This window comes from Patiria miniata, unplaced genomic scaffold (assembly GCF_015706575.1).
Source record: "Patiria miniata isolate m_02_andy unplaced genomic scaffold, ASM1570657v1 HiC_scaffold_6, whole genome shotgun sequence".
NCBI classification, from domain to species: domain Eukaryota; kingdom Metazoa; phylum Echinodermata; class Asteroidea; order Valvatida; family Asterinidae; genus Patiria; species Patiria miniata.
In genome coordinates this window covers 17,565,932-17,843,229 of record NW_024037073.1, presented here as the reverse complement: position 1 = coordinate 17,843,229, position 277,298 = coordinate 17,565,932, and the positions used below count along the sequence as shown (strand labels likewise).

The following is a 277,298-nucleotide window of genomic DNA, read 5'->3' as shown; positions in this document are numbered from 1 at the left end:
AATTAAGTAGTGCATTAAATTGAACGGTTTCCAGGTGATTTATCATGAAAAATAGACAAACTAGGCAGAAGATTTAGACAAAATATTGTTTTTCTCTCCCTCAACAGTGTCTAGTGTCAACGCAGAGAAAAACTTGGAGATAGGATGCAGTCCAAGTCCAAACATACTATTTTCCTCACTTTTACCTCGAAAACAATAGTCGTCGACGACAAACTATCTCAAAAATTAAGTAATGCATTACATTGAACGGTGGCCAGGTGATTTATCATGAAAAATAGACAAACTAGACAGAAGATTTAGACGAAATATTGTTTTTCTCTCCCTCAACAGTGTCTTGTGTCAACGCAGAGAAAAAATTGGCGATAGGATGCAGTCCCAGTCCAAACATAACATTTTCCTCCCTTTTTGCTCGAAAACGATAGTCCTTGTGGACAAACTATCTCAAAAATTAAGTTACTCATTAAAATTGAATTGTGGCCAGGTGATTTATCATGAAAAATAGACAAATTAGACAGAAGATTTAGACAAAATATTATTTTTCTCTCCCTCAACAGTGTCTTGTGTCAACGCAGAGAAAAAGTTGGCGATAGGATGCAGTCCCAGTCCAAACAGACCATTTTCCTCACTTTTTGCTCGAAAACGATAGTCCTGCTGGGCAAACTATCTCAAAAATTAAGTTATTCATTAAATTGAACGGTGGCCAGGTGATTTATCATGAAAATAGACAAACTAGACAGAAGATTTAGACAAAATATTGTTTTTCTCTTCCTCAACAGTGTCTTGTATCAACACGGAGAAAAAGTTGGCGATAGGATGCAGTCCCAGTCCAAACATACCATTTTCCTCACTTTTTGCTCGAAAACGATAGTCCTGGTCGACAAACTATCTCCAAAAATAAGTAATGCATTAAATTGCACGTTGGCCAGGTGATTTATCATAAAAAATAGACAAACTAGACAGAAGATTTAGACAAAATATTGTTTTTCTCTACCTCAACAGTGTCTTGTGTCAACGCAGAGAAAAACTTGGCGAGAGTACGCAGTCCCAGTCCGAACAGACCACTTTCCTCACTTTTTGCTCGAAAACGATAGTCCTGGTGGACAAACTATCTCCAAAAATAAGTAATGCATTAAATTGCACGTTGGCCAGGTGATTTATCATGAAAAATAGACAACTTAGACAGAAGATTTAGACAAAATATTGTTTTTCTCTACCTCAACAGTGTCTTGTGTCAACGCAGAGAAAAACTTGGCGAAAGGATGCAGTCCCAGTCCAAACATAACATTTTCCTCACTTTTTGCTCGAAAACGATAGTCCTGGTCGACAAACTATCTCAAAAATTAAGTAGTGCATTAAATTGAACTGTGGCCAGGTGATTTATCATGAAAAATAGACAAACTAGGCAGAAGATTTAGACAAAATATTGTTTTTCTCTCCCTCAACAGTGTCTAGTGTCAACGCAGAGAAAAACTTGGAGATAGGATGCAGTCCCAGTCCAAACATACTATTTTCCTCACTTTTACCTCGAAAACAATAGTCGTCGACGACAAACTATCTCAAAAATTAAGTAATTCATTAAATTGAACTGTGGCCAGGTGATTTATCATGAAAAATAGACAAACTAGACAGAAGATTTAGACAAAATATTGTTTTTCTCTCCCTCAACAGTGTCTTGTGTCAACGCAGAGAAAAAGTTGGCGAAAGGATGCAGTCCCAGTCCAAACATACCATTTTTCTCACTTTTTTCTCGAGAACGATAGTCCTTGAGGACAAACTATCTCAAAAATTAAGTAATTCATTAAATTGAACTGTGGCCAGGTGATTTATCATGAAAAATAGACAAACTAGACAGAAGATTTAGACAAAATATTGTTTTTCTCTCCCTCATCAGTGTCTTGTGTCAACGCAGAGAAAAAGTTGGCGATAGGATGCAGTCCCAGTCCAAACACAATATTTCTCACATTTTGCTCGAGAACGATAGTCGTCGACGACAAACTATCTCAAAAATTAAGTAGTGCATTAAATTGAACGGTTTCCAGGTGATTTATCATGAAAAATAGACAAACTAGACAGAAGATTTAGACAAAATATTGTTTTTCTCTCCCTCAACAGTGTCTTGTGTCAACGCAGAGAAAAAGTTGGCGAAAGGATGCAGTCCCAGTCCAAACATACCATTTTCCTCACTTTTAGCTCGAAAACGATAGTCCTTGAGGACAAACTATCTCAATAGTTAAGTAATGCATTAAATTGAACGGTGGTCAGGTGATTTATCATGAAAAATAGACAAACTAGACAGAAGATTTAGACAAAATATATCTTTTTTCTCCCTCAACAGTGTCTTGTGTCAACGCAGAGAAAAAGTTGGCGAAAGGATGCAGTCCCAGTCCAAACATACCATTTTTCTCACTTTTTTCTCGAGAACGATAGTCCTTGAGGACAAACTATCTCAAAAATTAAGTAATTCATTAAATTGAACTGTGGCCAGGTGATTTATCATGAAAAATAGACAAACTAGACAGAAGATTTAGACAAAATATTGTTTTTCTCTCCCTCATCAGTGTCTAGTGTCAACGCAGAGAAAAAGTTGGCGATAGGATGCAGTCCCAGTCCAAACACCATATTTCTCACATTTTGCTCGAGAACGATAGTCGTCGACGACAAACTATCTCAAAAATTAAGTAGTGCATTAAATTGAACGGTTTCCAGGTGATTTATCATGAAAAATAGACAAACTAGGCAGAAGATTTAGACAAAATATTGTTTTTCTCTCCCTCAACAGTGTCTAGTGTCAACGCAGAGAAAAACTTGGAGATAGGATGCAGTCCCAGTCCAAACATACTATTTTCCTCACTTTTACCTCGAAAACAATAGTCGTCGACGACAAACTATCTCAAAAATTAAGTAATTCATTAAATTGAACTGTGGCCAGGTGATTTATCATGAAAAATAGACAAACTAGACAGAAGATTTAGACAAAATATTGTTTTTCTCTCCCTCAACAGTGTCTTGTGTCAACGCAGAGAAAAAGTTGGCGAAAGGATGCAGTCCCAGTCCAAACATACCATTTTTCTCACTTTTTTCTCGAGAACGATAGTCCTTGAGGACAAACTATCTCAAAAATTAAGTAATTCATTAAATTGAACTGTGGCCAGGTGATTTATCATGAAAAATAGACAAACTAGACAGAAGATTTAGACAAAATATTGTTTTTCTCTCCCTCATCAGTGTCTAGTGTCAACGCAGAGAAAAAGTTGGCGATAGGATGCAGTCCCAGTCCAAACACCATATTTCTCACATTTTGCTCGAGAACGATAGTCGTCGACGACAAACTATCTCAAAAATTAAGTAGTGCATTAAATTGAACGGTTTCCAGGTGATTTATCATGAAAAATAGACAAACTAGGCAGAAGATTTAGACAAAATATTGTTTTTCTCTCCCTCAACAGTGTCTAGTGTCAACGCAGAGAAAAACTTGGAGATAGGATGCAGTCCCAGTCCAAACATACTATTTTCCTCACTTTTACCTCGAAAACAATAGTCGTCGACAACAAACTATCTCAAAAATTAAGTAATTCATTAAATTGAACTGTGGCCAGGTGATTTATCATGAAAAATAGACAAACTAGACAGAAGATTTAGACAAAATATTGTTTTTTTCTCCCTCAACAGTGTCTTGTGTCAACGCAGAGAAAAAGTTGGCGAAAGGATGCAGTCCCAGTCCAAACACCATATTTCTCACATTTTGCTCGAGAACGTTAGTCGTCGACGACAAACTATCTCAAAAATTAAGTAGTGCATTAAATTGAACGGTTTCCAGGTGATTTATCATGAAAAATAGACAAACTAGGCAGAAGATTTAGACAAAATATTGTTTTTCTCTCCCTCAACAGTGTCTAGTGTCAACGCAGAGAAAAACTTGGAGATAGGATGCAGTCCCAGTCCAAACATACTATTTTCCTCACCTTTACCTCGAAAACGATAGTCGTCGACGAAAAACTATCTCAATAGTTAAGTAATGCATTAAATTGAACGGTGGTCAGGTGATTTATCATGAAAAAAAGACAAACTAGACAGAAGATTTAGACAAAATATTGTTTTTCTCTACCTCAACAGTGTCTTGTGTCAACGCAGAGAAAAAGTTGGCGATAGGATGCAGTCCCAGTCCAAACATACCATTTTTCTCACTTTTTTCTCGAGAACGATAGTCCTTGAGGACAAACTATCTCAAAAATTAAGTAATTCATTAAATTGAACTGTGGCCAGGTGATTTATCATGAAAAATAGACAAACTAGACAGAAGATTTAGACAAAATATTGTTTTTCTCTTCCTCATCAGTGTCTAGTGTCAACGCAGAGAAAAAGTTGGCGATAGGATGCAGTCCCAGTCCAAACACCATATTTCTCACATTTTGCTCGAGAACGTTAGACGTCGACGACAAACTATCTCAAAAATTAAGTAGTGCATTAAATTGAACGGTTTCCAGGTGATTTATCATGAAAAATAGACAAACTAGGCAGAAGATTTAGACAAAATATTGTTTTTCTCTCCCTCAACAGTGTCTAGTGTCAACGCAGAGAAAAACTTGGAGATAGGATGCAGTCCCAGTCCAAACATACTATTTTCCTCACCTTTACCTCGAAAACGATAGTCGTCGACGAAAAACTATCTCAAAAATTAAGTAGTGCATTAAATTGAACGGTTTCCAGGTGATTTATCATGAAAAATAGACAAACTAGGCAGAAGATTTAGACAAAATATTGTTTTTCTCTCCCTCAACAGTGTCTAGTGTCAACGCAGAGAAAAACTTGGAGATAGGATGCAGTCCCAGTCCAAACATACTATTTTCCTCACTTTTACCTCGAAAACAATAGTCGTCGACGACAAACTATCTCAAAAATTAAGTAATTCATTAAATTGAACTGTGGCCAGGTGATTTATCATGAAAAATAGACAAACTAGACAGAAGATTTAGACAAAATATTGTTTTTCTCTCCCTCAACAGTGTCTTGTGTCAACGCAGAGAAAAAGTTGGCGAAAGGATGCAGTCCCAGTCCAAACATACCATTTTCCTCACTTTTAGCTCGAAAACGATAGTCCTTGAGGACAAACTATCTCAATAGTTAAGTAATGCATTAAATTGAACGGTGGTCAGGTGATTTATCATGAAAAATAGACAAACTAGACAGAAGATTTAGACAAAATATATATTTTTTCTCCCTCATCAGTGTCTAGTGTCAACGCAGAGAAAAAGTTGGCGATAGGATGCAGTCCCAGTCCAAACACCATATTTCTCACATTTTGCTCGAGAACGTTAGTCGTCGACGACAAACTATCTCAAAAATTAAGTAGTGCATTAAATTGAACGGTTTCCAGGTGATTTATCATGAAAAATAGACAAACTAGGCAGAAGATTTAGACAAAATATTGTTTTTCTCTCCCTCAACAGTGTCTAGTGTCAACGCAGAGAAAAACTTGGAGATAGGATGCAGTCCCAGTCCAAACATACTATTTTCCTCACTTTTACCTCGAAAACAATAGTCGTCGACGACAAACTATCTCAAAAATTAAGTAATGCATTACATTGAACGGTGGCCAGGTGATTTATCATGAAAAATAGACAAACTAGACAGAAGATTTAGACGAAATATTGTTTTTCTCTTCCTCAACAGTGTCTTGTGACAACGCAGAGAAAAAATTGGCGATATGATGCAGTCCCAGTCCAAACATAACATTTTCCTCACTTTTTGCTCGAAAACGATAGTCCTTGAGGACAAACTATCTCAAAAATTAAGTTATTCATTAAAATTGAATTGTGGCAAGGTGATTTATCATGAAAAATAGACAAATTAGACAGAAGATTTAGACAAAATATTGTTTTTCTCTCCCTCAACAGTGTCTTGTGTCAACGCAGAGAAAAACTTGGAGATAGGATGCAGTCCCAGTCCAAACATACTATTTTCCTCACTTTTACCTCGAAAACGATAGTCGTCGACGAAAAACTATCTCAATAGTTAAGTAATGCATTAAATTGAACGGTGGTCAGGTGATTTATCATGAAAAATAGACAAACTAGACAGAAGATTTAGACAAAATATATTTTTTTTCTCCCTCAACAGTGTCTTGTGTCAACGCAGAGAAAAAGTTGGCGATAGGATGCAGTCCCAGTCCAAACATACCATTTTTCTCACTTTTTTCTCGAGAACGATAGTCCTTGAGGACAAACTATCTCAAAAATTAAGTAATTCATTAAATTGAACTGTGGCCAGGTGATTTATCATGAAAAATAGACAAACTAGACAGAAGATTTAGACAAAATATTGTTTTTCTCTCCCTCATCAGTGTCTAGTGTCAACGCAGAGAAAAAGTTGGCGATAGGATGCAGTCCCAGTCCAAACACCATATTTCTCACATTTTGCTCGAGAACGATAGTCGTCGACGACAAACTATCTCAAAAATTAAGTAGTGCATTAAATTGAACGGTTTCCAGGTGATTTATCATGAAAAATAGACAAACTAGACAGAAGATTTAGACAAAATATTGTTTTTCTCTCCCTCAACAGTGTCTTGTGTCAACGCAGAGAAAAAGTTGGCGAAAGGATGCAGTCCCAGTCCAAACATACCATTTTCCTCACTTTTAGCTCGAAAACGATAGTCCTTGAGGACAAACTATCTCAATAGTTAAGTAATGCATTAAATTGAACGGTGGTCAGGTGATTTATCATGAAAAATAGACAAACTAGACAGAAGATTTAGACAAAATATTTTTTTTCTCCCTCAACAGTGTCTTGTGTCAACGCAGAGAAAAAGTTGGCGATAGGATGCAGTCCCAGTCCAAACATACCATTTTTTTCACTTTTTTCTCGAGAACGATAGTCCTTGAGGACAAACTATCTCAAAAATTAAGTAATTCATTAAATTGAACTGGGGCCAGGTGATTTATCATGAAAAATAGACAAACTAGACAGAAGATTTAGACAAAATATTGTTTTTCTCTCCCTCATCAGTGTCTAGTGTCAACGCAGAGAAAAAGTTGGCGATAGGATGCAGTCCCAGTCCAAACACCATATTTCTCACATTTTGCTCGAGAACGATAGTCGTCGACGACAAACTATCTCAAAAATTAAGTAGTGCATTAAATTGAACGGTTTCCAGGTGATTTATCATGAAAAATAGACAAACTAGGCAGAAGATTTAGACAAAATATTGTTTTTCTCTCCCTCAACAGTGTCTAGTGTCAACGCAGAGAAAAAATTGGCGATAGGATGCAGTCCCAGTCCAAACATAACATTTTCCTCACTTTTTGCTCGAAAACGATAGTCCTTGAGGACAAACTATCTCAAAAATTAAGTAACTCATTAAAATTGAATTGTGGCCAGGTGATTTATCATGAAAAATAGACAAACTAGACAGAAGATTTAGACGAAATATTGTTTTTCTCTCCCTCAACAGTGTCTTGTGTCAACGCAGAGAAAAAATTGGCGATAGGATGCAGTCCCAGTCCAAACATAACATTTTCCTCACTTTTTGCTCGAAAACGATAGTCCTTGAGGACAAACTATCTCAAAAATTAAGTAACTCATTAAAATTGAATTGTGGCCAGGTGATTTATCATGAAAAATAGACAAACTAGACAGAAGATTTAGACAAAATATTATTTTTCTCTCCCTCAACAGTGTCTTGTGTCAACGCAGAGAAAAAGTTGGCGAAAGGATGCAGTCCCAGTCCAAACATACCATTTTCCTCACTTTTAGCTCGAAAACGATAGTCCTTGAGGACAAACTATCTCAATAGTTAAGTAATGCATTAAATTGAACGGTGGTCAGGTGATTTATCATGAAAAATAGACAAACTAGACAGAAGATTTAGACAAAATATATTTTTTTTCTCCCTCATCAGTGTCTAGTGTCAACGCAGAGAAAAAGTTGGCGATAGGATGCAGTCCCAGTCCAAACACCATATTTCTCACATTTTGCTCGAGAACGTTAGTCGTCGACGACAAACTATCTCAAAAATTAAGTAGTGCATTAAATTGAACGGTTTCCAGGTGATTTATCATGAAAAATAGACAAACTAGGCAGAAGATTTAGACAAAATATTGTTTTTCTCTCCCTCAACAGTGTCTAGTGTCAACGCAGAGAAAAACTTGGAGATAGGATGCAGTCCCAGTCCAAACATACTATTTTCCTCACTTTTACCTCGAAAACAATAGTCGTCGACGACAAACTATCTCAAAAATTAAGTAATGCATTACATTGAACGGTGGCCAGGTGATTTATCATGAAAAATAGACAAACTAGACAGAAGATTTAGACGAAATATTGTTTTTCTCTTCCTCAACAGTGTCTTGTGACAACGCAGAGAAAAAATTGGCGATATGATGCAGTCCCAGTCCAAACATACCATTTTTCTCACTTTTTTCTCGAGAACGATAGTCCTTGAGGACAAACTATCTCAAAAATTAAGTAATTCATTAAATTGAACTGTGGCCAGGTGATTTATCATGAAAAATAGACAAACTAGACAGAAGATTTAGACAAAATATTGTTTTTCTCTCCCTCATCAGTGTCTAGTGTCAACGCAGAGAAAAAGTTGGCGATAGGATGCAGTCCCAGTCCAAACACCATATTTCTCACATTTTGCTCGAGAACGATAGTCGTTGACGACAAACTATCTCAAAAATTAAGTAGTGCATTAAATTGAACGGTTTCCAGGTGATTTATCATGAAAAATAGACAAACTAGACAGAAGATTTAGACAAAATATTGTTTTTCTCTCCCTCAACAGTGTCTTGTGTCAACGCAGAGAAAAAGTTGGCGAAAGGATGCAGTCCCAGTCCAAACATACCATTTTCCTCACTTTTAGCTCGAAAACGATAGTCCTTGAGGACAAACTATCTCAATAGTTAAGTAATGCATTAAATTGAACGGTGGTCAGGTGATTTATCATGAAAAATAGACAAACTAGACAGAAGATTTAGACAAAATATATTTTTTTTCTCCCTCATCAGTGTCTAGTGTCAACGCAGAGAAAAAGTTGGCGATAGGATGCAGTCCCAGTCCAAACACCATATTTCTCACATTTTGCTCGAGAACGTTAGTCGTCGACGACAAACTATCTCAAAAATTAAGTAGTGCATTAAATTGAACGGTTTCCAGGTGATTTATCATGAAAAATAGACAAACTAGGCAGAAGATTTAGACAAAATATTGTTTTTCTCTACCTCAACAGTGTCTAGTGTCAACGCAGAGAAAAACTTGGAGATAGGATGCAGTCCCAGTCCAAACATACTATTTTCCTCACTTTTACCTCGAAAACAATAGTCGTCGACGACAAACTATCTCAAAAATTAAGTAATGCATTACATTGAACGGTGGCCAGGTGATTTATCATGAAAAATAGACAAACTAGACAGAAGATTTAGACGAAATATTGTTTTTCTCTTCCTCAACAGTGTCTTGTGACAACGCAGAGAAAAAATTGGCGATATGATGCAGTCCCAGTCCAAACATACCATTTTTCTCACTTTTTTCTCGAGAACGATAGTCCTTGAGGACAAACTATCTCAAAAATTAAGTAATTCATTAAATTGAACTGTGGCCAGGTGATTTATCATGAAAAATAGACAAACTAGACAGAAGATTTAGACAAAATATTGTTTTTCTCTCCCTCATCAGTGTCTAGTGTCAACGCAGAGAAAAAGTTGGCGATAGGATGCAGTCCCAGTCCAAACACCATATTTCTCACATTTTGCTCGAGAACGATAGTCGTCGACGACAAACTATCTCAAAAATTAAGTAGTGCATTAAATTGAACGGTTTCCAGGTGATTTATCATGAAAAATAGACAAACTAGACAGAAGATTTAGACAAAATATTGTTTTTCTCTCCCTCAACAGTGTCTTGTGTCAACGCAGAGAAAAAGTTGGCGAAAGGATGCAGTCCCAGTCCAAACATACCATTTTCCTCACTTTTAGCTCGAAAACGATAGTCCTTGAGGACAAACTATCTCAATAGTTAAGTAATGCATTAAATTGAACGGTGGTCAGGTGATTTATCATGAAAAATAGACAAACTAGACAGAAGATTTAGACAAAATATATTTTTTTTCTCCCTCAACAGTGTCTTGTGTCAACGCAGAGAAAAAGTTGGCGATAGGATGCAGTCCCAGTCCAAACATACCATTTTTCTCACTTTTTTCTCGAGAACGATAGTCCTTGAGGACAAACTATCTCAAAAATTAAGTAATTCATTAAATTGAACTGGGGCCAGGTGATTTATCATGAAAAATAGACAAACTAGACAGAAGATTTAGACAAAATATTTTTTTTCTCTCCCTCATCAGTGTCTAGTGTCAACGCAGAGAAAAAGTTGGCGATAGGATGCAGTCCCAGTCCAAACACCATATTTCTCACATTTTGCTCGAGAACGATAGTCGTCGACGACAAACTATCTCAAAAATTAAGTAGTGCATTAAATTGAACGGTTTCCAGGTGATTTATCATGAAAAATAGACAAACTAGGCAGAAGATTTAGACAAAATATTGTTTTTCTCTCCCTCAACAGTGTCTAGTGTCAACGCAGAGAAAAAATTGGCGATAGGATGCAGTCCCAGTCCAAACATAACATTTTCCTCACTTTTTGCTCGAAAACGATAGTCCTTGAGGACAAACTATCTCAAAAATTAAGTAACTCATTAAAATTGAATTGTGGCCAGGTGATTTATCATGAAAAATAGACAAACTAGACAGAAGATTTAGACGAAATATTGTTTTTCTCTCCCTCAACAGTGTCTTGTGTCAACGCAGAGAAAAAATTGGCGATAGGATGCAGTCCCAGTCCAAACATAACATTTTCCTCACTTTTTGCTCGAAAACGATAGTCCTTGAGGACAAACTATCTCAAAAATTAAGTAACTCATTAAAATTGAATTGTGGCCAGGTGATTTATCATGAAAAATAGACAAACTAGACAGAAGATTTAGACAAAATATTATTTTTCTCTCCCTCAACAGTGTCTTGTGTCAACGCAGAGAAAAAGTTGGCGAAAGGATGCAGTCCCAGTCCAAACATACCATTTTCCTCACTTTTAGCTCGAAAACGATAGTCCTTGAGGACAAACTATCTCAATAGTTAAGTAATGCATTAAATTGAACGGTGGTCAGGTGATTTATCATGAAAAATAGACAAACTAGACAGAAGATTTAGACAAAATATATTTTTTTTCTCCCTCATCAGTGTCTAGTGTCAACGCAGAGAAAAAGTTGGCGATAGGATGCAGTCCCAGTCCAAACACCATATTTCTCACATTTTGCTCGAGAACGTTAGTCGTCGACGACAAACTATCTCAAAAATTAAGTAGTGCATTAAATTGAACGGTTTCCAGGTGATTTATCATGAAAAATAGACAAACTAGGCAGAAGATTTAGACAAAATATTGTTTTTCTCTCCCTCAACAGTGTCTAGTGTCAACGCAGAGAAAAACTTGGAGATAGGATGCAGTCCCAGTCCAAACATACTATTTTCCTCACTTTTACCTCGAAAACAATAGTCGTCGACGACAAACTATCTCAAAAATTAAGTATTACATTGAACGGTGGCCAGGTGATTTATCATGAAAAATAGACAAACTAGACAGAAGATTTAGACGAAATATTGTTTTTCTCTTCCTCAACAGTGTCTTGTGACAACGCAGAGAAAAAATTGGCGATATGATGCAGTCCCAGTCCAAACATACCATTTTTCTCACTTTTTTCTCGAGAACGATAGTCCTTGAGGACAAACTATCTCAAAAATTAAGTAATTCATTAAATTGAACTGTGGCCAGGTGATTTATCATGAAAAATAGACAAACTAGACAGAAGATTTAGACAAAATATTGTTTTTCTCTCCCTCATCAGTGTCTAGTGTCAACGCAGAGAAAAAGTTGGCGATAGGATGCAGTCCCAGTCCAAACACCATATTTCTCACATTTTGCTCGAGAACGATAGTCGTCGACGACAAACTATCTCAAAAATTAAGTAGTGCATTAAATTGAACGGTTTCCAGGTGATTTATCATGAAAAATAGACAAACTAGACAGAAGATTTAGACAAAATATTGTTTTTCTCTCCCTCAACAGTGTCTTGTGTCAACGCAGAGAAAAAGTTGGCGAAAGGATGCAGTCCCAGTCCAAACATACCATTTTCCTCACTTTTAGCTCGAAAACGATAGTCCTTGAGGACAAACTATCTCAATAGTTAAGTAATGCATTAAATTGAACGGTGGTCAGGTGATTTATCATGAAAAATAGACAAACTAGACAGAAGATTTAGACAAAATATATTTTTTTTCTCCCTCAACAGTGTCTTGTGTCAACGCAGAGAAAAAGTTGGCGATAGGATGCAGTCCCAGTCCAAACAAACCATTTTTCTCACTTTTTTCTCGAGAACGATAGTCCTTGAGGACAAACTATCTCAAAAATTAAGTAATTCATTAAATTGAACTGGGGCCAGGTGATTTATCATGAAAAATAGACAAACTAGACAGAAGATTTAGACAAAATATTTTTTTTCTCTCCCTCATCAGTGTCTAGTGTCAACGCAGAGAAAAAGTTGGCGATAGGATGCAGTCCCAGTCCAAACACCATATTTCTCACATTTTGCTCGAGAACGATAGTCGTCGACGACAAACTATCTCAAAAATTAAGTAGTGCATTAAATTGAACGGTTTCCAGGTGATTTATCATGAAAAATAGACAAACTAGGCAGAAGATTTAGACAAAATATTGTTTTTCTCTCCCTCAACAGTGTCTAGTGTCAACGCAGAGAAAAACTTGGAGATAGGATGCAGTCCCAGTCCAAACATACTATTTTCCTCACTTTTACCTCGAAAACAATAGTCGTCGACGACAAACTATCTCAAAAATTAAGTAATGCATTACATTGAACGGTGGCCAGGTGATTTATCATGAAAAATAGACAAACTAGACAGAAGATTTAGACGAAATATTGTTTTTCTCTCCCTCAACAGTGTCTTGTGTCAACGCAGAGAAAAAATTGGCGATAGGATGCAGTCCCAGTCCAAACATAACATTTTCCTCACTTTTTGCTCGAAAACGATAGTCCTTGAGGACAAACTATCTCAAAAATTAAGTAACTCATTAAAATTGAATTGTGGCCAGGTGATTTATCATGAAAAATAGACAAATTAGACAGAAGATTTAGACAAAATATTGTTTTTCTCTCCCTCAACAGTGTCTTGTATCAACACGGAGAAAAAGTTGGCGATAGGATACAGTCCCAGTCCAAACATACCATTTTCCTCACTTTTTGCTCGAAAACGATAGTCCTGGTCGACAAACTATCTCCAAAAATAAGTAATGCATTAAATTGCACGTTGCCCAGGTGATTTATCATGAAAAATAGACAACTTAGACAGAAGATTTATACAAAATATTGTTTTTCTCTACCTCAACAGTGTCTTGTGTCAACGCAGAGAAAAACTTGGCGAAAGGATGCAGTCCCAGTCCAAACATAACATTTTCCTCACTTTTTGCTCGAAAACGATAGTCCTGGTCGACAAACTATCTCAAAAATTAAGTAATGCATTAAATTGAACGGTAGCCAGGTGATTTATCATAAAAAATAGACAAACTAGACAGAAGATTTAGACAAAATATTGTTTTTCTCTACCTCAACAGTGTCTTGTATCAACGCAGAGAAAAACTTGGCGAGAGTACACAGTCCCATTCCGAACAGACCACTTTCCTCACTTTTTGCACGGAAACAATAGACATGCTGGACACGATAAACACACATTGATTGTCGCGCTTAAAACACTGTATTGTTACGGTCAATATTGCTTCACTGTTTGACAGTTTCTTATGAAATTAAATCTCGTAATGTTAAACATAATGACAAATCACTAGACAAAAATTCAATTTAAAACATCTTGTATTTCTGGAGTTGTTGCCCCCCAAACGAGTTGGGTGGTGGATAATTATCGAGACCACTATTTATGTGGCGCGCCCTCTATTGAAAGAATAATGACAAATCACTACTCGAAAATTCAATTTAAAACATTTTATATTTCTGGAGTTGTTGCCCCCCAAACGAGTTTGGTGTTGCATAAATATCGAGACCACTAATTATGTGGCGCGGCCTCTATTGAAAGAATATTTGTGCGGATGCTGCAGTATTGAACAAACTTACAACTCAGTTTCCGATCAATAACTCAAGAAATACCAGATGTATTAAACTGAAATTTCGAGCAATTGATTTCCAGGATGTGTAACAGAGTTGTATTGAATATCATGAGAAACAGTCCAACGGTGAAAATAATATGATCGTAACAATGTAGTGTTTTACATGCGAGAAACACACATTGATTTTCATTCGGATTGCATTTGTCGGGCTTAAAACACTGTATTGTTACGGTTAATATTGCTTCATTGTTTGACGGTTTCTTATAAAATTAAATTTCGTAATGTTAAACATAATGACAAATCACTAGACGAAAATTCAATTTAAAACATCTTATATTTCTGGAGTTGTTGCCCCCCAAACGAGTTTGGTGGTGGATAATTATCGAGACCACTATATATGTGGCGCGCCCTCTATTGAAAGAATATTTGTGCGGATGCTGCACTATTGAACAAAACTAACAACTCAGTTTCCAATCAATAACTCAAGAAATACGAGATGTATTAAACTGAAATTTCGGGCAATTAATTTCCAGGATATGTAACAGAGGTGTTTTGAAAATCATGAGAAACAGTCCAACGATAAAAATAATATGATCGTAACAATGTAGTGATCTACACGCGAAAAATACACATTGATTTTCATTCAGATTGCATTTGTCGGGCTTAAAGGGAATATACATCATTGGCTTTTGCTGTAATTTTCAGAAATGAACTATTTGAGAGGTTAGTATAATAGATCAAATATTGTTACACTGACACTTTTGAAGTTCTGTGTTCGAAAAGGTTGGAAAAACCAAGAAAAACAAAAATGTTCAAGTAGTCTGGTTCCCTGACTCAACAAAAGATAAAATGGATCAATTTATAGATGATGGAAAATTGTAAGGCAAGGGAACCAGTCTAGTTGGCCTGCACCCGTTCACGAACATGTAACCATTAGCAAACAAAATTTGGATTGAAAAAATGGTAAATTTGGAGCAGTAGTTGAAAAATAGTTAGGTTTTTCCAACGCTGGTCGGCCGACCACCGTTGGAAATGTTTACAAAAATACCATTTTCTTGAAAATGACTTCACACCAGGTGCCATACTTTTACAAGATGCTTGAGACTGTCATTTACCAACATCCTAGTAAGGTATTTCGTAAAACTTGGTAGTTTTATTTTTTGATGTTTGCAAATGTTGTATATTCCCTTTAAAACACTGTATTGTTACGGTCAATGTTGCTTCATTGTTTGACGGTTTCTTATGAAATTAAATTTCCTAATGTTAAACATTATTACAAATCACTAGACGAAAATTCAATTTAATACATCTTGTATTTCTGGAGTTGTTGCCCCCAAAACGAGTTTGGTGGTAGATAATTATCGGCGAGACCACTATTTATGTGGCGCGCCCTCTGCTGAAAGAATATTAAAGTGCGAGACCAGCTGATGCTGCACTATTGAACAAAATTAACGACTCGTTTTCCGATGAGGCCACTCAAGAAATACAAGATGTATTAAACTGAAATTGCGTGCACTGATTTTCCACAATGTATGTCAGAGGTGTATTGAATATCATGAGAACCAGTGCAACAACAAAAATCATATGATCGTAACAATGTAATGTTTTACACGCGAAAAATCCACAGTGACTTTCATTGGGATTGCATTTGTTGCGCTTAAAACACTGTATTGTTACGGTCAATATAGCTTCATTGTTTGACGGTTTCTTATGAAATTAAATCGCCTAATGTTAAACATAATGAGCAAAATCATTTCTCGAAAATTCAATTTAATACATCTTGTATTTTTGGAGTTGTTGCCCCCCAAACGAGTTTGGTGGTAGATAATTATCGAGACCACTATTTATGTGGCGCGCCCTCTGCTGAAAGAATATTAAAGTGCGAGACCAGCCGATGCTACACTATTGAACAAAATTAACGACTCGTTTTCCGATGAATAACTCAAAAAATACAAGATGTATTAAACTGAAATTTCGTGCACTTATTTTCCACAATGTATGCCAGAGGTGTATTGAATATCATGAGAACCAGTGCAACAACAAAAATAATATGATCGTAACAATGTAATGTTTTACACGCGAAAAATCCACAGTGACTTTCATTGGGATTGCATTTGTTGCGCTTAAAACACTGTATTGTTACGGTCAATATAGCTTCATTGTTTGACGGTTTCTTATGAAATTAAATCGCCTAATGTTAAACATAATGAGCAAAATCATTTCTCGAAAATTCAATTTAATACATCTTGTATTTTTGGAGTTGTTGCCCCCCAAACGAGTTTGGTGGTAGATAATTATCGAGACCACTATTTATGTGGCGCGCCCTCTGCTGAAAGAATATTAAAGTGCGAGACCGGCCGATGCTACACTATTGAACAAAATTAACGACTCGTTTTCCGATGAATAACTCAAAAAATACAAGATGTATTAAACTGAAATTTCGTGCACTTATTTTCCACAATGTATGCCAGAGGTGTATTGAATATCATGAGAACCAGTGCAACAACAAAAATCATATGATCGTAACAATGTAATGTTTTACACGCGAAAAATCCACAGTGACTTTCATTGGGATTGCATTTGTTGCGCTTAAAACACTGTATTGTTACGGTCAATATAGCTTCATTGTTTGACGGTTTCTTATGAAATTAAATCGCCTAATGTTAAACATAATGAGCAAAATCATTTCTCGAAAATTCAATTTAATACATCTTGTATTTTTGGAGTTGTTGCCCCCCAAACGAGTTTGGTGGTAGATAATTATCGAGACCACTATTTATGTGGCGCGCCCTCTGCTGAAAGAATATTAAAGTGCGAGACCAGCCGATGCTACACTATTGAACAAAATTAACGACTCGTTTTCCGATGAATAACTCAAAAAATACAAGATGTATTAAACTGAAATTTCGTGCACTTATTTTCCACAATGTATGCCAGAGGTGTATTGAATATCATGAGAACCAGTGCAACAACAAAAATAATATGATCGTAACAATGTAATGTTTTACACGCGAAAAATCCACAGTGACTTTCATTCGGATTGCATTTGTCGCGCTTAAAACACTGTATTGTTACGGTCAATATAGCTTCATTGTTTAACGGTTTCTTATGAAATTAAATCGCCTAATGTTAAACATAATGACAAATCACTACTCGAAAATTCAATTTAATACATATTGTTTTTCTGGAGTTGTTTCCCCTTAAACGAGTTTGGTGGTAGATAATTATCGAGACCACTATTTAGGTGGCGCGCCCTCTGCTGAAAGAATATTAAAGTGCGAGACCAGCCGATGCTGCACTATTGAACAAAATTAACGACTCGTTTTCCGATGAATAACTCAAGAAATACAAGATATATTAAACTGAAATTTCGTGCACTGATTTTCCACAATGTATGTCAGAGGTGTATTGAATATCATGAGAACCAGTGCAACAACAAAAATAATATGATCGTAACAATGTAATGTTTTACACGCGAAAAATCCACATTGACTTTCATTCGGATTGCATTTGTCGCGCTTAAAACACTGTATTGTTACGGTCAACATAGCTTCATTGTTTGACGGTTTCTTATGAAATTAAATCTCCTAATGTTAAACATAATGACAAATCACTACTCGAAAATTCAATTCAATACATATTGTATTTCTGGAGTTGTTGCCCCCAAAACGAGTTTGGTGGTAGATAATTATCGGCGAGACCACTATTTATGTGGCGCGCCCTCTGCTGAAAGAATATTAAAGTGCGAGACCAGCCGATGCTGCACTATTGAACAAAATTAACGACTCGTTTTCCGATGAATAACTCAAGAAATACAAGATGTTTTAAACTGAAATTTCGTGCACTGATTTTCCACAATGTATGCCAGAGGTGTATTGAATATCATGAGAACCAGTGCAACAACAAAAATAATATGATCGTAACAATGTAATGTTTTACACGCGAAAAATCCACATTGACTTTCATTCGGATTGCATTTGTCGCGCTTAAAACACTGTATTGTTACGGTCAATATAGCTTCATTGTTTGACGGTTTCTTATGAAATTAAATCTCGTAATGTTTAAACATAATGACAAATCACTACTCGAAAATTCAATTTAATACATCTTGTATTTCTGGAGTTGTTGCCCCCCAAACGAGTTTGGTGGTGGATAATTATCGAGACCACTATTTATGTGGCGCGCCCTCTATTGAAATAATATTGGTGCGGATGCTGCACTATTGAACAAAACTAACAACTCAGTTTCCGATCAATAACTCAAGAAATACAAGATGTATTAAACTGAAATTTCGAGCAATTAATTTCCAGGATGTGTAACAGAGTTGTATTGAATATCATGAGAAACAGTCCAACGATAAAAATAATATGATCGTAACAATGTAGTGATTTACACGCGAAAAATACACCTTGATTTTCATTCAGATTGCATTTGTCGCGCTTAAAACACTGTATTGTTACGGTCAATATTGCTTCATTGTTTGACGGTTTCTTATGAAATTAAATCTCGTAATGTTAAACATAATGACAAATCATTAGACGAACATTCAATGTAAAACATCTTGTATTTCTGGAGTTGTTGCCCCCCACACGAGTTTGGTGGTGGATACATAATTATCGAGACCACTATTTTTGTGGCGCGCCCTCTATAAAAGCATGTTGGTCACTGCGGATGCTGCACTATTGAACAAAAATAACAACTCATGTCAGTTTCCGATCAATAACTCAAATAAAACAAGATGTATTAAACTGAAATTTCGTGCAATTAATTTCCAGGATGTGTAACAGAGGTGTATTGAATATCACGAGAATCAGTCCAACGATAAAAATAATATGATCGTAGCAATGTAGTGTTTTACTCGCGAAAAATGCACATTGATTTCCATTCGGATTGTGCACGACGTCGGTCTTAACTTTTTCTTTCAAATGAGGCTTGCGGTCGCTGCCGAAGTTAATGGACCGATCCAGTAAGCACCGCCCCATGGTATTCTGACCAATCACAGCCGTGATTTATGTCCGACATGCGTGCACAAAAGCCCGACATGCGTGCGTGCGCGTGCACGCGCGTATGATGCGCGCGGCAGGAAAATGCAGTGTGGCATTGGAGAGGAGCACATGTTAATTTGCCCACGTGCGCAGTGGGTGGGGCTTACTGGATCGGTCCATTGAATGGGGAGAAATAAATAACCGTCTGATATTTTCTTCAAAAACCACCGGCCCAGGGTAGGGGTTTTTGCATAGAAATATTCAGATACCAACTTTTACGACAATGTGTTAGTAATGTAGCATTTGCGCACATCGTTTAACTGCGGTCCTCGCTCGTAACACCCCCCCCCCCCCCCCCCCCCACTACCGTGAGCGAATTTCGGCCGGTTGCCAAAACAACCAATAAAAAGATTTTAAACTTTTGGGGGGTTGATTTCGAAACTCGCAAATTAGTGCCGAGCTCAGAAGAATCAAATTTTGTTTCAACTTTGGCACGAGGATCTTAGCATTTCTGAGCACACCTCACCCAAATTCTATTTTTTATTTTTATTTTTAGGGGTCCACATAGCGAATATCGTGCCTTTTGATAATAATTTCACAGTTTTCAACGACACCGAGCAAACCCTAACTTCCTAACGTGACAAAATAATAATAATACACCCCTGCAAAAAGTCGTGCTTTCCAAAGTTTAACATTTCACCTTTGAGTCACTGGTACTCTTCGCGAACAACAATAACACAACCGTTGTGTACAGAGACCAGTTAAAATGTAAGGAGCAAAAATAATCATTTCCTTTTCCGCGTTCTCGTGGACGAAGGTACCGTACGTTCCCCGCAAGTTTTGCAACTTAAATTTCAGCAGAAAAATTCACCATGGCTGACGATGAATTGGCGAGCAAGCTTGCGAGAAGGGAGGCATTGAATGAAGGCAATGAAGAACCTAACACGGACAAAAGGACTCTGGTTTTCAACCCTTACACGGAGTTCAAGGAGTTCAGCCGAAAAGAAATCAAACAATACGAAAAGATGTTCAAAAAGTAAGTGGTCAGTCCCATTAGAAAAACCCGTAAAACTATTGTACTTGTACTGTCACGACTATATTTAGATTTTTAGTGCAACTTGTAGGCCCACTTACTTGTAGTGAAAAAAGTACGTTGTCAATTGTGTTGTTAAAGTTTAATAAATTAGGTTTATAAATTTATATAATTCAACATATGTTTGCCTTGTTTACTGAACTATGTTAAGACATTCATCAAACATGTCAAACAATGTTCCTTGCTCTTAATGCATTGTCTATGGTCAATGTAATTGCCATTGCCAATGCCTGGTCAAATTTTATTCATTAAAACCCTGACCCACCTCAAAATCCTCCAAAATCTCCCTGGCGGTTTTGGAGGATTGACATGATTGAGGATGAGTGGTGTTTGAGAAACACAAGGATTTTGGAGGATTGAAGATGAATGGTGTTGAAGCACGTTAGGATTTTGGAGGATTGAGAATGAATTGTGTTTGAAGAGGAGGAGAATTTTGGAGGATTGAGCCTTTGAGGATAAATGCATTTTGAGAGTCAGGACTGCCTGATAGTGATAACTTTTGGATTGAGGCGCTGGGTATCCTTCATTTGAATTTTGAATATATTAAAGACAAACTGCAAAATTTGGGAAGACTTTGGAGGATGGAGGATATAGCAAATTGGGCCTAGGGGTTAGGGTTTAAGCTTGTATACGCTCTCAAAGTTTATTTTGGAGGATTGTGGCTGAATGACAAACAACAGTGTTGGTTGATTTTGGAGGATGCATTGTTTCAAGTTCGTAGGCTGTTCCACCACCCAGCAATTGTTAAATTATGTTCAGTCTTGCATAATTCAGCCCTGCATTATGCTCTTTATCATCAACACTGCTTCTGAACGTCATCGACACTGCCTCAACCCGATTACAGTGATTGTTGGAGAATGTTGAAGGACTGTTGAGACATCCACTGAATAGAATCAAGAACTAACGGACGATTTTGAAGGATTGAGGCTGAATCCAATGTTTACATGGTGGCAATGGGAGGATTTTGCAGGATTGAGGATGGTTCCTATCCTAGCCAAAAGGGCCTAGGGGGTTAGGTCAATCCAGTCAGAGAGCAGTGTGCAGCAGTCTTATTCATGTTCATGTTAAGACAATTCCATAACCAGAGATCGACGTCTATAATTCCGTTTCTCCTACATTTACTTCCTGTTTGGACGAGATGTGGTCATACGATATACACATTGTGTAGACCTCCATGCAGGAAATATGCACTGTGCATCAAACATCCAAGTAAACTGCGTTACTGCATTAGGCCAAAAAAAAAAGTCTCCGGTTTCTGGTATGGAGCTTGCCCCAAAAGTGGTGCGGCGACGCGGCTTTTTTTTTTTTTTTTTAACTGTTTTTTTTTTTTTTTGGGCTTCAAATGTCGGCTGATGACTGCAAATGGTGCCCGACTAAACTTAGTGCAAATATGTGGGAGTCCAGAGAGGCCACATAAAGCTTATTCTCGATCATAACCCCATCTAAAAACACGTTAAAATTGTGCTGCAGCAGAATTCCAGTCAAACCAGTGAGTTTGGCGGTTTTGAGACATCATCTTTTATTGAAAAAAACACTTTTTCATTTTGCCGACGCGCATGGCTACGGCGACGCGCGCGCATACCAGAGACTGTAGACTTTTTTTTTTGGCCTTACTGACATCATGGAGAAAAGTCGTAAAGAATGTTGCAACATGACGCTGCTTTTTTTCTTCATATCATCTCAATGAAGGCCATTCATTGTAAAAATGATGATGAGACATGAATCTGGGATTGAAAAACATTTCCAATTTTGTAAAAAAAATTGTAAAATTTTTGTTTGACTCTCCATAGACTTTGTACACAACTGCTGAAGTAGCGTCAGGTTGCAACATTCTTTCCGTGTCTCCATTGTTACATTGTCCGGGTCAACACATCAGGAAATACACTGATAATCCAACTCACTGGAACAAGGAAGCTACTGACATTATTGTGCCTCAATAGGATACTGAAATGAATAAAGAGTAATACATGTAGGAATTAGGTGTTTTCCCTGGAACTTGTTTTTCTGACCTTTATTTTGCACCCGTGAAAGGAAAACCTCCTTCCTGTTGGATTGTGATCCGGTGTCAGGGAGCTGCTAATCGCAGCTAATGCCACTTGGCTAGTAGTTTACATAAATGTGCTAAGCAAACACCAGCTGTATAATGTTTGCTGCAAATTTGCTACCATTGGTAGACTCAATATAAACAAACTTAGTCCCAAGCAGGAAGTCAAGAACCATGTTACGCATGGCGAACGCTCGCTGAATAAATACACATCACGTAGGGAGCCCTCTTGACCTACAGGCATCAATATCCATCAGATACATACATTTGTTGTACTGTGTCTGTGATACTGTAATTTCATTGCAGTAGAACGGCCAGGTGTCCCGTCCATAAAAAAATAACCATTCACTTCATATACATTGCATTACCTCATGTATCTGTATATTTATGTATAGATTTCTATTCATTGAATGCTTCAAGAGTTATGTTAATTCTGGTGATATTTTTGATTATTATTTATATCAGGCTTCCGGCGGTAAAAATAAATCAGCGTATTGTATGCTTTCATAAAAAGTACCCAGATGACTGCAATAATAAAGTACCCGGTGGACTGCAATAACGTTATTATTGCAGTCATCCGGGCATTTTCGCTGGTTCCCGCTTGATCAAGAGCATAGAAAGTCACAGTTGTTAACCACTCAACAGAGCGTAGCGCGCGCGTACACTGTCGAACATGGAACACGCCGCGCGCATGCAGTGCGCAGAAGGCCAGGTATACGCGCACTATCATTAACAATTACAGTGTCAGCTTCAAAACGTTTGATGTAAACGAAAAAGATGTAAAGAAGACAGTGTCTTGAATTGTGCTTCTTGTGGATCAAGTCAGCCTGATATAAATAATAATAATATTGGATGGCTTGTTTTCGGTGGATACAAGAATATATTGCACTCGCTATGACAATATTGCACTCGTCTTCGACTCGTGCAATATTGTCATAGCTTGTGCAATATATTCTTGCATCCACCTCAAAGCCATCCAATATTATATAAATATACATGTCTAAATAATGACAAAACTTAAAAGGAAAATCAGGAGAAATGGCTCCACACATAAAAATGACAAACTCAGTTCACAAGTACACACTAATACAGGAACGGCCACTCAGATGTGTTGACATATTGATAGCCCTTAAGAGTTTAGTAAACTTGTCCAGAGATAAGATTAAGATTGGCTAGGAAGCTTTTGCTGATGACGAATCTGTCTGGACTGAGTCTGGTGAAGCATACCAGAGAAATGTGGTGCTAGCTGGACACCAACATTCTTTTTATTAAAAAGAGTGGTGGCAAAAGTGTCTACACTCCCCGAAATTTGGAATAAGACAAAAAGGGTGGTGTCATACATACACATAAACCAATTTAAAAGGAAAGTGTGCAAAAAGGAGTGTAACTAAATAATTCAGATAATTAAAAAAAAAATCAGTGTTATTGTAAATAATTCAGATTAAAAAAAGAGATGCAGCAGCGTTTGTATTAATTTGTTTTTGTTTGGCTTTAAATTAATTTTGCCCAAAATTCTTTAATTTAAAGCATAAGTTTTGCCGTAAATTGCACCATTTCTTGTGGTGTCACTGCTTTAAGGTATGCTTAAACTGCCCCTTTAAGAGTGGATATTGCCCAGCAGGCACAGTAACTAATGGATGACTCATTCATCGGAGATGGTCAGTGACTTTAATTATACAAGATTTAATCCCCGACTGACCCCAAGCAAATGTTGGATATCTACGGGTACCATGTCTACTGCCAAATCTACTTTTACATTCAGTTTAGTAGTACATACATGTAGGCCTACTTGACAGATTTATTTACTCTAACCTTCCCAAATCCTCCAAAATCCTCTTTGTGTAAGATGGAGGATTTTGCAGGATTGAGGTTTAGCAACAGTGTGTGGCTAATTTTGGAAGATGCACTGTGTCAAGGCCGTGGGCCAGACCTTGTGTTGTTCATGCTCAGCCATGCATAATTTTATTTTTACATGGTCCCAATTGGAGGATTTTGCAGGATTGAGGTTGCATTCTAGCAAAAATGAGGGACTAAAAGGGTTAAGAATTTTCCAAATTTTTTTGTGTTAGGCTTAAACATGTAGGTACTCGGATACTTGCAAAACAACATGTATATTTGCAGAACAATCTGGGCACGCTGTCAGTTCTGTCACAGAGGCCCCCTTCAATGGCAAAAGCATTGTGCTAGCTATTGTTCACATAAACCAGTCATGGGGCAGTAGAAATGTCCATTGCCAATAATCTAATGCAGTTTATATGCAGTCTTCCATAGATTTTCTATTAGGCAGTTTTTCAGGCATAAATTGCCCATTTTTATCGATGCTGCTTATAATGAGGACAGGCAGTTTCATATTAAGACAAGATTCTCGTTGGGTCAACGTCTACATTTAGATCAATGGAAAGTGAGTCATAAATCAGTTGGGATTTTGCTGTCGGATTGTCTTGCACCTGGAAGCTTTTTCTTTCATATGGGCACGTAAAAGTGCAAATAAGAACAATCATTGTGATTTTTTATGGAGCTGAACCATTAGGCCAAGTAAAAAATAAACCAGTTTCTCATCCCCACCTGCTTCAATTTTTCCTGGCCAGCATCTTTTTTTTTTTTATCATACATTTTCAATATATTGTGGACACATAATTGTCCAATTTTATCTTTTCATTTGTTTCCAACAAATTTGCTCTACATGTATGCAGAAAGGGTTATGGCTCCTTAGGACACAATTTTGTATCGGCAAAATAGTAAAAAAATGGAAGATTCAATCCGACATCTGGGAAAATCTACTACCGGGTATCTTGGGGAAAAATAGACAAGAAATATTTTCAAGGCCGGATGAGAAAGTACTTATTTTTTTTACTCGGCCTGTTGTTTTTGTTGTACAAAATAAAAAAAAAGCTGCACGATTTTTTTAATGGGATTGATCCCAAAAAATTGGCTGCTTTATGCAATTATTCTGATACCAATATCTGATACTTTCATTTTGTTTACAAATAAGTGATTATTTGATTTCAAGTTTTAAACACTGCTACGTACATACAGTATGAGTTTTTACATACATTTGTACATACATTTGTACACTGAAAGAACACGAGAGGGCTTGGTTTACTATGGACTCCGCTATCAACACGAGTACCCCCTCCCTCCCCCTCCCTCCTGGTTACAAAGAGCAAGTTGGGGGAGACCTTTCGAGGGGACATTCGAGCGCATTACCATGATCGTGCGAAGACGCAACCATTTGTCCACAGTCACACAAACCAGTCAAGGCACGTTTTGTGTCCCTCCCTCTGTGTTCATCCCAAACAGGTCATGAATTACCATCTACCATCGCGGAGTCCGCTAAGTTGCTTTCAATTTAACCCATTGGCGTGTGAATGTTTAACCACAAGTCTTTTCATTCTACAACCATTTTGTTGTCTTGTTGCAGTTACGATACGGACAAGAACCATTTCATCGAGCTGATGGAACTGAAGTTCATGATGGAGAAACTCGGAGCCCCACAGACGCATTGCGCCCTCAAGGACATGATCAAGGAAGTAGACGAGGACCACGACGGCAGGATATCATTTCGGGAGGTCGGTTTTGCATTTTTACATTTCATTTCAAAATTAGTCGGGTTGGAATGGTGACCTTTTCATCAGCTTTCACGCTGTGACCCAGGTCCGATTCCTTCCTAGGTGATGATTGGATTCAGTCCCTGCTTGGTTCTATGGGTTTTTATTGGAGGGGGGGGGGGGGTGTCATTTTTGGGAATGTCAGGGATTCCCTCCCATTACTGAAAATGAAGATTTTCTTCGTCGTCGTCTTCTGGATTTTTTAGGCTTTTTAGCTGCAGTGTCTCTGCACTTCTGAGGAATCCTTGGTTTTATTACCAAGAAGATATTATCCCCCTCCCCCCCCCTAAAAAAAATGTTTTAAGTAATTTTGATCTGGGCCATAATAATGTCACTTTGATTGCCGCAGCGGTTCTTTCCTCGCCTTCCGCCGGGTTTGATTCCTGCCTTGGTCCACATGTGGATTGGGTTTTCAGTCCCTACCTGATTCCATGGGTTTTCCCCAGACTATTCTTCTGGGGTTTTCCTCCCACCTCTAAAACTGCATTTTTTTCCTCATTGTCTTCTCTCTGCAGGTTTTCTTCGGGCTTGCGAGCTACAGTGCCTAGTGCGCTTTTAACCCTAACCCCCTAGGCCCTTGTTGCTTACAACCATCCTCAATCCTCCAAAATCCTCCAAAATTTTTCAACTCCGCCTAAATTTTTCAAAATTGTCAGACAGTCCTGCCTCAAAATGCATTCATCCTCAATCCTCCAAAATCCTCCTCATCCCAAAACTTTGCACTCGTGTTTAAATGAAGGATAACCAAGGCCAAATCCTTCAAAATCATCAGACAGTCCTGCCTCAAAATGCATTCATCCTCAATCCTCCAAAATCCTCTTGTGCTTCATTCACCATTCATCCTCAATCCTCCAAAATCCTCATGTGCTTCAATCACCATTCATCCTCAATCCTCCAGAATCCTCATTTGATTCAATCACCATTCATCCTCAATCCTCTAGAATCCTCCAAAACCGCCAGGAGGATTTTGGAGGAGTGAGGTGGGTTAGGGTTAAGGAATCCTCGGTTTCATTACCATAGATAAGTAGTAGTAATAATAATAATAATGTTGATGTCACTAATGTGTTCCCTTGTTGGTTTTTCCCCCGCCCTCAGTTTTTGCTGATTTTCCGCAAGGCAGCAGCAGGGGAGCTGGACTCGGACAGCGGGCTGAGCGCGTTGGCCAGACTAACTGAGATCGACGTGGACAAGGAGGGGGTGGGCGGAGCTAAGAACTTCTTTGAAGCCAAGGTGGGTCCACCTAAAAGGAAGTGCAGAAACAGTGAATTTTATACTTCCATTTTCACCTTTTTTTATTTGATGCAGAGGATTTCAAGTATAATCAAGGACTAAATTTATGCATGGCTGAGCATAAACAACACAAGGTCCGGCCCAAGACCTTGACACAGCGCGTCCTCCGAAATCAGCAGCACACTTTTGCCATGTTACTAACCTCAATCCTGTAAATTCTTGCATTTGGATTTTGGAGGATTTAGGATGGTTAGTAGGGTTCTCCCCACGTACAAATGTGCGTATCGGCCCGATACGCTGAATTTGCGGCCCGATACGCCGACAAAAATGCCGATCACATTTTTCAGCCCCCGATACGCACAATATAATTATTATACAAGCCATTAAAATGCACAACATAATCGTTTCATATGCCATTATTTCATCTTGACATGCAAAATCTTGACAAAAATCCCGTATTTCTGATGCATGTGTGATCAAAATGCACACGATGACGGGTCTTTCGCGTCGACCGCCAGCTATATATTAGCGCATACAACACGGTACACTGGTTCCCTTCGCATGCTAACAGTATCAATGCTATGATGAAGGACCGGAACCAGTGACTACTGCCTCGTGCGTGCATGCATGATGATGATGTCGGCCGAAGTTGGATCGTAAAAACACCAAACAAACATCGATGGAGAAAGAGAATTTCTGCAAATTAATTCACAGAACGTGATCTTTATTTTCTGTGTATGTATTTTCCATTAAAATGACGAGATTGCAAAGCTCGAACTTGTGGCGAAACATCGTAGCGTGCTTCTTAGGAGCAGTAGTGCAAAATTTTCGGCCACATGGGATGGGCCGTACACAGTGCAGTAATGCACACTGATACTGCGCCGTGTGTGCACGGCGCGATTTACGGCCGGCCAGACTGAATGATGGCGCCAGGGGCCGTGATGTACAACATGTACGTTAAGCATATAGTGGAATCAACCTCCTCAAATATATTTTTAATTAGGTGAGGCAAGTTTTAATCACTTCTGATGATCAGTCTAGATAATTTTCGTGGTCATGGTGGTGCAAAGGAAAATAATCCAGGCACAAAACTACATGATTCCTTGTTCAATATGCTCCATTCAATCATGTGTTTTTATTCCTCCATGATTCAATCAGCAGCCCAAAAAATTGGCGAAATAATTTTTTCGACCTACCGACGCTATTTTGAAAGGCATGTAGTCGGAAGCAAAAGTGATTTTTTTCTTCACCTTAATTTCTTAATTTGAAACTTGCTTGTAAATATAATCCATACTTTCTAGCTCAAGAAGTTTTAACACAGGTTTTGAAATGTTGATTTTTTCTTAAGTTAAAAATGTTGGTATTTTTTTTCTCTAATTACAAAAAATATCACAAGATCTCCACTAAATTTTAAGGAAAAATCTTCCTAAAAGACTCCCCAGATTTGCTCTAAAATGCACCAGAGAGCCTCTAAAGTTCGAAATATTTCGGGGCCCTTAAGCGGGCCCCGAACCCCACGCCGTGGCTTCGCAGGTTGGTGAATCACAACAAAACTTCCCCACAGGTTTGAAAAAATCCTGGGGAGAACCCTGGTTAGGGTTAAATATCGTGGTTAACTGACTCTTGTCACGGAAATAACATTCCCTTTCATAATGCTTTAATGGCCCCTCTTTTTTTTTTCAATGAACAGACCGCTTGAACGCCATGGTCCAGTGGTTACGGTGTTTGACTCATGCACGATGGTGCGTGGGTTCGAACCCTCAAGTCCCCTCAATAATAGTCAACATTTAGTCCTGCATAGCTCTTGATGAATGTCTTGCGACCCTTTCCCTTAAACCAACTGGATATATGCATCTTGTAATGCCAAAGATTTTTTTGCTTGAGTCTCTCTGACCTTTATTCCACTGATCCCCATACTAAGACTCCCACCTACCCTTCAGGCCAAACAGAAAAATAGTTCTGCTTCCGGTTTCCCTACCTACCCTATTCTGACAGCTACCCTAATTTTTTTAATGGGAAAAATGAGAAAAAAAACCCCAAAACCATCAATTCCTACCTTTGACTACACGTAGACGCCTCCATATGATCGTACACAAAAAAATTGGCCAAAAAAAAAAAAAAATCCCTACCTACCTACCCTATTTCTGAATGCCATGTAATCAGAAGCAGAATTTTTTTTTTTGGCCTAAGGCCTTGTCCTTAGTAGCTCACCTTCCTGTGCTCATACTGCCCCACTGTTTCCTAGGGTTGAGTGATGGGTGAGGAAGCGTAGACTTGATACCAGGCTGAGTCTTTTCTCCACCTGGTTGAGGAAGTGGTGGAGCAAAGCGTGGTGCAGTGCTACTGCGGCTGCAGCAAAAAAAAAAAATCTTTTTTGTTCATCACAAAGCCACTCATTCGAGTGAACTCTTCTCCAGTCAACTTCTAAGTCCAATGCAAAATGGCAGTTTGCCGCAGGCCTTCAAATAATGATACTCCTGACTTCAGACTTGAATCAAGTCTAATCCAGCGCAAATGTAGAACAAGACTTCCTGGCAAGTCTGTTCCTCAGCTGACCTCTGACCTTTGTAGGCTATGAATAACTTCCACCACTCTTCCACAGTTTCCACGACATGATTAAGATGTTTATAAATAGAAAACTGGATTTAGTACAAAGTTAATCATCAAAGTGTGGTGCATAAAAAAACACCACTTATCAAAGAACTCAGAATATGTAATTATATTTTTGTAGGAATCCTTATCATACCAGTTTTATTTGCAATATTAATATTTAAATTATGTTGGACAAAGCAATCACTGAAAGGTTATGTGTGAGTTCTGTTCTCCAACAATCTGTGAAATTACGATTTGAAAAAAAAAGAACACAAAGATTTTTAAAACAAAATTTTGCACAAATGGAAGGGGCAACTTGCCCATCATAAAAAAAAGTTCTGTAATAAGCCTCTGTACTGATGACGTCACACTTTGTTTAAGTGTGTGCTTTCCTATGGTGCTCAGTGGACCGTGGGCCCGCACTGGCTCCATAGGAAAGTGCACATGTAAACAAAGTGTGACGTCATAAGCACAGAGGTTTATTGTGCGACATGTGAAATGAGTATGAAGCAAACAAACTCTTCTTCCAAGAAGCTGTATTGAACCAAAAGATTCCTTGATTTGAATTGAGTTTGATGCTTGAAACAGGCGTGACTACAATCTCAAGTCATCAAATGATCTATTGTTGTAGTCATTCAGAAGGCCACCAAAGTTTAGTTTGACTGTCTGAAACCGAATTCTATTAAATGACGGTCTTCTGACGGTGGGCAGATACTGTCAACTCACTCGTATTAACCAATGAAATCACAGTATCTCGGGCTTTGTTTATCCATTATTGTTGCTTTTTTTTTTGGATCGTCTTAATCCAATGGTTAAAGGTGTTGAACTCATGCGCCATATGGTACGTGGGTTCGAACCCTGATGGGGAACATGGTGCTTGTGTTCTTGGGCAAGACACTTTACTACAATCGCCTCTCTCCATCCAGGAGTATAAATGGGTACCTGTGAAGGTAGAGACCAGAATGCGCCGATCTCGAGCTGCTGCAGAAGACTGGTCTCAACGCCTGATGAACAGGGGTAAAAAGTTTGAAGCGCTTGAGACCTTTGGTATAAAATGCTATATAAGCACCACATTATGATTGATATTTGATGGTTTACCTTCCACAGATCAACGAGCAGACGCAACTCAAGAAGTTTGAGGAGGAGATCCGGCAGGAGCAAGAAGAAAAGAAACAAGAAGAGGAAGAGCGGAAAAAGAGGAGGGAGGAGTTTAAGGCCAAGCAGGCGGCTTTCAAAGTCTAGATCTGGACAGGGGCTGTTGAAATTCACTCACCATCAAACTCACCAAAGTTGGTTCCTGTACTCTTGTTCTCATCGAAATATAAAAACCTGTAGACAGTGCTGAAGTGTTGTTCTCACATGCGCAAATTCAACCGAATTATGTACATTGGGATTTTAACATACATTTATCACTTGCACCCATGCATAGGGCTTTAATACTGTGCCATCGTATCAGTATTTCTTGTCTGCGTGGTATAGTTCGGGATCTTGAGATCGGTACATGGTGGTGAGATTTTGGGGCACCCCCATGTGTATAAAAGTCATCATGTTGTGTTTCCGGGTACCAAACATAGAGTCAGGAGGTGAATCAATTTTTTTTTAATAGAATTTGGTAATTTAAATTTAATTTTTTTTTTTATTCATGTACAATATGTACATGTAGGTTTGTTTTGGAAGCGAAAAAAATACCCCAAATACAAGTCTGAAATACTTGTAAGTATGTAATGAAGTATATTCGTGCAAGTATGCACATGTGTACCTCCTGTGCAGTTGACCTCAAATATGTTCATGTATTGTGTACATGCGTACATACATGTATGTACAACAGTTGAACAAAATACCCCACCTACTGACCCTTCCTAAATTTATGGCAATGTTACTGGAAACACAACATTATTTTGTTTTTGGCCCATGTTCGTTGAAGTATTGTGACTAGAATCTGTCGTCCCTGGTCCGGGCATCAACAGTTCGACTCTTATTGGTTTTGTAGGGTTTTGTAAATTGTAACCACGTAAAATGTATATTTTTTGTATTGTTTTAACCAAGAAATGTAATTATAGAACATAAATCAAAGTAAAATATTTGTCGTTTGGAGGGTTCACCCATCAGACGTTATCGTGAAACTTTATTATCCTGGCTCCCTGCTGTGCATTGTAATGTAATGGAGGCATGCCCTAGGAAAGGTGTTTTTATTTGCAGCATACATCGTCAATGGATTATGATTATTCAGCTAGTTTCGATGTTTATTCATGAGAAAATAACAATGACGTCACACCATTGCTATCAGTCAGTCATGCATGTACATTAAAGCATTTCAAAGTACAGCTTTTGTCGAGCTGCCACAGTGGCCTAGTGGATAGTGGAATGAACTATGGATCGGAAGATCTGTGGTTCGAGGTTCGAACCCATGTCCATTTCCATCAAATATTTGTGTTGGTTGGGCTAATTTTAATTGAAGGGAAAACACTACAAGAACCTGAGTGTCTTCCATCCACAAAGAGTGATAAATATTCATGTTAAGGTGCGTTACGTGATAGCTTAAAATACGATGTATGCTGCAAAAAAAATTATACATGCCCTAGGATCCAGTTCCAAATACAGTGTTGTCAAGTAGCGTAGTTATAGTCCAACCATCTAGCGTTTGAGTGAAGGTGGTCCGAAATTATGGCGAACCATAGTCTTTAAGGGGAGTGTGTGGCCTAGTGGTTAGGGTTCGTGACTCATGATCAGAGGGTCCGGGGTTCGAATCCAGGTCATATATTGTGTCCTTGGGCAAGGCACTTCACCCCCACTTGCCCCTCTCCGCCCAGGAGTATAAATGGGTACCGGCATTAGCTGGGGAGAAACCTGCGATGGACTAGCATCCCATCCAGGGGGAGTAGAAATATTCTCAGTCGTTTCATGCTACTGAAACCGGAGATAAACGCCGGCCTGATGAGCCACATTGGCTCGGGACAGACTTTACTACTATAGTCTTTGCTAGAACTTAGTTCTAGGGGACAGATTTTGTTGTCCCTTTTTGAAGTAGTGGTAAGTTTTAACAGGAACTTGCACTTTTGTCAACATTAACATTCCATGCTGAGTTGACACATTGACACTAAAGAACAATTTGTACACAGTATTGTATATCGTTTTGAATCAAGTGTTACACACATGTAGTGCCATAGTTTTTCACTTCTTCCAACCTTGTAATATTTGTTTTTTATTGAAAGTCATATATTTTGTCTCGCTGAATTTTGAATATGCAAATTATGTTCCACCTTGATTTATATTGCCGTAACACAAAACACCACACCTTGTATTGCCCTTTTTTTATACTCTTAATGAAATGTAAAAGTTCTTGCCATTAGTTTACTTGTAAGAGAACCCAGAAATCAAGTGGATCAAATTTTTACATTCTCGTGGATTTGCCCCCCCCCCCCCACCTTGCCTAGATCTTTCCCCGGAAAGATTTGTCCAATATAAAAATTACAGCCTACTCTCGGCAAAACAAATTGTTAATACAAATTCTGGTTATAGTAAATATATGTGTACAGTGAACGGAATCAATGCTCCTCTCTACAAAAATTCGTATAGAACAAACATTTGGGCTATGTCCAGCTGGGTTTGTAAAAGAGAGTCGAGGGTGCTGATATTTTTTTGTAACTTTACTAACAACGTATTTTGGATATTAACATTAAATCTTATTTAGGAGCTTCAGAGGTTTTATTCAGCAAGTAAAATGAACAAGAAAATACTGAAAACTTGTTGAAACAGCCAGAACAAATTGTGAGCCCAAAATGGACAGTGGCCATTAAGGAAAGGCAGCTGTAAGGAAAAAGTGGCCACGAAATAGAGCCAGAGCGTACATTGGCCACCACGGACAGGTAGCCGTAACGGTCAAATGGCCACAACACTTAATGGCCACAATGGACAGTGGCCATTGAAAACAGGCAGCTGTAGGGAAAAGTGGTCATTGTATAGCATTTTTTTTAACAATATGTCAACTTTTTTTACATACCAGTGGCTACCAATTTGCCCCCAACACAAACATTTATGGTGACTGTTGTATTTTTCTTCAGTTTGTAGTATAGGGCTAACAACTTACAGTAGAATTTACATGATTACTCGATTAATTTTAAAAAAAAAGATGTAAACCATTTGTGAATTCTATAATCATTGTTAGATAATTAGAACGTGTGTAAATATTTTTATTATCGAGTTAGCAGATGCATGCTTTCTTTAAAAGCGGATGTATCGAAACATGCGGTATGTTTGTGAGAATTATTTCTGTATTGTTTATTAACCCTCCTGCAAGTAACTGGTTTATCAATTACCTACAGTTAAAGCATAGCGGTATCAAGTTACATAAACAGTCACAGCCAATCAATCCTGCAGGGGGCCAATTTCATAGAGCTGCTTAAGCACAAAATTTGCTTAAGCACAAAAAACCTCTACTTAATATAATCAATTTACCAGCCCAAACTCCATGCGATTGTTATGCTATTAAAGTAAACAACAGCTAAATACCAGTCACAAGCAATGTACATCGAATGGAGTTTGGGCCGGTTACCTGATTACATTAAGCAAGTTTTTTTGTGCTTAAGCAAAATTTGTGCTTAAGCAGCTCTATGAAATTGGCCCCCTTTTTATGTAGGCTGTGAGCTCTTAACTGTTAAAAAACAGTCACTTGATTGATTTTGACTGTTGGGATAGCTGTGTTGAATTTGACAGCCAGACAGGGAGGATTTTTTTTTTTTTAATTTTTAACTCTTTTTATTGTGATTTTCTTTTTGTTGGTGCCAAAATATCTTTTCAGTCATATTTACATGTAAGGATGGTACATGTACGTCAGGGTCCAAAATATGTTTCCATGAAAAATATTTTATTTGCTTTTATTTTTTAAGTGCTGTATTTTATATTTTTTATTTTAATGTGTTTTTTTATATTTGTGTAAGATGCTTCCGATTTAAAACCCGGAATTTGCAATTAAGGATTTGTATACTGCATTAAAAACTATTATTACTTTAATTGTGTGTTACTTAAATGCTATTATTCGTGTCATATTGAAGTCGGTGTTTGATTTTCCATTGTTTATTAAAATAATTATATGGTGCATATCTTCAAATTACTTTTGATTTCAAGACAAAAAATAAATTGATGTAAAAAAAACCCCTGATTTTGGCTCCATCATTTACCAAATTGCAACATTGCAACTACATGTACATGATTAATACCCTTTACTTTGCTACACCACAAGCCGTAGTCTGGTTCCCAGACCAAAAGATTCTGACTATTCCTGATGAAGCCCAGCTTCGTTTCCGAATGCGCCTTATCACTTTTAGCTTTTAATGTTCTGATCAAACGTTTTAATAAGTCACTTGCTTCGTAATATCATACAGTTATGATAATACAGTTTAATGTTTCTGTAAGATAACATTGACGAATTTTGATCTGGAATCTTCAAAATTAGGCACCCGAATAGCACTGTTAGCAGGCGGAGCCGAATGAAGACCGAGTTTTGGAAAATCTCGGATAACAGTCGTGTAATTTAAAATTGTACATGACGCAGCAAAAAGTTCGCCCATATATCCGAGAATATTTGAGGCACAAAATTCAACGTCGTTGAATTTAAGTTTTCTAAATGAAGGCAATGAATATTAATTATCAACTCATTTAAACAAAAATTAATAAGCAATTAGCAGTTAATTAAAGCTATATTATACTCGAAAATACTCGGGTGCCGTCCGATTGTCGATGAAACGAATTCGGCAAACTTCGGAAATTTTCGGAAAAAGAGAAATTCCTCCCGTTTTAGTCACGTGACGTAAATTGTAATACAATGTAGTATCGGAGGCTACCTGATTCATCGGGAATAGTCAGAATATCTTTTGGTCTGGGAACCAGACTATACCTCTGGGGGCGATCAGTAACGGTCGCCCGTAGAGGAACTTCCGCTGGGGGCGACCAATATTGCCGCCCCTAGAGGTACGTACCGCTGGGGGCGCTCAGCAACGGTCGCCCGTAGCGGTATGTACCTCTGGGGGCGATCAATAACTGTCGCCCGTAGAGGAACTTCCGCTGGGGGCGACCAATAATTGTCGCCCCTAGAGGTATGCGCGTTTCTGTATACCGCTGGGGGCGACCAATAACGGTCGCCCCTAGAGGAAACTTCGCTACGGGCGACCAATGATTGTCGCCCCTAGGGGTACGTACCGCTGGGGGCGCTCAACAACGGTCGCCCGTAGCGGTATGTACCTCTGGGGGCGATCAATAACGGCCGCCCCTAGAGGAACTTCACTACGGGCGACCAATAATTGTCGCCCCTAGCGGTATATAATATTAACGCTTGTACGGCTGCCAATCCTTCAAAATTATGCGTGTAAGAGTATTGAATCATGTTCCTCTTGCATCCAGATGAATTTCTGCAGTGTTTTGAGAAAAGTCAATTTTTGGCCGATTTTGACTAAAAATGTAAGGCTAACCCCTTGCATTTTGTTCAATTTTGGCCAAAAAATGAAATTTCTTGAAAGTTGCTAGAAAGATGTCTTAAGGGCCCTAGAACGCATTCCCAATCGATTACTGGACAGATGTGCTATTAAAGGGAAAATTTCGTCGAAAAATGAAGGTAAAATCGCTCAAAAATTAACTTTTTTTCTCCAAAAATTGCTGATTTTTGCCCAATCCTTCAAAATTATGCGTGTCAGAGTATTGATTCATGTTCCTCTTGCATCCATATGAATTTCTGCCTCGTTTTGAGAAAAGTCAATTTTTGGCCGATTTTGACAAAAAATGTAAGGCTAACCTTGCATTTTTTTCAATTTTGGCCAAAAAATGAAATTTCTTGAAAGTTGCTAGAAAGATGTCTTAAGGGCCCTAGAACGCATTCCCAATCGATTACTGGACAGATGTGCTATTAAAGGGAAAATTTCGTCCAAAAATGAAGGTAAAATCGCTCAAAAATTAACTTTTTTCCTCCAAAAATTGCTGATTTTTGCCCAATCCTTCAAAATTATGCGTGTAAGAGTATTGATTCATGTTCCTCTTGAACCCAGATGAATTTCTGCAGTGTTTTGAGAAAAATCAATTTTTGGCCGATTTTGACTAAAAATGTAAGGCTAACCCCTTGCATTTTTTTCAATTTTGGCAAAAAAAAGAAATTTCTTGAAAGTTGCTAGAAAGATGTCTTAAGGGCCGCAGAACGCATTTCCGATCGATTACTGGACAGATGTGCTTTTGAGGGGAAAATTTCGTCGAAAAATGAAGGTAAAATCGCTCAAAAATTAACTTTTTTTTCTCCAAAAATTGCTGATTTTTGCCCAATCCTTCAAAATTATGCGTGTCAGAGTATTGATTCATGTTCCTCTTGCATCCAGATGAATTTCTGCAGTGTTTTGAGAAAAGTCAATTTTTGGCCGATTTTGACAAAAAATGTAAGGCTAACCCCTTGCATTTTGTTAAATCTTGGCCAAAAAATGAAATTTCTTGAAAGTTGCTAGAAAGATGTCTTAAGGGCCCTAGAACGCATTCCCAATCGATTACTGGACAGATGTGCTATTAAAGGGACAATTTCGTTGAAAAATGAATGTAAAATAGCTCAAAAATTAACTTTTTTCCTCCAAAAATTGCTGATTTTTGCCCAATCCTTCCAAATTATGCGTGTAAGAGTATTGATTCATGTTCCTCTTGCATCCAGATGAATTTCTGCAGTGTTTTGAGAAAAGTCAATTTTTGGCCGATTTTGACTAAAAATGTAAGGCTAACCCCTTGCATTTTTTTCAATTTTGGCAAAAAAAATGAAATTTCTTGAAAGTTGCTAGAAAGATGTCTTAAGGGCCCTAGAACGCATTCCCAATCGATTACTGGACAGATGTGCTATTAAAGGGAAAATTTCGTCCAAAAATGAAGGTAAAATAGCTCAAAAATTAACTTTTTTCCTCCAAAAATTGCTGATTTTTGCCCAATTCTTCAAAATTATGCGTGTAAGAGTATTGATTCATGTTCCTCTTGCATCCAGATGAATTTCTGCAGTGTTTTGAGAAAAGTCAATTTTTGGCCGATTTTGACTAAAAATGTAAGGCTAACCCCTTGCATTTTTTTCAATTTTGGCCAAAAAATGAAATTTCTTGAAGTTGCTAGAAAGATGTCTTAAGGGCCCTAGAACGCATTCCCAATCGATTACTGGACAGATGTGCTTTTGAGGGGAAAATTTCGTCGAAAAATGAAGGTAATTGCTGATTTTTGCCCAATCCTTCCAAATTATGCGTGTAAGAGTATTGATTCATGTTCCTCTTGCACCCAGATGAATTTCTACAGTGTTTTGAGAAAAGTCAATTTTTGGCCGATTTTGACTAAAAATGTAAGGCTAACCCCTTGCATTTTTTTCAATTTTGGCAAAAAAAATGAAATTTCTTGAAAGTTGCTAGAAAGATGTCTTAAGGGCCCTAGAACGCATTCCCAATCGATTACTGGACAGATGTGCTATTAAAGGGAAAATTTCGTCCAAAAATGAAGGTAAAATAGCTCAAAACTTAACTTTTTTCCTCCAAAAATTGCTGATTTTTGCCCAATTCTTCAAAATTATGCGTGTAAGAGTATTGATTCATGTTCCTCTTGCATCCAGATGAATTTCTGCAGTGTTTTGAGAAAAGTCAATTTTTGGCCGATTTTGACTAAAAATGTAAGGCTAACCCCTTGCATTTTTTTCAATTTTGGCCAAAAAATGAAATTTCTTGAAAGTTGCTAGAAAGATGTCTTAAGGGCCCTAGAACGCATTCCCAATCGATTACTGGACAGATGTGCTATTAAAGGGAAAATTTCGTCGAAAAATGAAGGTAAAATCGCTCAAAAATTAACTTTTTTTTCTCCAAAAATTGCTGATTTTTGCCCAATCCTTCAAAATTATGCGTGTCAGAGTATTGATTCATGTTCCTCTTGCATCCAGATGAATTTCTGCCTCGTTTTGAGAAAAGTCAATTTTTGGCCGATTTTGACAAAAAATGTAAGGCTAACCCCTTGCATTTTTTTCAATTTTGGCCAAAAAATGAAATTTCTTGAAAGTTGCTAGAAAGATGTCTTAAGGGCCCTAGAACGCATTCCCAATCGATTACTGGACAGATGTGCTATTAAAGGGAAAATTTCGTCGAAAAATGAATGTAAAATAGCTCAAAAATTAACTTTTTTCCTCCAAAAATTGCTGATTTTTGCCCAATCCTTCCAAATTATGCGTGTAAGAGTATTGATTCATGTTCCTCTTGCATCCAGATGAATTTCTGCAGTGTTTTGAGAAACGTCAATTTTTGGCCGATTTTGACTAAAAATGTAAGGCTAACCCCTTGCATTTTGTTCAATTTTGGCAAAAAAATGAAATGTCTTGAAAGTTGCTAGAAAGATGTCTTAAGGGCCCCAGAACGCATTTCCAATCGATTACTGGACAGATGTGCTTTTGAGGGGAAAATTTCGTCGAAAAATGAAGGTAATTGCTGATTTTTGCCCAATCCTTCCAAATTATGCGTGTAAGAGTATTGATTCATGTTCCTCTTGCACCCAGATGAATTTCTACAGTGTTTTGAGAAAAGTCAATTTTTGGCCGATTTTGACTAAAAATGTAAGGCTAACCCCTTGCATTTTTTTCAATTTTGGCAAAAAAATGAAATTTCTTGAAAGTTGCTAGAAAGATGTCTTAAGGGCCCTAGAACGCATTCCCAATCGATTACTGGACAGATGTGCTATTAAAGGGAAAATTTCGTCGAAAAATGAAGGTAAAATCGCTCAAAAATTAACTTTTTTTTCTCCAAAAATTGCTGATTTTTGCCCAATCCTTCAAAATTATGCGTGTCAGAGTATTGATTCATGTTCCTCTTGCATCCAGATGAATTTCTGCCTCGTTTTGAGAAAAGTCAATTTTTGGCCGATTTTGACAAAAAATGTAAGGCTAACCCCTTGCATTTTTTTCAATTTTGGCCAAAAAATGAAATTTCTTGAAAGTTGCTAGAAAGATGTCTTAAGGGCCCTAGAACGCATTCCCAATCGATTACTGGACAGATGTGCTATTAAAGGGAAAATTTCGTCGAAAAATGAATGTAAAATAGCTCAAAAATTAACTTTTTTCCTCCAAAAATTGCTGATTTTTGCCCAATCCTTCCAAATTATGCGTGTAAGAGTATTGATTCATGTTCCTCTTGCATCCAGATGAATTTCTGCAGTGTTTTGAGAAACGTCAATTTTTGGCCGATTTTGACTAAAAATGTAAGGCTAACCCCTTGCATTTTGTTCAATTTTGGCAAAAAAATGAAATGTCTTGAAAGTTGCTAGAAAGATGTCTTAAGGGCCCCAGAACGCATTTCCAATCGATTACTGGACAGATGTGCTTTTGAGGGGAAAATTTCGTCGAAAAATGAAGGTAATTGCTGATTTTTGCCCAATCCTTCCAAATTATGCGTGTAAGAGTATTGATTCATGTTCCTCTTGCACCCAGATGAATTTCTACAGTGTTTTGAGAAAAGTCAATTTTTGGCCGATTTTGACTAAAAATGTAAGGCTAACCCCTTGCATTTTTTTCAATTTTGGCAAAAAAATGAAATTTCTTGAAAGTTGCTAGAAAGATGTCTTAAGGGCCCTAGAACGCATTTCCAATCGATTACTGGACAGATGTGCTTTTGAGGGGAAAATTTCGTCCAAAAATGAAGGTAAAATAGCTCAAAAATTAACTTTTTTCCTCCAAAAATTGCTGATTTTTGCCCAATCCTTCCAAATTATGCGTGTAAGAGTATTGATTCATGTTCCTCTTGCATCCAGATGAATTTCTGCAGTGTTTTGAGAAAAGTCAATTTTTGGCCGATTTTGACTAAAAATGTAAGGCTAACCCCTTGCATTTTTTTCAATTTTGGCAAAAAAATGAAATTTCTTGAAAGTTGCTAGAAAGATGTCTTAAGTGCCCTAGAACGCATTTCCAATCGATTACTGGACAGATGTGCTTTTGAGGGGAAAATTTCGTCCAAAAATGAAGGTAAAATAGCTCAAAAATTAACTTTTTTCCTCCAAAAATTGCTGATTTTTGCCCAATCCTTAAAAATTATGCGTGTAAGAGTATTGATTCATGTTCCTCTTGAACCCAGATGAATTTCTGCAGTGTTTTGAGAAAAATCAATTTTTGGCCGATTTTGACTTAAAATGTAAGGCTAACCCCTTGCATTTTTTTCAATTTTGGCCAAAAAATGAAATTTCTTGAAAGTTGCTAGAAAGATGTCTTAAGGGCCCTAGAACGCATTCCCAATCGATTACTGGACAGATGTGCTATTAAAGGGAAAATTTCGTCGAAAAATGAAGGTAAAATCGCTCAAAAATTAACTTTTTTTCTCCAAAAATTGCTGATTTTTGCCCAATCCTTCCAAATTATGCGTGTCAGAGTATTGATTCATGTTCCTCTTGCATCCAGATGAATTTCTGCAGTGTTTTGAGAAAAGTCAATTTTTGGCCGATTTTGACAAAAAATGTAAGGGTAACCCCTTGCATTTTGTTCAATTTTGGCCAAAAAATGAAATTTCTGGAAAGTTGCTAGAAAGATGTCTTAAGGGCCCTAGAACGCATTCCCAATCGATTACTGGACAGATGTGCTATTAAAGGGAAAATTTCGTTGAAAAATGAATGTAAAATAGCTCAAAAATTAACTTTTTTCCTCCACAAATTGCTGATTTTTGCCCAATCCTTCCAAATTATGCGTGTAAGAGTATTGATTCATGTTCCTCTTGCATCCAGATGAATTTCTGCAGTGTTTTGAGAAAAGTCAACTTTTGGCCGATTTTGACTAAAAATGTAAGGCTAACCCCTTGCATTTTTTTCAATTTTGGCCAAAAAATGAAATTTCTTGAAAGTTGCTAGAAAGATGTCTTAAGGGCCCTAGAACGCATTTCCAATCGATTACTGGACAGATGTGCTTTTGAGGGGAAAATTTCGTCGAAAAATGAAGGTAATTGCTGATTTTTGCCCAATCCTTCAAATTATGTGTGTAAGAGTATTGATTCATGTTCCTCTTGCACCCAGATGAATTTCTGCAGTGTTTTGAGAAAAGTCAATTTTTGGCCGATTTTGACTAAAAATGTAAGGCTAACCCCTTGCATTTTTTTCAATTTTGGCCAAAAAATGAAATTTCTTGAAAGTTGCTAGAAAGATGTCTTAAGGGCCCTAGAACGCATTCCCAATCGATTACTGGACAGATGTGCTATTAAAGGGAAAATTTCGTCCAAAAATGAAGGTAAAATAGCTCAAAAATTAACTTTTTTCCTCCAAAAATTGCTGATTTTTGCCCAATTCTTCAAAATTATGCGTGTAAGAGTATTGATTCATGTTCCTCTTGCACCCAGATGAATTTCTACAGTGTTTTGAGAAAAGTCAATTTTTGGCCGATTTTGACTAAAAATGTAAGGCTAACCCCTTGCATTTTTTTCAATTTTGGCAAAAAAATGAAATTTCTTGAAAGTTGCTAGAAAGATGTCTTAAGGGCCCTAGAACGCATTTCCAATCGATTACTGGACAGATGTGCTTTTGAGGGGAAAATTTCGTCCAAAAATGAAGGTAAAATAGCTCAAAAATTAACTTTTTTCCTCCAAAAATTGCTGATTTTTGCCCAATCCTTCCAAATTATGCGTGTAAGAGTATTGATTCATGTTCCTCTTGCATCCAGATGAATTTCTGCAGTGTTTTGAGAAAAGTCAATTTTTGGCCGATTTTGACTAAAAATGTAAGGCTAACCCCTTGCATTTTTTTCAATTTTGGCAAAAAAATGAAATTTCTTGAAAGTTGCTAGAAAGATGTCTTAAGTGCCCTAGAACGCATTTCCAATCGATTACTGGACAGATGTGCTTTTGAGGGGAAAATTTCGTCCAAAAATGAAGGTAAAATAGCTCAAAAATTAACTTTTTTCCTCCAAAAATTGCTGATTTTTGCCCAATCCTTCAAAATTATGCGTGTAAGAGTATTGATTCATGTTCCTCTTGAACCCAGATGAATTTCTGCAGTGTTTTGAGAAAAATCAATTTTTGGCCGATTTTGACTAAAAATGTAAGGCTAACCCCTTGCATTTTGTTCAATTTTGGCCAAAAAATGAAATTTCTTGAAAGTTGCTAGAAAGATGTCTTAAGGGCCCTAGAACGCATTCCCAATCGATTACTGGACAGATGTGCTATTAAAGGGAAAATTTCGTCGAACAATGAAGGTAAAATCGCTCAAAAATTAACTTTTTTTCTCCAAAAATTGCTGATTTTTGCCCAATCCTTCCAAATTATGCGTGTCAGAGTATTGATTCATGTTCCTCTTGCATCCAGATGAATTTCTGCAGTGTTTTGAGAAAAGTCAATTTTTGGCCGATTTTGACAAAAAATGTAAGGGTAACCCCTTGCATTTTGTTCAATTTTGGCCAAAAAATGAAATTTCTGGATAGTTGCTAGAAAGATGTCTTAAGGGCCCTAGAACGCATTCCCAATCGATTACTGGACAGATGTGCTATTAAAGGGAAAATTTCGTTGAAAAATGAATGTAAAATAGCTCAAAAATTAACTTTTTTCCTCCAAAAATTGCTGATTTTTGCCCAATCCTTCCAAATTATGCGTGTAAGAGTATTGATTCATGTTCCTCTTGCATCCAGATGAATTTCTGCAGTGTTTTGAGAAAAGTCAATTTTTGGCCGATTTTGACTAAAAATGTAAGGCTAACCCCTTGCATTTTTTTCAATTTTGGCCAAAAAATGAAATTTCTTGAAAGTTGCTAGAAAGATGTCTTAAGGGCCCTAGAACGCATTTCCAATCGATTACTGGACAGATGTGCTTTTGAGGGGAAAATTTCGTCGAAAAATGAAGGTAATTGCTGATTTTTGCCCAATCCTTCAAAATTATGTGTGTAAGAGTATTGATTCATGTTCCTCTTGCACCCAGATGAATTTCTGCAGTGTTTTGAGAAAAGTCAATTTTTGGCCGATTTTGACTAAAAATGTAAGGCTAACCCCTTGCATTTTTTTCAATTTTGGCCAAAAAATGAAATTTCTTGAAAGTTGCTAGAAAGATGTCTTAAGGGCCCTAGAACGCATTCCCAATCGATTACTGGACAGATGTGCTATTAAAGGGAAAATTTCGTCCAAAAATGAAGGTAAAATAGCTCAAAAATTAACTTTTTTCCTCCAAAAATTGCTGATTTTTGCCCAATTCTTCAAAATTATGCGTGTAAGAGTATTGATTCATGTTCCTCTTGCATCCAGATGAATTTCTGCAGTGTTTTGAGAAAAGTCAATTTTTGGCCGATTTTGACTAAAAATGTAAGGCTAACCCCTTGCATTTTTTTCAATTTTGGCCAAAAAATGAAATTTCTTGAAAGTTGCTAGAAAGATGTCTTAAGGGCCCTAGAACACATTCCCAATCGATTACTGGACAGATGTGCTAGGAAAATTTCGTCCAAAAATGAAGGTAAAATAGCTCAAAAATTAACTTTTTTTCTCCAAAAATTGCTGATTTTTGCCCAATCCTTCAAAATTATGCGTGTCAGAGTATTGATTCATGTTCCTCTTGCATCCAGATGAATTTCTGCAGTGTTTTGAGAAAAGTCAATTTTTGGCCGATTTTGACAAAAAATGTAAGGCTAACCCCTTGCATTTTGTTAAATCTTGGCCAAAAAATGAAATTTCTTGAAAGTTGCTAGAAAGATGTCTTAAGGGCCCTAGAACGCATTCCCAATCGATTACTGGACAGATGTGCTATTAAAGGGAAAATTTCGTCCAAGAATGAAGGTAAAATCGCTCAAAAATTAACTTTTTTTTCTCCAAAAATTGCTGATTTTTGCCCAATCCTTCAAAATTATGCGTGTAAGAGTATTGATTCATGTTCCTCTTGAACCCAGAAGAATTTCTGCAGTGTTTTGAGAAAAATCAATTTTTGGCCGATTTTGACTAAAAATGTAAGGCTAACCCCTTGCATTTTTTTCAATTTTGGCCAAAAAATGAAATTTCTTGAAAGTTGCTAGAAAGATGTCTTAAGGGCCCTAGAACGCATTCCCAATCGATTACTGGACAGATGTGCTATTAAAGGGAAAATTTCGTCGAAAAATGAAGGTAAAATCGCTCAAAAATTAACTTTTTTCCTCCAAAAATTGCTGATTTTTGCCCAATCCTTCAAAATTATGCGTGTCAGAGTATTGATTCATGTTGCTCTTGCATCCAGATGAATTTCTGCAGTGTTTTGAGAAAAGTCAATTTTTGGCCGATTTTGACAAAAAATGTAAGGCTAACCCCTTGCATTTTTTTCAATTTTGGCCAAAAAATGAAATTTCTTGAAAGTTGCTAGAAAGATGTCTTAAGGGCCCTAGAACGCATTCCCAATCGATTACTGGACAGATGTGCTATTAAAGGGACAATTTCGTTGAAAAATGAATGTAAAATAGCTCAAAAATTAACTTTTTTCCTCCAAAAATTGCTGATTTTTGCCCAATCCTTCCAAATTATGCGTGTAAGAGTATTGATTCATGTTCCTCTTGCATCCAGTTGAATTTCTGCAGTGTTTTGAGAAAAGTCAATTTTTGGCCGATTTTGACTAAAAATGTAAGGCTAACCCCTTGCATTTTTTTCAATTTTGGCAAAAAAAAGAAATTTCTTGAAAGTTGCTAGAAAGATGTCTTAAGGGCCCTAGAACGCATTTCCGATCGATTACTGGACAGATGTGCTTTTGAGGGGAAAATTTCGTCGAAAAATGAAGGTAATTGCTGATTTTTGCCCAATCCTTCCAAATTATGCGTGTAAGAGTATTGATTCATGTTCCTCTTGCACCCAGATGAATTTCTACAGTGTTTTGAGAAAAGTCAATTTTTGGCCGATTTTGACTAAAAATGTAAGGCTAACCCCTTGCATTTTTTTCAATTTTGGCCAAAAAATGAAATTTCTTGAAAGTTGCTAGAAAGATGTCTTAAGGGCCCTAGAACGCATTTCCAATCGATTACTGGACAGATGTGCTTTTGAGGGGAAAATTTCGTCCAAAAATGAAGGTAAAATAGCTCAAAAATTAACTTTTTTCCTCCAAAAATTGCTGATTTTTGCCCAATCCTTCCAAATTATGCGTGTAAGAGTATTGATTCATGTTCCTCTTGAACCCAGAAGAATTTCTGCAGTGTTTTGAGAAAAATCAATTTTTGGCCGATTTTGACTAAAAATGTAAGGCTAACCCCTTGCATTTTTTTCAATTTTGGCCAAAAAATGAAATTTCTTGAAAGTTGCTAGAAAGATGTCTTAAGGGCCCTAGAACGCATTCCCAATCGATTACTGGACAGATGTGCTATTAAAGGGAAAATTTCGTTGAAAAATGAAGGTAAAATCGCTCAAAAATTAACTTTTTTCCTCCAAAAATTGCTGATTTTTGCCCAATCCTTCAAAATTATGCGTGTCAGAGTATTGATTCATGTTGCTCTTGCATCCAGATGAATTTCTGCAGTGTTTTGAGAAAAGTCAATTTTTGGCCGATTTTGACAAAAAATGTAAGGCTAACCCCTTGCATTTTTTTCAATTTTGGCCAAAAAATGAAATTTCTGGAAAGTTGCTAGAAAGATGTCTTAAGGGCCCTAGAACGCATTCCCAATCGATTACTGGACAGATGTGCTATTAAAGGGACAATTTCGTTGAAAAATGAATGTAAAATAGCTCAAAAATTAACTTTTTTCCTCCAAAAATTGCTGATTTTTGCCCAATCCTTCCAAATTATGCGTGTAAGAGTATTGATTCATGTTCCTCTTGCATCCAGTTGAATTTCTGCAGTGTTTTGAGAAAAGTCAATTTTTGGCCGATTTTGACTAAAAATGTAAGGCTAACCCCTTGCATTTTTTTCAATTTTGGCAAAAAAAAGAAATTTCTTGAAAGTTGCTAGAAAGATGTCTTAAGGGCCCTAGAACGCATTTCCGATCGATTACTGGACAGATGTGCTTTTGAGGGGAAAATTTCGTCGAAAAATGAAGGTAAAATCGCTCAAAAATTAACTTTTTTTTCTCCAAAAATTGCTGATTTTTGCCCAATCCTTCAAAATTATGCGTGTCAGAGTATTGATTCATGTTCCTCTTGCATCCAGATGAATTTCTGCCTCGTTTTGAGAAAAGTCAATTTTTGGCCGATTTTGACAAAAAATGTAAGGCTAACCCCTTGCATTTTTTTCAATTTTGGCCAAAAAATGAAATTTCTTGAAAGTTGCTAGAAAGATGTCTTAAGGGCCCTAGAACGCATTCCCAATCGATTACTGGACAGATGTGCTATTAAAGGGAAAATTTCGTCGAAAAATGAATGTAAAATAGCTCAAAAATTAACTTTTTTCCTCCAAAAATTGCTGATTTTTGCCCAATCCTTCCAAATTATGCGTGTAAGAGTATTGATTCATGTTCCTCTTGCATCCAGATGAATTTCTGCAGTGTTTTGAGAAACGTCAATTTTTGGCCGATTTTGAATAAAAATGTAAGGCTAACCCCTTGCATTTTGTTCAATTTTGGCAAAAAAATGAAATGTCTTGAAAGTTGCTAGAAAGATGTCTTAAGGGCCCCAGAACGCATTTCCAATCGATTACTGGACAGATGTGCTTTTGAGGGGAAAATTTCGTCGAAAAATGAAGGTAATTGCTGATTTTTGCCCAATCCTTCCAAATTATGCGTGTAAGAGTATTGATTCATGTTCCTCTTGCACCCAGATGAATTTCTACAGTGTTTTGAGAAAAGTCAATTTTTGGCCGATTTTGACTAAAAATGTAAGGCTAACCCCTTGCATTTTTTTCAATTTTGGCCAAAAAATGAAATTTCTTGAAAGTTGCTAGAAAGATGTCTTAAGGGCCCTAGAACGCATTTCCAATCGATTACTGGACAGATGTGCTTTTGAGGGGAAAATTTCGTCCAAAAATGAAGGTAAAATAGCTCAAAAATTAACTTTTTTCCTCCAAAAATTGCTGATTTTTGCCCAATCCTTCCAAATTATGCGTGTAAGAGTATTGATTCATGTTCCTCTTGAACCCAGAAGAATTTCTGCAGTGTTTTGAGAAAAATCAATTTTTGGCCGATTTTGACTAAAAATGTAAGGCTAACCCCTTGCATTTTTTTCAATTTTGGCCAAAAAATGAAATTTCTGGAAAGTTGCTAGAAAGATGTCTTAAGGGCCCTAGAACGCATTCCCAATCGATTACTGGACAGATGTGCTATTAAAGGGACAATTTCGTTGAAAAATGAATGTAAAATAGCTCAAAAATTAACTTTTTTCCTCCAAAAATTGCTGATTTTTGCCCAATCCTTCCAAATTATGCGTGTAAGAGTATTGATTCATGTTCCTCTTGCATCCAGTTGAATTTCTGCAGTGTTTTGAGAAAAGTCAATTTTTGGCCGATTTTGACTAAAAATGTAAGGCTAACCCCTTGCATTTTTTTCAATTTTGGCAAAAAAAAGAAATTTCTTGAAAGTTGCTAGAAAGATGTCTTAAGGGCCCTAGAACGCATTTCCGATCGATTACTGGACAGATGTGCTTTTGAGGGGAAAATTTCGTCGAAAAATGAAGGTAAAATCGCTCAAAAATTAACTTTTTTTTCTCCAAAAATTGCTGATTTTTGCCCAATCCTTCAAAATTATGCGTGTCAGAGTATTGATTCATGTTCCTCTTGCATCCAGATGAATTTCTGCCTCGTTTTGAGAAAAGTCAATTTTTGGCCGATTTTGACAAAAAATGTAAGGCTAACCCCTTGCATTTTTTTCAATTTTGGCCAAAAAATGAAATTTCTTGAAAGTTGCTAGAAAGATGTCTTAAGGGCCCTAGAACGCATTCCCAATCGATTACTGGACAGATGTGCTATTAAAGGGAAAATTTCGTCGAAAAATGAATGTAAAATAGCTCAAAAATTAACTTTTTTCCTCCAAAAATTGCTGATTTTTGCCCAATCCTTCCAAATTATGCGTGTAAGAGTATTGATTCATGTTCCTCTTGCATCCAGATGAATTTCTGCAGTGTTTTGAGAAACGTCAATTTTTGGCCGATTTTGAATAAAAATGTAAGGCTAACCCCTTGCATTTTGTTCAATTTTGGCAAAAAAATGAAATGTCTTGAAAGTTGCTAGAAAGATGTCTTAAGGGCCCCAGAACGCATTTCCAATCGATTACTGGACAGATGTGCTTTTGAGGGGAAAATTTCGTCGAAAAATGAAGGTAATTGCTGATTTTTGCCCAATCCTTCCAAATTATGCGTGTAAGAGTATTGATTCATGTTCCTCTTGCACCCAGATGAATTTCTACAGTGTTTTGAGAAAAGTCAATTTTTGGCCGATTTTGACTAAAAATGTAAGGCTAACCCCTTGCATTTTTTTCAATTTTGGCCAAAAAATGAAATTTCTTGAAAGTTGCTAGAAAGATGTCTTAAGGGCCCTAGAACGCATTTCCAATCGATTACTGGACAGATGTGCTTTTGAGGGAAAATTTCGTCCAAAAATGAAGGTAAAATAGCTCAAAAATTAACTTTTTTTCCTCCAAAAATTGCTGATTTTTGCCCAATCCTTCCAAATTATGCGTGTAAGAGTATTGATTCATGTTCCTCTTGAACCAGAAGAATTTCTGCAGTGTTTTGAGAAAAATCAATTTTTGGCCGATTTTGACTAAAAATGTAAGGCTAACCCCTTGCATTTTTTTCAATTTTGGCCAAAAAATGAAATTTCTTGAAAGTTGCTAGAAAGATGTCTTAAGGGCCCTAGAACGCATTCCCAATCGATTACTGGACAGATGTGCTATTAAAGGGAAAATTTCGTCGAAAAATGAAGGTAAAATCGCTCAAAAATTAACTTTTTTCCTCCAAAAATTGCTGATTTTTGCCCAATCCTTCAAAATTATGCGTGTCAGAGTATTGATTCATGTTGCTCTTGCATCCAGATGAATTTCTGCAGTGTTTTGAGAAAAGTCAATTTTTGGCCGATTTTGACAAAAAATGTAAGGCTAACCCCTTGCATTTTTTTCAATTTTGGCCAAAAATGAAATTTCTGGAAAGTTGCTAGAAAGATGTCTTAAGGGCCCTAGAACGCATTCCCAATCGATTACTGGACAGATGTGCTATTAAAGGGACAATTTCGTTGAAAAATGAATGTAAAATAGCTCAAAAATTAACTTTTTTCCTCCAAAAATTGCTGATTTTTGCCCAATCCTTCCAAATTATGCGTGTAAGAGTATTGATTCATGTTCCTCTTGCATCCAGATGAATTTCTGCAGTGTTTTGAGAAAAGTCAATTTTTGGCCGATTTTGACTAAAAATGTAAGGCTAACCCCTTGCATTTTTTTCAATTTTGGCAAAAAAAGAAATTTCTTGAAAGTTGCTAGAAAGATGTCTTAAGGGCCCTAGAACGCATTTCCGATCGATTACTGGACAGATGTGCTTTTGAGGGGAAAATTTCGTCGAAAAATGAAGGTAAAATCGCTCAAAAATTAACTTTTTTTTCTCCAAAAATTGCTGATTTTTGCCCAATCCTTCCAAATTATGCGTGTCAGAGTATTGATTCATGTTCCTCTTGCATCCAGATGAATTTCTGCCTCGTTTTGAGAAAAGTCAATTTTTGGCCGATTTTGACAAAAATGTAAGGCTAACCCTTGCATTTTTTTCAATTTTGGCCAAAAAATGAAATTTCTTGAAAGTTGCTAGAAAGATGTCTTAAGGGCCCTAGAACGCATTCCCAATCGATTACTGGACAGATGTGCTATTAAAGGGAAAATTTCGTCGAAAAATGAATGTAAAATAGCTCAAAAATTAACTTTTTTCCTCCAAAAATTGCTGATTTTTGCCCAATCCTTCCAAATTATGCGTGTAAGAGTATTGATTCATGTTCCTCTTGCATCCAGATGAATTTCTGCAGTGTTTTGAGAAACGTCAATTTTTGGCCGATTTTGAATAAAAATGTAAGGCTAACCCCTTGCATTTTGTTCAATTTTGGCAAAAAATGAAATGTCTTGAAAGTTGCTAGAAAGATGTCTTAAGGGCCCCAGAACGCATTTCCAATCGATTACTGGACAGATGTGCTTTTGAGGGGAAAATTTCGTCGAAAAATGAAGGTAATTGCTGATTTTTGCCCAATCCTTCCAAATTATGCGTGTAAGAGTATTGATTCATGTTCCTCTTGCACCCAGATGAATTTCTACAGTGTTTTGAGAAAAGTCAATTTTTGGCCGATTTTGACTAAAAATGTAAGGCTAACCCCTTGCATTTTTTTCAATTTTGGCAAAAAAATGAAATTTCTTGAAAGTTGCTAGAAAGATGTCTTAAGGGCCCTAGAACGCATTTCCAATCGATTACTGGACAGATGTGCTTTTGAGGGAAAATTTCGTCCAAAAATGAAGGTAAAATAGCTCAAAAATTAACTTTTTTCCTCCAAAAATTGCTGATTTTTGCCCAATCCTTCCAAATTATGCGTGTAAGAGTATTGATTCATGTTCCTCTTGCACCCAGATGAATTTCTACAGTGTTTTGAGAAAAGTCAATTTTTGGCCGATTTTGACTAAAAATGTAAGGCTAACCCCTTGCATTTTTTTCAATTTTGGCAAAAAAATGAAATTTCTTGAAAGTTGCTAGAAAGATGTCTTAAGGGCCCTAGAACGCATTTCCAATCGATTACTGGACAGATGTGCTTTTGAGGGGAAAATTTCGTCCAAAAATGAAGGTAAAATAGCTCAAAAATTAACTTTTTTCCTCCAAAAATTGCTGATTTTTGCCCAATCCTTCCAAATTATGCGTGTAAGAGTATTGATTCATGTTCCTCTTGCATCCAGATGAATTTCTGCAGTGTTTTGAGAAAAGTCAATTTTTGGCCGATTTTGACTAAAAATGTAAGGCTAACCCCTTGCATTTTTTTCAATTTTGGCAAAAAAATGAAATTTCTTGAAAGTTGCTAGAAAGATGTCTTAAGTGCCCTAGAACGCATTTCCAATCGATTACTGGACAGATGTGCTTTTGAGGGGAAAATTTCGTCCAAAAATGAAGGTAAAATAGCTCAAAAATTAACTTTTTTCCTCCAAAAATTGCTGATTTTTGCCCAATTCTTCAAAATTATGCGTGTAAGAGTATTGATTCATGTTCCTCTTGAACCCAGATGAATTTCTGCAGTGTTTTGAGAAAAATCAATTTTTGGCCGATTTTGACTAAAAATGTAAGGCTAACCCCTTGCATTTTTTTCAATTTTGGCCAAAAAATGAAATTTCTTGAAAGTTGCTAGAAAGATGTCTTAAGGGCCCTAGAACGCATTCCCAATCGATTACTGGACAGATGTGCTATTAAAGGGAAAATTTCGTCGAAAAATGAAGGTAAAATCGCTCAAAAATTAACTTTTTTCTCCAAAAATTGCTGATTTTTGCCCAATCCTTCCAAATTATGCGTGTCAGAGTATTGATTCATGTTCCTCTTGCATCCAGATGAATTTCTGCAGTGTTTTGAGAAAAGTCAATTTTTGGCCGATTTTGACAAAAAATGTAAGGGTAACCCCTTGCATTTTTTCAATTTTGGCCAAAAAATGAAATTTCTGGAAAGTTGCTAGAAAGATGTCTTAAGGGCCCTAGAACGCATTCCCAATCGATTACTGGACAGATGTGCTATTAAAGGGAAAATTTCGTTGAAAAATGAATGTAAAATAGCTCAAAAATTAACTTTTTTCCTCCAAAAATTGCTGATTTTTGCCCAATCCTTCCAAATTATGCGTGTAAGAGTATTGATTCATGTTCCTCTTGCATCCAGATGAATTTCTGCAGTGTTTTGAGAAAAGTCAATTTTTGGCCGATTTTGACTAAAAATGTAAGGCTAACCCCTTGCATTTTTTTCAATTTTGGCCAAAAAATGAAATTTCTTGAAAGTTGCTAGAAAGATGTCTTAAGGGCCCTAGAACGCATTTCCAATCGATTACTGGACAGATGTGCTTTTGAGGGGAAAATTTCGTCGAAAAATGAAGGTAATTGCTGATTTTTGCCCAATCCTTCAAAATTATGTGTGTAAGAGTATTGATTCATGTTCCTCTTGCACCCAGATGAATTTCTGCAGTGTTTTGAGAAAAGTCAATTTTTGGCCGATTTTGACTAAAAATGTAAGGCTAACCCCTTGCATTTTTTTCAATTTTGGCCAAAAAATAAAATTTCTTGAAAGTTGCTAGAAAGATGTCTTAAGGGCCCTAGAACGCATTCCCAATCGATTACTGGACAGATGTGCTATTAAAGGGAAAATTTCGTCCAAAAATGAAGGTAAAATAGCTCAAAAATTAACTTTTTTCCTCCAAAAATTGCTGATTTTTGCCCAATTCTTCAAAATTATGCGTGTAAGAGTATTGATTCATGTTCCTCTTGCATCCAGATGAATTTCTGCAGTGTTTTGAGAAAAGTCAATTTTTGGCCGATTTTGACTAAAAATGTAAGGCTAACCCCTTGCATTTTTTTCAATTTTGGCCAAAAAATGAAATTTCTTGAAAGTTGCTAGAAAGATGTCTTAAGGGCCCTAGAACACATTCCCAATCGATTACTGGACAGATGTGCTAGGAAAATTTCGTCCAAAAATGAAGGTAAAATAGCTCAAAAATTAACTTTTTTTCTCCAAAAATTGCTGATTTTTGCCCAATCCTTCCAAATTATGCGTGTCAGAGTATTGATTCATGTTCCTCTTGCATCCAGATGAATTTCTGCAGTGTTTTGAGAAAAGTCAATTTTTGGCCGATTTTGACAAAAAATGTAAGGCTAACCCCTTGCATTTTTTAAATCTTGGCCAAAAAATGAAATTTCTTGAAAGTTGCTAGAAAGATGTCTTAAGGGCCCTAGAACGCATTCCCAATCGATTACTGGACAGATGTGCTATTAAAGGGAAAATTTCGTTGAAAAATGAATGTAAAATAGCTCAAAAATTAAATTTTTTCCTCCAAAAATTGCTGATTTTTGCCCAATCCTTCCAAATTATGCGTGTAAGAGTATTGATTCATGTTCCTCTTGCATCCAGATGAATTTCTGCAGTGTTTTGAGAAAAGTCAATTTTTGGCCGATTTTGACTAAAAATGTAAGGCTAACCCCTTGCATTTTTTTCAATTTTGGCAAAAAAATGAAATTTCTTAAAAGTTGCTAGAAAGATGTCTTAAGTGCCCTAGAACGCATTTCCAATCGATTACTGGACAGATGTGCTTTTGAGGGAAAATTTCGTCCAAAAATGAAGGTAAAATAGCTCAAAAATTAACTTTTTTCCTCCAAAAATTGCTGATTTTTGCCCAATCCTTCAAAATTATGCGTGTCAGAGTATTGATTCATGTTGCTCTTGCATCCAGATGAATTTCTGCAGTGTTTTGAGAAAAATCAATTTTTGGCCGATTTTGACTAAAAATGTAAGGCTAACCCCTTGCATTTTTTTCAATTTTGGCCAAAAAATGAAATTTCTTGAAAGTTGCTAGAAAGATGTCTTAAGGGCCCTAGAACGCATTCCCAATCGATTACTGGACAGATGTGCTATTAAAGGGAAAATTTCGTCGAAAAATGAAGGTAAAATCGCTCAAAAATTAACTTTTTTCCTCCAAAAATTGCTGATTTTTGCCCAATCCTTCAAAATTATGCGTGTCAGAGTATTGATTCATGTTGCTCTTGCATCCAGATGAATTTCTGCAGTGTTTTGAGAAAAGTCAATTTTTGGCCGATTTTGACAACAAATGTAAGGCTAACCCCTTGCATTTTTTTCAATTTTGGCCAAAAAATGAAATTTCTGGAAAGTTGCTAGAAAGATGTCTTAAGGGCCCTAGAACGCATTCCCAATCGATTACTGGACAGATGTGCTATTAAAGGGACAATTTCGTTGAAAAATGAATGTAAAATAGCTCAAAAATTAACTTTTTTCCTCCAAAAATTGCTGATTTTTGCCCAATCCTTCCAAATTATGCGTGTAAGAGTATTGATTCATGTTCCTCTTGCATCCAGTTGAATTTCTGCAGTGTTTTGAGAAAAGTCAATTTTTGGCCGATTTTGACTAAAAATGTAAGGCTAACCCCTTGCATTTTGTTAAATCTTGGCCAAAAAATGAAATTTCTTGAAAGTTGCTCGAAAGATGTCTTAAGGGCCCTAGAACGCATTTCCAATCGATTACTGGACAGATGTGCTTTTGAGGGGAAAATTTCGTCCAAAAATGAAGGTAATTGCTGATTTTTGCCCAATCCTTCAAAATTATGCGTGTAAGAGTATTGATTCATGTTCCTCTTGCAGCCAGATGAATTTCTACAGTGTTTTGAGAAAAGTCAATTTTTGGCCGATTTTGACTAAAAATGTAAGGCTAACCCCTTGCATTTTTTTCAATTTTGGCCAAAAAATGAAATTTCTTGAAAGTTGCTAGAAAGATGTCTTAAGGGCCCTAGAACGCATTCCCAATCGATTACTGGACAGATGTGCTATTACAGGGAAAATTTCGTTGAAAAATGAATGTAAAATAGCTCAAAAATTAACTTTTTTCCTCCAAAAATTGCTGATTTTTGCCCAATCCTTCCAAATTATGCGTGAAAGAGTATTGATTCATGTTCCTCTTGCATCCAGATGAATTTCTGCAGTGTTTTGAGAAAAGTCAATTTTTGGCCGATTTTGACTAAAAATGTAAGGCTAACCCCTTGCATTTTTTCAATTTTGGCAAAAAAAAGAAATTTCTTGAAAGTTGCTAGAAAGATGTCTTAAGGGCCCTAGAACGCATTTCCAATCGATTACTGGACAGATGTGCTTTTGAGGGGAAAATTTCGTCCAAAAATGAAGGTAATTGCTGATTTTTGCCCAATCCTTCAAAATTATGCGTGTAAGAGTATTGATTCATGTTCCTCTTGCACCCAGATGAATTTCTACAGTGTTTTGAGAAAACGTCAATTTTTGGCCGATTTTGACTAAAAATGTAAGGCTAACCCCTTGCATTTTTTTCAATTTTGGCCAAAAAATGAAATTTCTTGAAAGTTGCTAGAAAGATGTCTTAAGGGCCCTAGAACGCATTCCCAATCGATTACTGGACAGATGTGCTATTAAAGGGAAAATTTCGTCCAAAAATGAAGGTAAAATAGCTCAAAAATTAACTGTTTTCCTCCAAAAATTGCTGATTTTTGCCCAATTCTTCAAAATTATGCGTGTAAGAGTATTGATTCATGTTCCTCTTGCATCCAGATGAATTTCTGCAGTGTTTTGAGAAAAGTCAATTTTTGGCCGATTTTGACTAAAAATGTAAGGCTAACCCCTTGCATTTTTTTCAATTTTGGCAAAAAAATGAAAATTCTTGAAAGTTGCTAGAAAGATGTCTTAAGGGCCCTAGAACGCATTCCCAATCGATTACTGGACAGATGTGCTATTAAAGGGAAAATTTCGTTGAAAAATGAAGGTAAAATAGCTCAAAAATTAACTTTTTTCCTCCAAAAATTGCTGATTTTTGCCCAATCCTTCCAAATTATGCGTGTAAGAGTATTGATTCATGTTCCTCTTGCATCCAGATGAATTTCTGCAGTGTTTTGAAAAATCAATTTTTGGCCGATTTTGAATAAAAATGTAAGGCTAACCCCTTGCATTTTTTTCAATTTTGGCCAAAAAATGAAATTTCTTGAAAGTTGCTAGAAAGATGTCTTAAGGGCCCTAGAACGCATTCCCAATCGATTACTGGACAGATGTGCTATTAAAGGGAAAATTTCGTCGAAAAATGAAGGTAAAATCGCTCAAAAATTAACTTTTTTTTCTCCAAAAATTGCTGATTTTTGCCCAATCCTTCCAAATTATGCGTGTAAGAGTATTGATTCATGTTCCTCTTGCACCCAGATGAATTTCTACAGTGTTTTGAGAAAATCAATTTTTGGCCGATTTTGACTAAAAATGTAAGGCTAACCCCTTGCATTTTTTTCAATTTTGGCCAAAAAATGAAATTTCTTGAAAGTTGCTAGAAAGATGTCTTAAGGGCCCTAGAACGCATTCCCAATCGATTACTGGACAGATGTGCTATTAAAGGGAAAATTTCGTTGAAAAATGAATGTAAAATAGCTCAAAAATTAACTTTTTTCCTCCAAAAATTGCTGATTTTTGCCCAATCCTTCCAAATTATGCGTGTAAGAGTATTGATTCATGTTCCTCTTGCATCCAGATGAATTTCTGCAGTGTTTTGAGAAAAGTCAATTTTTGGCCGATTTTGACTAAAAATGTAAGGCTAACCCCTTGCATTTTGTTCAATTTTGGCAAAAAAATGAAATTTCTTGAAAGTTGCTAGAAAGATGTCTTAAGGGCCCCAGAACGCATTTCCAATCGATTACTGGACAGATGTGCTTTTGAGGGGAAAATTTCGTCCAAAAATGAAGGTAATTGCTGATTTTTGCCCAATCCTTCAAAATTATGCGTGTAAGAGTATTGATTCATGTTCCTCTTGCACCCAGATGAATTTCTGCAGTGTTTTGAGAAACGTCAATTTTTGGCCGATTTTGACTAAAAATGTAAGGCTAACCCCTTGCATTTTTTTCAATTTTGGCCAAAAAATGAAATTTCTTGAAAGTTGCTAGAAAGATGTCTTCAGGGCCCTAGAACGCATTCCCAATCGATTACTGGAAAGATGTGCTATTAAAGGGAAAATTTCGTCCAAAAATGAAGGTAAAATAGCTCAAAAATTAACTGTTTTCCTCCAAAAATTGCTGATTTTTACCCAATTCTTCAAAATTATGCGTGTAAGAGTATTGATTCATGTTCCTCTTGCATCCAGATGAATTTCTGCAGTGTTTTGAGAAAAGTCAATTTTTGGCCGATTGTGACTAAAAATGTAAGGCTAACCCCTTGCATTTTTTTCAATTTTGGCAAAAAAATGAAATTCTTGAAAGTTGCTAGAAAGATGTCTTAAGGGCCCTAGAACGCATTCCCAATCGATTACTGGACAGATGTGCTATTAAAGGGAAAATTTCGTTGAAAAATGAAGGTAAAATAGCTCAAAAATTAACTTTTTTCCTCCAAAAATTGCAGATTTTTGCCCAATCTTTCCAAATTATGCGGTAAGAGTATTGATTCATGTTCCTCTTGCATCCAGATGAATTTCTGCCTCGTTTTGAGAAAAGTCAATTTTTGGCCGATTTTGACAAAAAATGAAATTTCTTGAAAGTTGCTAGAAAGATGTCTTAAGGGCCCTAGAACGCATTCCCAATCGATTACTGGACAGATGTGCTATTAAAGGGAAAATTTCGTTGAAAAATGAATGTAAAATAGCTCAAAAATTAACTTTTTTCCTCCAAAAAATGCTGATTTTTGCCCAATCCTTCCAAATTATGCGTGTAAGAGTATTGATTCATGTTCCTCTTGCATCCAGATGAATTTCTGAAGTGTTTTGAGAAAAGTCAATTTTTGGCCGATTTTGACTAAAAATGTAAGGCTAACCCCTTGCATTTTTTTCAATTTTGGCAAAAAAAATGAAATTTCTTGAAAGTTGCTAGAAAGATGTCTTAAGGGCCCTAGAACGCATTCCCAATCGATTACTGGACAGATGTGCTATTAAAGGGAAAATTTCGTCCAAAAATGAAGGTAAAATAACTCAAAAATTAACTTTTTTCCTCCAAAAATTGCTGATTTTTGCCCAATTCTTCAAAATTATGCGTGTAAGAGTATTGATTCATGTTCCTCTTGCATCCAGATGAATTTCTGCAGTGTTTTGAGAAAAGTCAATTTTTGGCCGATTTTGACTAAAAATGTAAGGCTAACCCCTTGCATTTTTTTCAATTTTGGCCAAAAAATGAAATTTCTTGAAAGTTGCTAGAAAGATGTCTTAAGGGCCCTAGAACGCATTCCCAATCGATTACTGGACAGATGTGCTATTAAAGGGAAAATTTCGTCCACAAATGAATGTAAAATCGCTCAAAAATTAACTTTTTTCCTCCAAAAATTGCTGATTTTTGCCCAATCCTTCCAAATTATGCGTGTAAGAGTATTGATTCATGTTCCTCTTGCATCCAGATGAATTTCTGCAGTGTTTTGAGAAAAGTCAATTTTTGGCCGATTTTGACTAAAAATGTAAGGCTAACCCCTTGCATTTTTTTCAATTTTGGCAAAAAAAATGAAATTTCTTGAAAGTTGCTAGAAAGATGTCTTAAGGGCCCTAGAACGCATTCCCAATCGATTACTGGACAGATGTGCTATTAAAGGGAAAATTTCGTTGAAAAATGAATGTAAAATAGCTCAAAAATTAACTTTTTTCCTCCAAAAATTGCTGATTTTTGCCCAATCCTTCCAAATTATGCGTGTAAGAGTATTGATTCATGTTCCTCTTGCATCCAGATGAATTTCTGCAGTGTTTTGAGAAAAGTCAATTTTTGGCCGATTTTGACTAAAAATGTAAGGCTAACCCCTTGCATTTTTTTCAATTTTGGCAAAAAAAAGAAATTTCTTGAAAGTTGCTCGAAAGATGTCTTAAGGGCCCTAGAACGCATTTCCAATCGATTACTGGACAGATGTGCTTTTGAGGGGAAAATTTCGTCCAAAAATGAAGGTAATTGCTGATTTTTGCCCAATCCTTCAAAATTATGCGTGTAAGAGTATTGATTCATGTTCCTCTTGCACCCAGATGAATTTCTACAGTGTTTTGAGAAAAGTCAATTTTTGGCCGATTTTGACTAAAAATGTAAGGCTAACCCCTTGCATTTTTTTCAATTTTGGCCAAAAAATGAAATTTCTTGAAAGTTGCTAGAAAGATGTCTTAAGGGCCCTAGAACGCATTCCCAATCGATTACTGGACAGATGTGCTATTACAGGGAAAATTTCGTTGAAAAATGAATGTAAAATAGCTCAAAAATTAACTTTTTTCCTCCAAAAATTGCTGATTTTTGCCCAATCCTTCCAAATTATGCGTGAAAGAGTATTGATTCATGTTCCTCTTGCATCCAGATGAATTTCTGCAGTGTTTTGAGAAAAGTCAATTTTTGGCCGATTTTGACTAAAAATGTAAGGCTAACCCCTTGCATTTTTTCAATTTTGGCAAAAAAAAGAAATTTCTTGAAAGTTGCTAGAAAGATGTCTTAAGGGCCCTAGAACGCATTTCCAATCGATTACTGGACAGATGTGCTTTTGAGGGGAAAATTTCGTCCAAAAATGAAGGTAATTGCTGATTTTTGCCCAATCCTTCAAAATTATGCGTGTAAGAGTATTGATTCATGTTCCTCTTGCACCCAGATGAATTTCTACAGTGTTTTGAGAAACGTCAATTTTTGGCCGATTTTGACTAAAAATGTAAGGCTAACCCCTTGCATTTTTTTCAATTTTGGCCAAAAAATGAAATTTCTTGAAAGTTGCTAGAAAGATGTCTTAAGGGCCCTAGAACGCATTCCCAATCGATTACTGGACAGATGTGCTATTAAAGGGAAAATTTCGTCCAAAAATGAAGGTAAAATAGCTCAAAAATTAACTGTTTTCCTCCAAAAATTGCTGATTTTTGCCCAATTCTTCAAAATTATGCGTGTAAGAGTATTGATTCATGTTCCTCTTGCATCCAGATGAATTTCTGCAGTGTTTTGAGAAAAGTCAATTTTTGGCCGATTTTGACTAAAAATGTAAGGCTAACCCCTTGCATTTTTTTCAATTTTGGCAAAAAAATGAAAATTCTTGAAAGTTGCTAGAAAGATGTCTTAAGGGCCCTAGAACGCATTCCCAATCGATTACTGGACAGATGTGCTATTAAAGGGAAAATTTCGTTGAAAAATGAAGGTAAAATAGCTCAAAAATTAACTTTTTTCCTCCAAAAATTGCTGATTTTTGCCCAATCCTTCCAAATTATGCGTGTAAGAGTATTGATTCATGTTCCTCTTGCATCCAGATGAATTTCTGCAGTGTTTTGAGAAAAATCAATTTTTGGCCGATTTTGAATAAAAATGTAAGGCTAACCCCTTGCATTTTTTTCAATTTTGGCCAAAAAATGAAATTTCTTGAAAGTTGCTAGAAAGATGTCTTAAGGGCCCTAGAACGCATTCCCAATCGATTACTGGACAGATGTGCTATTAAAGGGAAAATTTCGTCGAAAAATGAAGGTAAAATCGCTCAAAAATTAACTTTTTTTTCTCCAAAAATTGCTGATTTTTGCCCAATCCTTCCAAATTATGCGTGTAAGAGTATTGATTCATGTTCCTCTTGCACCCAGATGAATTTCTACAGTGTTTTGAGAAAAATCAATTTTTGGCCGATTTTGACTAAAAATGTAAGGCTAACCCCTTGCATTTTTTTCAATTTTGGCCAAAAAATGAAATTTCTTGAAAGTTGCTAGAAAGATGTCTTAAGGGCCCTAGAACGCATTCCCAATCGATTACTGGACAGATGTGCTATTAAAGGGAAAATTTCGTTGAAAAATGAATGTAAAATAGCTCAAAAATTAACTTTTTTCCTCCAAAAATTGCTGATTTTTGCCCAATCCTTCCAAATTATGCGTGTAAGAGTATTGATTCATGTTCCTCTTGCATCCAGATGAATTTCTGCAGTGTTTTGAGAAAAGTCAATTTTTGGCCGATTTTGACTAAAAATGTAAGGCTAACCCCTTGCATTTTGTTGAATTTTGGCAAAAAAATGAAATTTCTTGAAAGTTGCTAGAAAGATGTCTTAAGGGCCCCAGAACGCATTTCCAATCGATTACTGGACAGATGTGCTTTTGAGGGGAAAATTTCGTCCAAAAATGAAGGTAATTGCTGATTTTTGCCCAATCCTTCAAAATTATGCGTGTAAGAGTATTGATTCATGTTCCTCTTGCACCCAGATGAATTTCTGCAGTGTTTTGAGAAACGTCAATTTTTGGCCGATTTTGACTAAAAATGTAAGGCTAACCCCTTGCATTTTTTTCAATTTTGGCCAAAAAATGAAATTTCTTGAAAGTTGCTAGAAAGATGTCTTCAGGGCCCTAGAACGCATTCCCAATCGATTACTGGAAAGATGTGCTATTAAAGGGAAAATTTCGTCCAAAAATGAAGGTAAAATAGCTCAAAAATTAACTGTTTTCCTCCAAAAATTGCTGATTTTTACCCAATTCTTCAAAATTATGCGTGTAAGAGTATTGATTCATGTTCCTCTTGCATCCAGATGAATTTCTGCAGTGTTTTGAGAAAAGTCAATTTTTGGCCGATTGTGACTAAAAATGTAAGGCTAACCCCTTGCATTTTTTTCAATTTTGGCAAAAAAATGAAAATTCTTGAAAGTTGCTAGAAAGATGTCTTAAGGGCCCTAGAACGCATTCCCAATCGATTACTGGACAGATGTGCTATTAAAGGGAAAATTTCGTTGAAAAATGAAGGTAAAATAGCTCAAAAATTAACTTTTTTCCTCCAAAAATTGCAGATTTTTGCCCAATCTTTCCAAATTATGCGGGTAAGAGTATTGATTCATGTTCCTCTTGCATCCAGATGAATTTCTGCCTCGTTTTGAGAAAAGTCAATTTTTGGCCGATTTTGACAAAAAATGAAATTTCTTGAAAGTTGCTAGAAAGATGTCTTAAGGGCCCTAGAACGCATTCCCAATCGATTACTGGACAGATGTGCTATTAAAGGGAAAATTTCGTTGAAAAATGAATGTAAAATAGCTCAAAAATTAACTTTTTTCCTCCAAAAAATGCTGATTTTTGCCCAATCCTTCCAAATTATGCGTGTAAGAGTATTGATTCATGTTCCTCTTGCATCCAGATGAATTTCTGAAGTGTTTTGAGAAAAGTCAATTTTTGGCCGATTTTGACTAAAAATGTAAGGCTAACCCCTTGCATTTTTTTCAATTTTGGCAAAAAAAATGAAATTTCTTGAAAGTTGCTAGAAAGATGTCTTAAGGGCCCTAGAACGCATTCCCAATCGATTACTGGACAGATGTGCTATTAAAGGGAAAATTTCGTCCAAAAATGAAGGTAAAATAACTCAAAAATTAACTTTTTTCCTCCAAAATTGCTGATTTTTGCCCAATTCTTCAAAATTATGCGTGTAAGAGTATTGATTCATGTTCCTCTTGCATCCAGATGAATTTCTGCAGTGTTTTGAGAAAAGTCAATTTTTGGCCGATTTTGACTAAAAATGTAAGGCTAACCCCTTGCATTTTTTTCAATTTTGGCCAAAAAATGAAATTTCTTGAAAGTTGCTAGAAAGATGTCTTAAGGGCCCTAGAACGCATTCCCAATCGATTACTGGACAGATGTGCTATTAAAGGGAAAATTTCGTCCACAAATGAATGTAAAATCGCTCAAAAATTAACTTTTTTCCTCCAAAAATTGCTGATTTTTGCCCAATCCTTCCAAATTATGCGTGTAAGAGTATTGATTCATGTTCCTCTTGCATCCAGATGAATTTCTGCAGTGTTTTGAGAAAAGTCAATTTTTGGCCGATTTTGACTAAAAATGTAAGGCTAACCCCTTGCATTTTTTTCAATTTTGGCAAAAAAAATGAAATTTCTTGAAAGTTGCTAGAAAGATGTCTTAAGGGCCCTAGAACGCATTCCCAATCGATTACTGGACAGATGTGCTATTAAAGGGAAAATTTCGTTGAAAAATGAATGTAAAATAGCTCAAAAATTAACTTTTTTTCTCCAAAAATTGCTGATTTTTGCCCAATCCTTCCAAATTATGCGTGAAAGAGTATTGATTCATGTTCCTCTTGCATCCAGATGAATTTCTGCAGTGTTTTGAGAAAAGTCAATTTTTGGCCGATTTTGACTAAAAATGTAAGGCTAACCCCTTGCATTTTGTTCAATTTTGGCAAAAAAATGAAATTTCTTGAAAGTTGCTAGAAAGATGTCTTAAGGGCCCTAGAACGCATTTCCAATCGATTACTGGACAGATGTGCTTTTGAGGGGAAAATTTCGTCCAAAAATGAAGGTAAAATAGCTCAAAAATTAACTTTTTTTCCTCCAAAAATTGCTGATTTTTGCCCAATCCTTCCAAATTATGCGTGTAAGAGTATTGAATCATGTTCCTCTTGAACCCAGATGAATTTCTGCAGTGTTTTGAGAAAAATCAATTTTTGGCCGATTTTGACTAAAAATGTAAGGCTAACCCCTTGCATTTTTTTCAATTTTGGCCAAAAAATGAAATTTCTTGAAAGTTGCTGGAAAGATGTCTTAAGGGCCCTAGAACGCATTCCCAATCGATTACTGGACAGATGTGCTATTACAGGGAAAATTTCGTCCAAAAATGAAGGTAAAATAGCTCAAAAATTAACTTTTTTCCTCCAAAAATTGCTGATTTTTGCCCAATTCTTCAAAATTATGCGTGTAAGAGTATTGATTCATGTTCCTCTTGCATCCAGATGAATTTCTGCAGTGTTTTGAGAAAAGTCAATTTTTGGCCGATTTTGACTAAAAATGTAAGGCTAACCCCTTGCATTTTTTTCAATTTTGGCAAAAAAATGAAAATTCTTGAAAGTTGCTAGAAAGATGTCTTAAGGGCCCTAGAACGCATTCCCAATCGATTACTGGACAGATGTGCTATTAAAGGGAAAATTTCGTCCACAAATGAAGGTAAAATCGCTCAAAAATTAACTTTTTTCCTCCAAAAATTGCTGATTTTTGCCCAATCCTTCCAAATTATGCGTGTAAGAGTATTGATTCATGTTCCTCTTGCATCCAGATGAATTTCTGCAGTGTTTTGAGAAAAGTCAATTTTTGGCCGATTTTGACTAAAAATGTAAGGCTAACCCCTTGCATTTTTTTCAATTTTGGCAAAAAAAATGAAATTTCTTGAAAGTTGCTAGAAAGATGTCTTAAGGGCCCTAGAACGCATTCCCAATCGATTACTGGACAGATGTGCTATTAAAGGGAAAATTTCGTTGAAAAATGAATGTAAAATAGCTCAAAAATTAACTTTTTTCCTCCAAAAATTGCTGATTTTTGCCCAATCCTTCCAAATTATGCGTGAAAGAGTATTGATTCATGTTCCTCTTGCATCCAGATGAATTTCTGCAGTGTTTTGAGAAAAGTCAATTTTTGGCCGATTTTGACTAAAAATGTAAGGCTAACCCCTTGCATTTTGTTCAATTTTGGCAAAAAAATGAAATTTCTTGAAAGTTGCTAGAAAGATGTCTTAAGGGCCCTAGAACGCATTTCCAATCGATTACTGGACAGATGTGCTTTTGAGGGAAAATTTCGTCCAAAAATGAAGGTAAAATAGCTCAAAAATTAACTTTTTTTCCTCCAAAAATTGCTGATTTTTGCCCAATCCTTCCAAATTATGCGTGTAAGAGTATTGAATCATGTTCCTCTTGCATCCAGATGAATTTCTGCAGTGTTTTGAGAAAAGTCAATTTTTGGCCGATTTTGACAAAAAATGTAAGGCTAACCCCTTGCATTTTTTTCAATTTTGGCCAAAAAATGAAATTTCTTGAAAGTTGCTAGAAAGATGTCTTAAGGGCCCTAGAACGCATTCCCAATCGATTACTGGACAGATGTGCTATTAAAGGGAAAATTTCGTCGAAAAATGAAGGTAAAATAGCTCAAAAATTAACTTTTTTCCTCAAAAAATTGCTGGAAAACCGCTTGAAAACCGCTGGGGGAGACCATTATTGTCGCCCCTAGCGGTATATATTAACGCGAGTACCGCTGGGGGCGACCGTTATTGTCGCCCCTAGCGGTATACCGGCTGGGGGCGACCATTATTGTCGCCCCTAGCGGTATATATTAACGCGAGTACCGCTGGGGCAACCATTATTGTCGCCCCTAGCGGTTAATATTAACGCGAGTACCGCTGGGGCGATCGTTATTGTCGCCCGTAGCGGTATACCGCTGGGGGCGACCATTATTGTCGCCCCTAGCGGTTTATATTAACGCGAGTACCGCTGGGGCGACCGTTATTGTCGCCCCTAGCGGTATACCGCTGGGGGCGACCATTATTGTCGCCCCTAGCGGTTTATATTAACGCGAGTACCGCTGGGGGCGACCATTATTGTCGCCCCTAGCGGTATATATTAACGCGAGTACCGCTGGGGGCGACCGGTCTTGTCGCCCCTACCGATATACCGCTGGGGGCGACCATTATTGTCGCCCCTATAGCGGTATATATTAACGGGAGTACCGCTGGGGGCGACCGTTATTGTCGCCCCTAGCGGGATATATTAACGCGAGTACCGCTGGGGCGACCATATTGTCGACCCTAGCGGTATATATTAACGCGAGTACCGCTGGGGGCGACCGTTATTGTCGCCCCTAGCGGTATACCGCTGGGGGCGACCGTTATTGTCGCCCCTAGCGGTATATATTAACGCGAGTACCGCTGGGGGCGACCGTTATTGTCGCCCCTAGCGATATACCGCTGGGGGCGACCATTATTGTCGCCCCTAGCGGTATATATTAACGCGAGTACCGCTGGGGGCGACCGTTATTGTCGCCCCTAGCGGTATAACGCTTGTACCGCTGGGGGCGCCCTTTGTCGCCCAAAGCGGTATGCGCGTTACGGTTTCTGTATACCGCTGGGGGCGACCAATAACGGCCGCCCCTAGAGAGGAACTTCGCTACTGGCGACCACTTATTGTCGCCCCTAGCAAAATATTATATTTATATACTCGGAAATACTCGGGCGCTGTCCGATTGTCGACGAAACGAATTCGGCAAACATCGGAAATTTTCGGAAAAAGGAGGAATTCCTCCCGTTTTAGTCACGTGACGTAAATTGATGTAATACAATGTTTTACCGGAGGCTACCGGACCTAAGGGGTGCACTTAACTAATTCAAGCGAGAATTTCTACGCCAGCTGATTAGCATAAAAAGTGCCCCCCCCCCCCACAATTTCTTTTAAAACGGAGACCGTTTGGCTTTAAAAACGGTGGAATTGTTTAAATATACCCAAGGATCAACTCCCTGGTTTGGGGCTTCCATCTGAGGGCAGGCTTGATAAAAATCACGGATGAAAAATGGGTCCTATTTGCCTGTGAAAGTGGAAGGATGCCACTTGTAAACTGGCTACATGCAGGCTCGGGAACTATCACTTTTCGGGAGGTGATTTTATTTGGGTGTGAATATTTAAAAATGTAATTGGCTAATGTACCTAAAATTGAAAAGAAATGAAAAGATGAAAGACAAGACAATAATTTAATTTTTGTTTCAGAAACTCCAGTGATGTTGGCTTGCATGTTACTTGGCCCTGAACTTTGTTGATTTTTCACTGTTTTCAATGGGGCTTGAATTAGTTCAGCTAGTGGACCCTAAGATTGATCAGGAAAAGTCAGAATCTTTTGGTCTGGGAACCAGACTACACAAGCCGGCCTAAAAAAAAGCTAAATAGCGCCCTCTGTTAATGTTCCGCCTTTTTTTCCATTTTTGAGGAGTAAAAGCAAATAGCGCCATCTATTGACTAGTCATCGCCTTTCTAAACCTAGTGCCCTCTATCGATGATCATTTGAGAACATTGAATAGCGCCCCGACTATTCAGCGGACCATTTTAGGGAAACAGTTAAATTGGTTCCTGATAAGAAATTTCATTTTTGCATGGAGTAATGTATAATTTTAATGAGAAAACAGGTGGTTGGTTAATAAAGAATAAAGAATGTTTCTTTCACCATAAAGTTTTTTTTTTATTCATCTTGGAATCATACAAAATGTATCCGAAAAAGCTTTTATGTTTTAATTTTGTTTGAATAAAACAATGGTTGATGTTATTACAATATTACTTGACATGGCTATGTACAAAGTTGTTATTCGTGGTGAACAATCTTCTGGTATTTTGACTAGTTATAAGGGTACTTCTTGAAATTTCCGCTTGTCCAACAAAAGAGGTTAAAATTCCCCTTAGTAAATGTAACCCTTTTTTCTTTTACACGTATGCTTCATGTTAAAGGGAATATACATCATTTGCTTTTGCTGTAATTTTCAGAAATGGATGGAATTTGGGGGTTGGAAATATATAGCAAATATAGTTACACTGACTTTTTTGAGGTTTTGGGTTCGAAAATGCTATAAAACAAAGAAAAACAATCATTTTCCTGTAGTCTGGTTCCCGACTCCATTTAAGAAGAAACAGAGCAGTTTACATATATTGGGGAATTGTAAGGTCAGGGAACCAGTCTAGCTGGCTTGTACCCGTTCATAGGTGTGTAATCGATTGCAAACAAGTGCGATGGTCAACTGGGGCCAGTATTTGAAAAAAAGCCAGTTTTTTCCAACGCTGATCGGCCGATCAGCGTTGGAAATTGATACAAAAATACCACTTTTCTTGAAAATGACAGTATACCAGGTGCCATGATTTTACAGGATGCTTTACACTGTCATTCACTAACAGTCCAGCAAGGTATTTCAAAATGATTTGGTAGTTTTATTTTTTGATGTTTGCAAATGTTGTATTTTCCCTTTAATGGACACAATTTGCAAAAAAAAAAAAATCCGAAGCAGGTTATTAAAAGACTAACCTGTCGAAATTTCAGCTCAGTAGATATACTTTTTGTGAGTGCAGCGTTATGGTTTCCTTTCTAAAAAAAAAATGACAGTATGCGTGGCAAACTGATTTAACAGGATGCGTGTTTGATTATTTACTTGCAAAATATTTGATATTTTGACAGTTTCATTTTTAAATGTTTACAAATGATTACCTTTCTGTATAAGGATATGCTTCCATGTTTTATAGTAAAAACACAAAATCTATGGGCATGCTGCATTGTACATATTTTACAATCCTTTCAAAATGAACAATTTTATGAAACTTGTTTGGGAGAATAATGGTGTTCAAATGAATTGATTAAATCCATGTTAAGAAAAACAAAACCAACTGTTCAATCAAAGCTAGGTGAACAATGAGCGTTTAGTATCTTGAGAATTTAAAATCAAAACCTTAAATACTGGCCAACATCTGAACCTTAACAGTATACACAATTGTGATGACTTAAAAATACAATGCTTGTTAAGAATACAATGTAACTTACATATTTGAAGTTCTATTTTTTGTTAGGGGGATCATTAAGATGGGGTTGATATTTTATACATGCCACATCAAAAAACAAAGCAATTATTAAAACAGACTCCAATTTACTGTGAAAAAAAAAATAATTTTCAAACTTTTTTGAGTTGTGCACTTCAAGAAATGTGGCTTTGTAGTTTTATTATTTTTTTAAAAATTATGTTGATATTTGTACATGTACATGTAATTGTCCCTTTCAAAACTTTAATTACCACTGAGTTTTCTACAATGTGCTATATAACTTAACCAAACGGGGTCCGGGCAGATTTTGAAACAAGGCGCCTCAAATCACAAATTCTTACAAAAAGACAGGGAAAGGGTGTCAAATTCTTCTTACAATTCTAGCTAGGGTACGTGAGGCACTTTCAAGACACATTGAGTACCCCCAAAAACATCTGAATACCTCAGGGTTACCAACCCTAATTACCTGATCAATTAGTACTTCAATAAAACCAACCATGTTCTTCCTAGTTTTAGAGCCAAGAACAAACAATTGAATATTATCTAAAAAATTTAATGGCCTGCTATCATCTCCCATCAACAGTTTTCCAGGATACCATAAGAAGACTTATACTGCATTGTGTATGGTGAGGAAACAGCGCAATGAAAAAGAAAATATTGGAAGCATTGAAATGTGCAGAAAAGAATAACGCGTTCCAAAATTGCAGCCAAATTTGCGTCATAGACGCTTCCTTTACTAAATGACTCAAAAAGGTATTTGAAAGTTACAAAATGGCCTCCAACTTGATTTCTGAAGAAATCTTGTTGCAGGAAGTGTAAAGTACCTCGCACATGGGTGTACAAACTGTGGGTTTATATGATAATGGATAAAATAAAGGATTGCTGGAAAAAAACAAAAGAAATACAAAAGTATATATGTCCAATAATATACTTGAGAGCAAGTCTACATTTTTTAGGTTTCGCAAAGGCAAAGCCGTGTGAATTAATTGCTTGATGTATAATTGCCCTAACAAGTAGTCTTGATTTAGTTTTTTTCTCTTTATGAATGTATTTCTTTTATACATGTACATACATGTACCAGAAATTTACCTGAAGGAGATTTTGGTTTTTCTCCCATTATGTTAGGAAGGTGAGGAATGGTGCTTGTAAAATAGCTCAAAGCAGTTTTCTTCCATACAAAACTTCTCCATAGCAAGCATTACAGCCAATGAAACCCCCCCCCCCCCCCCCCCAATACTTCTTTTTCAAAAAAAACGATCAAAAAATCTTCCCGGTTCCTCCATTGTGCATTATAGGCAGAGTTAAGAAGCATTTTCTCTTAATATATACATTTTGTCTTAATATCTATATATTTAACAATTTACAAAAAAGAAATATGGGCATCAAAATAAATCAGTTTTTGTTTTGTTCATATTTACAAAAAGTCATTTTGGCATTATGTTTTCTTTAAATATTCCTCGGAACGCCTCGATTTGACAAGATTGTTTCTTCATAGCATCGGTACTGTTACGACACAGCTCCGTCAAAAGGAAAAGTGCCACATGCAAGGCTTGAACCATCAGTTTGGAAAGGGCTAGGTGGCATACATGTACATCATTAATGGACCATGCATTGGGTGTGCGGATCACAAGAGAACACATTCGTCATGTAACAAATGGCTCCAACACATTATGGGCATTGAAGCTATAGTCCATCATTTGCAGCTATCCAAAAAGTAACTGACGTAATTATTGTTGAAAAACATACTTGGTTGAAAGATAGTAAGGGGACTAAACTCCCTGTGAATTTATTCTTTCTGGCAAGCTGTCATTTTGAAGAAATCAACGAAAAAAGGCCTTTCCCACGGTGCGTCTTAAGGCGAAATTTCCGTTAGTAGTTCGTTTTTTTATTCGGCGAAGGGCCTGCAAGCTTTTGCAATCGGCTCAGTCAGAATGTCTCAGACGCTGAATTCAAGCCCAATTTAAAACATGATTCAGCAACTTTTGATTTGAAATCGAGATCCTAGAATGCTGTTATTCTCGGAATATACAGCCGAAACTGAGCTGAAATTTCATCAGGTTAGTTGTTCAGCACCCTTCTTTAGATTTTGAGCACTTTTGTTGCTTCAAACGAACAAAATGCAGAAATTACAATTGATGGACTATACCTTTAACGGGTAAATGAAGTACATGAAATTTAGCAACGTACATGTTTATGAAGTTCCACTGATGTCCTATCACTGCCTGTTTCCAAAACGTTATATCCAACAAATTACACGGCCAAGTGTACGTTTTCGCTGAAAATGTAAGGCAGGAGTGAATAGGACGTTTCACATCTCGCATTCCCATGTTAAAATTTTCATGTGTCCGAAGTTCTATCGAACACGGGTTGGAAAGGCATAATGATGACACTTACACCTGGTCCGTACACGGATTTTCCATAGATTTTGGATTTACTACCTGCCCCTCGACCCTGGTACCAATCAGGAATGTCACCTGTGTAGGAGTGCTGGAACCCTGTTGAAGCTGTGTTGGCTTCTTGATAGTGGTTCCCAATATCTCCCCACATTGGAACCTGGGTCCAATCCATACATTTTGGATAGTGTGAAAGGCCCCAAGATAACAAGCCTTAGATAACAGTGAAATTAGCCTTAAATACCCACGCTTACAGACGGTAAGATCAACACATGCAGTGGAAGATCACGAAGGTAGAACTGTTCCCTCCGGACGACACATTTTCGTAGCTAATCAGGATCGTCGAGCGCACGTTGAGCCACAGGCTTCAATCCTGCGATAATTTCTTCTTTGAGATTGCGCCGTGAGGAACATCTCTTAAATCAGCTGCACCGAGGAGGGAACACATCTGTGATACAAGTGCCCCTGGTCGGAGAGAGGGTCTCTCTTCAAAGGATGCGTCGCCTTGACAACCAGTTCATGTCAGGAGAAACAAGTCCTCTCACACAGCACAGTAAATTTCAGCACTTGTGATTGTTTTTTTTTGTTGTCCCTTTTGTCCGAGTTCTCACCCTAGACCCGATTAAAGAGATAGACGATGAATTCGTAGGTGCACATCATGATGGCCGTGTTCGGGATCTGCCTCACGAGATGCGTGGTGAGTCCACCGTACATTCCCCGGTAGCCCTCTTCCCTGGCGACCGTGACCAGTGTCTGGAAGAACGAACGGTACTTCTTGCCTTCCTCTCGCAATCTTGTCCGAGCAACCTCTGCAAAAGACGAACAAAAAGATTACAAATAATTTCCATCAAATTTTGTACAAATTTTAGTTTTGGGGGGATCCTTGGAACTAAAAATAAAGCATTTGAAATCACGCTCATGGTTTTACGAGGCGATTTCGCTTTTCACCAACACAATTGGTGTGGAATGAAGAACCAACCAAAATGAATGTATATTTCAACACCACCATCTCTTAGTGGCATCTGCTAGAACCACATTAAGTGCATTCTACGCTTCTATTCACCATTTATGAGAACGCAGTATCTGTCAAACAAATGGTAATAAAAACTTGTCTTCAAAATGGTGTCGCAAATGTTGTCAAATTGGAAGGTAAGGGGTACAAGCTGATGATAATAATAATAATAATGTGGTGCTTATATAGCACTTTATACCAAAGGTCTCAAAGGGCTTCACAATTATTACCCCTGTTCATCAGGGCCCAATTTCACGGCGCTGCTTAACAGTTAGCACAAAAGTTGTGTTTAGCATAGCAGAAAAATTTGCTAACCTTAAGCACTATTTCACGGCGCGTGTGTGCTAACGGTCGCGCATGCATGGAGATTTCTATTGTTACGTCACTAAGTTAAGCAAATTTTTCCTCCGAAGTAAGCGTACCTTTTGCTGTGCTTATGCTTACGGTCTCCATGAAATAGACGGAGGCTCTGTTAGCAAAACATTGTGTGCTTAGCAGCGCCGTGAAATTGGGCCCAGGCCTTTGAAACCAATTTTCTGCAGCAGCTCCAGATCAGCGATCTGGTCTCTACCTTCACAGGTACCCATTTATACCACTGGGTGGTGAGAGCCAATTGTAGTAAAGTGTCTTGCCCAAGAACACCATGTTCTGGGTGCGTAACTTGACTCTAACTTACCGTGTGGGTAGGCCAGCGTGGCAGCTATCGTCTTGGACGTGGCCGCGGCACCCATGAACATGACAAAGTCCAGCTTCCTTCGCTGTTCCGACACGTCGCCGTGTTGCTCTGTCAGCAAGGCCTTGATGTGCTCGTACAGGACAAAATGGATGGCCGTCTCCGAGATCCCCATGTAGGAAGCGGAGATGCCGCGGTAGAACCCCCTCAGGCCCTCCTTGCGATGGACGTACTGGGCGCAGCGGAACATGTTGGCGTGCTTCTTGCCGTTGCTGTAATTAGTTGTCAGAACAAAGTAAAGTTGTTTACCTAGCAGTCACTAGCCAAATTGACCTGTCCTGGTAGAATCGCGTCAACGCAACTTGTGAAATATTGTCCAATTACATGATATACAAATAGATGCGGAACGCGAAAAATCTGAGACAAACAAAACTTGGTGTACAAAAACTCCATAGGGTTGTCTAAGGAGCGTGGCTAACTCGCAAACGGCGATAGGTCAATTGTCACCGAGTGCACATTTCTTCAAACTGATGCTCAACTGATTAATGCTTAGCACATGAATTTGCTTAACACTTTTGCTGTAGCAGCTCCACAAATGTGCCTTCGGTTTAGTGCTGGAATTGCAACAGTGGGTATGAGTTTTTGAGCCCAGAAAGGTTCCCTAACTATAACAGTAACTTCTGCATTTACGATGAGCGTATTTTACAACTTAGCAAGGAATTTTGGCTTGTGCGCATGCATACATTCCGTAACTAAGGATTTGTGTTTGCAAGGTTAATGCAGATTTTTTAGTTTTCTTTTGCTTGCACGATAAGCACAGTGTCGTGATTGTAAGAACAAAATTTCTGTGATCGGCAGTGACTGGAAATTGGGCCCTGGCCACTCAAAGGTTTATGGCTTCAGACTAGCGCCCCTTCAACAGTGACACAGATTAATTGAAACCACCAACTTAGGGCTTGATGGCTTAGCTAGCAGAATGGTTAACTGACACACAAGTAAGTATATAAGCCAACTCCCTCGGCACTGCAAATTCATTGCATTTGTGAGTGTTATATAAATAGTCTGAACTTTGACATTCACTGAATTCTCACATTTCAATTCGGCTTGGCAGTTTTTTAGCCTTGGCTAGAAAAAGTGGGACTGAGAAAGTCACTCCCTCCCTGCCCCCCCCCCCCCCCAATGTCTCGGGGGATTGTTAAGTTGTACATATGGACGATCACTTGATGTTGTTACTTACACATGTTCCAGTTGGAGCCTGGTTTTGACCAGCCATATGGGGTTCGTGAGCGTGCACGCTGTGAAACCTGCAACAGAGAAAGGTACGGAAACTGCCCATTAGCACAACCACTTTGCCAGACAGGATAACACAAGACTTTAGAGTCAAAGTAATTGTTCATTCAAACAAATAACAAGGATGTTATTTAGAACGACACAAGTCACACAAGTTTTGTTCAGTTCAGTCAGGAGGGGGACATCTTTAGCTTTGCTTCACTGATGTGATCTCTGCAGTTAAGACAATTCAATTTCTTTATAGATGTTACATGAGAGTAGCTTTTCCAAATGACTTGAAGATGTCATCAAGCGATCTTCAATAACTTTCTTTTATAACTTGCTTATTTTACAATTTTAACTGTTCTGAATATACCTTTACACAGGAGGCCTGAAGAATGTACCGCTCTGTCATCAATGAGGAATATATTCTTTAAGCAGGCGGTGCAATTTGTTTCTTGGATTTTTTTTGGGGGGGGGGGGGGGGGAAAGAAGAGGGAGGGAATGATGAGTGTCCCTTACCTGCAAAGCCTGCTGACAACAAGTGTACTAGCGATGACTCAGGCTCTATTCTGTCATTTAGGAAGCTCTTTGTTTGTGCGTAAGCGCCAAAATAGATTGCCCTGCAAAGAGAATGCATACAGCAGAATGTTGAGATGTGCTACAGCTGCAGCTTGTTGTTGGAAATGATGGATTGCACTGAATTCACTGTACAACAAATTCATTACATTTATAAATAATAATAATAATAATAACTAATTCTTTTATAGCGCCAAATCCGTCCAAATTGACACTCAAGGCGCTTCACAGAGATAAAAATAAACCAGTTAAAATTGAAAAACAAACTAAAAATTATACAAAGAAAAACCTTTAAAATAACTAGGTGAACATGAACAAACAATTGTCTTATACAGGCAGGTTAAAAGGAACAGACACAGTAAAGCGAGACGACCATGATAAAGAGACTTAGAAAAGACTTACACAAACAGTGGGAAACGCACACCAAACGGACAGATAACAGAATAACCATGCAATTAAAGGATACGCAGAGACTAGTTCTAAGTCTTAGCTCAGGGCATCCAAATTCCTGTGACAAATTGGCATTTAAGGCTTTTTAGTAGCCCTCAGTCCTTCATTGCAATATTTTTTTTTTTTTTTATCTGCAAATATTTAACAGTGAAGATGTTTTTTGGGGGGCATAATCTTACCTTGACGGTGCAACACCGATGAGATTTGGGCCTAGACCTCTGAACAGTGCAGCGGGACCTTCACGCTCAACGATATACCTAAGAAAGGAAGCAACGATAGGATTATCATTATGTTCAGTTGTATATCAACTTCAACTTGGATCATCTTTATTCAATTCATTACGGCCATCTTTGAAAAATTCAACAAATTTAACAATTCTAAACTCTTGTCAACAATCATTAACCCTAACTTTACCAACTCCATCCAAATTCAATCCCCCCCCTCCCCATTTTGTGGGATTTTAGCAGAAAAGCCATGTGTTCCAAGTCCATTAAAATTTACCAGCACCATGGTTGATTTTAACGCACTTGGTCTGTTCTTCTTCCAAGTTTTGCGCATTATGTGAATCAGAGTGAGTGATGGATTGACATGGTCTTCTACTTAGTAAAACTAAGTAGGGAGTTAGGGTTCAACAATTTGATGGGAACATTCGGGTAATTTCAAGTGCAAGGTTTAAATGATCTGCGTACTAAGACTACTTCAAGTTTGAAGACCATTACAAAACAAAAACCTGTGCGATGTATTACGTAATATTGTTCCCATAATCTTTTTTTCTCCGCTATCACACGGTGTAAACAAAGTGCAAACTTTTCTTTTTCACGTCATGCTGGATGTGGGACAAAAACCATTGTTTGAAATGTTTTCGACAGGCAGCGACAACAAATTTCATTGAATTAGTTTCAGCCTACTTGATTCATTCAACCATTGAAACATTTGTTCATCAGATTGGTCAAGTCGTCTCAAACTGTTTTGAAATGTACCTGTAATTACTTTCGTTCCTTTTTGTTACGAGAAAATGTCAACACCTTTTTGCTTACCTTAGGCATCTGATAACTCCCAGGGACTGCCTGCTGTAACCTTTGACCTCAGTGACCCCTCCTGTAGTGGACAAACCCGCGTTCACGTTGGGAATATACACTTTGCGTAGTGATGTGTTGGACGACTGTAATCTCGTTTTGACGACCTCAAGTGGACATGTTAAAATTGCACCGACTGTACCTCCGGCTCTGTAAATAGAAAAAAAATTAAATTAAATAAATAAAAAATAAAATTATCCTCTATTATCCAACAAAGCACTCCACTTTCCTGCTTAAACCAAAAAAAAAAAACCACCCAGAGTTGGCCACTGTCAGAACTTGTTTGATCCAGCACGGTACAATGTAAAGAGTGTTTTTACAGCTTTGTTATTTTTGCGATGGAATTTTTGTCGGGATATTTTTTTTTTCAACCAAAAAAGTCTGTAGAAGGGGGAAACAATGGGAAACAATTTCCGGCTCAGTCCCAATTAGAAGATGCTAGACTAATTGAAACAACACTTTGCATCTTTCTTTATAACTAATTCAGAGCCGACAAAAAAATGACATATTTTATCACCTCTTTTCTAATCTCAAATAAAAATCCCGCCATTTTCAAGAGGAACAAATCTCTTCTATAGCTGCAGTACACGAGTACTAGTTCAACTCCCATTTATACCCTAATTTGGTACTTTGAACCATGTTTAACCATGCGGCAATGTCATGCACAAATTATTCCAGTCAAACCCTCATATTGAGGTGACGCAATACAGAATTATTAGAAATATGACGGAAAAAAATTCCCCCTTCGACCATTGACTAAAAAAATACAAAGGGAATAATGGAGCACGCGGATTGAGCCACAAAGCACCAACAGAATACTTTGAACCATGTTTAACCATGCGGCAATGTCATGCACAAAATATTCCAGTCAAACCCTCATATTGAGGTGACGCAATACAGAATTATTAGAAATACGACAGGAAAAAAATTCCCCCTTCGACCATTGACTAATAAAATACAATGGGAATAATGGTGCACGCGGATTGAGCCACAAAGCACCAACAGAACACCAATCCTTGGAAAATCCTTGGGAAATAACCCACATACTTCAGTGGAAAGGAACTGCTGAACCATGTAGCCACTGTGGGAGACCAGGGAGTGAGTAATAAATACTAAATAAAATAACAGATACATGTAGTTACAACTGCAATTGTTTTTCTACATAACAACAAATACCGAAACAAATCGGCATGGAGTAGCCAAATGAATATTCATCAAGTACAAAAATATGGAAAGCCTTGGTTTTGTTTTGTTTGATCTCATTTGACCTCTCCCTTCCCACATTGAGTTAATGCAAACTGCAACACTCTTGTTCAAACTGGTTTGGACTGCTCATAATGCACAACACTGATTCATAAACAGTAAAGGGGTTTACAACTGCTTACTTGTACATTTACAAATTGTCAGTGACTGCCCTCATAACTATTCATCAAGTGAAAGATGAAGGAAAAGAAAATACTTAAGAATGTTTTTCTTTATCCCAGTTGCCCTTCACTAACACAGAGTTAATGCCTACTGCAACACTCTAGTTCAAACTAGTTTGGACTGCCCAAGCATGCAATACATAGTCAAGGATAGTTACAACTGCCTGCTTCTACATGTGATATGGATCAAAGACCAAAACAAATTGTCTGTGAGTGCCCTCATAAATATATTCATCAAGTGAAAGCTGAAAAAAATACTTTAGAACGTTTTTCTTTATCCCATTTGCCCTTCAAGTACACAAAGTTAATGCAAACTACAACACTCTAGTTCAAACTGGTTTGAACTGTTGCCCAGGCACACAGTAAATTGTTGATCACTTCTTGCTCGTTCGAAGGCACGTGTTTTTAGAAAATAAGAGGTAGGCCTACAGGTTATTATGTGAATTTACTACACTTTTACCTCTTTACTGTGCACGAGTATCTGCCTTTTCAGAATGATTAAAAAAATTCCTTTTCCAAATTTGGTAAAAAACAACTTCATAAAGTCATCGACATCTCCTGACTTTATCAGCAGTTAACATCATCTGCACACAAATGTGACAATGAACACATAATCTTTGGACCCAAGTTCTTTGCGCAGTCCAGTCAAAGCCAACCACAAATTGTTTGCCATGCCATTCACCTTCCGGGTGCTCCGACCCACTTCTACTTCAAAGGGTAATGACAACGCACCATGAAACCATCGAGTGGTTTGACCCGAGCGATAGGAAGGCAATCTGTCTCGCTCCCACGTTCAAACCCTGATCCACTCACTAACATTTCAACGAAAATTGATAATTAAAGGGAAGATACAACATTTGCAAACATCACAAAACGAAATGATCAAATTATCACAAAATACCATACTGGATTGTTAGGGAATGACAGTCTACAGCATCCTGTAAAATCATGGCTCCTGGTGTGTTGACATTTTCAAGAAAAATGGTATTTTTCCAAAGCTGGTCGGCCGACCAGCGTTGGAGAAAACTGGCTTTTTTGAAAAAAAACTGCTCCTACTTTTTCATAATTAGTTATTCCGCGTTTTCTTCGCAATTGATTACACAACTGTGAAGGGGTACAAGCCTGCTAGACTGATTCTCTGACCTTACAATTCCCCAAAGTCCATAAATTCTCCATTTCATCTTAAATGGGGTCAGGGAACCAGACTACAGGAACATGAATGGTTTTCTTGGTTTTTCCAGCATCTACAAGCCCAAAACGTGAAACAAGTCATTTTAACAATATTTGCTTTAACATACTAATCCTCCAAATCGATTCATTTCTGAAAAGTGCAGCAAAAGCAAATGTTGTACTTTCCCTTTAATTTCGCAGAAAGAAAAAAAACTCATCAAGACAGTGACTCACTGAAGTTGAAGTTATTTTTCATACATAAATCAATTCTTAAAGGTTTCTGAGCTGGCTTATCTTTGTTTTATGACTTCACCAAAGTTTGTGCTATCACTTATCAGCAAGGCATTTTTCAAAACCCTCCCCAACCCGAGAGACGAACAAAAAAATTGGAAACTGATGTATCTAGAATTTACCTCAGAGTAACTCACTGTAATGATGAATCACAACAATCGGCATGGATGTATATCACAGTATACATTCTTTGGAATTCATGCGCATATTTATTTGTCATACGAAGAAATATGTACACACGTATCGTATTCCTACATCATAACATGGGCAAAGTAAAAAATTGCTGCTGGGCATATTGATTCAAATTCCTCTCGGCTCTGGTGGCAACTTCAGAGAAACTGATGAGCCAGCATAGTTCACCATATTATATCATGCTGAGCAATATACTGTGTAATCTCCGGTGAATTTCTGCATGCACAGATGTATGCACCATTGAAAATCCCACCCCTACGTTCCATCCATTCATCTGATAGGCATCAGCTGCTTTATATGTTAATGAGGGCAGTCAATTGTTTCGCAAGTTTTACTCTCTGATAACAAACAGCAGGCTGGATCTCCCATTCTGATATGTATGGCGAAATTGCACTCAGGAAAAAAAAAAAAAACACGTAGGAAGTGGCCTGGATATCCTGTGCATTGTTCAGTGCACACAAGATAGCTAAGACCAAAAGAATTGAGTCTAATGAAGATGGCAACAACAACTTTAGTTGACCAATAGGAAATTATATTGGCCAACAAAGAAACTAAGAAAGAGAAAGTTCCCAACATTTCACAAGAGTGGCACAAAATGTCTAAAAATCCAGGCGCTTGTGAACATGAACAAGCCCTGCCCCATTCCTTTACATGAACAAAAATCCACTTTCAAATCAAACTAAACCTTATCAGTCCTGGATCTTCCAATTTCAATATGATTTTGCACACCCCCTAGGGAGTTAGGGGCGACTCAAACACTGGTCCTCCTCTGTATTGGAAGCCACACATTATAGGTGATACTCGTTTTGAGGAAATCAAATTGGGACTTTTTATTCACTTGATATTCACAAAGAGCATGGAGATGATATTCACTATGGAAGATATATTATTCCTAGCCAATGTAATCGTTAAGGTCAAAGGTACATGACCCATGAGCTCAAGTTAATAAACAGTTTCTTGTGTCTTAGTTTAACCATGTGGCACCCAATAATAAATAACTTGGTTTATTATGTAACTATGTGGCACCATATAAGGAGGAAGGTTCAGTATTCGAGGCAAGACTGCGGGGAAACTTTGGGATAAACTGATGATGAAGCAAACAAACGGCGACACGAAAACAAAGCCAAGGTGGCAATCGCCGCAAACACCCCTGCAATGCACCGTGAATGCACAAAAACGCATTCATTTGCATGGCATATCCATCCCTTGGAAAAATGATCACACCTGTATTTTCTACACACACACACAAAATTAAAATTGTAATTGTCCACGTCTTTATACTGCAACCTCACAAAAGCAAGTTTGCAATTGGAAACAAATGTTGCACGGTGATGCCACTTCCGCGGTTGTGTACAAAGTCTATGGACAGTCCCAAAAAAAAGAAGTATTTCTTAACAAAATTGGAAATGTTTCTCAGTCCCAGATTCATGTGTTATCATCATTTTTGCAATGCATGACCTTCCTTGAGATGATATATGAAGAAAAAAGTGGCGTCAGGTTGCAACATTTTTTCCTGCAATTGTTTTGCCAAATTTTGCTTCACGTTCAATATATTCTGAATTATGGAAGTTAAGCGTACTGCAGGTTTTACCTGCATGATACATCTCTCTACAACTTACAAGCGCAGGTAACGCTTGCAGCGCCCACTCGTTGTCACACACAAATTGAAGGTGAGCGTGTAGAAATAGGACCGCCTAGCTTTAGGGGTTCGACAATATGTTTGACTTGTTTGACAAGTGAACATGTGAAGTGAAGAGTTTATTTAGGCCTGTGCTTGGGATAAAACAATCAATGTTTACAATCATGACTATCATTATCAACAATGTGGTTTACAAGTTCAGCAAGTGAGCAACATTTAATTCAAGGGTAAACAATGCAAGATGGACCATGCTTAATTGTTGAGCAGGTTTAATATTTGATTGAATACCTTGAAATGCACCTCACTTGTTTTTTGGCAGTGCCTCCCTGGAACTTGAGGTTACGTAATTCATGGCGTTTTGACGACACCCCCATGCAAATGCAATGCAATGTTGATACTGACCAGGGAGGGAGGGCTCCCCCAGCGCGGGTGTGCAGCCGAGCCCAATTTAACATTACATAAAATTTATGCAACTTTACTCTCACATTACACTGTCATGGTTGCAAGAATGGAAGAATTACTCACCCTCCTGCAATAACATGGGTCATATGAGCTGAAACCACTTGATTGTGCATCTTGTTGTCTTGAACTCCAGCAGTTGGACGAGAAATTGCCATACGTATCCATTCCTTTACATCTAAGAAATATTCGCTAACCGCCACTCTCTCGCGTGTACTGTTTATTGTGTACACATTTTCGCTAGATTTACGGAATCCCATAGAGTTTGCTATCACGCGTGTACCACATGCTGAAAACATTACACACAGCCTTCCGCTGGAGGCTGATTGGCCAGACGTTTGACCCCAAAGTTCATGGACGATCATTCACGTGAAGCAACACAATTGATTGGTTGGTATTTTTAGCTCTTATTGAAATCGCATGATTACACTGCTGAGAAATAACATGAATATGCATCAAATATATGAATAAATCATTACAGGAGAAACCGCGGTCTTTTCTGGGTATGGAGTGCGTAAGCGAACAAAATATACTGAGCTAGAACATCGGACTTGGTACTATGACTTTGTATAATATATATGTACCCTTTTTATTAGGTATTCCATTCGAGACATTTTAGGTTCTTTAGAATATCATTGGTGAATTAATAATAAAATAATAATTAATAATTAACACTTATATAGCGCCCGGAATCCCCGGATCCATAATATGCTCTTAGGCGCTGTACACATTAAAAAGATTTAAAAAAATTACAGCATAAATATGTTTAAAAAGGTGAACATGTAGATCAATACATACAATTACATTACAAGTCCAGTGAGGAAAAATTAGCCATTAAAAAAACATACTTTTTCTTTTTAGCATTTAGCCATTTAAAAACCGGTTTTGTGTGTGTGTGTGTGTTTGTTTGTTTTTTCTTATCTAAGAATTTCTTAGGGCAGCTCAAAAACTATGCCTGATAGCCGCTTTCGGCGACTTGGTTACCTCGTTGGCCAGTGGCACACCCAGGGTTTTTTGGGGGGAGGGGCTCAAATTTGTTTTTTCAAAAAATGTTGCCACACATTTTTTGCTGCAGAATTTTTTTTTTTCTTCGGGGGTGGACTATTTTGACGTTGGTGACACCACTTACACCCCTATTATACTTCTCGAAAATAGGCCATATATATCACCAAGGTAAAATCGTGGGACTAAAAAAAAAGATAAAAAAAGAAATACAAAAGAAATTGACAACCTCTTGGGGGGGGGGGGCTCAAGCCCCCCGAGTCCCCCCCCCCCCCGGTGCGCCACTGTCGTTGCCTATTTTGCGTCTTATCTTCTTGCACTTTAATGGGAAAAGCAAATTCATAACAGTGTTGAATACGGGAAACAGATACATAAAAAGTTGAACAGGCATCCCAATTTCCAAAATATCCATATTTATTTATGTCCCCATCACAAAACTTTGTGACGGAAATGCAGATGTCGCAAAGAATTGTGGGTAGCTCACTTGTCATTATCAATGTGCTGGCATCCAATCTGCACAGGTCATCGAGTTAACAAAATCTGCCCAAAGAGTGCTCAAACAAATTGAAAGATAGCGCCCGGCTGAGCCGAGGGCGTGCCGGTCCAGTCTACCGTAAAATTAATTCGATTGGAAAAATTGAACACCTTATTTTGCAAATTTCGCCCGCTGTCACCTGGTTGATCGCGGCTAATTATTCAAGGACCAATGACCTGCAACCTCGTCTCCAGGGTGTTGAACAGTACGCGCCCATCACTACCTGCTCTCTCTTACTATTGGAAACTAGGTTGGAAATAAAGTGAGCACTGGGGACGAGGTTGCAATGACCTGCTTCCGGCTGGGCTAGCTATCTCATCTCAGACTTAAATTGGACGTGTGGCGTCATCGTTATTGCTTTAATTCTTACACATCATTAAACTTTGGACATAAAAATGAGGCGTAATTAGGGTGCTAATATTTTCCAAAAGAATAGGAGGATTATCTGATCGATATGGGTCAAGGAGGGGGGGGGGGATACGGGCTAGGCTAAAGAGCGTCACTGACAAAGCTCTTAACTTCTGAGAAAGGGACAAAGGGCATATCCATATCCTCCACCACCAGTTACACCATTAGCTGGGATTATCAGAGGATTATGACAGGATTATTCATTATTATAGCTTAAACCATGGCAACTACGGCGAGTGTTACTGTAAAGTCTAGACACCGACTTAGCCCTTGAATCAAAGTAGTGTGCAAATTAGTCCTTATCGATCGATACCAAAGGTTTCACAAACTTGAAAGACATCATCACGTACTCACTGACTTGTACTTTATTTGGTTCGGTCGATTAGTTGATATTTGTCTGTTTGTTAGAGTGTTTGTTTAAAATCAAGATTATGTCCTGTGTTCTTAAAATGTAGTTTCTCCTAATGAAATTTTGTATGTTTTGTCTTAATTAACGGAAATAAAACTCCGATTTTGGGCGTCTGCAACCCAACTCTGAAATTTAAAAGTGGCGCACCAAAAAATTGAACCGCGCCGCCCTTTTTGGCCTTAGAGCCGAATTATCGGGCAGCCTAATTTGATGCCTTTTGGAAAGAAATAATTCAATAACTAAACATCGATGAATTTTTCTGTATGATGTCTCATTCAAACGTAACGGGGAATGGACACATCTTAATGCCAATTCCTGCTTTTGCCTCAGTATTTAAATAAATTGTCATATTAAAATTTATGCAGTAGTTTGAGATGAGGCCTGGATTTTATTGATAACTAGATTCAGAGTCAGACGCGCATTATAATTCGACAGAGGGCGCTATTGCATTTAATTGGTTTCGGATGTCGCGGTCACATCAGGTGGGATCTTTGCACTTTCGCAGTCGGAGTGAGGTACTTTCTTTTCGTGTTTTGCCAAAACTCCTAACACTATAATACACATGGAATACTGCTGTTTGCAGTGCGACCGGGTGCATGTTTTTGTCCTCTTTAATATTGATTCGTAAACAAATCGGAAGTTTGGGTGCACCCCTCCAAGTCCAACTTGTCCAACTCCAAGACACTCAACTGGGCTAGGGCTAGGCCTAGGCCCCCTGTTTTGTGTTAGTGTTACCTCTTTGTTGGCCTACCTTGACAAGGTAGTGTTATGGGCCTACTGTAATTTGCAGTATTTGTTGCGATTGTGAGGTTTAATACTAATAGGGCCCCCATTCCTGTAATTTAAAGAAAGTGCTGGCACTGTTGTGACTTTACTAAAGTTTTTGGGTTGACTCGCTCAACTACCATTTGACTACATCATACATTATTACGTAAAATATGTAACTAATTTGAGATGTTGAAGACCATCAGGAGACAGGAATGTTGTAGAAAAAGGAAAGGTACAACTATAGAATGCAGGGCCACTTTACTCTACATCCGCGCCTCCGTACGGCTGCGTGGAGGCGTGGAACCGCAGTCGACCTACCTCTGAAAATCCATCGTGGAGTCGTGGAGCCGCAGAAAATTGCGCCCTCTATCGGTGCGCGTCTCTGCGACTCCGCGACTCCTCGCCTCCACCACTGAGAGACAGTGCCCCGTCGCCCTCCCCCCCCTTCCTAATTGGCCCGCCCAATTAAAGTGACTCTGCGACTCCGCGACTCCGCGCCTCCGCGACTCCAGACAGTGCCCCGTCGCCCTCCCCCCCCCCTTCCTAATTGGCCCGCCCAATTAAAGTGACTCTGCGACTCCCCGACTCCGCGCCTCCGCGACTCCAGACAGTGCCCCGTCGCCCTCCCCCCCCCTTCCTAATTGGCCCGCCCATTTAAAATGGATATGGATGCTTCGTTCTCAAAAAGATTCCGCCGAGAATTGCACCCTCTATCGGTACGCGTCTCTGCGACTCCGCGACTCCGCGCCTCCGCCACTCCAGTGCCCCGCGTCTCCGCGATTCTGCGACTCCAAGACTCCGCGCCTCCGCCGCTCCAGACAGTGCCCCCAACACATTTACAAGCACGCCCTCCCTTCCGATCCTTCATGAGAAGCTTTGAAGACAAGTGCAGTGCATTCCTTCGCTGTACTTAGCACTTTTTTGCAGGTTTGCATATCTATTACTCCTATTCCATCCACGCCTCCAGGCAAAATAAAAAACCTTGCTTCGGCGTGGCCCTGCATTCTATAGTTGCTCCAAAGGAAAAGATATTGATATTTTTTAAGGAGCTTCAGTGTTAAGGTGTTCAGTTAAAATGATGACAAAGTAATGCAACCTGGTACACCATAAATACACACTACTGCCAATGACTGCAGCATTGTCCAACAAGACTTGAATTCAGATCATACCAGACCACAGTCAGACATAGTGCACAGACTGCTAGTCTGTAGTGACTTCTGCTTCTGCGTCTGCTTCAATACTGCGTAAACACCCTCTGGAAACACGCAGGCGTGCTGCTGGTAGCGCGAGAATCTAGTTGAGAGGGGGAGTGTGGTTCTAAGAGGTCCTTAACATCCACAGTTAATAACTCTGATTTGATTTGATCTGGCTTGAATGGTTTCCTGTGTGTGTGGAGAGTGGAACGGAAAGGTTCCACTCTGGCATTGTACATAGATTGAGGAAGTATTTGTAGTAGTCAATTTAGGTGTGCAGCCCCTAGTTGACCTGGTAGATGTTTTGGGTAGTTTGCAGCTACACTTTTGTACCATATTCCAACAAGTACTAATGGGTCGCCTCGCCATACCAGCGCAAAAGATCTTGCGTCCGGTCCAATGATCGAGACACAGCACATACATGTACATCCAACTTGCAACCAAGAAAAATTGTCTGAAGTATTCCTTCATGCCAAGAACAGTCATTGGTTGCAGTGCTGTGCCACAATCCATAACAGCAATAGAAGATCAAATTAGGTTTTTGCCCTTCACCGACGTATAAACACTGTATACTCAGTGTGTTACCTCCCGAGTGAAAGTTGGGGAAAAAACACGTTGGTGAAGGGCAAAACCTAATCTGATTTTACCTCACCCCGACGCAAAATTCCATCTTATGAATAGCAATAGAAGACAAAGACAAGTTCAAAGCAGCCGCCAACAAGCACTACAACAAGTAACCAATCAACCAACAACAACCGAGAAATTGCACCTCCCTACTCGATTTGCTCCTGTCAGGGGCGTTGAGTAGTATTCTACCAGAACCATGCTATTTATGGCCTAGGCTTGTATAGGAAAGTTAACCTACTAACTACCCGGCGTTCTTACAGAGCTGATCAGGCCAGTTTTTTCAACACGTCTGTGACACTGGCAATTCCTTATAGTTCCTGGTTAGTTGACACTTTTGTTGTCTCTAAGTATTTACTGAAAATGAATACCTTGTATGTGCTTGTTTTCTCCAGAAGCTTAACCAACAGCTTGCCTGACATGATGTGATGACGACACAAGCTAGTAGTTGCCGTAGCAGCATGAGATACCCCTTCAGGAAGAAGCATGCCTTGGCCTTGTTTGCCATGCTGCTGTTCGTTTGTGCTCTTTGTAAGTGTCATCGATATCTTTAAGATAAAGATTTCCGGTAGCACCGTGTGGCAGATCTCTTTTAAGAGTTTGTGAGGTTCTGAAAAGAACTGGGGGGAAACTCAACGTTTCGGAGAGTATGCTCTGCCCGACCACATGGTGCTACCGTAAATCTGTATCATATTGTTACCTCCATGCAAACCCAGTATTAAAATGATCATTACTTTGACACAAAATCCATTAAAAGCCATTTACAGTTCACTCTGCTGTATTGCACTCTGAACCTCGCAACCGCAATGATTGTAACCCCAAAGTTTTAGGTTCGATGTCCCATCCAAGCAAACTGTATACAGGTTGTCCCACAAAAAACCTAACAGTCGAAATCCAATGTGAGTTTCGGATTATATTCAAATTACCTCTTAAAGTCAGATAACCAATCTACCATACAGACTTCATTTCATTCAAATCAATGCATTGGAACAAACACTATGCTTCGTCGAACTCAAGGGTTGAAAATCGTCTTGGGCCACTTTCCTTGAAAGTGAGAAACGGCAGTTAGAGAAGCACACAAAGGATTTATTTCCTTTGATCAAGGGTAACATGTGACGTATTGACCGGCTTCGATCTGTAAACTTGATAAATAAAACAAGTGGCCCAAGTGTTTGTTCAAGTCCCGTATTGTGATTGCTGTATCTTTTGAACAAAACAACCTAACAAATTTATTATTATACCTAGTGATTTATATCACACCCGACGCAAAATTCCATCTTATGATAATTTGATTTGGTTTCAACCTAATGAAACCAACTAAAAAGCATTTGGAAGACCAATTATCTTCTCAGCAAGACATTAGACATGATTTACAATACTACCCTAATTTTTCTGAAAACATGCCTGATTCGACTGTTTTTTTTGGTGAGAAAAATTGTTTTCACCCTTGCTCATGGACACTACTCGGTAATATACAGTTCTCTTAAAACTACATTTGGGGTGTCGGTCATTTTCCTGGTATTTTAGGGATGCTGCGGCAAGAAGAGGTGCTCAGTAAAGAACTGTCCACATCATCCGTACAGGAAGTACAAGTCAATCTGATGTATCCCGTGGGGGAGGGACAGTATAGAAAGGAACAGCAGCGCATCGTACTGGAACAGCAACAGCAGAGCTTTGGTTTGTACTGGCTAAATCAAAAAATAGATACTGTAATCAGTAATGACCATAACTTACTAGGATAACCCATAATAAGGTTGCGTCTGAATTCTTAGCCAATTTAGTTTTGGATGAAGGCATTCATTTTTTGCAAAGTTATTAACCCTAACTCCCTAGGCATTTGTGCCACGATGCAGCCTCAATCCTGCAAAATCCTCCAACTGCCTCCTGTAAAAATTGCATACAGCCTCAATCCTCCAAAATCATCCGTTATTTCTTGAATGTGGTTCTTGGAGGGGTGACCACTGCTTCAATCCTGCCAAATCCTCAGGCAATCACTGTCAATATGTTGAGGCAGAGCCAGTGACATCATGGAGCAGTGTGGGAGGATTTCAAGCCTAATCTAGGCCTACATTTATTCACGGCTGAGCATAAACAACGCAATGGTCTGCCTATGGCCTGGACACAGTGCATCCTCCAAAATTAGCCACACATTTTTTTTGCCACACAAGTGTAGCCTCAATCCTGCAAAATCCTTGGAAAGGTCAGGGTTAATCCTACTTTTGATTTTTGGCAATCTGTGAATCTGTTTTCGATTCAGTAACTTTATTCATGATTTGATTTTCTGTTCCTGTAAAATCAATTCATGACGGTGATGTCCCTTTTGGGCCAACACAACTACTTTTGTGCCTTAATAACATATAAGTTAAAATTTTCTCATAATTCTAATGATTTTTCCATATAAATTTTTTTTTTTTCGTCTTTTCCGCCAACTAGAACAAGATGTGGGTCCAGTTGAGACGAAAAGAGGCAACTACCGCAAAGTAGCCTCCAAGACCAGGGAGGCATCGGTGAAGGAACTGATCGTTCCTCCTCAGGACGAGCAGAAGCCATCGAAGAAGAAAAACAGCGTCAACAAAAAGGTTGAGAAACTTAAGAAGAAGAGGGCCAAGGCGAAGAAATTTCGGGAGGAGATAAGCGAGGTCCCGGAGCTCTCTCCCGTGGAGATGGAGGAATTTCAGGGGAGGATGAAGGAGTATTGCAACCCACCATGGGAGCCTGTCAATGGGGAGGAAGGTACAGGCCACTTTAAGGCTGACCCATGTGCCTGTTAACTTAACCCTAAAAGGGCCAGGTTATTTTGACCATCTCTCAGCCGGGGGGGGGGGGGGGGGGGGGGATTCTGCCCCTAAGATCTCGGCCATCGAGTGACGAAATATTTTGAAACTCGGTACCTGCATAGAGCAACTCATCATGAACATACCCACAAAATTTCATGACTATAGGTCAAAGGATTTTGGAATTATGGCTAATTAATAATACATATGTACGAATGGTAATTCTGCTTTGTGTACACGACGTATATGGGAAAATTCAGTTCTCACGGAAAATTTTCACTGCGCGTCAACCTGTTGTCCGATTTTTATGTTTGCGCAAGGCTCTTGGCTAAAAAGTCATGTTTACCAGACCTTATTGGATGTGATCCAAAAAAATGGGAACTCATTTGCTGTGCAACCTGTTGGTAGTGATTTCACTAGCACTCATTAGCATCTTTGATTGATTTTCAGGACAAGTCAATGAGGACTATGAACTCCATCATGTGCATGTAATTGCTCGTCACGGTGACCGCACACCTATGACCCAGTTCAACATCCCGGATATCACCGTGGATACGGACTTCAACTGCAACTTGGAGACGGCCCGAGAGAAGCTGCCATCCTCCACGCTCCTCTCGCGGTTTCTGGCTTCCATCATGGCCCAGGAGGAGGCGTTAGGGGGCTGGCCCCTGATGCCTTGGTTCCTACGCAAGCTTCCCATCGGTGGAGCAGCTCGTCGCTGCGGCATGGCCCAGCTAACCCCTACGGGCTGGCTGCAGCACATGAAGCTAGGGGAACGTTTGCGTCAGGCCTACACCAGCAAGTTAGTCCCGCACCGGGCCTACTTCCGCAATCCCAACATGACCCGCTTCAAGAGCACCATCAACTCCAGGACGCAGCAGAGTGCCTTTGCCTTCATGTTTGGCTTCCTGCCTCGGCTTGAGCTCCGGCACGGCGAGTGGCTGAAAGCCGCCGACAACTTCCTCTTCTGTCCCTCGAACTGGAACTGTTCCTGCCCGGCTTACTCGCGTCTGGAGAAGAGCAAGCAGCAGCTCTACTCGGCAGTGCAGAAGAACACGACAGAGGTCCAGCAGCTCCTGAGGTCAGTGGCAGTGCTTCTCATGAAGGAGCCCAAGACCAAGAGCCTTCCAGGAATCACAGGCCAGCAGGAGATGTACTCAGCTCTTATCTGCCACAAGAAGCCCTTACCCTGCAGCCCCTACGGCTGCGTCGCTCAGAAACACTTGGCCAAAATTGTAGCCTACACGGACCGCGTTGGGCGGGAGTTGCGGAGCAACGAGCATGGACCCCACCAGAAGCTGGCCCGCCTGAGCATGCACCCACTCCTGACCGAGATTGCCTTACGGATGAAAAAGATTAGCCACGGTGCCTCCAACTACCCCAAGTTTGCCTTTTACTCGGGCCACGATGTCACCATGACACCTCTCCTGGATGCTCTAGGGCTGGGAGAGTACCACTGGCCTCCTTACGCGTCCAATGTCATCTTTGAAATGTGGTCCAAAGCGGGCGAGTTCTTTTTCCGTGTGCTTTACAATGGCCAGGACAAAACGAGTTTGGTGCGCTTTTGCCGGAAAAACCTGAATGCGGATGGACTGTGCCCATTACGCTTCTTCTTGAAGTTTGTCAACAAGGATAACATGGGCTTCTTTCACGCAGACAGTTTTGAAAAAGCTTGCCAGTTGACATTCTAAAGTATTCTTTAACGTGCATTATTAGTAGTAAATATTGCTTCTACGAACTGTCACCTTAACAGAGCCAAATGCTGCCCTTTTTTCTTGATTCAGAGAGAAATTTATGCTTTATACTTGTCCAAAATTCACAATCAAACCCAAGCGGCAATATACTTATAAAATTTAATTTTTGTATTTTTTTTTGCAAATTGAAATTTGCAAATAATTAAGCAGCCTTAACAATATATGGAGTCAGTATTTTGAATGTTTATTGTTATGTGATATTTTTAGAGAGTTTATGTTAATGTATACAAGAAATGCTGTTTATTTTATTTAATACCAGTTAGCTTGCCATAGGATTATTGTAGGGAATGAAAGATTTAGAATCTTGATGCTCCTGTTTTAAATCAGATTCAGCCTGAGCAATGGTCAGTTATTAGGGACCGATTTCAAATTTTGCTTTTTAACTGAACGAGTTCACAACTCAGTAATTTTTGTATGCAATCATCAGGGTGTCATTTGAGTACAAAAGGAGCTGCATTCTTTCCTGTGTCATTTACTGCCAGTTGGCGGCGGGATAATTTTTGCCGAAAATTTCGATTTTTCGAAAAAGGCAAGATATAGCAGCCAACTTTTGATATACAGCCAAACGCTACAACTATTGATTCGCAAAAGTCATTTCAACAGTATTTGTACGATATTTCTTGCCGAAACCTCATATTTTTCAACACTCCGGGGTGTGCCCACGGAGCTTAAATTGTACCACAACAGGCTGAGCACAGCGGCCTAGTTCAAGTACAACACACAGTCCGCCTGCACAGACTTTCTTAGACTTTGTGTGCGTGTACGTACAAAACAAACGGGGGATTAGCATGTTTAAACTTCATCCGGAGGGCACTCGTGGCACGCTTGTCATTTGAACCCGTCAGCCATGCCTATGTATAGAAACAGCCTGACTGTGTAACTTACACGTCATCCGACACGAAGTAAGTGGAAAACCACTTAAAAAGAAATCTTGGGATCTTTCGGTGTAGTGATTAAAAGAATGTACATGTATTGTACATTGGGAGCCAGTTGGAGTTAGGGTATTATGGGCTTCGTGCGCCAACAAAAGGGGGCGCCGTTTTACCTAGCAACGACGTTCCATGGGCGGGACATTTAGCTAGTTGATGCGCAACGTTCCTTGTACTTTGTGTGTGATGCACGTACATTTGTACACCAGGGGATTTGTACTATGTACACGCAGTGGTACGGCCGCGCGTCGCAGCAAAATTGCAGTCGGGCAAGATGGCATTGGTCGGTCACCCCCAACTGTACTTTCTTTGCCGTTGAGGGGGCACTTGGGAACGGAGCGGATAGAGGGTGTCCCCCAAAAAGTTGTGCAAGCAGATATCCTTTTAATTTCTCAAAAACTTCTTAACATGAGTATCTCATCTTGATGGAGCATATTAATTATACTCTTGTACACAGTTAACTTAACTTACATCAGAGTGAAAAGGCCCATGACAATCTGATGCACTGATATCACTAACCGTGTCAATCCCATTAGAATGGGTGAAAAACCCATAGCCTTTACATATATGCACTTATAGTGCACTGTGAGTTATTTTAATCATATGAATAAACAAAAACAAACAAATTGAGCAACTCATTGAACAAAGTGGCACAACAACAAATGCCTCCGGTTTGGGAAAGTTTTAATAGTCAAACACATGGCGTGAGGGAGTTTTAATTGAGCATGGGTTGAATGCATGATGCGTCATTACTTCACGGAAAAGGAATGCGACTTTAAAAACAAGACATAAAGAAAGAATATTTCCGTAATAATGCTTTTGTTAATGTATAAGCTACACATGCAGAGCATAATTACTTATGAAAAATACTACACCAAACTAGACAACGGGTTGTTAAGGTTTGGTTTAGCATTTCTCAACATATTAATCTTAATCCAAATATGGTGCTAATTTATAAATTTGTTTAATATTTCGGCCTTTCCACAGAAGTGCTATTAATATTGACCGACAGTTAAATATGGTTATAGACTAAAGATTTGTTCAAGTATGAATTAAATCAATTGCATCATTTCACCCAAGTCATATGTTTGACCTTTTTTTCTTTTATTATAATTTTTTTTTTTTTGGTGGCTGTGACTTAAAAATTGTCCAAAAAATTGAGCAAATAAAAAGGCAGGATTTTCATAATTTATTATTTGATAACTTGAAACCCCATTACTACCAGAAAGCATTGAATATAAATAAGCTTAAATTAGTCTGAACCAATCATCTGCCTTCCTCTCTGAATTACATCATGAATATGCAAATAGGGGTCAAAGGTAGCAATGGGGCACAAAACTATCCAATACCAGTCGAGTATGCAAACTAAAGAAGCACGGCTTGTGCGAATTTAAAAATACTCAAAAATGTGAGAGTGAATCCGAACAAAATGAGAAAACGGGGAATGCTGAAAAAAAAAATGGATTTAAAAAGATCAATTTTGCAGATCTCAAAACTACATTATGGCCTCCGCTTTATACATTTTGCCATTGCTGTATGTATTTCTAAGGTTTCTGTTTTATGATTATTCAGCTTTGCCTTTATGATTTGTGGCAGGGTATATGCAAGCTTGCAAGAAAAAAAAAATTAGGGTCTTTTAATATTAAAAAATACACAATCACGAGATATCAATACTGATTGGAATTAATGATTACGACAAATTTTACAACACATAAAGTCAACGCCACAAAAAGCCATGTACAGATAGAAGTCATGATGTGCAATGATTTGAATAAAAATTTGAAGCCAGTCTTGCAATTTATTCATATTTTTGGATGAACTCAATTCAAGATGTGTCAGCTATGGTTAGTGTTTAGACCGAGGTTTTGTTTGCAAAACTCATATAATCTCAAGACAACTAAAAACATTTTCAGAAATACTGTTTTGGCATCTGTTGGCATTGGAAACCAGTTTTAGACTGGTGCCGTTCCACCACTGATTGTTTTCTTATATGACAAGACTGGCCACCAATTTTATTGCAGGCATCTGACTAATGTGCCTCAGCGATGAGTGCTTCTACAAGTCTGGTAACCTGAATACAGCTATAATACATCAATCCACAGAGCGCTGACACTGTACAGTTATTAGGAGTGTTCCAATTGTGTCCAGACGTTATTATAATTAATGGCAAACCAAGTTTATATCAGAAGACAAAAATATATCCAGCAATTTAGGACACGGTACACTCTTCTCTAAAACAAACAGTGACTGTACAAGCTAAATGTTTCGTTTCTCCTCCATTTTATAGTATTAGTGTAATTTTACAAATATCGGTGTTACTTTGAGAAATGAACCCCTCCTCAAATCTGAACTCATATTTTTTACAAAAACCTGCAGGGGGAAAACTGGCAATTTTTTTTGTAAAGTTATCTACCGTGGCGAATGACCAATAAAGCTTATTTTTTTATCTATAAAACCATGTATTTGTACGCACAGCTAATTTTTAAACATCTTTCTTCTTAATTGACATACCATCTACAGGAATTTTTTTTTTTTACAATTTTCAACAACACTGGATATTGTCCGCTATCGATCACTGTGTTGTCTAAACTCTTACAGGAACGTATTCAAGAGAAAAAAAAATGCAAAGATTGCACAAGCTTTTATTTTTTTTAAATAGTAACTGGACACAAATTAAATCTAGTGCATGCAGAACTGATGCTACGAATTAAAAGACTGTCGATGACTTAACACAATCTAAAAAAAAGTGCACGTTAATGAGGTCTCCACTACTAAAGTAATTGATAGAAAATTACTCATTCTTGTTAAGTGCAAATTCTGTTACATTATTTCCACATATCACTTGGGACGCTAAATGAATCGGGATTAGTATTATTTTTATACAAATATACAGTTAAACCCATCAACACATATTTCTTTTTCATTAAAATATTTCAACAATCTTAAAAACTTATTTTTATCTGGTGATTTTTTCTTTTTCTAAAACTGCATGCACTATGTAACAGATTCACTGATAAATTGGTGGCAAAATTGTTACATCGTGGTTATAACATCTTTACACAAAACTTTTCCGACAAATTTCTGCTTTACGTCAACACAAAACTTGAGCTAGTGAACAAAGTGTGCGTCTATCAGGTATGGAGTGCAAATGTGACTAAAAATCTAAAAACTAAACATGGTGAGATACAAACGCTTCTATATATGTTTAATATTATTCCTTTTTATACATCAAAGCTTATTCCTTTAATATTTAGAAATGTTTGGAAAAGTGAACCCAAAAAAATCCCCCTTGAACCTCAAACATGAATTGAAAAAAACTTTCAAATTCAACAAATTTTGCCAGGGCTGCTGAGTTCCAAGTTCTTAAAGCTGTGTATTTTGGTTCCCTCAAAGTCTCTGTAAAACCGAAATTAATTTTACAAAGATGATTTTTTTTTATGATGAAATTTACTTTTAACACAATTAAACCACACATAAAGGAATTGGTTAAAGCCACTCGTTTATATGACGGTTGCCTTTTGGGTCAAGAAAATTTAAGCTTCTATATTGCTGTCAACAATTTTGTCTTACATGCATCATTATTTTTTTTTTCTTCGGATCATCTGAAAGCACCACTTGATTGAAAAAATGCATACCTAAAAGTTGACCAGAAAAGAACATTGTTTGAAAATTTAACTGCGATTATTGAGATTTCTTGAATCTGTTGGAAAATTTTACGATTTATACTTAATTTCAGATCCATTTTCTTCAAGTTAAACTGGGGATGCACACAATGACTTTCACCCGCAACTTCCCCCCCCCTTTTTTTTTAGTAAAATAAAAATGTACATAGCAGAAAAATAAAATCCTTGGTTTCTACTAATCTGTAAATATGGTTCGCAATCGCAACTAAAAATGGCAAAAATGTCCAAATCAGAGCAAAACAAATCATGAAAGAAAAATAACATTTCAAAAATTAAAACAGGACAGACCTAAAATAATAAAATGCGGTAAAAAGCATTTTGAATACATCGCGATTAGCACTTTTCTGTCCAACTTTAGTCCTTTTTTTTGTACATCCTAAAAGTCAAATAATAAAAGCACCCTGAAGTGGCATGGCGTTATAATAAAGTATTGCATTGTGCTGCTGAGAAGACAATTTTATGCTTAGCACACAACTAACTTGCTCAGCGAAGAAATAGTCGAGAACCAGCCGAAAGCAGTATACATCTCATGGCCATTTCAGCTGGTAACCTTATTTTTGTGCTAAGCAATTATGTGTTCCTAGCAGCACATTGTAATTGACCTTTGACCTTTGAAGATTTCTATCATACAATTATTACATGTCCATGATTTTTTTAAATATTTTTTTAAAATTTGCAGCAGATTTTTCAATTATAGGTGGCTTATTCCCGGACAAACTTTTTTAATAGAAAAAAAAAGTCCTCCGAACCTACCGAACTGACATGCACACAAAACCCACAACGGAATAAATTGAATGAAAATTTATACAACATCCCTTGTCGCCCACCAAAGGCAAAACTAGACTCGCTAAACTTATCGTAACAATTTTTATTCCACGAAATAGTCTTCTTATTAAAAATGTACACTAGAATGTTGTATAATTTACGCTCAACCGACGTTGAGTTTACCCGCTACGATGTTAAATATCCTCGTCCAATAAAAGCAAAATTTAAAGATGCATCGATGGATGCATCTTTGCCTTAAATTAAATTTTTCGGATTGGTTTTTTTTTTTTTTTAGAACTTGAGTGTGGAATCGTCCCACTCTAGCTGGGTGCCTTTAATCTCGACGTCGATTTCTCCGGATCCGTCTTCTTCTTCGTCGTCATCTTCGTCGTCGTCCTCGGAGCTGTCGTCCAGGTCGTCTTGGCAACTGTCGTCATCATCGTCGCTGGAATCGCTTTCCATACCAATGTGGGTCTCAGTGGGCTGTTGAATCAAACGAATAACAATATTTATTAAAAACACTGGCACTACGCCAAACTAATTTAAATAAATACAGTCTGTATATTCACATTCTCAAGCACAGTATCATGAAGGGGTGAGATTTGGGAAAATTGAAAAATCCACGAAATCATCGGCAGAGGATTTGGGGTTCACAAAGGGCCCCAGAGCAACATAGACCATCAAAAATGTTAGACCATCTGTGGTATACGTTTTTATTTGCCTAAAGTCACCCCTTAAAAATACTCATTTCATTTGTTTTATACAAACTTTTATATGGAAAAACACCGCTACTGTAAAACCTCAGGAATTCCAGATATCAAAAGTGATTGTTTAGAAATCATGAAATCGGGGAAAAAGATTACAAATTGTTCACTTTGGTTTAAAAAGTACAGACCCTTTTTGCTTGGGAATCAGGCTAAAACCGGCAAAAAAAAATTCAAACAGGAAGTAAGCATTCTGACCCCAAAATGCTTTGAAGTTATAAATCTGCTTAATTTGATTCTGGACACAGAACTTCATGGTCCTGGAAATGCACCGGGAAATAAGTTTTGGAATTTACTTGAAATTTTAGACCATCAATCCATATTTATATGGACCCTTACAAATTTCCAATTCATCCTTGACTTTCAATTTTTTCCATAAGGTATGAAGAAAAATAGAACCCAAATTGACAGTTTTTAATGAAATTAATTTTTTTTCCTCTATCAATATTTTATTTTAAATTGTTTTTAGTGTCCATTCTGAACGACTGAATAATCTCCCTGTACATGTACATGTAAATGACTCACTAATCAACATTTTGCGCACTACTGAACAATGCTATGCTAATATCTGATCAACAATTTATGAAGCAGGTTGCTCTACGGTATCAATTTTCAGGATAGCCTTTAGTTACACAAAAACCTTTTAACGACAAAAATATCATTCATATTCATGTTCATTAATTTCTTTACTTCGAAGAATAATGAAATGCTATTGTCACTGTTTTTTAGTTCGTGTAGGAGAATATTTTTCTTTCTTTTTCAGTAAGGAGGTATAGCCTTCTTATAGCTACTCACTCCCCACAATTTTTTTTTTTTTAATCACCAAAAACCCTTAAATGTGTTTTTTTTTGTAAGCGAACATAATTTATTCCAATAGATTATCCTTAAAGGGAATATACAACATTTGCAAACATCAAAAAACAAATCTACCAAATTATCATGAAATACCTTCCTGGACTGTTCGTGAATGACAGTTTAAAGCACCTGTATTTTTAAAATCATGGCATTTGGTGTGCTGTCATTTTCAAGAAAATTTGTATTTTTGTAGCAATTTCCAATGCTGGTCGGCCTACCAGTGTTGAAAAAAACTGGCTTTTTAAAATACTTTTGCCCCCACTTTACCACATTTAGTTAGTCGGCATTTTGTTTGTAATCGATTACACATCTATGAACGGGTACAAGCCAGCTAGACTGGTTCCCTAACGTTACAACTAGCGGCCCATGAGCTCTGTGCACCGACAAAGAGGGCGCCCTTTTACCTAGCAACAACGCCCCATGGGCGGGACCGGGACATTTCGCTGGTTGACACGCACCGTTCCTTGTGTGTGACGCACGTACACCAGGGGATTTGTACTATGAACACACAGTGGCCGCGCTTCGCGGCAAATGAATTGCAGTCAGGCAAGATGGCGTCGGTCGGTCACCCCCAACTGTACTTCCTTTGCCGGTGAGGGGGTACTTGTGAACGGAGCGGATAGTATCCATCGCTGCACGCAAATTTTAACCGGCGCGCTTTGTCTATGCAATGTTTGACCAGCCAGGAAGGCAGCTGCAGCTGGCGTGTGTAAATCTTGATCGGCGAGTTTCAAATATTCGAATATTCAGTCAAATGCAGTTTCTAATCATCGAATACTATTATTTGAAAACGGACTGCCCAGTCACCTTGAAATATTTTGTCTGCATAGCAGACCCCACAAAATTGGGGTTTCCTGTTAATTATTTTTGAGTGCAATTTCCCCAAGTTTCTGTTAGGTTGCCTCTTACCCCTTCCATTGGGTTGACGGTGATATTGAGGGCTGAGTCGTCCCAATCAAAGTCCTGCTGATCGTAGGCGCTGTCGCGGTGGGCGGCGTAGATCCGGAACACGCCCAGCACAATCATGAAGACCAAGAAACCAACGCAGATGACGATAACAATAGTCATGGCTGTACCTGAAGAGAAACAAGGAAAGAACAAGCGGGTTTAATATAAAAAATAATGACAGTTGACTCTCGTTAATACAAATGCTGTCAATACAAATTCGGGATGCAGTGAACGTAAAAGCCTCGGTCCTGACGGAGCATTAATTTGCATAATGAATGAGACTAATGCTCCTTTTAATATCTTCTGATACAGGGCCTACATGTGGAAATTCCTTAAAGGGAAAATACAACAATTGCAAACATCGAAAAATAAAACTACTAAGTTGTTATGAAGTACCTTACTAGGATGTTGGTAAATGACAGTCTAAAACATCCTGTAAAATTAGGGCACCTAATGTGAAGTCATTTTCAAAAAAAATGGTACTTTTGTATACATTTCCAACAGTGGTCGGCCGACCACCGTTGGAAAAGCCTAACTGTTTTTCAACTACTGATCCAAATTTACCAGGTTTTTTTTTCAGTCCAAATATTGTTTGCTATTGGTTCCATGTTCATGAACGGGTGCAGGCCAGCTAGATTGGTTCCCTTACCTTACAATTTTCAGGCATTTTTGATCCATTTCATCTTTAGTGGAGTCAGGGAACCAGACTACTTGAACATTTTTGTTTTTCTTGGTTTTCCAGCATTTTCGAACACAAAACTTCAAACATGTCAGTGTAACAATATTTGCTCTATTATACTAACCCCCAAATAGTTTATTTCTGAAAATTACAGCAAAAGCAAATGTTGTACATTCCCTTTAAATTTGGATGTACATGTCAGACACTTTAATGAGCTGTTGGTTGATTGAATGTGACACATCACTAATATGTGACTTCTACTGAGTACACCAAACGAAAGTACCATCACCTGCAAACAACCTTGTATACATGCATGTACATCATGTGGTCAGACATACGCTTGATTTTACGGAATTGCTTGGGGGAACAGGTCTACCGACTACAGTCATTCTTTTGCTTTTGTTGCCCCCTAGCCCACCTTGGTGATGAGTTTTTTACTCTTTTGTTTTCTCTTGGTTATACTGTATATTTGTATTCCTTTTCTTTGGCTGAATAAATAATAATAATAAACAAACACTTTGGCCAAGTCCGGCTGACATAATATTAATACTTGTAGTCAACTCTCGGTGCCTGTTGAATGAGGCTAGTGCTCCTATTAATAACTTGTGGGCAATTCCTTAAATTCCGATGTACATGAGCTGCCGTTGGAAAAGTGAATGTGATACATCACTAATATGTGACATCTACCGAGTAGACCAGACTAAATTAAAAGTACCATCACCTTTAAACAACCTTGTACATGTACAGTCGAGTCTCGTTAATACAAACTCGTTCTGACCTAGCCAAATTGTTTGTTATATCAGAATTTTGTATAAGAGGAACATCAGTCCCATTCATTGTGCACATAAATGCACAGTCGGGACTAAGGCTTTATGTTTCTTATAACGAGATTCGACTGTACATCATGTGGTTGGATGGACGTACGTTTGATTTTACAAAATTGCCCTGCAACAAACATTTTGGCCAAGTCCAGCTGACATAATATTAACATTTGCAGTCAACTGTTGGTGACTATTTCTATCTTAGCTTCAATCCGGCAATCTGACCCATGCAAGCTTGCTTAATTGCACGGTTGAGACATCTGCTCCAGCAAACTGGAGGTTGTAGGTTCCAGTCCCATCCAAGCAAAACTGTGATAGTTTCTCACAAACTCTTGCCCAAGTACTGAGCATACCACTATTAAATCTAAACACATGAAGACTGCACTAATTTCGTCCAAAAGCTGTGTCAGATAAGGTAAAACAATGGAGGCTAGCTGTCCATGGATATGGTAAAACCTAACATTAAAATGCACATCTCCGCAAGCATTTTCCCCATCAAAACCATTTGCAATACACTTTCCCTGTACTTTTTATTTTACCAATAAAACCAGTATACAGATCCCTTATAGCTAATTATGCAAGATATATTTTGAAAGCAAGCTTATTTTTATAGCCCCCTTGTTGAGTATTCTGTATAGCAAATATGATCTCTGGGCCGATTCTGGTCAAGTTTATGGCCAGATTAATAATAATTTATGCCCGGCAGACCTTTATTAGAAATGCAGAGCCTTGTAGCTAATAGGGGGTTGGCGTTATTGCAATTTGGCAGTGTATCACCCACGCACGTAAGGGCAAATTGGATGGAAAGGCACTGTGCATGTACGTGCAAATTATAAACTGCAGAAAGACGATCAAGGTCATAAGAACCAGGGAAACATAATAGCTGATGTGAACTGCTGATGACAAATTCAATTGAAAATTTTACGAGGAATGACAAACAATGAAATGCAGAGTACCGGTTAGGTTACAAACAAAATGAATGGATATTATTCCTTGTAGACATGAATTCTATGCATAGCATTTACTGGAATAATCACTAAAGGGCCCAACTTTTTTTAATGCAACCTTGAATATGCACCTTTGTGTCTCATTCAACCCTATTTTCAAGTTATGTTTTGAATTTTGGTACCTTTTTTGGTTTTTATGCTAATGAAGATTTCCATATTCATGAGCAAAAGTGTGATGTCATTTCAGGCAGAAACCTCAATGTTACAGCTATTTCAGCACCAAAATTTGCCAGAAATTTGGATAATTCGCTGTCATCCGTAAATTTTCCTTTCTTTGGCTACTCATTGTTGTCAGGACGTGGCGTAAGCCAATGAGCAAATGTTTCTCACAAATGTTTTCAATGAGCACAATTTCGGGTTCGCAATTTGTACTGAAAACCCCTAACTAAACTGAACAGTGTCTTCCTGAAATGACATCACAGCAACAGCACCCTCAGTTGTCCAGAAAAAGCATGGAAACTTTGAAATGTTTAAAGAAGTGCACTTTTCAATAAAAATTAACCCAAAAGGGATATCAAATCTTTTGAATACATTTAAGGAGTAGAAAGTTGCAGAAAATAAGTTCCTAGGAAACATTCACTTCATGGTCCCTTAGAAAAAATATTAAAAACTACAAAAAATTGCAAAGTCATAATTTGTTGGTGACAGGTTTGATATATATCATTCAACAAAAACTTCTGAAGTGCAAAACTGAACGATGCTGGACCGCCTGGCAAATATAACTTTTAAGTATTAATAATATCCGTTTTTCTTCCTCCATGATATCGCCAATGAACACAAGATAGTTAAATCATGGAGCTATAAAACACCTTTTTATAGCTCCATGGTTAAATGTCATGTCCTACCGCCATGGTTTTGTGTATCAGATAATATAAGAGGTGGATATTCTTAAAGAATTTTTAAAAAAATGAATATTAAATCGTGAATACATTCCATCTTACCCATTAAGAACACGGCTTCGTTAATCACATAACCTCCGACAAATTCAGCAACTATTTCCTTGATTCTCGCATAGCATTCTCATCTCATACATGTATGTTCCAAAGGAGCTTTCACCATAATTAAAAATTCCTCACTTTCAAGAAAAATTTGCAATGCTTCCCAGAATGCGAGGACATCTAATAACCAGCCCAATGGCCACTTTATGGCTAATACAGCCAGGCATGATTGGCCAACCATGACTGATGACTAAACCACCAGCGGCCAATCACAGCTAAGCAGGATCCTGCTGTGCCAGCTGATTGGCTCAAGCCTCTGACCTTTGTGAATTTGCATAAAGGTTTGCACAGGTAGTTGGTGTTATACATGGCCAGCTGTTTTCTTATTTGAACATGTAGTTGACTGTGCTAATGGATGTTTACTCAAGTAAGCAACCAAAGGGATTAAAGAATTAGCATTGTTTGACTGGAGCTGTAAAAACTGGGCAATCTTCAGCACTTAGAGATAACAAAAGATTATCACTGATAACAAGTCTGCAACTCTTCTAGTATCAACAAAGTAACAAAAGACCTGTTAACAATGGACACAAGCCACATCAACACTGGATACATTGGTTTATTGGCTACTTTAATTGTTGATGTACAGTGTTATCAGAGTCAACTGGCAGGTGGTTGGATAGAGAGGGTGGTTTGTGGTCACATAAAGTGGGCCCTCTGTTGACAGCCAGAGAGCCGGACAAAGGAAAGCAATGCTATGTGTGATCACTGAAATCTTGCAATCAGTCAACACTATGTTTTCAAATAAGCAATCTGGCAAGGAATCTTTCAAGCAAAGGTTTTTTTTCGTGGTAAACACATTTTGCATCAGCAATTAAGAAAAAAGACTTTAAAAAACCCAAAAGGTACACGATGTTGACCCAGACTACAATTGAGAATACAGTTGAATCCTGATATTAAGGAGAGCACTGTTTCATTTTGGTTTGCGGTAACACCATGTGGTAATAACTACTGCTTAGAAGATACTTAGTTCTGAAAAGAACTTGTCCTGCTTATTATCAACTTTCGCTAAGTAGTTTTTGTTCTGATAAGAACAGTCGTGAATTAAGTTCTAACAGAACTTGTCTTTGGTCTCAATGTTTCGACTAGCCTGCTCTAGTCATCGTCCGGAGAGCACTGTTAATACAACATCCTGCTTATAACAAGGAAAATGTCAGGTCCCAAGTCCGTGATTTTCTTTGTTGTTCATTACTTATAATACAAGGTACCTGTTATAACAAAGACATTTGTAAAGTCCCAAAGACTTGTTATAAAGGTGTTCGACTGTATAAACATTGCCATTGACAGCAGAAATGTTACAACTGTTTTATTCTATTGTCTATTTTAGGGATTTTCAATACAACGGGGAGCGAGTAAGAATGGGGTCGAAATTTATCTGATCCAGTTGAGGGAAACCGTAGAGCTGCAAAGCAGGTTTGTAAAGTGGCCTCATTCGGGCGATTAACAATGCAGTGCGCCACCAAGAGTTTGCCATGGAGAGTCAACTTTTCAAGTTTACGGTCGACAAACTATGGCCCATTTTAATGAGTGTCAGTAGACACTTGAGCTAATTTGTTATAGATTGGGGCATAGCGTTCTGCTGCCTTACCAAAAACCACCATATTGATACAAAGAAAAGAAAAGGGCAAACATATACTCGAAACATATGCTTACGAAAACTACTGACCGGAAAAAACGAACAATTTAAAATGTCCTGCGCTGCAAATTTGTCGACCATCTCCCACAATGCACTGGGAAAAATGAACTCTCTGTGGCAAACTATTGGTGGCGCTCTGCATTGTTAATTGCCCGAATTGTTGAGGGATCTGGATTGACCAGATGCTGGTTATAACACAGGGAAGGTGTGGGGGTGGGGGAGGAGGAGGAGGTCGAGGGGGGGGGGGGGGGGGGGGGGGGGGGAGGGAGAGAAGAAATGGGGGTGGTGGGGTTGTAGGGGGCGCTAAGGGGTCTGGACTGACCAGATGCTGTGATCTGACCCAGGAAAGGGGTACAGTGAAAATGGGGGTACTGATTCTGAAGTTACTGGCTGTGGTGAAGTTACCCAAAGAAGTTTTTTTTTTGGGGGGGGAGGGGGTGGGTGAGGGTGTCAGGGGTTTTGTACTTACTGGATGCGGTGATCTGTCCCAGCTTGGTCAGTGGCATCTTCTCCTTCATCTCCTCCTCCAGGGTGTTCTTGCCGGGCTTGAAGAGGATGTTGGCGTGGGGGGCGGCCTTGTCATGGTTGGGTCGGATGGCTTGCTTGATGGACTTACGCAGGACATTCACCTAATAACGGAAACAAAGAGAAGTACTTCAAAAAAATGACTGGTTTTAGACCAATGCAAGTAAATTGAATACGCTTGTGGCCATCTGTATATTTACTGCACAAAATTATTCAAAATATGGCTGCCACAATACTGTGGCTAAAATTGCATTGCAGTGTTAAATGCCAACGTCATCAAAACGGTGTACATTGCAAATTCTGTTTTAAATTGACTATCGGTTCTTGCTTCAAATATCTTTTAGTTCTTCTTACAGATCAATCCGGCCACGCTATCAATGCTATCACGGAGGCCCCCGTCAATGGCGAAAGCATTGTGCTAGCTATTGTTCAGATAATCCGTTACGGGGCAGTTGCTTTGTACAATAGCATGCACAATGCTATCGTCCATACGGTATCTTGCCACACATGCACGCTCCAAAGTCACAGCCTGAAATTATTCAAGAAGTGAGACAACGACTTTTTCGAGAGACAACTCATCTTACCGTGATCTTGTACTCGTTGCTTTGGAACCGTCCGTTCAGCTCGGTGCATGTCACGGTCAAAGTGTGGGACAGCTTCTCAGTAGTGTCGGAGGAAGAGTACACCACTTGGCGAAGGACTTCCACATAGTGCTCAATGGTATCAACTCCTACAAAAATCAGCAAAAAAGGAGGACAAATAATTTTCAATTTTTTACTTCGACGGGAAGAACATATCACTTGGCGAAGGACCTCGACATAGTGCTCAATGGTATCAACTCCTGCAAAAATCAGCAAAATAGGAGAAGAAATCATTTACAAATTTTTGACTTCGACGGGAAGAATGTATCACTTGGCGGAGGACCTCAACATAGTGCGCAACGGTATCAACTCCTAAACAAATAATTTAGCCAAAAAGTTAATTTTCAAAGTCTGACAAAAATAACTTTCAAAACATTCCCATATTTGTGATTTAACACACACAAATTTACATTCTAATTATGTATTGGACCGAAACCAGTCAACAAGCAACAGCAACCTCAGTAGTTAAAAGAGTGAGATAGTTAAGCAGTAGGTTTACACCATAGAGCTAGATTAAATTACTAGAGTGCTAACTCCTCATTCTTGCATGCTGAGACGCTTTGAAGCCGCTTTGGGCGCAGACATTTTGAATTCATGTGCGTGTTTGTAGAACACAATCAAATTAGATGGATTGAAGTTTAAAAGCGTACTCTAAATGCAACGCGCAAGTAGAACGTACGCAAACAACTTCAGCGCATCATGACGGTTCAAAAAACGTCACGGTGAAAAGCATCTGCAGCGGATACGCCCACGGGTTTTGCTGTTTGCGTAGAGCAAAATGAAACGCTCATTTGCTGCTTGTGCGTTGCGGTTTTGGGCATATCGGCTTGGGTGATGCACCTGTATAGAATACAAAACGCAGATATGCAAATAGCTGTACAAAAAACGTACAAAATTTCCAGTTTTCCATAGGTTTGTGCACAAACATGGATGTGCCCAGCAGGCATCACTTTGTACATTAGTCAGCGCTCTAGTTATTTAATACAGCTCTATGGTTTACACCCACTAATAAAATATCAAGCAATATGAAAAGAGAACGTAATTTTTACCTTTGATGGACATTCCTTCCGAGGAGTCAAACTTGAGGAGGTGGTACGAGGCCAGCAGCTCGGCAGGGACGGTGAAGGACTCATCGCTAGTGAGATAGGTCCCTGTGGTGATGTTGCAGGAGTCCAGGCGGTGAGAGACGGTCAGGGGCACGTCTGGCTTCTTGCCAATCTCTGGAGATAACGAAGACAAATTAGAGGGATGGTTAAATGGCACAGCAAGCCATTAAGAAGGGTAGACAAGTGACAACTCTTGTTATGACATCATCATGCTGAATTTCACAAGACCCTGTATACGTTTTCAATGATAAATGTTACGATTTGAATTCAACCATGGCGCAACGCCATAATGAATTTCAATGTATGTTTTTTATATACAAATGACAATAAAATTCTATTCTATTCTATGAGTGGTTTGACTGCAAGCATTTCAGTAGAACGGTTCAAATGTAGCAGTATCATAAGAAAATGCGCCATTTTATTATCTGGAAATCATGCGTTTATGATTTTTAACCTTTGTCCCGACTCTGAAAAAAGCCGAAAGATGAAAATTACCGTCCAACAAATTATGTGACATTCTCATAAACATGTGTATCCTATTTGGGGTCAATTTCAACAAAGCTACCAAGCACAGAAACGTGCTTAGCACAAAAAAAATTCCTAAGCGAAAGAAAAACAGGTTACCAGCCAAAATATAAGGTGAGGCCTTAGGCTCGTAACTGGTACTTAGCTGATTTTCGCTTAACATGTTCTTTTTGCTGAGCAAAAATCAGCAGGCAACCAGTCACATACAATACAGGTTGCATAATTTTTTGGTCGGTAACCATTTTTTTTTTGCTAAGCAAATACTTTTTGGGCTAAGCAAGGAAAGGTTACCAGCCAAAACGTAAGGTGATGCCTATGACCTGTGTTTGGTACTTGGCTGATTTTCGCTTAGCAGGTTCTTTTGCTAAACAAAAATCTACAGGGAACCAGTCACACACAATATAGGTTGCATTTATATTTTGGATGGTAACCTGCTTTTTGCTAAGCAAATATTTTATGGGCTAAGCAAGAAAAGGCTGAGCAAGTTTCCTGCTTACCTTCCAGGGCAGCCTCTTCTTCTTCTTCTTGATCCTCGGACATCGTACTGACGATGCTGATGGATGCGAACGGGCGGATGCCGGCCTCGATCTCGTGCCCCTCCTGGGCCATCTGGCTGGGCCCCTCGATGGTAATGGTAGGTTCCGCTGGCTGTACCACCATCACATAGGCTGACACGTCGGTCATGGGCATGGGGATACCATCGCATCTGTGAAATGGGGGTGTGGGAAAAAACAGATGGGATATTTAAACTTGGTGAATGATGAGGCCCAAATGATACAAGTAGTCAGAGTTTTGGAGCCATGTTCTGTGCATTTAATGTGAAAATATCAAAAATCACTTGTAATGGTCAGGTTTTCACCCTACTAATCTATCCAATTTCATAAGAAAGTATCAAGAATTGTAATTAGGTCCTTTCAGTTTTTGTAGTTCGTCACCTGTCACTTGAGACCTTGCTTGTGACTTGTGATTTCCTTGTGATCTGACTTATGATGTACATGTGATGTGACTTATGATTGACTTGAGATGGAGTTTAATACAAGTCTAAAAAATATCACTGATGCAAAATCTTCTGTCAATTGATGTATACACTGTACATTGAATTCAAACCAGATTACAGCAATATGTTGGTACCTTAGTGGTTGATATGCCGAACGGAGTTGTCAATGTTATGGCATTTTGCATTGAGATGTGCTGACATACAATGCTTTTGCATGAATGCAAGGCTTACAATTGACGTACGAGTAAAAGTAAGTAAAGTCTGTCGCGAGCCAATGTGGCTCATCAGGCCGGCGTTTATCTCCGGTTTCAGTAGCATGAAACGACTGAGAATATTTCTACTCCCCCTGGACGAGATGCTAGTCCATCGCAGGTTACTCCCAAGCTAATGCCGGTACCCATTTATACTCCTGGGTGGAGAGGGGCAAGTGGGGGTGAAGTGGCTTGCCCAAGGACACAATATATGGCCAGCGGCTGGATTCGAACCCCGGACCCTCTGATCATGAGTCACGAACCCTAACCACTAGGCCACACACTCCCCTTATTGACGTACGACCTTACAGCGTATTTCCGTCACGATGACGCCATTTTTTTCAATGACATTTTGACAAATCTACACGTAAAACCTGACCAAAATACCTAAAAACACTGAATTTCAAAACAGTTGGTAGTTATGACTTTGTACCACCGACACGACTACATGCAGTCCCGTGTTCAAGTCAAAGCGAGTTACCTGCAAATATTTTTCTAAACGGGAAACCAAATATTGAGTTCCTGCCGACACGACTTACATGGTAATGGTCTTGATAGTGAGCGCCCTCTGTCCAGGGGTGGGGAACTTGCGGGAGTTGAAGTAGGAGACGCGGCGGAGAAGCTGAGAGGCATCGTTCAGATCACCCTGGAAAGAGAAAGAATCGACGGTTATTTACTCAAAACTGACTGCATAATGGTCGTCATTTTTTTAGCTTCTTTCACACTTTCACTTTCGGCCTGGTAGTTTTTTTGACATCATGGTTGTGGTAAGCAGACAGTGATGTTAGTTCTCCAGGGGTCCCCACGGTTTAAGTGAAACTCAATACAAGCACTGTGATAAGTGTAAAGAGTTAAGCCAAAGGGGGCATGGCTTAGGACCAAAACCAGAATGATCCAATGATCCATCACGACTGGACTACTGTAACAGCCTCTTGATTGGTATCAGTCAGAAACAGGAAAAAGAGGCTTGAAAATGTTCAGCGATCTGCTGCCAGAGTAATTCCAAACAAACGGAAGTTCGACTCCATCACTCCTGAACTTATCAAATTACACTGGCTTCCAATCGCACAAAGAATCAACTACAAGGTCATCATTCTTATGTTTGAAACGTACTGGAAACAAGCTCCCGCTTACATCACGGACATGTAATTAGTTCTCAACAGAGACGACTTGGATCATCAACCTCCTGTTCACTACACTTTGTTGAGCCCAGAACCCATTGTGTCTCTTTTGCTGATAGATCATTTTCTGTATATGGCCCCAGAATCTGGAACAAACTTCCAGAATACATTAGAGATACCACCTCACTGCATACATTCAAGACACTCCTGAAAGCTCACCTGTTTCAGGAGGTGTACAAGCAATAATTTTTCTTCTTTTCGGTGCCCCATCAGCGCCTTAGAGCAAACTTTTTGATTTTGACGCTATATAAATTTCTTTTGATTGATTGATTGATTGATTGATTGATTGTCCAACAGAGCAAAATTTGTTTGTTTTTCGGTGTACAATGAAACCCACCTTGATGACCAGCTCTGTCTTCATGGCGTTGAACTGGATCCTGTCTGCGGCCAGGTCGTCCGCCGCTATGCTCAGCCCTTCCTTGCAGCTGTACATGCACTCGATGGTGGACTCCGTCTCCACGTGGCCGGGGAGCACGCTCAGACCGGCCAGGTAACCTTGGAAGTGGCCGCTAAAGCGACCCTTGCCACCTGCGCGGGCATCAGTATCAAAGTCTTTGGGTTATCAAGATGGCATGCAAGGGAGGGGGTAAGGGGGCAAACGCAAACGGTGGGAGGAAGGGGTGTAGGAATGGGGTGGGGAAGGGTGCGGTTAATTTGAGAAATACAGAAGACATGCAAAGGTACAGAGGCAAAAACAACAGGTGGAAGAACGGTGCGAGTCGGGGGAAGAGGGGGGTTAAGATAAGCAAGAGTACATCATGGCAAAGAGGATACGAGGAGATCAATAAAAGGTAGAGGAGGGCATCCAGTTTGTAAGTTGGGGAGGGGTTGGATCAGAAGCAGGTGGCCAAAACGACACAGATCCCACAATGGTAGCACGTACAGAATGTTGGACAAATGCGGGTGTGGTTGGGGTAGAGGAAAGGGGAGGAGCAAGTGTTTAAGGGGGGGGGGGGGATAAAAATCAATCATCGTTTCATGCATGAAGAATCAGAGTGGGGCGAGAGAGTGGGAGAAAGAGGACCATGGAATGGTGTTTAGGATGAGATACAAGAAAAAAAGGGAGGTGCCAATATATACAAAGGCTGGGCCTAAGTACTACAAGACTATGGAGATACCGCCACCACAAAGTGTGTACAGCAGGGAATAGTCGCAGGGTGAGGGGAAATCACATCAGCCGACAGCTGTTTCATGTATTGATTTACAGGTAAAGTTTGTGTACAAGTTAACCTGTGCGGTAGGGCAATTCTCAAGTGTAGTCCCTTCTTTTTTGGACAACACGAAATAGTTACAGGATAATGGAAAGGGGGAAATCTCAAATCCATTGTTTGTAAAAATCTGTAATTATCGAATATGAATACATGCATATCGGAACTCAATACATCATAATATATTTGCTTCTTTCTTTAATAGGTACATTTTTTTTATAAATTTTATACGAACAAACTAATTTATTCCCCACATATGTCAAGGGTCGTTGCCATGACAACTCACCATCATAGCATGCACCGATGGTCAGCGCTACTGGGTAGTTGCTGTGGTGCAGCGGCCAATCGTCCGAGATCATCTTGGTCTGATGGAGCTCACCGTCAATGTACAGCATCACCTGCAAAGCAGAGAAACCATTAGTTTTAATCCAATCAACTATGCACCTGCCCAAGCGAGGTACCCGATACATGTATAATTACATGTACATGTACATGTACACATCATAATCTGCATACAAAGCATGCACAGAAACCATTATTAAATTTAATCAGCTATTCCCCATGCGCTTGCCCAAGCGAGGGCGCCAGATACATGTACATGTACTTGTATGTACATGTATTACATGTACACAGCACAACCTGCAATGCACAGAAACCATTATTAAATCCATTATATGCGCCTGCCCAAGCGAGGGCGCCAGATACTGTACATCTACGACCACATGTACACAGCATAATTTTATTAGTCTCATCCCCAAAATTAATGGCAGGAATAAATGAAAGAACTTTAACCTATGTGCAAGAAAGGGCAAGAAAGGGCAATGCAAAATGCACTAATCACTCTTCTATGATTGAAGTGCAATAAATTAATTATAGGACAGACAAAATCAAACCAAAAACCCCAAACAATAATAATAGTTTCGCAAAACCCAGACATGTAAATATACGACGGCTGCCTATTGTTTTTGACCATTTGCATAATGAAGGTCAGATGTCATCTAGGGTTTCTGAATTCTGTTGACTTTCCTCAGATGATCAATCATTAGTTCCCAGTGTTTGCGTGTTATCAAACCCGACAGACTCATCAAGCAGCGTATCACACAACACCACACAAACACACTAGCACAACGCTGCCTACGACTGTTTCATGAACATTGTTTTGTTGAACCATCCCCTTTGCCGGATTATTTCTTTTTTATCAAAACATGAAACGGGGGACTGTTAATCGGTTTGCAGGAGATGCCTAATTGCAGCAGGGCCTCATTAGAACTCTTGCGGGAAATCATGCACGGCGATTTCTGGGCACTTTACTTGGGTCCTTATTGCAAGTGCGATATCCTCGTCTCTATTTACATGTAGTGTATGTAATGATAAGTACATGTAAGGCACAAAATGTTTGATGTTTAGCTCGTAAAGTTGAGCAAATTGAAACAACAGATCGAGTGCTAATTACTACAACATAATTCGAAAACTCAAATGAACTTCACATTTTCACTTAATTACTAAATTAAATTCACATTTTGCACCCCCCCTCCCCGAAAATTTGGTTCTGGATCCACCCTTGATTACTCATTCACTGTGCAAATTTTATATTGAGCTTATCTTTGCTGAATTACGTTTTGGTGGATTATTTAAATATATGTTACAAAAGCAAATAAATAGCAGTGTTACTCCAATTTCTCGTCGCTAAAAACAGTAACTTTGAGTTTGTACAATATTTGACGTAACATAGCTTGTTTCTCATTTGGTTTTTCAGCAATTGTTTGTTTTTTTGTTCTCTCTTAATACATTTACGTTCTGTTCTAGTTTATAAATTTCATGCTTAGGTTCTGTCTCGGTCCAACTGTCTGTCTGTATTTGTTTTTGTTTGTTTTGTGTTTGTCCGTCCAAGGCATCTCGCCACAAACCTAGGCTTCCAGAAATTGCCTCCATACCTTTTTGTATTTCCACCTTTTTGACAAACTCTATTTGTTGATTTATGTACTGAATCGTGTATTCTATGCTTGCATGTATTTATCATTTTGGTACGGAAGTAAAAGTGAGTTTTGAATTGAATTGTTTTGTACACCATTCATGGCTTTAGAAGGGAGTGTTGGACTAGGTCAAGTCTTCCAGCAATCTGATGCATAATTCATTTGTTTGGAGGCTGCACCTGTGCTCTGTGCATAAATTATAAATGAGGATCGAGGAATATTGCACATGCACACACACGCCATGCTTGCCTTCAGGGAGGATGTTGTAATTGAGGGTCCATCTGGGTTTAATTTCACTGACCTGGGCCCAATGTCATGGAGCTGCTTAAGCAGAAAATTTGCTTAAGCACGAAAAAACATTGCTAAGTAAAATTAGGTTACCAGCCAAAACTCCATGAGATGTACATTGCTTGTGACTGGTATTTAGCTGTTGTTTACTTAGCATAACAATAACATGGAGTTTTGGCCGGTAACCTGATTTTATTAAGCAAGACGTTTTTGTGCTTAAGCAAATTTTGTGCGTAAGCAGCTCTATGAAATTGGCCCCTGGGCCCAATTCCATGGCTCTACTAACCACAGAATGCTTTGTTTACAATCAACATTTTGTGCTAAGCGCACTAGCAAAAAAATTCTGTGCTAATCCTGTAAGCACAGAATACTTAGTTACGGGATCTACGTATGCGCAGAAACCAAAATTACTTGGTAACTCGTGAAATACGCTTACTGTAAGCTCGGAATTTTCTACTACAGTAAGCACAGATTTTTCGTTAACGGTCAGCAAAGCCATTTAATTGGGCCCTGCTTAGGGGAGAATCTTGCTTAGCAAATATTGGCACTCAGCCAAAATCTGCAGAGAACCAGCCACAAGCAATGTACATTTGCATGAAACTTTGGCTGGTAACCTCCTGTTGCTAGGCAAATATGTCTGTGCTTGATAGCAACTCCATGAAACGGGAGACTTTTGAGGTGCTTGGTGGCACAAAAACACATTGGCCTTTAAATTATCTTAACGCCGGTTCACACTTCACGCAAAAACTCCACAGCAGAGCGAATTTCATAGCAGAGCAAATGTTTGGAAAACAGCAAACATCACAACAAAACTTCAATTGCTGACATCATGAAATTCCCTCCGCTTTCGCTTTCATGTGCAGTTTGAACCCGTCTTCAATGACGTCTCTGGCAGTTGCTTACGTACCGAAGGGAAATCAATGTTGAAGGTGTAGCGATGCCACTGCTTGTCGCAGACCTCGTCCAGCTTCCAGCGGAACTCCGTGGGGAAGAAAGCGTCGCTCTTCCCCTCGTCTTGGTGCCGCAGCAGCAGGACCAGACGACAGTTGTGGATGAAGATGGCGTAGTGGTGACGGTTCAGACCTAGGGAGACGAGAGACAGAGTGTGAGAAGAAATGACAATTAATCCCTAACTCCCACGGAAGTTTTGTGAGGAAGGTTATCAAATCTTGCGAAGCACTTCCACTGTTCCGCAGTGTTCATAGTAAACCCTAGTCCATTCACAAGTCTAATCATGAGTAACAGGGTGTGAACATTATCAAAGAAATGCTTTCGTCAAAGCTCATTCGAAAAGATTGTGACTTGACTTAAGTGATAACTAGTGAGGACTTGTAAAGACCAGTAGACTTGACTTTTAGCTTAGAGATCATTTGTTATATATAGCAGGGCAATCTGTTCCCTACCCTCACAGACACCCAATTACACTCCTGGGTAGAGAGAGGCGATTGTAGTAAAGTGACTTGCCCAAGAACACAAAACACCATGATCCCTGTCAAGGTCTAAGGCACATACCTCTGTATATGAGTCAGATACTGTAACCACTGAGATCAGCGCAATTTGTTCTCTGCCCTCACAGGCACCCGTTTATACTCCTGAGAGACAGGCAATTGTAGTAAAGCATCTTGCCCAAGAACACAAACACCCTGATCCTCGCCACGAGGTTCTCACCCAGCATAACCACTGAATCACAGCACGATGTTAACAGGTCAAAACTCACCCTCGCTGTCCGAGCTGCACATGATGTGCTCCTTGTTCAGTCCCTCCGTCTCGCCGTGCTTCATCCAGAAGGAGACGCTGAAGCGGTTGGTCAGGTTGGTTGGGGCGTACTTCTCCGGGATGATGACCGCGCTCTCCTCGCCGTCAAACTCGTAGATCTGCTCGCTGTCGTGTCCCTCGTCGGTCAGCAGGTCCTCGGTCCACTTCTGGCCCATGCCGGGGGAGGGCAGGAGGTCAAAACTGCCCGACGGTGATCCTGAAAGTAAAAATCATGCACCGGTTTTCAGACTGCCATCCCAGGGAATGCTAAACCAACTTATTCTGAAGATTTGAACTTGATTTTTGGAACAGTGTGGAATTGAAACCGCGATTTAACAACCGTTTACTTCTGCATTCTCTCCTAAAACTATTTGTTTTGGTTGACTTATAAATAAATACAGGAACTGCTGTCTAAAATTAGACGCCATGAAGCTCCTATGCATGTACTTAGTGCTCCTTAAAGCTACAGTCCATCATTTGTAATTTGTGCATTTTGTTCGTTTGAAGCAACAAAAGAGTTCAAAATCCAATGAAGGATACTGAACAACTAACCTGATGAAGTTTCAGCTAAGCTTCAGCTGTACATTCCGAGAAAAACAGCATTCTAAGATCTCAATTTCAAATCCAAAGTTAGGCCTACTGAATCATGTTTTGAATTGTTTTGAATTGCAGCTATACGCGACGTCGCGCACTGATCCGACGAATTATAACAACCGCGCGCGCGTGTGCATCGTTCCAATACTTGTGCGCGCTGCGCTGAATAACAAAACGAACTACTAATTTAAATTTTCCTACGGTGCTTCTTAAGAATCACCGTTGGAAATGCCTTCTTTCGTTGATAACTTCAAAATGACAGCTTGCCAGAAAGAATAATTTCACAGGGAGTTTAGTCCCCTTACTATCTTTCAACCAAGTTTGTTTTTCAACAATAATTACGCCAGTTACTTTTCGGATGGCTGCAAATGATGGACTATACCTTTAATGACCCACTCTAGATTTATCAATACTAACCACAGAGTTTGCGCTGCGACTCGGACGAGTAGGTCTCGCGATCGCAGCCAAAGCCGATGTGTCGGGTCTGGAGCTTGACCGTGGTGATGACCTCGCTGGTGGTGCAGTTGGGCTGGGTGCACGTCTCCAGGTGCATCATGGGAGCCAGGGGCTGCATCCCGGAGGCTGGGGTATACTCGATGCGTCTTGCTACGCCTGGAAGAGGAACAGATGAGACGGTTCATATTTAAAGGAATGAAACACGATTTCTCTCCATTTTGTGAATTTGTCAAAGTGTGAAACAGATATGACAGAACAGAATAATTACAGAGCACTGAACAGAAAGACAGACAGACAGACAAAGCTACAGATCTGAAAGAGAGACAGACTCGTTTCCTACATAAAACTAGACAGTGGCTGGTTCCCTCCCATTAAATTAATAAAGTACGTGGTGTCCATCATGTATATTACAAAGATGATAACTGGTTCCCTATTCTACTTCACTTAGACAGTAACTGGTTCCTCAACTATAAAATAAACAGACCGTGACTGGTCCCCTTCCTATAGATCAGACAGAAAAAGACCGGTTCACACCTTCACTTCATATGGACAATAACTGGTAACCTGCAGAAAATCTACAACCATTGACTGGTTCCCTACCTTAAGATCATACAGACTTTGACTGGTACCCTACCTTTCCATCCTGGAGAGCATAGTGTGCTGACAGTGATGGTGACGGGAACCGGCTCGCTGCTCCGGCCGCCGCAGTCATACGCAACGACGTTGAAGAGGTAGCGTGACTCGGTGTCACCGTCAAGGGCCTTGGTGGTTGAAATGCGCCCTGAAAGACACAATAAAAACAACCAAATGAATGAGACTGCCGAAACAGGTACATGTACATCGAACCAGCTACAAATTTATTGCCAAGCTAACTGGTTTAATGGTAAAGTATACAAAGTGGTCCGAGGTTTGAATTTTTCTCGAGTCACAGCTGAATGTACTGGTATGGTTCACATTGCAAGCTAATTCACATGTCATTGGCAGTTATGTAAAGCCAGAGTCCATCATTTGCAGCTATCCAAAAAAGTAACTGGCGTAACTATTGTTGAAAAACATACTGGTTGAAAGATAGTAAGGGGACTAAACTCCCTGTGAAATTATCCTTTCTGGCAAGCTCTCATTTTGAACAAATCAACGAAAGAAGGCATTTCCAAGCACCGTAGGAAAATTTAAATTAGTAGTTCGTTTTGTTATTCGGTGCAGCGCGCACAAGCATTGGAACGACGCACAGGCGCGCGCAGTTGCTATAATTCGTCAGATCAGTGCGCGACATAGTATGAAGCTGCGATTCAAAACAATTTGAAACATGATTCAGCAACTTTTGATTTGAAATTGAGATCCTAGAATGCTGTTTTTCTCGGAATATGAAGCTGAAGCTGAGCTGAAACTTCATCAAGTACGTTGTTCAGTATCTTTCATTAGATTTTGAACACTTTTGTTGCTTCAAACGAACAAAATGCACTAATTACAAATGATGGACTATAGCGTTAAAAAATACTAACTTAATTATGATGATGCACATGTGACAATGCATACAATGTAAACAAATATGACATCAAAATTATTCCTTTTAAGCCACTTTGTGAACCAGGAAGTGGTTTATTAGTGGTACAAGCACAACTCAGTTCTATAACTCATTCTTTATTCAACCGATAGAAAAAAGATGATACGCATATATGGCTATGGCAGAATTCCTGTAAACTAACTTGGTCCCCCCCCCCAAACAAATGCAAAAATTTCAACATGCAGCTGAAATTAATTTGCCATGGAATTTCATCATTTACCATGAACAGCATGTCCCCACCATAAAATAAAACACACATGGGCTATGCTTTCAATAATTAAAATCTAAAAATCATATTCTTGTCCAGTGGTGAAGGCTGGTTGTCATGGCAATGAACTTCTGTGGCAAATTACACAAAAAGGGAGATTGAAGCGTGACGACTACGTAATTTTCTCAGAGTTCAAGTACAGGACGACAGTGTTGAATAGCTAAACGCAAAAAGCTTTGGCATCAGCATTACACGAATGCCTTGTACAGTAATAACGGCTGGTCAAATTCGCAGTTGAAATCACTTCAAGATTCAAGTCCAAATTTTGCGCAATGACCCTCGTGCCGTTAATTGCTTGTGTACTTTCTGTGCCCCCTCCCCCAAACCTGAATATAAACAGTGTGTGTCGTGGACGTGACCGTTTGCCAGGCTATGAGCCAAGCAGACTCCTCATCAGCATGCAGTCCTTGGTGGGGCCTGAACTAATTACCTCCACAACCCGATTTTTTTTCCCCCTTTTTTTTTTTTTACAGCGTATTCGTGAACTTGTCCAACTATTTATGCCACGTCTGGGTCTGATTTGGCTAATGAACTCCAGATCTCTATGACATATATTTGACCAGTCGACTCAGCTGAAATTCTTTGAAGTCAAGGGCAAAAGGAGAAGGGGGGGGGGGGGGTGGTAAAAATTTGCATTAAAAGTAACCAGCATGCAATGTGCCACAAGTCTTTCCTGTGTGGAGTACTGTGGCCTCGTGGTTAAGGGCACTGATTCGTGGTCTGCGGGTAAAGCTGCAGGTTGTGGGTTCGAGGCCTGGCGGGGTCATGGTGCGTGTTCCCTTGGGCAAGGCACTTTGTCACTCATTGCTTCTCTCCACCCAGGAGTAAATGGGTACCTGTGAGGGCAGAGATGGTTATTGTGATTGAATTAGCTTCCTTGCGCCTAACAGGCTGCATCGAGCTGTATACTCCCCAGGGAGCTGAGATGGTATATGGAATGTTTCATGGGCCCAATGAGCGGGGGTAATAATGATGTAGAGTCTTGAGCACCAGTCCTGGTGGATTCGTGCGCTTTATAAATATCCACTATTATTACAGTATTGTTCTGTTCTTCCAATTGTCGGCGATTGATTTTGAGCCTCTAAAAGGTGAAATTATGGTCGGACATTGGGCATTCACCACACCAAACCGTTAAGCATATTTGTTGGAGGAAATGTTGTACTGTTGGTACATTCTTGGTATATCTGACAGCTCAAACTTGATCATGCTATTAAGTCATTTTTCTGAGTCAGTTTTGTTTTGGTTCTCCGATATGAGTTAAGCGAAAACATTCACCTAAATCCTATGCCAGAGTTGAAAATGGGCAAGTCCAAGAAAATGTCCCCTTTTTGTCCCCCTTGCCCCCATCAGACCCTGTAGCATACGCAACACAACATTTTCTTAAATTACATCATCATCGCAACCACTAACAACAAAAACATTCTTGCGCCCATTCTCCTTGCAGATGTCCAACAGCAGATAAAAAACACTGAAATCCATGAATATCTTAGAGGGTTAAACGTTCGTTACTTATTCTCAGACAGCTCGTGAGAATTGCGTAGGTTTGTTGCCCAAGTCCAAAGTACTGCATGGACATGTTTCATGCACCATTTAAAAAGTAAATGTTGGCCAGGGATGGACGGCTTTAAACTCAGTCACTGGCCACGAGTGAAAAAAAATTCACATATTTACTTTAGGGGTCATTTACCTTTCAAGGAGTACTTGGATGTGAATTACATGTAGTTGAGTTTTTAGGACTTTGGGAAGACCGGTTAATTTAAGATGAAGGATGTGTTCGGGTAAATGTAACGTTTTGCCAAAAGCTGAACTAAAAAAAAAAAAACCAAGTACACAATTTTCAAAATTACAACTGGGATTATCATAATCAACCCTCGAGCTGTTTACTTCAAATAATCCAGTATGGTCAGTACTGCACTACACAAACCAACTGAGTCCTCAAAAGGGAATCCTTCTCAAAACCTGTTTTTAAGGAGCTTTCCTTGCGATCAAAATTAAGTCACTTGGCCAGATGGCATCAGCCGGGGGCAGAAATAGGGGGAAATATGTCCTCTGTCCCATGACAAGTCCATTAGTGTGGCTTAGGGAAATACATGAAGCTATTACGAACACTATCTCGAAAAATCTGAAGAAAAGCACAGACGAAAAGGAAGGGCTGTTTCAACCGGTTTTTAAAGTCAATGCATGTGCGTGTATTTTCCAAACTGTCCCTTCAATTCGGTGCGCTAGTTTACAATGCTCTGGTGACACACTGAGTGGCCCGGTATTTACAGAGCGTGTGCGAAGAGGCTTCGCGCAGGGGGATAAAACGGCCAGTATTTTGAGAGGGATAAGTGATGTACACTGCTGTGCAAAATTCGTTGTCTATTTTTCTTGTAATTATTACGAGTGTTGTTTTATGATTTTTTTTGAAATAACCTTTAAAAAACAAAACTGAAATCTGTTACATTTCACAATTCGTGACATTCTAAAATTTCTTTTCTATGGAATTCGATGTTCGTTTTACATGTGCTGTTTTATTTCGATACATGTACATGTTCATGTACTCAGAAATATACATACATCATTTTCCTATTACCGTAGTTGCCGAAACCATGGATTTTGTGTGTAGTGAAGGCATGATTGTCATGGCAATGACATTTAGAAATATAATTAATTCTAAGTATGGGAACTCTTGCTGTATATAACTTCGGTGAATAAATCTCAATTAAATCTCAATCAATTTCTTGATTATTCGCAGGCAGTTATTAAAGGGAATATACAACATTTGCAAACATCAAAAAATAAAACTACCAAGTTTTTACGAAATACCTTACTAGGATGTTGGTAAATGACAGTCTAAAGCATCCTGTAAAATTATGGCACCTGGTGTGAAGTCATTTTCAAGAAAATGGTATTTTTGTATACATTTCCAACGGTGGTCGGCCGACCACCGTTGGAAAAACCTAACTATTGTTCAACTACTGTTCAAACTTCACACTTTTTTTCAGTCCAAATTTTGTTTGCTATTGGTTACATGTTCATGAACGGGTGCAAGCCAGCTAGACTGGTTCCCTTACCTTACAATTTTCCGGCATCTATAAATTGATCCATTTTATCTTTAGTGGAGTCAGGGAACCAGACTACTTGAACATTTTTGTTTTTCTTGGTTTTTGCCAGCATTTTCGAACACAAAACTTCAAACATGTCAGTGTTACAATATTTGATCTATTATACTAACCCTCAAATAGTTCATTTTTGAAAATTACAGCAAAAGCCAATGATGTACATTCCCTTTAAGTAAGAAATAAAATCACTCAATCAGTATCATTCAATTTTGACAATTGATATATTTTTCTTCATTATTCATAATAAAATTACCAGTCTCACTGCATTTCTAAATATATTTGTTGAGCTTTTTTGGACAAACCACAGAAGTAAAAAAAATTCACGCGTCCTCTACACTTAAAGGGGCAAAAGGTCCTGAAATCCCCGAAAAGTTTATGTTTTGAATAGTACTTAGCCTATTTCAAACATCTGGTCGAAAGGAAACCAACCTAATGTCTTACCATTCCCGAGAAAAGATGAAAACCCCCCGCTTGTTTACATCTGACATGACAGAGTACGAATAAATTTTTCGAGTCGTTCTCAGTATATATACACAGTTGTTTGTCTCAGGAACAGCGGTGACCAATCACCATCAATGCAAAAAAGTGGTTTCTTCAACGTCTGCAAAGGCGAACTCTTTACGAATGAAATCACAACTAGCATCCAAACAGCTCGAATTTATGGGGTCGCAAAAGTAGACCCCGAAATTCGTTCTCACATGCATAATACAGGAATAACACAAAAACGCCCAGTTGTGAAAGGAAAGTTGTGTGGATGTTTATATCCTACTTTTAAATGTTATTTCCGATTAACATCATCTCGTTCAAAATGCGATTTGTAGCCCAATTGGGCTGTTCCAGGACCTAGTGTCCTGTAGGACATGTGCCATTTGCTCCACGTCGGCTTCCCCGTAGCGACCACCAGGCAAGCTGATGGAGTGACAAGTGATCTCATCCAATTAAAACCGGAGTTAAAAGGTTCTCCACCTGCAGACAAGATGCTCTCGTCAACTGGAGAGAAAGACTTGTAGACAAACATGTGCAGATCGATCAAGTATTAAATTTCTAAGTTTGTAAAACACGACCGAAAAAATGTTGCACTTTAGCAGTTGTGTGCAAAGTCTAAGGATAGTCAAGAAAATTTTTGAAGTAATTCCTAACGAAATTTGAAATATTTCTCAGTCCCAGATTCATGTCTTATCATCATTTTTGCAATGACTGACCTTCATTGAGATGATATATGAAGATAAAAGTGGCGTCAGGTTGCAACATTTTTTCCAACACGACAGCAGAAAAGGAAATTCAGGGGTTTTTTTTGGCCGAATCACTGACTGTATGAGTCATTGCCTGACTGGGTCACAGTCTAACTGAGTCAATGACTCTGAGTCACAAGTACAAATAATGTCCAAAACTGAGACTATCAGGTCCAGCTCAACTTGAATTTTTTTATGCATTTTTTTTTAGCAGTTGTTACTGGCTGCACTGCCTTTTATCTCTGCTAATTGTTTGTAATTTGCTGAACAGCCCTGAAAAGCACCACACCCTCAAAAAAACAAAATCTTACAAAAAAGATGATCATCAGTGCTCATAATCGCAAGATGTCAGATTTTAAATTTCAAGAAAAAATATCAATTACTGAAGCAAATTCTTCTTCATGTATGAATTATAAACTCGACCCCCTCCAAAAAAAAAAAATCTTTTAACTCCCAAATTTAACTCGAAATTCATTTCATACCAAATTCTACTCCGTAAAAGAATGCTTCCATGTACTAGTAAACACTTTGACTTCAGACATGTCAGAAGTCACTGCCCAACTTCAAACAATGGCCAATTAACGTTGATTTGACATGTTTGCCATTTCAAGCCATATGCACAAAGTAAAATATCGATGTTTTGGATTTGTTTGGGGGTGCCACAGTCAAAATAATCACAGGCAGCTTAAATTTGACACTGGGAGCAATTAACCAGATGTGGTAAATAATAGCAGAATGGCCTTGCCTGTAATATGACTGATTGATTATTCCTACTATAATATAGACCAAGGGCAGACAAAAAGTGCAACGCGCACTGGGAGGTGGTTATAACGAACTATACAGCTGATGTTAATTTGTAATTCCAAAATTCATGCCACAGGTTTAGTCAAATGCGTATGGTGGACTTATGGATATAAATTTAAAGTTGTAAAATTGATGCATATTCTTTTGTTGAATACGGGTTAGTTGAACTTTTTATAGTTCAGTGCAAGCAACTTGAAATCATTTGATTTGCTTAAAAAAAATATTTAACAGATATTTTCAAACTTTGGTGCGTTTCCTAAATTATGCTTTATGTTAATGTACACGTTGTCTTCTTCACTGTGTACAAATAAATTCATCGAATCAATACAATGACTTCAAAATTCCACACACTGTGTGCATGTTAGATGTACGAATCGAGCGGCTGAAATTGCCTTTGAAAAACAATTGAAGATTATTTGATTACATATTGATTGCTACACACATGCTCATTGTATGTAGCTGTACACATTATTGAAACCTCCAGTAAAAATACAATACCGTTATACGGCATCATAAATTACTTTTTGCTTGAATCGTCTGGTATTTATATAAGCTTCCATTTTTGTACTACATTAGTTTGAAGCATTCTTAATTTATGTAGATTATACATGTTGTATTGATGTACATGTTTTCTGTACACTGTCAATTTCTGTTGATAATTTAAAAACAACAGGCAATTGTACAAGGAAAAAAAAAAGGACTACTAAGGCCAAAAAAAAAGGTAGTTGGTCTCTGGTCAGCGTGCGCGTCGATTTTAATCATGCGCGTCAACCTTTTTTTTCTCCAACAGCGACCTCTATTGCCGCACCTCCTCAATTTCTTTTACCAAAGAGCACCAAGGAATGGGAAATTGCACCAAGGCAAATGATCGAGGGCACCAAGGCAAATTATGGAGGACACCAATGTACATGAGGACACCAAAAAAAGCAAAATAGTACCCCACGTTGTCTGTACAATCCAAGCTTGAAAAAAAAAAAAAAAAAAAAAAAAAAAAAAAAAGCCGCTGGCCGCATCAATTCCAGAACTTTGGTCTGACCAGAGACCGAATATTTTTTTTTTTTGGCCTAATGTTTTGCCTCATCAAAATGCCCATTTTTGCAACGGCAGCTACTGCGGGTATTGCGTCAAGACGACTCAAAATGAAAAACAAACAATGGGAACGACAAGCAGCTCATCTGTGAAGATAAAAAAAAAAATCACGAATCCCGAGGCACATTCGTGCACAGCCCATTATCAAATAACAGAGGAAATGACGCGGCAACGAAATCAAAATGACAACCAGAAAAACAAGACACTACTCAGAGAATGTTTATGGACACTAAACACAAAGGCACTTGGCGTGAGTGTGAACGAAGAGCAAAACACTGAAATACAAACCCTGTTAACTTCAAGGGCACTTAACTGGGAATAAATGAGCCGCATGGCAGCGGCTTTAATGGATTTGTCCCCGTTTTTATTAATATTCCTTCTGTTACTATCGCATGTGAAGGTACATACATAAACATACGACGTACTTTTGCGGGCATAAAAATAACAGTGTAAACAGTCTGTTAAAATTTTTTGGACAATCCACATGAACAAACACTTATTATTTCGTGTGTGCAAATAGAAAGGGTTCATTGTGCACTTCAAAATGAAATGGGGGAAAAAATGCCCAAAATAAAATTTCTCTGTTAATTTTTTTGCAACGGGTAGGTCAACTCATGATTTATGAACGGGAATGTTTAGAGCTTGATGAAATTGCACTTACATGTACTGTGAAATTTCAGGTAAAACTTTGCGCCAGCAAGGCACTGAAGGCGAAAAATCAAAGTGCGTCGCGTTAGGGGCCGCACCATGTTAGGAGACATCAAGAATTTATGTACACAGCAACACTTTTGGGCCGGTGACATGTTGTGCGCTTAGCGGTTATTTCCCGCGCTTAGCAAATTTCCCAGACTTGGAAGTTCAAAAAAATTAGTCCCAGTCTCCTACGCTATAATCTCTGTTTGAAAAGCAAGTCACACTGCAGTGGAAGGCAAGGACAGAAATGTACCTGTCACCCATCAGACTGCCAATTCTGCTTAAGAGGTTGTGGAATGCTCGAAGACATTTCCGTCATTTTTCGGGTATATGTAGCCTAAGGTGTGATGAAATAAAAAAGACTATTGTTTCTGTCATAAAATGAGTACAAAAGGTATTTTTGAGAGCTGTTTTTCAAGTCCTGTCATGCCTGTTTCGACCCGAACGTGCACTTTGTGTAAAAGTCGTCGTTGCGGGCAGCAAACAAAAAACAGTAAATCGTGACGTAATAAACAGGACTCCCGATGCAGAGTAGCATACATGAGTCCTGTTTATTACGTCACGATTTACTGTGTTTTGTTTGCTGCCCGCAATGACGACTTTTACACAAATTGCACATTCGGGTCGAAACAGGACCTGAAAAACAGCTCTCAAAAGTACCCTCATTTAATGACAGAAACAATAGTCGTTTGTATTTCATCACACCTTAGGCTACATATACCAAAAAAATGACGGAAATGTCTTCGAGCATTCCACAACCTCTTTAGTAAACTCTAGCCTGCAAACTGATACTGACAGTTTCAAATATACCCGTCCCGCAACGCTCTGCTTCGTGCGAGCATGCTAACGGAACCGGAAACAGAAAAGAAAAAAATTCAGGGAATCGTATGAGATCGTCTCCCTTACTTTCGGGTAGTGTGGGCCCAAGAACTACCTCTCTCTGATGTACACTGTTTATTGCCTTTTCCAATTTCTCCCTCGTCCCCCTCCCTTATCCTGCTCAAGAAGAAAAATAACAGCAGACCTCAGTGATGAATATTTCCCCGCAAGGCAGTTTGTAACTGACAAACAATTTCTTCCCTTCATCCACAGGGGAGTATATTTCTTGACAGAATTGGAGTTTTTTGGCGTTAACGGTGTCTACCGAACTTCAGTTCAGATTTTTGTGTAGCAAAACCAAAGTAACGCTTACAGACGCTATCTCTATTTGTGATCATCATTGATTCACTTTTCTTTTTATTTTTTTTGGCCTGCGTGCGCAATCCTTCGGAGTCCAGCCCCTCCTGTGTCGCGAGCCGGCGAGCGAGCGAGCAAGTGACAGAGAGACAAAAAACCGAGAAATAAACGATGGGGTTACGCTCCGATGGGAGCTGAACACAAGGACTACACCGTAGGAATTGCTGACTCGAGATAGCCACGGTTGATGAAAGTGTTCCCCCTCCAGGCAACGAGAGAGGGAGAAAAGACAGAAGATAGGTGATATCTTCTGATAACGAGGGATCTATAGCTCGAGTCGTAGTGTGAATTATGGGCCCAATCCTCCTGCTGTCGCTTAAACCCTGCTGAGATGGAGCTCTACTTGTATTTCAACTCTCGGATGATACCTTTTTCTTTTTTTGGTTAATCCCCTTCAGGTTGTCCTCCTCCAGCAAGTTCCACAAAACGAATTACCAAAGTAGGATAATTTCCTCATTTTGAGGGCCGTTGAGAGCTAAAATTCCTAGCCTTGAGGAAGTATAAAACGGCACAGTAACTCATCAATAACATGTTTGTTTGAGGACAGATTTTTGTAAAAACGCTACAAATTTGGGGGGCATATACTCTTCATGTTGTTGACGTACAATTATTAAAACAACTAACAGTATATTTTTCTATAAATGAGAATTCTGGTGCACTAAATAAAAGCAATCCAGTGAAAAAAAAATTCCAAATTTGATTTGGAAATGTCATATATAAAACAATTAATAGTATATTTTTCTATAAATGAGAATTCTGGTGCACTAAATACAAGCTTTCCAGTGAAGAAAAAATTCCAAATTTGATTTGGAAATGTCATATATTATCCCCCATGACAGATCTACCGGTACATAATATCACACAGAACAATGCACATGTTTACAGTACGTGTGGACTATCTATTTTATCAGACGTGGATATTTTTGCCTTTGACAAAGATGCCGCCAGGATCGAAATGTAAGGCCCTCCAACTTTTTTGACTGTGAGCTTGAATACATGTCCAGTTCCGCATAAAACTAACATAATTATGTTATGTACTCAGCTACTTTACGTATGCATGCACCGGTACAATCTTGCTACTGGGAAAAAAGTATGCTTTCCCCATTTTTATGAGGATAAAAAAAAATTATTAAAAAACAGGATAAACCTCCAAACCTCAATCCAAACCCCAATCCGAAACTAGACAACCACCTACTGGGTGCAAGTCAAGGTTCAGCCTAAACAATATATTTATGCCTTCCTGCAAAGGATGTAGTTGAGGTCTGTAAAAATAACGCAAACTGTTTACGGACATCTGCGGCGATCCCCCCCCCCCCTCCCCTTCTCCAATTCTGGAGACTGTCTCGGGATCTTTTTATATTTATCGGATTACATCGCAGCCCGGTTGGCAGTCGCCGGAAAATTGTTCAGGCTGCCGTGCACGTGAATTCGTTTAAATGGCCACCAAACTAGCGCCAAAAAGACCAACCCCTAGAGGTGTGGAGGAAGGGGGGGGGGGGGGGGTGGGGGGGGGGGGGGGGGGGCGGCGGGGAGTGGCTGGCTTGAAGAAAGCAGCTGTAATCTACTGAGTGTTGCGTATCTGTGAGATCACAAATCTTGTTCTTTCTGAGATCCGAATTTCTCCTTTCAATCTGTTACTCTACCACATCCCGTAAGATATAAGTTGCAGACATTTTTTTGTTAATCTGCGAACAAAATTGCTTTGAGAATGGTTTATTACTGGCATCCGGAGGGACTCAGCAGGGGCAGTATTAAACCTTATTTCTCTCTTCCTGCATTTTTGACGGTGAAGTGAATACTTTAATACAGAAATGGCCAACAGTCAGAATGAAACTAGAATTATCCTTGACGTCAATGATTCTTTTTTTCTCTTTTTTTTTCTTTGTGGCATTTGCAGTGTGAACCAGCCCGTTGGGACAAAGATACTGCGAAACTGATCGCACACCCAAACTAAAACTTGCATCAACAAAGGAATTTACATTACAAAATGAATACATTAGCAGATTAGATACAAATGTATAGTCTTTGTGTCAAGGAAACTGTACTTATACTTGCCTTACTCCTCAGTTATATAAAAACAGGTATTGGTTTCATTCTTGCCTAATGATCCTTCTTTACAAAAGATCATGAACAAAAAAAACCTCCCAATTCTCAAAGGGCCCATACAATGTAATTTGTTTAATGCAGCCCTTGAAGTTGCACCGTGTGTCCTATTTAAATATATTTTCAATTTTTGTTTTGCCATTTTCAAGAGTATTTGGTGCTTTTTTTAAAATCCTAATGCAAATGTCCACAGCAAAACATCCGAGCAGAAACCTCAAAGTTACAGCTATTTCAGCACAAAAAGTTGCTGGAATTGTGGATATTTTGCTGTCGTAAATTGTCTTTTCTTTGGTGATGCGTTGTTGTGTCACTACATGGCAGTAAGCCAATGAGCAAACCTTTCTCACAAATGTTTTCCATGAGCAAATTTCGGGGTTCACAATTTCAACAGAAAACTCCTAAACTAAACAGCGTCTTCCTGAAATGACATCACAGCAACAGTGCCCTCAGTTGTCCAGAAAAGCATGGACAATTTTTTAATGTTTAAAGAAGTGCCCTTTTCAATAAAATTAACCAAAAAAAGGGATGTCAAATAGTTTTCATACATCTAAGAGGAGTGGAAAGTTGCGCAAAATGTGTTCCTAAGAAAAAAATCATCGCATGGAAGCATCTGTTTTAGTTGGTTTCACCAGCGGATTTGAAAGTAGGAAATCACAAATGCGTAAAGTCTCGGTTTCCCCTCACAGCACCATAAAAATCCTGCATCTGGCTGCAAGATTTCAACCACCAGAATGTCAACATTACATGTAATGAAATACTCCACGAGCATTCATGTACTACATGTAGGTCTCCATGGCAATGACTCAGAATGATATCCACAGACAGGCGGACAGGATGAGACACAGACGTTGAGGCTGTACGCGTGAATGCACAATATGCAGTCAAGTGAACATCGTGAACATCCCAACTCAATTGTGCCATCCAGGGGGTTTGTTTGTAACGGATATGGAAATGTGGCTGACTACTGTTTGAGCATTTCTCAGACAATGAACAACTAATTTCCGAACAGAAAAAACACAGTTTTCGAACGTATGAATGGAGGCATTCGATCTTTTTAAAAGAAAACAATTAAAAAAAGTAAACTCTTAACATATAACCTTGACTCTGAGCATTTTTTAAGAAAAGAGTACCAAGAAAATCATTTTCCTCCAAGATATCATGCACATGTGGTTTTACTTTTTTTGCATAAAGAGGGTTCAAAATTAATCTTGAAAATGTCCTTTTTTTTAATTAGTGATTTTTTTTGTTATCGTTGCTCATTTAGGGGCACACATTAAAATTACATTATTAATGATACCGACAATGTGTAAAACTGTGCTGTATAAAAATTAACACTGTGCATATATAAGAGCAAGTTTTGCATAATGTTGCTCTTTTGTAATAATGCAAGTTCGGTGGCCACACCTCATGCATAATTCATGAGTATGGCCCCCTCTCATCGTCATGCATTCACCTTTCTCCCCAGTGTACTGCGCGACTGTGACTCATTCCATTTCACCCCTACAGTACATGTCCACACTTGAGACGCCGATGTGGTGAAATTTTATTCATGGCACATTCGCACAGTGTGCCATTTTGAAATCCACTGGGGGCCCCGGAACATGAACAAAAGATAATGCCCCCAGCTCCCTATTCAGGATCACATCGCTTCTTCCCCCGTCTCCCCCATCTCTTATAAATGATTAGATTTATCCAGGTTCAGTGGCCACGGTGATGTTGCCACTCGTCAATGATGAAAAATAATACGATATTCATATTACGGACACGAGACATACAAAATTGCCGCACATGCAAACCTCCGTTTCATCTCCCATCTCACAATTTATCTGACATCTACAAAATGAAATAATCAAAAAGGTCACTAGAATGTCAATTTAATTATTGTCTAGAATTTCCAGGAGGTTAACTATGATATATTATGTACATGTACAGGGTACATGTAAATCATTTACACAGGAGTATGTATATAATGGTAATTCAATATGAAGGAGTGCATACTTGTACATGTATGTACATACTACATGTCCCATACTGAACAAACCAAATCTTGAAGGAATAAAAATGGATGACAATCAGCAGTACTTACTCATCAATCAAGGAGAAAATATTGTGTGTAATTTTCAAGCCAGATGAATTTTATTTCCAAAATGTTCATCCTGCCCGCAAAATGCTTTTGACATACATGTAGGCCTGCTCAGTGGGCAGACAATGTTGTTTATTTTTTTTTGGGGGGGGGGGGAGAGGAGGAAATTTCTAATATTTTACTGATCAGTATTTTTGAAAACACCAACTGCTAGTGAACAAGAACAAAATTCCACAATCAATATATTTCTGGAGTCATGCTTTTGGCATGAGGACAGTTGAGCTGTAAAAAGAAAAAAAAATCTGAGTTTTTGTCAGGTTATTTTATACAGTGACAGTTTCTTTTAGCAACAGCGATCAATCACTACTTTAAATTCTTTATTTAATTCCACGGGCACGACAGCATTTCCCGACAACAAATTATGCAACGCTGCAGTCCAAATGTCACTCTTGTATCCGCGCACGTTCGCGAGGAATTAATGCTTTGGAGAACGTGAAGCTCAAACTTAAAAAAATTTAAATTCATCGGAGCCTTCCCCCAGGCCTGCATAAGGGAAAAAAAAAAAATATTGCGAAACCTCCTTGCTACAAAAAAAAAAAAAAACTCTCTCGTATTTGCCAAAATGTCTGAAATGATATCTATCACGGATGTGGGAGTTAATTTGGCAAATCGTTCCGGGGCTCAGATGATAAAATATTGAAAGCTATTGGATTTTGCGAGAAGGGGAAAAACAGACACAAGTGCCTCAGCAGTAGTTAAAGGGGCTGTAAAAATTACGAACGCTCAGGTCCTGTAAAAAAAAAAAAAAATACTGGCACATCCGGTGAAGCAATCTGGGTGATTAAAAGCTAAATTCGTTTGCAACGGGGCTAACGAGGCACAGTTTAACCGAGCGTTCTATCGGGCGAGCGGTATAGGCCCGGCTTGACTTTTTTTTGCTGTTGCGGAATTAAAGGAAATTGATTAGACAGGTTGGCGCGGAAAGTATGATCAAGGGTTACGATGGAAAAGTTAATTACAATCGATTGATCGGAAACAGTGTGTATCACAACACGTGTGTGAAGAGCTACTGGTCTTGCTAGCGGTATGCTGTACATGTATCAGTACTTACATTACATGAACCGGTATGTACTTTGTATGATTATGTCTGTTTATTTTTAAAGTTACTTTACGGGTGTGTGTAGAAGTGAGCAAAACTTTCCCTTGTGAATTTCTCAAACCGGTCTCCTTTTTCTCTTTATTTAAAAAAAATGGAAGATTATTAGAGATCTGAATTTAGGTATTAAATTTTTTTTTTTTAAAGTTCATTGAAATTACACTTTGTACATATATATGTTCACTTTGTACATAAATATACATGTTTAGGTGATAAAACACTGATTATATATATACAAATATGAAAAACGTTGTTTTACTGATGCGAGTGAAGGAGTTACCGGTAATGCCACTCTCAATGGTGCAATGTGTCCATCGACATGATTTTCATCTTTGTGTTTCTCTTCTTCATGAATACATGTGTCAAGTAAAGACTGATGCTTCAGGGAACTGGCATTTACGAGATTCTAGCCAGGAAAATGTCAAAACACCCCCTACACTGTCAAAATTGATAATGGAAATTTCCACATGTACCCTACATGTATATATATATATTCAGAGTTGAATAAAAATTGTATTCAGTGGGGTGTGAGTGGCCACTGATGAAAATAGCTGAAAACAGCCGAAAAAGGTGTAAAAATGCTGAACTTTGCAAATCTCCTATACTTTTGTACACAGAAAAAGCGGGAAAAAAGCTGAAATCCAAAACAAAAATAGCTGAAATCAGCTTTAAAGCTAAAATTTCACACCCCTGATTCACTGTAGTGGTATTTTTAAAGAGGTTGTGGAATGCTCAAAGACATTTCCGTCATTTTTTGGGTATATGTAGCCTAAGGTGTGATGAAATAAAAACGACTATTGTTTCTGTCATGAAATGAGTACAAGGGTACTTTTGAGAGCTATTTTTCCGGTCCTGTTTCGACCCGAACGTGCAATTTGTGTAATAGTCGTCGTTGCGGGCAGCAAACAAAACACAGTAAATCGTGACGTAATAAACAGGACTCGTTTATAAATGCTACTCTGCATCGGGAGTCCTGTTTATTACGTCACGATTTACTGTGTTTTGTTTGCTGCCCGCAACGACGACTTTTACACAAATTGCACGTTCGGGTCGAAACAGGCATGACAGGACTTGAAAAACAGCTCTCAAAAGTACCTTTTGTACTCATTTTATGACAGAAACAATAGTTGTTTTTATTTCATCACACCTTAGGCTACATATACCCGAAAAATGATGGAAATGTCTTCGAGCATTCTACAACCTCTTTAATAGGTCTATCAGAGTGCTGCATAATGGAGGATTGAGGACAGTTACTGTCAAAAAAAATGCTGATAAATTCTTCAAGATGCCAGCTTCTTTCAGCCTAAGAAGTTGTACCAAAAAAAAAGCTCTTTCCCATGAACGGGTACCATTTGATTTTTTTATGACTTCCCTCTCAAATATATGGAAACAGGTCAATTAGGTGTACCAGTGTACAACAACATGTTTTTCCACAATGGCGTCTGGAGCATTAAAGCCTGTATATCTGCACTCTGAAGAAGAATCCCATTTAAGAGATTACTCCCCGTTCACGAACTGTTGATTTGTATATTTTAAGTGAAAAAGAACTCTAGCTTCGCTCCGTTTGGTTTATCGTAAAAAATGCTTCCATTATGACAGCACAAGATGATTGATATAGAGTTCATTTAAATCAAGGGAATTAGCAATGGGCTGCTCCGAATTTAAATTCCAAAGCTTTTGTAATCTGTTACTTACATCTAGCGCGGGCCGAATATTTTGTAAGAGCTAAACTGAAAGGCTCGTAACCTGTACTGTACAGTAAGAACATTGTAATGAACGTGTACACACGTATGCAGGCTGTTTTGGAAAAAATAATGCAATTCAATGACAAATTTATCGTTTTCCGAAAAGGTTTGGACAGTACATGGCCTTACATGTAAGCTTCTGGCCTGGGAGTCAAAATACGATAAAAGGGGGATGGAGTCAAGAAACGTTTCAGCCGTGTCAAAAATTATACCGCACTTTCCGAAATCATCCATCACAACAACAGTTTATTGTACCGAGCGGTCGGTCGGACGGACGCACCGTCAACATTTTTCAGAGAGTGGAATAACAGAAGCGATGTGATTGGAAACGGGTTGTGACACCATCCCCGCACTTAAAGAGATTAGTTTGGTTGAGGACAAACGGGGAAGTGTATGAAACGAGATGAGGATTCAACTCCACAGATTTGTCTTATGAATCATTCGATGCGTAGGATGTTTGAAAAAATGGCAACTTTAGAATTTCTGCAAATGCAAGTACAGGGGACGTTCTGGAATGCGCCCACTTGGGCAACAAAAAAGCATTTTAAACACAATGGCGTTAATTGGAAAGAGTATTTAAAAGTAGGATATAAGCGTCCACACAACGTGAGTATAAATGTCCGACACATTACTCACAGCTGTGATTGGTCAAAAAAACATTTGGCAGGGCTTAATGATAGGTCTATTGTCCGCACAGCTGACATTTCTATCCATTGGGATTTGTTGGATACCAAAGTCCTCTAATTTCCAACGGCCGTTGGATATTGTTGGGTGCAGGATGCTGCTTGCAAAATAAGGCTTAGGGTCACAGATACGAAAAGACTGAAATCCTTCGTAGAGAACCATAGATGTTCATTTTGTCGCTGAGGGAATCTGTTTGATCCAGCAGGCTTCTAATAATTTGTTGGATACCAAAGTCCTCCAATTTCCAACGGCTGTTGGATTTTGTTGGGTGCAGGAGGCTGCTTGCAAAATAAGGCTTAGGGTCACAGATAAGAAAAGATTGAAATCATTCGTAGAGAACAAAGATGTTTATTTGTTGCTGTTGGATTTTGTTTGAGCCAGCAGGCTTCCTATGTCAAGTTTCAGCACTCGTTCTATAGTTCTACAAAAAAATCTTTTAGTAATATTGTTCTCATGTGTGTGGAGCAATCTACATCAGTCAATGGAGACCGTGAGCAGAAAAAAATAGGCCTGGACCCATCAAATTATTTTTCTCTTGAGATGACTTTTTTTTCTGTTCCAAACAATGCTATACATGTATATCATGTTGCTGTAAGTTCCAAAGCAATTTTCTTGCCCCAAACTTCAAATTGTAATTTAACTCAATCTGTCAGATTACCGATATTTTGGTTATTGAAATTTCCAATTCTGTTCGGCCTTTTCCATGACTCTGCGGATGACAATTCCCTTCGTCTTTCTGTTCAGCAAGTCAACAACCTGGTGATGCTAATTTTATAGTTCCCCCTAATGCCCCATGGGTGCAAGAGGATACTGAGCGCGCTCCAAATCAGATCCAGAAACTGCCTGCAGGCCTAAATATTGGATACAAACGTCAGAGAAATGGGGTAGTTCATACATGTATGTACAGAGTGCGCATGCGCAAAAGACACAAGCACCACTGAGGGCGCTGCAACAACGGCATTTTTCCATTGATGCAACTGGTAGAAATGTCACAGTAATTGAAGCAAATTATCGGTGTTTTTTCCGTCAAATCTAAAAATCAAAAAATTTGATTTTTGTATCTCCCTCGTGCACTCCAAAACATTACCGACCGTATAAATGTGACCCATCATTGTCAGTGTACACAGTACAGACAATGATGGTGAAATGAATAGCGCCCTCTTTTCGATTAAGCGCAGATCCTATGAAGTCCTGCAGTTATATATCCACTGTGACAAATGTTTTGCATTCGTTCGGGCGGTATCGGCACTCAGAGCCTAAACACGTCCATGGTGAATCATGTAATGGGAGAACGTGTTCCCAAAAACGCCTTACAACGATGGCACCATTTGAAACCTGTCTTGAGGCCCCATCTAAACACTTGATACCTGGCCATTCCGGCGATCTCATTTCCCTTTTGGTGTTTTGCTTTCAGAGTGGCAATATCGTTGTTACCTCGGTAGCATTCTGAGATTACCCCATTCTGAGTTTACCAACTCCCCCCCCCCCCCCCCCGGCCGAAATCTCAAATTTGTATGTATTCTTGTCTTCTGACGATGACTAGAGCAGGCTAGTCGAAACGTTGAGACCTAAGACAAGTTCGTTTAGAACTTACAGCAGGACTGTTCTTAACAGAACAAAAAACTATTTAGCAAAGTTGATAATAAGCAGGACAAGTTCTTTTCAGAACTAATATCTTCTAAGCAGTAGTTATTACCACATGGTGTTACCGCAAACCGAAACGATACCGATACTCCACCATGCAAAGCCTCAAATCTTATATATTCTTGTCTTCTTGGATGAGCAGCAGAAAATTTGGGTAAGATGATCAACATTTTCAGGAAAGTGTTACGTAAGTGTTGGGTTATTGGAGAGTTCTTAATTAATGTCAAGTGAATTGAATTGACAAAATATTGACACCCCGTTATCATTAATCCTTTGTTTTGTTTTGTGTTTGTTGTGAGGAATTTTCTTTCTTTGTTTCGTTCTTTTCTCAATACAGCCTGTCTCAAAAAAAATGGTACACTCGAAAACGATTTTTTTTTCAATATTAAATCTCAACATTAGTAAGTCGTTTTGAGCATCACATTAAAGAAAAAAGACCAGGCTTTCCAATACTTTTTGTTTCATCTCATTTGCTTTTGTCAATCCAGAGATAACTCCAGTTTACTGCGGAACACAAAAATCGAGTTTGTTTCTTTTGCCAAGTTGCATCTTTAGTGAGCTTCAAGACAGCATGGCACAGTACTCGAAACAACTCTGCCCATGCATAAAAGTGGCACAAATTCGATTTTGGTGTATCGCACTAAATTAGTTATATCTCTGAATTGACAAAAGCAAATAAGATCAAACAAACACTATTGGAAAGCCCAGTCTTTGTTCTTTAATATTATGGCAAGTAGGAATGACTTATTTTGAAATTTCATATTTAACCAATTTTTTTCTGATTGTACCATTTTTTTTTGAGACAGGCTGTATTTGTTGCCACTGTAGACAGACTCGGAGCAGCCTAGCGCAGCAGCTATAGCCGGACCAAAACTGTGCCAGAAGTGATGTGTCCACTTGACCAAAATACGGACGACTGCAAGAGTACATGCACTTCATGGGGAAAGATCTTTCAACTGCTGCATGCGTGTATAAATAGGGTGAATTTACTACTGCACATGAACATGCGAATTCGCACCGGAGCTAAAAATACGCACGCGTGCACGCTTGACTAAGACACGAGCAACTCTTAGCAACTCTCAAGCCAATGAGCTAGGTCAAGAAGATACATCTCACGTCCAACAACGATTCCCCGGATGGCCGTGCTGGCCCTTTAAACGAAAAATCGGCATCTCCCCCACCGACGAATTGGAGTACACTGCGGAGGGTTGACAACGATAGTTTATTTTGACGCTCGCAGGTCCAAAACGCCGAGCACTTCTTGTCCCTGATATTAAAAAAACGTGAAGAGATTAAATTGACGGGGCTGGGGCGAGGGGCTGGTTGACGAATGGAGCCAAAATGACACACGAGTCCCCGAGAAAAAAATGAAGGGGGGGGGGGTTGATGATAACGACGATGAAAAACAACGTGCGGAGCGGCAGTGATTCCGCAGGATATGGTTTCCTGTCACCGGCGTTACATGTATCACATCTCGACGGAGAAATTGACAATTATCTCCACTTTTTTTAGCCTTCTTGAGGTTAATCGAACCTGCACTTTGCAAGACATTTTTGGGTCACCATTTTGTCATAATCTATTTTCCACTGTCATTGTTTTGTTTTCTTTCTTTTTTCCTCTGTATTTTCCATGTTCTTTGCCAGCTACTCATTCATAAAAGAGCACCAGTGATGTGTTACATATTTTGCTCAATATGTGAAATTATTAAAACTCTAAATTTGCATCTGCATCTGGTGTGTCTGTTAACTTTCCGCAGTGTTTTAGTAAATACAATATGTAAAACTAGCAGAAAATTTTCTACATTTGGTTACTGGGGTAGCACTTTTGAACTGTCTAATTATATACTAATTTTGCTCACGTCAGAACTAATAAAATAATTCTTAACTCATGCCCCACCTGCATTAAAGGTAAATACGCGCATGGCAATTAACTCTTTAAGATTTTATAGCTTTTCCATGTGTAGCTGTAGACTTTCCCCTAAGTTGCAATCCCCCCCAGGTTTTCGCTCCCGTTCATTTCTCAAAACCTGTTTTTAATAACCATTCCTCCATTTCTCAAATTGCGCAGCAGCGCGCCTGTTGGGGGGGACAACAATTACCGATCCGCTCACCGCCATCCCCATACAACAATTAACTGCTGTGCTTTTAAAAGGGTCAGGTTTTTCCTTGCTCAGGGCACCAGTTGTTGGGGCTTTTATTGAACCCCCGGTGGTCTCTTGATTTGGACGCTGGATCGACTCCTTAACAGGCTTATTTCATTTAGCGAGATCGGCGGCGTAATATCGCCGGCTTAAGCCGGCCAGAGTGAAAAGGCCACCAAAGTGCGCACTTCTTACCCAAAAAAAAATAAATCCTTCTTTTTTTCTCTACTACATAAGGGACTGAATTGGAAAGTAACTGTTTTTAGATTTGGAAGCAAAACAATTCCACTCGAGAAAATTCTGAAGCTTATTCATGCACTTATAAATATGCAAGCACCCTGTTTTTGTGATGAAAAGAAATTTAATCAGGCTCAGCATTCAAATAGAGCACTTTACATATATTTACCATTATTTTAAAAGGAACATGTAGATGGAATACATGTATAATTTCAAATATTCCCCGAAGTGATCTCCAGTCAAGTGCTCTCGTGAAGTAGCAAATTTTAAAAACTGAGATACATGTAATTCCTTTGGTTGTCCACTCCTTGGAAATTTTCAAGAAAAAAAAAAAACCTCCAAAAACTATCACTTTACACGCGTATGTAAACTTTCGGCGCGTTATCATCCATAATTGAAAAGCACGTGGGTGATATTGAGAGCAGAAGGGTCAGACTTTAAGTGCTTTGGAGAGAAGACCCTTAAAGTGAGCTGTAAAAAAACCCAGTCTTTTAGCTGTTTTTGTAAGCAAAGCCCGGTCAGTTTCATGATGTTTTTTTCACTGTTGTGTGACTCCTGTGAGTCAATCGTTTCTTGTCTGAAGTAGTTCCTTTCAAAATGTAAAGTAAAAAAAACCCACTTTTTTTTTAAAATTCGGCATTGTAATTGTACATGTACTTCAATGTTATATAGGTTCTGTTATTGTTAATCAAAATTAATAATTACGTCAATAATAAAATAATGATTATAACCATATCACCATTCACCCATATCACCCAGCGGTCCCTAATACAAACTATTCAATTCCATCTTAGGCCCAAAAAAAGTCTCCGGTTTCTGGTATGGAGCTTGCCCCAAAAGTGGTGCGGCGACGCATCTTTTTTTTTTTTTTTTTTTTTTTTTCCCTTCAAATGTCGGTAGATGACTGCAAATGGTGCCAGACTAAATTTTGTGCAAAATGTATGGGAGTCCAGAGAGGCCACATAAAGCTCACACTCGATCGTAACCCCATCTGAAAACACATTAAAATTGTGCAGCAGCAGGATTCCAGTCAAACCAGTGAGTTTGGCGGTTTTGAGACATGCGCATGGCTACGGCAACGCGTGCACAGACCAGAAACCGGAGACTTTTTTTTTTGGCGTAAAGGAGGAAATACCAAAACCAACAGAAGCACTGGAAAAAAAAATAATAACAACTTTTTATCAATGAATCATTATTAAACAAACCACTCCCAATTTTTTTTCAGGAGATGGTTTATTTCATTAATCCCTTATCTCCCAAACTCCCATCAAAATCCCCCCCCCCCCCATTATGGTGGATTTTGGGGGACTTGGTCCTGCAGGCCTAGTTTGACTAAATATTGATGGAATTGGGCCTGGAGGCCTAAAGCAAAGATGCATTGAAAGCAGTGTAATTGCTGGATTATGGCGGACTTGGTCCAGTACTTAGTAAAAGACAGTAGGGAGTTCGAGTAAAACCATTTTTTCAGCTATGTTATATTTTTTTCCCAATCTTGTCACCCGAAGATTTTGTATTCGATCCTCCTGTAATTCCTTTGACAAAAGCATCTAACAAGTGCTCACATCAGAACATTAGTACCTCTTTGAACACGGAATGTTAATTAACTGCGGAGTTTGCTGGTACAGGTACATGTCCAAAGTACAGCATACTAATTGAAAAGAAGATTAATTCAACGAGCTTAGGGGGACATCAATATTATCAATGCCTGTGCGAATATTTGCTCTTCGCTATCTTCCATGGAAACCCTTTCGTGCCATCATGTTTTCATTACCTTTAAAAATGAGAGGAGGGATCAATTGCAGAAACACCCTCACGCCCCGGCCGCAAACAAACATCGATAATCCTTCCCGTCTAAACTAAAAAAAAAGAAAAAAAGTCCCGGCTCTCGCGATCTGTGCACAGTTATTAAACATTCCGTCGTGCCTCGGGTATTTATTATTCTGTTGGAGGACCTTGCATTTCCACAGAAGCCTTGGCGCATCAATAAGATTTTACGGAACAACTGTTTTCTTTAAAGAGACGATATCACTATTTGATGCCAAGACAGACATTGATCTAGTTACTGGTACTTAACAAACTTTCTCTTAATTCTGCTGAAGGGCAATTCCATTGTTACTCACGTTACATTTTGATGTACTTTTGAGTTTCCTTGGGCTGTAATTACCGTACCTTACTGAAAAGGTTTAATAACTGTTATTCCCATGGTAGATACATGTAGAGTAGACCTAGACTTACCTAAGCACCAAAGATGACATCCAAAAAAATGAGTTATGTATGATAAACAAGACGCACAAAATCGGTTACTCACGTTACGTTACATTTTGGCAACGCGAGTAACCGTGGAATTGCCCTGAGACAATTATTTTAAATGCCATTTTGAAGGGTGCATCAGAAACACAACAACAAATGTTTCCCTTAAAAAACATTTTTAATGTCTTCAGTATTTTTTTAATATCCTTCAAAATCCTCTTTGCCAAAGTGGAGGAAATTGGAGGATTGCCGTTACATGGCAAAGGTGCATTGCTGATAGGATGCACTTTGTCAAGGTCTTGGGCCGGACCTTGTGTTGTTTTTACTCAGCCATGCATAAATATAGGCCTGGATTATGCTTGAAATCCTCTGTACTGCTCCAGGATGTCACTGGCCAAGCCTCAACATATTGAGTCACTGTCGCAGGATTTTGCAGGATTCAGGCAGTGGTCACCCCTCCATGGACCATATTCAACTTCAAGAATTAATGGAGGAATTTGCAGGATTGAGGCCATGCTATTTTTCCATGAGGCCAATTTGGAATATTTTGCAAGATTGAGGCTACATCCTAACAAAAAGGCCTAGGGAGTTAGGGTTAAGTAAACACATTGTTGGAAATAGATTGATTGCATTAAGGAGCCATCTTTGAGGTGTGTTTTGTTATGTTAATTCATTAACAATGAATCCCCAAGAGGTGTACTCATGCACATCCCTGTTGAACAAAAGCACACACCTCAAACATGGCCGCAGTGCAAACAATCTACATGTATAGGGTATGATGTGTCAGATTTGTTGGCAGATAAGTAAATTATTTATATAATCATATTTTTTTTCATTAGCCAAAACAAAATAAGCTGTAGCCGTTCGTACCAGTACTTAACATAAAATAAATGCTGAAATTTGGTGAACGGCCCTTTAATGCACTGGTAACCAACCCTCAACGGCATTGATTACCACCAGTTTGTTATAGACGGTGCCCAAACAGCACTTATTTACTCTCCTCCGACGAGCAAATTCCATAACACACGTTTCCCCGCGAGTCTGCACCCTAGGATAATGTACGTGTACAGTCCCGGGCAATTGATATGGATTCCGCGGTGATTTCAATAAGGGGACAGGAGCGGGAATAAAATGACAAAGAAATTGAAGAAGAAGAAGAAGAACGAAAACAAGAAGAAGAGAAAGAACTAGAGATTGCTTCCTGGGAAACGAATCTGCCCCTATCTATTCCACGATTTGTTTTTCTAGCCCCGGTTGACGCTCGGCGATTTTCGCTGAGTTTGATCGGCTTAATCAATAATTGAGCCTGAGCCGGGGATAATGATGATGAGCCTCAAACTGATTCAGTCTGGACAAGTAGAATATTGCTCATCGGATGCGGTGTTCGCTGCTCGTATGCAATATCAAGACACTTGGCAGACTAGAGTCTTGAGCGCTTCATGTGTCAACCAGTGTGAAATACTGGCACATCTTTCCTGCATCAGTTTGTTTCAAATTACCTAAGAATTCCTAGTTCTGAACATTCAAATCAAATCAAGCGAAGAAGCCAAAACAGGTCTTAGTTTTAATAAAGATAACTTTTATCACTTTTCCCCCAGATTGTTAAAAAATGCTGTATGCACTGTACATATATGTAAATTTATAAAATTTTCTTTTTCAATAATCCACCCAGTCAGAATGGGATAAAATTGTATGCATTAATACCTATCATTTAGTGTTCCATGGCAATATAATTTTGAATTCAGAGTTACTTGTACACGTACCGGTAGTGTGTCTTATGGCCATAACATATCAAAAAAAAATTATGGGGCCTATAATTACGATCATGTACCGGTAAATAACATTTGTAGGGGACTACCGGTACTTAAATCTGTATTGAGTTGTTGTTTTTTCAATTTGATAGCAAAGTTGGGTTTTTTTTTTCAATTTGATGGCACAGAAATCTCCAATACACAGCCCATCCTCTCCAATTTATTTAAGAACATCTGCCAGTAGAGGTTAGATCCCCATTTCCTGTGTGCTGGCATCCAGATGGCACTTTATGTGCTTAGCCCTGGGGATAAGTACATTTAAGAATCCTGCGTTTCTCATTCTGTGTATAAATATCGTGCCCTTTCCTCCACGAAACGAAAGACGGCGGGAGGAGAATTACGGGCCAAAGCAGATTGCTCTGAGATTGATTGCCGCTGGCAACATGGAAAATGTTGTCCGGTGTCATTCGGCGATGCGCATACATGTTGCCATGACATCATGATGACATCACTGGTTGTTCACCTCATGAATATTTATATGCACATATCAACAAATGTTTTATTCATTCTTGTTAAAAGATTTCTGTAAAAAAAAAATTTTGAAAACTATTTCACTGGCAAATTTATTACTCTTAAGAATCAGTCTTTATAAACTTGGCCAAATTTATAATTTTTTATCAAGATTCAGTCTTTTAAAAGTCAGCAATTCTGGCTTGAATGGTAAGTAAGTTGTTTTTCCCTTTGTAAAATTGACTAAAAATACTCGTTCTTGCCAGAAATAACATTGGCTGGCAATACATCCATTTTCAACACTTTCAGCCTTGCATTGGTACTTTTAGCCTTGCATTGGTACGATAACGCACAGCGGACTTATAAAAATAAACACTTCCCAAAAAGCCCATCCGGTTGACCCAAAACGGCTGTTGCCCTTTAAAGTAACCAAAACCGTAGCAAATTAAGCGCTGATCTGGTATTATGTAACGCGACACCGCGAAACAGGATGGCCAGGGCCTACGGAAAGCTGCCCGCGTACCCCAGCTCTATCCTGCGTGTACTTTCATATCCACGCTATTGATGCTCCGCTTTTTGCTCCTTCTAGGACGCGAGGGCTTGCCGTCTTGTATCGGTTTACACATCATCATTAAGACGTAGGGGGAATTTCTCAGGCCATTTCGGGCGCCGCTGGATGAGAAAATGCCGCATTCCTGTCTCACTCCTACCGGTACGTACATGTACATTTGTACGACAGTGTGCTTTGGCATGGGTGACTCTGTGATTTCACCGTCTCTCCGGATTTCAGGGAAATTAAGCGTCGCTTGCCAGGATGTTTGACAATGCTGCACTGCAAATGAGCTTGAACTGTCAATTTACACATTAATGGGCGTTTCAGTTACAGCTGCTTCCAGCTGCTTTCGTCACTTTTTTTAAGGAGTCGATAATACACCTGTATAGTAGCCATTATCTTTATATCTCAGTGAAACAGTTTGCCAAACATGTTTGTGGACAAACAACAACAACATCCACAACAACATAAACGAAAAGAGCAAATTCTTTTACAAACAGAATGGCTTCTGATTGCAATCAAACAGACGCTTCCAATTCACACAAACAGTGAAACTTATGAGTAAAAGTTTTTAGGTGCATTTCACAATAATAATGAATGTGTACATGATTTTTTTTAATAACATTCTGAACTCTCAGCATGCAGCTATTAAGGTTTCTTCTCTTCGTCTGGAGATTCTCTCCTCGTCCGCAGACCCTTAACGAACTCCTCTACGAGAGAAAACAGTCGTGTCTGACCGGTGCCCGCCGGTCAACGCTCAATTGCTTACTTACCCTACAGGCTCTCTTGTTTCAGCGGGCTACCGGTTGGAATTTATCCAGCCGTTTTTCCTCATTCTGTAGTGCCGGTCTTTTCGGGAAAGAACAAAAAAGTGCAGACGTGCGGGCGCATAACGTACATGTACATGCACATGTACATGTCCGCGCATGTATGAGTATGTAATCGTTCAGATTACGCCATTGGTAATACAATGGCTACATGTACATGTTCATGTATGGACAGATTGATACAATGAACACGTACATTGACTGCAACATGTTTGTCGTGCGAGGGAATGACATTTTGAAGTGAGAGCTCGCCCGAGTAGGCCGTGACAAATTTTTGACATGCTGTTGGCTGTGTCAACATTGGTTGAGTAGGCTTTGGACAGTTGCAACTTCAGTCATTGCAACTTCAGACGTTTTTTTTTTGTGGGAGAACATACAGTACAATATACATGTATACTGCAGTTTCTGTACAAAGAACAATCCACTTTGAGATTGTAGTGGTGGGTATGTACAGTACATGTGCGTGATACTGATTTTGATGAGGAACTTTAAGTAAGTGTATATTGTACTTTTTGTAGAATGTGATGTACATGTACATTTGATCAGCATACATACATGTCATGCATGTCATTATCTCAACTGTTCTTGTATTGTGTTATTAAGCTGGCTTTATGCAGCGCATTACGCGATGCAATTATAAATTTTTACTGTACTGTACACTATACATGTACATCCGCTTGAGACTACTTGTAAATGTGCGTGTGCATATTTCATTAAATTTTACGGCACTGTATAGAGTGCAATATGCAAATGTGTTACGATAACACAGGACAGTACATTTCAGACTGCATCCGATTAACATAAATTCACTTCTTTAGCCCTAACCATCCCAAATCCTCCAAAATCCTTTTTGCAAATTGGAGGAATTTGCAGGATTGAGGTTACATGGCAAAAGTGCGTTGTTGATTTCGGAGGACGCACTATGTCAAGGTCTTGGGCCGGACGTTGTGTTGTTTATGCTCAGCCTAGCATAAATTTAGTCCTTGATTATACTTGAAATCCTCTGCACTGTTCCAGGATGTCACTGCCTCTGCCTCAGCTACTGACAGTCATAGCCGGAGGATTTTGCAGGATTCAGGCAGTGGTCACCCCTCCACGGACCATATTCAAAAAATAATGGAGGAATTTGCAGGATTGAGGCTACCGGTATATGCTATTTTTCCATGAGGCCAATTGGAGGATATTGCAGGATTGAGGCTACATCCTAGCAAAAAGGCCTAGGGAGTTAGGGTTAGAATATTTAGATGAACAAGTACATGTCCATGTATAGTTAAACCAACGTAATGCGTATTATTCATGATGGAAATGATAAGGGCGTCCTTTCCACATTATACATTTTTGCAATTTCAACCCTTGTGTCTATTCAAGCCTGCGGCGTTTCCTACGAAATTTCAAGTGGTACACCCACAAATATGCACACACACACACACACACACACACACAAAAATCCTCTCCCACCAAATAAAAACCTTGCGGGACTCCAGGACAAAATGCATAATTGATCAGCGAAGGGGTCCCATGCCCCCCAAGTTTGCCACGAGGCAACATTTATGCAATTAAGCTTCGCATCCTTGGCAAATTCGCAGAAGACCCCCTTTTTGTTTTGCTCACGTTGCTAGCCGATTACCGAGGGAAGGTGGGGGGGGGGGGGCCAGAGAGTAGTGAGATCAATTGCAACATACACCCCTGGCGAATTCTTTGCGCGTGACTGCGTACTCTCTTTTTTCTTTGTTTCGTTGTTCGTGTCCTGATACCCCTTTACACAACGATGGTTCCAACGGAGCTTAAGCCCTATGAACTAATACGATTCCCGCGCACTAATGTAATAGTGCGGCGTGAGTCTGTGCGCTTGATGCGCCGGCCCGATCAGGAACTAGTGAACGACGAAAAAAAGGAAAACAACTAAGAACTACCGGTACAAGGAAGGCATCGCTGATTGGCAGAGATATGATAATTAATCTGGCTGTGCTCTGGCGGCGCATACAGAAGGAAGAACAGGGGGTCTTTAAGTGCCTACCTCCCTCGAGCTGCCGTGCATTATGGGCATTCTGCGGACATAGCTGTTAAATGTGTGTGCACATACGATCCGGGAAGGTAGAGTTTGTTTTCGGATGTGTTGTTGACATTGTCACGGCACTCCACACTAGGTGAAACCCGGTGCCCACCCGGGCCCGGCATGGATAAACAAAGATTCCACACGTTGACTTGTGGGGGCTCGTTTTAAAACTGTTGCCACGATTGCCAGGGTCTTTAAAAAAATATATTTTCTTTTTTTTACTGTTTGCGAATCGTGTTTGTCGAGCAACTTTCACAGGAAATTGGCTGGAGGGTTTGAGAGGGAGAGTGGGCTGCTTGACTTGGGGGAAAAAGGTTCCTTCAACCTTAATCTATGAGCCCTTTTGTTTTTTTTAGGAGAGTGATTTTGGATAAATTGCGGTTGGCATGGTTGGGGGGTTAGTGCTGCCTAAAGCTTGAAAACACTAGACTTGCGCATGTATCGAATGCAGGCCTCTAAAGTGAAGATTGTCATCAGTGAACGACTTGCAAAAAGGTATTTGAAGTTCTCCTTTTTTATGTTTTTTTTTTTAAAGAGTGACATCAGACCATAGAGCTATATTAAATTACTAGAGCGCTAACTCGCCATTCTGCGCGCGGAGATGCTTTGAAGCCGTCCTGGGCGCAGACATTTTGAATTCATGTGCGTGTTTGAAGAACATAATGAAATTAGATGGATTGAATTTTGAAAGTGTACTCTACATGCAACGCGCAAGTAGAACATATGCAAACAACTTAAGCATGTCCTTGACGGTTCAAAAAAACGTGACGGCATCAAGCATCTGCAGCGAATACGTGCACGCGTTGCGCTGTTTGCGTAGAGCAAAATGACACGCTCATTTGCTGATCGTGCGTTTCGGTTTTGGGCATATTGGCTTCGATAACGTACCGGTATGGAATACAATGGAATACAAACACAGATATGCAAATAGCTGTACAAAAGCCGTACAAATTTCTAGGTCTCCACAGGTTTGTGAACAAACATGGATGCGCCCAGTAGGCATTACTTTGTACACGAAGTTAGCGCTCTAGTAATTTAATATAGCTCTATGCATCAGACACTTAAACTGCTTGGCAAAAAAAACTGGCACAATCAAGTTTTAGCTGTCTTATGCAGAATTTCAAATTCCTTCACTAACTTAGAACAGTCACAGCAGAACATTTGATAGAACTCCTCTTTTTGCGTGCTGCTATTTAATTAATCAGAAAATGTCTAATATCTCAACCGCAAAATGTTTCAACTTTGGACCACCACTCTGCAACCACTTACCGTCAAAGCCGATGGCAAAGGGAACAGTGGCCCCGTCACGCGTAGTGATCTCGTACTGGCATATTGTAGAGAACGCAGCGGAGCAGTCGCTGTCCTTGGCCTCTACCGTCAGGACGTTGTCTTCTATCACGCCCTCCGACACGGTGGCCGTGTAGCTGCTCTGGACAAAGCGCGGTGGGCTGTCGTTGCTGTCGTTGACGACAATGTGGACTTCCGTCCTGATGAAAAAAAAAGGGCCAAAACTATGATTGCGTGAAATTTTAATGATGGGTTATGCCCTGTGTAAATGCTTCTTTCTCAGTGGTTCTTGAAAGCTAGAAAAAACATTGTAGGGTGGTCCAAAAAAAGTTTACACTTTTTCAGACACAGATTTCTCGGAATTGGGGAGACCTGTTAACCCTAACCCCTTGGGTATTTCTACTAAAAAGAAGCCTGAATCCACCAAAATCCATCAATTTTGCCATGCAATAAAATGTTGGTTGGTAGTGAGTCCATCAGAATCCAACAGTTAGTCAGGAGTAAATCTGTTGAGATCCTGAATCCAACAAAGTCCCCAACTGCTCAATATGGAGGTAGCCTGAATCGATCAAAATCCTGCAGCACCACTAGGCTTACTGTCCTGAATCCATCAAAATCCCCCAACTTTTTCAATATGGAGGTATCCTGATTCTGCCGTAATCCTCCAAAACGGGGGTGTGGATTTTGTTGGATTCAGGAACGTTAGGGATATATAAGTGTTTCAAGATATCCCTAAACTACAGCATCTTCATCCATGGTATATATGGTAAAAAAATCTGAAAATAAAGCCTAAATTAAGAAATGGCCATGGTTTAAAGGAAGATGGTGAAAAGCCAGTTTGTCCACAGGCAAGTCTATGAGATATGGTCAACACAATAGCACTGCGCACCCGCACACAACAATTCAATTATATTCCAAGTCCTCTAGTATGTAGGAATATGTTGCACGCACAAACAATTTCCCTCAACTCTGATATGATAAGAAAGATGAAAACAAATTCTGGGAGAAGTTTTGGAACTGATGTCTGACCTATGTGATGTTTTCTGTGGCATGCCGCCATCCAGGGCCTGGATGCTGAACTGCCAGCCAGCTTGGCTCTTCTCACATCCCAGCTCCTGCGTGTCTGTCGCCCTCAGCACCGCCTCGCCGTGCTCGCCTAACGTCACGGCGAACGGCACGTCGACGTCCGGGTAGAGGCGGTAGCCGGCGATCTCGCCGTCGGGTCCCGCGTCATCGTCGCGCGCTACCAGCTGCGGGTGGATGGTGACGACCCCGGTGGTCTTGTTGACCTCGCCGTGGTAGATCTTCTCCGGGAAGTACGGCTTGGTATTAGGTGTGTCTTCTGCAATGGATGGGGAAACATTGACATAGTAAGATGAGGACAAGTTGAGATCAAACGGTCACCACCATGTGTCAAAGGTTAACCTCCGAACCACTGAACAATTTTATACCACTGGACAGTCATGTGCTCAATTTCATCAGGTGACGTCCCATGCAAATTGTCTCACCCCCCAAAAAAAGTAGTTGTGAGAAGGGGGGCATTTTTGTCTAGCCCCCTCCTCCCCCCTCCCGCCCCCCCAAAAAAATTTCACCAAAAAAAAAAAAAATTGCAGTAGCCAATTTTAGAAGGTGACGTCCCATGCGAATTGTCTCAACCCTAAAAAAAGGAGTCATGAGAAGGGGGCATTTGTACACTGTGCATGATTGTAGGATTTTAACAACGCTCCCCACTGAAAATGTGCTACGAGCCCTCCCCCATTGATTTTCGGAGGCCTAAGTGTGGGGAGAAAATAAACCGGTCTACATTTCAGCACGCGTCCCTGCAAAAATTGCTGGATCCACCCCTGCTAGCCCCCTAAAATATAGGCTCTAGAACGGTGCCTGCTCCTACTCACTTAACTACAACATCAGTTGTAAAGTAGAAAGCTTTCTTTTTCTAACAAGTCCCATTAATGTATTTACAAACTACATTGCAGGACACAATGTACATGCATGATAAAACATGACAAACATAACTTAGACAGCAGAAAGGCGATAGGTCTTCCGAGACATCGCAAAAGCTTGCAATCATGGATTATTTTTAACCACATTTAGTAGGTCGGTCAGCACCGCAGGGGGAAATGACGGGGCGTAGTGCCAGACTATTCAAGAGGCCAGGAAGTCATTCATGAGCACATGACTGATGGCTGACGGCCTGCTGAGTCCGACCACAGACCGGGGAGCGCTTCAAAAAAAAAAGCGGAAAATGACCAACGATTGGGCTGGTCACAAAAAATATGTATAATTTGCAAGTAACTGAATTTATGTCTAGACTTGTTCTTGTGTTCATTGATCGTAGGTGTATGGAACATCCAAGATAACAAGAATTATGAACTCTGACTTGTGTGACATTTAGGTGACATTTAGGCGAGACATATATACATGTTTTTGGGTGTATAGGGCCTTTAGGAAGGAGTACTTCGTTATGGGTCCACAAGGGGATATGCATACACCCCTACCCCTGCAAACTAATAACAACTTGTGAAACAATGTCTACAGGTACTTCTTAAAGAGTCCTTTATGAAATGTATACATGGGAAAAGCTTTCTTTTTTTAGTGTTGAATTCAAAACAATTAAAATATTCTAAAAGTTTCTCAAATTCCTCATTTTTTTTTTTTTTAAATAGTCTGAACTTTCACTAAATAAAGAAAAAGTGCTCACGATGGAATCATTTTGAGCCCCTGGAAGATTGGTCTGTTGAAATCTGAACTTATGGAGAATGTAATATAACTGTAATTAGGCGAAGTAAAAAAACAAAACAAGTTTCTCGTCCCCGCCCGCTTCCTTTTTGGAGGCCGCCTGGATTTTTTAATTATTTTTTATTTATGAAAAATGTAGTAGAAACACACCGAGAAAGTCTACAAATTCATCAGAAAATAAATACCAATACCAATACAACTCTAAATGACACTGTAAATATGTTCAGTTCTCTTGTCCAACTTGTCTTTCATCTTTAAAAGTGTCTTTGAACAGTGGAACACCAACGGTTGCAGGGAATTTTGAAATGGCGGTCATCTTGAAAAAAATAAAAAATAAAAAATAAAAAGCCCCGCTTCCTCCCTTTTTTCAAAAACCCCGGACGAGAAACTATTTTTTTTTTGTACTCGGCCTTACTTCGTGAGCGTTTCTTACAGTATTTTTTGTTTTTTTGTTCTACGAATTACATGTACAGATCAATAGTGAGGTACCAATTCAGGGCGGATACACAGCCCATTTGTACCTGGCAGTGCAAGGCTTTTTCTGCCTGACTTTCAGCCAGTCAGTGTCAGTTCCTGACGACTGTCTACAGTGTCTAGCCACAGATGTCCTGTGGTTTCATCACAGGATATGAAAAAAAAATGGTACGAAATCCAACAATTAAATTTAAGGGGGGAGTTTACAGTACAATGTATATTAACCTTTTTCTCTAATTTTTGAGTTGAGACGGGCTGAAGTAAAAAAGGATTGGTTTTGAATTCAACAGGATACACCTTTGAGCATCCTGCGACCACAACTGACTCATACAGCAATGGATTAGAAGGACAAAGGATTACTTACATTGTACAAGTTTACATGCACATATGTACATGATTGTATTTCTCAACAAAATGGCAGCTGCCAAAAAATAAACAAGTACCAAGTGGTACCACCCACGGCGGTTCCACAAAGTGTACAACCACGAATTCTGCAATGCAATTGGGGGGGGGGGGGGGGGGATGATTTAATATGCAAATTAGACGCATGCGCATCAGTGTCACAAAACTGCAGGTATTCCATAGAAACTCACTGGCAAAGCTGTGATACACGCGTGGCATGGAAACAGTATAATGGGCCGAGTAAAGTGTCCACCAACCAACCAACCCACCCACCAACCAACCCACCAACCAACCCTCCAACCAACCCACATAAGCAGCTCAAACCCACGGCGTGTTTCACACCACCGTGGGAAAAAATAGCCACTCGTGTACTGACAGTTTGAATGACAGTGTTTCCTTCACGTGCAAGAAACCTGCCAATCGGATCCAAATTACAACTGCCTGATTAAACACACAAGAGTTATTAGGCACTCCATACATTAACCTTTCACAAAACCCTGACCCTTACAATGTATGCTTGACAATGTCAAAATTTCACCTTTCGATTCTATGACAATTTGCCTGGGTTCCAGAAAAAACACACCCTAGAGCTATGTATACATGTACGTACGAATGTACATGTGGGTATAGGCATGTGCACACATGTGTATATGTATAGTATGTAACGTAATTTTATGTCATATGTAAGCAATACGGAGAAACTGAGTATGTCGTCAATTGGAGACCCATATTGATTTCATGGATCTCGGAATTCTCAAGGCAGCCATGTTCTGAATACATTAACATACAGTGGGTTGCCTTCTGGTTACTTCCATGCTTTGATCAACCAGTACACATTAAATTTTACATCAGTAAGATCTGATACACCGTGCCCTCTAGAGACATGCACACAATAGGGGACAAAAGATTGTAAACATCACCACATGGCAATTTTTCCACAAGGTTTTCGCGAAATATATATGGATTTTACTCAAAAATTTTGAATTTCCAAGGTGGGTTGATCTGTCGCAAATGAAATAGTTTTAGAAAAGAGATAGGCCTATTAACTCCGAATTTCAGCCAAGGAAATTAATTCTGGTTAAAATAAGAGCATTTTGAAACTGTACTTTCAAACTCGAAAACTTTAGTAAACCAGTACAAAGAAATGTCTCAAGGATACAAATTTCAGTTACTGTACATGATGTACATATACATTTGTATGTATGCAACATTTGAGAACATGGAAAATGTTTGTTTGTTTGTTTGTTTAAAAATAAACTTCACTCTGAATTCTGGCTTCTCTCTTTGACATGGTTTCATAAAAATCATAAATTTGTACCCAAAATAATATCACATGTACCAATGTGCAAAAAGAGTAAAAAATAAAAAGTCCTACATGTAATAGCAATTACATGTGCAATGTACCCTTTATTTATACATTGTACCTGTTGGATTTTTGTTTATCACAGGAGAAGGTAAGTTCTTCTGTTTTCTATTGCTGGATTTTGTAAGATACTTTGTAGGGTACATGAACGAAAAATGTACATGTACATGTATGTGCCTAAAGGAAAGTCTGAGGGCCAAACGGTTTGCAACACCCAGGTAAACAGAATGAATACATTCGTGCACAACCATTTATGCAAACTTGCACACAACTATTTGCTGAGTTGCAAAATATATAAAAAAATCCACGTCATACATTTTCTCGAAACTCAGCAGTTGAAAGTTCAAGTCCGTGAGTGCAAGGTCGCCCGGCAGTGACTGTATTGTTCCAAGGCGGTTGATTAGCCAGCACAAAAACAGGTGTTTTCATAATTTGACATTTGTGAGGCTGCCCATGCTGCATTGACAGGTTGCGTGCCAACGAGTGGGGGAACTACAGTGCACGGAACATAGGGGCATGGAAAACACTCGCAACGCGTTTCACTTTCAGAAATCACAAGTTGCTCAAGGGCTGCGGGGTTTATTGGCGGAAATAACAGCAAAGGTCGCTGAGGACTTGCCAATTTCTATGCGCATTATTCATTTCTTGTTATACCCTCCGCACAGCCAACCGATACAGGACACACGTGAGCAAGGGTTTCCATATGGGCCAATCAGATCAAGAATAAGGAACTACGTGTACATGTACATGTATTTATATAATTTAATAATCTAAGAGCAAAGTTCAGGGGCAGCTGTCACTTTTATTAGTGTCAGTCACACAAACATTTGAAGGCTGGGACGTGGTATGGAAAAGATCACGGTACATGTACAGTTCTTGTAAAACTTGACTGTTTTTCACAACACACCAAAATAAGTAATTTATAGCCTCTAACAGGATTCGAACCCGAGATGCCATGATTGAAAAGCTGCTACACGAAGATGTAGATGTCCTGCCAATCTCTGAACTTTCTGGGGGGGGGGGTGTCTTATCTTTTGTCTCAATTGCCTCAGATTTAATCTGACTGAGTGGGAACAAATCTAAATACAAATTGTAACCTGAGTAGAATTTTAAAAGAAAATACATTGTACATGTATTATGATACATGAACATGAATTTTAAAACAAATACATGTACCACTACCGGTAGCTCTGGAGTTTCAACACCAGAGCTTACATAAAAATCTCAACAATAAACTAACATGCAGGATTACATTTGGGGGGGGGGGGGGTGGGAGAGAGAGTCCCAGCAAAGGTTGTGGTGATCCTTTCTCTCAGTGTCGGAGCGCATTTCCTATCTATAATGAGCTCTGCATTTGCAGACCCGATCGGACCGGAACACAGACCAAGAGAACAAGTGTGAACACCGCTGACTGTCATAACATCGGGATTTTGGTCATTGTGCCCCTGACAATGATATCGATCATTGAGAAAACACCTGTGCTGATATGTGTATCTGTGAATTACTTTCCGCTCTGCAGAAGAACGTCTATGGACGTGGTCTGGAAAGCTAACATCCTGTTTCTCAATTCAATAGTTTTCTTCTTTTTTTCTTGGAAAATAAAGCACTGCAGTGCGTCAACAACAAAAAAACTGTACATTATACATACATGTGCAAGATGTAGTTTTCAAAACCACTCAACTGTATTTTCTAATAGATCATTTCCTAATATATTGCGGCTTTGAGCGGATATTACAACAATAAACACAGTATAAGAACTGGGATTTTTTCAGTACCATATTCTTTAAAGTGCTGGCCTGAAACGTCAGGCCAGCTGATTTTGTTGATTTGTATATACATGTACATGTATGTCAGGTCAATCCAGTCAGCAGGCATGTACAAAAACTTGTACATTATATGTGCAAGCACATTATATTTTAATAACCACTCAACTGTATGTTCTTCTAACCTAATCTAAGTGCGGCTTTGAGTGGATATTACAACAGTAAACGTACATGTAGTATAAAAACTGGGATTTTTTCAGTACCATATTCTTTAAGTGCTGGCCTGAAACGTCGGGCCAGCTGATTTTATTGATGTATATATTTCAGGTCAATCCAGTCAGAAAGCAGTTTGCAACAGTTTAATTCATTTTCATTTTTACTTTAATTTTGTATATATACAATTACATACACAATGACAATAAAGGTGACGATTACAATGACAACGAATGTGACAATGACGACAACGAAGGTGACAATAATGACAATGAATGTGTGTACATTGCTTATGAACTTTCCTCTCAGTACTACTATCAGTTTCTGTTGCTATTTAAGAATGACAAACAACTTGTTATTTTCATTCATGACTTTCTCTCACATTCGATTGTATTTACAGAAAATTTTAACCCCCGCTAAAAAAAAATAATTCATTAAAAAAAAAAAAATTAAATATAAACTGGGAATGAGTGCTGGATGAAAAAATGACACGTACGAATGAAGAACAGGCAGCCATAAGTAATTAAATGAATGTTTTAAAAACAGAACTGTGAATTGGCTCCAATTTTCCAGAAAATTTAATCGCCCTACAGGGGCACTTTTAAAAAAACGAGAGTGTATCCAAGGGTCATGTACGTGTGCATAGTATAAATCAGTGCAAGTTTCTCCCCAGGCTTTTCAAAGCCGTGTTGATTTTGAAAAACCGTCGACAATGGCACTCAACCGGAGTGGCACAATGGTTACGGCAGGGGGAAAATTGGCCATTCAATTCAATGCACAGCGGGGGCTGTTTTTCTGGGCTGTTCAAATAACGGGAGAGAAAAAAAAATTGGTGGCGCAGGCACGGCAGCGAGATACATTCAATTGTGAAGCTTGCACGGGAGAAAACAATTCTGAGCGGGATTACGTGATTTACATGATGCGTGTAACATGACAAAGGCTCATACATGTAATGTATATGAACAGTAGGCCTACATGTACCTTTTACTAAACTACCAAATTTTTAACCTGAATTCCAAATAACGGATTTCTCATTTAATCTGTCACTGATATTGGCCATTACAATTTCAGAATTTTATGAACTGTAAAAAAAAACTAATACAGGCTTCATCTATCATTTTAATTTTATATGCACGTACGATATATATCATTTTCTGAATGTGTCATCAAGGACAATATTTAAAAAGCAAACTTTATAATACATGTACCGGTAGCATCAATTCAAAATTCCTAAACTTAATAAAACGTGATGGATCTCTTCCAAGTTGAGCTGAATGTAAATTTTTCTCAACCGCTTCCCTTCACACTTTCAAGCGCTTGACATTTCGCGATATCGTTTTACTTTTAAAGAAACAGCGGTTATCCGAGACGACCATTGAAGAATGGAGACATCAGCGGTCAAAACTGCGCGAAGTCTTTTTGTTGTTCAATGAATTTTCATTTTGCAAAGCTGTCTAAGACCATGAAGCTTTAAGGTCTTTTCAGTATTGCTTCCTTGAAACTGAATGTATCTTTAAAGACAGTTTAACTTTTAAAGTCTCTATCACTAAATTATTTCAAATTTAATAGATTCTATCAGCACGAACAGAAGCCTCACGTGGGCAATTTCACGGTATTATGGCTGTGACAGAGTTTTTAAGAGCTCAGTGAATAAACCTGAAAATGTAATTAATTTTCAAATCTTATGCATTCATCATCTAGTAATGATAATGATCAAGGAGATTACAAGGAGAATCAAGTGACTGTTTTCAACTGTTAAGAGCTTCCAGGCTACATAAAGCAGGATTGACCGGCTGTGGCTGTTTGATACAGCCGTGCTGACCACTTGCCTGCTTTTGTCTGTTGACTCAATTTGACTAGTCACAGAGCTTGCTTAGAAAACATGAAATAAGATCTGACTGTTGGTGACTAGCCTGTGTAAAAGGCATGGCAGGGATGGTTAGAGGATTGATTTTTTTTTTACTGTCTGTGACTGTTCAGACAGCAGGAGGGTTAATACACACCAACAAAAGGGCATTCAATGACAATGAAGTCATATAGCTTGCTTCTTTGCTACGTAAAATATAAGGTCCGAGAAAGAGAAAATTCCATCTGGATATTTACTCCGGCAGCTCTCCAAGGCCCTGCAAACCCCATCCAAACATCTGAGCGGATCACTCCACCAGCTGAACGCACATACCTGCTGATCCAGAGTGAATGGGGCAACAATTTCATCAAATTTGTTCGTTGATGGCTTAATGCTGGCACTGAATGGCGGGTTCAGATGATTGATGGAGTGAGGTTGACTTTGGAGACACATTTCTGGGAAGGCACTCGCCGGAGTTCAAGAGGCTGCATCCTAGTTCTTGGGAGAAGGAATTTTTCAAAACTTCCCAAAATATCTCAGCTCGTATTTCATCTACTTTGAATTGAAAGCTCAAACTTGTTGATTTTCTTGACTAACGGGGTGGCGTCATAAACTTGGTATTGTTTGCACTATTACATGTTTGAAAAAGCTTTCAGTGGAAAAGAAAGACAATGACGTTTTCTCGTGCTAGTGTGTTTTTCATTTCCAAATACTAGTCATATCCAAAAAGACACTGCAGGACATTTCTGCTTTCACTCAGGATGTGCATTAGCACAGTGTGCAATTTGTATACTTTTTAAATCTCACTGGATCAGAGGCAACTTTTAACAGTTTTTTTCCCCAGGTTGATGCAAATTTGATCAAGTTCTCCAAAACTTGGAAAACAAGATGCCTAAACTGTCAGTGAAGTCATATCCAAAAAGACACTGGGACATTTTAACTGCTTTCAGCATACATGTTCAGGATGTGCATTAGCACAGATAGTGCGTATACTTTTTCATCTCACTAAAACAGAGGCCCAAAAAATACATGTAATTTCTTGTATAAAAGCAGTTTAAGGTCTTCACGCAGGTCTTCTTTTCAGAACCATTCTCTTAGTTGAGAAAGTATTCACACATGGTGTTTCCGCAAACCTTTCATTATTTAGTATAGATCTCCACCTTGCAAAGCCTCAAATCTTACTTTCTATATTCGACCTTGTCTGAAGGACCATCAATCAATGGCAGTGCTCAACCATGGGAAACTGAAAAACTGGGAAGGAGGATTAGCAAAAAACAACATCTGTTTTTCTGAAAGATGAATCGAAAGCCGACAGTACCTGTCAGCCTCAGTGGAATTTACATGTACACGAAGGCCCAGGAAAGAAGATAACAGTACGCTCAGCGTCACTAATGAAAAAAAAAACATCAACATTTACATTGATGGATTCAATTTCAAGCGTTGCCATGGCCTAGTTTTTTGTTCCTCAGTGGTGGCTCGGGGTCTCCTTACAATTGACAAAACTGATGGGAAAAGCTGGTAGTTTCGTCACTTGGAAAGCGGCACGCAAAAATAAATTTGATCGGCGAAGATGAGAGGTGGTAGGCGAGAACCAGGCGGCCATCTTGGAGGCCTCAAGGGCCAGATGTTGACACTAAACAATCTGGAAACAGTTGAACCCAAGCCGAGATGTTTTTTTTTTTATCCAAAATGCAGTTGGATTGTTTAAGTTTGCGTAGTGGTGAAAATCACAGTGAAAAATTCATGCTACTACCTTCTGTTTTTTTTAGTTGGCAAAAGAAGTAAATGTAGTGTCCAAAACTGCAATGTCCAAAACTGCAATCAGATATTTTTCAGATTTCAAAGATTGAATTCAATCCTGGCAGGGCATTTACAATGTACATGGAGCTTACAGAGCAGAAATTTGCTTTGATTCAATTTCTTTGTTAGTTGTTAAATGAAGTAAATTTATGTACATGTATGTATGTACATGTCCAAAAATGCAGTCAGATATTTTCAGATACATGTACATGGAGTAAACAGAACAGAATTTTGCTCAGATACCCCCCCCCCCCAAACCAAAACAAATTTAAAGGCAGGGGAAAAAAGTTTTTCAATGGTTAGGCCCCCCCAAAAAATATTCGGTCTCTGGTCAGACCAAAGTTCCGGAATTGACGCGGCCACGCGGTTTTTTTTTTTTTTTTTTTTTTTTTTTTTTTTTTTTCTTCAAGCTTGGATTGTACAGACAAGGTGGGTACTATTTTGCTTTTTGGTGTCCTCATGTACATTGGTGTCCTCCATAATTTGCCTTGGTGCTTTCGATCATTTTCCCATTCCTTGGTGCTCTTTGGTAAAAAAAATTGAGGAGGTACGGAAATAGAGGGCGCTGTTGGAGCTACCGCAGAACATTTTGGAAAAAAAAAAGATCGACGCGCATAATTAAAATCGACGCGCGCGCTGACCAGAGACCGACTTATTTTTTTTTGGCCTTACAAACCAAAAATATACATGTATCATGTGAGGTACCGGTATACCAGTACATACTGCTTGTTTGGTTAATGCTGTTTGGGATTTGTTGTCTTTCGTTTTTGCTTAAATAAATAGATTTAAACATATTTGCTTACATGTAATGATAATAGTTTCTTTCAGCTGCTCTCCGAAACTGACCCCAGATCTCAAGGCCAGATGGGAAAGATAAACACACAATTGAAACCAAAATTAAAATTAATTAAAACCAAAATTTTATTGGCATAGGCTTAAGTCTCCTTTGATCCTTAAAGCCCGAGTCCATCATTTGCAGCTATCCAAAAAAGTAACCGGCGTAATTATTGTTGAAAAACATACTGGTTGAAAGATAGTAAGGGGACTAAACTCCCTGTGAAATTATCCTTTCTGGCAAGCTCTCATTTTGAAGAAATCAACGAAAGAAGGCATTTCCAACGGTGCGTCTTAAGAAGCACCGTAGGAAAATTTAAATTAGTAGTTCGTTTTGTTATTCGGCGCAGCGCGCACAAGCATTGGAACGACGCACAGGCGCGCGCGGTTGCTATAATTCGTCAGATCAGTGCGCGACATCGCGTAAAAGCTGCAATTCAAAACAATTCGAAACATGATTTAGCAACTTTTGATTTGAAATTGAGATCCTAGGAATGCTGTTTTTCTCGGAATATAAAGCTGAAGCTGAGCTGAAACTTCATCAAGTAAGTTGTTCAGTATCCTTCATTAGATTTTGAACACTTTTGTTGCTTCAAACGAACAAAATGCACTAATTATAAATGATGGACTATAGCTTTACGTTGTAAGTAATTAGCGCATCCTCCGAACTCATCCGCCATGCCCAAGGTGACCTCACGTATCCAAGCTCTCTCTACCTGATGTGCTGATAAATCTCATTATGCGCGGCCCCAAATGACTCATCCCCGCATCCTTGCTAATCACCAGATAGGTAACCATGGCAACAGGATGATACCGTAGGGCAACAAAAAAAAATCATGGTTGTCCAGGGACAAAACTGTGGCACAGTACTTGTGGGTTGTTTGTCAGTTTTTGTTACAAACATGTAAACAAGTACCGCCTGACATATCTGTGGTACATTTTAAAATGAATCAGCAGCCAAAGCAAAGTTGTGCTACATGTACATGTATGTCTGCATACTGGTACATTGAATACGTACGTGTATGTAATCTGTGGTTCATCATAAGGAACACATACTCATGTACAATGTACATGTACATGTACAATGTACATGTACCGGTACATATAACATGTACATTGTACACATGAAAAGAGTTTTGCATTTTCCCGCACCTTTTCAGATCAACTGACAAAGAGGATTTTGAAGCATTTTGCAGGATTGAGAAAAATGCCAGTAAGGGGTACGTACACGTACAAAGTATATTATGTACAAAAAAGTTGTTCTGGGGGCTTCATTCCCCAAGTTAAAGAGTATACAATGTAAAAAGTCAAAATTGTATCAATGGCCAAATAACGTCAAATTTTACAAGCAGAAAAAAAAAGAATGTACACTAACCCTAACCATCCCAAATCCTCTAAAATCCTTTTTGCAAATTGGAAGAATTTGCAGGATTGAGGTTACATGGCAAAAGTGCGTTGCTGATTTCGGAGGATGCACTATGTCAAATCCTTGGGCCGGACCTTGTGTTGTTTATGCTCAGCCTAGCATAAATTTAGTCCTTGATTATACTTGAGATCCTCTGCACTGCTCCAGGATGTCACTGCCTCTGCCTCAGCTACTGACAGTCATAGCCGGAGGGTTTTGCAGGATTCAGGCAGTGGTCACCTCTCCACGGACCATATTCAAGAAATAATGGAGGAATTTGCAGGATTGAGGCTAAATGTTCCATGAAGCCAATTAGAGGATTTTGCAGGATTGAGGCTACATTCTAGCAAAAGAGGGAGTTAGGGTTAGCTAAAACAGCTCTTTTCCAGATTTTGCAGGATAAGTGATGGGGCGAGGGTAATTCTGATGTTGGCATTACAAATATGAACTACCGGTACCGGTGTATGTACCAATATTGGCACATTTGGATGGTTTGTACGCATCTAACCATGGAGCTATAGACTCTCCATGATCTAACTCAGTCCTGCCTAGAGATGCAGCCTGGAAGCGGCTGGGAGTGAGAGGACCCTTTGCCCGGTTCCTCACGTTACACTCCCCTCATCTCGTGTGCCTCCCGGGGTGACGACCAAATTGAATCACCCATCCTAATTTGTAAGATCCAGGGCCTGATGTGCGTGCATACGATACATGGGGCGTACAGTACAGGGTTGATGGTGAAGAACTCTACATTTCACCACAAGGGTTGAAGGGTCGCTTCGAGGGAAGAAAAACACTTGCATTTGATTACAAACTGGAAATATGCACTTTTGAAGATCTAAACATTTACATTGTAACCAGCGAACCAATATTGTTTTACAAAGATGACGCACGTTGTACATGCGTACGTGTACGTATGTGCACATGATCACAGGAAAACGGACTTAGTCATTGGCAGGTTTGAACATTTTCTTAACCCTTTAACCATCCAAACTCCATTAAAATCCATCCTCCCATTTTGGGGATTTTGGCAGACAGGCCATGAGAAGGCCTTACCAAGTCCATTAAAAATCCACCCATAGCAGTGTTGGGTTTGAGATGGATTTTGGCGAATTTGTTCCTGAAGCATTAGGCCTATGTGAAGCAGAGTCAGTGATGGATTTTGGTGGACATGGTACGGTACTGTTCTTAATAAAACTCAGTCGAGCTGCAATACATGTTTTGCAGAACATACATATCACAGGACTGTACAAGTACATTTTATACAGCGCAACAAACATCCACAAAAATGTATTGTACATACGCATACCGGTACATGCACATGTACTTTCAGCCCATACAGTAGGCCTATATGTACTGAAAAAGTTTAAACATGCCTGCATAATTTATGGCCACCCAAACAAGAAACTTTTCCCACATCAATACTCCATTCAAGACAATTGCCCCACATGCCAACAAGATGCCACATCCACCAGCCATATTGATCCATCTTTCTATGTATGGTAATTCCCGCGACATTACGGACAAAGCCTCCATTGTCTAGTCATTGTCTTCGCACTCTACACACCACCCTTCCAGTTCGATCGGTGATGCTAATGTGGTACAAGACAGTCATGACGAGTCGGTGTCTTTTGTGGGTGGAATTACACTGAGCCGGATGTTTGCTGAAACCTTAGCGGAATGGCTTCAGATCTACGACAGTGACTCATTGGGTCGATTCTAGTCTGCTGCTTCCTATTCATTCATTTGTGGGGGAAGGGGCACAGGCGTGGGGCATAGGCGTGGGGCACAGGTGTGAGCCAGCGTCTTGCCCAATATCTTGATTGTTTCTTTTATGTACAGAACCGGTACATGTTCTAATTGGTCAGTTGACAAAAGGCGGCTTCTATAGATCATTATCATGGTGCGGCCATCTTGAACTTTTCCCATTCAAATCAACGTAACCAAAGCGAGGCTGGAAGGAAAAAATAGTCTGGTTCCTTTTTTCGCACAAAAACCATTATCATTCAGTACTGTTATTGGATACAGCGAACATGACTGAACTGGTTGCAGCACTCCTTCGAAGGCCAATTAAGAGCTTAATTTTGAATTCACAGGAATTCAGAAAGTGGGGTACTGCATGCATTGTAGGCCTACTCTCTTATCATAGGGTACATGTATACACAATGTGTATTGTCATGAACAACGTTCCCCACTAAACACATCAACATTTGTAAAGCCCTTTTGTGTGTAGCAGTCATGAACCCATGTAGGGGGCCTGTGGCCAGACAAAAAAAAATCAACCTGACAAAAGATATATGTGCATGTGCATGTATCGTATACATTTTTGTACACTGATGATAGAATTGAATTGAAAGATATTCATGAACATCTTCCTGTAAATGACTGTACAATGTACGTAAGCAGCATGAAAGCAAACTTGATCAGATGATTGACCACAACGAAACCAACACAAAATACAGGAAGTAATGGATAGAAATGGTTACAAATCATGTTGAATTTGTCTTCCATAATTTGCTCATATGTAGGTACCATGTACCTGTTTTTTGAGGTCCCTAAATTTAAAAATCCTCTTTTTTTGCCCCCCCCCTAAAAAAAGGACAAGTACAAATATGATTTACATTTATAGAAAAACATTTAGAATCGTAGGGAAGTGAAACAGTTGAGCATCAATTTCCTCTTTCCTCTGTACTGTCATGGGAATATCCCCTCAACATTGCACTGCCACACGTGACCGATTAATTAGGCTTATAAATTAATCAAATTTCAACAAGTATGAACAAACTGGGATTTCCCCATCCTGTATTGCCCTCATCAATAAAACTGAAATTGAGTAATAATGGTACACGCATAATTACCCAAGCACTTTCCATTTCACAATATGCACACCAATGATGCAATGACTGACTCAGCAATGACTTCATCTTTGGAAACCCCCCCCCCCTTTTTTTTTTTAAATGTAGCCTGACTTACATACACATGTACCGGTACCTTGCTTTTAAGTTAAATGTACATGTACAATGTACCGTATTTTCAAAGTATTTTAACCATGGATGCAATTTTTTAAGAAGTAGCCTTCATTGAGATATAATCGTCCATGCATGACTATACACACGTCCATACACGTGTGCATAGCCCCATAAATGTGGCCAATTTACTGGACTACCTCCGTAAATAAAGGCCATACTTCCGCCATGTACAAAAACATGTCGAACTTTGTCAAATTTTGATTTTCACATTTAGGCTTAGTTTGTAGTTTATATTTGCTTTAGAAGCATACTCACCCTCTGTATCTATAGTCTAATCAGAAAAAGCTGCCTTTTTCAGATGTCTAATTTTCGTGAAATTTCATGTTGAAATTTTGATACGCAAACGTGTGCAAACGAATCAGGAAATTTCACGAAAAATAGACATCTGAAAAAGGCAGCACTTTCTGATTAGCCTATAAAGAGGGTGAGTATGCTTCTAAAGCAAAAATAAACTACAAACTAAGCCTAAATGTGAAAATCAAAATTTGACAAAGTTCGACATGTTTTTGTACATGGTGGAAGTGTGGCCTTTATTTACGGAGGTAGTCCAGTAAATTGGCCACATTTATGGGGCTAACATGTGCAGCACTGACTACTGCAGTACAGTATTATTCAGCCTATTATAAATCTTTTTATTTTGCCAGTACACTGTACATAATTATGTAATTGTATGCACGCACAGTTGTTTAATTGTCATTTTTCCCTTCAAATGATACTTGGATGACAATGCAATCAATCAGGCGATAAGGCCGCCCAAAGTCAGTCCACAATAGCCTTTTGTGGTCGCCATGGCAATTCAAGCAAGCAATCAGTTACGGTCAGTGATTTTGATTTTGACTTCTTTTATTGGCGTTTGACAGGGCCGTAGGCAGTCAGTCAGGGGCGAGTAGCTCGCGGTAAATTGCAACACAAATGTCGCATTCGACTAGATTTATACCATTTTTGGCGTTTTTTTTTCCTCAAAATTTTCCAACTATCAATTGATACAAAACTCGGTTGTCACAACGAATCTTTCTTTACGCATCATCGATAGTGGTTGAAAGCTCCTGAAAAAAAAAGGTATATGGTTCAACCACGGATCCTCTACACAAGGATAAACGACTCATCTGAGCTTGTGTACAAAATGTACTGAACGGATTGTCTATGTGCGTGATATGCCGCGTCCGCGCATAAAACAACGAATAGCGGTACAGTTAATTTGTACACAAAAGAAAAAGTTTAAATGTGCGTACATGCACATACTCAGAGGCAATGGAAGAAAATGTTACAACTAATGTTGAGCAATGAATGTTTTGGCACACATGTCATCCATTGAGCTGCCGGTACGCAAAGTCATGCCCCATCCAAGAAATGCAGCAATGTCATTCACGATTGGAATGAACCAATGCCATTCCCCTGGCGATGAGTATTTAAGCCTTCAGCAGGTCATGTGCAGTCCACATGTACATGTACATGTATGTAAAGCTATCTATCACCCTGGAAGAAGCTTGGAAAATCTTCGGAAGGCAACATTCAATTGCACAAGTAATGCAGTCCATGTGGGCAGATTATTATTCCATTACTACCAGATACATGTACACCTGTTTAAGTTTGAGTGAAACTGCACATTAATTATAATGTGTTCTTTGTTTCTGGAATTTTATGCTCTTTACATGGCTATTTTACATGGATATTTTTCACTCAAATGACATAAACTGTACAGTTTGTCAAAATCCAACTCCAGAGTTTTTGCAGAAATTAAATTACAAAATGTAAGTAGTAATATAAAAATACAGTCACCTGATGTTACGTGTAATTTGATAAAATGCTCTCCTAAGGAATTAATCTTATTAGACAATTAAATATTATGAACACAGTAGGTCTACAGTACCGATGTATGTACCATGTAAAGCTATCTATCACCCTGGAAGAAGCTTGGAAAATCTTCGGAAGGCAACATTCAATTGCACAAGTAATGCAGTCCATGTGGGCAGATTATTATTCCATTACTAATACTATCAGATACCGGTACACCTGTTTTAGTTTGAGTGAAACTGCACATTAATTATAATGTGTTCTGAACTCTTGTTTCTGGAATTTCATGCTCTTTACATGGCTGTTTTACATGGATATTTTTCACTCAAATGACATAAACTGTACAGTTTGCCAAAATCCAACACCAGAGGTTTTGCAGAAATTAAATTAATGTACAAAAATACAGTCACCTGATGTTACGTGTAATTTGATAAAATGCTCCCCTAGCTAAGGAATTAATCTTGTTACACAATTAAATGTTATGAACACAGTAGGCCTACAGTACCGTACAATGTACACGTATTGTACACGTATTGATGTACAATACACTGAAGGAATTATCAAGATATGGTGGGCCAGACCTGATCAATGGATCCCCAAATGATGTTCTTTGTTCGGAGTACATGGTTCTTTCCCGAGGTGAACACAGCATGGAATTACAAACAGAATCTATGAACACCCTTCCCCTTTATACTTCCCAGCATGCCCAGCAGGAGGGCTAGGGAGAAGTACATTGAATCACCCTGACCCATCCTCTGATGTCACATCGGTGACATCGCCGTCCTCCAGACTAACAGGAATTCACACTGGTGATTCATCATCGCTTGACTGACGGCAACATTGCTTTACTTACCAGCACAGCGAGCTGTGAATATGTAATGTAGGGTTTTTGCTGGTCCCAGAGGGCCAGCCTAATGTCTTCTTTGCATGATGACTGACTGACGGACTGAACGACTGTCACTTGTGAGCTTGGCAGAGCTATTGGATAGGTTACATGAACCACGCAACACCAATAAATGCGCTAAATCCACTGTATGGGCTCTGTGGGCCAACTAAATAGGGCACGTTTTTACCACTTTTGAGAGCTCCGTGGACGGTACACACAGCGTGAATGTGTCTGTACTGGTTCGCAACGAAGTACGCACAATTTCGTGAATGTGCTGAAGTTATTAGCCACAGCGTCTTTGCGCGAGCGTCAGGCGTCAATCAAATTTAACTTCAATGGTCTACCGGTAGCTCCCAGACTAATCCCCGCCCCCCAATAACTTTGAATCATTCATTCAAAATACGCAGTGGATGGACCAGGAACCAGTCTCCATGTAGGCCTGTACATGTAGGTTTTCCCGAACTTTCCTTTTCTGGCCCTTGAAGGGGTATTTGTACACGGAGCCCTTAGTTCAGATCCATGACATGACTTCCACTTCCGGTGACCAAAAAATGCCATTTTGAATCAAATGAACAGAATTTAGGGCACCCTGGGATCAGCTTTACAAGTCTTGCCCTAAATTTCCTTCTCATCCGAAGTCTTCCGCCCTTAAGACGCCATGCTGTCCACCCTTCTCCTTTGCCCCGACAATCCGGCCTCCCCGCCCGATTGATCTGTTTGTATTATAAGTTGACCCATTTCTCCATGCCACTGATGGAAAACGTACAGCCTTACTACGACCCCGGCAAACATGATCAAGGATTTCATCACCCACCCATTCCATCTTCCATTAAATACTAGATATGCCACAGGAAATGAAATTTGAGATTCTGGTAACTGGACAGCCTAAGCTGACAAAGCGGGTGAAAATTATGGTAGGAGGACATCAGACTTTACTGACCATTTACGGTAGGCCTACGGTACCATACAAAATTACCATACAACCATACCATAATTTGCAGAACATGTACAAATATGTACGATTGGTGAATGAATCTACATGAATACAATTTGTGTACATGTACATGTACATTATGTACACGTAATTTGTGTAATGTGAGTGCCCTGAATCATGATCAGCTTTTGCTGGATGGGTTACCCTCATTAATTAAAGATGGTTTTAAATAAATAGAAATATTCGAAACTATGCTCCTGAAACCCAACTGGATTTTCAAGAGTACTCCACATTGGGAACCAATCCAAAATACGGACAACCTGCTTAAAAAATTATCCTTCCTCATAACCCAGATTTTCTAATGGACAGTTTTTCCGATTCAAGGAGACACAACATTTCTGCTCTTTAATCATCCAAGTGCTGCAACATGTCACAGGCTCTTAACATTGGTAACATTTATCGTCTGCATTTGTTTCTTCAGAGGAGAAGCACCATTAGGGAATGATGCGCAGAAGGGGAGCTGTCAGGGGGGTGGAGGCGAATCAGTTAAAGGGGTCACTTCAGCTGTTGCTGATTCTGCAAATTGTTTTTGGAAATCGCCGCCATTGGCGCACGGTCTAAATTAAAAGAACACATCAATGTGGCAGGAGATGTGACAGCTGATTTGTTCACAATTTTTTTCTTCTCCGAGTATGGGAATTTTAGACCAACAGAAATTTATAAAACTAGTCAGAAACGAGAGGATAGTGTTGGATTTCTTTGAAATCCTGAGCCTAAGGTGGGAATGGGTTATGGGAGAAAAGGAACCTTTAGTCACCCTTGAATGTCTAAACACTAGTTTGTAGGAGCAGTTTGTAAACATTTTTGTTTGAGGCATCAGTTTGCTACATTCTTAACTTTGTACCTAGCTGTTTTGGACTAGAGTGACTTTATTTCATAAAAAGTAGGGCCTACATACTGACATGTTTAACCCTGGCGTCCTAGCCTTTGCTTTGGGATAAAGAACTGAGTTCTACAGAATACTATGAGTGTTGTGCAACCTTAAGTTATATAGTGAAGTATTTCATACTACAGTTTACTAGTACGAGTAGTAGTATTTTGTAGCTTTAGGTGAGGTTAGGATTTATGTACATGTACATGCCATGTATTTGTAAACACACAATACATTTGTACAGCATCATTTATCATACATGAACGTATACATGTACATGTACATTGTATACCGTACATGTAGAAGTATCACCATGGTGATAACAAAGCCCCTTGAAAGAATGTACATGTATGTACATTGTACATGTACGTAAAATGTAAATTTATGGAATTTATGTTGCAGTGCAGACGTGTTGCAATTTGGGTTCTACACGTGTAAACAACAACCTCAAGCCATTCAGATAAAACTTTGGGCTTGCTCAAAAACTAGACGAAATGGACTTTTGAGCTTTGTATTCTAATTGGAGTGTGTATAACTGAGACACACAATATTTTTCCCCCACCAGAGTTCCAACATGACACAAAACAGGTTCCCTCCGGACCGGACCCTGTGTGTGGGTTCAACAATGACACAAAAACTTCTCACTTGGAGGCCGGCCAAATGTAAATCAAAGCTAGTCACAATGGATGCGCGCAGCGTTCAGAGAAGTGGTGAATCTGCATACAATTGAACAAAACAACTAGGCACTTCAGTGATGATTTGAAATCATAACGGCTCAATAGATAATACCGTTTTGATATTTGTTAAAACGTTGAAATAAAATTTTGCTAAGTTGCTACTGTCCCTCACATGTAAATTCCTCATATTTATTATTTTCAAAACTCTAAAAAGAAGTTTACTTTTTCCTTTGAAAAGTAGTAGGCCTAGTTCTCCAAAATCAAGATATTTTGTATACATTGATGTCACTTGCTTGCAATATAGTTTCTACTGTCCCTGGCCCTCACATGTAAATTCCTCATATTTATTATTTTCAAAACTCTAAAAAGAAGTTTACTTTTTCCTTTGAGAAGTAGTAGGCCTAGTTCTCCAAAATCAAGATATTTTGTACACATTGATGTCACTTGCTTGCAATATAGTTTCTACTGTCCCTCACATGTAAAATCCTCATATTTATGAATTTTAAAACTCTAAAACGAAGTTTACATGTACTTTTTCCTTTGAAAAGTAGGAGGCCTAGTTCTCCAAAATTAAGATATTTTGTATACATTGATGTCACCAATACAGAATTCAAATCAAGAACATGAGAAGGTGGCTTGTCAACTTTTCCCCCATGTTTTTTGAGACAAGTTATTTACTGACCTTACTTCTTCATTGTTGCAATCTTGCATTTTCATTTAACCCAAACCTCGTCTAAAGCTACAAATACTAAAAGTAGTATTCAGCATAAAAAGTGAGCACAGCACTCATAGGTATTTCTAGTACTTGGGTACCTGCATTAATAATTTTTGTAGTACTTTGTAGTATACTATGTGGTACTGTACTGAGTGTACTCCAAATGAATTCTCAGGGGTTAGGTTAATGTGAATGTGAATGTACGTATGACGAAATAGCTCAAGAACATTGATTGTTTCTGTTGTCAAAATGCTTATGATTCTTACACCATAATTTGTTGTTTTTAACAATAACTGCATGTACTCGGTCCTATCCTAAATTCATGATAGCCTTATATTTGTTGAACATATTTAATTATACATTTTGTTAGTAAAACCGGAGGGGGCCCTACTTCGAGGATGGTCGGTTGTTGAAAAAACACAAATTTCACGTTGATTATCAGTTGAAATTTTGTACCTTGTTTTAACAGAAAAAATGTCAAATTGTGCAAGACTTGCCACAGACTTTGTAGCATCAATAATTGAGTGAAAACTGAACATATGACAGATGACCAACTGTTATTGTTAATAACTTCAACAGAATTTCTGTCTAAATTGAAATTACTTTAAATTTCTATAAGATGGAATTTTGCGTCGGGGTGATATAAATCAAATTATGTTTTGCCCTTCACCGACGTTTAAACACTGTATACTCAGTGTGTTACATATGACAGATGACGAACTGTTATTGTTAATAACTTCAACAGAATTTCTGTCTAAATTTTTTTCCATCTTTCACTCGGGAGGTAACACACTGAGTATACAGTGTTTAAACGTCGGTGAAGGGCAAAACCTAATTTGATTTATTCTAAATTTGTTTTCAATTTCTTGTAATACTTTCTTTAAATATAATATCAAGTTTTTTTCATACAAATGGCATGAATGACAGTGTTGATTTTGTAGGTGTTTTAGTAATGGTAATCAATACATTTTCCACTGAAATCCTAAAATTAATTCCACAAAAAGTGAAATGTGATGAATGATTACTCCTAGAACTATGAGGCTCCACGTAGTGGAGCCTCATACTAGTTCTAGGAGTAATGAATGATGTGGCTATAATTTAGGTAAAAAATGTCAGAGAGATGGTCAAACAATTAACATATTTATCCATTTGTATCCATTTGTTTAATATTAAGTAACCTTGACCAGAAATAACAAGACAAGAATATTTCCACGGGATTGACTGATCTTGAGTCATGCGAAGCAAGGCGGACATGAGTCGCGAGAGCACAGCGCGTAGCACGCCCGATTATTCCATCCATTCCGATACTGCGATAGACGAATCTTCGCCAACTTACCTAAACAATTCACCCCACTTAGGGCGAATAATGCGACCAAAAGGGCCCCACCTGCCCACCTACTCCTTCGAAACATCTCAGTATTATCCTCAGCTCCTCTTACTCGTTGTTTTCTTCGTGAAATATTCACCATAAAATTATAAATCCAGCCGGGCAAAGTCGCTGCACAACGTAAAAATATGGCCGCACAGTCTTGTCATGTCGTTCAGGAAAGTCGGTCCCAAAATAGACACAAACTACAGGTGACGTTATGGACGAGCTCATTCAACAAGGAGGTGTGTATATAACTCGAAGTGGTTTCGTAAGTTATATTTATGTATTTATCATGGTATAGAATGGGTGAATTTTCATATGAGGATAAGGAATTACAATAAATTAAATATTGGATTCTAAACTCTGTTAATGTGTTTTTGTTATTTCAAAATACTCCATATTCAATTCAAGTATTTTCCCCTCACTCGCGTTCAAGCATCATCTTCCATTAGATTTTACCCATGCGTGGTTGACCTTTCTTATTGATTGGCTCTTCCTTATTGTCGTTTCCTCTACAGCCTAGTGACAATTTGACGTAAGCCTAAACCCACTCCTTTCTATTCAAAGCAGTAAGGGTAACGAAAACAAAAGCTTGACAGCTCAAAAATGTGTAAACCCGGAAAGACAGGAGAGGTTTGTCACAAATTTCAAATGCAGATTGCTACGTACACGTCATTCAGATTATGCGTAGAGGGGAGTAAGCGCAGAAAAAGTAAGATCCTTATATTGTGCGACAACACAAGCGCACCTGATTATTTTCTTTTGATCGCAAATCTTGATTGATTTGTTAACGATTTCGTAATTTTGAGAGTTGTCACTTTCTGTACTATGTAATGTTATGCTTTTGATGTTACATTGATAGATATTCTTTACTTGCGTTTTTCCATACCCAATCAACCGTTGAGTGAGTACCGGTTTCCGGTTTCCCGCACACAAGGAACTTGGGGGGGAAAAACCGAAATCGTTGAAAAGAACAAAAACAGGTGTGCCTTACTCCCAGTTAGATCCGTTTCTGACGTCAAAGGGGGATTTCATGTGAAAAAGTTCTGATACCTTTGCATTTCATGATTGAACAGAATCTACGAAAACATAATTGTATCCGTCCCAAATTGCTTTCGACAAGGATCAAAACGTAGGCTTACCATGGAGAAACCATGGAGGTAGAAATGAGAGTAAATCCAACTTGATACCAGAACAAAGACTATGGAAAAACATTTTCGTTTGATATTTGATATAAATTACATATGAATATGATCCTATTAATAATCTGATGATAACCATCTGCATCATTCACAAAGATGCATACATTTGCCGCGCACATACACATCATCCTGTCAAAACGAGAGAAAAAAGTTCGGGGGAAAAAATGGCATGACTGTCACACTTTCTCTTTCAACCAAACTAAATTTCTGCAAATTTCGTCCGGCACCACCGCCTTTTATATAGCAAGAAAACCGAAATCCAAAACCCCATTGTAATAGTGTGTTTTCCCCCGCAGGATTTTACAGGCAGTGATTTTTTTCACATGCAATGTTCTATTGTGTGGGTCTATTTTCCCACAGCCACCTCCGTCACAATAGCTCGAACCTTCGCAAGGCCGCCCAACTGTTAATGAAAAAAAACCAACACCGACATGAAGTCCAGTGTAATGTTTGGGTAACCTTCGGTGAAAATTATGAGCTCTAATGAAGCGTTGGGAGTAGCCGAGCGTTATGAATGCATGCAACTTGGATACATCTCTCAATAAATTATTCAGTGGATATTTTTATAATGATATTGGGCTTGCAGAAATTGATAATTTGACCACTGGAATTAAAGATAAACTAAAGTGGCTTCCTAAGACAAATTTAAGATTTGATAAAACTGTATATTCCTAATTAAATTAAGAATGCAAATTTTGCCTCAATAAAAAAGTATAAGCTCCGATATGGAAAGTAGAAATATACAGACCTGAATTTATTTTCAAAGTAAAAAAAAAGATAATTTTCTCACTCAATTTGCCAACTTTTTCAAATAAATAAAATACCTTTGTAATTGTAATAAAAAGCAGTGTTAACTCAACATCTTTTTAGCGGAAACGACGTCTTTGAAGATACTTGGCTTACTTTTCTGAGCACCTTTTTGGGGCGAGACAGCAATGTGAAACTGTACTCTGTTCCACACACTACATGTACTTATGTACAAGAAACGCGAAATTGAAGACGCTTCGAGTCGTCGCCAGTGAGCGTTTATCAACTGTCATCGAGTTGATCCAAACTGGCGAAGCGAGAAATGTCTACCAAATTATCACGAAATGTGTGCGATGCTAGAAAGGTAAAGCGGTCGGCTTGTTTGAAAAAGTCTACTTTCAGTCGAGTAACCTAAAACGATCCCCACGCTCTATCCCAGAAGATCGATGCTGATTGTTCTTGACATTAAGACGGTATCGACTAATCTAGACCGCGTTGCTACTGGCTAAAAGTCCCGAATTGGGCGATCGATGTGTAATGTGATTGGCTAATTCTTTTACGCGGTGCATTCCAGACACCTCGGCGTTATGTAGGTGAATTGGTGTGGTGCAAGGGTATCAGAACGGATGAAACTACAGTGTATTTGGAGTGAAAACGATTCTGGCGGTTAATTATATGAGCGGACGAATCATGTGGATAACATGATGACGTCAGGGTTAGTGATGGTGGTAATGCTTTGGTGAGTGTGGTGATAGTGGCAAGGTGCAGAACTTGATGGAAATGCTGATGGTTTTTGTGAGGATGATCGTGATAATGCTTATTACGGTTATGATGTCGTTTCTTATGGGAATCACTAACCGCAAGTCCAATGGTCACTATTAGGCATGGAAGTCGCGAAGGGGGGGGGGGGGGGCAAGGGGGCGCTTGCCCCCTCCCTCCCTCCCCACTGGAGAAGCCAAAAAAAAAAGGAGGGGGAAAAAAAGAAAAGAAAACAAAGAGGTGCGCAGTCATATTGCTGTTAATTCAATGGGTTGGGGGGGGGGGGCAAATGTCCCTGCCCACCCTCGAAAAAATGATAAATCGAGAATATGCTGGAAAAGTATAGGGATTTTGGAAAAAAAATGTGCTTTGCTTTTCTCTAGAAAAAAATCTGGCCACGGCCATGACTAAAGGTGTTGACTAAATAAGCAAGTAATAAGAGAGAACGGGAATTTGTTGAGAAGTTAAAATCAAGGGGGTCTTTACAAGGAGTTCCACAATAAGCCAGTGAAGAAACGTCAAGAGACTTCACCGTACAAGCCCTACAAAGATATGAGAGGTGGCAGCAAATCGAGCACCCTTACGGTTCGGGGTACGCGTACGGCAGAGGAGGAACACGAACTGAGGTCCACCTGATGAGGGCATCCCGTAATGATGGTACCTGTAAAACAAGGTCAAGGACATAATAGTCAATTGGTGAGAGGGGATGGTGGTGATGATTGTTGTGGTAGTGGGGGGGGGGGGGGTGATGATGATGATGATGGGGATGATGGGGATGATGATGATGATGAAAAGAAGAGTTTGGAGCGGATGTGAAGATGGATGAATATGAAACTGCATGGACGGATGATGATGATGATCATCATGATAAGCATGTGAGGAAGAAGCCAGATTTAGGACACTGATGGGGATACTGACGATAAAGACGATAAGATGTTGGGGATCACTCGGATTGATGAGGATGATGCACATCATGGAAACAACATGGCGGATGAGAAGAGCGGTGAATGAGAGGATGACGAAGAAGGGACGAATAGGTACTGATGGTGATGACTAAAGAGAACTCGGGAACATGAAGTGATGGAAAGTATAACGTTGATGATACTGGGCCAAACGAACGTCCAAAATATGAAACCAAAATGGCTTTTTTTGCTGCTCCGGCTCCCAAAGAACCAATGTCTTTTTGTACCCATCTCATTGAATGACTCAGTGACTGGCTAACTGACTCACTGCCACTTGAGAACCAGGCAGTGCTATCGTATATGATTACCCCATGACGTGGCTAATTCCGGCCCATCATGTGGACCAAATCCATGTAAACTCTTCCAGTGAATAGCCATCTGAATCAATGAAGCAGAATGGTGTGCGCTCTGACCGGCTGTACTCGACTTCCCGACCAAACTCTCAGAATAGAATCTAGTGTCTGATCTTATCTCTATCTATTTCATCATTATTGTGACTAAGCAATTGATGTTCAGGGGTCACCGACTATGAACATCGAATATTTTAATTGGAGTTGGCCTTACGGAGGACAAAAAATCGAAATCGTCCGGAGTTAATTAGCTTAGGGACGCCGCGCATTACCCGGGGCAAGAGAGCAGTCTTCTTTTTGCGCTTGCAATGCAAAGCTGGGGGTAAAGGTTTGTAGCTCTATGGACAAGCTGATCTGATTAGGGGACAGTTGGTTTCGTTCTCATGACGCACGCAAACAATCTACTTTGATCAGGTGAGATAAATAGAGGGCGCCATTGATCTGTTGACATTTTGGCAGAACACATTCGGGGGTGCTATTAGTCTGTCTAGAACCCATAGAACTGACTCAGTGTGAAGTTATCGTATTTTTTGGGCTGATAAAAAAACAAATCGGAAATCCGTTTTAACAGTCTTAAAATGTGTTAAGTAATAATTCAATATAACTAACATCGGCCGATTTTGTTTGGTATGTCTCATTCAAAAATTAATAAGTTTTGTATTGTTAGAAAAGTTGCAAGTTAGAAAATGATGAAAATAAAAAAAACCCACAGGAATCAACTTTAAAGTCTTCCAGAATGGAACTTTTATTTAAAAAATGCTCTTCACAGTAAATCTAAAATTTTGAGTGGTCAGACTCATATCTTTTAATTTTTAAGACTAATTTAACATGACATTAAACAATTGCAAGTAAATTTATTTTCAGTACTGCTATTACTGATATATTACAATTTATAAATATATAGTTTTTTTTATTTGGGTCATGAAAATTTTGCTTTAAATGCCTGTTTATCCACAAATGCCAATTGCAAGACATCTATGATTATCTTTGATAAAAAATACAAGTTACGACATACAATGCTCATTTTCCTTTTTGTTGTTGATTTATTAAAGTCACCAGTAACCATAAAAGGTGAACTTCAAACTCAATAATTTAGAGTTTAGAAATTTGGTATGGATTTAAAGACATTAAAAAATTACAACCAAAAGAAGGGATACTTCTCTTGGCCTTTCACAATGTATCCTCACATTGATTGAAATTTTATAAATTAGTAAATGTTTATAAATCAACAGAAACCTAGACTAACTCAAGAAGGTGTAGAGTAATCATGATAACATCATTCTAAACAAAATATACGAAAACAAAAGAGACGGCCATATATACAGATAAACTTTCAAAATACAAAGATCAAAATAGCACAACACATATTGGCACAAAATGTCCATTCAATGTCTACAGAAAGCACCAGCAAATAACGCTCAAGACTGGGAAAGAAGTAGCTGCCGAAATAATATGACCAATCTACCAATATACCTAAGTTCTACCAACTCCCTCCATTGAATAAGAAAGAGAAGTTAAAATTAGGAAATCAGGAGAATTGTCCAAGTCCTAGCATTTTTATAGTACAGAGAAGTTTTATTATTTTCTTAGTAGAGAGCACATACGAAAGCCAAATTTCTAAAAGAAATAATTTGGAACGCAAAAGCAGACACCATTGAATGAAATGTACACTATGAAATAAAAATCTCACGTAGCTAAAATTGTTTCTGGTACATCTATGCAATAATGGAACAACACAACTATATGGGTAGCGAACTTAACAAAAGAATGTCGAGTGACAACATTGTATAATAAATGTCATTGGATTTCTTTAAAAACAAATATAACAATTCAGTGCATACTGGGTGTTAACACTAAATCCGATGTTGCAATAACCATGATAGTTTTGTTCATGATTAATACAAGGCCGATTTTCAGAGATGCCACAGGGTCTGCTTGAAAAAAAAAACCCCGGAACTTTATTGTTTGTGAAAAAGCCACTCCGATACAAAGTCCCCGTTGTCATCTTGCTCTTGTTGTAGCCAAACCCAGTTCCATTTATTTTTGCTTCTATGGCCTTAAGCTGTCGGTTCGTTCAATCACTTTGAATTTTTCCATAATCCTATTATTTATTCTGCCTTCCCAAATTGCCAACGCAATATTCAACACGAAACATCGGAAACATGCACGATTTCACAACACTGTCGGGGTGCGTTCGAGAGTGTTACTCTTGGTACCCGGCGTTTTTTGTATTCACATATATCACTGCGATCGGGAACCACCGAAAACTGAAGTGATAGTCTTGATTTTCAGGCTGAATGCTACATGTGCTTAGCACACAACACGCCTGCAAGTGGTGCATGCAGCATGCCAGGCGCTGTTGTATACTGCGTGCAAGAACGTATGTTGGCCGCCTGTATCGCATGCAGGCTCGGCAACAACAAAGACTTGTATTTAAGACTACATTAACGAACCACGTTGTGCCTTGCGTGCGTAATCGAGAGCACTATTAAAAACGAGGTAAAAATCAACGCATTTCCACAGTTTTTCTTTTCTTTTTCCAGTTTTTGTTTACGGCTGGAAAACCAGAATCTTGTGAGATTAAAAAAAACCCCGGAATTCCAGTTTAAACCAGAAAAGTGGCATCTCTGGATTTTGTTCACCATCACTGGATCACACCGTGCCGGAGTGTCCATCACATATGCATTGTGTGAAGCTCTGTACATGTACACATCACTGGACGTGAGTGCATTGCATGAAATACCGAAGTGAGGTTTAAAGCGTCCCAGTAAATGTTGAATAGCTGCCCCCGGATGATAAAAACATAAATGGCAATGGACAAATGTTAAAAAAATTAATTAAAAAAAAATTCCAACAAGTTGAGATTGAAGCCAATGTTCCATTCGCTATTTTTTACGACTGCGTGAAAATTCACTCTTTCAAAAGGAGCCAACTTTGTTGCAAGATGTCAGGTGGCATAAGGCAAATTTTTGGCAGGTTGCTTGGGGGAAAGGTCCAACGGGTGGGCCATGAGTCCAGAGACCTTGGCAGAAGTTGGTCTTGCTTGATCCAGATTCTAGAGTTGCATTGAGATCACTTGCTGGCTTGCTGGACCTGGGAGCTCGCTACTTGAAGGAGCTTTTCACTGGGGCCTGGGGTCAGGTAAAACAACGAAAATGGTCACAAAAGTCACAAAATGGTTGGAGAAAATGATGGAGCTAAGAAAAATTGAAGAAATGTTTAGAAAAAAAAACCGAATGAAAATGATCAAGAAAATCATTGAAAAATAAGGAAATGCGTCAGAAATGATTGGGGAAATGGAAAAATAGTAAGAAAATCAGTGAAAATTATAACAAAATCGTAAAAATTGTCTCAAAAGTCATGGAAATGGTCAGTAAAATCACAGGAATGGTCAAAAATAGATCTGGAAGATAATCTTAGATCAGAACAGCGCACTTACAAAGTCTACGTTTGTTGTTTGGAAAGAAAAGTGTTTGACTTGTTCTGACTTACCGATGTTTCCTGTGACCTTTTCAAATTCATTGAGCGCCTGGCTGGAATTACTGGCCAGAAACTCGGACTCGGCTGGCGTCAACTGCAAACGGTGAGTGAAAACAGATAACAAATGACGACAAATGTTTTTTTTTTCAAAAAGGAGTAACATCAAAATAGCTGAACAGTATAAAATTTCTGTATCCCATATTTGTGAGGCGTTCTTGCAAAATGAGACAGAACTGGGCAGAGGTCGAAATGAGGGTTTGCAGGTATTAGGAATGAGAACATTCTCCTTACAATACTGTTTGCTGCACTTCAATTGGACGTTCTGTTGACAAGTTAAGGCCCCACATTTAAAGCTAAAGTCCATCATTTGCAGCTATCCAAAAAGTAACTGGCGTAATTCTTGTTGAAAAACATACTGAAAGATAGTAAGGGGACTAAACACCCTGTGAAATTATTCTTTCTGGAAAGCTGTCATTTTGAAGAAATCAACAAAAGAAGGCCTTTCCAATGGTGCTTCTTAAGACGCACCGTAGGAAATTTAAATTAGTAGTTCGTTTTGTTTTGCAGCGAAGCGCGCGCAAGCATTGGCACGACGCACATGTATGGGCGGTTGCTATAATTCGTCGGATCAGTGCGCGACATCGCGTAGCTGCAATGGGCTCAGTGAGAACGTGTCTCGGACACTGAATTCAGGCCCAATTCAAAACATGATTCAGCAACATTTGATTTGAAATCAAGATCCTAGAATGCTGTTTTTCTCGGAATATACAGCTGAAGCTGAGCTGAAACTTCATCAGGTAAGTTGTTCAATACCCTTCTTTAGATTTTGAGCATGTTTGTTGCTTCAAACGAACAAAATGCACAAATTACAAATAATGGACTATAAATACTTCGAGTTATTCTTGGGAGAATATAGATGAAAAATTTTAAATTTTGTTATCCCACCTTTTCTCCCAGCTTTCTGAGCGCTGTCAGGATCTCCACCTTCTGTTGTGTGTAGCTGTCGTGGGACAGCTTCCCTACTTTACCATCTCTTTCAACCTGGTTACAAAAAGGAAAAACAAAAATTAAAAATACGGTTTACAACGACATAAATATGAACCTGTACGAGCTGCATAGTGAAGCTCGCCTCCGAAGGTGATCGGTTGAGTGTTGAATTACGTGTATCTAGATGCAAAGCCAGGGCAAACAAATGCTTTACATTTAGACAACTTTAATCATTGACTTACTGGTTGAAAGGCTGAAGAAAAATCTGCTTTAAATTTGAATGCATACCTCAAACTGTTTGATAAATTTGTTGGCCGACATTTTGAGCAAAAGTGGCCTGGGCCAAATTTTCCGGCTCCACGCAGGATTCGGCACTCAAAGTTCTGCACTTATCCAACTAGTACCAAAAGTACAAGGTGTACGGCATGTGAATAGTGCATCAGCCAAAATGCCATGAAACGCGCCCTACTAACTACAGCAGAATCTTGCACTACAGTCAGCAGAGATTTTCCCCTTGCGATAAGCAGACCTGTGTATTGGGCCATGTTGTTAACAATAATAATAATACTGAAGTCTTATATAGCGCACGTATCTACCAACAATTAGGTACTGAAGGCGCTGGAAATTATGTCTATTATTAGAGACAGGTAAATGAAGTACATGAGAAATATGAGAACCATTATGTAGCACCTTATGGTTTACAAGGTGCTGCAGCGCATATTGCAGCCACTGCCAGAAACACAGGGGGAAACCCCTTCTCTTACACACGGGACCTACGGCTTTACGTCCCATCCGAAGGACGAAGCAATAAAATGGTAAAGTGCCTTGCTCAGGAGCACAAGCACAATGTTCCCACGGTCAGGATTCGAACCCATGTACCACGGTACACGAGTCGAACACCATAACCATTGGACCACAGCACCCCATTGTTCAGAGCATGAGATCTCACTCTCCTAGAGATCTGTCCAAAAAAAGGTTATCCAACGTTACGGCTACATCTATCATCTGCATGTGCCAGTGCCAACTGTCCAAGCCCTAGACACTAGCCCTAGACTAGTGATTGGGACGAGGCCTAGAATTGGGTCCATGGGGAAGTGGGGCATCCTGGGCAATTCCACGGTTACTCACGTTACATTTTTGATGTACTTTTTAGTTTCCTTGGGCTGTAATTACCTTACTGAAAAGGTTTAATAACTGTTATCCCCATGGTAGATAGAGTAGACCTAGACCTACCTAAGCACCAAAGATGACATCCAGAAAAATATGTTATGTATGATAAACAAGAAGCACAATATCGGTTACTCACATTACGAAAATGTAACGTGAGTAACCGATTTTGTGCGTCTTGTTTATCATACATAACACATTTCTTCTGGATTTCATCTTTGGTGCTTACATGCAGGTAGGTCTAGGTCTACTCTATCTACCATGGGGATAACAGTTATTAAACCTTTTCAGTAAGGTAATTACAGCCCAAGGAAACTCAAAAGTACATCAAAAATGTCACGTGAGTAACCGTGGAATTGCCCTCCTGCATACATGTGGATTATATTGATGATATCGTCTTACCTCTGCTAGCCTTTGCCTGAGCTGGCCTGGCTGCTTCTTGGCAAAGAGCCTGATGACTTCTGGTGTCTTGAAGGCCTGGCTGATCGCTGCTTGGATTGCCTGCGTGTACAAAAGATAATGGGTCACTAGGGAGACATTCCCATGGGCTCCGTGCGCCAACGAAAGAGGGCGCATTTTTACCTCTTTTGAGAGCTCTGTGGACGGTACACACAGCGTGCGCGTACTGTACTGTTCTGGTTTGCAAGCGAAGTATGGACGACTTCCTGAATGTGCAATAGTTATAGCCACCGCGTCTTCGCATGAGCGTCAGAAATCGTCGGCGCACAAATACACTCGAATTCAACTTGGGATGGTCTCCGAAACTAATCCCTGCCTCCCCTAACTTTGGATACATTTGAAATACACAGTGGATGGATCGGGAACCAGTCTAGGTCACCCCAAACTCTCCTTTTCTGGCTGTTGATGGGGTACTTGTGCACGGAAGCCATAGACCTGTGCGAAATTTGTTTTCCAAATTTAATGACCACTAACCCCAATTTTACCTTTTCATACCCCCATGATTTACGGTATTTTTACTAATAGGACCACGAGCAATCGGCCTAGCCTACATGTATTTGCGACAGTAAAATTTTGCCTCTAAATAGAAGCTGAGGCATTAAGGAGACATTGAAATGTCTCCGTAATTCCACGTCTCCCAAAGGTATAACTTATGATGCTAAAGTTTCTCCCAATGGTCCTACTTGTGGTTGAAATGGGGGGTGCTTATACAGGGTGTTTCAAAAAAAGAGGAAACCCAACTTCAAAGAATGAGTATGGACAGACGATATGTTTACTGGCTATAAAACTGGTATCATCTGAAAGCGTAATCTCTATGCTTTCCAATGATACTATGTTTAGGTTTCCTGAGTCATGCATCACTGAGCTTCATTGTCTTGAAAATAGGATGCAAAAATGCAGTTGGTTCACTTTCATAAAAAAAAAACACTGGGCACGGTGTGCCTATTGTTATGGAAATGTCTGTGAAATGGCTTGAATGTTAATCCTTGAGAAAATGGGATATTGTTTTGAACGTAGCTTGGTCAAAACAAGAAATTCATGACAAACAATAAAATCCAGTTTTGAAACCAACCCGACTTGGTTTTTGGTTTCTTTTTATGCACTGGTGTCTGCTTCTTGAATACTTATTCTCATGCACACCATGCCTATTGTGTTTGACATGAAAGTGAACCAACTGCAATTTTGCATCAAAATCTCATGACAGTGGCGCTCAGTGATGCATGACCCTAGAAATGTAAACAAGGTATCATTGAAAAGCATAGAGATTACGCTTTTCAGATGATAACAGTTTTATAGCCAGTAAACATTTAGTCTGTCCATACTGGTTCTTCAAAGTTGGGTTTCCTTTTTATTGAAACACCCTGTATAGCGCATTATACCAAAGGGATAAGTCTACAGGAATGGGAAAATAACTTCATCAAAAAGGCGATCTACTTACAATCTGCATTCCGTTGAGTTCATCCACTAACGTCATGTTACCGGCCATCATCTTAGTCAGTGACTCCTTGAAGTCCTGTAGCTGCTCTATGGTGTCTTGCTTCGTCTCCTCATATTCATCATCATCCATGTCCTCCCTAATGCCACATACAGGGAAAACAGTGATTGGTAAACTGCCCTGGATCTGAGAAAACTTCTTAAGGACAACTATTTTCGCAGTGGCTATCGTTACGGCAGCCGTAACGCATTTCCCATTTTCTATCGTTACGGCAGACTGCAACTTTTATAAAAACATGAGAAGAAAATATAAAATTAGAAGGAAAAAAGTGAATTTGAACGTTATGAAATTCGGACTTTATTTCCCTTTTAAAAAAAATCCTCCAAAGCCTCAGGTTAGAAAAGGAAAAAAATTTGAGTGCAAAACTGAGATGCGAACCCGCAACCTCGCGGTGCAAAATCCTACCCTCTATCGACTGAGCTGTCGCACTGCTCGCTAAAACGTGGGGAAACAAATAATTATATACCTGCGTGCGTATCAAAAAAGTATCGTAGAGGGCGCTAAACAACGGCTGCCGTAACAATAGCCACTTCGTTTTCTTTTTTTCACCATGGATCTGATTGAAGTGAAACATTATTTATCTTAAAATCATATGCAGTTTATGTAAACCTATGCAAGAATGTAGTATGTAGACGCAACTTTGTTGCCTATGCACGGAGTCTATGAGAATTTAAAATATATTGAAAAACAAATTGAAAACATTTTAGGTCTGAAAATTGATTTTTCTCCCCCAAAATATATTGTATGGTGGCCCGACATGGCAATGAACTATCATGGCCCTAATACAAATAAAGTGAATCCGAGAAGCTGCATGCTTTCCTACGCTTAACTTTGTATTTCACATTATTTGGAAAGACTGCAGTATGCTGACACAGCTACAACCAATTTGTGCAAATTTCCTGGGGAGTCATGAACATTTTCTTTATTAAGGGCGTGCTTTTCAATGTTTCTTTCTTTTTTTCAACACATTTGCAATGACTGACCATCAAATATCCTTAAAAATAATTTATGTTTTCAGCGATAAATTCATTTTGGTCAATGCCTGACCATCAATGAAGTTAGGCGAAAGTAAAAAAAACCACATGTTTCTCGTCCCCGCCCGCTTCCTTTTTGGAGGCCGCCTGGATTTTTTTACTATTTTTTATTTTTAAAACATGCAGTAAAAAAACACCGAAAAAGTCCACAAATTCATCGGAAAATAAATTGTAGACCAATACAAGTCTAAATGACACTGTAAACATGTTCAGTTCTCTTGTCCAACTTATCTTTCATTTTAAAAGTGTCTTTGAACAGTGGAAACACCAACGGTTGCAGGAAATTTTTAAATGGCAGCCATCTTGAAACAAATAAAAAATAAAAAATAAAAAGCCCCGCTTCCTCCTTTTTTTCGAAAACCCGGACGAGAAACGTGTTTTTTTTCATTCGGCCTTATATATGTGATGCAATCAAGCTACATGAGTCGTTTGTCAGGAATTTTCATTTGGAGATTCAGACCAAAATAGGGCCACTTCATCACATCACTTCATCACATCTCTTGGTGTTCCAACTTCCATAATTTTTGAACTAAAGATGGTATCAGCATGTGGTTTTCACAGCAGTAATGCTGAGATTGTGCTCTTTTCAAATCTGTTATAAAAATTGTTTTGACCGGGGTCAACAAACGACTCATTTAGCTTGATTGCATCACACATGGAGAAAAATTTGGAATCAGGAAACTACATGTACATCAAAATGTTTGACCTTAAACCGCCCTGAATCCTCCAAAATCCTTTTTGCAAATTGGAGGAATTTGCAGGATTGAGGTTACATGGCCAAAGTGCGTTGCTGATTTCAGAGTACGCACTGTGTCAAGGTCTTGGGTCGGACCTTGTGTTGTTTATGCTCAACCGTGCATAAATTTAGTCCTTGATTATACACGACATCCTCCGCACTGCTCCAGGATGTCACTGCCTCTGCCTCATCCTATTGACAGTCATAGCCGGAGGATTTTGCAGGATTCAGGCAGTGGTCACCCCTCCATCGACCATATTCAAGAAATAACGGAGGAATTTGCAGGATTGAGGCTATATGCTATTTTTCCATGAGGCCAATTGGAGGATTTTGCAGGATTGAGGCTACATCCTAGCAAAAAGGCCTAGGGAGTTAGGGTATAAATCTATAAAACAGGCTGTATTTAATACCTAGCCTCTTCCAGGTCTGACAGCTGGGCCATCAATCTGTCTAACTGCTCCTCCATGTTCTGTTTCAACTTTGTCGTCTCGGACTGCCCACGGGATGCCATCTTTGATTGAAGTCAAAGTACACTGAACTCAAGAATGAGATGTTTGTCTGTTGCTCTCTGTTGTTTCACTGAAAAAAGTATAAAAGTGAGTTTTAAGGAAGTTACAGCTCAAAGAGTACTTGTACTGGAAGTCTGGCACTTCCACTATGTATTTCCTAACAAAATTGGAAGTGTTTCTCAGGGAGTGATTCCCATATCTGGCCGTCACTAATTTTTCCCTTCAGTGACCTATCAGCCGTCAGAAAGTGATATTAATAATATGCCACCTATGTCCTAAAATTTCAAATTTTGCAGGGTAAACATATTGAAGTATTTACTGAGAAAACACATAGAAATTTTCAGACCAGTCTCATAAGGTTTGTGTACAGGGTGACAAGTGATGGCCAGATATGGGAATCTTTCCCTTCTGAGTTCCAGATTCATGTCTTATCATCATTTTCACGGGTCTAAAATCAACAAGGCCTGCACAGGCTGCAGTCTACATGTGGAAATAACTTTTGAAACATGTCCTCCCGGTGTACATGGTGTAAGCAACTAAGCATGGTAAGTGAATTCAGGGAGTGTGGTGTGGCCTTACTTTACAGCGATCGTGTAGTGTAGGGCCCCTGTTTTGTTTTGATCAAATTTGAGTCAAAAATGTTTTGTATTGATCAAAAATCACCTTAACAATCAAAAGCAGACTTTTCTCAGTTCTAAATGACACCCGTTTTGCAATTTTGAACAGTTTTTTGGGGTAGAAATCACGATTTGCCTGCAGGGTTTGCGCCTTGCGATTCAGCACGCCGTACCTGCTCACGGTACACTGCGTGGTGATCACCATATTTATTTTCGGGTTGCGTGTTGTCGCCGCACTGTCCTCGTAATTTTACCCCCAAATTTCCCTCAAAAATCAAAACCCTGGCCTCTATCTAGTCGGAAATTTAACGTGTTCAAGATCACGAGGGGAGCTCTTGGAATTGAATGGGAAATTTCACTTTTCATCCGGATCGTCAGTAAACTTCAGTACAAACTACAACCATCTTAATCATCGATGTCTACTTGTTACCTCAGGCATTTTGTCAGGTGGCGTATCTGGTAATTTGTAGGCCATTTTGAGGGTGAAATCTTACTCCTAGAACTATGAGGCTCCGCGTGAGCGGAGCCTCATAGATGTAGAAGCCCGCAAAATTGTCTGCAGCACAAAACACTAATAAAGTACAAAAACGTCCATCAAAATGCAGACATTTCACACAGAACCGCTGCACAGTTTGCCCCTATTCTCCGTATTTTACCTCTTGACATACTCACGTATCTTGGGCACAACTAACATAGGTGGATTCTGTCGGTTTTTAGGCCAAAATGATGAAAAATATGCCCTTTCCGCACTGAGCCAACCGAACACTTGAAACGTGCACGCATATGATCGAGCGATGATTTTCGGTTCGCTCGGAGCGCGCCGCGGGGGGTACGGTACATGCACTTGTACGCATGCACATACTATCATTTCGCCTTGTACCGTACCCCCCGCGGCGCGCTCCGAGCGAACCAAAAATCATCGCTCGATCATATGCGTGCACGTTTCAAGTGTTCGGTTGGCTCAGTGCGGAAAGGGCATATTTTTCATCATTTTGGCCTAAAAACCGACAGAATCCACTTATGTTAGTTGTGCCCAAGATACGTGAGTATGTCAAGAGGTAAAATACGGAGAATAGGGCCAAACTGTGCAGCGGTTCTGTGTGAAATGTCTGCATTTTGATGGACGTTTTTGTACTTTATTAGTGTTTTGTGCTGCAGACAATTTTGCGGGCTTCTACATCTATGAGGCTCCGCTCACGCGGAGCCTCATAGTTCTAGGAGTAGGTGAAATCTGATGTTTTTGTTGGGCAATGTTGGGTTTCTGGGTCAATGAAAGAATTGTGTTGCTCGGCATATAAGGATTAGCTTGGACCGTACCGCCAGACCATGTCCGAATGTTAAAAAGGCGATAAGTTGGGTCCAAGTTTAAGTTACTTGGACTAACTAACCCCTGCGCGGCAGCAGACGACACACTGCCCATTCACTTCAATTCACTTCACTTCATTCACTTTACTTTATTTTGATTAAGAAAAAAATAAAAAGATTTTACGTACACAATTATCTGCTGCGGATAATGTTGTCATTTCTTCCTTAAACAGACTTCACAAAACTGGATTTTTAAATGCAGGAAGTGTCAGCCCCAAACAAAGACCGAGTGACAACTACAAGGTTTTCCTCGAAAACAACCGAAGATGTCAAACCCAGTAACCCAGACTCTTTTCAGCGAGTCTTCAATACAAACCTGTGAAATAGTTTGGTACCCGTCTAGTCTAATCTTACCAGCTCTAATGTAGGGCGCCCTCATGCGAACAGTCGCCGAAACGTATTTCGCAAGGAAGCAGACACTGTATAAATAAACTATATAAAAATGGTATCACACAACCGCCAACTGGAATGGAAATTAAACACAAAACACTACCTACTTTTACCTATTTGAAACAAAAAATGAAAATACGGACGTGCTCGAAAACAAAAATTAAATCACCAACTAATAATAAAAACATGGTGTAGGCTAGTTGATCTTTTTATTTAGAATGTGTAGTTTATCTTTAATCTTCCCTGCTGCACACAAAATGTTTTAACAAGGATCCTACTTCGTTTTATAAGCCACAAAAGATAATACCAACAATTTCAGATTCCAAACTTGATAATTGTTTTTGTTTCAAAGTAAATTAAAAGCTTCCATTTTAGAACCATGGCTAATAATGAAACCTAAATAAAGGTTCCACTGAACGTTGAGTTGAAAACTTTATAGGAAACAAAAAACAAAAGCAAGTTTTATCTACAATAGCAAAATCTCCACGCCATATTATTGTAAAGAAAAAAATACACGTACACATGTAATGAGTGTCAAAACTGGTGTTTGTTTTTAATCTAGAGCCATTTTCGAGTTAAATCTATTTACAAATCTACATGAAGCTGATTGTACTGCCGATTTGATTCCATAAATGCGCTAATGAAAGAAATGTTTAAACTTATCAAACAACTTATGTTTACTATCTATAAATTTCATTCATAATTATTGTACAGTCTAACACCTTTTAAAACAAGGTCCTTGGGACTTTACGAATTGCCTTGGCTTGTTACCTTGTATTATCAGTAATGGAAAACAAAGAAAAACAAAGACTTGGGATCTAACATTTTCCTTATTATATTGTGGATAATTTTATTCAGCCACAGTGATTGTGTACATGATAAAAAAAAAAATTGAATTCAAATTACTTTCATGTGTGCTTGTACATCCCTTGTAGTATGACCCTCAACTTTGGAAATTTGATCTCAACAATCTATATTCCCCGATTGTTTAATGAGTCTCTTTGGGGTTTCAATTTGTATTCATCTGTAATTTATTTTAAATAGGAGGTTTGCGGTAACACCATGTGAATGATATCTCTTTTGAGTTGTGTGGTTCTGAAAAGAACCAGTTGGTTTAACTCGGCGTTTCGAACAGTATGCTCCGTTTGTCATCAGGAAATTACGCTCTACTGATGACGAACTTGACCATTACTGCTTCGTCCTTCGGATGGGACGTTAAGCCGTAGGTCCCGTGTGTTGTTTAATTAATGCAATGCACGTAAAAAAACCCAGTGACACTTATCACTAAGAGAAGGGGTTTGCCCCGGTGTTTTTGGCCTCCTGTATAAACTCCCACGCAGAGTATTTAGGAGAAGAACCAACCAAGAACCAAAGAAATCTTGATCATTTGGAACCCTCTTGCTGCTCACAGATAAAGCTCACTGCTTCCTCATGTGGGCCCAAAAAATAATAAGGCACATTGTGAAATATAAATCACCACATTTTAACTACATGAATCTATCTTTTAATCAATTATGTAATCAGCTCTGCAGGTACTCCATAAATTAATTGGTTTATAATTGATTTCAGAGAGATTTCACAATAACAAATACATATTTTGAAATATGAAAATATACAAGTACATTTGTACATGTACCTTAAATCATGAACTAGTGTGTCAAGCCAATTTGAAGAAAAAAAAATTACCGAAACTGAACACTAGGCTTTTCCATCAACTTTTACATTAACTTTTACATTAAATAATTATCATAAGGGACAAAAAAATAAACTGATTCGAAAGAAAATTAAAAAGTAGCCAAACTATCAGTCTGTCTTCAGCTATCTACAGAGCAAAATATTTACAAAGATGTATCAATGTTCTTCAAATTTACAAGCAAATAAAATGCATTAAAACAAAAACCGACAGCTTTAATTTTTAACAGGTAGCTACACTTTATGATTGCGCTGTTGGTAGGCTGCCACTATACATGTAAATAGCCACTGTAAATAATAACAAAACGATTATCAAGCGTCCTATTACTGTTTTAAAAAAGGAGTCTTACGATTGTCATTGTTACCTGATTAACCCTAGCCGCCCTGAATCCTTCAAAATCCTCTTTACCAAAATGGAGGAATTTGGAGGATTGAGGTTACAACATGTACATGGTAAAAGTGCGTTTCTGATTTCGTAAGATGCACTTTGTCTTGGGCCGGACCTTGTGTTCTTTTTGCTCAGCCATGTATAAATATAGGCCTGGATTATGCTTGAAATCCTGATCCTCAAATCCTGATCCTCCGTACTGCTCCAGGATGTCACTGGCCAAGCCTCAACATATTGACAGTCACTGCCGCAGGATTTTAAAGGATTCAGGCAGTGGTCACCCCTCTACGGACCATACATGTATCAAGAAATAACGGAGGAATTTGCAGGATTGAGGCTAAATGCTATTTTTCCATGCGGCCAACTGGAGGATTTTGCAGGATTGAGGCTACATCCTAGCAAAAAGGCCTAGGGAGTTAGGGTTAATATGTTCAATCACAATCTTTGTAAAGAAAGTTCTTCACTTTTGAAAGGAATTGTTCAGCACTGTCTTTCTTTCAGAAAAATGTGAACACAAAGCCAAATCACTAAATCGATAATTATCTAAATGTTCATTACAAATGATTTCAAAAACGAACATCAACTACAAAATAACTTTAAAAGTGGCTTTCAACCATTTCCTGCACTCTAAATGTACTCATATTACTTTTCGATCACCGTGTTGTCAATCAATTGGATGTAACAATTAAGACGCAGTGATAACAATGTCATGAAAATTCCACCTGTACTTGTTCATATTAAGGCTGCCCATTTTTCGAAAATAATTTTAGTATTTAATTATTTGAAACTGCATTTGACCGTATATTCGAGTATTCCAAACTCGCCAATAAAGTTTACATGCGCCAGCTGCAACTGCATGCCGCGCCCATCAGAAGTTGCACGCAACACACGCCAGTTAAAATTTGCGAACAGCGATCGATGTTATGGGCCGCTGTAGTGTTTGAAGTGTTGCAGTAGGCCTATTTCATAATTGTCAAGGGCTTTAACCTGCTAAAAGGAGAACAATGAACTGCCATCGACCCAAAATGTTACCGTCGACAATAATGGCATCTGGCAATAAAGCGCTGCAATTTTACAATTAAAATAACATAACAGTTGTGCACATGCATTTTCTTCTTTTGAACGTGCCGAATATTCAACCAGTAAAAAGCTATTTGAATATTCAAACCAGTAAAAAGCTATTTGAATATTCAGTTTATTGAGGACAGCCCCAGATCATACTAAACAGCTGTGGAAACAATTCAAACCCATACAATAAAAAAGTACTGGAAATGTGGCTCAAACTTTTTCAAGAAAGAATTACTACTCAATACGTATTTCACAGCACAGCATGCTTTAGTACTGCTCCTTGCCAAACGCGGGTAATTTTTACTGTAACTCTTTAATCTAAAACTTCCATAAAAGGCAAGCAACTCTTTGGTTTAAGCTTTTTACTATGAACTTTTTAAAATTTGGAATACGCTTCTCTACAAAAATCTCAAACTTTGTAGTTTTCCCACGTAAAATTAAATCACTTCTTTAGGATTAAAACCCATTCATTTTATTTTTTTTGCAAATGTATCAACGGCCAAGCAGTTAAACGGAACAAGCTAAAAATGAAATTCAAAATGACTCATATATCCTCGATCATTTAAGCCAGGAAAATCCCCCCCCCTCCCCAGTTCCACAAAAAATCCATCTTTGCAGCAAAACACATTTTTTTTTATAACACCTCATTAAAAAAATAAATAAACAATAAAAGGGACATCAAGACCAATGTGAAAAAGTGGCTGGATTGCACAATCCTGAAACCATTAAAATCCTACAAAATCCTACAAGATCAGTTGTTGGTTAATGGCCTATTCAGTGGTGATGGTGACATAGAGTTATGCACTGTCTAATAAACTAAAACACAAATGTGATACACTTAGGCCAAAAAAAAAATATGTCTCTGGTTTCTGTTATGGAGCTTGCCCAAAAAGTGGTGCGGCGACGCGTTTTTTTTTTACCTGACTTTTTTGCTTTAAATGTCGGCTGATGACTGCAAATGGTGCCCGACTAAACTTAGTGCAAATATATGGGAGTCCGGAGAGGCCACATAAAGCTTATTCTCGATCATAACCCCATCTAAAAACACGTTAAAATTGTGCAGCAGCAGGATTCCAGTCAAACCAGTGAGTTTGGCTGTTTTAAGACATCATCTTTTATTGAAAAAAAATTTTTTTTTCATTGTGCCGATGCGCATGGCTACGGCGACGCGAGCGCATACCAGAAACCGGAGACTTTTTTTTTTGGCCTTACGCAAGTATGTTTGACTGGAAAGTTAACAACGTGGGTTTTAAGTTGACGATTCTTTCTAAGAGCGTTTCAATGAGCAAAATGATCTTGAAAATGAAAGTTGAAGCTACCTTTCACAACAGGCGAGATGTATAACATATTCAAACAAATAAAAAAATGCAGAACTACTGCTGCTTAATTAAGCCTATCTTACATGAATTCTCCTTTTGAAAACAATAAAACTGGCATCGCATGATCTACCGTTACCACAGCAACTGTCAGAAACTTCAAAATCTAACCCAGGTCACCATGGCTCACTGGTAGTACGTCTTCTCGCTGTAGTAGATCTCCTGTTTGTCGGGAGCAAAGAGGAGCAAGATACCGGCCACTACTTGCAGGAGGAAGGCCCCCCAGCCCAGGCCGTACCCCCAGGCCAGCTCCCAGTTGCTGCGGAGAAGGAACACGTCTTCTTGGATGGACATGGCCGGGAAGAGGGCAAGAGTCACCAGCATGAAGACGGCTAAAGAATAAGGAGATGAAGACTGAATACTAGTTACATTTTCTCTGGTTTAACAACACTTCAGGCATGTATGTTAATTTTTTTTTAAACATAAGTGGGTGAAGGGTAATGGCCTTCCATTCAAATGGACAATGAATGGAGTATTGGAATTTACAGAATTCTATTTTCAAATCCATATCCAGCTTTATAAACAAATACTTCAAAACGAAAGAGCTAATAACCTTCTTTTTTTTTTTTTAAATGTTTAACATTCTACATTTTTCACTTCCATGCATGATAAAAAATATCTGATCATAAAATATATTTTATCAGTGTTTGTTTTAATTTCATATACATACAGATGTAGTTCTCAAGCATAATTACTTGGATTGAGTTGGACAGATTTAGCAATGTGTTGGTTGAAATCAGTGTTTCCCCTGCCCATTCAAACGTGAGGCGGCCCACCTCGCTACTTTCAGTGACCACCTCGCTCAATTTTTGCCAATATCACCACCTCGCTGTGAAGATTTACAATAAAGGAAATATCGATTGAAAAAAGTTCATTTTGTGTAATATATGAGCGTTTTCCTTTACCTCCATGTATCAAGAACTCACAGTTTCGATGTGTTTTTGGAATCATCGCGCATTTCTGTGAGTGCTGCATTCTTTTCAGTTTGCAGACTGCATACATTTTGTTTCAATCATCTTGTTACCACCTCGCTCAGTTCATTAGCCAGGGGAAACACTGGTTGAAATGAAGTATATGTACAGAGTACATGTATATGGCACACACATAATTACATCACTGCAAGTCATTACAACAAATGTGAATATTTGCAATAGGTCTGTAGTTTCTTGTAAGTCAATGTAATTTTTGTAAAAGACTTTTTCAGCTCCGATTTGGTAACGTAACCCGTTTGGAATGTGACCTGGTGCAAGACACATGAGCATGCACATCGGTTTCCTGACCACACCTTGGAATAATGGGGATAACGAAGGGCCAACGTGTAATATACGTTGGTGTTGAATTTTATATTTGTCAACTTGAATGCAGTTCTTTTGACTTTTTAAAAGATTTTATACAAAAATTGATTTGCCTGTGCATACAAATAAAACTTCAACTTGTGCAAATGTTCTTCAAAGCCAATCTGAATAAATATTGAAAAATATCACAAGAAAGGATGCACGTTCTAGCTTGAGAGTGTTACCATTCACCCTAACCACACAAGATCCTTCAAATCCACAAGTTCAGCCAGGCGACAATTACGTTACACGAAACTTGTTTTCATTGTTTGTCAAATTCCACACCCTATCTCCAAATCAACTTTCACTCTAGATTTTTGAGCTTCAAGAGGACTTTTTTTCTCTCTAAATTTGGTCACATATCAGCCATTCTGCTACCTCTTCTTTACATTAGGCCAAAAAAAAAAATATGTTTCTGCTTCCGATTTCTTTGTTTTTGTGTACGATCATAAGGAGGTGTCTACGTGTAGTCAAGGGTAAAAGGTAGTAATCGATGGTTTTCAGGTTTTTTCCCTCATTTTTCCCAAAACAAAAATTAGGGTAGGGGCTGTCAGAATAGGGTAGGTAGGGTAACAGGAAGCAGAACTGTTTTTTTTTTGGCCTTACTTTAATGAGATCTTTGTAAATTTTCAACAACCGCTTGAGCACGCAAAACTTGATCAGCACATTTCAAATATTTGAATATTCGATCGAGTCCCAATGAGAATAATCGAATACTAAATTATTCGGAACGCACAGCCCTTACTCTGTAACCCATGCCTCAAATGAGTGCAAGTGTTTCACTTAATCATCAACAATGCAGGAGGATCACATTTTTGTCTTACCTGAGACAAAGAGGAGGACGCCGGCAATCTTGTACATGTTGGCAAAGCGTTTGCCTTTGATGAGGGCAACGAGCGCAAAGACCAGGGAGAAGATAGTCAGAAGCAATGCCACGATGGACAGGGCCTTACATGCTATCAACCAGCCTGCAATGGGAGGAATAAGTCAATAAATTAATACATTGTGAGTTGATGGTAACCCTAGTCCTGCTGAATCCAACAGGATCCAACTATATCATATATCTGATTGAACCTGTTGGATTGAGCAGTAAACCCCTTGTGTACATTCCTGATGCAAAATGTTGGATTCAGCAGGCAACTGAACCGCATTATGGAGAACCGAAGTGTGACGTCATTTAGAACCAGAAAGAGTAGTGCAAACGAATGGAGTACGCGCGCGTGTTGGTTCACGGGCTGAATCACGCGCTAATGTCTTTTACACACATTTTGTGCGCGTGACGTATTCACTTCAGTACTCCATAACGCCAAGTTGGACTCCGTTGGAATGTTTGCAACCTGACGCTGCTTTTTTCTTCATATCTCATCTCAATGAAGGTCAGTCATTGCAAAAAATTATAAGACATGAATCTTGGACTGAGAAACATTTCCAATTTTGTTAGGAAATACTTCAAAATTTTTTTTTTGACTCCCCATAAACTTTGTACACAACCGCTGAAGTAGCGTCAGGTTGCAACATTCTTTCCCAACGGACAAATGAAAATAAGGCACAGTGGATTGAGCAGGAAACTCCGGTTGGACTCAGCTGGATTTAGCAGGGTAGTCCTGAGGAACTACTAGGAGGTTAAACATACTTTGGTTTTCCCGTTGACAAATAATCTGGCTAAGATTGAAACATTAGGCCGTCCAATTTTGTTTAAAGGTAGCGTAGATCACTTGTTATTTGTTTATTTTGTTGATTTGAAGCAACAAAAGTGCTCAAAATCTGAGAAAACGATAGGCCTATTCTAGGATCCCAGTTTCAATTCAAAAGTTGCCGAGTCATGTTTTGAAATATTACGCTCGTAATTAGCATCCCCAACATGTTCTCATTCAGCTGATTGCAGCTACGCGATGTCGCGCACTGAACTGACAAATAATAGCAACCGCATGCGCGTGCATTGTGTCAACGCTTGCACGCACCTGTTCACGGATTTGTCGAATTACAAACCAACTACTAACGGAGATTTCCAAAAATGCATCACTTGACGCATCTTTGGAAATTGGCTTCTTTCATTGATTTCTTTCAATTATGACAGCATACCAGAAGGAATAATTTCACAGGAAGTTAAGTACCGTTACTATCTTTAAACCAAGTAAGTTTTCAACAATAATTTTGTGTAGTCACTTTCGGATAGCTGCAAATGAGTACTCTAACAAGAGCAAAAACAATGGGTACATGTACATCAAACCTTGTTTCCGGGGTGCTAGCTTACTATATTTGCTCGTTTGTTATCAAGGTGCCAGACTATACCGCAAATATTGTTCAAGACATGCTCACAGTCACACGCAAATGCTCTAGTACCAGGGCCAGAGAGAAGCTAGTGGAAGCGTATCGCTCACTGTACATGTTTAATATCGGCTCTTCTTATGCCAGGGCGTTGTCAAAGCCTGCTCTTCTTAAGAAAGGGATTTTCTTTCTCAAAGAATCCCAGTGGGCACTCAGGATATTTTGAGATGTTTTCAACAGGCAGATGATTACTGCTGTCCGCCTCAAAATTTTACAAGCAATTTCTCTTAAGGCTTTATGTATTAAACAGATTGTGGATGGGGAAGGGGGGGGGGGGAAGGGGGGGGGGGAAGGGTGGGGAGGGGGGGGGAGGGGAGACACCACAGCAGAATTGACACTTGCCAGTTGCTGGTGCAGCGTGGCACACAATATCTGTTGGTGGCTGTGCCGATGGCAATCCAGAGGGAAGCGTTGGAACAATCCGGGTTCCGTTGTAGCATTCATTCCACAATCCTTGGTAGAAACCAGCTGCCCTGATCCATGTCTTTTGGGGAAAACGAATGGGTAAAAAATGATGAATTATTCCAAATTCAATCATTATGATTGTTTACTTGTTTGTTATTATTAGTAACTTGCCACATGTAGGTCGTTGCAGACATTCGGAGAGTTTTTGCATCAAGTGGCTGATCTGGTTCCCAGACCTATGCTCATGAAACTCAATGGTCCTTGAGTCTGGAGTGCTGAATGGTAACACATAGCAATCGATGTAGGAAAGAATGTTGCAACCTGATGCTACTTCAGCGGTTGTGTAAAAAGTCTATGGAGAGTCTGGAAAATTGTGTAAGTATTTCGTAACAAAATTGGAAATGTTTGTCAGTCCCGGATTCACGTCTTATCATCATTTTTGCAATAACTGACCTTCATTGAGTATACTCTCCGAGGAGCAAGGTAAGCAAGAAAAGATGTCTTTTTTTTGTTTTGAATTTTTTTTCCAATCGTCAACTTAATGTATAATGGTTCTCGAACTATTCCTGCGGTTTCGGCATGTTAGGCCTACCAGTATACATGTTATTGTTACAGTTCAAATGGTGATGGTGAGGTGAGTTCAACAAACAGTCTTATAAATCAGTCATGTCAGTGACATCATGACATTAGAAGTAGAACAGATAGAAAGTGGTCCTACATGTCCTAAAACATATAAAACACATAAAATATGCCAATAAAACTAATGCCATAAACTTTCTTAAAAGTAACTTTTAAATTTCTTCGAAATCAATGTCATCGGACAAAGAGAAACATGTGTCATTAAAAAGCCCCTATTTTAATATTATTAAAAATGATATACTTACATTGTTGGCCAAAACCGCAATCATGACCACCCCGCAAAGCACAATCAGAATGACCGCAATGATTTTGAACGGGCGCACCACCCGTGTGGTGGTGGTGACTGTCGAATCGTCCATATCCATGCCGGTTTGGGCCTAGAATTCGCTACTTCAGGGTTTAAACTCGGTGGGGAAAAACGACCAATTCTATCTGAGGAATACACACATGCCTCTCTGGGAGGAAAGTACAGTTGTCACTCGTTGGTTGAGGTGAGTTTTGGAGAATCAAAGTTCACTTATTTACCACAAATTTGTACGACATGCCATTCCAGTGATTGATAAATCAAACAATATTATTTTGATAGCGTCGCTGGTTCTCAAGCTTGTTGCGGATTTTAGTTTTCAGCAGCAGGGTACCCGTCAGTGACTTGGGAGTGGTGATATTCTAGAGGGCGGTATATCAGTTTTACGGTCTTCAGATTCAGTTTCACTGCTTTCGGATTTTCCCCGTTTCTAGTTTGGGACTCTTTTCACTCACTGTCAAAATGTGTATCAATTTATTTGTTTTAAGATGTATTAATGTAAATGTAGAATGTTTTGAACTTTATAATGCACGTACATTTAAACATACTTGTGGAATCTACGCATTTTAATGGATTATTAGAATTATTTCACAGTCGCAAGGACTCGGTTCGCGTGTAGGCAGATTTCTGCGCATTAGGAACACGTTTTCGTAAAGGTTCAAGTTGGTCCGGTTAACTTTATTTAATATTCCTTTTTTGATGAGGCTTGCGGTTTTGCCGAAGTCAGTTGAGCATGATAGGCCGACTGTTAAGGTTTGTGCATGGGGTTTTGAATAGAATGATTGAAGAACCATTTTTACGGCAATGTGCTAGTAAAATGTAGACTGTGGCTTCACTTTGGCACCGTCCTAACTAAAATTTATTTTTAACATCATTTGTTTTTCTTAATAATACTTCATATGCTTGTTGTACTAGTAATGACCAATCACTAGGCGAAATTTCAGTCCAGTACAACAGGTATTTAATAAGCTATTGTTCCATGAGGCAAATTTGCTTCGTTTTGGCAGGTTTTCTCAGTCATTACTAACATTACCATTTCTGCATCAAACTGCAGAGGGCGCCCGTCAACTTTTAAAGCAGTATCAACTGAAGCTCCATTGAAACTGACTTTTAAAATCAACAAAATTCGCAGCCGAAATGTTAAACATACAAGCCACGATGCATCACTGGGGTTTCTTAAACAAAATCAAAAATCTGTCTTGTCCTTCATCTTCTTCCATTTCTTTTTTGGCCAGCCAAAACAGTCAGAGCAAAACAAACTCAACCCCCCCCCCGCCCCCCCCCCCCCAAAAAAAGCGACCAAAAACAAGGTAGGCCAACATCCCATATTTCCGTTTTGGGCACAAAAGCAAAACAAAACCCATATTCCGTTTTCGTTTTGGACGGCAAAAACGGATGGGAAATCGAAGCCCATAATATCCCATTCCCATTTTGAGCAATGAAACCAGTATATCCCATTTTGGACATCAATGAAACCCAGTTTCCCATTCCCATTTTGGACATCAATGAAACACATATCCCATTCCCATTTTGGACATCAATGAAACCCAGTATCCCATTCCCATTTTGGACATCAATGAAACCCAGTATCCCATTCCCATTTTGGACATCAATGAAACCCATATTCCATTCCAATTTTGGACAGCAATGAAACCCATACCCCATTCCCATTTGAACAGCAATGAAACCCATACCCCATCCACATTTTGCACATCAATGAAACACATATTCCATTCCCATTTTGGACATCAATGAAACCCAGTATCCCATTCCCATTTTGGACATCAATGAAACCCAGTATCCCATTCCCATTTTGGACATCAATGAAACACATATCCCATTCCCATTTTGTACATCAATGAAACCCATACCCCATTCCCATTTTGTACATCAATGAAACACATATTCCATTCCCATTTTGGACATCAATGAAACCCAGTATCCCATTCCCATTTTGGACATCAATGAAACACATATCCCATTCCCATTTTGTACATCAATGAAACCCAGTATCCCATTCCCATTTTGGACATCAATGAAACACATATTCCATTCCCATTTTGGACATCAATGAAACCCAGTATCCCATTCCCATTTTGGACATCAATGAAACCCAGTTTCCCATTCCCATTTTGTACATCAATGAAACACATATCCCATTCCCATTTTGGACATCAATGAAACCCAGTATCCCATTCCCATTTTGGACATCAATGAAACCCAGTATCCCATTCCCATTTTGGACATCAATGAAACACATATCCCATTCCCATTTTGGACAGCAATGAAACCCATACCCCATTCCCATTTTGGACAGCAATGAAACCCATACCCCATTCCCATTTGAACAGCAATGAAACCCATACCCCATCCACATTTTGTACATCAATGAAACACATATCCCATTCCCATTTTGAGCAATGAAACCCGTAGGGGTCTACCCTATTTTGGACATCAATGAAACCCACATTCCATTCCAATTTTGGACAGCAATGAAACCCAGTATCCCATTCTCATTTTGGACAGCAATGAAACCCATATCCCATTCTCATTTTGGACATCAATGAAACCCATTATACAATTCCCATTTTGGGCAGCAATGAAACCCATATCCCATTCTCATTTTGGACAGCAATGAAACACATTTCCCATTTTGGACAGCAATGCAATGAAACCCACATCCATTTTGGACAGCAATGAAACCCATATCCCATTTCCCAACCGTCAATGGATAATGGTGTCATTTTTTTAATTGGTTGTTCCCAGCATAAAGCTTAAATTGTATCTTTTGCAATGTTCGTCTGTGCGACCGCTAGATGGCGCCCCTCATCGAATGTATCATCTGAAGAAGTCATCACTGCCTGCCTGAATCAACCCTGAAAAGAAAGGAAAACATTGATTCTGTGTCATACATTGTGAAAACATATTGTATTACATGTACCATATTATAACTCATTTTCAAAGTAAACGTGGAATAATGAAGCAGTAACAGTGTTGATATTAGGCCTAATGACGATAAATTCTTCCCATTTTATGTAGGCCTATCTCAATGGGTTTTTTGTTTTCGTTGGTAATAACTTCATCACCAGTCTGCCCTATGGTCTGTCATGATGTTGACCTCAGTCGCGAAATACATCAGTGTGCAGCATGTAACTGTCTCATCGTGTGCGCTGATCAGAGGATCGTGATCTTGACCTTGATCTTCATCATGACATCAGTCGACGTCACTGTCACGTCATGCAACGTCATTCACATTAGATGATGTTTATATCAATCAATATATGATGTACATATATGAATGAAACACATGTATATAAACACATGCATACCTAATGTAATTACATTGTGATTGTGTTCTTACGTCATGAGATTTAGTTTCAGTTTGTTGCTTGTAGGCTTGTGTAAGTCTACAAGTTCATGATTATTGATCTTGTGGGATTCTCATCTTAGATCGCATTCAGGATACTCAGATCTCTGACCCTTGACCTTAGATTTTAGATATCCCTGATCTAATCATGGCTCCTATTCATATCTCAGTCGTCGTCATTGTCTTGAGGAATAATTTATTATTATACTGCTCTTCCGAGATAACTGCCTCACATTGGCATGGGTCTTTGTCACATCTCCATGCAGTCCACCATAGCCTGAGACTAATTTCAATAATTTCTTAGAAAAATGTGCATCTTTAATTTTAGTGACTCTTTGAAAATTCTTGACGAATGGTACTTTTTTTAAACTCACTTTGCAACCTCCCCCTTTACAGTGTCCCATGACTTGTAAAATTTCAAGGTTTCTCTTTTCCAGTAGGCCTAAGCCTACATGTAAAATCCCCTTTGGTCTCGGTACGTTACCGAACTGATGATAAACATGATAAAGTATCAGGAGCTTAAGAATTAGGCTTACCTTTTCCCTCATATTAAATATCCATATCTGTATCATGGTTGTTTACAAATTATGTAGCCCTCCTCGCTATAATAAACTTATCTTAAAATTTGCCTATTGCGCGAAAATTAGTGGAGGTTGAATTCTTAACATTAGAACATGATAGGCCAAGCGACAGTCCGGTAAAGAAATTATGCTAGGCCCTAGCCCAGGTGGACTCCCTTTCCTCCCTACGTAATGCAATGAAGACGTCGTACCCTACTGAGTGTTTCGCATCATAACTAGGCCTGGCTAGTTCGTAGTCGTACGCTTCATTTCAGTTCATAATTTTCACCGCGAATGTTGCCGTGAATTACGGAGCAAAACGAACACGGCGAAAGCTTAAAGATTCTTCTGAGTTGCCTAGAACTATCTCACATCGTCACTGTTCTAATGGATATCAATTTTTGGTATATTCTATCGCAAAAAACCCAAGTAATTTTAAAACAAAAATACTCACGAGGTGCAAATGTACGGCATCCATCTTGAAATGCAAGCAGAGCGGGCGAAAGTCAGACGACAGGTTTTAAGGCGTAATGCGGTTGAAACCTGATCACCTTTTATCTCTCCGCACAAAAAAAAAATTACCCATTTTTCTATTAACTTTTTTCCCCTGTGTGTCATCATTACTAGTTTTTGTTTATTACAACGATAAAATTCATGCTGTTGAAATGGAAACTATGATAAAGTATTTTTGATCAGAAAATGGGGTGCTATTTTTCTTCATCCGCGGACTTACACGTACTAGCCGTCGATGTTTGTTGAAAAGGTGTAAGATCGGTTCTGATTGGTCGAAAGTCAACAGAAAATGTCTGGACTTGGCTGCGATTGGCCAAGATACACAATTTGCATATGGTACGTCGAGTGCCCATTATATGGACATTAGATGACAATAGCTATTTGCATATTTCTTGGGGGGGGGGGACAAAGTCAGAGGTCAATGCTTTGTATTGTACGCCTACCGGTCGCACAACGGCAGTTTCATGACTGTTTTCTAAATTATAGAAATGGAATTTAACAATTACCAATGCGTGCAATTCGTGCTGATAAATTTTACTTCCGGGAGTAACCCTTGCAACCGATATCTCAACAGCCAAACAGGGGCCATACAAAAGGTTTTGTCTTTGTTACAGGTAAAAAAAAATAAAAAAAAATTGCCTGCTCCAAATTAGTTTTTAGTTTCTTTTACACGGTTCTTAAATAATCAGTCATGCAATTACAAATACGTTTTCTTTGAAGATATATTTGCGAATGTTTTCTTTACCCATACCATATCAAAATACATGTATCAAAGCCAAATGTTTTGTTTTGATTTATTATCAGAGCTCTTAGAGATGCTTAAATGTGAATGCCATTATTCAGCTTGGATCAAGTCATATTAATATTATTTATTTTTGGTTTTTGCTTTCATATCTTATTGTCTTTTGATTTGTTTGAATGCGTAATGTTTCTGTTTTAATTGATTGTTATCCCCGCGCCCGCGATCTTTGGCTACGTGTTTCTAGTATGGTACCACATACTGTAGTCTGTGAAATCGCGTTAGAATTGCTGACGGAGGGAGATGGGTACCAACCAGAGTGGAAAATTCTGACTCTTTCATGATTTTGTGCTCAGTTGACTGGGTGTACCATGGAGGAATTTCCTTTGATTTTCTACGATTTGGAGCTAATTTGAAGTATTTTCTTGAACAAGTTTACCAAGGAAGAAGAGATCAGTGTGAGAACTGTAAGTTCTGGACGAATCAGTCAAAAATAAGAATTCGGTTTTAACTTTTATTTTCATTTCAGATCATTTTGCCTTTTTTTGGCAAAATGATTGAACCATTTTTGGGCGACCGGCGATCGTGTAGTGTAGGGCCCGGTTCCTGTAAGGGAACAAAATCCACTTTAAAATGATTGGACATGGGCGACATTCTCAATAAACAGGTGTGTCATAGCATGGAGGATTCCTCCATGGTCATAGATAGAGGGTTTTGATTTTTGAGGGAATTTTTTGGGGGGGGGGGGGGGGACATGTCCCCCCCCCCCACTTTTTGGGGGGTGGGGGACACAATATCAAAATGTCCCCCCCCCCCCAAAATTTTTGAACTCGTTCCTCATTTACAGGGCCCTATTAGGCGAAGTAAAAAAAAAAACATGTTTAGCGTCCCCACCCGCTTCCTTTTTAGAGGCCGCCTCTTTTTTTTTTTTTTTTTTTTAAAAAGACAAAAATTGATAAATTTTAACGATCTCTGACGAAAGAAATCGTATTTTTAGACTTTTATACCGTGTATAAAGCTGTGGAAATAGTCAATGAGTCCAAGTGGCGGCCATTTTGAAAAAAGCTGGTAATTGCCTCCTGAAGATAGCACCACAGATCATTTAGAATCCAACATTTTTCAGGGCTCTTAAGCGGGCCCCAAACCCCATGCCTGTAGCTCAGAATTCTGGTACTAAGTGGTAGCTGATTCAATGACTCCAACCTCGAAAACGATGTTCAAATAAGTATCTTATGCCTTTAACTGAGAAAATTATGTTTATAAAGTATTATCTTTTGCTAAGATAATTATTGGTTAAAGTGGTAAGAAATTGCCTCGGATCACACCACAGAGCATCGAGAATCCAATTTTTTCGGGGCCCTCTTAAGCGCCCCGAACCTCACACCTATAACTCAGGATACCGATAGCTGATTCAATGACTCCAACTTTGAAAACGATGTTCAAATAATTATCTTTTTCTAAGAAAATATTAGTTAAAGCATGGAGGAAAGTGGTAAGAAATTGCTTCAGATCAAACCACAGAGCATCTAGAATCCAATTTTTTTCGAACCCCACGCCGTAAGGACTTCGCGCTTCGTGCTCGAATCACTTCTGATCAAGGTATTTTCCCCCCCCCCCCACTTTTGGGAAGCAATTGACGCCCATGTGCTACATTATGTGTAGTTGGGGCATTTACAGTGATGATGCGTATACTTTGTCCGTATAAAGCTCCAGTTAAGCAGCCATGGAAAAGCAACATAAAGCTGCACTACGCACAAACCGCGTAGCTCTGGTACAAGACATGGACCTGGTTTATGTGTTCGATGGACTCGTTGAGAGGAACATCTTCGAACCTGCTGACTACGAAGACTTTAAGGTATGTAGGCATTGAGTTAAGTTTCCAATAATAACACCACTCAAAATATAAAGCGGAGTTGGTGTCCAAAGACTATGGTGCATTTCGGCCTCAAGATTATGGTGCATTTTGGCTTCAAGATTTTTGACCTAATGGATCTTGTTGACAAGACTTGCATGTTTTTGCTTTTACAAAAGTGTAATAGGGTTTCTAGCCAAATTTCCCTTGTGGGTTTCAAGTCCATGCCCTGAATTTAAAATCTTACCATCTTGTTACTTTTAAATATATTCCTCTCTGGAAAAAAAAAGTTATGGACAATGAAATTGAAGGTGACTGTTTGATTTAGGCGGATGGGAAAGCGAGCCGCAAGATCAACCAGAGATTCCTGAATGCCTTGGAGAGACGCGGTCCCAAGGCCTTCCGGGCCTTTGTGGATTCCCTGAGGGAGCACAACCATGGGGCACTGGCCAACAAGCTGCAACAAGCCTTGGCAACACAGAATCCAGAACAGATGGAGTCCAGGCCGGGGAGGGTCGAGGACAGCCCGACAGGCGCCATCTCGGGACCCCAGGGGGATTCCCAGCTGGAGATTGATGCTGAACCTACTACATTAGTCATGGCATCGCCAACAGGTAAACACTAACTCAAGACTTAACTGCCGGAAAATCCATTGCCTTAACCCTAGATTGTAACGAGTCACTGAATTGTGTGACTCGAGTTGAGTTGAGTCATTTTAAGGGAGTGATTCCAGTCGAGTCAAGTCAAGTCAATAAGCCAAGAAGGTCGAGCCAAGTCGAGTCGAGTCAAGTCGTGTCGAGTCCAATCGGGTCACAGTGTATGGTCGAGTCAAATTTATGCTCGAGTCATTTGAGATGCTGATAAATTACGGAATAAAACATGTAAATATATTACAAAGTGGAAGAAGGGATACAAGGCACCAATGTATTATAAAGACCCAAAGACTCAAAATATGCTGCATGGTACCCAACAGACAGCTTTCGGTGGTTGTTTCTTTCAAAGATCTACGTAACAGTTAACAAGAAGTGAAATTCGTTTTTTTCTCTGGTTTGGCTTCGCGTGTTGAATCATTTTTACGCTTACATGTACATCAAAACCAGCTTGCAGCATATGAAATTGTTTCTGATTATACAAATATATTTAATTGTTTTTGGGAAGCAGGACATGTATTTAGCCGAAGTTCCATCAATTAGGGCTTATGATAAGACAAGATAAGTTTGTGGTAGCACCATGTGAATAAATTTCTTTTCTGAGTATGTGTGGTTCTGAAAAGAACCGGAGGTACTCAACGTTTCGAACAGTATGCTCTGCTCGTCGTCAGGAGAATGAGGGATTCCAACAATGATGCGATGTTATAAGGATGGGTGCGGTGAGGCATGAGAAAGATACAAACTGGTGAAGCTCGAAACCGGTGATCACTGGAGCGTGTCAGTACACAGTGAGGGGGCAAAGGGGAAGGAGCTCAGGGTATAGGTGACCCATAGGCGAGAACTGAACTTAAATTGTCCTAGGTATAGGAGACCCATCGGACTTGGACTTGAGGATGGAGCAGAGGATGGGGCCTGACGACGGGCAGAGCTTACTGTTCGAAACGTTGAGTCCTTCCGGTTCTTTTCAGAGCCACACATACTCAGAAAAGAGATTTATTCACATGGTGCTACCGCAAACTTATCTTGTCTTAGTATCTTTCCACCATGCAAACCTTCAAATCTCATAGGGCTTATGATATCGCCAAAGCCAATGCTGAAACCATAGAGCAAGGAACAGCGAATTAGGAAATGCAGTTAAAATCTGGTTCTAGGATAGTAGTTTGTGGCATTTTTGCTGATAAAAAATTTAGGGTCGCGGCCTTAAAAGTAGGGTAGGTGGGGTAGCCGGAAGCAGTTTGTTTCCCACCAAGAAAAAGTAGGGGGGGGGGAAATGATCCTATGGTCCAGCCCCATTCCCCCTTTGTAAAAAAGTGGGGGGTGGGGGCAGAGGGGTGGGGAGTGTTTAGACACAGTCTGCTCGTAATGTGGCTCTTCTAATGAAGTGTTTTGGAGGAGAGAAAGGGTAAAGTCGGAATCCCTCTTGTCTTTCTTTGGACAGAGGAATCACAGGAAGTTCCCTGGCCAGGGAACAGTTCTGCAGATCTGACCCAAAAGAAGATGCGGATTTCACCCCCGCCTCCTGCTGTCCAAGATGCTTCTGATGTCGATGGCGTAAGTTTTATTTGTCTGTCTGTCTCTCTGTCTGTGTGTGTATTTAGGTCCATCCATTCCAGTAGCTCTCAGAGATGTTTTGAGCTGGCTTGTATTAGCCTAGGTTTGCAATGAGGGGTTGACCAGAAGGCGTACTTACTCCTGTGGTGTTGAAATTCACATCGTCGGAGACAAGATGGTTCGAAGTTATGTTTCCGTTGTCGAAGTCCCAGTTGTTGTGCTGCGCGATGGATTTCAGCAGATCATTTGAATCATCGGCTTTCTTGCGTTGGGAAGCTGTCTGGTTTTTGCGATTGATGATTGATGAAATCGTCACTGACTTTGGTTGCAGTGTTTCACTGAGTGAAGGGATCTTTGCAGGAATGGTTTCCGCATTGTCAGAAGTGTTGTTGGTTCCAACATGAAGAATTATGTCAGAAACATTGTGAAGTGGAAACATCACCCCAAGGAACGCATGACCTCAGTGGCGTATGACGTAACCACTTCTACAACGTATTGCTGCACACTTATGAGACACCGCAGCTTTGGCCATAACATTGTGGCAAGAAAAATGTAAGATTTTGAATGACTTTTTGAAAAACAAATATTGATATATTTTCAGGTCTATCAGATGAAGTCAAAACCGCGAGGAATAGCAATCATCATTAACAACAAAAACTTTGAGAAAATGCCGACAAGGAATGGGACTGACATTGATGGCAGGAACCTGAAGCACGTGTTTGAAGAGCTGGGCTTCATGACTGAGTATAGGAAAAACCAGACCAGGAAGGTAAGACATAGTCCCCCCCCCACAAATTTGTATGGATTAATCCAGCAACAACAAGCAGAAGTTATTAATTAGGTCATACCATTCTGCATGTAGGGTGTACAGGTACCACCCGATGTTTCTTTAAAACACAGACACTATTTTTATGAATATTTTTTTTTCTATTTTTGGTTTCAGCAAATGCAGCAGATTTTGAACCAAGCTGCGAGCCGCAACCATGAAAGATTTCACTGTTTCATCCTGGCCATCCTTAGCCATGGTGAAGAGGGCGCCATATACAGCACAGACGAGAGAATCGTCAAGATTGAGGACATCACGTCTTACTTTGAGGGAGGCCGGTGCCCGACGCTGGCAGGCAAACCAAAGCTCTTCTTCCTCCAAGCTTGTCGAGGGGGTGAGTGTGTTTTCTTTTCATTCTTTTCAAGTACAATTATTGAAATAAATACTTAATACAGTTTTTACCCATTCCTATTGGTTGGGAGCCCGTCACGTTGCCGGTCTTAAATGGATGATAAAGACATGGCTGGCTTGTCTCTTTTTCAGTGTCACATGAAATTTGGACTCCCATTTATCCGGTGCGTTTTAACGTTTCATTGGTTGAACGTTCACATTCTTCACGTATGCATGCGCAATGTACTACCAGTGAATCAGTATTTCATGGGCCGAAATTCACACTACACCAGCCCAGCTGCGTTTTGCGCGACATCGCGCAGTACGCACAAAATCTTAACGAAAACAAGTGCTGCTTTGGTTGACTTGCCAAAACAGCTAAACAAAATTCTTGGGTCATAGGCATCAATACAGTATCACCTAAACAAAACATTTTGTAAATACAGGCGATTCTCGTTAGTACACACTCTGTTAATACAAAATGCTGGTTATAACAAACATAAAGCCTTAGTCCCGACTGTGCATTTATGTGCACAATGAATGGGACTGGTGTTCCTCTTAATACAAAATTCTGATATAACAAACAATTTGGCTAGGTCCGAACGAGTTTGTATTAACGAGACTCGACTGTAAACACTCCATTTGGCCAAGTTAATGTTAAACGAGTGGTGTCATCTTATGGGACTTTGGGAAAAACCCACCAGCTTGAGAAAAAACCAATCTCCTTATAAGGTAATGAGTTGTGGAGGGACATTCCTTATTAAAGTCAGAGGGGTGTTTCAAAAAACATGAATTAAAATTGTTGAACAAAATGGTTGGCAACGTCTAGTTTTTGACTTGTTTTGATTTTTGGAGACCGAAGAGTTTTTTTTTTGGGACCGAAAAGGTATTTATGAATGGGAATAAATATGTGGTCGGTCGGTATTAAACACTCTGTTGAAGACCGGTGGGAGTCTGAATGGGTGAAAAATTACCCGAGGCGAATCCAGACTTCCACCGGTCTTTAATAAACAGAGTGTTATAATACCTCCCAAACACACATTTATTCCCTTAATAACAAAACTTTCCTGGGCTGGCGTTTGAAGATTTTTTTTCCCCAGTGACGGATATCTCAAAACATTGATCCAAATAATTAAAAAAACAAAACCAACACTTTTTCAGTCAATTCTAATATCTTATGTCTCATCTGTGAAAGTTTCAATCCAATACAAGCAGAATTTACAAAGTTACAGAGTAAGAAAGAGCAAAAACAAAATCACAAAATTTTGGGTTTACACGGGCGATACTGAGAAGAGCTCTGCATGGCTCGTGTTTGCCAAGAAGCCAAACAAAATCTTAACGAAAACAAGAGCTGCTTTGGTTGACTTGCCGAAACAGCTAAACAAAATTCTTGCGTAATAGGCATCAATACAATATCACCTAAACAAAACATTTTGTAAATAAACACTCCATTTGGCCCAGTTAAGTTCATGTTAAACGAGTGGTGTCATGTTATGGGACTTTGGGAAAAACCCACCAGCTTGAGAAAAAAATGGCCGCCTCCCAGTTGAAAAACTTGGCCAATGCTTACATGATCATAAATGAAGTAAGACTCACGAACATAAATGTATGTGATTAACAGAGAGCAAGGACAGAGGCCACGAAGCAACAGATTCCAAGGCGGTTGCCCCAGGCTACGCTTATGGCACTCAAGACTCGGTAGCACCGATATCCGATGAGGAGCTGGTCCAGCGGATGCTGGAACAACAATTGCAGGACGACACGGATGCCCCCACTGCCAACAGATCCAAACTGCCCAGCCACAGTGACATGCTGCTTGCATTCGCCACGGTGCCAGGTAGGTTTTGCATTGCTGACTGGTGTGCACATGGGTCATTCTATAAATTTAGGGTCCAAAGTGTGACATTTTACCCGTCCCTGTTACCTTGGTACTTTGTAATTTGCCATTCAAGCATCATTAAAAGTTACTTAAAATGATTGTTTATTTGATGGGTAGGTAGTTTGCTATTCATAATCACTCTTGGAGGATGACTGCATTAAGGAGTGCATCAGAATTATACAGTCATAGATGTCAGATATAACAGGGACGGGAAAAAAAGTGGACCCCAAATTTATAGAATGACCCACATGCCAATTAAGGTTCCCACAGTCACGGAAAATCCTTGTCCAGAGATGCATTGATTACTTTAGTGCATGCTTTCATAACCAGTCGCCTTGATGATTGCAACGGCCTATATTATGGCTTACCAAATCCACAATTAGTTAAGCTTCAACGGGTTCAGAATGCTGCAGCAAGGCTTGTTTGTGGCAAACCATCGTGGAACCATGTTACTCCTCTACTTTATCAGTTACATTGGTCGCCTATACAATCTCGTATACACTTTAAAATCCTTTTGTTGACCTTCAAGGCTCTTCATGATCTTGCTCCCAGATACATTATACATTATAGATATTTTGAAAGTTAAGGTCCATTCCAAGTATTCCCTGCGATCCACTGGACGGTTGCTTTAAGATTATCCATCTGGGAGAATGCAAAAGACTATGGGGGATCGTGCATTTGCACAAGCCGCTCCCAGCTTGTGTCAACTGGAAGGCTGAAAGGGAAGTCAGGGGCAGATCCAAGGGGGGGGGGGGCCCCCCTTTTCCAGAAGAGCCAGATATAGAGAGGGAGAGAGACTCAAAAAGAGAGGGGGAAAAAAAGAGGGAGAGACGCAATTCATAGGACAGTTCACATCAAACTGTAGCCCGTTAAGCCTTAGTAGTTGCACAAAGTTGAACAAAGTGACTGGACCAAGAACTGCGACGAGACAGCGCACGCGTGACGAGACGGAGGGCACGCGTGACGAGACGGAGGGCAGCGACGCGCGAAAGGAGACCAATGCTGTATATAGAATATGCTGTAGATTACAGGAAAAAGCACCCAGACTCCTCTATCTAGCAGGGCGGGCAAGCACGCCTTGAACATTTGGAAAAGGGCACTTACACATCCTTGGCGAAATGTAGACACGTTTTTCTCCGCACACTTGGCCTCTGTAAAATCAAAAAAGGGGGTGGGGGTCTGGTTCCCTCTGCCCATGGGGGCGCTGTTCAAAATCAACGATTGGGCACAATATATGGTGCTTTTAATGAGTCGCATTCAAAAAATGCACCTGTAACGGCTGATGAAAGCAAAAAGGGCACTATGACATTTTTACAGGGCACTTTTTTCGGGAAGAAAGGACACTTTTTTGGACAAAAAGGGCACTTGTTCAGGAAAAAAAGGGCACTCTTGACAAATAATGGGGGTAAGCGCTGGTGAGAAAGGGCATTTGAATGGAAAAGGGCAGTCTTTTTCAAAATATTGGGGGGGGGGGGTGTAAATAAGGGAATAAATGTGTGCTTCGGAGGTTTTTATCACTCTGTTTAAGACTTAATAAGACCACTTAGAGTCTGGGTGCTGATAATTACCCGAGCCGGAGGCGAGGGTAATTATCAGCACCCAGACTCTAAGTGGTCTTAAACAGAGTGATAAATACCGACGGAGCACATATTTATTCCCATTCATAAATACCTTTTCGGTAAAAAAAAATCATATAATTCGTTCAAACATCCCGATTTTGTTCAACAAATCCACTTTATGCTTTTTGAAACATCCCTCTTGCAAAATAATGGAGTGTTCAGCTGGCGAGTAAGATGTAAACAACCCTTTTATGGAGATTGACGCGCGCGTATCATGCTCTGCGCGATGTCGCGCAGAACGCACCTGGCGCGTTGCGTTTTGAATTTAGAACTACAAAATTCTGACTCCCTGGTAGTGTTGCGCATGCCTACGTGAGGATTGTGAACGTTCAACCAATGAAACGGTAAGAGGCACTGGATTTTTAGGAGTCCACATTTTATTGTGACACTGGAAAAGTGTTTAAGACCAGCTAGCCATGTCTTTATCATCCGTTTAAGACCGGCCACGTGAGGGGCTCTCGACCAATAGGAATGCGTAAACTGTCTTAGGTATTTATGAATACCTGTTTAAATACTTGTTCAAACTGCCATTGGACTTGTTTCCAACAGGCTTTGTGTCATGGCGTCACGGGAAGCGTGGTGCCTGGTTTGTGCAGGCGCTGTCGGAGGTCTTTCTGGAGCACGCACACGCAAAGGACCTGATGTCAATGATGATTATGGTGGGTTGTTTTGAATTTGAAATTGGAGGGCTGATCCCAATGTGACACATTCATATTGTTTATTAGAAGCGAAAAAAAGATGGTGAGGAGCAGAAATTTTTACCACTGAAAAGCTGTAGCATATCCAGGTGTTAGGGCCAGGGGATGGAGGGCACACAATGGGATAGTTTTCTGAATAGGTGGCAAAAAGTTTCTATTAATAAATACCTTGGAGAGTTGATGGTTTCTGATTGGTCGCGACTCGATCACTTGGGGGGGGGGGGGAGGGAATTTAAAGTGATATCGTCTCGGTCCATTAACAGCGGTCACCCCCAAACCCGGTCATGATTATCATGCAGTGAAGACCGGGTCCTCACACTGTTATTCCCTTATTAAAATATTTGCAAAAAATATGGTGGGGGTATTATTACCAGAAGCGGTTGGGTGCTAACACTTTCAGTTTCGGGTAAAAGAAAGAGGGAAAATGCAACTGGGGGTGCATTGGTGATCAAGGGCAAAACCCAATATTGACCCAATATTTTCTCCCTATGTCTCCAAAAACCACAGGTCAACGACAAGGTGGCCTGCGCTTTTGAGTCTTCCTCGGGACGCTATAAGCAGATCCCGGCCCCCGTGACGATGCTGCGAAAGAAACTCTACTTCAACCCTGGACGTTAGGAGAGAAAACTTAAAAGACACACATTTTATGTACCTTTCTTTTTTTTTTTTTTTTTTTAGAGTCGGCCATGATAAATTGAAAACGAGGTTTTCAATGCATTTTTGGAACTTGCGAATAAAAATGAAAGTACTGAAATAATAATAATAATAATACTCAGAAACTTATATAGTGCCTTCCATTTAAAAATCACAAAGCGCTGTATTAAAGATAAAATTAAAGTATACAAATGTATCAAGATAAAACCAAGTTATAAATATCAAAATGAGACCTCAGCGTTTTGACACAATTACGTATTATTAATCTTAACCTTCAGCAATTTTGAATTTACTGCCGCCATGTCCAGATGTTTTCCTGCAAAAATAAACACAGAAAAACTCAAACTTTAAAAAGTAAGAATGTACACACGTCAATCAACGAGTCAGTCAGAATTACTTGTACATGATGAACAACACTGGAGAGAGGTTTTATTTCCCCCTCACATAAGCAGCTGATAATTTTACTCGTTTAATTTTACTCTATTGGCAGTTTAACCATTTTCACAAATCATCTAATTTAAGTCTAATTTATTTTTGTACTTTTTGAAAATTTATTGAAATAAAAGAATGTATATGTGAAATAAATTATATAATTAGTAATAAAAGTAAAGCTTATGTTTTAGTGTCCCATTCTCCATTGGCTTTGGGATTTGTGTACATGTTAATATGATTCAGTTACAGCAGTTGTGACACTACCACTTCTTCCAGTGCAGTATAATCTTGTCGCATAAATTACATGAATGGATACATGGTGATGAAGGGATACTTTTATTAATATAATAATGTATCTGAAGTGGAAATTGTGTGGTTTAGGACCCTGTTCCATATATGAGAACAAAAAAGACATGATTATGTTTTGGGACTTTACCTAAATAGTTGCCGTCAGGAAAAAAAACCCTAAATATTTTTTAAGTTTGCTAAATTACCATGTTGAATATCAGCTGGCTTAATTTTGAAGAACGAGAGCAGGGTTTTTATTTATGAGGAAAATTATCGGGTAAAATGATATGACAGCGCCTGAACTGCTGTAACTTGCACGTCTGTAAGTGCTAAAACAGGTCAGAAAGTAGTAGTTTGGAAATTAAATAAAAAACCTAGAATTAATCTAAATAAAAACGACTGCTTGGGGCGGCAAAAGTCATTTTGGAAAATATGACAGTCATTTACAAAAGTCGCTTTTGAACGGGGAACATAGAAGTAAAAAAAGGGAGGTGTCCTAAGCTACTACACGATTACCAATGAAGTGATAATATATTTAACATTACAAAATAATAAACAAGTAAATTATAAACAACAATAAACAACAATAAACATCATCCGCACAAAAAAAACCAAAAAAAACTTTTGATTTATGTAAATGTGATACTCATACCAGCAGTTTTTCCACCGACACTGAAGTCAAACAGTCTTTCTTGGGCATCTTATTCCCGACTGCATCTGTATCACTCTCACTGCAGACAATAGTGTCCATGTATATTTTTGGCATAAGTTATATCAGGTATGGGTATAATTGAAATATTAAGGGTATAGTAAAAAATAAGTTCTCGAGATATGAGGAACTTGTCCTCCGTCTGGCAAGCAAAGAGCTATGGGCACGATGTTAACAGTCGCATCTCTACAAATATTGTGACGTCTAGAAAAAGGTTTTTTTTGGTATTCCAATGTTCCCCTAAAAAGCACCCTCCCCTGATGAAAGAAACAATTTCTGCACACAGTGCAATCTGTGTAAAAAAAAAAAAGGAAGAAGAGCAAACCCAAAACCTTAAAACAAAAAATACCTCAACTAAAAAGTATGCTTTGCTTTCGAAATAACTGTCCCACATATTTGAGCAACTAAAAAAAACCCGTCCCAGGCCTGTGCCCCCTCCCCCATGCGCGCGTCACGCGTCTGGGTAACCTGCCTTCACTATTAATATTAAAAGGTTACTGATTGGTTGGAATTTTGCTACCCATTTAGGGTAGTTAAAAGCGAGAAATAAAGAAAGAAGAAATCATAAGATATTCCGGACAATTAAGTTGGAAAAGGCCGCGAAAGGCTACCCTGATCCTTGCTGCCACTCTCCTTTGTTAACTGTTGGTTATTTCAACCAATGATTGGTTATGTCAACCAATCAGTTTTTAGACTTTTTTTTCAGTAGACTGTTCCCTTATCCCCTGATCTTAATGGACCGATCCAGTAAGCTCCGCCCACTGCGCACGTGGGCAAATTAACACGTGCTCCTCTCCAATGCCACGCTGCATTTTCTTCCGCGCGCATCATACGCACAAGCACGCATGTCGGACTTTTGTGCGCGCATGTCGGACATAAGTCACGGCTGTGATTGGTCAGAACACCATGGGGCGGTGCTTACTGGATCGGTCCATTCACCCACTCTCCAACCCTACATGTTTGTCTGTCCCGTACATGTTTGTTTCTTGTCCCTGTGCCATTTACCTCTGGAAAAGGCCTTGCTAAAGCTGAAATATCAGGCCACTTTTATTTTGTTAGTGAGAATTATTTCAGTTACATTTATTATGATTACTTTTACTATATTAGCATTTGGGAACACGGCAATTTTATAAAAAAAATCGCAAAATGTTCGGAGTTTGTGCGATTTTTTTTTTTTTTATCTCTAAGCAACTTGTATTAAATTGAAATTCTCTGAAGTGTGAACTTTATTGCATGAGGAGCTCGTGTTAGATATGAGATGGGAGAATGCCTGATGAACAACCGTAAGCGATATGAATTTTATTTTTGTTATTTTATTTTTTTTCCCCACTTTGTTTTCATTTTGACATTCTCTTTTGTTTACTGTTCTTGTCTGTGACTTTGATTTGTTTTGGTTTTCGTTCTTAGTTTTGTCTTTTGATTTTTTTGAATGTGTAATGTTTCTACTTTTATTTTAATCCCCCCCTCCTTTGCTACCCGCTTACCCCGCCTCCAATCGGAAAAAAAAATCACTGATAAAGCGAAACAGCGACCTCTAGCGCTGAAACGGAACTAGGGCGTAGGGATAGTATGGTACCACATGATGTAGTCTGTGATTTGGCGTTGAAATCGGTGAGGGAGCTGGGTACTCCTAGAACTATGAGGCTCCACGTAGTGGAGCCTCATAGGTTCAGAAGCCCGCAAAATTGTTGTCAGCACAAAACACTAATTAAGTACAAAAACGTCCATCCCAAGCAGGCCGTTTTCCACAGAACCGCTGCACAGTTTGCCCCTAAACTCCATACAATACCTCATGACATACTCACGTTATGTGCACCCAACAAACATCGGTGGATTCTGTCTGTTTTTCGGCAAAAATGATGAAAAATATGCCCTTTCTGCACTGAGCCAACCTAACACTTGAAACGAGCACGCGTGCAGAATGATCGCAGTTATTTTCGGTTCGATCGCTCGGAGCGCGCCGCGGGGGGTATGGTGTAGGAGCGGAACGATAGTATGCACATGCGTACAAGTGCAAGTACGTACCCCCCGCGGCGCGCTCCGAGCGATCGAACCGAAAATAACTGCGATCATTCTGCACGCGTGCTCGTTTCAAGTGTTAGGTTGGCACAGTGCAGAAAGGGCATATTTTTCATCATTTTTGCCGAAAAAAAGACAGAATCCACCGATGTTTGTTGGGTGCACATAACGTGAGTATGTCATGAGGTATTGTATGGAGTTTAGGGGCAAACTGTGCAGCGGTTCTGTGGAAAACGGCCTGCTTGGGATGGACGTTTTTGTACTTAATTAGTGTTTTGTGCTGACAACAATTTTGCGGGCTTCTGAACCTATGAGGCTCCACTACGTGGAGCCTCATAGTTCTAGGAGTAGGAGCTGGGTGGGTACCACTGTCACCGAAATGAGGCAAGTCAGTGGGGGAAATTCCAGGCATTTTGTGATCGACTGGGAGTTTTCTTCGATTTTGACTGAACTAAAGTAAAGTATTTTCTTAAACAACGCTACGAAGAAGGAAGAGATTAGTGTGAGAACTGTAAGTGCTAGACGAGTCAGTCAAACAAAAGAACACGGGTATAAACGTTCGGTTTATTTTCAGATTTAATTTTAGGCAAAACCATTTTTTTCCCTGGACCCTGCTGTTGCGATTTCGCGTCACGCGTCGTTTCATGACTTTCAGTTTTACTTACCACTGCCCTACGAGTAAAGCATGTACAGACTTGCCAAACTAAACTCTAGCAAAGAATGTAGTATCAGGACACCACTTCTTTGGTTGAGTCCAAAGTCTATGGAGAGTAGTGCACGATTTACAAAGTACTATTTTCTAGTAACAGTAACAAAATTGAATTTTGAAATGTTTCTCTAAATATGGAGGGTGGGGTGGGTTGGTGGGAGGGGTTGTCGGTTGTGGGCCCCCACTTTTTCCATGGGGGGAGGGGAGGAAAAATTCGGCTGTCCGATCACCACTTTTTTCAAATAATTTTCTAGTGCCAAAAGTTACCTCTTTTATAGCTGGAGTTACCCAGCCCTGGGTTTTATCATTGGGTTGTCTATTACGGCTGGAGCGAATTTTTCTCGTAACTTGTGGTATAGGCAAAATTTTTTGGAAAATGTTCAATTTTGTCCCCGTTACACACTAATTGCAACTGCAACTCACCCCAAACTTGCCTGGAATAACCATTACACAGGTCCTTGAAGTAAAAAACGATCCACGATGAAGATTCAGCCTACAATTGCAGTGAAAACAGGAGGAATAACCGCTAACTTGACAACCTTGCTGGATTGGCCAGGACTGCAATTGGTTTGTGCACAAAAAAAATTGTTTACAATGAATGGCGGTCGATTAACAGGCACAGAGAGCGATCGCTGTCAACTACTCGGTTTTGCCGGCTGCGCTGGCTGTTGGCGCATGACGTCACGCGGAAGCGTATGACCCGATGACTGTTTCATGCACTAATATAAGGTTTACCACTCGCATCACAGCTTTGGTACTGGAACCGCAACCAATAGTGCATGAAACAGTCATCGGGTGTTACGCTTCCGCGTGACGTCATGCGCCAACAGCCAGCGCAGCCGGCAAAACCGAGTAGTTGACAGCGATCGCTCTCTGTGCCTGTTAATCGACCGCCATTCATTGTACACAATTTTTTTTGTGCACAAACCAATTGCGGTCCTGGCCAATCCAGCAAGGTTGTCAAGTTAGCGGTTATTCCTCCTGTTTTCACTGCAATTGTAGGCTGAATCTTCATCGTGGATCGTTTTTTACTTCAAGGACCTGTGTAATGGTTATTCCAGGCAAGTTTGGGGTGAGTTGCAGTTGCAATTAGTGTGTAACGGGGACAAAATTGAACATTTTCCAAAAAATTTTGCCTATACTACAAGTTACGAGAAAAATTCGCTCCAGCCCTAATAGACAACCCAATGATAAAACTCAGGGCTGGGCAACTCCAGCTACCTCTTTTATGGTTATTCCCTCCACTTTCCCTCCTCTACTCTCACCCCCTCCTTTCCTTAATTTCTATTTATCAATCAGTCACTCACTTCATCGAGATTCGAACCTCGGACGCTTGCTTGATACACGAGTCTCTTAACCGCTGGGCCGCGCACGATCGCTGTTGCAATGATTAATCTTTGGACGTATTTGAAGTATCCATTGAAATAAACTAAATATTCATGAGAAAATAAATATTCATAATGACGTATTGCACTATCATTGGCCGGCTCATGCGACGTCTCATGCGACGTCATGGTTATCGATGTCATGCGTACAACGTACCGCTGTTCCAGACACTTCAATCAGTTTCGACCGGCTGCTTCAACTCAGATCTGCACTACATGTGCATGCAAAATGTGCTCCAAAAACACATTTTTACCAATTTTTTTTCGCATGTCCACTCTTTCCTGGATTCCTCTTGGTTGAAATCACAAGGTGAGGTGAAAATTTGGATGTTTGGCGGCAGGTAAGTGGTGATCGGTTGGCCAAATTTTCCCGGAGGGGAAATGGCCCCACCCTTGGTAAGTCAGTGTCCCACAAAGAGCGTACTGTTGAAAAAGGGCGCCATCTCTTGATGAATGAGGTTAACTTAAGAAATGAAACACATTCTTGGTTTATGGTTTATGGTTTATTTTTTTTTTCATATCATAGCACAAAAACATTATTAACGCGAATCTATATAAAGAATGACAAAAATTGATACGAGGGATCCAGGTAAAAAGCATATGCTTGTACAAATTTTCGGACTAGTATTCTTTGTCCGTACAGCACTCAAATTGAGCAGTCATGGAAGAGCATCAGAAAAAGGCACTACGCAAAAACCGCGTAGATCTGGTACAAGACATGGACCTGCAATATGTGTTCGATGGACTCGTTCAGAGGAACATCTTCGATCCTGCTGACTATGAAGACTTTGAGGTATGTAGGCATTGAGTTAAGTTTCCAATAATAATACCACTCAGAATCCAAAGCAGAATGCAAAAACAATGCAAAAATGCACCTTCGTATTTCTTGACGCAAAGCATGGGTTTGGCGTGGCAATGATGAGGTATTCTTCTTTTCTTGAAAATGGCGGCATACTGGGTGCGACGGCTCATTTGCTGTATTACACCGTTATTTACAGTCAAGTAGAATATTTCATAATCATTTGGCAGGTTTGTTTTTGAGTTTTTGCAAATGATCTTGGAAAGATTTCCATACCTGGACACCACTGGTCACCCTGTGCACAAACCCTATGAGGCTGGTCTGAAAGTGTTTTCTCAGTAGATGCTTCAACATTTTCACTGCTAAATTTGACCTTTTTAGGACATGTTATCACTTTCTGATGGCTGACAGGTCACTGCAGGGAAAAATTAGTGATGGCCAGGTATGGGAATCTTTCCATGATCCTACATTGTATGCTGCATGCACCATGGGAGCTTGCTGCATTGAGCCACCAACACCGGCGCATAAACAGCCATGCTGAGGCAGTGGGAGCTAGTCAAGTTGAACAATGCCATGGTTGAATCCTGCTTCGCTTGATGACCTCAGATTCTGTTGCATTGAGGCCTTCAGATTTTTGACCTGATGGATCTTGTCGACAAGAGTTGCATTCTTTTGCATTTAGTAGGATTCCTAGCCGCAGAGGATTCAGGCAAGGATCAAAATCAAGTCCGTACCCTGAATTTAAAATCCTGCCGTGTTGTTAGTTTTATACGTTTCACCTCTGGGGAAAAAAAATTATGGACAGTGAAATTGAAGTTAACTGTTTGAATTAGGTGGATGGGAAAGTGAGGCGCAAGATCAACCAGAGATTCCTGACTGCCTTGGAGAGGCGCGGTCCCAACGCCTTCCGGGCCTTTGTGGATTCCCTGAGGGCCCACAAACATGGGGTACTGGCCGACATGCTGGACCCAGCCTCGGCCCCACGGTATCCTGCTCAGATGGAGTCCAGGCCGGGGAGGGTCATGGACAACCCGACAGACTCCATCACGGGACCCCAGGGGGACTCCAAGCTTGAGCCCATGGACACTAGTCTGCCTTCTAAATCCTACATAGCTTCTCCTACAGGTAAAAGCTTGACCATAACTACTTGAAAACATATGACAGCAAAATGTCCAAACTTCTAGCAAATGTTGGTGCAGAAATAGCTGTAAAATTGAGGTTTCTGCCTGAAATGACATTGACATCACATTTTTGCTCAAGAATGTGCAAATTGGCATTGGCATAAAACCCCAAAAGGCACCTAAAAAGCCTTTAAAGGGAATGTACATCATTGGCTTCTGCTTTAGTTTTCAGAAATGAACTATTTGAGAGGTTAGTATAATAGATCAAATATTGTTACACTGACATGTTTGAAGTTTTGTGTTTGAAAATGCTGGAAAAACCAAGAAACACAAAAATATTCAAGTAGTCTGGTTCCTTGACTCCACTAAAGATAAAATGGATCAATTTATAGATGCCGGAAAATTGTAAGGTAAGGGAACCAGTCTAGCTGGCCTGCACCCGTTCATGAATATGTAACCAATAGCAAACAAAATTTGGACTGAAAAAAGTGTTAAGTTGGAGCAGTAGTTGAAAAATAGTTAGGTTTTTCCAACGGTGGTCGGCCGACCACCGTTGGAAATGTATACAAAAATACCATTTTCTTGAAAATGACTTCACACCAGGTGCCATAATTTTACAAATTGCTTTAGACTGTCATTTACCAAAATCCTAGTAAGGTATTTCGTAAAAACTTGGTAGTTTTATTTTTCGATGTTTGCAAATGTTGTATATTCCCTTTAAGATTGGCAAAATCGAAATTGGAACACAAAGGTGCATTTAGAAGGACCACAATGAAAAAAAAAATTTCATGGGCCCTTAAGCTTTAATGCTGGTGCATGTTTGCCGAAGCCTGAACACAGTATTTGTAAAAATCAGAAATATTTGTTGTTTTTTTTGGTTTGGCAGAGGAAGTACAGAAAGTCCCCTGGCCGGGTACCACCCCAGCGGATCTTACCACCAAGGAAATGTCCATGGCACCCCAACCCCTTGCTGACCAAGACGCTTCTGATGTCGACGACGTAAGTCTTTATCTGTCTGTTTGTCTGACTGTCTGTCCGTGTGTATGGCTGTCCGTCCATTTCAGTGACTCCCATTGAAATTTTTGAGCAGGTATGTGTTAGCCTGGTGACCTAGCACTTGTTTCGCAGTTGGAAGAACTGAATCTTTTTCACAACAGCGTTACGTATATGATTGCTGCACAATTATGAGAATCCGCAGTTTTGGCCATAGCATTGTGGCAAGAATATAATTTACGAAAAAATTACATTTTGAATGATCTTTTGAAAAAAAATATAATGTTATGTTTTCAGGTCTATCAGATGAAGTCAAAACCGCGAGGAATAGCAATCATCATTAACAACAAGCACTTCAGGACAATGAACACAAGGAAAGGGACTAACATTGATGGCAAGAACTTGAACTACGTGTTTGAAAAGCTGGGCTTCACGACTCTGTATAAGGAAGACCAGACAGGGGAGGTAAGACATAAATGCCCCTCCCACAAATTTGTATGGACTAATCCAGCAACAAGTAGAAGACTTTACAAATGAGGTCATACCATTTCGCATGTAGGTTGTACACGTGCACTAGATGTTTCTTCCATAAACCGTCACTTTCACTGCATCTTAGCGCCGGTTTCAATATAGCCTTGGTCAAGGCGTTTGCCATAATTCGGCCAATCATTACGCGGTAAACGATCGGCAGCATTTCCTCGCTATGCAGTGTATTAAAAATACAGTGTCAGAAACCACATTTTTGTGTGCATTGGTGCTGTGTGTAATGTGAGACATCGACACACGTGTGTGTATGTATTATGTACAGTACATGTCTCACCAGTATGCCGCTCGCAAACTATATGCACGTTTCCATGCAACGATCGACCAATAAGAAAACGTATTTTAAGGTCAGCTTAGGCTATTAGCATAATCAGCATCAGCTCAAAAACCTCACATGGCCGATTGGACCAAGGCGTTCGTCAGGATCCAAATGATTTGCATAAAATAGTGGCCGCATGAGGTCGCTGTTCGCGCTGTATTTTAATGCACTGCATAGCAAGGATATGCCGGGGATTGTTAACCGCGTACGGACGAATAATGACTAACGCCTTGACCAAGGCTAGTTTCAGTAATGACTGTTGGGGGAGTTCGCTGAGTCTGCTGACAACACTTTGTTCTTAAGTTTCTGGAGTTCTTGTGAATGTTCCTTAATTAATACAGCATCTGACTGAAAAATCTGACTTTTTTCTCTCTCAGCAAATGCAGCAGATTTTGCGCGAAGCTGCGAGCCACAACCACCAAACCTTTGACTGCTTCGTCATGGCCATCCTCAGCCACGGCGTAGAGGGCGCCATATACGGCACGGACGAGAGAATTGTCAAGATCGAGGACATCACGAGGTACTTTGAAGGAGGCCGGTGCCCGACGCTGGCAGGCAAACCAAAGCTCTTCTTCCTCCAAGCTTGTCGAGGGGGTGAGTGTGTTTTAAAGTTATTCAAAGATGAACACAGAAATAGACTAGACTGGGGTTTAAAGATGCGACCCCTGCAATACTGTTCCGGTACTCTACTAGTCTTGGCCCAAGACGTCAGTGATCAATAGCGATGGTTGCATTGTTGTAGAGTGCTCTTGCACAATTGGTTGTTTTTTTTACTTTATCGCAATAACGTCCTGGGAATATTGCAGTAATGGGGGCATGGCCATTTTATGTAAATTAGACCATTGGTGTTAAATATTAATATCTTCGAACAAAAACAGCGGCTTCCCATTTGATACCCGTAGTCGCTCTTGCGGGGTTATATCAGTACTTTGCATATCTAATTAGCCATGCTTGATCACTGCAAGTAGAGCGTATGTTAACAACCATCGCGTAAGGGCGTAAGACTGACTATAAACCATTTCACAATCGCTGATTGATTCCATAGGAAAGCCAATATCGATCACTATTGTCTTGGGCCAAGACCGGTGCTCTACCAACTGAGCTATCCAGCGCTATGTTGGCAGTTCCCGATTATGTCAATGTCTTTGTTCAAGTGGCGCTAGTCGGAAACCGTTAGCCAGCATATGCCATGTAGTCAGGGATCATGCCCAAAACTCACGATGCTTGCAATGCTGCAAGCCTGGTAGAGCAATGCTGCAAGCCTGGTAGAGCAATGCTGCAAGCCTGGTAGAGCAATGCTGCAAGCCTGGTAGAGCAATGCTGCAAGCCTGGTAGAGCAATGCTGCAAGCCTGGTAGAGCAATGCTGCAAGCCTGGTAGAGCAATGCTGCAAGCCTGGTAGAGCAATGCTGCAAGCCTGGTAGAGCAATGCTGCAAGCCTGGTAGAGCAATGCTGCAAGCCTGGTAGAGCAATGCTGCAAGCCTGGTAGAGCAATGCTGCAAGCCTGGTAGAGCAATGCTGCAAGCCTGGTAGAGCAATGCTGCAAGCCTGGTAGAGCAATGCTGCAAGCCTGGGAATGGTAAGATATTCTGGAGATGGCAGGTTTATTTTTCTTTGCTCAATGTTTAAATTATTGTAATGTAAAGAGTCAGTTTCCCATGTGGTTTCTTTGATTATTTAATTTCAAATATTCCAGAATGGTAACTAATAAAGGGTTATTACCCCCGACCGCTGGGCCAGTGATTACTTCTGGAACCCTCATTGCCATTTTCATGACACACTATTTAAGGGCCATGACACACTCAGTAGTGCCAAAAGCAGGATCTTGAAATCTCCTGCACCCACAGCTAAAAACAAAACCAAGAACTCCTTATAAATGTCAACACGATCAAAAATGAAGTGAGACTTGGGCACGTGAATGTGATTTACAGAGAGATTCGACGGAGGCCATGAAGCCACAGATTCTAAGGGGATTGCCCCCAGTGACGCTAACGCCATGCAAGACTCCGTAGCACCGATATCCGATGAGGAGCTGGCCCAGCGGATGCTGGAACGAGAATTGGAAGACGACACGGACGCCTCCAATGCCATCCGATCCAAACTGCCCAGTCAGAGTGACATGCTGCTTGCGTTCGCCACGGTGCCAGGTAAGTTGTGCATTGCTGCGGATTGCAGACAGATACTTCCGGCCTCGCTCGTTGCATGTTTATCTGTCATCCGTTCCGAATACTGCCTGTATACACGTCATCCGACGTAAACTGGTTCAAAAAGTGTTCCTGCGGGCTTACTTTTTACCTGCGTCAGCAACGGAATCCAGCTACAAGACCCAAGAGTTGTGCACTATGTTTTCTCTGTTTTTCTCAAAAATATTTTAGAAGCCAATGAGCCTTAAAGCTATAGTCCATCATTTGCAGCTATCCAAAAAAGTAACTGGCGTAATTATTGTTGAAAAACATACTGGTTGAAAGATAGTAAGGGGACTAAACTCCCTGTGAAATTATCCTTTCTGGCAAGCTGTCATTTTGAAGAAATCAATGAAAGAGAAGCACCGTAGGAAAATTTAAATTAGGTGTTCGTTTTGTTATCCGGCGCAGCGCGCACAAGCATTGGAACGACGCACAGGCGCACGGTTGCTATAATTCGTCGGATCAGTGCACGACATCGCGTAAAGCTGCAATTCAAAACAATTCGAAACATGATTTAGCAACTTTTGATTTTAAATTGAGATCCTATAATGCTGTTTTTCTCGGAATATGAAGCTGAAGCTGAGCTGAAACTTCATCAGGTTATTTGTTCAGTATCCTTCATTATATTTTGAGCACTTTTGTTGCTTCAAACGAACAAAATGCACTAATAACAAATGATGGACTATAGCTTTAACTTCAACAGGTTAGTTATTATGCATTCTACTGAATATTTTGAGCAGTGTTGTTGCCTCAAAACGAAACAAAAATGCACACACATAAAGTAATCCTGTGTACCTTTAATTAATAGTACTCAGTTAAAAATTTCTGCAATTTGACATATTAACTTCATGAGGGTTAAAATACACTGCTTTTGACTTTTTTCCCAACAGGCTTTGTGTCATGGCGTAACTCGGAGCGTGGTAGCTGGTTCGTGCAGGCGCTGTCGGAAGTGTTTCTGGAGCACTCAAACACAGAGGACCTGCTGTCAATGATGACTAGGGTGGGTTTCCATGTTTGAAATCAGAGGTCCCAAGTGACCCATGTGTATTGAAAGGGACAGTGAGGGGCAGAAATGTTCATGACTGAGAAGCAGTAGCATATCTCACTTTGGGTCCGGGGGGGGGGGGGGGGGGGGGGGGGGGGGGGGGGGGGGGAGGGGGGTGGGAGAGGGGTTCTTAAATTTTTCTGAAAAATAGTAGAAAACAGACTACATGTAGTGGGGGCGGGGTATACCATGACCAGTAGCGGTTGGGAGGTACTAGTGCTTTCAATTGAAACATGTTGGGGGTGGGGGTGGCATGCTGGAGGGGGGGGGGGGTGGCATGTTGGAGGGGGGGGGTGGGTGGGTGGGGAGGGGGTTAACATTCCAAAATAGTTTGGTAAGGGTAAAACCCAATTTTGAACTTAATTTTGTCTCTCTGTCTCCTAAAATCACAGGTCAACAACAAAGTCGCCCGCGCTTTTGAGTCTTCCTCGGGACGCAACAAGCAGATCCCGGCCCCCGTGACGATGCTGCGAAAGAAACTCTACTTCAACCCTGGACGTTAGGTGACAAAACTCCAAACATAAAAAAAAAAAAAAACCTTAATTGTATGTACCTTGTTCTTGACGCAGTTGGATTTCAGTGTAGGTCTGTTTTTTTTATTCTCAGTATCACTCTCAAGGCCAATTCCAAAGAGTGTCTTAGCATATGTGCTTAGCCCAAATGAAAACTTGCTTAGGGAAAATGGGTGACCAGCCAAAAAGCCTTGCAATGTACGTTGACCACGACTGGTTCCCTGCTGTTTTTGATCTGTAAGAAGTAGTTAAGAAATAGTTTTTGCAAAGCAGCTGCATGCAAGTGGGTTCTGTTGGTAATTCCCGCTTAAAGCCATCATGTAGGATTAAATGCAATTACCAAAAAAACATACCTACCGATTTTAATAACAGAACCCTTGCTCAAAACTGAAGATAGGACTGGTGTAAATATACCGCAGGCACTGTGAATTTATTGTCTGAAATGGTACCAGTCGGAAGGTGGTTTCAAAGTAGGGTGACTGCAGGCACAATCTTTTATCTGCATTAGCAACGAAATTCAGTAACGAAAACCCAAACATTGTGCAAATGTATTATGCAAACATTATGCAAAACAGTGTCCACTGTGCAGTGGCGCATCCAGGATATGGCTTTTGGAGGGGGGGGGGGGGCTTACTCATGCCTCATGTATACCTTATCATCCTGCCACCATTTCAGTCATGTTCCCTGTATTCAGTAACAGTACTGAATGATAACGTTTTTTTTGTGCAGAAAGGAACCAGACTATTTTTCCTTCCTGCCTCGCTTTGGTTACGTTGATTTGAATTGGAAAAAAATCAAGATGGCCGCAACATGATAACGGTCTATGGGGGAGGGAAGGCAGGGGGCATGCCCTAGTGACGCGACTGCTGTTGTGTTTCATGCGTCACTCATATTGTCTGAGTAAAATTATGACTGCCCTTCTTTGTTTGTAAGAATCCAATCGGTTTAGTTTGTTTTTGCTTTTTAACGATAGTACTAAACTTTGTATAAAGCGTTAACGTCAGGCTTGGGTAACTGTACCAGAATCGACCAATGTTGTGGTAGAGTCCATCACGAGACCAGCACAATTGCGGTCGGACCATAGAGCTATATTAAATGACTAGACCGCTAACTCCTCATTCCCCCACAGAGAAACTTTGAAGCCGTCCTGTGCACAGGCATTTTTGAATTCATGTGCATGTTTGCAGAACATAATGAAATTTGAGATTTGAAGGTTTGCATGGTCGAAAGATACTAAGACAAGACAAGACGAGCTTCAGCAGTTGCATCCTTCTCACGCCTCACCGCACCCATCCTTGTAACATCGCATCATCGTTGGAATCCCTCATTCTCCTGACGACAGGCAGAGCATACTTTTCGAAACGTTGAGTCCCTCTGGTTCTTTTCAGAACCACACATACTCACAAAAGAGATTTATTCACATGGTGCTACCGCAAACTTATCTTGTCTTATAATGAAATTTGATAAAATGAATTTCAAATAATGTACTCTTAATGCAATGCGCAAGTACAACATCCACGAACAATGTAAGCACTATTTTTACGTGTATGACGTACCGGAAGATGGCGGCTAGGTTTGTGTTGTTTGTGCAGAGCAAAGTGAAACGCCCAGTTACTGATTGCGCGTTTCGGTTTTTGGCATATATCAGCTACAATTTGGCTTTGATAGTGCACAGGTATAGAATGCACACCCAGATATGCAAAAAGCTGTACTAAATCCAAAGTTTCTATATTTTGAATTTTCCATAGGTTTGTGCACAAATATGGTGCGCCCAGCAGGCTTGATTTGTATAGCGAGTTATTGCTCTTGTAATTTAATATAGCTCTATAGGTCAAACAGAAAGCACAGGTCTTGTAATAAAAAAAAAAAATGAAAAAAAAATAATAAGGCGATATCAAATATGACTAGTTGAAAAAGAGCATGAATTCAGCTTAGAGTAGTAAAACATTTGACCTGCTATTAGGCATTGAATGAAGAAATTTGTATTTCGGCTCAATTTTTTTTATGAGAACATCCCAATTTGGCCTTTTTTTTACTGCTTGCTTGTCCAACTGTTGGAGGGATGGAATTACTTTTCAGCTTTTTGGCTCGGAAAATTGAAACGGTCGTGACTTGAAATTCCAATTATTTCTCCAGGCTGTTGGATCTACTGAAACTTTCACAATTTCTCCTTTATTATTTTGACACTGCCTAAACGTGGGCAGTTTTTGAAGTTCATCAAAATCTTGTCTTCTCACAGAGAAAAAAAAGGTTAAAAAGGTTGTCAGTTTTTTTTGACAAAACAAAATTGGTCAGTTCTATGAGGATAGAGGTTGGGGGACCGGGGAGGGGGCGGGACATTTAATTCCTTGAAGGGGGGGGGGGAGATGGATACAGTTTTTGAATCAGAACTTACGTAACTGTAAATTAATAATTAAACTAATCTTCATAATTCTAATAGTGAAATATTCCTACAAAAGAAAACAATGTTTTGAAAACATCCAGACTACCCTGAATGTTACAGTGTTTGTATGAGCCAGTTTTCAGACTCATTTTTCATGTCAACCAAAATGTATTTGTTATCTTTGGATACCGGGTCATTAGTTCTTTCGCATAACCACAGGTATGTGAACCCAGTGATTTATTGGTGCATAAATTCTCATGGCACCCCCATTGTTTTTTTAAGGGGTAGCTCGACCTAGAACTACAGTAAAGGTCACAGGTCACAGGTCACATGTATGTTGAACCCTTTGGCTACATGGAAGTATGTCAGGATTGATTTTTCTGTATGTTAGTGCAAGGAAATGTGTCCCATGAGCAAGTTTGGAGAGAAACAGTAAAGGCAAGATTTTTTTATGCAGGGAAAAACGGAAATAGTGGTTGGAATGTTAGAAGAAGGTTTTGGAATGTGTCTCATGCTAAACAAATTTACCATGAACGAACTGCTAATTGATTTCTTTCATTTCACCAGCAATTGGAAAGATTAATTCATAATTTATTTCGGATATTATAATGTAAAATGCAATGAAGTTATATTGACAAATTCCATAATCGTAATAGTGTGTGATGTGATTGCATAATTGTGAGGTAAAGTGAGTCAATGGGCTTTGTGCATGATTTCTCATCATTATAGTGAAAAGTACGACAGTGAAAAGCTCGATGTTGGGGTTTTCCCCGTACACAATGATTTACATGAACTTTAAGAGAAAAAAACAATCTCACCTCTTGGACTGGTTTCTGGCCCACTTCTGTTGAAGTCTTCGAAGGAGAGGCTGGGAACCAGACACCCTCACATGGATAAATAGCGCCCTCTGTTGTTTATGCACAGAGCCTGTAGAAGTTACTTTACTAGATATTATAATGTAGTAACCTATATACATATACTCTCAATTTGTGATTCGGATACATATTTACGAAAATATTTCGGATACAAGTGTTGCCTAAAGTGTTTCCATGACTAAGTTGTACGTCGACCCTGTGACACTTGCCGATTTCCTCGAGGCTGATCACCTAGTGATTTCCCAGTGAACATATTTATTCACTACATTGGATGTGTATTCGAAAATGGCTTTGTATTGGGAGTTGTGGAATTCCACCTGTACCCCAATGGCCAGTGTAGTGCAGCTAAGTACAAATTGTTACACCTCTATGTTCCGACACCCCTATGTTCCGACTGCACATATTCCTTATATAACTAACCCTAACCCTAACCAGTAACACAATCGTATGTGCGGTTTGCCGGAACATATAGGGGTGTCGGAACATAGAGCAGTCACCGTACAAATATATTTCCTAAATTAGAAAACAAATACTGGCTGTGTGATGTTTTCAGCTGATTTTGTTTCTTTGCACAAAATCGGTTAGCTATATTTGCTTTCTATCCGCTCCAAGAAATTCTGACCTCTGGCCTCCAACAAGATTGATGTGATCAACTCGCAGAACAGAATTCTGTCTCAAAACCACTCTGGACTGTACCAACTCTTGATGTGTCCTTTTGTAGTAATCCTTTGTCTTCAGACCAAAAATTCTTCGTTAATCGTGTACAAATATATCTTCGTGACGAAAGAGTTTTTAAGTTCAGTTTTTCTGCTGAGCATGACTTTGAATGACCTTTCGTCCTTTCATGAAATCATGTACATGTACATGTTCCCTTTAGTGGAGTGTCATGGCCTAGCGGTTAAGAACACCGGACTCTGGTGTTTCAGAGGCAACAGTGACGTGGGTTCGAGCCCGCCGGCGGACACTTGTGCACTTAACCATTATTACTTCGTCCTTCGGATGGGACGTTAAGCCGTAGGTCCCGTGTGTTGTATAAATGCACGTACATGTAAAAGAACCCAGTAAACACTTATCGCTAAGAGAAGGGGTTTGCCCCGGTGTTTCTGGCCTCCTGTACAAACTCCCACGTGGAGTATCTAGGAGAAGAACCAACCAAAAACCAAAACCATAAACTTTAAAGAACCATTGTCCGCAACCGCAACGCCAACATCTATATATATAAGAGAGAGTTGTGCTCGATTATAATGTAGCAGTGTGCGTTACCTAAAAAACTTTATACAGTCGAACTGTAAGAAGGTACTTGGGACTTAACAAATTACCTTGTTATAACAGGTACCTTGTATGAACAGAATTTAAAAACAAAGGAAAACAAAGAAGAAATATACTTGACCGAAGAATGTTGCTTGTTGTAAGCAGGACCTTGTGTTAACAGTGCTCTTCCTACCAGGGTTCGACTGTATATAAACCGTTCCCGTTCACGTATACCCCATGTGAAACCATTGTAATGATATACACAGTCGAAGTTAATAAACTTGACAAAGTTTTAAAAAACAACAACATGTGATTGGTGTATTAATGCTGTGTGTGAACAGAGGGAGAGTAAACCACTAAAAACTCTTGTCTCAATAACATTTTTGCTGTTTGTATTATTTTCCAATCGACCATTATAGAATACAGGGTGAGTAAAAAAAACGAAACCCAAATGTCGGGACCTTTGCTTTTCGTGAAGTTCTGCATGTAGCACTTTCAAAATCTAGGATATGCAAGCCCAATCCATAAGCTGTTTTTTAGTTCAAGAATCATTCAAATCACTCATGTACATTGTACTTACATCCGTGGACAGAACCTTAAAACGGTGGTTGTGTATGGGTGATTTGAATGATTCTTATACTAAAAGAAAGCTTATGATTTGGGCTTTCATATCCTAGATTTTGAAAGTGCTACACATGCAGAACCTCACGAAAACAATGATCCCAACATTTGGGTTTCGTTTTTTTTTTTACTCACCCTGTATAGTCAATCAGTGAGATAGGGACAAAGAGGCAGACTTGTCTATTTCATTCGAGTCACCGAACATCGAGTCCGAGTCACCTCTCCCGAGTCATGAGTCATACAAGTCTGCAAAGAAGAGGGTAGTTTGGACTCAATTTTATGTCCTGTTTCTGAAATCTAGCGCATACAAATTTTCAGATTTCTGTCATGTCCAGCTTAGGTTTTACCGTAATCAATGACATCGTGCAAACACCACTGTACCCCTCCTGACCCATGCAAAACAATACTTATCATTTTCTGGAATGCCGATGAGGCAGAGGAAAAGCCAAAACACAAATGTTTGAACTGAGAAAGCCCCTCGTATGTGATGAACCCACAAAGAGGCATTGATGTCCTCGGTTTCAGTGTGTTAAGCCACTGATGGCGTCTGGGACTATTTCTTCTTCAATCTTTGCCACAAAACGTGGACATCTGGGTCCTCGGGTTCGTTTATAGCCACCGATGGCATCTGGGACTGTTTCTTTTTCAATGTTCGCCACAAAAAGGGGGCGTCGATGTCCTCGGTTTTAAATCTATTTTGCTGTCCTCGGTTTCAATTCTAATTTGAAACTCAACACAAGCCCAAACCCTTCTGAAATGACGGTTGAAACAGCCAAAAATTATAAGCAGATTATATACCAAATCCTGGTATTCGATTATCATTACAAGTAACTCGACCAACTTCAAGGCTAGCGGCCCCAGACCGATACAATACACTTTAGCCATTAAGACATAAACGGTTGTAATGGATTTGTTTTCCAATCCCAGGAGAAAAACTTGACACACAAAATTTAATGAAGTCCAAATATCGAATTAAATCCTTTGGTTGACCCATGTTTTAGAAAATTGAATTAAGCAAGTTGTTGATAGCTTGGAGTAGATTGTACCCACAAGCATCTTGCGACACCGGCAGCGAACCGTGGCTCACAACGCTGCTGCGCCGAGGTGACGAGTGAAATACCGGGGGCCTTTTGAACCATCCCTCCCCCCGAAGAAATAGTGCCTAATTTCATGGTTCTTATACACAAAAGTGAAGTGTTTAGCAGATGATTTTAAAGCGAGTTTCTTGGGTCAGCTAGGAATTTCGCATGCGTACAGCCTGAGCCTTTTTTGGTATGCGCGACAAATCTCGGAAACTTCAGGTACCGAAAAAAAAAAATACAGACCCCTGGTTGGTTTGATCTTCAAATCCTGAAGAACAAAGATTTCTTCTGTAATCGCCGGGAAACAGAGCTACACAAATCGTGCAACAAAATTATGCATGCGTTGATTTCAATCTGGATGAAAACAAAATTTGCATGGGGTATTAACGTACAAAGCGGAGTTAATTTGTTCCGAACAAAAGATTACCTACAATGTTATGAATTCAAACAATATCCTCAGATTGTTAACTTTTATCGTCCGCTCAGACTTTCGCACTGGACGCAATGACTATGGTAACACCCCCTTGACGTAATGATAGGACCCGAAAGTTTAAGTCGAGCGATTTGCATATGAATGAAAACAAACACCTGTTCAAGAGAAGCAGCCAATAAGATGACGCGTAGCCGGCCGCGATTGACGAGATGCATAGATCGAGTGCTATCAAAAGATGAAGTAACAGTTCGACGGCACTCGTTATTTTTCACGCACTTATTTGCAGTCCGTTCCGCGCTGTCGCGACAAGTTTCATGAGCTTTCGCAGAAGAGACTCAGAAGTCGAATTAGCGTTTATTACAACATGAAAAACATGCACCAACTCTCTTTGTATCCCCAACAACGGTAAGCTTCGAAGTTTTTTTTCTTCGTTTCGAAAGCTCAGGTAGCTCAAGTTCAACGTGCGGGGTTGGACAAAAGAAACACTCACGTGACAGTTTCGGCATATTTACCCAAGCCAAATCCCTAACCCTGCTGACGCGGTACGGGGGTTAGGCCCTTCCAACTTGCCACTAGTCCTGGACCACGTTGTACGTACACAGGCCTGCAAACTCTAGTTCAGTTCTGAAGGTCACTTGTTATATGGACACTTTTATCATTTAGTGCTCGAACAAACTTCTGCCCTGTGTAGCCAGCTTCAGTAAGATCACAGCGCTGTCAGAATATGTTGTGGATTGCACATCTTTAGAGACGGGAAGTTTCATGCCTCATGGAGTATCTGTTCTGCATTGATTAAAAAACAGCCTTAGTACAGCCAACTTTTCGGTGAAATGATGTGGTGAATCGAACAGGAGCAAGAGGTGTTTTGTGCTTTTTGGAGCTCATTTTGGAAGGGACGCTATGGCTGGTGTTCAGTTGAGTCCAGCGGACCGGGAGCCCGCTGTGGCGGGTCCCCCGGAACGTTTGACGGGGGAGAAGACGGGACAGGACTCGGACAAGCAAGGCGTCGCCGGGTAAGAATTTGGTCTTTGAAATTGAGCTACCTTTAATTTTAAGCATGCATATGCACTTGTGATTATTATGTTAGGGTATGTACTGTGAGTTTAAAAGACATCTATGTACGGGTCAGTTGCCGGGAGATAATTTTAGTCCAAACTCTCATCAACTGGAAAACAATATTTCTCATCTTCGTTATCTAAAGACAGAAGTAAATTCGAAAAAAGGACCTGCATTAATTTAGGGTCTATGCACTTGTGATTATATCTTAGAGAATGTACAAAGTTGTGAGTTTAAAAGAAATCTATATAGCCTATGTACAGCTTAAAGTTAGCCTAAGTCAAGTGCTGGGAGATAAGTTTAGTCCAAAATCTCATCAATTGGAAAGCAATATTTCTCAACTTCGTAGCCTTTTAATTGAAAGGCAACAGTAAATTCGGGTTAGGATATTCGTTTGCAATTCTAAATGTTCTTTTTATGACACTTATGGACAACCACGGAAGGCATCATGCACTTTTTACGTTGTTTAAGACCACAAAGTTTCAATATATTTTTGAGCTTATTTTGCTTGAACAGTTTGGGGAAATGATTTCGACTTTTTTTTTCTCAAAAAAAAAAAAAAAAAATGCACACACCCCGTCTTCAGTATACCATCCTATAAGACTTATAGACTAAACCACGTCCGAATTACTACCAGCAGAAACACACGTTCATATCACTTGCACCAGAATTGAATTAAATACAAAGTTCATTGATAAGGCCAAATATAATCTATGAGATTCCCTTTATCGATTAGCTCCAAAAACGCGGCTCGAACACTGGACTTTCTCCGTACTATTGTGAGCCACATAGTAGCGATAGTGGGGAAAAAGTCGATTTAAAATCGGGACTTTTTTCCACTTGATGTTCACCATAATTATGGAAGATACTTACCTGGTTAATAGCCAGGAAAAAGTGAATTCTGTTTCTGTATATGTCTAGTTATCCTGGGATTTTCAAACAAAATTTGCAGTGAGTTCGTCCAAAAAAGATTGCACTAATTTTCTCACTGGGTCACAGGTCATGTATAGCCTACTTGACCTAATTTGATTTTGCCCGGTTATTAACCAGGTATTCTTCCACGGTGGATGTATAGGGAAAAAATAGACCCCATTTCGATTTCCTCAAAGTCAACTTTTCCACAATAAAGTATAGCTATCACCACTGTCTTTTGCTCACAATAAAATATAATATAATACGGAGGACACCCAGTATTTGAGCCACATTAATTTTATGGGGCTAACCTAAGTACATGCCAAAGATTGATACGATTAGATAAACGCCATCTCAATTGTTCCATATTTAAATTTGTTCAGGAACTATACACTTCGATAACCATATATTGCTGGACAAACCTCTTAATGCTACTTCATGCCAGGTTTTATTTTCACCGTGAACTGAGCTGAACATTCGAGTGTCCGTCATCAACCGCGAACTTCCCCAGCGGCGCACAAATTCACAAGGGTCCCGAATGTTGGGGATAAAATAAACACACGCAAGGCGCGTTAATAGCTGCTAAAAGGTTCAACGGCTTCCGTATTTCAACCAAGTTGATCTTATATTTAGCAAGTGTGTATATCGATAATGCCAGTAAATGGAAGTTGATTGAAAAGAAGCTTGTCAAACGTGTTGGCTGACGCTGGGTTGCGAGAGTCGGTCTAGGTCGTTCACATCGGTCACATCACGGCTTGTACAATTTTAACGGAAAAGGAATGAACAGTTTTGCGTTACTGGCGAGCATTTGGTTTTGGCATTGTCCCAGGATGGATTTCTGTCGTTGTGGCAATTTCTTTTTAAACGTCCCAGGCGGATTTGTGTATTTGCACTGATCCTCATGGGAATGAGTGCTGCTGATTGAGCTCGAAACCAGCTGGCGCGGTACACACGATGTACTGGAAAGCGACCGTATTCGCTGGGTGCATGGTGACCGTTTTAGCCGAATTTAGGCTAACTTTGACAGAATTTTTGTTAAAAAAATGAGTTTGACAGAAAATTTGACAGAATGGATTTTTTGGCAGATTTCTGGCAGAATTCTGAAAAAATAGTAATTTGACAGAAAAACAGCAAATTTGAAAAACAAATGGTACATTTGTTTAAAAGAGCTTCAATCCTTTCAACAAACCTTTGCATAGTGTGACAGTTTGGCTGGTCTAGGTGCTGGGGTTCACTCGGAAACGGACTTCGTCGTGGCCGCGGGATCTGCGTTTTGCCCGAAATTTACGCAATAATTTCATAACATCTTTATGTGACTATAGATTGTTTATAATGTAATTTGAACCTTAATTAAGGCAATACTACCAATCTGCATGTGAGTTTAAGTGTTTATAGTGTATTTCGAGTAATTCTGGGGAATTTGGCAGATTTTTGATAAATCTGACAGATGTTTGATGTGCATTTAGCAGAATTTGGTTCTGACCTTACGGTCACCCTGGCTGGGTGTGCTTTGGTTTTAAGATAGCAGAGGGCGCCCTTGTCACCCAGCTATCAGGCTGTGACGCGGCGACGGTCGGCAACAATTTCAACTCAATTTCAATTCAAAGTTCTACTTTGTTGACGATTTTATCGCCATATTGCCGATATTGCGGGGAAAAATATCGACTAAAAAAAAAATAGTATCGCCAGCGCTAATTCAAACTCATATTTATTTTTTTACCAAATGAGAATAAGCAGAGAATACACGAATAAGTAAATGGAGTTGTCAAAAAGGTGTAAAAGGCGATAGGTATGGAGGCATCCTATAGTATAGGCTTGTGGCGAGATTTCCTTGGGCGGACTAACACAAAACAGAAACAAGAACAGTACATACTGATGTCAGAAATCCAATTTCAAATCTAATACAAAATTATGTTTGAATTGTATAAACATTCATTTAAAATTCGTGCTTGGAATAAGCACCATATAGTTTAGTAGGCATATATGTACGTCATCTTTGCCACAACGTAACATGAATAACTCAATACATGCAGCTTGTGGGACCGAACTTCAAGTGCAACGCCAATACAGGATGAGTAAAAAAAAATGAAACCCAAATGTCGGGACCATTGTTTTAGTGCAGTTCTGCATGTATAGCACTTTCAAAAGAACACACACCCTTTTTTTGTGATCCGTGGACAGAACTTTAAAACGGTGGTTGTGTTTAAAATTCCGTAACTTACAAAGTACATGAGTGATTTGAATGATTCTTGTACTAAGAGAAAGCTTATGAATGGGGCTTTAATATGCTAGATTTTTAAAGTGCTACATGCAGAACTTCACTAAAACAATAGTCCCGACATTTGGGTTTCGCTTTTTTGACTCACCCTGTAGACATTATATTGCATGGTGCGCCTTCAATCGGGCAGACTTTGTGATTTAATTCAATGATAATGAAAGTATACATGAAGTGTCCGCTCATTCACGGAGGAGATCTTCCCTCAGATGTGACGTCAGACTCAGGGAATCTACAATTATGTCATCTCGTCGGCTCATAGCTCCATCCCCACACCACACCACCTCAAGCAAGATGCGGGTGTGGCGGGGTTTGGCAAGGAGGATGGGTGCAGAATTACTTGCAGGCAGAAGCAGAAGACGTTAGGGGTGCGGCCACGTTAAAAAAAAGAAAGAAGTTTTTCAGAAGATCAAGTGCACTTAGGTGACCTTGTAGAAAGTACAAGTGTCCTACAGATAATCCCAGCAGTTTAAACCCAAGGCTTTCCCTCCAGCGATCTCTTTCCCCCCTATTATCCAATTTAGATACTCCCAAAAAGCACCTTTCCGGCAAATCGTGGTGGTAACTCGATCTGATTTTTAATAACAAAAACAGAAACTTTTTGTTACCGAAACCCGAAATATCGAGAGCACTGCACTTAATCCCGGGGCGGGTAAATTCAATATGCCCACCCCGGCTCAGGAATTCTGGAAACGTTATCAAATTTCTAACTAGAGTAAAGGTCTATGTCTGCAACAAGCGGGAGTATTAAAACGAAACCGGTGAGAATCCGAGACCGACGTGATCTGTCTTGAAATGTGGTATAACAATTAGCCTCCCCTGGGGTCAGAGAGGGGTCAAATGGGGTCAGAGGTTAGGACAGGCGCCCCCAGCGATCGGTGGAGCCGAGAGAAAAATCGCGACAATCTAAACACTGGATTTCGTTTTTGGAAGGGCTGATGACAATTAGGGCAACCCAGAGGGATAGCTGCGGACTGTGTTTGTACGTGCATGTTGTGTTTTGAAACAAAGTGTTGAAGAACGAGTTGATCTCGAAATTGAAAAAAAAAATCTTTATCCTTATAGTGTTGCCCGGATCATGAGTGCATGCGTGTCATTCTTGGGTTAATGCCCTCGTCATTAGCTCTATTTTCATAGCGCTTTGTAGGAGGTTTGTAAATACACCGGAGTTGATGGGTGCTATTTTTGCACTGGAATGTCACGTAATTGCTTAGACCCTTGTTATCAAGCACCCTAAATGCGCTATGACCTCTTTACCTTGTATCCATATAAGGGAGAAATGTCTATTTTCTGAAGCTCTGTCAATTTTCTTCTAACATTCCCGTCTAACATAATAATTTGACTATATCTTGTCATAAGCTATTTGCAGTATGGTGCCTCAGCCGTTGCTTCATAGCCTCGTGATTTTGTACAACGATGGTGAACAGCGCCACCACGGTTTCCTAACTGGTATCGACAAAAGAGAAATCATAAGCATAAGCATAGATTGAAAATAAAATGGGTTAATACTGCATATAGGTCTACTCGTCCACCGCAGTTTGCATGAAATCCACCCAGGTGGGACTCGAACTGGCAACCTTAGGATCTATAGAGTCCCAATTTACCGACCGTGTGATAGGTTGATCTAAAAATGAATGACAACTTTATCAAAACAATAAGCAAACATGTATACTTCTCTGATTATTCGATCGCAGAGACGTTTTCATAAAAAAGAAGGTGATTGAGTAAATGAAGCCGTGATCGCCCGATGTGGGGCTCGAACCCACGACCCTGGGATTAAGAGTCCCATGCTCTACCGACTGAGCTAACCGGGCTGAATTTGGTAAAAAGGAATTTCATTTAAAAATGTATAAAGATCTGTTTATGAATACACAAAACAAGGAAAAGAAAAATCCGTGATCGCCCGATGTGGGGCTCGAACCCACGACCCTGGGATTAAGAGTCCCATGCTCTACCGACTGAGCTAACCGGGCTGAATTTAAAAAAAAGGAATTTCATTTAAAAATGTATAAAGATCTGTTTATGAATACACAAAACAAGGAAAAGAAAAATCCGAGATCGCCCGATGTGGGGCTCGAACCCACGACCCTGGGATTAAGAGTCCCATGCTCTACCGACTGAGCTAACCGGGCTGAATTTTGTAAAAAGGAATTTCATTTAAAAATGTATAAAGATCTGTTTATGAATACATGAAAACAAGGAAAAGAAAAATCCGTGATCGCCCGATGTGGGGCTCGAACCCACGACCCTGGGATTAAGAGTCCCATGCTCTACCGACTGAGCTAACCGGGCTGACAAACCAGCCTTACAAGTACACGCAATTATAAAATGGGCAGAGAACTCATCATTGAAAAAGAAAAGAAAAAAAAATCAATAAACAGATTCGAAAAACTTTTTTTCATGTACACAGTTCAACACCAACATTGTTAGAATTAATGTTCGTATGAGATTTATGTTCTCCGACGAAGGCCAAATACAAATTTACTCAGCGAGAAAGTCAAACAAAATCCGATGTTTTTTTTCCCTTTTACAACAGGACAAAATGAGGTTTACACAACCACACACGGAGCTTCCTTCTCCCCACTCCCAACGCGGGTTAAAAAAAGATCTCATGTCTCCCTCACTATCTTGTCTGAGACAGACCGCGCTCATAATCGAAACACCGGAAATGAATCCGTCCCGTGCATGCTGCTTGGAGCCGCCGGCCGGAGCTTTGGGGCGACTCTTGCGGGGGATAGCAGCTCTCTAGGCCCCATCTCTCTCTGGCTCCGGTCTCCGTATACAAACCACAGTTACCCGGACTTTTCTTCTTTGCAAGCCAGCCTTGTGTTTCTTTCGCTTGGCTCTCTTCTTGTCTCCTGGGCTCGTCAATAAGTGAATTTCCTGTGTCTTGGTCCGGACCACCTGCCTCTGCTCCGCTCATCTCCAATCTTCATCGTCATCTTCTCGTCTTCGTTATATCTCCGCCAGGCGAACCGGTTCACCCCTTCCATACCTCTTGCATGCCACACACGCAGACACATACATGGATTCATCATGTCTCCGTCATAAACATTGTACGAAGCTAAATAATTCATATCCAAAACATCAATGATTCCTTTGAAAACTCTCTATTAATTGAAAAAAGACACATATGGAATGCAGAAAAGGGTGACTTTTGACATTTCCAGAGTTCTTGTTGGTTACTCTTTTACATTAAATGATAACGATGGCGAATTTTGTACCAATAATTTGGTACCAATAATTTTGTGCCAATACATTTTTTTTCATCCAAAACGATTTTTTTTTCCAGAAAATCTCTTTACCTACAAAGCAAAATTCAAAATGAATATGTAGAGATAAGCTGGTGGCGCTATTAAACAATTTCTTGGTTTTATTAAATGATAGCTTTCTAAACACCATTTTACGTTGCATCTCCTTACAAATTCTCTATTTAATTCTTGGAAATAATTGATGGATTTGACCTAAAACGTCACTTGTCAACACATCTTGTCAACCCGTTTTGTAACACGAGTCATAATTACAACGCTCACGCTATTTTCACCTGTTCATGTCGAGAACCGATTCGCTGACTCTTCTTTTACGCTTTGCGTCTGAATTGGAACACCGTTTGACAAGAAAAGGCACAATAGGAAACGTTGGGTGTTATGTTTACACGGTAATTCCGGTGTACGGTTTTACACGCCGACAGCATTTATATTCAGGGAAAGCAAAATAAACGTGACATTTGCTTACTAAAGAAACACTCATATCGCCTGATGTGGGGCTCGAACCCACGACCCTGGGATTAAGTGTCCCACGCTCTTCTGACTGAGCTAACCGGGCTGTAACATTACTCCACACATCCCTTAAAAATTCTTAGCGATATTTCTGTGAATAAACAGGAATAGTAAAAATTGTACTTCCCAACTGAAGCCGTGCCATCGCCCGATGTGGGGCTCGAACCCACGACCCTGGGATTAAGAGTCCCATGCTCTACCGACTGAGCTAACCGGGCTGAAAGAATAACTGCGCATCTCCCCTTAAAAGCTCTCAGAGATACTTCTCTGTGAATATACAGGAATTTCAAAAATTTGATTGGAAACCCAACTGAAGTCGTGCCATCGCCCGATGTGGGGCTCGAACCCACGACCCTGGGATTAAGAGTCCCATGCTCTACCGACTGAGCTAACCGGGCTGAAAGAATCACACCGCATATCCCCTTTAAAACTCTCAGAGATATTTCTATGAATAAATACGAATTTTAAAATATAATAGGAAACCCAACTGAAGCCGTGTCATCGCCCGATGTGGGGCTCGAACCCACGACCCTGGGATTAAGAGTCCCATGCTCTACCGACTGAGCTAACCGGGCTGAAAGAATAACTGCGCATCTCCCCTTAAAAGCTCTCAGAGATACTTCTCTGTGAATATACAGGAATTTCAAAAATTTGATTGGAAACCCAACTGAAGCCGTGTCATCGCCCGATGTGGGGCTCGAACCCACGACCCTGGGATTAAGAGTCCCATGCTCTACCGACTGAGCTAACCGGGCTGAAAGAATAACTGCGCATCTCCCCTTAAAAGCTCTCAGAGATACTTCTCTGTGAATATACAGGAATTTCAAAAATTTGATTGGAAACCCAACTGAAGTCGTGCCATCGCCCGATGTGGGGCTCGAACCCACGACACTGGGATTAAGAGTCCCATGCTCTACCGACTGAGCTAACCGGGCTGAAAGAATCACACCGCATATCCCCTTTAAAACTCTCAGAGATATTTCGATGAATAAGTATATATTTATAAATTAATAAACAGGAATTTCAAAAAGTAATAGGAAGCCCAACTGAACCCATGATCGCCCGATGTGGGGCTCTAACCCACGACCCTGGGATTACGAGCCCGCTCTTGCACAAAATAATTCCTTCGCATATTCCGTTTACAAATCTATAATTATAACACAGCACTCGAACTTGCTCGCGGTATCCAATGATTTTCCCCCCTCTAGTTGCAGTAGAATCTCCCAAACATACGTCCCCGTTGGAGTACACGACGTCACAATCCTCAAAACAACATCACCTGCTTTGATTACAAATTGTGAGTTGATAGTTGTTACACTGACGAGCAAAGCCGGATGCTTTTTTGCATTGTCACAGAAAACACTGATCTGCAATTCAACGGAGCGAAGATCAACTCCGTTTTTGTTTCCGTGCAGGGAGCAGGCTGCAAGCACACCGTGTCTCTCTCTCTTCGGGGATAGCTAGGCCGGCTATCGGCGCGTATCCCCGGGCAGTTGATGATCTGACGCCCGGTGGTGTGGACTTGGGGGTTTGGCAGACACTCCATAACTTTATCGCAGACGCTGCTCCGAGTTAGCTTGGCGAGTGAAAGTGTCGATGAGAGGAACAAACTTTCAACAGACGGAGGCATAGCAAGTACATCTTAGAGCTTCGGTTCAATCTAGAGTTGTCACTGTTGCGTTCATGTGTGATTTTACATACGTGTACTACGGAGGAACATCTTGAAACATCCCCAGACTTTGATACAACGGGGGTACGAATCGTACACCAGGCTCCGTTCCGCTTTTATTTTGGGTCATCTCTCCAATTCTTACAATTTTTCTCCACACCGAAGGAACCTCATTCTCTGGAGCACAATTTGGAGCAGGTCATCTCTTCGAAGGCATTGTTACTGATTTTTTTCCGGTCTTTTTTGTTTGTCGGCATTTGGGTCAACTTGGGAGTTCCCGTTCGTTCCAAAGCTCTACACCGGTGGATGTCACGAACCACGTACAAGTGAAACTCTAGAGACAATGAGCAACAGGTAAGATGTAGCTTTCTAGGTATTGCTTGGGACTGACGTACATTGTGTACATTATAATTTCCAATGGCCACAGTGTTTTCTTATGGGCTGTAATATTGTAGAGTGTGTCAAAAATACTTTACACAAACATATCGGTTAAATTGCTCTTAAAGTCAAAATGGAATATTCTGTGATTTTTTTTTTAAACTTACACCGGTACCGAAATAGATTTTTATTGCAATGAATTTCTTTGACCGTACCTGCATGCTGCGGGAAAATAACACGAACTCAGATTGTGCAGAGCAAAATTTTCAACCTTTTTTTGTTTGGCACAGTACTCAACTTAGATGTGACTGAACTATTTTGTATAGGTATAACACATGATTATTTCCAGTTCATGTGTGTAACATACAGTCCATTCAGTACCCCATTCAAGCACACCTGCGGCTCTGAATTGGAACTCTCAATACTGTGTAGAGGAGAGTTAAAACATGCAATACAAAAAAATAGACTGGCACACGAAACAACCAGTCTGACAACCCTTTAGCACTGCATCAATCAACTGTGTCAAAGAAATACTGGTACCTAGTCTCTACTTCTACATATTTTCTCCATAGTCATGCCACCAGACTACTGAATGGTCAATCTTTTTCAAAAAGTTTGACATGTATCAGTCTAGTCTTAGACTTCAAATTGAAATCACTTTGCATCACTCTCAGGTGCAAATTGTTGAAGGCAGATTTCCTTTCAAAATTGAATTGAGACCTCAAACTTGGCTGGTGAAATACTGAGGACCTTGTTTTTGCCTCATGACAATTGTGGAGTATTTTTTGGACTACAGAAAGTTGGCCTGATTTTGTTTTGCCTTTTTGTTGTGCATTCAAGGTCCTCGTCTGCTGCTGCCCCATGTACGAATTCCTCTGACTTTTTGTATCTCAAGAATTCAAATAAATTTGTCCATATACGAAAAATCAGGTCCCCATTTATGACAATTTTAAGACGATCACAGCGGACGCATCTGTGTAGCTGGCAAATTTACTAATCATCAGAAATTCAGCAGTGCGTGAATTTCAACAACTGAGACTTCAAAAGACATATGAAAGGGGAAAAGTTCATGTTGCCACAGAACTATATTGAACATGAAGGTTAAATGCACTTGATGTTTTGGTTGCTAGTGTGAAGTATCATTCGAAGTTGTCATCCAAAGTTCAACGATTTTTACTCCATACGCGTTCAGTGTCGCTCGAAGGTCAAAACTTGATTCGGATGAAGTACATAATGTTGTAACCAAGGATTGAACGCAAAGTTGGGGCATCACATGGTACGTCTGCAGTAAATTATGATACTCGTAAAAGTGGACCTTGAACTTTACAGAGTTACACTTTGAAGAGTCGAAAGTGAAGGCGTAAATCGTGGTCATATGCTGATTTTCTTTCCATGTCGTTGTTGATTGTCGTCACAAAAATATTTGGCAAGATGAAAAGATCGAGCTCCATGCAGGTGCCATGCAGACGACCTAGAAATCCTAAAGTTTGCTGACGACCGTTGCTTGTGTAGGCCTACCATAATACGACACAGTTGACTGATTTTTTCCCAATTAACTTTGATTTGACCCCGTTTCACTGCGACAATGTCGAGTTCGAAATGTCATTCTTTGAAGTAAAGCGAAATAAATCAAATCTATATTTCCAGGTATGTACAAATTAAAAACAGGATTTTACTGAAACCTTTAAATGTCATTACAGCTGTGTTAAGATGAGAATTGAAAATACTACATTGTTCTTGTTTGCATCTGGACCTGTAGAATACTGTGCAAACACCTTGATAGGATATCCCGCACAGGGATATCCTATATTTGTACATTATTATGTGTTACTTTTTGTGTGTAAATATTCATCAATCTTTATCTATTGTGTACGTTACTATAGTAATATTCCGATGGGAGTTGTTTATCAATTTCATCTGAACATTGATTTTATCTATGGCCTTGTTTCAAGGCGCGTAGAATTTTCCTCAACCAACGTCTCTACATTAGCCTTCAGTTTTCTCATCACTACAACTTAAACACGTCTCCTGACCCCCTCTGTCGCCCCAGAATAATCGAGTCTGCCCTTCGGCTGTGACAAACCACAGTCAATGGTATCTGCACCATTTTGTGAGAAAAAAAATCGTTGCTCCCTATAAAGCAATGCCCAAGCCAACAACAATAAAACCAATGGCTCTTCACACGATAAAACACCCTCATCTCATTTCATTAACTTCCAAAATGCGACTTCTAAAGAGACATCCCCAGCCACATCTATGTGGAGCATCTCCCTCAACCCCTTCCCAGTCCTTCCAAGTCGATGATTCAACACCTCCGGCAGACAAGCCGTAGGTTATCCATCTCATAACAATGTCCTCTCGCGTCAACTCTCGTTTATTAATTACAAATCTCCTCCCTATTCACCGCTGCTTTCCAAGGGTGCCTTCACACGGCCTAGGAACAGCTGATGTTTTTCTATATTCCTTCCTGTATCTCATCCTGGCATTTATTGCCTGGTGGTGGTAGGCCTATAGTATGCCATTGATTTCTAAGTATATCCCCCCCCCGTTCTACAATGAAGGATGTCGTAGAGTTGTTAGTGGGCCGTCCTTCGCACGCGTCGCGCCGTCCTGGCGGGCCGTCCTGGTGGGCCCGTTCGCCACGCACTCTGGGGCAGTCACGGCGGAGTCAGCAGCACTCTTGCTGTACTAATAATCAGACATCCTTTTCCCCAAATTCCCATCCACAGTCTGTTCACTTTTCCCCAAAAACCTAATAGACCTTATTCATGAGGGAGCCATTTTTGATCGTGTTCCCTGAATGTATTTTATAAATTGTAAACTGATGAATCGGATGGTGCCAGACTATTTATAGCGTTCCAAGCCTCACTTTCATTTTTTTTTTAATGTGGCTTTCAACATTAGGGTATGTTCAATCAAATTTTTTTAAAATTATTCATCAGTGCAGACTGATGTTAATTTGTAATTAACTTTATTTCATAGCTTTCATTTCTATTCGCAAGTTCCAGAAATGAAGAGTTGACCTCGCTTTCAATTTAATATGACCGACACGTGAATAAGGCCCCTCATTCTATTTGCAACACAGTGGCGTAGCCAGGAATTTTTCAGTGGGGAAGGGGGGGGGGGGGGGGGGGGGGGGGGGGGGGGGGGGGGGGGGGGTGGGGGGGGTGGGGGGGGGGGGGGGCGGGGGGGGGGGGGGCTGGAACATTTCATTGGGGGCGTCATGTAGATCAATGATAATTTTTTAGAAACTCAAAATCTGTCGCCTGTCGCCCCCCCCACGCCCCCCCCCCCGTGGCTATGCCACTGTTGCAACAGTATAGTCTGGCCCAAGACAGTATTTTCATCTTACTCCCTTAAAACAGCCGGTCAAATGCGGCCTAACCCACCGTGTGAGTATAGGTCACTATCAATTTGGATCAAATTTTCACCGTGTTGGGAACTTTGGCAACGCTACCCAGAAGTTCCGAGCATATGCCTCGCGCGCGCTGTATTCAAACGATAAATGTACGCGCTTGAGTCATGCTTGGAAACTCTTTAACTGATGTGAACTTCTAGATCCAGCATCAACTTTCGTTCGTGTTTCACCCGCTTTGCTCGTGACGTCACAGTCAAAACTCGTATACATCAGCGGCTGTTTCATGTGGCACACTCAGTTGACACAATTCCAAAAACGGGCTGCTTGTTTAAACAGCAAAAAATCACGTTGACCTATATAAGTTCTTCAGTAAACAGTTTGTTTGTCCCGTGCTGAACCCACGAATAAAACATCAGGTCTGCACATTGCCAACACAGCACCACAACTTTCAATGAACTTTGACTCAGCCCGTAGAAAAAAAATTGGATAAATAGAAGCTATTGATAATATTGTTTGCGTTTTATCCTGAATTGTTTGTGCATTATAACAAGTGTATGTAGACAGGGCACCGAGGTCCCACATTGGTAGGCTGCACGTGGGGACGTATACCATTTTGGGATCTGTAATCATCCACCATGCAGTCGACGCGGTAATTGTTTCATGTGCTTCGTTATTAAGGTAGTTACCCGTGCATGTAGTCATACTAAAATACATGTAAAATTGATTTCGCGTGTTACGTTTAGTAAAGGCCATAACGCCAGACAGGTTTTTAGTCAAGGTTTTAGCAGCCATATTTCACTATACTCGGAAGTTGGAAACGGAACATTTCTTGTATTTTCTCGTATTCTCGTTGTGAAGCAACAAATGCGTGGCTTGTTTTGTGCCAAAAGTATTGAATTAAGGAAACTTGCTGGTAGGCCTATATTTACTTGTCTTGCTAATTGTTCCCTTATCTTTACAGCATGCATACTCCGTTGCCGGAACGAACCATTCTGAACGAGGGGTGCGAGGATGAAGTGGTAAGTACACTGCAACCCACCCACCCCCACCCCCAACCCCCAAATAAAAAAGTGACAGTGATACAGGGTGAGTCAGATTGATCTGGACCCAAATTGAAGAAAATACATCTGTAGCAATTATCAAATCTTTATGTTATAGGCTGGTATTTAGGACGTAATTTGGTGAAAGCGCTAGCAAAGAACACACGCTAAAACACTCTGACCACGGTTTAATGGTTCAACAAATTGATTGAAATCGCGTACTGATGTGAAGTAGTTGTAAAAAATAAAAACTAGTTATGGTGACTGACTCGCTTGAAGTTAAAATAACATGTGCAGACTGGAAAATGAGCCACTTCCATGAAAATGGCATAACTCCTCACCACAGCCACTAATTTGAAAAATTCAAAATTCATGTGGAAGACAAGGTAATAACCATTCGTATGAAACACTCAGTTTGCTCTCAACTGTATTTCACACAAACAAAATGGTGAACCTTGGTCCAGATCCGATTCCGACTCTCCCCGTAGTTACATTGTACTCAAATAATCAACATGGAATTTGCCTTGACTTGACCCCTTTAAACCCACACTTCTGTCTGGACGTTTTTGAGATTTTGTCTGTATTTGAGTCTTCAGTGGGGCATGGCCCCACCCCCCCCGATCCGCCCCTAAATAATAGTGGTTGCTCTTTTCCCATGTGCCCATAGAACCATCACACTAAAGCGTTGGTTTTCATGTTCCAGGTGTGAACACCTTGATAACCCTGATTAGAACCACACCAAAGAAATGTCGTACGCATCCAACTTAATTATCCAAAATGCGAAAGCTAATTAAGAAGACTATACACACTGTACAAAATGATGGACGTAGAAGAATCGGTACCGCTACTAGGCTGTCTGATCGGTGTGAATCAATGTCTGATTAATTACTTCACTGTGAAATTCCCTCTGGGCGTATTTTTGATTACACCTGCGCCTTTGCGTAATGCTGCAAATGCTCATTAAGACCAACATGACCGACTTGTTATGCAGAAGATCCTAACGGCTGCTCATCATTGAAGCAAACTGGAAAGAAATGTGAATCACAATCCTGACCTGTGTAACTGTTCGTTTGTAAATAAGACTTTTGCCCCAAGATCGAGGCCGAGACGGGGTTATTGAGTCGAAACCTTGAAATTGTCGAGACCTACGGAAATCGGTCTCGAGACCGGTCTTGATACCGAGACCTGCCTCGAGACCTACATCACTGACTCCCTTAAAAGTCCCTGGTCATATTCGACCCGGAATCCGAGTCAAATTTGATCAGATTCTTTTCAGGGTCAAAATAGTACCACGTCTCTGAATCGTTGTCCGTGTCATTTGGACCTGGAAGCCCTGGCAACATTTTCATTTTGACCCTGAAAAGTATATAAGGTCATCGAATCTGACCCGGGACTATTTAATATACATAGTCAGGGAGAAGAGTTGACATACTTTTTCTGATTTCATGAATTTTGAAGAATCCCATTCGAAATCTGGAATTGCTGATGTTTTACCGTAAAGGTGTTTTTACATCTAAAAGTTTATAAAGCACAAAAGAAATGAGTATTTAAACTTTAAAGGGTTGCCTTTAGGCAAATACAAACATATTATATATCCTATACACTCTAGAAAGTCCAGGTCAACATGCCACTTTCCAGGTCAAATGACACTCTTTCAGGTCAAAATGACACTTTTCCGGGTCAACATGACACTTTTCCGGGTCAAAATGACACTTTCCGGGTCAAAATGGCACTTGGCGGGTCAGAATGACAATTCTCTTGATCATTTTCCAAGTCATTTTGACCCGAAAAAGTATCAAATGACCCGGACTTTTTAGAGTGTACTTTGCTCGAGGGCTCTCGGCGGCCCTCAGCAAATCCTCTGCCAATTATTTCATGGATTTTTCTTTTCCCCCAACCCTATCCCTGATGTTGTTATTACTGTTAAATTATAAACCCACGTCATGTACTCGTTTGCATTATTATACCAAACTATAGCCCCACAAACTTCCATCTCAAAATTTAGATATCTTGACACAGATCTGTATTCAACTAACAATCGTTTCCTTTTTAACAGAGTAGATTTTTTTTTGTAGTGCTGAGTTTGATATAACTCCCCTCTGTTATGTGAATTATTCTCTCCCCCATCGCAACAGGAGTGTTACGGTCTCAAGCGAGACACACCCCGTACGATCCTATGCTACATCCTGGGCGTTCTCACGGCGGGCGTCTTTCTGGCCGCTATGTACTGGAAACCTAACTGGGCGGCCAAGTTCATGTACCGGCAGTCGCGATTGGACCGAGCCGACACGGTGCTCCTCAAAGTAAGCGCGTCTTCGATTGGTGGAAAGTTCCGTGACGTCACTATCACAGTGGCTCGTGGCTGGCTGAGCAATAGGTTCAGTAGAGTCGACATGCACTCATGAATATGCATGGTCATTATTTGTATCTTGTTATACGTTCATAACAAATGCCCTGTGCTTTGAATTTTTTTGGAACATGAAAACATAGTAGACACTCATGCGCTAAAACAAAAGCGATACAAGCAATCAATGTGAATCATCATTTATAACAGAAATCGACAAGAAATCATCATCAATTTAAATATTTTAATTCAAACTATATTCCATAATTATACATGTAATTATTTTGAAGGAAAAACTTGAATTTGTGCCGTCCTGAGTGCGAATAATTGGGTTTTTTTTCTTTGGGTTGGAAATATCAGCAGCACGCAAAGACTCGTATATTTATCGATGACCAGCTAAAAGTTAGAATAATTTTTTTCTTGTCCATTTTTGGTATTATTCATTGTAGGATATGTACAAGCAGTGGTTTCTGGTCAAAGTAAGGATCTCCAAGGACAAACTCCCAAAGTAAGTCTGCACTGATTTTCCCGAACAACTCCAACAGTAGAATAAAATGTGACCTTCCATGAACATTTCTACTTTATTTTAGGGTTATTTAATCTTGCGGGTTATTGCAAAATTCAGTTAAAATTGGTCGATGCTCAAAATACAATAAGAATGATTCAACATGGCAACACTTTGTATATCCGGAATGAAATATATTTTTTGAAGGCAACGAAATGTCACTTAAGTGCCTAATTTCTCAGTCAGTATTCTTTTGTGGTTCTAATAATATTCCGATCAGGGTGACCGTTTTAGCCGATTTTCGGCTAACTTTGACATAATTTTTGTTAAAAAACGAGTTTGACCAAAAATTTGGCAGAATGGATTTTTTTGGCAGATATCTGGCAGAATTCTGCAAAAATGGTTGTTTGACAACACAAACAGCAAATTTGAACAAAAAAGTGTACATTTGTTTAAAAAAACTTCAATCCTCAGCAAACTCTTGCATAATATGGACAGGTTGGCTGGTCTTGGGTGCTGAGGTTCACTGGGAAACGGACTTCGTCGTGGCCGGATCCGGCTTTTGCCCAAAATTTACCAATAATTTCACAACATCTTTATGTGACTAGATTGTTTATTATGTAATTTGAATCTTAATTAAAGCAATACTACCAATCTGCATGTGATTTTAAGTGTTTATAGTGTATTTCGAGTAATTCTGGGAAATTTTGCAGATTTTTGATAAATCTGACAGATTTTTGATGTGCATTTAGCAGAATTTGGCTCTGACCTTTCGGTCACCTTGATTCCGATATTTAGGGAGAAGAGAAAGAAGAAGGGCTACCAAAAGCAAGGCGACGATTTCAACGGGAACACGGCAAACGAGGTAATTGTAATAGATCATGACATTTCGCACGTGTATCATTCCCAAACACCTGTCGAATTGTAATTAGATTTATTGGATAAAAACAAAACCAAATTTGATTAAAAACAAGAACTCTTGCTTTGAAACTCGCCGTGAAGAGCTTTATTATATCAAGTGTGGAAATCAAAACTAAACGTTCAGGCTTAGAATTATGTTCTCTTTATATACCAAATGGATTTTTTTCCACCCCATGCAGACTCCAGGAATGCGCTACATCAGATTCCAAAAGTTGAAGTACATCTGGGATGCAGAAGGGTTCAACTTTTATAAATTGAGGTAACATTATGACCTTGCCTCAAAGACTAATTATTTTCCTCATTTTGTTCCCATCACCGTCATCGTTGCATTTTTGCGTCGGTACTCTGATCGGTAGCGGTTTCGTACCGTTTTATATTTGACATTTGTTGTGTATTTTAAATCCTTATTTTGGTGGCTTCGAAAGATTTCATGTATTTTTAAGAATTTGTTGTGAATGAGGATGCATTGTTGTCGATTTTGCTTTAAGATGCAGGACTGCTGAATGGTCAGAATATTATGTCAGTTTGGGGTCTTTCTTGTCTGAAGATGTTCCACTTTTTTTAACATGTAGCGATTTTTCATGTTACATTCAAGGGGTCTTGAAACCGGAGTGTCCTGTAATGAAATCTACGAGACTTTCAAAGGATTCACGGCTGATGAACAGAAATCCAGGTGTGTTTTAGAAAATTCCTTTTCTCGAAAACAGGCAAAGTTGGTGAGTAAGTTTCCAATGTTACTCCAAATTTGCTTCGTGTATTAGAAATATTCAACTTTTCAACTTGCACATAGGGTTGATCTCTGGTGATAGATTGTTGACATACATGCTGTCTGAAATACTGAATGTATCAAGATGCTGTTTAAAATCCTGTTAAAATTGGATTGTAATTTTCATCGGTAAATGATACATTTTCAAAATACTTTTCTCCGTCCAGGAGAGACATTTACGGTGGGAACGAGATCGACATAGCGTTGAGGCCGCTGATTGTACTGTTCTTCCAAGAGGTAGGCCACGCATAGTAAAAATTGCGATTTGAAAACTTAAGAATTTTATTGCAGGTTGATGCATCTAGCGTGGTAAATCAGTGCGCAGTGGTCAAAGACCCTGCCTATAGGTCCGCACTGACTGACTCCCAGTTACCCCTGAACCACTGAATGGGCTCGCGCGTGGCTTTCAAACGCTTTCCGCCTAAATACACGCGCACTAAACAAGTAGGCCCCGAGCGCTCCATTTCAGCATCGATTAGGGGATTGTTACCCTCACTTCGCCTCGGAGGATAGGGGGACCTGGGTGGAGGTTCTGATACGGGAGTTCTATTCAGGGGAGGGGGTAAGGAGGCAGAAATGATGCAAATCGGAATCTCGGTGTGCGGATTTGCCCCGGGGGGAATCTAATGCAGGAACTGGCCAGGCTTTACGTCATAAATGTGTATCTACGAGAAGTGAGACTTCATTCGCTAACAGACCTCATGCGTGGCGGCCATCTTTGAGGCATAGATTCAGTAACACTGAAAGCAGTGTCCTCTTAAGATGGCTGTTGTAGGAGTTATATATAGGCAGAGACACGCTATCCATTGTGAATCTCAAAAGGACCCAATCAATTAATTTTAACTCGCATAAAAATGTTGATAGGAACCTTGAACGAGACTTTACATCAATTCAGGGCATGTCCTCGTTTAGCGATGGACCTGTGTAGATTCAAACAATTCACAACAAAGGGTGTTGGGTCTTCAATTCCGAAATTGCCGTCGTGAAATAATGAGCAAAACTTTAGGCACAGTCGAAATATTTTGAGGGTTCTTACGCCGAATCACCACCAGAAATAAAACAGCCTCGAAATGTTTTGTTCATATCCATGGTGCTTTTCCAATTAATTTTTCGAAATATCAAAAGTCATTCATTTATCCTGGTTCCTGACGTTACCAAGAGGGCGCATCTTAGTTGGAACCGTTGGCAGCAACACCGTTGGTCATATTTTGATATGATACTTTCCTGGGTCAAATTGACGCTTGTGCCAAGGTTTCCAGGCCAAAATGACGCGGAAAATGATCCAGAGAGGGGTCACCTTGACCCTGAAAAGTGTCTTTTGACCCTGGGAAATGTATCAGGTCAAATTCCACCCGGATCCCGGATCAAATCTGACGCCGAAGTTTTTTTTAGAGTGAAGGTGCATCTTAATTGAAACTGTCGGCAACATGGCAGCATTCTGAAAACCCTTAGCGGAAGAAAGAAGAACCTACCAGTATTTTTTCCAGTCTGAGAATTCCAAAATCTCATTTGTTTCACACTAAACCTTAGTATACCTTTATTTTCTGCCCTTGCTTTGGTTCCAGGCCCTGAACCCGTTCTACGTGTTCCAAATCTACAGTGTGTGTCTCTGGATCTTCGGTTACAACTACGTCTACTTCTCATTGGCCATAGTGCTCATGTCTCTCATCTCCATCACGCTGACGGTGTACAGTACCCGCAAGGTAAGTAGGAAAACAATGATGCAGATTATGTTACCTAAGCGAGGAGGTACTAAGCGAGAAAAAATTAAACAGCCTATATATAGTAACATTATCAACTCCTAAGCAATTAACGGTTTTTAAAAACCTTTTTCGAAACCCTATGCTGACATTTTCAAAGAGCTCTAAACTGGCACAGCATTTTGATGAAGATTGGCCTGACAAAATGACGTAACAATTCCAAAACATTTAAAATATTTTCTGCTATCGATTCTCCGATTTCTCTATCTCAATTTTGAAATGTTCTTAGCCTGTTGTTCTTGCACTACTACCCAGTTCGTTTATAACGCGTCTGCGGTTGACACCGTACTTCAATATCATGGTCCTTCCCTTTTCCTCTGGTTTACTAAGAATGAGTTTTGTTGTTAACTTATTATGATGTTACACATTGGAATACAGATTTTTAATTTAGAGGTACACAATGAGAAATCAAACCCGTGCATTTGTTTTTTCAACATTTGATAAATGTAACTCCTGTTTTCAGCAAAGTGTGACCCTGCGACGAATGGTCAAGTCCACTGGCACAACCACCGTATGGAGAGGAGACCGACGTAAGTTCCGCACAAGACGATATTCATTTGAAATGTTTGATCTCACTATAGCATTACCTAAAAGATTTCTCCGAGGTGGTTTTTCGAGGTTGGCTCTATCCTACCCAATTCAAAAAACAACCCCCGTCATTTGGAACAACAGTACGTTGCTGATCTGGCCATTGACATGATTTTCATGGTAATGTATAGTCACCGAGCCGTCAAATTATAAATTCCAAGAAATAAGTAATTTGGCAAAATGTTTTTTTTTTCGCAATCATTGTTCAAATCTCCGAAGCGACACCACGTGCGGTGAAATACCTGCAAGCTCAAATCTGCCGTGCGTACCGGAAACCAAGGGTCGACAGTTCACACCCCCCTAAAGCAGATTCTCAGAATTCAGATATTAATTTTAGACCACCAATCTTCACAATCTTAGGCAAGGATTAAAAGAATAGCCCATATGACACCGTGACACACATTGAAGTGTTAATGTGTCATCCATTGAGCGAATTCCACGAAACTACAATGATCACCCCAGCCAAGTCATGGAATGATAAATCTTCTTGGGTGATTCCTGGGGTGTGGCGGGTGGGGGGGGGGGGGGGGGGGGGGTGGAGTGGAGGGGGAGGGGTGTCCTCTTGACTTAGTTGATATTGGAGTTTTTTAATTAACAGATATCCTCTATCTGCTTCGAAGAACTGGGTCCCTTCAACACAATTTTTTTCGTACTGTCGTTTGATTCTATCGGAACGGTTTTGGAGAGGCATGCGAATGAGCAAATAATCATGTGAAAGCCGAAGAGAATCAAAGAAATATCCGATAGAGTACCGAAGAGTGACGTCAGCTATACCTTTGTTCTGGTTCACGCGCACAAGTGTGTAAACACCTTCACTCGTGGACCCCTATTGTCCCTCTTTTGTTTGTACTATAACTTTTTGGAAGACCTCTCTTATGTTTTGTACACGATCGCCAATTGTGGACCGTCGGTCAATCGTGGACCCTATTGTCCTCTATTGTTCAACGTCCGCAATTTGAATGAGTAAACAAGTACGCTGGTTCTCGCGCTGATATTTTCTTAACCAGAATACGTGGCACGCCTCGGTGCTCTATAGACTTAGTAACGTATGACTCTACATGCACCCATGATGTAACCATACATGAATTTGTACAGCCCATGCACGGTATACAAACCAAAATTGTAATTTGTCATGAATATGAGTATATTTTACTACGAAAAAACACTTGTCCTCGTTCCAATCCAAATCCTTTGTCACCTGAATTCTTATTCATTATCCTCATTCACACTGTATCATGTTCATGGCACTGAGCATACTTAATACCACAAAAAAAATCCATGATTTCATGATGTCACAATTTCGCGTCACATCGACATCTTTAGCCATCCAACCCGATAAATCATTCCTGAACACAATCTGATGATAATTTTATTCCGAACTGCTCATTTTTTCCCCTCACTTTTTGTCACCACCACCCGTACCCATTCATGATTTCGCCCCATGTCTGCCACCACAGTACTAAGAGTGATTTATATGTAAATTCTCTTTGGGCCGAGGTTTTGCCGTCTGGTGATATGAAGCAGGTGTGAATCCTCGCCGCGGTTATAATGAATTTCCCCCTCGTCATTGGACCGCCAGTGGAGGCCCCATTTTTTAATAACCCCGCAGTCTTAGAATTAACGCACTTTCCTTTCAATGTACATCCGTGTAGCTAATTACAACAGCGTTTTAATTGCATCATCCCAATTATAATGTTTTATTGTATTTATTGAAATATACACAGGGTACTAATTTCCTCTTAAATCCTATATACCAAGGTGTACCATATTTCTGGAAATGGCTTGATAAAGTTCATATTTTGACCGGAAATTAAAGTGCTTTGTGTATGGCAGTAGCTGTCATGAACTCTTTGATTAAATCGTGAAGGTCAAAGCGGATTAATAGAACAAACAGAGAGAGACCTATTAAAGATTTACCTGACTCTTTCTGAGTCAGGCTGACTGTGATCAGAGGTTCTTGGTGAAACAGACTACGTAACTCTCTTGAAATTGTACAAGTCTTTTCCAAGGTATGCTTGATTCGTTCCGAGTCAAGAACCTTTTCTACAGGCAAAAAAAGCTGAAGCTACCTTGGCTAAATATTTCAAAATTTGTGCCTCACAGAAAGATCATTGCCAGGATTGAAACATCAGACCGTCTATAGCTTGTTTCAAAATTGTTTGAACACTCTGCCGAGTCATCTTTCTGACTCAGCTAGGGTCATGCTGACTCTCAAGCGGGTTTTGCATATACTTTGTGTCATCCTACATCTGGTCATTGTATATAACATGCATTCACTGGATCCAATGACATACTGACCAGGTATAATATACATTTAATTTTACAGATTTTGAGGAGATTGGTATCAAGGATCTGGTTCCGGGCGATCTGATCGAGCTCCCGACCAGAGGCTGCATGATGAACTGCGATGCCGTTTTGATCAGCGGGAACTGTATCGTTAACGAAAGCATGTTAACTGGTGCGTGTTTCTTTCTAACCTTGCTGACAAACAAAGTTGTAGTGACAATATTGACTTTGGTATGAGACTATAGATTGTATCTTTTAAACAACTGCAAGATCACTTATGCCCGGTAAGATCAATCACAATTAGTTGATGGCTTGCTATAAGATTTCTTCATTGCATCATCAAATTGTTTCCCTTCTTAAGTCTTACAATAGGTGAAGATCAAGTTCCTAGACACAATGATACATAAAATCCTCTTGTCAGGCCATGTGTGTCGTCTCATGTAGATTACTTGTGAAATTCGTTGACCTATATTTCAACTCGGCAAAAGTGGGTCATAAGTTCGCACTTCACTTCGCGCCGTCATTATTGGCGTCAGTCAAGTCTAGCTGCACTCCATCTTCCCCCTCTCAATCCTTTCATAAAAATTCCCCTCAATATCTCCATAATATCTTCCTGTTTTTCTTTGATCTGTTCTTGAGGAATCTGTGTCAGGGTATTGAATCAAATCCGCATCAATCCGCCGTCACATGGTCGATGCGTGTTCGCACCTTTGAAGACTCGCGCGGGTCGATTTCTCGTAAAAATTACGCCCGCCGACGCGGGCGCCTGACCTTTCCTGACGTCATCGACGCCTCGTTGAATCGCTTGGGTTTGTCGTTGGTAACCGCGTACGGTAACGCTCCGTGAAACTGCGCAGGGAGCCAGTGACAATGGCAGGAAGCGATGTATGGAGGCGCCACACCTCAAGGTCGGATTTCACAAGCCTCTATACCGACGCAATGTTCCATTTTCTAACGAAGTCCAAAAATTAATATTGGCAGTTTTCCCTACTTTTGTTATTTAGATTTCGATTTTTGTGGCGGGTGTCACGTTTACGCTAAAGAGCTTAAGAGTTTCTCCCTGGCAAGGACAAACATGCAGTTCTTAAGAAAAGTTTCAGGAACTGAAAATAAACCCAAAAACCATAATATTTCTTCTATATATTATATGTCCGTAATATTTCTTTGCAGTTATAGTCGCACACATCTTGGTAAGACAAGCGTTAGGCCCTACATACAAATTTGCAATTCATCAATATTTTTAGAACAAACAAGAGCGTAAATCACCACTTCGATGCTAATACGATTGAATTTGTGATAAGTAGCCGTGCTAGTCAGGCAGATACTAGATAGTGTACATATAATTATTAAGCACCTTTATGACATACAGGTTTAAAGTTTCGTAACATACAAGATTTACCTTTTCGGTCGCTAAAGTGCTAAACACTGTACATATCTATTGTGGCCGATCGATTTTGCTTACTTTACGCGTGACGTATCAACATTTGTTACTTTCTGTGGAAATTAATCACGTTCTCGGAAACACACAGAAATGCATTGCACTTCGTCGTAATATTACGAGTACGGCGCGTCGTAGCGTTCAGCGGTCTCCCGCAGCTAGCATCACGGGGAAACAACGTCGCTTTCCCCCTGCTCTCCCCGTTGGCTGGATGACGCGCTGAATTGTGTTGGAATCACCGTTCATCAAAACCACACGCCTGATTAGAGCCGCACCGCCGGGCGAGGTGTGAGTGGGATTTTGTCATCCTCCAAGGTTGCGGGCCGGGGGGAAAAACCAAGGGGGGAAGGAACAAGAAGGGGCAGGTGTTTCCAGACCAACAGGGGGAAAGCCTTCATCACCGGTACGACAAGGAAAGCCGGTGATTACAATCTGAGGGGGAATCGATACAGGACTGTAATGCCTCTTCTTAATAGGACTCGGGAGCCTTCAAGAGACCGTCCCGTCGGCTCTGAAACCGCTGCTGAGACCATGAGAAGGAATTGGACAGAGGAGAGAAGAAGGAGGGGTAAATCGGGGTCGAACGGAGTACAATTCGATAGAATTATTCCTCATCTTTTGTCCGCAATGAAAATTTCATTTCTGTCGGCGATGCTTTCTTTTTTTAAGAGTATCGATCTCCGATCGAATCTAGCTCGGCGTGTGAGATGTATATTGTAACATAAGCCAAAACATTTGGAATTGTTCATCTTTATTTTGCTAGTAATCTGATCTGTTTGTTTGTTTGGTTGGTTTTTGTTTGGTTGGCTGGTTGTTTACTCCAACTTTAAGAAGACCTGAACTATATAAGTTTGGTATGATTTTAGTAGTGGTGCATTTTAGTATGAGATTTCTATTTGGGCACATGATCTTTCATGCTTTAAGTCGTTGTATCCTTCTTTATGGAAACCCGATCTTTTTTTATGAGTTGTTGACGGATGCCAGATTTGGGACCGATCATTTGGGTTGTCCAATATCTGTAAACCACCTTTATATTGCGCCTGGGCTTCTGATCGTTGTATAAAGTGGAGTTCGTTGTAACATCATATGAAACTGTCACGAAAAGAGTATGCAGTGCACACCTTCCCGATGCATCGCTGATTAAAAATTGCCTGGGTTAATCTTACCAAAGAAAGGGTGAAAACTGGAACTACCCAAACTTGGGTTGTTCTATAACCAATTGTTTGGGTTAGAATTTCTGCTAAATTCAACCAAAACTTGTGGTCATTCAAGACCAAATTTAATTTGGCCTTGTATGACTACAAGTTTTGGTAGAATTTAGCAAAAATTATAACCCAAACAATTGGTTATAGAACAACCCAAGATTGGGTAATTCTAGTTTTCACCATTTCTTTGATAAAATTAACCCAGGTAATTTTTCAGTGATTGACATCAGCATGACACGTTTTCACAGATAGTCAAATAGCTCTGCCAATTCATTCATTTCTGAAACCAATTTTTTTACATCACGTTCCACAAAATCAGGCATCATCCAAACTATAACAGGGGCAGATCTAACTTTCAGGAAACAGGGGGGGGGGGGGGGTTGATGATATGAAAAGGGGTAGGGTTGAATGAAGGCGCCCTGCTAGAGGGTACGGGGTATGCCCCGGAATATTTTTTAAATCTATAGTGCTTCCTCCTTGATTCTAAGCCTTTTTTAGCATTTTTTATAGGAACTTAAGCATTTCAGTTATTATTTCGGGCCCCATTTACAAGTACCATAACATTAGTCAGCTGCTGAACGGGGGTGGGGTGGGGATGGGGGTGGGGGTGGAGGAGTTGCAACCCCGGGCCCGTTACCCCCTCTAGATCTGCTACTGTACAACAGACAAGATCGTGAATTCTACTCTCTGAACGCCACAGCAGCACCAAACACTCAGCAGTCAAAATACGCAATGCATATAGGGGTGCAACCCTGCAAAAAAAAATCACATAGACACTAGTGCTAAATAGGCATACTTCAAAATTCTTTTAAAAATACTCAGAACTCTCACAGGTATTAAAGCTGCACACAAATATGATGATCAATGTGTCATCTTTCATTTTCTTTTCATATTTTGGTCGGTTGACCATTGACTTTTCGAGATATTCTCACCCAAAGAAGACGACCCCTATTTTCCCCAAAGCGGAAAAGTAGCCATCTTGAAAAACGATCCCTCCACAACATGGCAAAAAAACCGCCACTTTCGAGCCCAATAGCATCCAAAATGCTCAGAATTGGTACCCCAAGTCCGGGCCAGAGGTTCATTACCATATCTCTTCAATTCCCCAATTTTATGGCTCTCAAAACTCTCTAATATAGAATATTTTGAGGGTATAACTTTTATTCGTGAGCTCGGCGGACGGATTTTTGGCCTATTTACAGGTGTGCACTCAGAGTTAGTTTGGCGCCCATTTTGTACCGACGATGGCGGGAAAGAGTTCGCCGGTATTTCAAAGTGCAAAGGGATATTAGCAGCATTCTCCCGGCACCTTGAAACAGACGCGGGCAATTTCCGAAACTATCTCCGTTTAGCCCACGTGCGAGTGCATTTGCAAAATCGAGCCGTTCCTCAGCACAAAATCGACGAAAATATCCTTTTCATCGAATCACGGAATGACCTCTGGGTATCGCTATAATTACAATGCCCCAAACGATTGCGTTTTCATTTTAATATCCGAAATGGATATAAAGTGATCGTCAAAACCAATTGAATGAATTGCCTCACCAAAATACCCAGTGATTTTGTTTTGTGTCGCGTATCAAGTGATTACTAATGGTGCTGCCCTACCCACCTGCCAAGATAAAGAGAGGACGAAACAGAACTCAAATAGAATGAATAAAAAGTTTTGTTAACTTTATCTGACGATAGGATTAAAGACGATACCTGAAATCTTGCTATTAACGTCCAGGATACTGGACTTTTTTAGGCTAACATTTTATCAAAATTTCTATTTTTGTGTGATTCTTGATTGTGTTACGTGTCGGCTCTTTAGAAAATTGAAAAGGAAAAGCCTACTTTTGAAATGAAAAACATATATTATACATGTAATATACATTTTCTTTGAAACTCGTGACTCCGAATTATGCTTGTCTTAAGTGCGCAAACCGTATGGTACACACACTGAAAAATTGCCTGAGTTAATTTTACCAAAGAAAGGGTAAAAACTGGAACTACCCAAACTTGGGTTGTTCTATAACCAATTGTTTGGGTTAGAACTTCTTCTAAATCCAACCAAAACTTGTGGTCATTCAAGACCAAATTGAATTAGGTCTTTTAATTTGGTCTTGTATATATGACTACAACTTGGTTGAATTTAACATAAATTATAACCCAAACAATTGGTTATAGAACAACCCAAGTTTGGGTAGTTCCAGTTTTCACCCTTTCTTTGGTAAAATTAACCCAGGCAATTTTTCAGTGCATGTGTATTATTTAGTGACTGAACAAGGTTACAGAAAAAAAAAAATTCCCTCTTTTTTCTTCAAGAATAGGTCTGAAAACTAACATGCTTGGGGGGGGGGTGCAAAATCTTAAATGACCAGATTGGCAGACACAGGGAAAGAACCATCGCACATCTGCTGATCCCATTTTTAATGATTTATTTTTCATTATTTTGAACATCAGGGGAGTCGGTTCCAATCACCAAGACCCCACTCCCGTGTCCGCCAGTCGGGGAGAACGAGCAGCCCCCGATGTACTCCCCTGACAACCAGAAGAGACACACGCTGTTCTGCGGCACGGAGATACTGCAGGGCCGATCGGCCGACAAGCAGCCTATCCTTGCGGTAGTCGTACGAACAGGTATACTTACATTTTTGACAGGAAATCGAATAATTTTTTTTTTAAGTTTAGTTTTTTTTTTTTAAGCCCACACTCTTAAAGCTCCTGAGTCAGATTGACCCGGAAATCTGAATCCAAATTTGCTCAGTCCTTCTTTTTCGGGTCAAAAATGACACATTTTTCTTTGTCAAAAGTGACATTGTACAAAGTTATTGTGACCCAGAAAAGTGTCATTTTTGACCCGGAAAATAGGATTGAGCAAATTTGGGTTCAGATGCCGGGTCAATCTGACCCAGGGGTTTTTAGAGTGCAAAGTTAATATGCTCTGTGAGTCGCGGCTGGCGCTAGACCTACTGAAGTGATGAATTCGTATTCTTGAAACTGAGCATGCGTGGTTATTAATGCTGCTATATCCATCTCAATTCGAAAACCCGAGTGCACGTTTGAAACAAAACGAGCACTTTACAACCTGATGCCCTCAACCATTATTTCAGGGGAGCTTTGAAACCTGATAGAGCAGGCACCAAAGTTCAATACCGTTTTAAATACAACTTGAAATTCTCATCCAATATAGATTTCACCTGGTGATATTTTGGTTGCTCACTCTAAAAAGCCCCGGGACAGACTTGACCCAGCATCCAGGTCACAATGGACCCGGCTCAAATAACACTTTCCTGTGTCAAATTGACACTTTTGCCAAGACTTCCGTGTCAGATTGAGCTGGATGATCGATCAAGAGAAGTGTGGTTTGGACCCGGGAAAGTGTAATTTTGACCCTGAAAAAAACATCAGGTCAAGAATTACCCGGATTCCGGGTCAATTCTGACCCGGGACTTTGTATTGAGTGTGTATAACTGTGGTCAAGACCTTGCAATTATGAAAGGTTCATGGAACCAGAGAATAAATCGTAAGTGCGCACACTTTCTCTCGCAGTGGTTCGCATAATACCTACCTGTTCTATTTGGTACAGGGTTTACAACAGCGAAGGGGTCGTTGGTAAGATCCATCCTCTTCCCAAAACCCATCGACTTCAAGCTGCACAGAGACGCTATCAGATTCATCTGCATTCTGGCCTCCATCGGTAAGATAAGATTCGAATCTTCGAATGCAGTTTAACAACTGTTAATTCTCTGCCCTCCTTTTTATGCGTGCATAACTCTCTCATGTCAATGATGATAAGGCAAAGATGCCTGATATTTGTTTTGTTGGGGTGGAGGTGCATGCACTTTGAATCTTAACCCCTCCTCCTATATGACAAGCCACTTCGGTCGAAGAACTCGTCGTCAGATCGGTACCCCAAGCTGCCTCAGAAGTTAACCGATCAGGTCCTTTGTAATATGTTTTCACCAAAATACATTGTGTTATTAGATGCTTCATATAAATTTCAGAAAGGTTTGTTGTGATTCGGCAGGAGCCCCACCAAGCTGAGAGCTCTAGTATATTTCTGGGTCGATAGCGGTCGTAATCTCAGTGCAATTTACTAACATCTGTTCTTCAGTACTTCGAGTATTAAAGTCTCGACTCTTAACCAGCTTCCCTTCTGTGCTGGAGCGCTTTCATAAACGAATGCAGGTCTCAACATCTACCGGGTGATAAAAACACAATCTCTGCGAAACGTCGGAGGTGTATATGACGTCACTATCCAGGTGTTCTACTTTTGCCGGCTCATTAATCAAACATATTCATTAAATCTTTGTTTTTCAGCGTTCGTTGGTGCGACTTACGTCATCGCCATCAAGGTTTCTCACCATGTAAGTTATACCGCTGTACACATCTTTGTCAATCAAACTTGATTAAAAGTAAATTTTTATCCTGAAGTCTCTCAAAGCGTCAACATTTTTTTTTGGTATCATGATGGTGGCACCTAACACATTCAATATTTTCCCATATGCAAAGATTACTGGGGAGAAAAATGTAAGATGTGACAGGCGTAAGAACTCCGTGTTCAAAAATTTCATCATCTTTCATTTTCTGTTCAATTTTCTGGGGGTTAACCAATCACGTTTGGGAGAAAATTCCATCCCAAGATGATCAACCCTAAAAGTAGTCCTGAAGCCAATCGCCAAAAATGATGCCTGCGCTCCATTCCAAAATATAGCAATTTTAGGGCCCGATTTCCATATGAATTTCACAGGCATACGAGCTCGCACTCCTGATCACGGTTTCCACCCTTTCTCTTTTACAAACCCTCAAGTTCATGGCTCACAACATGCACCAAAAGCAAAACAATTGAGGGCATGCACATCGTGATTTGGCCGGTGTGGACAATTTCGGGCATATTTACTGCCCTGCAAGCTTCAGTTCCTCTCAGTGGTTCACCAAAACTCTCCCCATGTAACCATTGAGGGGGTACTTGTGCACGGAGTCTATTTGTTGTCAAGCTGGAGTGGTTTTGTTAACATCTTCCAGGCCAAGACGCACGACATCATCCTGAAGGCTCTAGACGTCTTCACGATCGCCGTGCCCCCGGCCCTGCCTGCCGCCCTAACCATCGGCATGGTGTACGCCCAGAGACGGCTCAAGAACCTCAAGATCTTTTGCATCAGTCCTCAGAGAATCAACCTGGCTGGCATGCTGGATGTCATCTGCTTCGATAAGGTAACCCGCACATCGGTTAGAGCAACAGTTCGGGGGAGGACCGTGGTTGATTCGTAACGTAACTCACGCCTGCGCACAAATAGTAACGTCCGAATGCTAATTGTCAAACACGGGTCAAAATGCCATCACGAAACTTCTTGATCCCGTGGCTCCCTGTTGTGCATCATGATGCGCGCGGCTATTGATAACCAGCGGTGCAACTATGTCCAAGGCTCCGGTTCCGAATAGTCGGCTGGAGTCCAACCAACCTGCGTTCGAGTGAAGTTGGTCGAACTGTGGTTAACCGTATTCCCCCGCTCGAACTCACTCAATGCTGTCCATAGACTCGTCAGAATCCACTGAGATGTTTGTACCATTATACAGGAGATTGAGAAACGTAGGGCTCAGCTACTCTTGCTTTCCATGGGACTTGATGCCCGTTGGAGTTCGAATACAAAGAAGGTGGCATTGGATTCCTTTACAGTGGTGATTTGAGAGGTTACCGAAGGTTCCCATCAAAATGCATGGAGAATTTGGGGTTGATTGTGTTCGCTTATAATGTCAGTATATTAATAACTGACTTTGGTCAATTGGACTCGTGACGATCGCCAGTTTGTACCATTTTATTTGTTTCTATGGTAAAGTGAAGAGTTTAAGCTACAATTAAACTGGATTTCTACGCCTCTCCGTTAAGTAATTGTTAGTTCTGTTGCTCTCTTTCAGACAGGTACCTTAACGGAAGATCACCTGGAACTGCTCGCCGTGTCACCTGTGAAGAAGGATAGGTACAAGACTTGATTGTACATTATCTAAACAAAAATTGGTATGAAAGGCACTACCATATAAGTAAGGCCTAATCACTGCAACTGTGTTTTTGGATTTCCTCCACAGTTTCGTCATGGTGTCAGATCCGTCGAAGATTCCTTTTAGCCCGTTCGTGGCTGCCATGGCCACCTGTCACTCTCTGACATTGATTGATGGGGAGCTCAGGGGGGACCCCTTGGATCTTCAGATGTTCCAGTCCATCAAATGGGTGAACAATTATTTTTTTCATTTGTGGTTCCGGAGATGTTGCAGAGGAAATTCGAACACCCCTTTGTATATTAAGTCCCGACTCTCGACCTGAAATCCGCGTCTGGTTTGACCTGACACTTGTCCGGGTCAAAATGAAACTCCCCTGAGTCGTTTTATAGGGCCAAAGTCCCGGAAAAGTGACATTTTGACACGGAAATTGTCGTTTTTGGCAGAGAAATGAGAAATTTTACACAAAAAATATCATTAAGACCCAGATCAATGTCAGGTCAAATCTGACCCGTATTCCGGGTCGACCCAGGACTTTTTTAAAGAGTGTATAGAATCGTTTTATTGCTTCAAATACTTTGCTCATTGTGTCGCTGTATTATCCAGCTCAGCTGCAATTTTTATGTAAAATCGGTAAATGTTCAGCACGATCTAAAAGCAGTAACAGTTTTTCTTAACATTTCATTTTGTAGTCTGTTACAGAGGGTAAATTTATACATATCTATCCAAAAAAATTCAAACTGATTAATTTACAATTGTCACTTATAGAATTTGAACGAACCGAAGGACGGAGAACGGGGAAGCTTTGATTTCTTCATGCCGACGATTGTCAGCTCATCTGAAGGCGAAACGGTAAGAAGTCTGAATAGGCCTACAATTTCTGTTGGTTCTTCAAACAAAGTTTGTCCGCATATAGAGCACCGTACAAATTTGTGCCACCGAAACTCTAATAACTACCGAAATACCCTTATTTTATTTACTAAAATGTTAGTCAGCATTTTTTTTCATTGGAATTCTTGCAAAAAAATACCTTTATGGTAATCCATCACTGCCTTTTTGGGTGTTATGAGCGTCCGTCCTTTTCAGTCATACTTAATTAAATTTACTTTTTCCCCCACATTTCAGAAGGAGGAGGTCGGAATCCTTAAGCAGTTTCCATTCTCCTCCGGTCTCCAGCGGATGAGTGTCATCGCCAAGACGGCCAGCGCGGACAACTACAGCATCTTCGTCAAGGGCGCGCCCGAGACCGTTGCGCTCATGTGCGAACCATCCTCAGGTAGTTCATCCAAACTCGCTGCTATCTACTGTTGCCATAATATGAAAGCCAGGCTGAATTTAACTTCGGCTTAGAGATGAGGCATTAGCATTTGATATGATTTCCATTGTTTCGGAGCGAATTATTCCTCTGAAGTGGTTTAGGTTTAAGGGTAGTCCTTTATCCCAGGAATGTTAAGAATAAGGGTTCTAGGTTGATGCCCCTTGGTTCGTTTATGATTGAGACATGTTGATTTGAAGTTTACAATTTTGAGGTTTAAATTTGAAACAAAATCAAACAAGTCCTAAGAATCAAACGATGCGATCCAAACGTTCGGCATTGCTGCCAGTTGATTCCATTTGAAACAACATTATTTATCGATTTACCCCAATAGGCAGTTTCAAGCTTTAAATATCAAACTTCTTTGTTGGATAATTGAAATTAAAAGGCTTGGTTTTGATGTAGTTTGTATGCACGTGATATTAAAGTTGACTCAATCTCTTAAATTCCAGTTCCTGGAGATTTCGAAGAGGTCCTGAAGGACTACACCCAACAAGGATTGCGTGTTCTTGCCATCGCCAGTCGCGAACTGGATGAAAAGCAAAACTACTACTCAGCTCAGAAGTTGCAAAGGTGAGATTGATTATATTTGGATGTTATTATAAAAAATCGAGACAATTTCGTTGGGAAATGAATTTTACAATACCAATGTCGAACTTTAACCTTTGAACTTTGGCATATATGATATCATTGGTCCAATCAGTTAGCAGTTGCAAATGAGCAATTTCTTTGGCGGGAAATATGATTTCAATTGGAATGCAATGTTCTTTTGATCTGTCTTAAACTTTGACCCGTGAACTTTGAACTTTGACCCGTTCAGGCACGAGGTCGAGAGCGATCTTCAGATGCTGGGGCTGATTATCATGCAGAACACGCTGAAGCCGCAGACGGCTCCCGTGATCGCCAAACTGAAAAAGGCCGACCTCAGGGTTGTCATGGTGACAGGTGAGGCCTTTTCTGGTGATAAAAATTGATAAGAAATAAAGGGCAATCGAATAAAAGGATTTCCCCTTCTATACGAGGCTCCTCCCGAAAGTGCTCGAAAAAGACAATGTAGTTATGTATTATGCTTGCATTATTTTTGTGATCCTGTTCAAAAGTTATCAAGGTAGCAATGCAAACAACATGATTTTGATTATTTTTCGTCGTCAGGCGACAACAAACTGACCGCCATTCACATGGCGAAGAAATGCGGCATGATCGGACCGACCGAAGCCGTCATCGAAGTGGAGGCAACGCCCCCTGTCGGCGAACAACAGCCAACCGTCAAGTGGACGCCGGTCGAGGCTCACTCGCACCACGCCAACAACAGCACCAAGAAGAACTGCCGGCGGGAAAATGGACAGGTACATCACAGACTTGAAAGAAGAATGCAAACAGGGCTGCGGTTATCTAATCTGGAAAAGTTGATGTAATGCTGGAACATCATAACGTGTGGTTAGCTTTTGAAGCTGAAAAATGGGGTCCCATTTTTGTTCATTGATTAATAATTGTTTGAACACTGCTGCGCCATAAGTTGCATTCTGATTTACAAAGTGTGCAAATTAGGGAGATTTACTGTGTCGACGATACAATCCAATAATTGGAAGTTTGTTTCTTCTCGAAGGACGAAGACAGCACTGTTTTAATTTACACGTTATATGGGCCGGTGTTATATAAAATATGGACTCCTATGAAATCTGGTCCCTTTACCTTATATGGACTGCCAGCCTCACATGCATCAGCGACGTCTCATTGTTCTGATGCACGATACAGTCAATGAGTGTGTATTTCATAGGAGTCAAAACTCAAAACCACAGCGGAAAGACTGATCGGTGAGTGCAGTTTTGTTGCAGTAATGCACAAGTTTGACGTTCCCACCAGGCCCGATGTGCCTGAATCTGGTGTTGACCCGGCTGAGCTCACACTGCGTTTAAAACTGTAGTGTGAGAACAATACTATGCGGTATCTTGAGTAACATTGAAACAGATACTTCACTGCAGCTTTTGTATTGCTTTTATTGTACAGGGTGAGCAAAAAAACAAAAAAAACCCAACGAAACCCAAATGTCGGGAATATTGTTTGCATGAAGTTTTGCATGTAGTACTTTCAAAATCTAGGACATGAAAAGCCCAATTCATAAGCTTTCTTTATGTACAAGAATAATTCAAATCACTTATGTACTTTTCAAGTTACGGAGTTTTAAACACAACCACCGTTTTTAGGTTCTGTCCACGGATCGTAAAAAAGTTCAGTGTTCTTTCAGCAAAACGAAAACAAATCACATAAGGATGTGTGTGAATTGTTTTCGTTTTGCTGAAAGAACGCACACCTTTTTTGTGATCCGTGGACAGAACTTTAAAACGGTGGTTGTGTTTAAAACTCCGTAACTTGACAAGTACATAAGTGATTCGAATGATTCCTGTACTAAAAGAAAGCTTATGAATTGGGTCTTCATATCCTAGATTTTGAAAGTGCTACAGTCAGAACTTTACTAAAACAATGGTCCCGACATTCGGGTTTCAGGTTTTTTGACTCACCCTGTACACTGCAGTTTTTGTATTGCTTTCATTGTAGTTTGGTATTAAACTCTAGTGTTTTTTTGTATCAGATTCCAGACGAGGTCCAGTTGACGTTTTCAGGTGCCGAGACGGCCATTGATATCAACTCGTACCACTTTGCTATGGACGGCAAGACATTTGCAATCATGGTGGAACACTTTCCAGAACTCATGCCTAAGGTGATTTAACTTTCAAACATGAGCTTGGAGCTTTGGGGATTTTCTTTTGGTAACAAATGTGACCGATCCTGCTTACTTGTTTCAGAGGAGTTTCAACATGGCTTTGATTGCAGATAATTCAAGCTTAACACTGATAATGTGCGTCACATAGTTTGGTAAACTATACCAAAATTGTTATTATGAAGTGTGCTGTTTAAAAACATGGCAGAAAAGACAAAGTAGGTTTTTGTGCTCATTACTATGTGCATTTTAATACTAATTTGTACTATTTTTGGGTTGTTTGTTTCAGATAGCCGCACGGGGCACAGTGTTCGCTCGTATGTCGCCGGACCAGAAGGCACAACTTATCGAGGCGATTCAAGATCTAGAGTAAGTTTTTGTTTCTGTTCAGACGAAATGCGCAAAGATGAAGAGAAACTGGATGTGTAAATTATTGATAATCAAAACAATTATACCGAATAGCGACGATTCACTTTCCACGGAAGCCAATTTGATTTGTATTAATGAACTCAATTTTGCAAAGAAAAATGAATGCAATCTTGATAAATGAAATTTGACATCAGAAAGTTGACATTAATTGGTAAGGGATCCAACTCTTTGAAATCCTGTCGCAGTAATTGACATTATTGTCGTTGTCACCGATGTCAATGTCCTTGTCATTCCAACAGCTTACACGTAGGTATGTGCGGCGACGGTGCCAATGACTGCGGGGCGCTCAAGACCGCTCACACGGGCATCTCCCTGTCCGAGGCCGAGGCGTCAGTCGCCTCGCCCTTCACCTCACAGCTTCAGAACATCGAGTGTGTGCCACTCCTCGTCAAGTAAGTCAGGGAGCAAGACAACGAAGAGTGTTTCCAAACTTTGTCCTCTCCTACGGCCGGCCTCTGCTTCAGTCCGCGGATGTTGATAGCCATTCAGCGATATCCTCATTTTTATTTCTTGACAAAAGCTTGTCATCATTTATAAGTCATGCATAATTGCCTCTTTAGTCATCACAATTAATGAACCAATTTGCTAATTTCTTGCCTTTCTTAGGGAGGGGCGTGCCGCCCTAGTGACGTCATTCGGCGTCTTCAAGTACATGGCTATCTACAGTATGATCCAATTCACATCCGTCATCATTCTGAACTCTGTAAGTTTTGTCGATTATTTTTGTTAATGTAAAATTGTGAATTTGACCGACATTTTTCAAATATTTGCTCCGTTTTTGCCTTTTTTTCTATTGTAGGCTATCATTGCTGTTTTTGTATTCACATGTAATTGATGCCGCATGACAGCTTTGGTTAGGCCTACATGGATATGTAGCCGGTTTAAGGGAAACAAAAATGCCTTTCGTGAAATATTTAGTTATTTTTTTTGTCTTTTATATATACTTGACTGACTCCTCTTTGTTCATTTACTTTGACTGCTCAGGTGGATGGTTTTCCAAGCGATGCCATGTTCATGTACTGGGATATCGCCATTACCACGTCAGTGGCGCTGTTGGGTAAGTTTCATCCGTTCATGATTTCGGAACCGGGAAGGTGTTCTCGTTTTTGCAAGTGGTCATTGTTAATGTGCATTGGGCGGACAAAGTAATTATTGATGATGATCGACAGGCTCTTATTAGTCACTGTATATGTAAACAGCCTGAGATCTTGGCTGCGTCATTTATTTGAAATTTCTGAGCGAGCGGAGTTGCAATCAAGTCAATGGGCCTTATTCTCGAGTCGGCCATATTGAATTGAAAGTGAGGTAAAATCTTCATTTTTGGAACTTGCGAAGAGAAATGAAAGCAAGTAAATTACTGATTAATTCAAGAATGCTTCAATGACTAAATTAAAATTTGTAATTAAACATTCCCTAATGTTTTAAGCCAGATTAAAAAAAAGACAGTAAAATAAGGCTGCATTAATAGTCTGGCGCCATCCCATTCAACAGTTAACAATTTATGCAATACATTGAGGGAACTCGACAAAAATGGCTACCTCTTGAATAAGGTCCATTCACAAAGCATTTCATAAGCGAGGTCACAATTAACGGGACTAGGGATGGAAAATCACAGACGAATGTCTGTTTCACATCTCATTTGAATAGTGCGATTTCATTTGAGATCGGATGACCTATGATTGAATTTGTCATGACTTACAGGATTATAGCACTGCCGGACTGTTTTTTTCCCTCTGCGGAAATCGTTAATGAAGTACATTTACTAGTTGGCCTGAAGGTTTGGGATAATTTTGGTAAACAGAAAAGAATATACCCATACTTCAAAGAGCGCCCTCATATTGTGACCATCTTATCTCAAAAAGGCTAATGGAGAAGGCGTCCAGACGTTTAAGAAGAGGCATTGTTTAAAACGATGGTATAAATTATATAACGAAGAGTCGTTTATTTCAACTCTTGGTGGCGCTCTTGCGGATCCCATTAATTCAATTTGTTATTTGTTCCGGCAGTCGCACGCAACGAGGCCTACCACGCCATCGTCAAGCGCAAGCCGCAGGCCAACCTGACGGACCCTTCTATCCTCTTCTCCGTCTTTGGTCACATTCTGCTGCAGATTCTCGTCCAGGTGGTGGCTTACGTCATGCTGACCGCGCAGCCCTGGTGAGTCTGATCAAAGAACAAGACGTTAGAGAGACGGTCATAACAGTGAAAAATTTAACTATATGGCTGCGTCCGAAATTGTCGGCTACGGCTTTGAATTACACACGCGTCTATGGAGTCAGCTGGCCGTAGTTGAGCAATTCGGACACGAACTGACTAACAATGGCCTCATTGCAGAACTATGTTCTTATGCTGCTAAAATACAAAACACAGACAGCAACTTCAGTTACAATTCCACACGCTGGGGCAAAGACCCGTCGATTTGTTTTTGGTGCACACTATTTAGGTGAAGGCCTATTCCGTCCTTTGCTGTTGTAAGCACATTGCCACCTACACCTATCCGGGCTGCACAGAACTCATGGTACAGCCGGTTGGGATAGAAGCTTCGACGTAGTTTTTCTGATAGTTCTTTACTCAAAGTAAAGCCCAAGCTTTCTATTGTAGCATATCTCGAGGTTATCTGATTTCTACTGAGAAAACTAACACGCCATGTGAGTCTTCGTAGGTTATAATTCACCGCAGTTTCATTTACTTGTCCTTTTATGTTTGGATAGCAACGTAAACAATATATATTATAAAAAGATTTTGTTCTCCCATTCAGGTTTACGCCACTAGTTCCCAAAGAGGACAGCATCGTGAATTACTTCAACTTCGAGGCCACTACCATGTTCCTTATCTCATCATTCCAGTACATCGTGGTCTCCTTCCTGTTCTCAAAGGGACCGCCCTACCGAAAGCCGATTTATACCAACAGTAAGACGTTCATCTAATGATGCACGTGGTGAAGGTGGTGGTGAAAGTAATGGTAAAAATGGAGAGGGTGATGGTGGGGATGGTGGTAATCTTGAGATGGTTGTGATGGTGGTGATTATGATGGAGGTGAATGTGGTGAAGTTGAAATTGTGGTGATGATGTTGATTGTGGTGATTATGTTGATTGTGGTGGTGATGTTGATTGTGGTGATTTTATGTTGATACTGGTGATGGTTTTGATTTAGGTGATGATGTTGATTGTGGTGATGATGTGATTATGGTGATGATGTTGGTCACGGTGATGATGTTGATTATGGTGATGATGTTGATTGTGGTGATGATGTTGATTGTGGTGATGATGTTGATTGCGGTGATGATGTTGATTGTGGTGATGATGTTGATTGCGGTGATGATGTTGATTGTGGTGATGATATGTTGATTGTGGTGATAATGTTGATTGTGGTGATGATGTTGATTGTGGTGATGATGTTGATTGCGGTGATGATGTTGATTGTGGTGATGATGTTGATTGTGGTGATGATGATGATTGCGGTGATGATGTTGATGATTGATGATTGTAATGAGGCTGGCGATGGTGGTGTAATGAGGTCAAGATGGTGACAATGGTACTTGAACCTTTAGTCAAAATCCCATTCAAGTGCATGCACAACATTTTTTAGTCAAAATCCCATTCAAGTGCATGCACAACAGTCATATGTTTAAAAAAATGTCGGTGAAGGGCAAAACCTAATTTGATTTATATCACCCCGACGCAAAAATTCCATCTTATAAAAGTCATATGACCCGTTAGTAATAGTTTGTATTGAAAAATCTATATATAACAAAGTGTTGTCAATTTTCTTATCATCGTTTCAGTTCTTTTCACCATTGATCTGATCGTGCTGCTCTTGTTCACCACTTTCCTGCTCATGGTGTATGTTCCAGAAATATACGGTTTTTTTAATGTAAGTACTTGATGTCAATCAGTCCAAGATTATTAATTCGTTAGTGCAAAACCACGCCAAAACCATATTTTTTTCCCCACCAGATTATTGTCTTAATGTTTTCCGTTTCCGGTTATATATTAAACTTTCCCTTTTTTTCGTCGACAGTTGAAGAAAGTCCCGCTTGATTTCCGATGTATGATCCTTGGGTTGGCCGTAGCGTACTTCCTGGCGGCCTTTCTACTCGAGGTGAGTTTGCCTTACAGCTCAGCAAAGCCGTCAGATCATATGTGATGCGATCAAGCTAAATGAGTCGTTTGTCGACCCGGGTCATTTTTTCAGATTTGAAAAGAGCACAATCTCAGCATTACTGCTGTGAAAACCGCATGCTTGTACCATCTTTACATCAAAAATTATGGAAGTCGGAACACCACGAGATGTGATGAAGTGGTCCTATTTTGGCCTGAATCTCCAAAGAAAATTCCTGACAAACGATTCATTTAGCCTGATATGTTTCAAGCTACGAATTGGGGTTTTCTTGATCGTTTGCATTTTGTTATACTATTTGAAACACCACCCTGATGTCAAATCAAACTGATCCCTCTTCTTTCGCCGACCTTGCAGAATTACATTGCTGAGAGCGGCTGGGTTAAGCGTCTAATTACTTGCCGAAGGTGCCGCAATATCACCTTGCACAAGCACGACCAGGTCGAGCAGGAGCTGCTGGCTGACCCGTCGTGGCCTCCGCTCTCCAGCCGCCTCCCCGCCCGCACCAACGGCAAATGCATGGACGAGGCATCAGTGTCTCCCAAGTTCGCCGGGAAAACGGCTGACGAAGGCAATGTAGAGACCCCAGTCTGATCGGAGAGTACCACAAGATATTACGATAAACCAGTATTGCGGTTGGGGCCAGTCGCTGTGCGACTGGCCCTATTTCCAGCCGCGACTTTATTACCAGAATAACGTGTGGACCAGTCTCGGTATGTTTTTGTTACTTTTGTACTGTTTCAGTGTTTGATAAATAGAAACTCCCGTCCTTACATTGACACCTCGGGGAGAATTGCCAGTTGTATAGTGAGCATGACTACAGTATATTGTGCTTGATATCCTCTGATTGTATGAAATCGAATTATTCGCAAACTTTGTTGATAAACTATATAACAATACCACAAAACGGGTTATTCAAAACTTGCTCAATGCTTCAAAGGCTTCAGTTTTTCGTTGTACAGCATTCAAAATGAAATGTTGAGTAAAGTCTCGAGTTGACAGAGTGACCGTCAGAATTGGGGGCTAAAGTTTTGCCGTCGTGCATCTTTTTATTGAAGTATCTGTTCACTCGACGTGACGAGTAGCGCCCCATGTGTTTTTGCTGACGCAGATTCAGCAAAATGTGCAGTCTTAAAATTTGCTAGTGTTTTGTAAATAATTCAAAATGAACGCGTAACAACCAACCAAATTGTACCGTGAATAAATTTGACAGAAATAACACCCACTGTCGGTGTTAACTTCAGAACATAAGCATGACTGTTTCACTACGTAACAGGTGCTTGCTGCCACCAAGAGGCCACAAGCCTCTCAGTAAAAGACTCGGATCCATATTGCTGCATCATTTCATTCGTTCTTAAAATGAAAGTCCCCTTGGGGTAGCCTGCTCTTGTTTTGCTATCTTGCCTTACATGTACTTTGGGGTCAAACTTAAAAAAAGGTTTGGTCTTTGGTTCGAAGAACAAGAACAAAAGGGAAAAGAGACAAATACGCACTATTATCAATTTTATCTTTACTTCCTATTCGGCCACTTCTGCATGCATATTTGCATGAACAAGGATAAAGCCACTCATGGTAGAGGGCTACAACTTACAAGAGAAATACAAATTGAGTGCTCAGGAAAACTGAAATTAATAACAGACGTTCCTGTTGAAACAGGAAAGATCATTATGTAGTATAGAGTGAAACAAACCAAACAAAATATGTTTTTGTTAGTTACTAACGTGTTTTTAACGTTTCCACACCAAGGATTAAAGCCTTCATAGCGATGATTAACTTTAACATTATACAATGGTGACTGTTGTCAAGGCTTTAGCAATATAATCATTTACAGTTTGTGTGTTTGTCATGAAAATGTTAGTGATCGTGAGAGGAATGTATTGAAGCTTTGGTATTACGTAGCACCTGGATATATTTGTCTGTTTTCTTCACCAATGGCATGTACCCTTTCCCTTTACCATCTTAAGATGTAAAAAATGAAAATGTGTAATTCCTGGTTCTTCCCGCCCTTCCAATTTCCAGGTATGAGAGGGAAGGGATAGTTTTGTAGTTAAACAATGTATTCGAGGCTAAAACTGGTTCTTTTCACTGATGTTTACCGAAACATTTATTTGGAAACTTGAAAAAAAAATAACAAAGTTCAAAGAGATAGAGTTCTTTTGAGAAAATATGAACTGACTGTTTAAGCGAAGTCTACGTGCGTCTTGATTTCATGAGAGTCGGTTAAATGGATACGTATTGCGTGTATCTAAAAGATACTCGGTTACACACCTATGTTCCGACACACCTATGTTCCGACACACCTATGTTCCGACACACCTATGTTCCGACACACCTATGTTCCGACACACCTATGTTCCGACACACCTATGTTCCGACACCACATATTCCTATCCCTTACCCTAACCCTGACGGGAGTAACACACTCTTATGTGCGGGTTGTCGGAGATAGGGGTGTCGGAACATAGAGCAGTCACCAACCCCCCCCCCCCCCAAACCCCCCCCCCCAAAAAAAAAACACACCAAAAACACGATCGACTCCCGTGTCATTAGCGTTCCCGATCGCGCCATTGATCAAGTTCACGAGAGTTAGACGTTTGAAACAGCAGCGACTACGTTGAAAGATTGACTGTAATACTCGTTTGAAATGACTTCTGAGTGTAATCAAGGAAAAGTGAACACGCAATGTTCTCCTACCAAACTTGGTTCGACACTTATGCTTTGTTTGGTTAGACACGGCTCTTGAACGTCATGCAGTCTGAAACGGATGTAAGGTTTCTGCTCTGACAAAAAAAGCTGTCTTTGACTTTGTAATTAATCCGTTTTTTTTTTTCGCACAGTGTGCTGCATCGCAAACACAGCTATGTACATATAAATAATGTAACCGTTTTAGTTTATGTATAAAGAAAAAAAATTAGATCGCCTATAAAACAACTCCATGTAGATTCGTCACTTCCAGAATATTGTATGTAATGAATAAAATGTAAAAAGAAAGAAAGAAAAACAACATGTATAGAGGTGTGTGAATGTAGAAGAATCGTGGTGTGTGTGATGTCCATGGTTCAGGGCCACTTATTCGTCATGATCACCCTAAAAGTAAAAGTATATATCCTGTAATATGAATGTGTAATGATAATAATAATTATATAGCCTATGTACTATGCAATTTATATAGCATAGCTCAAGTATTATGTAATTTTTATGTAAAATGTATCAGTAGGAAAAACTATAACTATAATCATTAACAGTTACTATGTAAAATTTGTGAAACAAATTTGTGAACCTTTTGTAATTTTCGTACCTCCATCTACAAATTGTGTACGTACTTAATAGTAGGAAACGTCGTCATATAGCAATAATTTGAAGAAAAAAATGGATATTTATACCTACAAATTGTGAAGGATTGTAAAACCAAAGTAAACAAAACCAAGGCGTAGTATCGTTCTTGAGACACGTCTACTTCACTAACTTTAATATCCTACGTCATCAGAATAAATAGCGGTGAACAATGCTGATGCGTGAATGCAGTCATGGCTGCGGAACCGGTTTAGTGTTAAATTTTGGACTCTGTGAAATACCGACTCATTAGTTGTATTGCGCATGCCTAAGTGAAGATAATTGGGACGGTGACAGGTCACGTGTGAGGGTAAGAGTCCATATAAGGTAAAACGGACCAGATATCATAGGAGGCCAAACTTCATATGACACCAGGTATAATTATTGGTAACACATGATGATTTTAATTGGCAACTTAGCGTTAATTGTGTTTTAATTGGATATTAGGCCCACTAGGTCATGCAGTCTTTTTCGTTTAAAATGACACTAATTCCACATGTAACTGAAAACGCTAAATACATGTACATGTACAAACACCAGACCTACATTTACAAAAATCATGTGGTCACCGTGTATTGTAACAGGTCCAAATGCTGCGTTCCCATGTACCGATTGTGGTTGTGAACTGGTGTCAGACTAGAAACTGTAATGCATTACCATGCAACGAAGTGCACACCAAATAAAGTGGAACATGTCAAAGAGGAAACATTGGGATTATACGTGCTTTCAATTGTGCTTTCATTTTCAGTTTGAAAATTGACGTGAACCAAGGAAGAATACATTTAATACGATTCAAAGAAAATAGGCCTAAGCGTTTAATTTAATCACGAAAACTTCATTCCGAATGTTAGTCTCTTTTGGCACTCTTTGTTGAGACGATAACTCAAGAACAACATATTGCATTGATTTCAATTTGCGAACGATTATTAACCATAACATTTGACGCAACCCGTTTGAAAATTGGCGTGAACCGTGGAAAAACACATTTAATATGATTTAAAGAATATAGGCCTAAGCGTTTCAATTACGAGCAATTCATTCCGAATTTTTGTCTCTTTTGACACTCTTTGATGAGATGATAACTCAAGAACAACATATTGCATTGGTTTGAAATTGCGAATGATTATTAACCATAACATTTGACACAACACGTTTGAAAATTGATGTAAACTGTGGAAGAATACATTTAATATGATTAAAGGAAAGAAGTGCTTAGAATTACGAAAAATTCATTTCTACAAGAGGGCGCCCTACACAACCGCTGGTCAGCACCGTAAACACTATTAAACAAAAATACAACACTCTATTGTTTGTTGAGACAATAACTCAAGAGCAACATATCACATTGGATTTAAATTGCGATCGATTATTTACCATAACATTTGTCACAATCTGTTCGAAAATTCATGTGAACCGTAAAAGAATACATTTAACATCGTTTAAAGAAAATAGGCCAAAGCGGTTAAATCACGAAAACTTCATTCCGAACTTTAGTCTCTTTTGACACACTTTGTGGAGACGATAACTCAAGAACAACATATTGCATTGGTTTCAAATAGCGAACGATTATTAACCATAACATTTGGCACAACCCGTTTGAAAATTGGCGTGAACCGTGGAAAAAATACATTTAATATGATTTACAGAAAATAGGCCTAAGCGTTTCAATTACGAGCAATTCATTCCGAATTCTAGTCTCTTTTGACACACTTTGTGGAGACGATAACTCAAGAACAACATATTGCATTGGTTTCAAATTGCGAACTAATATTAACCATAACATTTGACACATACTGTTTGAAAATTGACGTGAAATGTGGAAGAATATATTTAATATGATTTAAAGAAAATAGGCCTAAGCGGTTAAATCACGAAAACTTCATTCCGAATTTTAGTCTCTTTTGACACACTTTGTGGAGACGATAACTCAAGAACAACATATCACATTAGATTGAAATTGCGAACGATTATTTACTATAAAAAGCATTTGTCACATACCGTTTGAAAATTGACGTGAACCGCGGAAGAATACATTTACTATGATTTGAAGAAAATAGGCCTATTAAAGCGTTTAATTTAATTACTAAAACTTCACTCCGAATTTTATTCTCTTTTGACACTCTTTGTTGAGACGATAACTCAAGAACAACATAATGCATTGGATTGAAATTGCATCCGATTATTGACCATAAAATGTGACACAACCCGTTTGAAAATTGACGTGAACCGTGGAATAATACATTTAAAACGATTCAAAGAAAATAGGCCTAAGCGTTTAATTTAAGCACGAAAACTTCATTCCGAATTTTAGTCTCTTTAGACACTCTTTGCTGAGACGATAACTCAAGAACAACATATTGCATTGGTTTCAGATTGCGAACGATTATTAACCATAACATTTGACACAACACGTTTGAAAATTGGTTTGAACCGTGGAAGAATACATTTAATATGATTAAACGAAAGAAGTGCTTAGAATTACGAAAAATTCATTTCTTCAAGAGGGCGCCCTACACAACCGCTGGTCAGCACCGTAAACACTATTAAACAAAAATACAACACTCTAAGTTTGATGAGACGATAACTCAAGAACAACATATCACATTGGATTGAAATTGCGAACGATTATTTACCATAACATTTGTCACAACCCGTCCTAAAATTGGCGTGAAATGTGGAATTGATGATTTGATATGATTTATAGAAAATAGGCCTAAGCGGTTAAATCACGAAAACTTCATTCCGAATTTTAGTCTCTTTTGACACACTTTGTGGAGACGATAACTCAATGACAACATATCACATTGGATTGAAATTGCGAACGATTATTAACCATAACATTTGTCACAACCCGTTTGAAAATTGACGTGAACCGTGGAAGAATAGCCTAAGCGTTTAATTAAAGTACGAAAACTTCACTCCGAACTTTTATTCTCTTTGACACTCTTTGTTGAGACGATAACTCAAGAACA

At 39.6% G+C, this 277,298-nt stretch overlaps 9 protein-coding genes and 10 non-coding genes across 26 annotated transcripts; 5 read left to right on the top strand and 14 right to left on the bottom strand.

The window, feature by feature from the left end:
• Positions 1-20,038: 20,038 nt before the first annotated feature.
• Positions 20,039-32,301, top strand: LOC119742905 (EF-hand domain-containing protein D2-like). Its single transcript, XM_038219158.1, has 4 exons — positions 20,039-20,202; positions 25,725-25,872; positions 27,007-27,141; positions 30,841-32,301. Exons 1-4 carry the CDS (start codon positions 20,039-20,041, stop codon positions 30,973-30,975), a joined length of 582 nt encoding a protein of 193 aa, XP_038075086.1. The 3' UTR covers positions 30,976-32,301.
• A 39,234-nt stretch (positions 32,302-71,535) lies between these two features.
• On the bottom strand, positions 71,536-81,435 carry LOC119742750 (solute carrier family 25 member 36-A-like). Its single transcript, XM_038218920.1, has 7 exons — positions 81,246-81,435; positions 75,966-76,154; positions 75,108-75,185; positions 74,422-74,522; positions 73,868-73,934; positions 72,634-72,902; positions 71,536-71,754 (listed from the first exon to the last, which is right to left on the bottom strand). Exons 1-7 carry the CDS (start codon positions 81,335-81,337, stop codon positions 71,558-71,560), a joined length of 993 nt encoding a protein of 330 aa, XP_038074848.1. The 5' UTR covers positions 81,338-81,435; the 3' UTR covers positions 71,536-71,557.
• A 2,542-nt stretch (positions 81,436-83,977) lies between these two features.
• LOC119743174 (2-phosphoxylose phosphatase 1-like) lies at positions 83,978-91,102 on the top strand. Of its 4 annotated transcripts, none has more exons than XM_038219550.1 (5): positions 83,978-84,048; positions 86,514-86,649; positions 87,646-87,795; positions 88,552-88,851; positions 89,343-91,102. In XM_038219550.1, the coding sequence occupies exons 2-5, from the start codon at positions 86,547-86,549 to the stop codon at positions 90,581-90,583; spliced, it is 1,794 nt and encodes a 597-aa protein (XP_038075478.1). In that variant the 5' UTR covers positions 83,978-84,048; positions 86,514-86,546; the 3' UTR covers positions 90,584-91,102. The 4 variants fall into 4 exon arrangements, with proteins under 4 accessions (XP_038075478.1, XP_038075480.1, XP_038075479.1 ...); XM_038219552.1 differs by lacking the exon at positions 83,978-84,048 and adding an exon at positions 84,056-84,293; XM_038219551.1 differs by lacking the exon at positions 83,978-84,048 and adding an exon at positions 85,540-85,625.
• A 1,140-nt stretch (positions 91,103-92,242) lies between these two features.
• LOC119743237 (calsyntenin-1-like) lies at positions 92,243-169,614 on the bottom strand. Of its 2 annotated transcripts, none has more exons than XM_038219641.1 (16): positions 169,383-169,614; positions 147,274-147,586; positions 146,227-146,444; positions 115,863-116,009; positions 115,190-115,384; positions 114,141-114,395; positions 113,331-113,506; positions 110,449-110,560; positions 109,292-109,506; positions 108,313-108,419; positions 107,023-107,231; positions 105,944-106,114; positions 104,838-104,983; positions 104,198-104,357; positions 98,552-98,718; positions 92,243-96,506 (listed from the first exon to the last, which is right to left on the bottom strand). In XM_038219641.1, the coding sequence occupies exons 1-16, from the start codon at positions 169,513-169,515 to the stop codon at positions 96,315-96,317; spliced, it is 2,916 nt and encodes a 971-aa protein (XP_038075569.1). In that variant the 5' UTR covers positions 169,516-169,614; the 3' UTR covers positions 92,243-96,314. The 2 variants fall into 2 exon arrangements, with proteins under 2 accessions (XP_038075569.1, XP_038075570.1); XM_038219642.1 differs by having other exon boundaries at positions 109,292-109,482.
• A 4,840-nt stretch (positions 169,615-174,454) lies between these two features.
• LOC119743027 (protein LZIC-like) lies at positions 174,455-185,588 on the bottom strand. The gene is made up of 7 exons (XM_038219339.1): positions 185,413-185,588; positions 183,204-183,372; positions 180,967-181,102; positions 179,472-179,570; positions 177,861-177,956; positions 176,928-177,009; positions 174,455-176,566 (listed from the first exon to the last, which is right to left on the bottom strand). Exons 2-7 carry the CDS (start codon positions 183,302-183,304, stop codon positions 176,508-176,510), a joined length of 573 nt encoding a protein of 190 aa, XP_038075267.1. The 5' UTR covers positions 183,305-183,372; positions 185,413-185,588; the 3' UTR covers positions 174,455-176,507.
• A 4,377-nt stretch (positions 185,589-189,965) lies between these two features.
• On the bottom strand, positions 189,966-195,763 carry LOC119743382 (transmembrane protein 47-like). The gene is made up of 4 exons (XM_038219770.1): positions 195,150-195,763; positions 194,203-194,344; positions 192,357-192,500; positions 189,966-190,530 (listed from the first exon to the last, which is right to left on the bottom strand). Exons 1-4 carry the CDS (start codon positions 195,267-195,269, stop codon positions 190,325-190,327), a joined length of 612 nt encoding a protein of 203 aa, XP_038075698.1. The 5' UTR covers positions 195,270-195,763; the 3' UTR covers positions 189,966-190,324.
• Positions 195,764-200,689: 4,926 nt separating this feature from the next.
• Positions 200,690-211,086, top strand: LOC119742942 (caspase-3-like). The gene is made up of 9 exons (XM_038219214.1): positions 200,690-200,854; positions 202,101-202,242; positions 202,568-202,853; positions 204,328-204,440; positions 205,042-205,209; positions 205,384-205,600; positions 207,218-207,433; positions 209,644-209,753; positions 210,300-211,086. Exons 2-9 carry the CDS (start codon positions 202,111-202,113, stop codon positions 210,408-210,410), a joined length of 1,353 nt encoding a protein of 450 aa, XP_038075142.1. The 5' UTR covers positions 200,690-200,854; positions 202,101-202,110; the 3' UTR covers positions 210,411-211,086.
• A 5,536-nt stretch (positions 211,087-216,622) lies between these two features.
• LOC119742943 (caspase-3-like) lies at positions 216,623-223,514 on the top strand. Its single transcript, XM_038219216.1, has 8 exons — positions 216,623-216,781; positions 217,621-217,912; positions 218,795-218,907; positions 219,199-219,366; positions 220,141-220,357; positions 221,695-221,910; positions 222,840-222,949; positions 223,387-223,514. The coding sequence occupies exons 1-8, from the start codon at positions 216,650-216,652 to the stop codon at positions 223,495-223,497; spliced, it is 1,359 nt and encodes a 452-aa protein (XP_038075144.1). The 5' UTR covers positions 216,623-216,649; the 3' UTR covers positions 223,498-223,514.
• Positions 223,515-230,402: 6,888 nt separating this feature from the next.
• LOC119743037 (probable cation-transporting ATPase 13A3) lies at positions 230,403-273,139 on the top strand. Of its 4 annotated transcripts, none has more exons than XM_038219356.1 (32): positions 230,403-231,164; positions 244,540-244,597; positions 246,754-246,921; positions 247,412-247,470; positions 248,266-248,332; positions 248,568-248,647; positions 248,984-249,061; positions 249,322-249,391; positions 250,720-250,857; positions 251,378-251,444; positions 253,829-253,960; positions 258,877-259,053; positions 260,003-260,113; positions 260,737-260,783; positions 261,442-261,630; positions 262,333-262,394; positions 262,501-262,642; positions 263,179-263,262; positions 263,536-263,686; positions 264,178-264,298; positions 264,546-264,670; positions 264,878-265,071; positions 266,316-266,444; positions 266,734-266,813; positions 267,113-267,265; positions 267,480-267,576; positions 267,858-267,930; positions 268,880-269,030; positions 269,632-269,783; positions 270,659-270,747; positions 270,895-270,975; positions 271,351-273,139. In XM_038219356.1, exons 1-32 carry the CDS (start codon positions 231,052-231,054, stop codon positions 271,585-271,587), a joined length of 3,675 nt encoding a protein of 1,224 aa, XP_038075284.1. In that variant the 5' UTR covers positions 230,403-231,051; the 3' UTR covers positions 271,588-273,139. The 4 variants fall into 4 exon arrangements, with proteins under 4 accessions (XP_038075284.1, XP_038075286.1, XP_038075285.1 ...); XM_038219358.1 differs by lacking the exon at positions 230,403-231,164 and adding an exon at positions 239,390-240,196; XM_038219357.1 differs by lacking the exon at positions 230,403-231,164 and adding an exon at positions 244,134-244,227.
• Positions 236,136-236,208, bottom strand: Trnak-cuu. Its single transcript has one exon. It is a non-coding gene; the product is annotated as a tRNA-Lys (tRNA).
• On the bottom strand, positions 236,295-236,367 carry Trnak-cuu. Its single transcript has one exon. It is a non-coding gene; the product is annotated as a tRNA-Lys (tRNA).
• Positions 236,454-236,526, bottom strand: Trnak-cuu. Its single transcript has one exon. It is a non-coding gene; the product is annotated as a tRNA-Lys (tRNA).
• On the bottom strand, positions 236,614-236,686 carry Trnak-cuu. The gene has a single exon. It is a non-coding gene; the product is annotated as a tRNA-Lys (tRNA).
• Trnak-cuu lies at positions 238,147-238,219 on the bottom strand. The gene has a single exon. It is a non-coding gene; the product is annotated as a tRNA-Lys (tRNA).
• Trnak-cuu lies at positions 238,319-238,391 on the bottom strand. Its single transcript has one exon. It is a non-coding gene; the product is annotated as a tRNA-Lys (tRNA).
• Trnak-cuu lies at positions 238,499-238,571 on the bottom strand. The gene has a single exon. It is a non-coding gene; the product is annotated as a tRNA-Lys (tRNA).
• Trnak-cuu lies at positions 238,676-238,748 on the bottom strand. The gene has a single exon. It is a non-coding gene; the product is annotated as a tRNA-Lys (tRNA).
• Trnak-cuu lies at positions 238,856-238,928 on the bottom strand. The gene has a single exon. It is a non-coding gene; the product is annotated as a tRNA-Lys (tRNA).
• Positions 239,036-239,108, bottom strand: Trnak-cuu. Its single transcript has one exon. It is a non-coding gene; the product is annotated as a tRNA-Lys (tRNA).
• Positions 273,140-277,298: the final 4,159 nt, after the last annotated feature.

Bases quoted from the DNA above. Each gene is read 5' to 3' on its own strand.
- LOC119743382 (XM_038219770.1), bottom strand. From the start codon at position 195,269: ATGGATATGGACGATTCGACAGTCACCACCACCACACGGGTGGTGCGC. The intron at 194,345-195,149 runs GTAAGTATATCA...TTTCCCCAAAAG, and splicing joins TTGCGGTTTTGGCCAACAAT to ACATGGATCAGGGCAGCTGG. The intron at 190,531-192,356 runs GTAAGACAAAAA...CTTATTCTTTAG, and splicing joins CGTCCTCCTCTTTGTCTCAG to CCGTCTTCATGCTGGTGACT.
- LOC119743237 (XM_038219641.1), bottom strand. From the start codon at position 169,515: ATGGTGAATATTTCACGAAGAAAACAACGAGTAAGAGGAGCTGAGGAT. The intron at 109,507-110,448 runs GTGAGTTGTCAT...GATAACCCAAAG, and splicing joins CATCGGTGCATGCTATGATG to ACTTTGATACTGATGCCCGC. The intron at 98,719-104,197 runs GTAAGTACAAAA...GTTTCTCTTCAG, and splicing joins GGGACAGATCACCGCATCCA to GTACAGCCATGACTATTGTT.
- LOC119743174 (XM_038219550.1), top strand. From the start codon at position 86,547: ATGACGACACAAGCTAGTAGTTGCCGTAGCAGCATGAGATACCCCTTC. The intron at 87,796-88,551 runs GTTTGTACTGGC...TCCGCCAACTAG, and splicing joins ACAGCAACAGCAGAGCTTTG to AACAAGATGTGGGTCCAGTT. The intron at 88,852-89,342 runs GTACAGGCCACT...ATTGATTTTCAG, and splicing joins GCCTGTCAATGGGGAGGAAG to GACAAGTCAATGAGGACTAT.
- LOC119742750 (XM_038218920.1), bottom strand. From the start codon at position 81,337: ATGGCAATTTCTCGTCCAACTGCTGGAGTTCAAGACAACAAGATGCAC. The intron at 76,155-81,245 runs GTGAGTAATTCT...TTCTATTTACAG, and splicing joins ACCCATGTTATTGCAGGAGG to AGCCGGAGGTACAGTCGGTG. The intron at 75,186-75,965 runs GTAAGCAAAAAG...TTCCTTTCTTAG, and splicing joins GGAGTTATCAGATGCCTAAG to GTATATCGTTGAGCGTGAAG.
- LOC119743037 (XM_038219356.1), top strand. From the start codon at position 231,052: ATGGCTGGTGTTCAGTTGAGTCCAGCGGACCGGGAGCCCGCTGTGGCG. The intron at 263,263-263,535 runs GTAAGAAGTCTG...CCCACATTTCAG, and splicing joins GCTCATCTGAAGGCGAAACG to AAGGAGGAGGTCGGAATCCT. The intron at 267,266-267,479 runs GTAAGTCAGGGA...TGCCTTTCTTAG, and splicing joins TGTGTGCCACTCCTCGTCAA to GGAGGGGCGTGCCGCCCTAG.
- LOC119743027 (XM_038219339.1), bottom strand. From the start codon at position 183,304: ATGGCATCCCGTGGGCAGTCCGAGACGACAAAGTTGAAACAGAACATG. The intron at 181,103-183,203 runs GTATTAAATACA...ATGTGGCATTAG, and splicing joins TCAGACCTGGAAGAGGCTAG to GGAGGACATGGATGATGATG. The intron at 177,010-177,860 runs GTGGGATAACAA...CACCGTTTGCAG, and splicing joins TCAGAAAGCTGGGAGAAAAG to TTGACGCCAGCCGAGTCCGA.
- LOC119742942 (XM_038219214.1), top strand. From the start codon at position 202,111: ATGGAAAAGCAACATAAAGCTGCACTACGCACAAACCGCGTAGCTCTG. The intron at 204,441-205,041 runs GTAAGTTTTATT...ATATATTTTCAG, and splicing joins ATGCTTCTGATGTCGATGGC to GTCTATCAGATGAAGTCAAA. The intron at 205,210-205,383 runs GTAAGACATAGT...TTTTGGTTTCAG, and splicing joins GGAAAAACCAGACCAGGAAG to CAAATGCAGCAGATTTTGAA.
- LOC119742905 (XM_038219158.1), top strand. From the start codon at position 20,039: ATGGCTGACGATGAATTGGCGAGCAAGCTTGCGAGAAGGGAGGCATTG. The intron at 20,203-25,724 runs GTAAGTGGTCAG...GTCTTGTTGCAG, and splicing joins TACGAAAAGATGTTCAAAAA to TTACGATACGGACAAGAACC. The intron at 27,142-30,840 runs GTGGGTCCACCT...TACCTTCCACAG, and splicing joins AGAACTTCTTTGAAGCCAAG to ATCAACGAGCAGACGCAACT.
- LOC119742943 (XM_038219216.1), top strand. From the start codon at position 216,650: ATGGAAGAGCATCAGAAAAAGGCACTACGCAAAAACCGCGTAGATCTG. The intron at 218,908-219,198 runs GTAAGTCTTTAT...TTATGTTTTCAG, and splicing joins ACGCTTCTGATGTCGACGAC to GTCTATCAGATGAAGTCAAA. The intron at 222,950-223,386 runs GTGGGTTTCCAT...CTAAAATCACAG, and splicing joins TGCTGTCAATGATGACTAGG to GTCAACAACAAAGTCGCCCG.